This window comes from Rhineura floridana, chromosome 9, assembly GCF_030035675.1.
Source record: "Rhineura floridana isolate rRhiFlo1 chromosome 9, rRhiFlo1.hap2, whole genome shotgun sequence".
NCBI classification, from domain to species: domain Eukaryota; kingdom Metazoa; phylum Chordata; class Lepidosauria; order Squamata; family Rhineuridae; genus Rhineura; species Rhineura floridana.
In genome coordinates, this window is record NC_084488.1 from 38,718,723 (window position 1) to 38,941,741 (window position 223,019).

The following is a 223,019-nucleotide window of genomic DNA, read 5'->3' on the forward strand; positions in this document are numbered from 1 at the left end:
GCCTAAATGTACATCACATTTGTTCACTATAAATGAATACGTTCTGCCAACATAGTGAGTGAAAATGCTTAGGACCTATGGATCATTCCTCTCCCATTTCCCCTTCTCCAACTAGCTCCACTGCTGCCTAAATCCATCATCTAAGGTCACATTACTGTCACGTCTGCCATTTTTTTATTGCAGCATTGTAATAATGAATCTGATGCAGCAATAGAAAAACAGACATAGAGGGGCATGTTAGCCTGCCAGATCATTTTCTCTTGGACTCTCCAAATCCATCATCTCAGAACCACCATATCCCATACTTGTCAACTCTTGTTGACATAAGAATATCATAACTAGGGTGTGTTGTGCCATTGTAGTGAGGATGATCCTCCCAGATCCGAAAGAAATGCTTTAAAAAACACTCTATATCTGTCTTCCGTCAATAGATGACAAAAAGGATCAGTTCAAAATATTTTGGTGTCAAAGCACAAGGTAAAAGAATTAGCTATATTTCCCCCTCAGATATGACATAGGAGACATTGAATCTGAACTAAACAGTAGATCAAATCACTGTTTTTCTGAACCAGAAAAGGCAAAGCTGGTTTAGTCACTGATACCTGGCTAATAACTGTAGAGTAATCTGTTAACTGACAGATAGCTGTGTTGATTTCTGTACCGAGAGGCAGAATTGACCAACTCATTATGGCTGGTCCTACTATTAGGCAGAGTAAGACTGCTGCCTCAGATGGCGGATGTAAGAGGTGGCATCAACCCTCCCACCATTCCTCTTGAGTTCTCTAAGCTAGCCTGCTCTATACCTCCTACACTAACTCACTGCTCTCAGATATAATAGAGGATACCGTCCAGTGAAAGGTTCTCCATAAGGGCACACGAGATGCTGCCCCGCCAACCTCAGTATGCCCTCAGCCAGCCCCCACCTACCTGCCTTCTTGCTTGTAACCAGTCCCAAGGGTAGCACTGCCTATCAGTTTCTACTTCCTCTCAGTGTTGCCATTGTAGAACTCAGCAAGGAGGAAGATGGGGGCAAAACTAGAATTAGTTGGCTCTGCCTGTTGTTGGCTCTAGCTTCACCTCTTCTTGGTCTCCGTCTCCACCCTACAGTACGAATAGGCACCAACCACTGCTGATGTTGTCCCATCTCCAGGGCTGAAGTAAGATTCAGCTGCTAGTCTGGATGGATTCTGTACATGGAATGTGGGGGGGGCACCATCTTATCCCTCACCTTATGTAGCAAAATGTCTTGGGCCAACCTGGCATCTCAGAAACAACATTCTCCTTATACCTGCCCCTTCAAAAAAGTATTTGGAACTTTAAAAATGAGCTCATGTTTGTTGTAACAATGGCCTACTTTTGCAAAACACATTCAAAGCTGCTGACAGAATTTAAGTAATCACAGTGGCATAAAACAATAGTAGCAAATATAACCTCAGATTATACAGCCACAAGGCTGTATACTATAGCCAGCATGGATTTTTTACATTCCGCCATGCTAAATTGAAAATATCCCCCATGCCATTCTGCTGCTTCCCATAAGCTCATTTAATAGTTTAGTGTTATGTGTATGAGCCTTGGACCTGCATGCTTTCCTCTTCCTCATTGCTCCTCTGGTGTGGTCACAAGGAGATCAGAAGCTTTTGCTTCCATTTTCAATGACTGCAGTTTCTTGTTATGTCTAAAGTAGACACAGTGTTTGGTATTTATACAGTCATGAGAGTGGCTGTATACTGTAGCCAGAATGGATCTTTCACATTCCGCCATGTTTAATTGAAAATACCCCCCTATGCCATTCTGCTGCTTCCCACAATCTCATTCCAAAACAAAATCTTATAAAACCTATAGTCCTGAAGTCAGAAACGCTTGCTTAACAACCCTCTAAATTTTCATGGCAATACACAAAACACTCAGAAAAAATCTAGAGTTCAAAGTTTAAAACAAAAGTAAAATAATCCAGACCCGTTTGACTCTTTTCTGTCAGTGGTCTCATAATTTGTTGGAATTAATTAAAAATCAGCCATGTTCACAGAGTACCTGTAATCCTATTACTGACCTTGCCCCATACTCTGACCTTTATCTTCTGCAGTTTAAAAGTTAAAAAAAATGCATGGCTGAATTTTAATTAATTTAAGAAATTTAACATTCGAGTTTATGATAGCGCAGGCATGCTCAGTAAGAACCAACTGTCAGTATTCTAAAAGCCAGAACTGTTTGGCTTGGCTAATCAAGGGGCTACACTCATGCCAGACATTTTTCCCACTTTGAACAGTAATGGTTTCCCCGCAAGAATCCTGGAAAGTGTAGTTTGTGAAGGGTGCTCAGAGTTGTTAGGAGATTCCTATTCCTATGACAGAGCTCCAGTGGCCAGAGTGGTTTAACAAACAGCCCCTTCTCCAGGGGATTGCATGCTCAGAGACAAGCTACCAAATTCTTTCAAGCTACACAGGAAGTGGATTGGACCATGAAAGATCAACCCAAATTATGTTTGCATTTTGACAAATTTGTAGGACAGTACAATATCTCATACATGAGGTCAGGTCTCCTGCTCCCCTGGTGCATTCACTATAGCTGCCCAATTTCCTTGCTTTTTAACGTTTGACAGAAATGTCTCTTGGCTATACGTACATTCTTAAACTGCAAGTGTTTTTTAGCCTATTAATGAATAAATATTAAACATGTGAGCACATTCATAATAAATATACCATTCACATTTTCCCAAATGCTCGCTTATATTTCTTGCAATGCCTTCTGAACGCTAGGAGATCAGTTTTCTAGCAGACTCCTTAAGGCACCATAACTTAAAAGGCCCTGCTAACATCCTTCCCCCTTAATTTTATTTATTATTAAAGTTAGATCCCACTTTTTCTCCAAGGAGCTCATAGAGGTGTATATAGTTCTCCCCCTCCCCAATGTTATCCACACAGCAATCCTGTGAGGTAGGTTAGGCTAAGAGATACTAACTGGCTCAAGGCCACTCAGTACATGGCTCAGCAGTGATTTGAACCCTGGTCTCCCAGATGCTAGTTCAATACTCTAACCTGAAGGTTTCAAAGGACAGGTAGACTAATATTGACTGTGACAGGGGCTGACTGTTAAAATATAGTTTGGATTCCCAGGTTCTGGGTCCTACTTCTTTATTTTGGTGGCCAAATAATAACAATTCCCATATTTTGGGCACTGTATCCTTTTCATTGCTCACAAAACCTATAGCAGTGGTAGACACTATATGAGCTTGCTTTTTTTTCTTTCAATCCATCACTAACATTATTTTCTAATACATGCCATATTCACCTGATGCCAACAGATTAAATAAATAGCAAATCTGGTGCATGTTGGGGTCATAGCAATAATAAAATAAATCTTGTCCAGAGAAAAGACCGTGCTGGAGAAGGTGATTTCTATTCTCCTCTAGCCCTTGCAAATGTAATCATGTGTCACATGAGGCATCATGATAACCATAAATCCAGAGCGGTGTTTCCAAAACTCATGACAGTGGAGGCACATTCTTTTTCCGAACTGGAACCAGAAGCACACATCACAGTTTGAAATAAAACCTTTTAGAGTGTACTGTATAAGAATTGCATGCCTGGAAAGAAATCTGTCTCCCATGTTTCTGCATAAATCACTGATCTGGGCATGTTTCTTGAGAAGGCAAGCCCAGAATAGTGACTCATGCAGCAACACAACAGAATGCTCCCTACGAAGGTAAGCAACTCTGCTGCATCCATCAGGAGTCATTAAATAATCAGATCACATCCAGTGCTGAGAAATAGCCTCTCCCAGAAGCTAACTGGATGGAATGGAACCCAGAACAGTCCATCTTGCAGAGACATAGCAGGCAGATTCCCCTATGGAAATGGAATTTAGACTCCCATGAATGAATTCATTAAATCATTGGGAATGGCTGATCTGGAGTACCCTTGGCATTGCAGCCCAGGATTCCCAGACACAGACACAGTGCCTGTCCTGAAGATTATTTTTTCATTCATTTTCCTCAAATCAACTGTCTAAACAAGTAATGGGACATTCATTATCCATCTGCTGTGCACCACAAAAATCCCAAGAATGAAGTATCACAGTACTTTTGTCTCTCTCTCTCTGTGTGTGTGGAATAGTCCTAAACTGTGGATTTTGCTGTCTCCTCCTGGTGATCTTTGCAAACCTCAACATCTCTGCAGACTTGACCATTCACTTTCAGAATGTTGTGCATCCATTCCTGGTGTATATTTGTGGCAAGATGAGAGGGAATAACAGAGCTTTGTTGTCGGATGCTAAGCCTCACACCTTGCCTTTCTTTCCTTTCTGTTATGTTACGTGTTGAGATAATGCACTAACTGAAGCCTGAATCAGGAAAGTGACTAGGGATGCTTCCAGAAGGAGGCTTAATTCGAAAGCGGGTTGTTGAGAGATTGCAAAGGGTCATTAGGAACATTTTTTTTTGCTTAACAGATTTCCCACAGAAAGGATAAATCCAGATTAAACTGGAAAACAAAATATGGGATAACATTTTGATGGCAAGAATGTTATGTGGATGCTGCAACAAACAACTCCTTGTATGCACGAGGGGGACCTACCCTACAATCAACACCTGCCTGGAAGCCAGGATCTATCTTCAAATCTGTGTTGTGTTCCTTTCCTTTCCCTTGCTGTTTGTATTAGTATTGCAATGCACCATGCTTGGGATTTGTGTTAGGAAGGGAGGGTGCCTGGAATATGGAATGTTAAGGTAAGTGGGAGGAGGAAGTTGCAGCGACCAAGGAATTATTGCTGCAGGATAGGCACTTGGCCAACAGGAAGAGGAGGAGAATAGGGTGAATGGGGCAAAGGGTAGAGGGCATTTGCTGGTCAGGACTGAGTTTAGGGGACTGCTGCTTCTGATCACACTCATCTCAAAATCCAGTTGACTCTGTGAACTTGTTTTCATTGTTTCTCAAATAAACACTCTTGTTAACCCTGGGTAACTGTTGGTGAAACTCGCACTTCAGGGTTTGAACCCCACCTCACAGGGTTGTTGTGAGGCAGTGGTGGCTGGTACCCATCAGGACTGGTAGGGCAGAAGGCCAGGAGACCAAGAATAGCTGGAGTCAGAGCCAGTGGCACATGACGCCAACCAATACTAGTTTTGCCCCCATCCTCCTCGCTGCTGAGTTCTACAAGGGGCAATACTAAGGGGGAGGAAGCTCATAGGCAGCGCCATCCTTGGGACTGGTTGCAAGTAAGAAGGGAGGCAGGTGGGGGCTGGCTGAGGTCGCACAGATGTTGGAGGGGCAGTGCCCCATTCGCCCTCCACTATGCCAGAGATAACATGGCCAGGGAGAAGCACGCGCGCCACCTTGAGCTTCCTGGAGAAAAGGTCGGTAACGAAATAGATAACGAAATAAGCACCTCCCTCAGTACCTACACAGCGCTGTTAGCACAATAAGATTGTGACAGAACGAAAGTCAAGCTGCCTCTTAATAAAGCACAACAAAATAAACCAGTACTTAGGGATCCAGGAGAGGGGAGATCATAAGTGCATATGGCCTGTTCGGATTTTGACAAATCCGTGACAATGACACAGCGGGTGTGAAAGTTTGGGAAAGTTGTATCAAAGCCGAGCGTTTAAGGTGACTTGCCCAGCTCAGCCGTTTTCGCCAGGGATCGGGCTTGCCTGGGCAACCTTCCGGAGCTGAGCTCAGAGTCATATCCGGCACGATGCAGAACAGGAGAGGAGAATCTCACCTGTCTGGAACGCAGGCGCCCCCCAGCTAAGGCAACCCCGCAGGCGCGGAAGCGGGGGAAGGGCAACCCGCGTGCAGCTGCTCCAGCGCAGAGGCGCGCGCCTAGGCAGCCACCCTCTCCGCCGAGTGCGGCTGCAGCGGCCAAGCAAGGAGCGCCTGCCTGCCGCCACCGCCGTCTGGCTGGCGAATCCCTCCAGTCCAGCGGTTGGGAGAGGGAGTGGGCGGCGCTCCAGCGAGCGGGTTTTCACGCGGGAGGGAGAGAAGAGGAGGAGGAGAAGAGGGAGTCAGTGAGCCGCTGCAGGCTTCGTTCTCCCCAACACTGCAACTCAAGTCTACCCGCGCTCTTTGCCTGGACATGTCTTGACAAACTTGGATCTTTGCCTTCCTTCCCTCCGTCCACCACCAAGTTTAAAAACCGGATGGGTTCAATCCGGCATGCGGCCGTTTGGATATGGAAAGAGTCGCTAGATTCTCCGGGCTCTGGAATACCCTGGGCAAAGTTGGCTTTTGATTTACAATGCATCGCTTTTTACGAAAGTATGCCGGAATGGACTGAAACGAAAGGGGACTGGATTTAGGGAAGAGAAACACGTTGCACCCAGCTGGCCTGGTTGGTGAGTGTATGATTCTTTCCTCCCCTCGCCCCGCCGGATTAGTCTAAAAGAGGAATCGGATTAGTCCAAAAGATAGGATACTTAATACACTCCGGTGCTTCTGCTATCGTATGAATAAATATCCGCCCCAAACCCTTCTCTCCTCCCTCCCCCCAACCTGTCTATGGCAAGAGAGAGCTACAGCTATCTCTATCAAATGTCTGCACCCTACAGAACGCTATTTAAGGAGCCTCTCTACAAAAATATGCTGCTCGGGCCTCGTTCACACCATACATTTGTTCCACTATTATTCAACTTGAAACAGTCATGCCTTTCCCCAAAGAATCAAGGAAATGTAGTTTGTGAAGGGTGCTGAGTGTTATTAGAAGACTCCTATTCCCCTGACAGAGTTCCAGTGGCCAGAGTGGTTTAATAGGCAGCCCCTCTTCCAGAGAATTCTGGGGATTGGAGCTCTGTGAGGAGGACAGGAGTTTCCTAACAACTCTCAACACCCTTCACAAACTACACTCCCCAGGATTCTTTGAGGGAAGCCATGACTGTTTCAAGTGGAATAATAGTGGGATAAATGTACGGTGTGAATGCAGCTTCTGTTTTTCCGTTTGCATTTTTACATTTTTTGTAGAGAGCAACTAGTTTTAGAAATGGTGCCTTTGGGACGGAGAATCCACTTGGATGTATTGTGGCGCAGCGCCCTCTAGCGGTCGAATCGGGATTGGGGAGCCCTGTTTAGTCTGAACCCCGCTGCCTTTAGCCGCTTAACTAGCCAGTCAAGTTCAGCATTGTCGCGAGACACGAGGGGGCACGAAGACTCCCCGTTCATTGTCCTCATTTCTTTGGGTTCCCTCCTTCTCTCCCCCCCCATTTTCTAGACGGTCACAAACTCGGGGCCAAACAGTGATGTCTCATTTCGCTCCGCACATGCGGGGGGGGGGGACGACGACGAGGGTGTGATTTTATATATATACATTGAGCGATTTTACAGTTGCTTGATCGCGGGGCACATCTTTAGCACTTGCCGCGGGGGGAAGGCAATTTGAGAAAATGCAGTAGGGAGGGGGAATACAAAAAACATGACTGTAGTGCGAAGTAAATCTGGGGCTTGGAAGAACTGCCTTATCTTTTAGCCCTCCCTCCATTTTTCTGTCTTTCTGTGACGGGGACGCCTATTTTCTTCCAAGAAGTTAAATTTCTCGGGGGCAGTAGAGGGTGGCCTCGCCGGTAGCCGGAACTACTGAAACAAGTGCCTGATCATTATTAAACCCGCTCTATAATTCATGGGGGTCGATTACTTCAAGGCCCTCTCACTCAATCCTTTTTTATGTTCTTAGTCGGTTCGGAATAAAACCTCCATGGAGGTAGACGGAGGAGCGTTAATCTGTAATGCTCTTCCGATCCGCACTTGTAGAAGACGGTTTCCGGAGAGGTTTACTCCAAAGCCGTCCAAAATGAATTGCGTGGCGATTTTACACATCCTCTACTCATCCGCAACGGTTTGAGTCTAACCTGCGCTGTATTATGTCGCAAATCGGGCTGCGATCCCACCCTTTAAAAAACAAGACTGTTCTTGGCTTTTTGTGAAACTGGTTCAATTCACAGCGCTTCAAGGAAACCAGCATCCCGATCATAATCCATGTCTACTCGGAAGTAAATCGATCGATTTCACTGAGATTTGCCGCCGGGTTACGATCGGAATCCTGACGCACCACAGAAAGGAATGGGATTAAGGTTGTACTCCTAACCCCATTTACCCGCGAGTAAGTAGCATTGAATTCAATAGGCGTTACTTCTGAGTAGACATGGTTAGGATTGCGCCGTAAATCGCTTTGATTCCATTGGTTTCAACAATACTATTAGGTGATGGATTGCGATGGAATTTATTTGGGAAAAAATAGTCCAGTTTTGATTAGGGCGCTTGGCTATCAGTGGCCCTGATAGCAAATCAAGACACTTTACTCTAGTACCAGCGATTTACGGAGCAGTGAGAAGCAAGTCTCACTGAATTCCCAGATATGGAGGAAATATTATACAAGTTTTCCTGGGAATAAGCCCCACTGAACACAGTAGAGTTTGCTTCCAAGTAGACACGCATAGGATTGAACTGCTAGAGGCTATTCCGGAGTGATTTGCTATCAGTTTGCCAACGCCTATTTGTAGGCTGGGGCCGTGTGGACGGTTCCAGGTATTAACTCTTCCAAGTTACTGGTTATCACACCAAAGGATAAAATCCATTCATCAGAGCCAGCGATCTGCTTATTGGTTTTTCAAAATCCTCCCTGTCTTTATACATTCATTGTAGACCTTCCCTGAAATGTTAACAATTGGCTTACTAGTCTTGGCGTACTTTTTAAATAGTGAAGCTCTGAAACGGAGTCTGAAACCCTCCCATCTCCCCCTCCCTCAGGGGAGAGAAAAAAAGGTCTCTCTTGTTCTTATTGGAGAGTCCCATCTGGAGTTTGAGGCAGCTATGCATTTAGCTCTCTCCTTGGAAATCCCTCCTCCTAAGAGTAAGTAGCTAAACCTCGCGACTGCTTGTTAATGTCTGCCTTTTTCACTCTTGTGGGATTCGAGGTGGAATTAGAAGTGGATGGAGAAGAATGGAAATGTTCACTCGTGTTGCAGCCCAAATCCCACGCTGTCTTGCTGTTAGTAACAAGCAGACCGATCCTGTGCAGCGCTGGGCGCGCTTAAGTCTGCAGCAGTTGCAAAATGACTGCATGTTATATAGGAATCAGTTGGATTTGGTTCTGATTACGAACTGGCTGCCAGGTAAATTATACCACACAGAGGACTGCTGCAATCCTAAACGCAGATCCTAGGGAATGAGACGGAGTGGGATTTATGAGCAAACCTGTTAAGAGTTGCACTGCAAACAGTGTGAATGCATCGGGCCGGATCCTATTCATTGAATTGGTGGGACTTGGTTGCAATCCTGTGCACACTTAAATGGGAGTAAGTTCTATTGGATTCAGTAGGACTTGTTTGTCACTGGAGATGCATAGTATAGGATTGCGCTGCTTTATACCATAAAGAAGAACTACTTTGGCGATGCAGGATGCTTTTTTTTTTTTTTAGTTTTCTTTGGAGACGTTTGCAGATGCCCACTCCACTCTGGGGGATTCTTTTTTTAAAGTTAGAACTCCTTTAATTCAAAATGCATAGTTGCATTAAAAACTGGCCGGGCCTCCAAGGACGATATTTTTGCTCTTCCCGTCTTTAATTTCTGGTAGAGTAATGAGGGGGATGGTGGCAGTTGAGCTGGAGGGCGTAGCATGGGGCGCACTTTGCAACGCTGGAATTTTGCAGAATGTGAGGTTGGCTTAGCCCAGCTGTGCACGCAAGTGCTGGCCATTATTTATTACACTCTCGAAAGCTGAGTCGCTGGGAGGTTTAGGGCGGTGGCGTGTTAAAAGCCTTGGAGGAGGTAAGACTTGGTTCGCCGAGGCTTCCTTTTTAGGGCTTGCGGCATAATGAGCAAACTATAAAGTAATTATAGGCTTGGAAATGTGATCAGACGTATTCAAAAGCAGATTGCGATCATTCTCTGTGGAAACAGCGAACTGTGAGAACCGAGTGTTGCTTTTTTATTTATAATTATTATGAAAAGAATGAAATATCCCTTGTTCTCGCTTTCTTGATTTATGACATCATCAACTGCTGTAGGTAGGCGCAAATTAGCATGTAGGAGACTGGGTTCCTAAACGTATACTCATAAGTAGGCCCCACGGAGCTCAATGGGGCCCGTTACCCAAAAAGCTCGGTCGCGTGCGCGTCTACTCGGGGGTAAATACTGCCAGCCCATGGGTCTTACCCCTGCGTAAATGTGTTTTGCAAAGGTTGCTTGAAAGTAAGTTCCACTGAATTCCACTGGGACTTGCTTCCGAGTAAATCCGGTAAACTCAAGCTGTTACTCGGGTGTAAATTCCAATGAACTTTAGTGGGGGTTGTTTTTGATGAAACAAGACTAGCACCCTCTCATCTTGTCCCCGTTCTCTTTTTTTGCGTTTGATCACTACTGCTGCCCCGCTAAATCTGCTCCTTCCTTCGAAAAAAAGATAGTGGCGCGTTTGATCTGAAGGGTTATAATCACTCCGGAGCCAGATGGTTGCGAGCCGTGGAGTCGCTGAAAAGTGTGGTTTTGGTTTTCATGCCAGAGAAATTAGTTCCGGAGGCGGTTTGTGGTGGCTGCCCCTGCTTTGGCGGAGGAATCCAGGGATGAGAGTGTGCCGCGGTAGAGAAAGAAGGTCGGGGCGAGTGGCTGGCTGAGGAGAAAGGAAGAGGTAGGCGAGGGAGCCCGGCTAGTCACCATGAGGGGCTGGGAGCTGAAGATATTTCCTCTTCGGAAGCCGCCTTCTCCTCCTCCGGGGAGGCTTTGAAGGCAAGGCGAAGGTAAGAAACAAAAACAGGCCAGCTTGGGTCTCTTGCAGTTTCTTGAGGTGGGGAGGGAAGGAGAGAAACTTTCTGGAAAGAAAGTTTGTGGAGAACGAGGGCGCCTTAACCAGCCTGCGCCGTCTTTAGCCGGTACAGGACTCGGGACGGGCGGCTGCTGCTGCTGCTTTGGGAGGGGAAAAAAGAAACAGGCTTGAAAGAAACTTCGAAAACTTGGGATAGGTTTCAGCGAGTGGGAAGCTTATGGCTGTCTCCACGCAGGTAGCGGTGGGGGTGGGTGGGTTGTGGAGCGAAGTTAGCCTCTCTTTTTCTTTTTCTTCTTCACCCCTTACCCTTTTTGTCTGTAAAGAGCCCCCGGCGGAAGGGGGGGCTAGCACGTGAGGAGACTAGCAAATGTGGCGCGAGGGGCAACTACAACGGGAGGACTGCACCGCGCTATTGTCCTGCTGCCATTAGCTGTTCAGTGCGAGCCAAGCCATGTTGAGAATGGGGGGGGACGGTATGTGAGTGGGTTGCAAAATCTACGGGGAGATACTCTTAACAGCTCCAGGGTGGTTTGCTTTATTACTTTGTGCTTTGGGGGGCGGTGGTGGTGTATTCCTTAATGCTCGGAGAATCCATCATACTATAGTAACTATCTAGAATTCTTGCCCTTGACTTCAGCACAGCCCCAGGTGCAGCTGTCCCAAGGCCAAGAGGGTGGGTGGGTGGATGGGTCTCCTTTTTTAAAAAAAAATCCAGCATCCATTAAAATAATACTATCTTTCTTACTTGGACTAGAAAATGCATGCATGGCTCTCCCCATCTTCCCCCATTTGGTGTTATCTAGGTGAGCTGATGAAAAATGAGAGAAAGGAAAGAGTAGTTATCTTTTTCCTTATTAGTAGGCATTAGAAGGCAGCGAATAGTACATGTGGACTGAGATTGTTTTTTTCTTTCTGTGCCTTCCAGAACTGTCTTGAGGAAGAGCAAAATGTGACTTAATTTCCTGTCATTAAGGGAAGGTGTGCCTAAGTTAAGAGAAGGGCTGTAGCTCCATGGCAGGGCATCTGATCTGTATGTTGAAGGTCCCATGTTCAACCCCTGGCATCTGCAGGTAGGACTGAGAGAGAACCCTGTCTGAAATTATGGAGAACTGCTGCAAGGTAGTGTAGACAATACTGAGCTAGATGGACCAGTGGTCTGACTCCAGATAAGATAGCTATCTAAGTTATGTGTGTGGATTATGTATGTAATGGCAGAACGTAAACTTAAATACCAAGAGCTAGTTGTTGTGAACCATTTTTTAAAAAATGCGTTGGGTACAATCCCATCACAGTTAACAATTTTAATTCCCATTGATTCCCACAGGAAAGTTAAGCCCATGCTTAGCAGTGTGCAGTCCTATTTATTTATTAATACATTTATTGACATAGGCTGCTTAACATCCAAACAATTCCAAGCAGCATACAAGAAAATAAAAGGCATATAATGCCAACAACCAAAATAAACAGCATAAAATAAAGTTCAGACTTGTACAGTGACCAGTAACATAAAATAAAATCATTTGCATATCCACTCTTATCAGTGGAATTTACTCCATGGTATATGTGTATAGGATTGCAGCCTAAGTTTTCCCTGATTAAGAAAAAAGCCCTGCTGGGTCAGACTGATAGTCCCTCTAGTCAAGCATTTTCCAACTGTAGCCAATCACATTCCATTGGGACATCCGTGGGACTTCAAAGTGCTCAATTTTGCTGGAATGGTGTCCTTGATCCTTCTGTTTCCTTTTCTGTTTTCTCTATTTTTTGTGTTGGCAGTTTCTGCAGTAGTTTGACCCTCACACTCTTTTGAAGGATAAATACCACAGTTATTCAGAGAGGAAGAACTCAAAAGTAATTATTGTAGGCTGCAATCCTAAACACTTAGGGAGTGATCGCCACTGAACACAATGCAATGTACTTCCAAGTAAATTTGAATAGGATTTTATATTTTAAAATAACCTGCACATTATGGTAATAGAACTGACAAACGAAGTATTATGGTCTTCGTTCTACTGTTGTTACATGTTTGTACAAACTTTAGTAGAGCTTCAGTTATCCAAGCCAGTCTATGCTTCCAAGTTGATGTATGTGTCAAATTGTGTACTCCCACCATCTCCAGTCAATTAATTACTCAACCTAGCACTAGAATAAGTGACTGGTAATGGGAATATGAGCTGGTATAGCACAGTGGGGAAGAGAGCCTGGCTGGAAGTCCAGAGTCTGTGAGTTCAAACCCCCACTCGTGTCTCCTGGGTGTAAAGGGCCAGCTAAAGATCACCCCCACAGTGAGTGGCTCAGGGGTTACGTGCCCTTCCCCCTGTGCAGCCATGGGCAAGCTGCATAGTCCCAAGGAGCCCAGTTGCCCCCAGCTGGCAGTTGCAGACAAGGAAGGGGCTGGCTTGTGCAGCTGTGGGAAGCTGAGCAGGCCCTAGCCAGCTGGAGAGGACTAGCCTCAGAGGGAGGCAATGGTAACCCCCCTCTGAATACCGCTTACCATGAAAACCCTATTCATAGGGTCGCCATAAGTTGTGATCAACTTGAATGCAGTCCATTTTCATTTCAATGGCTGAAATACACAATTTAATACATTCAAACTTAATACATTAAATTAAAATTTAATACATTAAAATTTGAAATGGTTATTTAGCAAATGACTGGTTTCTTTTTGTTAAGATTTTCCATGTTTTCTGCACTAAGGATTTTACTGAAATTTTGGGAAATCATGGGTGCTGCATGAATGGCATTCTTCTTGCACAGTGGCATCCAGTGTTGCACGAGTGGCATTCTGCTTGCACAGTGAAACTTCAACATCCTCTCTTCTTCACATGCATTTCAAAAATTTGCTCCAGAGGGCCCACAACCCTCTAGAGCAGATTTTGAGTGTGTGTGGAGAGCTGGAGAGGAGGGATGCTTGTTACACAAGTGGAAGTCTGCTGTGTGGGCAGTACAGTTGCACTGGATACAAACCTATGTATTGAGTTACTCCTAACACATCCTAGAGTTGCTGTTGTTGAACATACAATATTAAGTAAAATTCAGCATTTTGGAAGCTAGCATTATGAGCAGTTTTGGGCATCCCTCTGTGGTTAAGAAATACATTGTTTAACAGCAGGGCTGGAACTTGGGGGAGAGATGTTGTTTCTTCCTATGTTCCTTTAAAAAACTTTGATTAATTTCATTTGTATAGGAGGAATCTTTTCTCAGGTTGGAAAGAGTGTTAAGGAAGATCACTGAAATTATTAGGAGGCACTTGTTATATATCCTAGTGAAGTGGTGTATTTCACTGCTAAAAAAGGCACTAGGTTTTGTGTTCATTTCAGGGGAATTCCTTGAATTGTAGATTTAAGTTCCAATTTCAGGGTGGTTTTTTGAGATTATTCTTTTAGTATGGACATGTTCTGCATTGTGACTTTCATTGTGACATTCGTGAGCAGAGTACTCTTATTTCAAATGAGGGCCTTACATTATGATTCCTTTTCAACAAGACTATGGGAAAAGAGTAGCAAACTTAAAGCAGGCATTCACATTAAAATAACAAAGAAGAATACTAATAATTTGATCCACATGAAACCAATTAAACTGCCAGTCACCACCTTTGGAAAGTCTATATAAGGCTGTGATGCTTAAGTTGAAATCCAGTATTGATGGCTTGGGGGGATGCACTAGGATGCTGCACAGTTGCCTGTTCACTGATGGGGAGCACCACAGTTGGGAAGGGGGGCTCTGCTGTGGCAAAGGCCTGAGCCTTTGGGTTGACCCAAGCAGGTAGTAAACTACTGTGGGCAATCCTCTTGTCAGCTGTAGTCCCAAAATGGGGTGCTGTGAGATAGCTTTGGGTACTGGAGGATCCCTGAGTGGCCTGATCTTCTCCCCCTCAGCAGGAGCTGGTACAGTAAAACCAAACAAAAAATCCTGCCGCCTCATCTTCTGCCTTAGCTGGCAGGGCTGTGCAAGAAGGGCTGCCATTGCTCTTAAACTCCCTGGACCCTCCTAGTATTGGTCTGCTCATTAAGCAAACAGCTTTACTGTTGAAAATTGATAGGGAAATCTTAAGCTTGTATTAGTGCAAAGGTATTACTTTAAAAATTATAACCATAGTATTTGGCTAAAATGTTGCTGAAATGGAGTCAACTTGATGAAATATAGGCATATTTTTTATAAAAGTACCTTTATTGGCTCATTTGATGTGTTTACATTGCTGTAAAGATGTCTTTGTTGCCCATGGAATCCATATTGTTCATTAATTATGGGTTTTGTATTGGGATAGTTCCTTGCAGTTATCAGCAGTATAGCACAGGTAGCACTAGAATGTATATAGGCACCTTGCCCATTGGTGCTCCTTTTGGGAAAATAACATTACCCCAGTGAATAACAATGTAGAAAAGCCACTGCTAATTCTCCATATATTGGGAATAATTTCCATAGGGAATGATGTTGGATAGTCATAACTACAATGGGCTGAAATACTCAACAAGGAACCTCTTCACTTTTTTAAAAAATGGAAAGAACTGCTAATCAAATTATCTCCTCTATCCACTTTTTCCATGCCTTGCATAATTTTATACATTTCTATCATGTCATCTCTTACTTACCTTTTCTCTAAACTAAAAAGCCCCAAATACTGCAACCTTTCCTCATAGGGAAGTTGCTCCATCCCCTTGATCATTTTGGTTGCCCTTTTCTGAACCTTTTCCAGCTCTACAGTCCTCTTTTTGAGGTGAGATGATCTGACCTGTACACAGTATTCCAAATACGGCTGTACCATAGATTTGTATAATAGCATTATGGTATCAGCAGTTTTATTTTCAAATTTCCTAATGATCCCTTGCATGAAATTCGCCTTTTTCACAGCCACCGCACACTGGGTCGACATCTTCATCAAGCTGTCTTCTACAACCCCAAGATGTTGTTCTTGGTCAGTCATTGACAGTTCATACCCCATGATCGTATATGTGAAATTGAGAGTTCTTGCTCCAATATGCATAACTTTACACTTGTTTACATTGAATTGCAATTTCCATTTTACTACCCATTCATCCATTTTGGGAAAGTCCTTTTGGAGCTCTTTGCTTTAACAACTTTTTGTTTTTTGTTTTAACAAGTTAGTATCGGCAAACATGGCCACCTCATTGCCCACCCCTAATTCTAGATCAGTTATGAACAAATTAAAAAGCACAAGTGCCAGTACAGATCATTGGGGGACTCCACTTTGTACATCCCTCAGTTGGGGGAACTGTCCATTTATTCTTGCCCTCTGCTTTCTGTTCCTAGCGAGTTACTGATCTACAAGAGGAGCTCAGTTATTCTGTGACTGCTAAGCTTAATTAGGAGGCCTTGGTGAGGTGCCTTGTCAAAAGCTGTTTGAAAGACCAAGTACGCTAAGTACACTATGTCCACTGGATCACTTCTATCTATATGCTTGTTGACACTCTCAGAGAACTCTTAATAGGTTAGTGAGACAGGACTTATCCTTGCAGAAGCCATGCTGGTTCTGCTTCAGCAAGGCTCACACTTTTATATGCTTGGTTATTTTATCTTTAACAATACTTTCTACCAGTTTTCCTTGGACAGACGTTAAGCTAACCAGCCTGTAATTTCTGGCATACTCTTGTCTGAATTTGCATGCTGGTTGCCTTGCATTTAGATGTAACAACAAATCAAAGTTATGAAGAAAAGGAGCTATTGGTTTCCTTGACTGTCCCCCCCCTCCCCCGGCTTGGGATATGTTAAAACAAATTTTATGATCTATCAGTACTTCTAGATCAGAATGTTGTGCAACTAAAACCCTTATAATTATTGATGCCTAAGGCTGATGGGAGTTGGAGTCCAACAATATCTGAAGGGCTACATGTTTTCCACCCTGATAGTAACAAGCCCTTGCTCTATTGTGTGTAAATATGGTCACATAATATTTTATTTATTTATTTATTATTTCAATTTATATACCGCCCTTAGCGAAATAGCTCTCAGGGCGGTGAACAAACAAAATAAAATACAATATATCATAATAAAAATACAAAAACATATACAAACAAACAACGAAAAGCACAGCAAAAACAAAATAAATACTACAAAAATTAAAATACAGATTAAAAGATTAAAAAAGTTAAGAAGATTAAAATGCCTGGGAGCATAAAAAGGTCTTTACCTGGCGCCGAAAAGATGGAAGTGTAGGCGCCAGGCGTACCTCTTCGGGGAGGCTGTTCCACAACTCAGGGGCCACCACAGAAAAGGCCCTAGATCTCGTAACCACCCTCCGGGCTTCCCGATGGGTTGGTACCCGGAGGAGGGCCTTAGATTCTGAACGAAGTGAACGGGTAGGTTCATAGCGAGAGAGGCGTTCCACAAGGTATTGAGGTCCCACGCCGTGTAAGGCTTTATAGGTCAAAACCAGCACCTTGAATCTCGCCCAGAAGCAAATAGGAAGCCAGTGCAGACGCGCCAGGACAGGTGTTATATGCGAAGACCGACTGGTCCTCGTCAATAATCTGGCAGCTGCGTTCTGCACCAGCTGAAGCTTCCGAACTGTCTTCAAGGGCAGCCCTACGTAGAGTGCATTACAGTAATCCAATCTTGAAGTTACCAGAGCGTGGACAACGGAGGCGAGGTCGTCCCTGTCCAGATAGGGGGGTAGTTGGGCTACCAGACGAAGATGGTAAAACGCATTCCATGCCACCGAGGCCACTTGGGCCTCGAGAGACAAGGAAGAGTCGAGAAGAACCCCCAAACTACGTACCTGTTCTTTCAGGGGGAGTGTAACCCCATCCAGAACAGGGTAAGCATCCACCATCTGAGCAGGGAAGGCGTTCACCAACAATGTCTCGGTCTTGTCTGGATTGAGTCTCAGTTTATTAGCTCTCATCCAGTCCATTATCGTGGTCAGGCAATGGTTCAGCACATCAACAGACTCACCTGAGGAAGATGAAAAGGAGAAATAGAGCTGCGTGTCATCAGCGTACTGATAGCAACGCACTCCAAAACTCCTGATGACCGCACCCAGCGGCTGCATGTAGATGTTGAAAAGCATGGGGGACAAGACCGATCCCTGAGGGACTCCACAATGGAGAGTCCATGGTGTCGAGTGATGTTCCCCAAGCACTACCTTCTGGTGACGATCCGTGAAGTAGGAGCGGAACCACTGCCAAGCAGTGCCCCCGACACCCAACTCCGCGAGTCTCCCCAGAAGGATACCATGGTCGATGGTATCAAACGCCGCTGAGAGATCAAGGAGAATCAACAGAGTCACACTCCCCCTGTCCCTCTCCCGGCAAAGGTCATCATACAGGGCGACCAAGGCTCTTTCGGTGCCAAAACCGGGCCTGAAACCAGATTGAAATATAATATAAAATATAATATAAAAGTTGTGTACTGTTTAAAGGTATTCAGTGGTATATTGTTCAAGGGACATCATCTGCTCTCAAAAAGCTTATGGATGTCTACTAAAAAACTGGAGAAGTCAATATTTTAAGCATCTACCAGCATAAATTAAACGGGTCAGGAATTGCATTTGTTACTGGAGCACAGTGCCATGTTAGAGATTACCTTAGGAAGTGAGAGTACCTTAGGAAGCAAGAGTACAATAAAGTGAAATAGCAAAAATCAAACTTATTTTAATGGATAGAATTTTTTCTTGTGATAGCAAGTCTTGGTCATTGTTATATCTGTTGTGAGTAGGAATTTTCTTCACTCTCCTTCCCCACCCCTCCATTGGGGCATTGGAAAGAATATAAAGTGTCCCATTTCCTCACCTCCACCATCACTGAACCTGGAACAAAGCATATTTAGTAGTTCTCAAAAATCTCCTTGGGAAGTTACAAAGGGTGTGATGTTGTCTAAACATTGTATGTGACCATTCAGTTCCATGGTGGCATTGTTTGGATGGGGAATCGTTGTTACAGTCTATCTTAGTCTGCCCCAGACAGAAAAATATAGAAAGCAGCATGTGCTAAGTTCTTTATGGCTGTCTGCATTGAGATATCAGTGTTACAGTCTGTGCCACTTGGAAGCCCAGCCGAACTGCAGAGATGATCCTCTGCTCCAAGGTTAGGATGGCCAGAGTGTGCTTTGGCATTGCTCTTTGGCTGTGCTTGAAGCACCTCAGAAACGCAGCAGCAAACTGATGTGCCTCAGCTGTCCTCTCTGATATTGGAAAGGAGAGCAGTGACTCATTTTGATACTACTCTTCTGGGAGCCCCTGAAGGGCAGTGAAAAAAACAAGCCTCAGCCTTCCTCTTCAGCTTGGAGGTAGAAAAAAGAGGGGATAATCTATATAGTGACCTTCTGAGGGCTTCAGAAGCCCAAGACAATTGTGGTAGATGACTATCCCTGCTCCTGAAAAGGGACTTGTGTTTACATGAATGATCACACAACTGCTTCTGTTCATGTTTTGAGCTGGTGAGGGGACTAGAGTATTATCCTTGACCTTGCACTGATTTTCATAGGTGCAATGCAAGGAACAAGACCCTGTCGTTAAGGGAAGGACAGGGTCCCAGTAACAACACATTCTTCGTTTACCCCCAGGGCATGCCAAAACCAGTGGACTCTTGCTTCAGAGAGGCTCACCATGAAGGAAATTGTAGACCTTTTCATTATTTTAATTTTGTTTATTGTGACAGTTGCCCTGAAATAAACCTATATGGCCCTATAGATAGGCCACTGAAGAATTCTGAATTATTTGAGACACATGATACTTGCTTTAAACAACAGTTTAGAAAACTGATTAATTTTCCTGTTTTTGTTCCAGGTTTTGGGGAATTGACTCCATGGAGAGCTATTTGACCATGTTGCTGCTGCTCCTGTTGCTGCTTGTGCAGCATTTTGGAAACTGTGAAGGAAATCCAAGACATCATACTTTGCCAATGCAGTTCACCCAAGCTCATTACAATGCTACAGTGTATGAAAACTCTGCAGCTAAGACATACGTTGGACATCCAGTAAAAATGGGCATTTATATCATAAACTCACTGTGGGATATAAAATACAAAATAATTTCTGGGGACAATGAGAACTTGTTCAAAGCTGAGGAACATATTTTGGGAGACTTTTGCTTTTTACGAATACGGACCAAGGGAGGGAACACAGCTATACTTAACAGAGAAGTAAAAGACCATTATGTATTAACTGTCAGAGCAATAGAGAAGAACACAAACATGGAAGCTCACACAAGAGTCAGAGTGCAAGTATTGGATACAAATGATTTAAGGCCATTGTTTTCTCCAACTTCTTACAGTGTTTCACTGCCTGAGAATATAGCAATAAGGACCAGCATTGCAAGAGTCAGTGCAACAGATGCAGATATTGGAACCAATGGGGAGTTTTATTACAGCTTTAAAGAGAGGACAGATATGTTTGCTATACATCCAACAAGTGGCATAATAGTCCTGACTGGCAGACTTGACTATTCGGAGACAAACATTTATGAAATGGAAATTCTTGCTGTGGATCGTGGGATGAAATTGTATGGCAGCAGTGGTATTAGTAGCATGGCAAGGTTGATGGTTCATATAGAGCAGGCTAATGAACAAGCTCCAGTTATCACAGCCCTTGCATTGTCTCCTTCAGTGCTGGACAAGGATCCGTCATATGCAGTTGTAACCGTTGAGGACCGGGATCTTGGTTCAAATGGAGAGGTAGCATCTCTAAGCATTGTGGCAGGTGATCCGCTTCAGCAGTTTAAAACTGTGAGGACTTTTCCAGGAGGAAAAGAATATAAAATCAAAGCTGTTGGCAGTATTGATTGGGAGAGCCAACCATTTGGCTATAATCTTACTCTGCAGGCTAAAGATAAAGGAAATCCTCCAAAGTTTTCTTCTGTTAAAGTAATTCATGTGGCATCCCCTGAGTTTAAGACTGGACCAGTCCAATTTGAAAGAGATGTTTACAGCGCAGAAATAAGTGAATTTGCCCCACCAAACACTCCTGTGATTATGGTAAAAACGTTGCCTCCTTATTCCCATTTAAAATATGTGTTTAAAAATGCACCAAGCAAACCCAGGTTCAACTTGAATCCTTATACTGGCCTTATTACTACTTTAGATCCCATAAAAGCACAATATGCATCTCATATTGAATTTGATATTATGACAAGTGACAGAAAAGCATCTGCAACAGTAGTGATTAAAGTCATAGATATGAATACTCATTCCCCTGTATTTACCCAGACATCTTACAAAGCTTCATTTGATGAGAATGTTCCTATAGGTACGAGTGTCATGAGTGTGAATGCAAAAGATCTTGATGAAGGTGAGAGTGGCTATGTGACATATAGTATTGCAAATATAAACCCTGTTCCTTTTGTGATAAACCACTTTACTGGTGTTATCAGTACCTCTGAAAACATGGATTATGAATTAATGCCCAGAATCTATAAACTGAGAATTCGAGCTTCTGACTGGGGCACACCATATCGCAGAGAAGTTGAAGTCCCTGTTACTATAGTTTTAAATAATTTGAATGATAACACACCACTTTTTGAGAAAATAAATTGTGAGGGAACAATTCCTAGGGAGCTTGGTGTTGGAGAACAAATAACAACTGTGTCTGCAATTGATGCTGATGAGCTCCAATTGGTACAATACCAGATTGAATCTGGAAATGAATTTGATTTATTTAGTTTAAATCCAAATTCTGGGGTTCTTTCCCTGAAGCAGTCATTAGGAGATGGCTTAGCTACAAAAACCTCTTTTCATAGCTTGAGAATAACAGCTACAGATGGAGAGAACGTTGCAACACCTTTATATATTAACGTTACTATAATTGCTAGCCGCAAACCAGTAAACTTACAGTGTGGAGACACTCGTGTAGCCAAAATGCTGGCAGAGAAACTCCTGCAGGCAAATAAACTGCATGGCCGTGGTGAAGCCGAAGATGTATTTTTTGACACTCACTCTGTGAATCTTCATGCACCTCAGTTTGGAAATAATCTTCCCAGGAGTATTGAGATAAAAGAAGATCAGCTTGTAGGTTCCAGCATCATACTTATGAACGCTACTGATCTTGATACTGGTTTCAATGGAAAGCTAGTGTATGCTATCTCTGGAGGTAATAACGATAGTAGCTTTATCATTGGTATGGAAACGGGAATGCTAAAAATCCTATCTCCTCTTGATCGAGAAGCGGAAGATAAATATACATTGAATATTACTGTTTATGATCTTGGAATACCGCAAAAGTCTGACTGGCTTCTTTTGAATATCAGAGTTCTAGATGCCAATGACAATTCTCCAGAATTCTTACAGGATAACTATTTTGTTGATGTGAATGAAAACAAAGACCTAAATACAGAAATCATTCAACTAGAAGCCATAGATAAAGACTTGGGGACTAATGGGGAAGTGCGATATTTATTTCTTACAGATACAGACAAGTTTTCTATCGACAAAGTGACTGGTATTGTAAAAGTTGTAGGGCCTCTAGATCGTGAAAATCAACCTGTGCATTTTTTGAAAATAGAGGCTAGGGACCAAGCTAAAGATGAAGCACAGTTATCGTCAACTATTCTATTGAAGGTATCTTTAGAAGATGTCAATGATAATCCTCCTAAATTTATTCCAACAAATTATCGTGTGAAAATTCGCGAAGATCTTCCAGAAGGAACAATTATCACATGGCTAGAAGCCTATGATCCTGATTTAGGCCAATCAAGCCAAGTGCGATACAGCCTTTTAGACGGTGGGGATGGAAGCTTTGATGTAGATAAACTCAGTGGAGCAATTCGTATTGTACAGAAATTGGATTTTGAAAGGAAACAAGTTTATAATCTAACAGTACGGGCCAAAGACAAAGGAAAACCTACTTCATTGTCTTCCACCTGTTATGTTGAGATTGAAGTGGTTGATGTAAATGAAAATCTGTACCCCCCACGTTTTCCCAACTTTGTGGATAAAGGTTTTGTAAATGAAGATGTTCCGATTGGTACTTCAGTGATGACTGTGTCTGCATATGATGAGGATACAGGAAGAGATGGTGAAGTTAGATACTCGATAAGGGATGGATCTGGTATTGGAATTTTCAAAATAGATGAAGAAAAAGGTAAGAACTTGTTCAGTTCCTCTGTACTATGCAATCTAAATAAATCTATGATCCTCCTATAAATGCACTTTAAACTTAAAATTAACATTTATTTGCATACAGTACATCTGAGTTCAAAGTTTCTGAAATCTGTGATTGACTGCTTTGCAACAGACCTAGAAATACTTAAATATAATTGCATGTTCTAACTCATGAATGCATAACCCCAAAAAAGATAAAAAGCAAAGTCTATGATTAAATAAGATAATGCAGAGCATAGTGGTGAAATACTGTGCATACTGAGGGCCCTACGTTTAACAGGGTTCTAAGGAAGTTCTAAAATGCTCATTACCGTAGAAAAAGGCTGTTTGCTCTCTCTGTAGGGTGGTGCGTGGTGATGCATTTTGTGTTCTTCATTAAGCATGAGTTTAAGTCCAGAGAGTTCCATGATTGTCAGGCCAGTTAGTACTAGGGGCAAATGTGGTGGCGTGGAAACCAAGATGTCCCAAACCAGTTTTGAATTCCCCTCAAAGAGCCAAGGTCACATCAGCCATATTCACACATTTCAAAGTATGTAGTGTGTACATGTAGTGGAGAAGTGTGCTTAGGACCCATGCTTTAGGCATACTTCACCCACACCCCAAAAAGTCTAATTTTAAATCAATGATTTAAATAAAATGCATTATTCATATACTTAATAAATAAATACATAGTAATTGGTTGCTATAACAAAAAAATAAGGCTTTAGAGATCTTATCCCGTTCTGTATCTGTGTTGGAATTGCTTTTTTAGATGTTTTTAAAGCTTTTTAAAATATGTTTTTAAAGATGTTTTGTTTTAATATATTTTAATGTCTGTTTTTAAGATGTTTTAGAGTGTTTTTAGTGTTTTGATTGCTGCCCTGGGTTCCTTCCGGAAGGAGGTGTGTGATATAAATTTAATAAATAAAATAAAATAATAAATAAGAAAAACCTAAACTGAGTAGAGCCTACAACCTTGAACAGCATCCTACACTAATCCTTAAACAATTGATCAGTATTTTTTCTGTTTTAGAAAACAGCAGTATTTCATTTTGATACTGTAATGTTCACGATCATGCTGCCCTGGGCTCCTGCAGGGAGGAAGGGCGGGATATAAATCAAATAATAAATAGTTACATTACAATTAATCATATGCATATCGTACAATAAACGCTTGTTTATTCTGCCCCATCCCACAAAAAAGTAAATGCTAACCAGAAGCAAAAGTTAGTGCTAATTACTGGGCAGGTTTTTGTTCTCCATGAGATAGTAGATGAATGCCCATGTTCTTTGACAGCCAGATTAGTTATAAGTGTTTACAATTAAGAATACTGATTCTGAGCCAACTGCAGAGATGCAGGTATAAAATTGGAGTAGATGTTTACCCAAATGGATTAAGTGGATGATACCTGTGGTGATTTGCCAGTTCTTGGTCTCCAGTATCAACCAATAGTAGAGGTACGTATTATGATGACTGGTAAAGATGCTTTTCACACAGTTCTAAATATGAAAGGCCGCTTCTCTTTGTAAGAGTCATAAATACACTTTTACAAGGTCAAGGTTTGGATCATAAGTTGTTCTGATAGCTCAAAAGGGGCATAATTTCCATTTGCAGCAGAGTGGGTAGATTTTTAAAAAATCAGATTCTAAAACTTTTTAAAAAATGTGAATACTAAGCTTCTCTTAAATAACAAGCATAGATAAATTGCATTGGAAAATTTTTAGTTTCTATTTTATGACACTTTAGAGCAGGGGTGGGGAACCTGTGGCCCTCCAGCTGTTGATGGACTCCAGCTCCTATCATCCCTGGCCATTATCCATGTTTCCCAGGGCTGATGGAAGTTGGAGTCCCAACAACATGTGGAGGGCCACAGATTCTTCACCCCGCCCTAGAGAGTGATTTAGCATGTTTACTTTATTTAGTGAAGTTCTGAAATGGCTAAGATTGCCTCATATTGTATTTCCAATTGACATTTATAGCTACTGATGAACTTGTAAAAAAATTTTTTTTTCTAGAGAAAAATAACCAATCAAATTCCATTCTGGAAATGTTTCTGTCCTGCAACACTGCTTGTAACAACACAGGTCTAGGCTGAGAGCCTATGGAGACATCCATATGTCTTTTTCTAGTCAGATCTTTGTAACATAGGCAGCGTTTGTTTTAGTGTTGTGAAAGAATGATTACAGAGATCTAATTCTGTGAAGTAAGGAGTAAAAACTATGACAAATGTATCCATTGCTATGTTTATATTAATCTTGGATTAGATCATGCTGAAGATTTTAACTATTTACTTAATTTGTCTTATAGTGAATATATTATACCTAGAATTTTTTTAAAAATAGTAATCTTCAGATGTTTAAACATTCATTAGATACTGTATACAGTTATTGAGGTGGACTGTGAGTATTTATTAGCTTTGACCATGTTTAAGATTTCAAAGAAGAAGATGTCATTTGTAATTGCAATAAAAGAAATTAGTATACAATTTGTAATTGCAATAAAAGAAATTAGTATACAAAACTGTTGAAGCTCTTTTTACAAAACAGTCTCAACAGCTGTAATTAAACCTCTCAGCTTTTACCTTTCAAACAATATAATCTGTTTAAAATATACTTTGGCAGGCTATAAAGCAGAATAAAAAACTTGATGACTTATTTCACAAGTAAACCCTGTCTTAACACCAGATCATGTACAATTCTTAGAATTTATCCTATTCCTAGGAAAATGCTAATCTGTATATGAAACTGAGTTTCAAAGTGGTTTAGGAAAAACAAGCTGATGAGAAGTTATGTGTGTGTGGTTCAGTGCTTAGGTGAAAGTTCTCCAAAGAGCAGCAGTGTACCTTCTGATGGCTGCCATGTTTATGTTCCAGAATGTCCATTGGAATGATATGTTGTGATACAGTATCTTTTTGAATAGCTTTATGGACATGAAGCCATTCTTACCTGGGAGTAAAAAACATTGAGCACAGTAGGATTTACTGTAGAATAAACACATGGCAAGGGCATTTGTTTAAGGTAAAAAAAAAAGTATGAATCACTTTTCTCTCTAATGGAAATTCACACTGGTTCTAAGAAGCTTCTTCTAAGACAAGTACATAATCATTACCCAATGCAAATTGAATGGACAACTTCAACATGCTCAGATCACATGATTATTGGAGCTGGCTACTGGTTTAGTACAGATGGACCCTGCAACAAAATATTTTTCTTGATTCCCTGTTGAAATGCCTCAGAATGGTAGAGAAATGACAAGAAGAGAGGAAGCATGATGAGGGGGTATGCACAATTTTCCACAATGAGGAGTGTGCATTCATTTCTTCTGTCTTTTTCCCTTCTTTTCTGGGACTTCCAAAAAGTGTTTGTGTAATTTGGATGAGGGTAAGGCTCTTCTATCTGTGTAGGTATAAATGTGTTAGTAAAAGTTCTATATTGGGTAATACTCAAATGAAGCAGTACAAGGCTTGGCTTGGTACAAAAACTACATGTACACTAGCTTTTTGTCATGAAAAGTCAAACCTATGTGTGTACTAAAACAATTTTGAAGACAATCAGGATCCACTCTTGTTTTCAGTTTTGAAGTCAAAAATCCTGCTAGGCTTATAGAACTAGTTTTAACAGGATTTTGAAATCTGGCAGTGACCTTCCACCAAAATGTTTATGAAGACAAACCTTATCTTAAAAGCAAATATAAGAATGTACAGAAGAAATAATGTACATTTCCCCAGATGTTAGTAACAATATTTTCTATTAGCAAGTTGGAGATAATGCTTATTTTGACATCTTACTAAATTCTCTCTGTGAAAAAGCTTTTGCTGGTTTTGAAAACTGCTTGAGAAACACAAAAGTCTACTTAGTATAACAGTTGTATTGCTACTTAAGAGCCAAATACTTTCTGCCTTGCATCTGTTTCCAGAGAGAGTTGAAGTATACTTTGTATTCTTCCTTTCCATGGAATTGGGTCCTCAATGTGGCTCATAGTCAAGGTACAATGCCTTGCAAAATTAATCTGAAAAGTAATGCTCTCATATTACTGAATTACAGATGGTACATTGTAATTTCGTTCTGTATGATACTTTATTTTGAAACACTGAAACTCAAAATCAAATATTGTAAGGTGACATTGGTTTTATGTTATAATTGATTTTGAGTTTCAGTGTTTCAAAAAAATACACAGAACGAAATTACAGTGTACCATTTGTAATTCAGTAATATGAGAGCATTGGTCAGGGGCTGATTACTTTTCAAGGCACTGTATCTGTCACACATACAGTTCAATTGGTCTGATGTGAATGTAAAATGTATATTGTCCAGATTTGATTTTTTCTTTTGTATTCTGCAGTAGCAAGTTGTGTGTTTAGCAGAAATTGTACTCTCGACACTCAGAAGACCACTTGTGTCTATGAAAACAGAGTGAACTATGTGTAAGGCTTTTATCATGCTAATGTGCAACTTACTTGGGAGCAAGTCCCATTGATGTTGATGGTACTTCGATCTGACTAGGCATGTATAGGATGGCACTGTTAATCGCTAACAGACAAATAAGAAGTCTAAAACAAACAGTGGACAAACACACACCACACAATTCTTTAATCATTTAGTTTTGTTTTTAAATGTGAAATAGAAGAAGCTGGACTGCTCATAGACAAATATTTGTTTTGCTGCTTGAGGAGTGGATGTGCTAAGAGTGGCGGTGCTTCTTTTCCTTTTGGATAACCCTCACCATGATTGGTAAATAGGGACTCAACATGAAAGCTTTGGGTTTCTCGATCCCTCTTTCTCTTGGTGTTTGAAAGCAAGCATTGTTTAGCAGTGACCCCTATTGACTGGGTCATAGCCTGTTCTGATTAAAACAGTTCAGCCCAGGGGAGAAGTGAGATTTACCGAGCATTGATGTGAAACAGTGCAATTTGGGCTCAAAAGTTTCTTATAAATGAGAACTGAAGTGCACATGGAGGTGAATTCAATTTTTAGGTCTATCTTTTGCTTGAAATATTCTGACGAGGAGTAATGACAGGAAATTATTGTCAAAAGCTATGGAAGGTGGTGCTTGTTGTACTGCTGCTGATACAGCTGTCATATCGCAGATTAATTTCCTACTGAAACATCTGCTCAGCCTTTGAGGGGTCAGTGGGGTGGTAGAAATGATAGCATGATGTTGACTCTTTCAAGATTTAAAATGAATGATCTTTAAACTTTGAAAAAGGATAGATTTAAAATAGGCTTGACATACTTCCACTTTTATGTAGGTAACTGGCACTCATTTTCTGGAATCAGTTTTTTCTAAAGTAGTCTTAACACCAGTCTAGGGTCTTGGTTTCTATCACATGTATAATTCAATGTATATTGCTGAAAATTATTATTACATTATTAAATTGTTTTCACGCACTCATGAACCTGAATAGCTTGCCAACATTTCAGTGGCATCAATATCTTGTGAAAAAATAAAGGGATAATTTCATGTAAAGGAGTGACCTTTGATTTGAATTTGAAATCTGCCCAGATAATATATTTGGAGGCTAATGTATTATTTTGTGTACCAGTTAGGAGGGAAGACAGACGATGCTGAATGCATGGAGATCAGGAACAAGTATAGTACTCCCACACTAATGTAGCAAATGGTTGATTTATTAATAGTAATAACATTTTCTGGACTCCTTTCCATGTAGTGCTCAAAATGGGCAAACTTTCTAAATCTCTCCTAAACAATATACTGACAGAGCTGAAATGCCAAATCACACTATCACATTCGGCAAGATTTCTCAAAATATTGCAAATAAAATACTTGCACATGCTAGCACAAGTCAATCTAATATCTTGGAGGCGTTATAGAGTAGGTGGCACAAGACAGACAGCTCTGCTCTACCACCCCTCTGCTGTGCTACAGGGCAATGCTGAGCAAGGCATCTTCAGTTAATTTTAGTGAAGGCAGAAACAGAACAAGGTTCTGTTGCAGATTTGACTGATTTTGCCCAGGGCTTGAAAGGCAGGAGCTAGTATTTTATGTTGAACCTAGAAATAAATAAATCAGCCAGTTCAATTGATCTAAGAGGGAACAGAGCCGGTGCCAGCCCCTGCAGGGTCCCTCCTTAGGATGGGAGGGTGGCGTTCCTGTCTCATGATCCATGGCAGCATTGGGTCCTGCAACCTGACTCTGCTTGGATTGCGGCGGGCCCACTTGCACACTCCACCTACCTCTCCCGTCGGTGTGAATGCTGTGTGTGCTGGGCGCGCATTCCTGCCATTACCCAAGATGGCGGAGGGGGCTTCCCTAAGGGACTGATGCTGCTGCCACCATTTTGGTTGATGGCAGGCATGTACACTAAGTGTGCATGTCATTCACACAACAGGAGAGGAAGGTGGGGCACACGGGCAGGCTTATTAGCCCCGTGCCACCTGTATGCGAGGGGTGTGTGGGGCTACAGTGCTGGGGGCTCAGGGCAGGCTGGTGCCCAAGGGCCCAGTCATGCCTGTTGCTGGCCCTGAGAGAGATCTTTTTAACACACCAATTAATAAAAGAGTGGCTGTATTTTCCACCAATTGATGCTTTGAAACCATTTTCAAAGTAAGCCCCCCCCCCGGTGCATGTCTGAAATTCAGACACAAGGTTACTAATGAAGGGGAATGATGCCAGAGAGCTCTTAAGTCAGTTTACCAGTGAAAGCTAAGAGGCTACTTCTGGCCAGCTCTGCCACCTGTGATTCCAGTAGTAATAGGAACCAGGAGATCCTTCCCCATGTACACTAGTGTTCCTTCCAGCAAACATATAAACTATGAACAACATTCATATGTCTTTAAATTTGTGTATCTGCAGCAGTAGACCAGCCTTCAGGTGAAACACATTCATATACATATGTATGTGTGTGAGGCAGAGAAAGAAAGTCATCTATGCTTTACATCAAAGGATCTTGTGATCCTCCAGATGTTCTTGGATTCTGTCTCCCATCAGCCCCAGCCAACATGGCAAATGGTGAGGGATGATGAGAGTTGTAATCCTACAACTTCGGGAGGGCACCAGGTTCCTCATCCCTGCTTTACATGTTTGGAAATACCAGCTCATACACAGCATACTCATTTGCTCCATAAATTGAAGCCTCCCTAGTTGCCTGAAACAGGTGTGTCTTAACGTATTGTGTCACTTGACTTTGAGAGTTCGTCATCGCTTGCTAAAAAAAAAGAGTTCAATAAGTGTTCATGAGTAAATAACTTTAGCTATCTTATCTCTGAAAATATATATGTGAAAGTACCTGATCATTTTTTATGTAAAGATAATCTCTGCTCTGTGATCCCGGGCACAGCCTAGGGAACGGGGCATGTTTGTGGCTTGGGATTGAAGCCCCAGCTGCCATCTTGAAGGTGGGCAGGTATGGCCACGTCATGCACCATGTAGGTGTGGCGTGGCTGCGTATGGGCAGGGCAAAGGGGCTTATTTAAGCCTGCGCTGCCCATATTCTCTTTTGGCTTGTGATGCCCACCCCCTTTCCTGTAGTGTGCTCAGCTGGGCTGCTTCAGGGCCGAGTAGGAATTTTTGCCCTGCCATCCTACTTTGTTCAGCAGGTTTTTTGCCGCCTCCACACTGTGATATCGGGATGGATCGGGTTAGAGGATGTTGTTGTTCAGTAGGTTGTTTCGGCTGATCTGGCATGTTTTAAAGTTGTTAATCTGACTGTTTGGAATTTGGTTATAGTTGGTTATTATCTTTGTTATTAATGTTGATGGTTTCTTCTGGGTTTTTTAAAATTATTTTTAAAAAAACTGCTCCTCATAAACTGGCAAAACGAAAGAGGTTCCTTCCAGTTCAGGTGTTCCTTCCAGTTCAGGATCTTGTAGATCCATTTGTTACCAAAAAAGGTAAAAATTTAAAGTAAATTCAATTTGTAATAATTGTTAGAATAAAATGTACTTTTAGTATACCAGATGTGATAATTTTATGCCAAACCAGCTTGTATATAATTACATTTCATGTTCCTGAAGTAACAAAGTGACTTTCAATCTGTAAAAAGTGCTTATATTGCATTTTTTCAGTTTTTCCAAAAAAAAATTTTTTCTGAAGAAAACTGGAATAAAACCATTTTTTCCATGGCTTCAAAATTTCTGGAAATTTTACATCTCTATTCCTGCCCCCTACATTTGTGTCACGAAGAGCATTTGTGCCTTGCGCAACTGGTGGTGTACATTTCTTTTTCTATACAGAGGTTATCTTTATCAAAGTAAAAGGTTAGGTATGAAGTGGGCTATGATCTCGAAGAAAAGGAAAGGATTTTTAGCCTTAGGATCAAATGTCTCTCAGTTTTGCTTACAATGAAGCAGGAACGATGTTTACCTTTGGTGAAACATTTTCCAAAAGTTAAAGGAGTTTTATGGCTACCTCTGTATTATGTAACAACAGCAGGTATTCCATTTAGAATTTCTACCTGCCTCTAATGATTCCTTTTTATCTAGCAATATGATTGGTTTTAATATTGGATGTAGTTTATTTTCATTTTAATGTAGATTCTGTATGTTTTAATTATATGTGCTTTTATCTGGAAGCCGCTGTGAGTTCCAGTATTGGAAGGATGGCGGGATATAAATAAAGAATAACTAACTAACTTTTTATGTTGAAATTGGCATGACTTGTCAGACTTACGCTTGCAGACAGGAATTTAACAATTGTTGAACCAATTGGGTATGTTCTGTAGCTCTGGAGTCTGTTCCTTCAGCTTTCTTAGGTGGTTAACAATCTGAAGCTATCCTCGCACGCCAGCCCTCCCCCCTTTACTTTAGCTTGAATGTTGCAAGGAGAAATTCAAATCTGATTAACACAAACTGAAGGCTGTCTGAAATCTTCAACAAATACCAAGTGTTGCAGTTGAAATAAAATTGCATATCTCATTCTTGTTCAGTGTCCTTCAATGAGTGAATACATTCAGAATAGGGATTGGGATCATGTGGAAGTGTAACAATATGTGCTGAGTGATAATGTCTTAGTACTAATCCATCACTCCAATGTTTCAGACTGCTAATTATATAATAGTAGAACCTACTAACCAGGCATGCATTGCACACTTACTGAGAAGACATACAGGCATACCCCGCATTAACATACGCAATGGGACCGGAGCGTGTATGTAAAGTGAAAATGTACTTAAAGTGAAGCACCACTTTTTTTTTCACTTATCGATGAATGTACTGCACTGTAATCATCATATACGGGCATAACTGATGTAAATAACGCATTTATAACTAAAATAAACATAAAATAAAATAAAATAAACCCTTTATGAAAAAGGGTAAGCTTACCTTTAAAGTCAGCTGACAGATGCGAAATGGATGAACGAAAATTTACATGTATTGTAGGAAGGATGAAGGAGAGGGCATATTTACCGACCTGAGAGCTATTTGCTATGGGCGGGATATAAATGCAACAAATAAATAAAAATAAAAATAAATATTTTCTACTTCATAAGTTGAGTCATCAAGGGCTAGACGCTTTCTTGCTGGCGATTTGGATGGACTACCTGAAGTAGGAGTAGGGCTTGGGGCTGATGTCAATGCTAGAGATGGACTTTCAGTGGATGTTGATGGTCTGGGAGATTCACTGGGTGCTGCTGCTGGCCTTTTACGAAAGTAGGTGTCTAAGGAGGTTTGAACTGTAGCTCTTTTCTTTTCCTTGTAGATTTCTTTGGAACTGTAGCTCTTTTCTTTTCCTTGTAGATTTCTTTGTAACAGGCATAAGCCCCCAAAATGTTAGCATTGACTTTGGAACTTCTTTCAAAGTCCCTATTATGCTTTTCAAAAAGAGCCATGGCACTATCAAGATGACGGAAAGCTTCCAAGAGAACTTTTGAAGTTAGGCCTTTGGGCTGTTCCATGGTCTCATCCTCATCCGGCACATTTTCTTCTTCTCTCTCCTCTTCAAGTTCCAGAAGATCTTCATTGCTGAGGGGTTCAGTATGGGACGCCATAAGTTCAGCAACATCTTCTGGCTCCACTTCCAGCTCTAACTGCCTTGCCATCTCTACAATATTTTCAGTAACATTAGCTACAGGATCTTCAAAGCCTTTGACATCATCAACAAACTGTGGGCATAATTTTTTCCAGGCCCCTTTCATTGTTGTTTCCTTGATGTCATTCCAAGCATCTCTTATAGTTTTGATGCAATCCAAGATGTTGTAGCTTTTCCAGTATTTCTTTAGGACCTCTTGCCCTGTCCCCTCTTCATTGTCTATTGCTGCAAAACACTTACTGAAGGTTCTTTTCAAGTAGTTCAACTTGAAGGTGGCTGTGACACATTGATCCATGGGCTGCATGAGTGAGGTGGTATTCGGTGGTAGGAATTCCACTCGAATGTTAGGGTTGAGTTCATCTAACGTTTGAGGGTGGCCAGGAGCATTGTCTACAGGGAGCAAAATGTAAAAGGGATATCGTTGTCCTTTCAATAGGCTTTCACCTCTGGTACAAAGCAGGTGTCAAACCAATCTTTGAAAACGGCTGCAGTCACCCATGCTTTTCTATTAGACCTCCAATGCACTGGAAGTATAGTTTTAACATAGTTCTTCAAAACTCTAGGGTTTTCCTAATGATAAATTAGCATAGGCTTTAGCTTTAAGGTACCAGAGGCATTGCCACCTAACAGAAGGGTTATTCTATCTTTGGCTGCCTTGTAGCCTGGCATTGTTTTCTCCTCTCTTGCGATGAAGGTTCTTGCAGGCATCTTTTTCCAGAACAGCCCGGTCTCATCCACATTAAAAATTTGTTCCTTGGAGTAGCCTCCCTCTTCAATAATTTTGGCAAGGTCGCGTGGATAGTTTTCTGCAGCAGCTGCCTCTCCTTGCACTTTGATGTTATGTAGGTTAGACCTCTTCTTGAACCTATCAAACTATCCACAGCTTGCAACAAATTTGGCATCCTTCGCTGCCTCACCTTTCTTAGCCTTCAGGTCATTGAATAGGCTTAAGGCCTTACTTTGAATCATTTCCTGGCTTACAGGAACCTGGCGTGCAGTTTGATTGTCTATCCAAACTATTAAGAGTCTCTCCATGTCTGCAACAAGGCTATCCTTTTTTCTAATTTTTGCTGTGTTCACTGGTGTAGCACTCTTCACTTCTGCAAGAATTTTTTCTTTGCTCTTCATGACGTGTTAACTGTAGCTCGAGTGAAGCCTAGCCTTCGGCCTATCTCAGCTTGAGAAACACCTTCTTCAGACTGTTTAATCATTTTAAGCTTCATATCTAAGGTGATTTACGACTGTACCCCCCCCACACACACACAAAAGCAGCAAAATCCAGAACTAATGATAGGCAGAGAGAGAAAAGTATTCAATTAAAACAGGAAAGGAAGATGGGACAATGCAGCCAGAATGTTAACTGGGGCTGATTACAGGGCCCATACAACTCCCCTGTTAAAAAAGCTCCACTGGCTTCCAGTTTGTTTCCGGACACAATTCAAAGTGCTGGTGCTGACCTATAAAGCCCTATACAGCTTGCGTCCAGGCTATTTGTCAGATCGCATCGCCCTCTATGTGCCTGCCCGGACCCTGAGATCTTCAGGAGAGGCCCTTCTTTCAATACCTATACATCCGCACAAGTGCAACTAGTGGGAATACGAGATGGGGCCTTCCCAGTGGTGGCCCCTAGGCTTTAGAATTCCCTCCCTAGGGAGATAAGAATGACCCCTTCCCTGCAGTCCTTTCGCCGAAAGTTAAAAACTTCCTTATTTCAGCAAGCCTTTGATTCCGAAGGCAGCCAAGGATAGGCCCCAAAGGATGTTATATTGTTCTTGCCAGTTTATTTTTTAATTACTCTGATTTTATGATTATGTTTTTTAATTATTAGAAACAGTTTAATGCTATTTTAAACTAGAGTTCATTTTTTAATTATATCTGTTTATACTTATTCATTTATGTATTATATGCTTTTATTTTTGATAGGTTTTTAATTGTATGTGTCTTTTATGTGGAAGCTGCCGTGAGTTCCAGTTTGGAAAAATGGTGGGGTATAAATAAAGTTAATAATAATAATAAAATGGGACAATGCAGAGGTATAAAATGAAATCAGGGGGATCTAAAGATTTTTTTATTTTTTTATCACAATCAATTAAAGCAGGAAAGGAAGATGGGACAATGAGGGACAATGGAGAGATATAAAATGAAATCGGGGATCTACAGTACTGTAAGGAGCACAAGGTGCCCTCCCCCCCCACACACACGCATTGCTGCTGCCGCCCTAGGATGGGGCAGGCAGAGCTCCGATCACAGTACAGTACTGTACTGATTGATTGTACTGTACTGTAGTTAAGAATTTAAACAATTTAAAGAATATTTACTGAAAACGAGGATGAAGCAGACCAGACAAGAAAGGACAGTCACGCAGAGTCGCTCTAAACACGAGACGACGCTTCACAACGCACGTGGAACACAAGTTTGGGCGTTCCGTCAGTGTCTGTTATTGTGAAGCACGCATATGTTAAGTGGGGTATGGTGGAGTTGGAGAATGTCTGTTATAGCGAGTGTCTGTTAATTTGGGGTATTCCTGTATTTTACATGCTGAAGCACAGTCATTGTGCTGATGCTTTTATCTCTGATTTTAAATAAATCGGCACAGATGGCAGGGAACTGCAAGTGGTCTTGTAACTACAGTGTATAGTCAAAAATAGCCAAGTAATGGTTCTTTTACATTATGCATCACAACTGTGTACTTTCTGCATTGGCTGCCAGTGAGCTATCAGGTCCAATTCAGGATATTAGTTCTAGCATACTAGAGCTCTTACACTGCGGTTCTCAGCCCAAGCATAAGATGGTGGCCGACCAAGAGCAGGCCAACCAAGAGTTGTAGCTGCTGATTGGCTGCAGCAATCCCAGGCTCCCATTTGTGTGTTCAACAACAACTCAGCAAGTTCATGGGAGACAAAGACCCAACAATCAAAATTGTTCCCAGGCCTACAAAAACTGTCCTAAATGCCACTTGCAGGATCCCATGGAAACCTTTCTTGTGAGACTTTGGGGGTGATTTGTGTTTGCTGGGACTTGGGTGTGAGCCAGGGTAGATGGGTGGAGTCTTGGGTGAGAGCCAGGAGGTTGAGAGATGTGTGGGGAAGTGCAATTTTGGTATTTATTTGTTAATTTGTATTATGTGTTTGTATTACGGTTTTATTGTATATATTTATAACATTTGTTGTTTTACCCTTCTCTATGCTGTTTAGATATTTTTTTATGTAAAGTGGTATAGCAATAGTTTAAATTAATAATAGTAAATAGTATACAAAGTCCTAAACTGCTTGAGACCCAAGTACCTAAAATAGTGCCTTCGCCAGTATCCACCATGCAGTTGGATCTGTTGGTGGTACTGCTGCTGGGATTTGCCCAGTTGGTGTTGACTCATGACAGAGCATTTGATTGGTGGATAATACTGTTCCTGACAACCCTGAAATTATTAAGCTGTAAGAGTAGTTGGTTTTTTAGAAATTCTAAAGTTTTTTTAGATGTTTTAATAGTTTTTAGAAGTTTCACTTGTTTTATTATTGATGTGTTTGTCACCCTGGGCTCTTTTGGGTGGATGGATAAGATATAAACTTAATAAATAAATGAATAATTTATTGGTGAGGAATCTGTGCCTCCTCCCTGATGTTGCTAGAGTCTAACTTCCATTAGCCAGCTGGCATGGCCCAGGGTGAGGGCTGATGGGAGTTGTAGTCTACCAACATCTGAAGGGCCACAAGCTCTTCAGCCCTATACTATTTTTTTTTAAAAAAACACAGAAGCATGAAATGGGTTTACCTGCTTCAGGCCTCTAGCAAACAGGCAGCTCTTCCATGGTTCCTTAATTGCAGAATGACTAATTCTAGTGGATTATGCCCTTAATATTTCAGACATGGGTTGAAAACATCCCTTTTCTAGCAGATTATGCAGCATAGTTGGACAGATACCATCTGTTGCTCAGGATTCTGCTATAAGTTATAAATGTGTACCACTATAGCTTCACAAGCCCTTTCTTAGGGTTGATCTACATTTTATATTATCTACTCCCCAATCACTTCTTCATAGTGACTTTCCACTACATCTGTAAAATCTAGTGCTGGTTTCTACATGGCTTCTCCAAACCACATTGAAGGATTTTCTCCAGCTTCAAGTGCATCTGATTCTTATGTAAAGACTTCCCGCATACAAGAGAAGAGTTCTGTGATAACTGGTGCTAGGCATTGCATCATCATCATTATTACTTTTTTTATTAGTTGTTTCCCTCAAAAAATGACCCAAAATGACTTGCAACAATAAAATGTTAAAACCAGTTGTAACAAACTCATTACAGACAATGAGAACAATGAAAAAATACATCAGTACAGATAAAGACAGGTCTTGCAAGACCTGCCATGTCAAAAGAGGTCACTGATACCTGAAGCTCTTCAAATGAAGGGCCTAAAGCTTGGCTAAAAAGGAAGGTTTTTGCCTGGCCCTAAAAATAGATAATGATGGTGCCAGGTGTGCCTCCCTGGGGAGAGCATTCCAACTGGGGAGCCACCACTGAAAAGGTCTGTTCTTTTGTCACCACCCTTTGCACCTTTTGTCACCACTCTTTGCACATACAGTAGGGCCTCAAATGAAGAACATATGGTCCGGGTTGGTTCATGTGGGGAGAGATAGTCCTTGAGATATTGGGGCCCTGAGCCACATGAGGCTTTATAGGTCAAAACCAACACTATTAGTTAAACCTGGAAACTAATTGGTAGCCAGTGCAGTTGTGCCAGAATTGGTGTCATATGTTCTGACTGTCCTGTCCAGGTCAGCAGTCTAGCTGCTGAATTCTGCAACAGCTGCTGTTTATGAGCCATCTTCAAAGGCAGGCATTGAAATTAGGGAATTTGTGTGTGGAAAATTACAGTGAGAAAGAAACCAGAAAGCAAACAAGTAACATGTAGACCAGAAATGTATTGTTGTTTGGGAAAATCAGTATATAGTAGCAGTGAAAATTCATTTGGGAACTAATGAAGAATTGAGCTAAATGTGGCTTATTTGTGTTGAATGTTATTTGTTCCAAAAAAATGCAGAAAGGAGCAAATAGGCACAAATTGGAGTCCGTTTCATTCCTTCATTTAGGGGTGGGGGCATCTGTCTCGGGCAGCAGAATTGATTTCTGTAGCTATTCCTTCCTTCCCCTCCCCCTTGCTTAATTCTCAGGACTGGAGTTCTAGGGGAACAAATAGCAGCTGTCAGTTTAGGCTGCCATTATTTTGTGACAGCTGACACCCCAGACAGGTGAAACGTCTTTGGTAGTTTGGGAGAAATGGTCATCAGGAATGGCTGCAAAACTCTGCTCTAGTGCAAGTAGCAACCAACAAAATCCCCAAATAAACGTGAAATAAAATGAAAGTAGATGAATGCAAAGTGGACAACAGTAACAATCTTGCATACCTAATATATGCTTCATTCAAATGTAGTAATTTGCACAAACCATAGTTTAGACTCCAAACCATTATTTGCATTCCAAATATACAGGCAAATTATAGTTTAAGTAGTTTATGTCTTTCCCCATCATTCTTGAGAATCTCTGAATTCTATCCCAAACAGTGATCTCTAGGAACAACAGCCCAAACCATGGTTTGTTGTTTTGGGTGTAATGCCCCATCATAGTTTTCCAAACTATAGTTCACCAACTAGCTTCAAAACATGGTTTTAGATTGAGAGTGGTCCACAGTAATGGCAAATGTCTGAACTTTATGGAGATTGTGACAATTTATATACTGGATTTACAGGGCTAAAGCAATAGTCATTTCAGCCAGTTTTCTTGTAAAAGCAAACAGTGGAGTATGGTGATCTGTCAGATGTTTATAATCTCTTCTAGCAGGCTAGAAATAGGTGGTCAGGAAGCTCTAGTTTGGCAGCAGAAAATCATTGTAGACCTCTCTTCCAAAATACGCCCCCCCCCGTCCTAATCTGTTGCGATATGAAAAATTTGGTCTGGAATTTTCTGCTTGATCCAAGAGCAGTGCCCTTGTAGTGCCCATCATGTATTTAAAACAATAGAGGGCATGGAATTGATGGTGGATAAGAGTGGAATGTGTGCACTGATGGTCTGTTTAATTTTTGGTGCAACAGCAGAATCTCTCCACTTTCCCTTACTTGCACAGAAGATTAGTATTAGCCATCATTCAGCCCCTTTTCATCTATTGTCTTAGTAAGAAGCATGGCATTTTCATGGTGACTCTAGTTTCCTTAGCAAGAGGAGAACTTTCAGAACACACGTCTTTCTGCATGGAACTTCTTCTTCTGTATTGGTACTTTCTGAGTTATCATGACATTAAAATCCATTGTCAGATCGAAGTGGCAAGGAGTAAGGGAGAAATTGCTTGGACTTAAATGGGTGTGCATTTTTTGTTCTTCTTTTGTGCTGACCTGAACAGTTAATGATCAACAGCAGTTATGCCAGTTGGGTTAGGAATGTTGATTGCTTTGGGGGGGGATTATATGGGTAATTATATAAGCAAAAGGTCTGGTAATTCACTGTGTAATTAGGTTAGATAGTGTGGCAGTTAAAATTAGGTTAGATAGTGTGGCAGTTAAAATATTGCATTCAAATATTTACATTTTTAATGATAATTTCAGAATGGTTACATTAGGCATATCAGGTTAGCTTTTAACCAGTTTTATCAATGATTTATTGAATAATGTTCACAATTTTGCTTTGCAAAAATGCAGCCTATATGGATTTCTTATCATGCATAACACTTTCTCTGATGAGGGATAAAGTAGTAGATCTGTAAAGGACTAGAAGTAGAATGTCAGATTTAGAATTTCCATGGAACTGGGTTGTAGAGGAGACCCAACATGTATTTGGCAACCATACCTCTACAAGCCATATTTTTAAAAAGTGAAAAGATCTAGTGTATCAGTGATAGCTATTGTAGTTCAATCATTTGGTGGACATGTTCGCAAATCACAGTAAGCCATAAACCATGACTTTCCATGTGCAAGTGAATTGCACCCTCTTTGTTCCTTACTGCTCGTCCTGGCTGATGCTAGGAGAAAACAAACCATGATATTTGGTTTAGCATTGTGTCCAAAACAATGGATTATGGTTTGTTTCACTCCCAACAATCTTGATCTGTAGCCAAGGTTTGTTCTTGGCTTACTGATCATGGTTTGTTAGACTGAAATTTTTTTTCCTGGTTCGAATGTAATATTAAGCCAGGGATTGTGTTTTGTTTCCTCCCAGTGCAAGCTTGAAAGATTGGGGAGAAGCAAAGTGGGCACAACATGCTCGTATATGGTAACCCATGGGTTATGGCTTATTGTGGTGCACTAATGAGGCATTTTGTTACAGCAGGTAAAATTGCATCCTGTTTTCAGCAGCAAGGTCAATATATAGCCCATAAGTTGTGACTTAAGGGACTGTTGCCCATCACAATACTTCCCCCCACTTACCCTGAACTCTCCCTATTCTAAAAAAAGTCCTCTTACTGTATCACAGACCCATATGTTTGATCTTCAATGCATTACATTAGTGGACTGCAGCATTACTTGATGACTTGTATACATGTACGGTATCACAGAGCAAACATTACAGGTTTCTGTGGGTAGAAAGACAGCAGGAGGTGACCTTCAGCATAGAAACAAATGGGTAATGGGAACAATTGCAGAGGGAGGTTGAAGAGAGGGACATTTTGTGGAGCAGAATAGTATGTAGGCTCCATGAGTTCCAAGGGAACTCCTGCACTCATATTTCAAGGCTGTTTTGGAATGCATCCCTTGTGCCCCGTTATGGCTCCGAGTGTGTCACTTTCATTTGCAAACTTATATGCATGGAACTTCTACAATAACATGAAACATGGTAATATGGAACATTTACTTCATGTGTTGCAATGTGCGTGATTAAGGAGAGGGGTAGCTGTCCCCTCCTATACCACCTGAAGAGTACAGGCAGCCCAGTGAATATCTGGATTGGTTCCAAGTATTGAGGGATCAAGTAATGTGTGTGTATGTGTGAACCAGCTATATATCAGAACTATGTGATAGAATCTGAATACTAGTAATGATACTGGAATGGGGTGCCATACCTACTAATTTCCTCAGAATGAAAAGCCCACATGAAAATGGGTTGGTAGTTTTCTTGAGTAAGATGAGCAGCACTTTGATTACAATTGGATGGTGGTTGTGCACTTTTACTAAAATTACACTTAAAAATATTTCTAGTCTTGAAATATTTGAACGAAGTGTACTTCCCTTTCTTTTCTTAAAACTCTGGATGATTGCCAACCTTTGTATCTCTGTCATTGCACGTTTTCTTCTGTGCTATCCTCAAGAAATAGAAGTAACACTCGTGCTTGCATTTCACTAAAATTTTGTTGGCAACAGAATGGTTAATTCTTTACTTCTCTGTTGTGTACTTTCAAGTTTTCTCTGTGACTTAACATCAAAACTCAGCAACTTCAGTAGAACTGTTTCTGTAAATAACAACTATATTACTTGTCCCAAAATTTGACATATAATCCAGCCTAGTTAACTGAAAAAAGCTTGAACTATTAAAATAACCGCAAAGTGAGATAACAATGGGAGCTACTGGCTTTGGTCCCGAAAGATTTCTTGAATTGGAAGTAATATGTTGAGTTCTAAGGCAGCCCTATTAGGGACTCTTAATTATATAATTATTTTTTAAAAAACTCATCTCGAAGTATGCTTACACTTACTTTGTGATTGAGCAGATTTCTTTACCACCTCTCCCCCTTTTCCACCAGATATTGTAGTACTCAACTTTAGATTCTGTAGACTCATCTAACATTGATGTTTTAAATATATTTTTCTAAATTTGTTTTACTAAGTGAACTGCACAAGTTTAGTCCATTAGAGTTATGTTTGAGAATCATAATCAGAAAGTGACATTCAAATGAGGAAATAGCACCTGCAGTTAGTAGCAGAATGTGCTTTGTTGAACTTCATTAGTCTGGTAAAACACTCAGGCACCCCCCCCAAGACTTGAGAAATGCAAAGCAGCCCTTTCTGATGTTTCACAATATATTTATAATGTAAAGATCATCTTCATTCCATCTAAATATGCCTGATGTTTAAAATATATTTTCTGAAACAGCTTTGTTATGTTTTTAGTAGAGCTGTGCATGGAGCCCCTCCCCAGTCCAATTAGTGGGCCTGATCTGTAAATCTGGATTGGACCTGATTTGATCTGGACCTGATCTGACCTGCTCTGGATCGATGTTGCGATCCAGAAAATATACATCTTCAGAAATTTAATTGATATACATTGGAAAGCCAAAATGGCCTTTCTTGTTTTGTCATATAGGGCTTTTTAATTTGGAAAAATGATAGTCCCTCAAGAGGGAATTAACCCTGCCAAATTGCAGACTCCAGGGTTGTTTGTGCTGGCCTCCTGTAAGGTTGGGTTTTTTAAATTTTTATTTTCACAAAGTGTGCTGCACTGTGTATGTAATACATTATGTTTGCTGCTTGTACACTGATTGGCCACAGTGTACTCATAAGACTTACTGACGCACATACACAAAACAAAGTACTAATAAAGCCAGACACAGAAAACAGCAATAAAGAAATGTTACTGAAAAAATAGAACCACAATGGATGGGGGGTAAACCAAGACACAGAAAACAAAACTTTTTTTTTAAAAAAAGATAAGGATGGGACTGGGATTGATTGGGAAATAATGGAAAACAAATGGGTAGAAAGATGGACAAGGTGCTGTGAAGGAACAAAACACAAGCTGAACAGATGCAGCCAAGCTCTTTCTAAGAGACATAACTTATAAGATACATAACTTGGTCCCAGGCTATGGTCTGAAGGCACATGAGGCCACCACCAACTTTGCTGAAGCTAAACAGGTCTGGGTCTGGTCAGTGCCTGGATGGCAGACCACCTGAGAACCACATGTATGCCGCCTTGGGTTCCATGATGGAAAAAAAGGCAGGGTATAAATAAAATAAATAATAAAATACAAAAGAATTTCACATTTTAAAATTTCACCATCCTTCCCGCCAAGCACTGTGATAGGAAAAGTGCTAGGTGGGGTGAAGTCCTTGCCCTGCAACTCTCAATAAGCAAAGACCAGCTCCCCTCCTCCCTTTTCCCCTCTCCCTACCCTGGTGTTTTTATATGGTGTTGTGATTAATAATTGCAATAGTTTGGAGGCTATCTGTCTGATTTTTGAGAGACTGCTTTGAGCTACACATCAGTACAACTGATCGGGCCCATTCTGTACCAATTTACAGTTGCCCTGACTTGATCTGTACAGGGCACAAATTGATTGGGGATTTGGCCAAATCAGGTGTACAGCTCTAGTTTTTAATCAGAAATGGTTTGACTTTAGATTTTTTCTGGCATACCTACATTCTGTGGGTTTGCTTTGGAACTGTTTGTGAGCTTCAAGGGAGAGTAGATTTCAGGCTTGTGGGATGTTACTTTATCTTTTATTAGAACCTCTAGACATCCACTGACTAGTCAGGTACAGAAGATAATCCCTGAATTTAACCAAGGTTATAGTCATTCCACATAAAAATCCACTTCTTATTATTTCCCCATCCCCACCTTTCTTCATTTCAGCTTAATTTAATTTAATGGTGTGTGTGTCATTTGTTGTGGCCATGATGAAACAATTGTGAATAAGACATCATTGCTGATCTACTTCAAATCATCCAGAGATTTACCAATAGATCTGATATCCCATCTACTAACCCCTGAGTTAGGGTTGCCATCTTATTTTACTAACCCTGCTCCTGGGCCTTTTATCAGCAGCTTGACAAAAAAAAAATTAAGCAGGTGAAGCTATCCCTGGCATGAAGAAAAGTGATAGTGGAAGTATTATATCTGTTAAAGTTTTGTATGTGAGGCATAGAACATGGCTTGTTTTTGCTTTTTTTAAAAGGATGGCAGTAGCACAGGAACACAAGTCCATGATGGTATGTCCTTTCATTTAGACAGAGTTCATCATGTCACCACAATGCAACCATGATCTAGATGTGAACAGTTCTGTGTATTTTGATTAACTGTATATGCTTAACAGTGCAATCTTATTCATGTATAATTGGAAGTAAGTCCCATTGGGTTCAGTAGGGCTGAACTAACAGGTAAGTGCATTGTTTCTAATGGGACTTAAGAACACCTAACAATCACTAATTGTTCTCTGCATCAGAAACATTGTTATTAGTAAAGTTTCTGGTGTACTACTTTGACAGAACAAGTCATGACAGACAACTTGCATGTAAGCTTAGTGAAATATTTGTGTATATGAGGAAGGTTGATGTTCATCACCAATACACAGTCATGGTAGCACGCTATATGTGAATCTGCACATTCACCTAAAGTTGGACCCAAATAACTCACAAGTACCGACAGAACCCAAAATATCCATTATCCCAGTTCTTAAACAAAAATATAGATGTCAAAAACAGATTCTTCTTTCTTCAGATTAAGCTATTGTTGGCTCTAGGATTTGTAAGAGACAGTGTCATGCATGCAGCCACAGTGCTTATGTAGTAATACCAACACAGCACATTCAGTTGTTGCATTTGGAAAGGGCAGAGCTTTTGAGGCTGGTAATACTTTGAAATCATTGCAGATAATCAACAGAAACATTGTTTGTCTGTGTTGAAATGGGTTTCGCTGTTTCAAATTGCCAGTGAAGAATTGTTCGCATTCTTTCGGAATGGAAACATGCATTTATTGCATTGTATGCATAGCTTGATATACTCAAGGACAATCAGAACAATTAGCAGCATCCTCTTAGGCTAACTCTATCCAATCAAAGTAGGATAGCTTAGACACTGGTGAAGGCAGCTCTAAATATCTCTGTTTAAAGCTGTATGTTTCCGATCTTTAAAAGTTGGTGCCATTTACATGTGTGTCTCCAGTAACAGAGACAACATTTATTTTTAAAAGAAAAGTATTACACTTTTTAACAGTGTTAAAACCTAGCATTGTTCAGATGAAAATGTGTGTCTTGTTGCTTTGTCTGAGTGAATAAATACAACTTCAAAACCTAACCAGACCAGATCTTTTTAATGTACTTCATTCTTTTCTGGCAAATGTATAAATTGTTAATTTGAACATGTATCATTAACACAGAAGGCAATAATGTTATTGTTGCTTGGTTACTAGTGCTGCAGTCCTGTTCCTAGTTGTATGCACTTTGTACAGTTGAAATCTAGGGGATTAAGTGCGCCTAACTGGGCAGAGCTTTCCAGCCCATAGCTTAGAAATTTCTGTTGAATCTAGTGAATAGCATTTAACTTAATCCATTAGCAATTAATTTAATGGCATTCATAGATCATTCCTTCTATATCAGAATTACAGATGATTACCAGAAAGGAAAAGCCTGTTCTCCTAAGTACACCTACTGGGGAGTAAGCAATCCCCATTGACTTCTATAGCAATTATTTTCTTAGACTGACCTTTTTCCCAGCATACTTTTGCCTGGATTGGGACTTGCAGGAGCACTCTGAACATGAGTTGGATGTGGCTTAAGTCCCCTTACCTTGGGCTCTTCCTGACATGCCCCTTTTTCAGGGCTTATGCCGGCTCCACTTGTACCGATCTCGGCTGAGCCAGCTGGGGTCTGGCTGAGCCGAGGTGAGGGACATATGCCAGCATAGCCCAGCTGAGATGGGACTCGGCTAGAGATCTGCCACATCCATCTCCCCTCAGCCCAGTGTAAATGCAAGTTGGATTGTGCTGTAAGTTACCTAGGGGGCTGGTTATCATGAAGACAAAACTTAAAATACCTAGGTAGTTATACACAAATTTTATTGCCTAGCTGAACTTTGTTCCCAAGCAAAATACAAGTAAACTTTGTATTTTTTTCCTTCCCAGAAGTGTGCCTGCAAAGTAACCAAGGAGAGGCAAACGTTTTCCCTGCATAAAAAAATCCCCAAATAAATTAAATAGGCCTTTAGAAATGCAGTAGTGTTGCCTATAGTCGTGAAGTGGCTGCGGTGGCAAGTGGCTTTTGTATCCACTTAGGGAATGGGAGCAGTCTAGCAAGTGGCTTCAGCATGCAGGTGTATGTTGGTTCAAAGCTGGGAAGGGGGTGTGACAGATGCAAGGGGTACTTTAGGCTGCCCCACCCCTTTACTTCCCTCTTCCCTACAGGCAGTGCAGACAGCGGCTGGTAGCCTTTGAGGGGGAGTAGGAGTTTTTTGCTTGTCAGCTAATTAGCCAGGCTGGCAGTTCTTTTTGCCTACTATGTGCTGATGTGGTGGTGGTACTTAGCTGGGGATAGTCATTAATTTGATTAATTGGCCATGTTGGCAGGTAGGTGCAGGAAGTTAACAGGTTGTTAAGGTTCGGTGAGCCTCCTTGGACAGCTTTAAAGGGAAGGCTGTAGTCTCGAGACCTGCCTTCATTACTGTGGGATTCTCTGGCATGATTAGTGAGTGAGCCTATAACACTTGCCTGGAGTTGTGGGGTGTCAGGCGTGGGATGGAGCAGGAAGGCCTCCCTACTCATCTGAAAGAGTTGAGGGTGAAAGGAGAGGGTAGAGCCCTGGTTAGATCCCACACCTTGGTTCCCCTATGCCAGCCTTTCCCAACTAGTGGGCCACCAGATGTTGTTGGACCACAATTCCCATCATTCCTCACCATTGGCAATGCTGGCTGAGGCTGATGGGAGTTGTGGTCCAGCAACACCTGGTGGCCCACTAGTTGGGAAAGGCTGCCCTATGCAGATCTGTATTGGGTTTAATTAAGAGTTAAATAAATGAGAAGACTTGATTCACTAGAAAAGACAATAATGCTAGGGAAAAAAGGAGTAGAAAAAGAGGAAGACCAAGCAAGAGATGGATTGATTCCATAAAGGAAGCCACAGACCTGAATTTACAAGATCTGAATAGGGTGGTTTATAGCAGATGCCATTAGAAGTCACTGATTCATAGGGTCGCCATAAGTCATAATCGGCTTGAAGGCATATAACAACAGCTCCTGCTGGGAGGAAGGGCAGGATACAAATTACAAATAATAATAATAATAATAATAATAATTAATAAAATGTGGCCCAGTTCACCAAACATTGTGTGTCTTGCCTCTGTATTTTCCTGGGTGGTCACAATAGGTCTCACTTTTTCTCTTTTGCAATGCAGTATTTGGTATGCAGCTCTATTTATATAGCACACAAACTGACATTTCAGTTTAGATTTTAAAAAAGACTCATTCCACTTCTCCTTTAGGAGAGGGTTGCTTCAAGGGGTTTACAGGAGAAATGTTTGATTTTTTCCAACTGACGATTTAAGTGATGAATAGTTCCTTGTCTGTATGACAGGATGTACTTTACAGCTTAAATGCTCTAGGGCAACTGATTTTGCCTACTTGAAACAACCTCTAAAACCATGTGGTGCTGTTTGTTTGACTTTTTCATGGCCGGCCAAGTAATACTCAGTTTTGTTGATATCACGATTGGATGCTGTTAGCAAAACTGCAGACAAAGGGCTTGCTTGTGCTTTTGCTAGCCTAGACTTAAAAGTATGAGAAGTCTGGTTGCTTAAGGGGAGAGGGAGGAACAATTTTTGCCCTTGGGAATTCTACAGGTTAAATCGCTTGAAAACTCTGTCTATTAAAATGCAACACTATTGCTTAGCTGTGGCTGTAACTAGCTGTGGCTTTGAAATGCTCATTTTTTGTAATTCGTTGCTGACACAGCTATGCATAAAATGAACCAACAGCCACACAGAAAGATCTTATGGATATAGACCACTGTTTTACAAACTTCTGAAGGCTGACGCTTGCATTTTTTATGGATTAAATTTGGAGGCAGCACATCAGTTGTAAGGTCAAAAAGATTTGCTTTTTAGAGTGAGTAAAAATAATTTACTGTCAGGAAAGCCAGTCCTTTGTTCTTAAATAGCTGATCTGAGCATGCCTCTTGATTGGAACAAAGGAAAAATTTTCCTTTTTGTTTTAGTGTTTTTTTTCTTTTTCTTCCACGGAATTCAGTGTGATACACTGGCCCAGTGTCACCCAGCTAGCTTCATGGCTGAGTGGGGGAGTGAACCTGAGTCTAACTCTGTAACCACCATACCACACTGGGTCTCAGAGTGGGTCCACTGGATTGGGCAGGCAAGTATCCAGAGAGCTAGAAGCAGATGATGGGGTCTAAAACAGGCTGGAGGTTAGGCTCCAGAGTAGGTAAAAAAAGCAGGGAGTGAGGCAAGACAAGTCTTTTCAGGATCTTCTCCCAAGGGCAAGTTGCTCACTGAAGAACCAAGCCTGGAGGAGAAGTTATATAGAGCAGGGGTGGGGAACCTTAGGCCCACAGGCTGAGTGTAGCCCTCCAGGCCTCTGTTCTGAGGCCCCACCCCTCATTGGCTCTGTTTCATACACTCATTGAGTGTTTTTGCCTAGCTGGTATACGTTGAACTTGGATAATGCCTTTTGCTTGCCTGGATGAAGGATGGAGAGGAATGTTGTGTGAATGTGTGGAAAAACTATCCTATGGTACAAGGTAAAATTTCCATCCAGTGCTCCACCTACTTTTTCCTCAGTCCTCTATGTGGAGCTTGGAAGGTTGTCCAGAAAGGGAAGCAGACCTTGGTTTGAAAGTGATTCCCCACCTCTAATATAGAGTCAGCTAGGTTTCTGTTGGTTCCTCAAGCCACCTGATAAGCTGTGGTGCCTTTTTTGACCATTATGTGGGTGATGCTGCAGTGCTGTAGGCATCAGACCAAACAACTCACTATCAGCATTGGGGTGGGGGGAGCTAGTCAGACTTGGATGTCCCTTATCAGGATTGCCAATTGGGCTTATAGAAGAAATACATTATTTTAGCAGTTGTCTTTTGGGGGTGTGGCTTGTTACTATGTAGTTTTCTTTTGGTACCTACACACTTGTATTAGAGGATATAACAGATGTAGAATGTAATGAAACTGGGAGGAACCATGATATATGATTTATCTTGAGCACTGTGCATGCTGCAAATAAACAAGCCCATCTGCCTTCATTTCTGTCTGGACAAAAAATTGTGAATATGCACCATGGGTTATTTTTATTATTATTTATGTTTGCAATTGGTTATGTGTTCGTTTGCATTATGAATGAAAAACAGGTTGTAATTTTAATAGAAATATAAAAGGAACACAGACTTCATGGATGCAATTCTGCACATAGTTTGTTCGATTCACATTTTGTGTCCTTCCTTTCTCCACTGAACATGAGTTACTACATTTTCCTTTGTAACAGCCTTGTGAGGTGGGTTATGCTAAGAGGGTGTGACTGGTCCAAGATCAGCCAGTGAATTTAAAGACTGAGACAAGATTTAAGCATAGGTCTCCCAATTCCAAGTCAAACTGGCTATCTTTTACATCACACTGGCTCACTTACAACTCAGTCATATGTATATTTACCCAGAAGTAAGTCCCATTGTGTTCAGCGAGCCTTACTCTCAGATAAGTTTGCATAGGGCTCAGTCTTAGGCTGCAATTTGCCTTGAGCAAGTTCCATTGAAATCATTTGGGGTTTCCTTCTGAGGAGACCTACATATGATTGAACTGTTCATTACTGATTGATAAGTTCCATTGAAGATTATAGGGCTTAATCTTAGGAAACTACTGCTGAAGGAGGTACAGAAAAGGGGTTGGGCTGCAATGGGCTCCAAGGGCATCAGAAGAGCCCTGTCTCTCTCCCCTCCCCCCCGACAATTCACTCCCTGCTGCACCTTATTTAATAGTACTTGGATTATTTGGATCCATTCAAGTCTGGCTTCAGGCCTGGCCATGGCACTGAAACTGCCTCGGTTTATGACATCTGTCAGGAGAGAGATGGAGAGAATGTGACCCTGCTTGTTCTCCTTGATCTCTCAGTTGCTTTTGATACTGTTGACCACGGTATGCTTTTGGAACTCCTCAAGGAGGTGGGGGTTGGGGGCACTGTGCTTCAGTGTTCTGCTAATACTTCCAGAGCTGCTTCCAAAAAGTAGTTATGGGAGGCTACCGTTCAGCACTATCAGAATTATCCTGTGGTGTTCCTCAGGGTTCCTTCTTGTCCCCCATGCTATTTAACATCTATATGAAGCCACTGGGAGTTGTAATCAGGAGATTTGGAGTGAGGTGCCATTAATATGCAGATGACACCCAGCTGTACCTCTCCTGAATTGGGAGAGGCAGCTGAGGTGCTGGACCTGTGCTTGGAAGCAGATAGGCTGGATGGGGGGCCAGTAAATTGAGACTGAATCCTGAGAAGACGTGTCCAGTTCTCACTTCCAGGAGGTGGGAAGACAGCCTGTTCTGAACGGGGTAGTTCTTTCCTTGAAGGATCAGGTCTGCAGGCTTGGGGTACTTCTTGATCCAACACTGTCACTGGAGGTTCAGATGGTCTCAATAGCTAGGTATGCCTTTTTCCAGCTCCGGCCCCTTTTGGACAGAGAAGACTTTGCCACAGTGCTCCATCCCCTGTTTTAAATCAGCTGCATTACTTGCCAGTTTGTTTTTGGGCCCAGTTCAAGGTGCTCACGTTAGTGTTTAAAGCCCTAAACGACTTAGGTCCCAAATATCTGAAAGACCACCTCCTTCTGTACGGACCCTCTCAAGTGTTGAGATCAGCAGAGGGGGCCCTTTTGGTAGTTCTGCTACCCTTGGAAGCTTGGAGTGGTGGTGGCTTGGGAGAGGGCATTCTCTGTGGCAGCCCCTAAGCTGTGGAACTCCCTTCTCACCAAGGTGCATCTGGCAACTTCATTGTATAACTTTTGGTAAATGCTGAAGACACACCTCTTTATCCTGGCCTTCGACACCTGAGATGTATATTTTTAGGACCCACCCTATTTTCTGTGATTTTTTTTAGGTTCTTTTTATCTGTTTTAATTACGTGTTTTAAAATTATTGTAACTTCTGGGTGACAGCCTCTGGGACCTCTGGGTGAAGGGGGGGTAATAAATACTAATACTAATACTACTTAATAGTGCTGTACCTATAATGTCTTTTATTTAGAGAAGGGGCAATGAGCCTCATAAAATAATATATTTGTGCAGTCTTTTCCTAAGTGCTCCAGACAGTTTACACCCATCTCAATACTTGAAAACATACTTGTAATAGTTCAATATTATTATTCCCATATTATACACTGTGGTGGGCAGAAGCTCAAAGTGTAGTTTGCATAACACCATTTACTTGTTGAAATTTGAACTAGGACCTTCAGTTCATGCTTATATCTGACACTTCTCTTCTGGAAAGGAATAATTAAATACTTTCCTTTTGGGTGCTGTTTTATATTTTGTTTCTGAGATTGAACTGTGGCGTATTCTGCAGTTTTAATTTATACTCTACAGTTAGAAATTGTAGCAGCCTAAGGCAATTCTTCAATTTATCTCTATTCTTAAATATTAATTGCTTTTTAAAACCTGAAGGCAGAAGTCTTCTAATGAAATTAAGATGCCGATTCAAAAGAAAAGTTTCCACAACATACAAAACTGTGTACGCACAGAAAAATGTGAATTCATCAGATTGCTTCTGATGACGTGTTTTGATCCTACCGATCATGGTTTGGAGGAATGGAAATGTGCCACTGGGAAGCACGTTGCTCTCCTTTTTCACTGTCATATGTTTTCAGGGTTTTTTTGCAAGCCTTGGTTTGGATATGGGTGCTAGCCATAATTGCCTGATTTAGATGTCACAGCAAACATAGTTAGAGCGAACTGCAAAAGGCATGATGTGGGTGAGGAGAGAAGGAAAGAGTGCTCAAGCCCATTGCATTTTGCAGAACCACCAGACCATAGTGTAACCAGTATCTCTTAACCAGTGTCACTGATGAGGAATCCAAAATGTCTTACAGTAAGTAAAACTGGGAACTTTGTCTTGCAACATTTGCATAATAAAAGTACTATTAAGGGGAAAAAACATTTTCAACCAACTTTCCTTCGACTAAATTGACATGTATGAGTCAACTGTCTCATAAATTTCCACTCAGCACAAAAGCCCAGCCTATATTGTGGTTCCACTGATACTTGATAACAAGGCCTGCTCATGGCAGCCTCTTATCATTGTGCGGGTGGGGTGTGTAAGATGTGTGTACAGCAAAACCTATCTGTGCTGCACTTTGTGGTCAGGTCTCTGTATGCTGGTACGTCACTTGATGCCAAAGGTGGTAGACCTGTTACTAAGAAACTCCTGTGCTGAGACCAAACATTTAGGCAGGGGAGGGAATACCGGACAGGTGACTTGGCCCATGTTAGTTGGCTTGTGCTAAATGCTTTAAAGGTTGCAACTGGTTTCTTGGTTTCTTAAACAATACTGTACTTCAGTAGTTAAAATATATGATCAGGAATCCATGTTTCTGCAAAACAGGTATTTACTCATCCTTTGGCATAAAAACTGTGTGTTTTAGTTTATTAGAATTCAGATTAATTAGAATTGTAATTAAATTTTTGAGGATCAAGTTCCTGAACAGCATATTTTTTGCTTTGTTACATATGTCACTCACAGGATATGTTCTGCTTAATTGCATTTCCATGTGTGGCTGAAAAATGATTGTAGGTTTTGATTTCCATTACAGACTCATTAATATTATTAATAAGAGTTCTCATGGATAAGCAAACTTAAGGAGGATTATCCATGGGAATTGGGAGTTTTTCTGTTTGTCAGTGGGATAGAATTGGCATACGGAAAGCTGTGTCAGCCTTTAGCAAAATAATAAACCTGTTTTTGTTTTAATAATTAATTTGGATTGTGTGCTTAATTTAGGTGAGGAGAAGAAGCTACCCTCTTCCCACTGGGACAATTCAGTGTTTTTTTTTGGGGGGGGGAAATGAGGGAAGTTAATACTGGTTTGTTATCTTTTAAAAGCAGGCATAATTTGTCATATATAAGCTGTTGTAGTTTGAAGTAATTAATCTCTTTCTGCTACATTGCTGCATGTATTAAATGCCTACTTCTGTTTCCTTTAGTGTCATTCATAAAACATTCAAGCTATGTTCTGACTCTAAATTGCAGGAGTATATAAAGGGAGAATTTGAGCCAATATTTTATTCACTCACTGGGCATTTTCTGCATCTGTTAATCACCAGTGAATTATTTGACGGTAATTAATGCTTGTACTGCTTTCCCAATTATTTTATATATTCAACCTTAAGTGTTGTAACTATATCTGTGGGATGCTTCTATTATTGTGCCTGATGGCTTCGCTCCAGAACTGACTGGGATATGTTTTTTGATTCTGTCATGCATTGCAAACAGGTATTTGGGATGGATGCTCTGTATGGTCCAGACCTAGGTCAATGTTTGCTCCTCGCTCATTGCAATCAGGTTGTAAATGGCCATCCCTATAGTGCATAGGCCACTTTGACAGGTGTGGCATCAGATGTAGGACATGTGGGTCTTGGGAAAATGGCCTTGCAGATCAGATTAGGACCTCTGCCAGGCCTAATTTGGTTCATGGGCGGAATATTTCCCATGGCTGCTATAATGGCTATGGCTTAAATATTCTTCTCCACTTATTGAGAGGGGAAGACATAAATCTTCTCCTGACTCTTTCACCAGCCAAACAGCTTTTCTACTCCACAGCTTACACGAGGTTATATGATATTTACCTATAGTCACCAGGCAACATTCCTTAAGTAATTGACTGCAAACAGACTTTAAATATGTTCGTTTTCCCCAGGGAGACAACAAAATTTGTGGTTGCCAGGAAATTCCACATCCCTAAAGGTCAGGGTCTTGTCCCTGACCTTGTGCAGCACAAAGTGCGGGACAAGCCATCGTACCTTTGTCATCTCCTTCCAGATCGGAGCTCTGCCATTCACCTCTAGCTAGGAGCTGGTGGTTGAAGTGTGTCTGCTTGCTCTGCCCCTGTACCTGACTGGCAGTCTGATCTCAGAATGCCCATCAGGTGCACAGGTAAATCCATATGCCTCTACTTTCCCCTCTGCTTGTAGCTGGACTGGAGACAGGAAATGGAGGCCTCTTATGAATTGACAGCAAACTCAGGCAAAGTATATGCCAGACTTCTGCCAGATTTTGGAGCTGGGGTGGAGCAGGAAGCGTCCCCTCCTTTTTTGCAGTCCTTGAGTTAGAAGAAAGCCTCAAGCTTGGGTCACTTGCCAGAGTGTGGATGGTCCCTCACCATAGCAAGAGAGGTGGATTGTTGAGCCCTGATTCTTCTTGTCAACCCTGGGGATATGACTTTCACAGAAGCCTTTTGCTGTGATTGAAAGAAACCTAATACAACCTTTCAATCCTGAGAGATGAGATTATTATCATTATTATAAATGCTGCTGCAGCTGCTGCTGTTACTGCTACTGCTGCTACTGCTGCTGCTGCTGCTGCTACTACTACTACTGTTATCTGAATTTGGCACTCTGAATTTTACACTTGCCAGGGTAAATCAGAAGGCATAAGGGAGGAGCCCATCTCAGCCCACCTATTCTCTCCTACAAATTTTCACTACACGTACATGCACGTCATTTCTTCCCACCTGACCTAACTCCAATGCTGGAGCCTGACTGGGACACTAAAGACTTAAAAATAATCTGGTGTTCATTTTCCAGGAAGAAGTTATATTACCTTTAACATGCCCAATCTTGGAAGCTAACCAGGGTCAGGCCTGGTAAATACTTGGATGGGAGACAGCCTGGGAATACCTGGTAGCGTAGGCTTTTCCTAGGGGAAAGGCTGTAGCTCAGTGGTAGAGCATTTGTCTTGCATGCAGAAGGTCCCAGGTTCAATTGTAGAACTAGGAGAGACCACTGCCTGAAATCCGGGAGAGCCTCTGCCAGGCAGTGTAGACAATATTGAGCTAGACGGACCAGTGGTCTCACTCCATATAAGGCAGCTTCCTATGTTCCTATGTAAGCAACCCTCTTTGTGCACACAGAGTCTTCTGTGCAAACACCCTTCCACATCTCCATATTAGAGCCAAACAAGATGCAATGTGGGGGATCTGGAAAGCCTTTTCAGTGGATAATTATAGCAGTTGTGTGAGTCCATAATTTGCATCAGTAACATGACATTTGGGGAGGTAAACCCTTATGTACCCTCTTCTCTGAGACCCAGTGCAGTGTAGTGTTGGACTAGGATTTGAGAGACCAGGGTTCGAATCCCCACTCAGCCATGAAGGTCACTGGGTGACCTTGGGCCAGTCACTGCTTCTCAGCCCAGCCTACGTCACAGGATTGTTGTGGGGATTAAATGAGGATGGTGGAGAACCATGTATGCCATCTTGAGCTCCTTGAAGGAAAGGTAAAAGATAAATACAAACAATTATAATTATAATTCCTCCCCTGCCCCCAGCTGTTACTTGTCTTTGTGATCAATAGCAGCTTTGGAAGAGTTTAATTGTGAAAATGGCATGTGAAGAATGGATTAATCCTCATCTATGGTTTCAGTCTGCTTTTAATCCTAGTTATGGATCTCGTGTTTAGTTTATCCTCACAAGATTATGAGGGGGGAAATGGGGTTTGGAAATATATTTTCCTTCCTTCCATAATATTTAGTTCAGCCTTTAGTGATCGGAGCATCTTCACTTGGCAGGGTATTTTAGCTCAGGTAACACGAATCATACAGTGAAGCCTCGCCCGAGAATGTGAGGCAAGGAGAACCCTAATTACACCAGGCTAGCTCTTTTATTGGGGAAGTTTACCCCCTAGCTTAAAACTTGCCATAACTTGAAAATCATCACTTTTTTTGTTTAGATTTGTTTAGCTGGCATACATTAAAATTGGGGAGCTTGTAAAATTAGTGTTCGTATCGTGAAGTAAAGGTTTTTTTAACAATGTTGGTTAGCAGACAAAATAATTTTAAAGCATTTGTAGGTTATACATTTGTGGTTTTGTGTCTGCATTTTAATTATTGAGGGGTATAGCACTTCTAGGGAAATAAAAAATTAAAAATACTTCAGTTAAATATTTTTCAGGTTTATTCTAAAAGTGTCTTGTCAAGTTTTGAATCAAGATTTATAAACAGCATCGTGCATATTTTAACATTTTGTGATTTACTTTAGAATGGACACATGAATTTGCTCGGTTGAGGCTTAGCTCATGATTCCTTATGGTAATCATTAATGGAACAAGTGCAGTCAAGCTGGAAGTAGTGCAAAGAGCATGATCATAAGAATGGAGTCTTATGAGGTTCAAGGAAGTTGGTCTATTTAGCTTAGTTTCAAAAAGATCCTGGAGGAGAACCCAATGTATAAATAGGAAAGTAGGCTGCGATAAAACAGTAGAGAGAGAATAATTGCTTACATTGAGGTTGATGAGGTCCAAAAACTCTTTAAAATGGAACATTACTATAGCTTGGAAATAAGAAACTTTCCAGTGATTAGATGTCAAAACAATTCTAAAATATTCTTGTCAAAGTAGTCAAGGCCACAAAGCTTTTCATTCACGGCTAGCCATGGACAAATTGGGAACTAATATGAAACACTTTAATGATCCTTGAGCTCAGCATAGTAGTGTCTCTTCCATCCATTCATTGGTTCTGTGGTTTATTAGACTCCTTTGGAATTGTCATGTGCTTTCCCCTGCCCCTCAACATACTGAATCAAAACCATCTGCTGGGGTTCCTCCTTTACCGATTTCCATCAGTACTTTTCAGTGCATTTCTGCTCCAGATAGGATAGGCTGTTTTTTGTTCAGCTTACAGCCCTGGGCTTATTGGACTCATATCATTTATTTATTTAAGAAATGTGCATGCCACACTTTGTCAATTGGCCTCTTTTTGTTCCTTGCCATAGTAGTGTGGGAATTGCTTCCCTCTGGTCTGCTCCATGCCACTTAGCTTGCATCGGCAAGGAGGAAAAAACACATCTTCCAAATGACATGCTTCCTTCTCATAATAGTGTTCTCTCTGTTTGGGAGCTGGGTGATTATCATTTAATTAAATGATCAGCATATTTGAGGTCAGGATCTTCAGAACAGATTGGCAAGCAACATTATTTATTTATTATATCATGCAGCAGTGTGCATGGCACTTCACAAGAGTTTCATTTGCAAAAAGATGAATGTCTCCTTCTGCAAAGTGTTTTTTTTAAGAACAGTCATGGGTTGTCTATATGACTTTGAATGTCCATTGGCTTTCTGGTTCTATTAAATACATGATATGTCCATGACTGTCAAACTGTAAAAGCTACTATCAGATTTCTTTTGAATAATAATGACAGTTATTGCTGCTGTTAGTGGCTAAAATAACCAGGCATTGTACAGAGATAGCATAGAAACAGCCCCTGCCCACATGCTCACAAAATGAAGCCCCACTTACCTGCGCAGCATGGATAAGCGGGGCATAGTTGCGAGGAGGGAGCGATGCTGCCGCGGCCATCTTCGTTAAGGGCAACGTCATGTGTCGCAGCGTTATGTGTGCATGACGTGCGGCAGGGAGGGGAGGGGCCATGGGCCTATTTAAGGCCAGGCCGCCCCTCCTACCTCCTCTTTCAACGAGCGACGAGAGGACGATGAGGGACATAGCAGAGAAAGCTGCAGGACAGTCTGCGTTGGTTGGGCCTATTAGGCCTAATTGGTTACCCCCAGAGGGGGTTTTAGGAGCCCCAACAGCTGTGGGTGGTAGCGTTGCGGCGTGGCTGTGACTGGGGCAGGCCTCGTAAAGGGGCCTGACCAGTGGGCCTCATAGTGGGGCCTAGCAGCGGCATGTCCGATACCCCCCCACCTAGCAGTTGTGGAGGGGTTGATTGAGGCTTTTTATTGAGCAGCGTGACGTTAGTGCTGCTGCTGGTTAAAAGAAAGACACAGGAAGTTTAAAAATAAATGAGACTATACTGGATATACAAACAAAATTAAATATAGTCATGCTAATACACTGGTTAAAGACAGACTCATGCACATAAAGGGAAATTAAAAATAAATCAGAATAAAAGGGACGAACAAAAGAAATTGTATCTAATCCTTCTAGTTTAAGTTCCCTCTGAGCACTCTCCCCCCAACAGGTTCAGCTTAGCCCCCCCGATGATATACACAGGTTGGTTCTTTATTATATTATTACAGGGTGGATGCATGATGTGATGGCAGAGCCCTTTCGTGAGGCTTATGACTTCTTGCTAGGTCCAGACATAGGGGGAGGATTGCCCACCCCCGCAGGTTATCCAGCTTAGCCCCCCCTGAAGATATACACAGGTTGGTTCTTTATTATATTATTATAGGGTGGATGCATGATGTGATGGCAGAGCCCTTTCATGAGGCTTATGACTTCTTACTAGGCCCAGGCATAGGTACAACTTCTTGCTAGGCCCGGGCATGTATGAGGTTTGAAGTACTTAATTATATGATTATTATACTACATACTAGTATATTGGTGGGGCTAGTGAGCCTTTTTAGCCTTTGGGCCTTTCATAGTTATATGATAATAAGGGCGGAGATAACAGTTTGCTAGAAAATGTCTAAATCGCTGTATCTTAAGTGAGCGGTCCTTTTGCATTCTAAGTGTTAATTTCAGGCTATTTGTTCACTCTGAGACAGAAGAGGCATTTACCTGAATTTAGTTAGGAATGGAAAGTTTAGCAGATGATAATCATATTGATTGGGGAATAGGAATAAAGAGGAAAGCCCGATTTGCCTAATAGAGATCCCTCATATTACAGGATCTTAGACTCTTACTGACATAGGGCTGCCTTTTAAGGTCCAGGCAGACTCTTCGCCCCTTTACTGAGGATTGTGGCACCAACAACGAAACATCATTAGGACTTCTGATATCATTACCTGGAATTACACATAGCGTGCAACTGTTGCATTGGCTCATCTATTTAGATATGTGTTGGAAAACCTGCTATAGTGCAGCCACATATTGGTGACAGCAACACATCTTCAGCATCTGCTGCTCTTGGATTTATGATATCATTTACCAGAAAGGGATATAGGATGTTAATTTTGCATTTTGGACATCTATTATGATAGGTGTTTGGAAGCCTACAAGGGGGAGGCCGCTGCAGTGGGCCAAATATGGGTGGCAGCGCCATATCTCCAGTATCTGTGCTTTGGGGAACTGGGTTAGCTGCACTAAAATGGTGGCTGGGAAAGTGTGCTTACTCATAAATGATTTCCTTTCTTTATGTGAAACAGGGAAATATGAGGCCAGTGGCCCTCACAGCAGTGAGGAGAAGCACCCAGCAGTAGCTGCTCAAGGAAAGCGTTCCTCCCCTGTTAAGCTCGAGGTACTTGCTTGCAGACTGCCCAGTTCCTGGGGAGGTTTGTTTTGTTATGGGGTTTTCTTTCAGTTTCTGGATCCCATATTGTAGTCTTAGGGCTTGCCTTAAGGGCCTGCACTCTTAAATTTGTCTTGGGCATAGACGCAATGGCAATCAGTAATGGCTTCCTACCAGTTAGTTAATGCACTGCCTATGGGAAAGTATGACATCTAATCTGTTTTTTTCATCTACTGTGGGGATACAAGGGGATTTATAGCTGCTGGGTTTTTGCCTTTTCAGTCAATTCTATGAGGTAGAGCATTACATATAGGCTGCTCTATTCTCACGTGGAGCGCTTCAGCTCCTTCCTTGAAGGGGCTGTCGGGATGAGAGGGTAAAAATAAAAAATAAAAAAATAAAATAAAATAAAATTTGGATGCATGTTAACACCTGATGTCACAGATTATGGAATGGCTATGTAACTGGTTCATCTTAATGGCTGTGTCAATGGACCATCCTGCCCGGTGTTAACCTTCCTGGGCATACCACCTAATTCACCACCAATCATACTCATGTGGTCAGTCAGTAAGGGTTTCATGACAGTTAGGCCAAGAAAGTGTTTCTTGTCTGCCCGCCAGGTATTAGAGGTCTTTTCCGGTGGTTTATGAGGTCGTAGCAGGGCTTCTACAGCCTTACTACAGGTTCAGGTTTGTGGCTGTATAATAATTTAATGCTTGTTGTGATCAAATATTGATCAAGAAATTAGAGCCAAACTGCAGGTTACATTTTATATTCTTGCCCAAATAATTTGGTCTAGTTTTCCCACACTCCTGGGGAAGAACTAACTAACTTGCTGTAGAATTATGTGACATAGCTCAGGGCTAGAGCCTCTGAACTGCAAGCTGAAGGTCCATAGCATCTCTAGGTAGGGCTGGGAGGTAGAACTGGAAGTCCGTGGATGCATTGGGGTTTTTGTGCTGGCTGCAGGCTTGGACTTATAGGCAGTGAGGCTTGGGAACTCTCCCGTCCATTTTAGGTAGGGTTATGGCCCTTGTCTGTTCCTTTGTTCTCTAGTGCCCAGATTTTAATGTTTTCTTTTGGGGCATGGTAAGGTAGACTCAGGTGGAGGGGTTCAGCTGTGCTGTGCAACCGCACATTGGGAGATTGGGGAGCAGAGTCAAGGATGGCCATAAGCCGGTCTGTCGCCCCAGCATGCTCAACAGCTATCAGAATGCAGGAGGGGTTTTTCCCAGGACTTCTGGGCCGGCAAGGGCTATGCACCGGAGTGGCCTATTCAGTGAGTCACCTGCTGGGATTGCCTAGTGAATGGCTGGAGACTGGGCCTCTCAGTCCAAGCACTTCGAGGTAAAGGCTGATGATTTCCCCACTTATTCCAGGGACTTTAGAGTCCGCCATATGTTAGCTGGGTGGGCTAGAGAACATCCTGCCATCCCCGTTGCCCTTTCTCACGGGACATTTTATTGAGTATGGTGGGCCAGTGAAAAACAGTATGCTCCTCAAGCTATGAAGCCAGACTATTCCAGGCGGCAGCCCTTATGCTGGTTTTTGGAGCTTTTTGGATAGGTGAGGTGGTGGCTGGATCCAAAGGAGATTTGTCTCGATGGGCCCTCCAGCAATCAGATGTCTCCATGGAAGGGAGTTGTACCTGTATAACATTGATGGACTGGCAATGTTGCTGGGCAGGGATGGCGCAGCTGCGCACCCTATCCTGGGCTTACAGTTAGGCCTCAGTCAATGGGCTGCAGTGTGGTGGCTTGGCTGGCGAGGAATACTTTGGGACGGGCTCCTACCCACTTTGTCCCAGCTTGGTTCAGTGCAGACATCTGTGCATGTGGTGGTCATTCCCCGAGTTGGGAATGACCTCAGTATTTGAGGCAAGGCCCTCAGGTGGCGGGCATGTGCAGACATGCAGTTCGGGATGCAACGATGGCCTTGGTTAGCTAAGGGCATGGTCCTCAGTTTGGCAGGCATGTGCGGACATGCAGTTCAGGAGGCAATGGAAGGCCATGGCTCTCAGTTTGGCAGGCATGTGCGGACATGCAGTTCAGGAGGCAACGATGGCCTTGGTTACTTAAGGGCATGGCCCTCAGTTGCAATGAAAGGGCATGGCCCTCAGTTTGGCAGGCATGCATGGCATGCAGTTAATAAGGCAACGTCGGCCTTGGGTACGTCTGCTTTGGTCAGACATACTCCTTCAAAGGGTTTGGTGTGGTGTCTGGAGCCCGATAGGGATGGACCAAGCGTGAAAGAAGGTCAATCAGTAAATTCGGTTGGCTATTCTGGGGCAGGGGGGGTTGGCTATTTCACACCCTGCATTCAGCATTGGATGGGTGAACTGTACAGGGGGAATGGCGTTCACTTGTCTGACGCAGGTAATGTCTTTTTGGCATACCTGCAGAGGTGTCTGCGAGAGGTGCTTCTCGGCAGTGGGTAAAAGGGGACTAAATAGAGGTTTGTCCCCCTTTTGTGGCGGGAAGGTGCGGAAAGGGAAATAGGTAAGGACAGCTCGGTGGCCCCCTTAGGCACCTTTGGAGGTGATTGGCGGTTCCAGAGGCCTGTCTGTCAGAGCTTTGCAGCTTGAGGGCAGGATATGGGCTGCTTTTGGGGCCAACTTAACTCATCCACCTGAGGGTTGTGCGGCCCCGGGGGGTGGTGACCTGAGAAGGCCCCCCTACTCACCTACTGGGTGTGGCTGGCGGAAGGGGTAAGCAGATGGGGCTTGCCCTTGTCCCAAGCAGGGGCTGGTTGCCCGTGAGCTGTATGGCAAGATGCTTGCTTCTAGATAGTTCCGCACCTAGGTTTCCCTCTGCAGGTCACTTTAAAAGGTGTTTTTGTATAGTTTAATAAAGTGGCCCTTATTCAACCCAAGCTGATGTGTCCTTGTCTTATTTCGCCCCTTCACTCGCAACTGAAGGGCCTAGTGGTTGAGCAACGTCTGCATTAAACCCCTAGCTTATGCAGCTGCTCTGGTTTTTCAGACAGAAGGCCACATTCCCTTCTGTGCAATTTTCCAGGAGCCACATGCCATTAGTAGGTGGGGCCAGAGGCAAACGTGGTCAGAGCAATGAATGCAAATTTTACCTCTGTACGCTAGACTAGTTTCTACTCACACTCGCACAACTCTGTATCCTCCATCCAGGCAACCGAGGCATTGTCTGAGTTCAATGACACATTCTAGACAGGCAAAACACTCAATAAGAGTCTGCAGTAGGGGTGGTGAGAGACATGGCCTGGGAAGAGAGGGTGAGGCTGAGGAGTGGATGTGGCCTGGGAAGAGTTGCAAGGACAGATTGGGAAGCCTTAGGACTGAGGTTCCCAATCCCTGGCTTAGAATGTTGTCCATGTAGAGGCACCATCCACAAAATCCTCCATTTTCACCTCACACATTCATTAAATAGAGGGTTCGTGGTACTGGTCCACAAATTCAATAAATTTGCATTCTATTTATAGGTCCATTTCTGATTGTAAATGAAACAAGAAAATGTAATATTATCTGTATGATAGATAAAATACAATATACAAATACAATTAAATTTAAGTCCAATAAAGCACCCGGTAAGAATATTAAAATATTTAAAATTCTTCATTGGAGTGTCACATAGTTCTTCCAAGAACTCCAGACCAATTTTGATTTTGCAATACGATGTGTATGTTTCATCAAGGCTTTCTAGTAATTTAGAGCACTGACACAAACAAAAGGCTCAGGTACATTTGTGTCAGTCTTACTGATTGTGCCAAACATAAAAGGTAACAGGAGCTCCATTTCCTCTTTTTAATGACTTTAAAAAAAAAAATTTTTACAGATTCCATTCCATCACCACTTCCTTAGCTGTAATAAAGGTGGAATCTGCAGAATGAAACAGGAGGATTTAATTAACACTCAGTGTCTACCCACTTAAATTGGTTCTGTTTTTACAAATCTTTTAACATTTTCCTGCCACTTTTGAAATAGCCACCGCTGAGAATATGAAGCAGCTTGATACCATAATTGTGCTGAGAAGTCATTCCTCTCATAGTGGCTGCTTTACTTGGTTATTCCTTGCTCATGGTTCATTTATCAGTCTCATTCATCTTCAGCAAGCAGAATATGTTATTGTTTTTCACAATACAGTAGGGCCCCGCTTTACAGCGATTCGCTAATACAGCGGTCTCAATTAGACACAATTAAACTAAAGCCCCACTCATACGGCGCTTGTTCTGCTTTTTCGGTGGTTTTCGGACATCGTACACCATTATATTCAATGAGTTCCACTTTACTGCGGTTTTTGCTTTACAGCGGGGGTCCGGAACATAACCCGCCATATGAGTAGGGCCCTACTGTATGGGTTAAACTTTGTCATATAACATTACAGTTTTTGTTGGTGGTGCATAGATAAAATAATGCATTTTCTGTGAGCATAGGCAAGGGTGCTGTCATGGGAAAGGGGATACCATGAGTGGGATCATCATAAGTATCAAATCTTAATATTACAATCCTGTGCAAATCTTCTCAGAAATTAAATCATGTTGAGTTCAATGGGACTTAATTCCAGCTAAGTGCATATCCATTAAATCTTAGAAATAAGCAGATTGCTCTGTTTTACATCTGCTGGGAGTTGACAAATCTTAAGGCAAAGTGAACAAAGGCTCTTTTTCAGATTCTTATCTCTGGGGAATTAAAGTTCACCTCCCATTCATTCACTCACACTGATCAGGCTGCATTGTTACCAGTCTTTCTGGTATAGACCGACCATGATGTAGTATGTATATGAATGTTGCAGATATTTGGATCATATGGGACTTTCACAGTGAATATTTCCCAACCTGCTTACTACATAGGTTAGCATTGTGGGTGTTTAGATTTGTATGTGTAAAATTAGCAAGGGACTTTTCTGGATTACTTGAGATGTATCAACTTCAGCTTTTTCAAGATCACTTTGGCATAGGTATCTGTGGGTGGGTGTGGGGAAAATGAACCGTGTCACTAGTAATGTCATAGGCACTGTAGAATAGAAGCCATTTTGGCATATACGCAGTATATGAATCAATAAATAACCATGCCTCTGGCATTCATATAGGCACATCACACATAGCAGTCAGGTTCTTGATTTATGTGCCATCTTGGAGAAACATACATTTTCCCAGTGCCAAAATATTAGTTTTTCCATCTTTAAGACAGCTATAGCCCTGCAACAAATGAGTTGCAGCTGATTGTCTTGAAAGGCTGTGTGGCTCAAAGAGGTGGCATCAAAAGTGCTGAAGTGCTCATTTCCCCTGTTCTCTGGTGAGAGATGCAACTGTAACAGAGCTCCTTGATATTCCTTCAGACAAAATGTGCTGGGTTCTGTTAGTTCCTGAAAATGCTTGTTCTTTTACAATAGATTTGTGATTATGTGGTTTCTACACTTAGCAGCAAAAACAGAAATAAAATCTGGCATCATAATGTTATAGCAATGATACAATAATGATGTGTGATTGCAATGTGTGTGCAAAGAAAATTGTAGCTGAATAATGTGCAGCGATTAAGTTGAAGAGGTTGGAAAGTATAAAATGGCGATTTGTTTTAAATTCAGTAACCTGGCTTTGCTGTGCTTTACTGGCATTAGTAGGTTTCTCTGCGACAGTAAAGAACAATTTTTGTTTGAAGGGGCAGATGATGTGCCTGGGTGACTATGTGTAGGATATGAATTTCTATATGTGTTTTGCTGCCTTTAAAATCTAGCTTCTACAGTGACATCTTGTGGTAGTTCAAAAAATTCTTAAATGACAATTCTTTAAAAATTGTTTAAACTAGAAATAAAGGGGGGGGAAAGAAACCGAATGGGACAGGATTGGAAATGAAATCTAGCTTTCTCTGTTACAGGATTCTCTCTTACCACTGCTTTCCCAAACCTGCCTTGTGATGGTGGTGGTGGTACGAAAAGTAAGACCCACTATGTTTAGTGGGAGTTATCCCCAGACAGGTGAATATAGGATTGACACCATAATTGTTTTGAACTTAAAATTTTATTGTTATTCATAGCACAGCCATGCTTATCAATTATTTTTAAATAGTTGAGAACAAATTACATTCTGACATCTAAATATGAACCAGATTTTGTTTGGTGAAAGATAAAGCTTACGTATGTTGGACAAATTTGTTCCTATATTATTAGAAATCTGTGTTCATGGAGAAATTTATTTTAAAAACTCAGTTTTTATAAAGAAATGTTATTGTCAGAGCCGACAGCAAATTTACATTCAACATGGAAAAGCAAAAAAATCAGTTCCTTTGAAAGAAGAGCAGTTGATGACAACTCAGCAAAACCAGAAGTTAAAAAATTACCTAACATTGGGTTGTGCAGAAGATATTCTAGTGTGCGTTTTGCTTATTTCTAATTTATTTACAGGTTGAATAAATGAAGTTCAATGATAGTACAACTCCTATCACCCCTAGGCAGAATGGTCAGTGATCAGGTCTGATGGGAGTTGTAGTCCAACAACATCTGAAGGACGCCACATTGTCTACTCTTGATATGTATTATTTTCTATTCATCCTCATATGCACATTCTTTGCAATATCTGTGGAATGTGCAGGAATTTCCATTCAGTTCACATTAACCTTAACATACACACAAATATGCTTGCACAGTATATTTCCACAATTACAAATCTAAATGCTTGTATTACTCTTTTGATGCACTGAAGAGGAATATATTGGGTATCTTTGCCTTTCAGTCCTGTATATCTTTTAAAAATCTTTACTCAATAAACAAATCATGTAAAGTAAATTTTGTTCTCAGCTGATCACTCACTTGTTATTTGTTTGGAGGAAGCAAACCACAAGCCTGGGTTCAGATGACACAACAAACTAAACTCTGGCTTGTTTTGACTGCAACATTAGATCAGGAGGAGCGAGGGAGAACTTTTGAACGGCATGCACCAGCACGCTGCTTGATTCCATTAAGCCATAGTTTGTTTTAAACTATGGCTTTTAATGTGACATGCAAACTGGATCAAAATGTAAACTCAAGTAAAGATAATTATTTGGCGCAGTGGCAAACTTGCGATGTAAAGTGGAGTAAATTAAGAACATTTTGTACATGCTAAAAGGATGTGAATAATAATAATAATATATATGCAATATACCTTGCATATATGTCTAGTCATTTTTAGTAGTGGTGATGTTACATAATAAAATATTTCGTGAAACATTGTAGTTTATTGTTTTTATATACTGCTTCACTCAACCAGAAGTGCCCCTAAGCAATTTACAATAATAAAGTGCAAAATACATAAGAAATGCAATAAAACAATACATATATAAAATTCTAAATGTATCAATCCAAAGAAAGTATCTAAAACAGCACAAAATATCCACCTCCTCCACACATGATGGATAGCAGTAAAAGCAAAAACATTAATTTAGCAGTATTGAATTATACAATATAAAAAGGTAATATGTCTGGCCAGTCCTCAAAATACTGTCCCTAGAAAGACTTACATGATGCTTTTATTACTAAGTTTTCAGTGTCAGGTTTTTTTTTAGATTTTCTTGGACAATATAGCAATGGCTTTTATTGAACAGTGACCAGTTGGTTTTAGAGTGAAAGGGTTTAATCTGCTGTTCCACCTGGTATTTCTTTTTTTGTTGCCTAATACATTTTTTCTGTTTTTTGTGCTGTGTTTTATTTTATCATTTTGTTGTTTTTCACTATTGTTATTAAAGTATTGCTTTTATTGTCACCCACTTTGGGAATTTTATATAAATCGAAAAGAGGGCATTAATGAAATGAATAAACAAATTTTTTTAGATAGGTATCTTCTGTCCACCCAGAATATAGGAAGTCTTTGTCCTGCCATAGTTCTGTCCACATTGTGTTTCGAACCCTACCTATGCCACACTGTGATGCAATCATGCTATATGGCCAGGCTTCTGCAAATGTTGGGCGTGCCAAGGGCTAATGTTACTTTTTTTAAATGCTCTGTTGCAAAATAGCTGGCCCCATCTACTTCATTTAACACATTGATGGCATGGTATAGGCAGTGCCTGATACCAAAAATGAGTTGTTTGGGGTCTTTACAGCCATTGTTTGGCACTGGAACACTGCAAAGACAAAATTAGGAGCAGGGCTCAGGTTTTTGTGCTTCTTCCTTTTCAGGTAAGGACAAGGTAGTGAGTGCATTGAGGGCCAAGTAGTATCTGAACTGGCTTTGTACTTAATACATTCTTTTTCTTTCTACGTCTAAACTTTTTGGTATACAATCATTAGCTGAATTTTCCCTTCTGTTTTGCCAATATATAAATGTTCAATGTTTCATTTTGATCTATATAAAATATTATTATTTATTAAATGTGTATTCCACCCTTCCTCTCAAAGAAGTCCTGGGCAGCAAACAGCAAGCAATAAAACTTTTTAAAATAAAACATGAAACCTTAGTGCTTTTCATTTGTGACCTGTGGCAAATACTTTTTTTAAAAGCTTCTGTGTTCATCATAATCAGTTATGTAGCTCTAATACTCAATACCTTTTCTTTTCCTTCATTTCTTAAACAGGAACAATAACAACTGTTGATTTGCTTGACCGTGAGACTACTTCTCATTACTGGCTAACTGTTTATGCAACAGACCATGGTGTTGTGCCTTTGTCTTCCTTCATTGAACTCTACATAGAAGTTGGGGATGTCAATGACAATGCTCCACAGACTACTCATCCTGTTTATTACCCAGAAGTCATGGAAAATTCACCTAAGGATACGTCAGTCATTCAGATTGAGGCATTTGATGCAGACTCCAGCTCTAATGACAAGCTCACCTACAAAATTACTAGCGGAAATCCACAGGGATTCTTTTTCATAAATCCGAAAACTGGTAAGTAAATACCAGAATTGCTTCTTGAAGTTTTTCCTATGAATTGATTCTAATTTTGAAAAACGGAAGTGAAAAGACAAAATTGAAAAAAGATGAAGTTTTCTGATTCCGAGTTCTAATTTGTACTTGTACAGGAAGTCCAAGGATGACATCAGGGTAGTTGTTTCAGAGCTAATCTACACATTAATCTGAATCACAAAGTACAGAATGCGAGCGGAGAGTCCCATATGAGTGCTTTACACATAAAATCTTTCTGCAAATTAAAAATAAAAGGTTAGGCTAGCACTTTCCCCCCTAAAATTCTATAGGCTGGGTAGTTTTGTTGAACTTCTAATCTTCAGTGATGGAAGAAAGCACTTGGGATTCTTCTTCCGAGTGTACCGTAACAGGAAATGCAGCAGCTTGCAGTTAAGTTGGAGTGAGAGTAGGAATGGGGATGCATCAACAATGAAACAGGGACTGTACAAATATATATTTTGGCATGTTTTGTAAAATGTAGGAAGATTTCTACCAGATTTCATCTAGACATGAGGAAAAACTTCCTCACTGTTAGAGTGGTATGAGAATGGAACCAATTATCTAGGCAGGTGGTGGGTTCTCCAACACTGGAGGCATTCAAGAGGCAGCTGGACAGCCACCTGTCAGGTCTATTCTATAAAATAAGTAAAGGAACACTTGATACATATGCAGTGAACTTACTAGACACTTGAGTGTCAGCCAAGGTCATCATTGGGGAGGAGGAAGTTTTGGAGAACCAGTTGGATCCTGGCACGGCCATCATTATCATATAAAAGGGCATGGAGGATTAAGCTTGGTTTTGCTTCTTGACCTGGACTCTGTTGAATTATTCCTGTGCGGGATTATCTGCTGGGATGGCCCAAATGGGTCACTTTTTCTATTAGAATGCCATGTCTTTGAAGGTGTAAGAAACTTTATTCTCTTTATTTCCTTGTGTGAAGCTGTGGATGTGCTTTTTCAGTAAATGTTTCTTAAATTGCAACTCGGTTGTCTTAACGCCACCAACTTGAGCTTGGTGGGTGAATTGTATGGCCAGGACCCAGAGAAGGTAAAACAGTAAGGGGGTTGTAGTGTACCTCTACTCAAATCTTGGTATCTGTTTAAAAATCCTACATCTTCGAGGCTTGTCAAGGATTAAGCATGTTCATCCCCTTACTTAAAGCAACAGGAGACTATTCAGGTTAAGTGACTTGAAATGGTTTGGCTATATTGCGAAGAAAACTGGGATGTTTCCTCACCCTAGGCCACATCCACACCAGACATTTATTCTATTTTAAACAGTCATGGTTTCCCTCACAGAATCCTGGGGAGTGTAGTTGTGAATCCTGGGAAGTTTGCTGAGTTGCTAGACCATTATTCCCATCACAGAGCTGCAATTCCCAGAATTCTCTGGGAAGAAGAGCTGACTGTTAAGTCACTCTGGCCACTGGATCTCTGTCAGGAGAGGAGGAGTCTCCTAATAAGACTCAGCGCCCTTCAAAAACTATCCAGGATTCTTTGTGGGAAGTCATGAATGTTTAAAGTAGAATGAATGTCTGGTGTGGATGTGTCCTTAATGTGTGTTTTCTCTTTAATTTATTCTGCAGACCCAGAGTTCTGCTCTTACTTGTTCCACAAACACCATCAAGAGCTGCTGAAGTACCATGCATGCAAAGTTTGCATTGAAATGAAAATTATGTAAAGTCAGGGGATGGCAATCATGTTAAAATTTCCAGCCAGCAACTTGCAGTCATCTTAGTGGTCTATATCTACTTCCACAATACAGACCTTCATTTTTTCCTGTCCTGGATTTAGTCTTCTCGGTGGGAATACAACCATGGGGGCAGTGGATGAGGAGAATGCCAAGCTGAGATTAACTGTGAAACTGTAGTGGTCATTCAATCTTGAGAGTAGCTAGCTATTTGACTATTTAATAGTTTTGAGCCGTGAATCCATCTGTCTAGAAGGGTAATTTATGTTTTCTTCCTTGCCCTTCTTTGTTTAAGCAATGGATTAATGCTAAATATGCTCACATACAATCTGTTCATCTTTCTGTTGTTGGTACTTGTCTTACGGGGATTCCATGCACCTACACCCCTTCCTGTTACAGTTTTCCAGAATTCTTGAGCCCTGCCTACCTAAATGTTTGTCAATTTCCACTCTAGATTATTTCAGTTACTTGTTGGTTTTAGAGGTAACAAAAATCTAAGCATTTCATTGAAAAAAATCAGTAAGGCTTTAAGGATAACTTAGACTGATCTTTTTCTGGTTATCACTGTTTCTCTCTAATTCAGATTTTAACTATTGCTTTGGTGAAAAAATTCTATAAAGACAAATGCAGATATAATGTAAAATCACATATGAACGGAATCATCTCTGCAAAAGACTGTGGGTCTTGTGGGTAGGGTTGCAAAAAGAGAAAGTGGGACCTGCAAGAGAATGGTGGAGTACTGCTGTTCAGGATTCTAGTTATTCCATTCCATTTCCCCTCCCCCTGCTTTCCATTCACCCCCCCCCCCCAAAATAAAATATTGATCCTCATTCTGTGGCCACTCCAAATGCTCAGTCCTGATTGGGCTATTCCTGGGTTCCCTCTATGTCGGTTTTTTCCTATTTTTGTACTTCAGCAAACATGGGGGTTTGCTGCAAACCTGCTAATAGCTCTCTCTTGTATGTGGGTTGTGCTGCTTTTGCTACATAAGCAGCAACATGCACCGCCTCAACATTGGGAATAGGGAATTAAAACATTAAGACTGAACGTAAAGTAAAGAAAAGCTTAAGTAAAATGTTGCATTTTAAATATTTCATCCTGTTCAGAAAATTGCACAGTATTGCAGCATAACCTCTATGATTTCAATTCTTTATATTTGAATATGTTTTATTTCCCAGTAATTGCCAATATTCGTAAAATTCTGTGTGCAAGTCCTTTTTGGGAGGAGGAGGGGTTCCTTTATTTTGAGCAAATTCCATCTTCGCTCTCCTTGCACTTTCAAGAAGCAAAGCATTCAACTTTTATTTAATTGTTAGAATGACAGCACTACATGAAATTGGAAGACAATAGCTGTGATTTAAGCCTCCCAAATAGTAATGGCTCAGCCATGTGAACCACTTGAATTCAAGTGGAGAGAAGGAGAGGCTTGTTAATTACCTGGGGACTGCAACCATTAAATTGCAACTTGCAAACAAAAAGGGTTGATTGACTCCCCATGGAGCTGGCTCTAAATCTGCTTTAAATGTAGCTGTATCAACCTAGCGCTGCTGTAATGTTCCTGGTTTGAAGCTGTATCAAAAGACTTGAGACCTGTCTTAAAGGATGCCCAAAAAAAGGTATTTCAAAATGAAATGTGTGCTGCCATGTTTTGCTGGCAATAGATGCATAGCAACTAGATGCCTTATAAAAGGCTGATTTTCACAATGGTGGTGCACATGCATTAGTCAACATCTCTTAAAAAGTCATATGAGCAGAGAATATCTATTCAAGCCTGGGCTATCTAATATTAACATAATAGCCTGTGTTTACTACATAGTGCTAATTCTGTGTGCATATTAGTGTGCGTGAGGTATTGGTTAGCATCATATTGGCAATGTCTTCCTTCACATACTGTTGGTTATTAGGGCATTCATCATTATGATTTCTCCTCTCCAGGCTGCACTAGACTAGATTTATCATTTTATCTGAAAAATCACAGAATAGTAGAGTTGGAAGGGGCCTATAAGGCCATCAAGTCCAACCCCCTGCTCAATGCAGGAATGCAAATCAAAGCATTCCCGACAGATGGCTGTCCAGCTGCCCCTTGAATGCCTCCAAATCAAAATATGTGTTTGCTAGATTTGTGTTCGTAATTTCTTACATTTCTAAACTTTTAAGAATTCTGTTGGCTAGGCTAAATTTATAAATATAGAGTCTTTGTGGGTTAGGGGTAGGATCCGTTAGCCAGTGCTGGTTTGACAACAAACCATTGACCTAAACGGCCAGTAATTATTGGAGCTCATTCTTTGTCCGCTAGCTGCTGCTTTTACCAATCCGATCAAATTGGGTGGAATTCTAGCACATCCCTATTGTGGGTACATTTCTGTTTGACTCTTCTGAACCTTACATGTACAGAACTATATTTTGAAATCTGTTAGCTTTTTTGTATGTCTGTTTCAAAAACTGCAGATGTGAAGAAAGGTTCATACTTGTGTTCAGTCCCATTGATCTGCCTTTTTTTATTCGTAAATAGTTTTCCTGTTCTCTTTATTATTTTAGCAGTATTATCACCAGTATGCTCAAGACTCTAGTAAACTGTACTCAGACTGTGATGGAGACTTCAGTATATTTTAAACAAAGGAGTTAAATTGATGTTAACATGAGTAGAGGAGTCTCACAACAAGGTTTCCTGGTGTCTATTAATTCTCAAAGCGTTATGAACTCATAAAATGCAGAGAGCCAAAGTCAGATAGTCTACCTTATTTCTGCGATCATCTTACAACTTTCCTGACCCTTTAGGGGAACTGTGGTGGCAGATCTGAAGATTGAGTAAAGCGAAATCGGAAATGGCTGCAGCTGCAAACAACTTCTAAAGACTTCCTATAACATTGGGAAACCACTTAGTTAGAACATAAAGGACTTGTGGTTACACAATAGCCTGTCATACAGGAAGCCTCCATTGTTTAACTACTTAAAGTTTTATATTTCCTGTAGCAGATTTGATTAACTCACATACTCCATCAGCAGGAAAACCTGAATTTCCATTTATTTGCTACGTTCAGTTCATCTTGTGTTAGAAATATATTCCTTCTCCTTCTTGCTTCAGAAGCAAATACTTAATTTATACAATGTTATAATACTGTTTTCTAGTTCAGTAAAGAGAGAGCCAGTGTGGTGTAGTGGTTAAGGTGTTGGACTACGAACTGGGAGACCAGGGTTTGAATTGTTACATATCAGGCTATGTCTGGAAACATAGTGAACTTGTTGTGAATCTTTGTGTAGGTAGTGATCATATGTCCTTCAGTAGTATTTGATAGGAGAGTTTTGTAAAAGGGACTGTACTGTCGTAAATACAGGTGAAAGGTGATTTTTTAAAATTGTTTACACTAATACAGGAAAAAGAATAAAATTAACTTCCAATTCTCCAAGATGGATAATTCTATCCTACATAGGTTCTTTCTAGCCATGGAAATACAGCTTTTAATATAGCTCAATATGTGTTTGAACACAGGTTCCTTCTTCAGAAACTTCAGGTTCCTTCAATCTTGCTCTCATTGCTAGATAGGCAGAATGATTTGTACAGGCTACTTCAGCTGCTCTATATACTTTGAAAGGTTTAGATTGCTCCTGATGAAGGAACTTATGGTCTAAAATGCAAACTGAAATAAAAGTTGGCCCTGTTGAGAACTAGTTTCAACTTCTTTGCATGCTTATTGGTCTCTGTGCCCCCCGCTCCTGCTTTTTTTCTGTTCGCATACATGCACTATTATGAAAAGCATTTGTTACCAGAAAAACAACCAAGGCAGCTATATGTTTGCACACAAGGGGAAAATTCCTGTTTCTGTTTGGTTCTCTGTGTTGTTAGTTCTCTGTACAGGCAGAAAAGAAAAGAGCTAAATGCAGGGGGTGCTTTGGTGAGCAATGAACCAGTTCAAAGTGTCTGGTGGCATGCGATGGCAGCCTCTGCTTCTCCTGCTAGGAAAGCTTTCTGGCTACAACGTTTGTGCTTTCACCCGAACACTTTTTAAAGTTAGGTTCTATGGAGCAGTCCAAGGAGCAAAATAACTCTCGTAAGCCTCACACATATGACAGATGTATGCTTTTCTTGAGTATTTGGTGTTATGGTTTATGTCTGAGTCTGGTCATTGCTGGGATGGAAGGCAAGCTGGGAATCCCTGTCCTGAATTCTGTCGTGAAAGAAAATCGGAGCATAAGCGTATTACATAATCACAACGTTTTCCAGGCTGTGATAAGCTAATTCTTAACATTAACACATTCTGTGGGTGGTAGTCAGTGCTAGCCCAACTCAGAGTAGACCTTGGAAGCTAACAGACATGGCTAACTAAGGTTAATTTCAATGGGTCTGCTCTGTGTAGGGCTTGGTTGAATATAACCCTGTGTTTGTGTACATACAGTACCTTGCAAAAGTAATCAGACCCCTGACGAATATTACTGAATTACAAATGGTACACTATAATTTTGTTCTGTATGATATTTTATTTTGAAACACTGAAACTCAGCATCAATTATTGTACAGTGACATTGATGTTATGTTGGGAAATGTTTGTAAGAAACATAAAAACTGAAACATGTTGCTTGCATAAGTATTCAATCCCCACACATCAATATTTGGTAGAGCCACCTTTTGCTGCAATAACAACTTTTAAGTCTTTTGGGGTAGGTATGTACCGGCTTTGCACTCAGTGTCTGAGGGATTTTGGCCCATCCTTCTTGGCATATTTGCCCCAAGTCATTCAGGTTGGTTGGATGTCGCTTGTGGACTGCAATTTTCAAAGAGCGCCACAGATTCTCAGTGGGATTTAGATCAGGATTTTGACTGGGCCACTGTAGGACATTAACCTTTTTGTTCTTGAGCCACTCCAATGTTGCTTTGGCCTTGTGCGTAGGGTTATAGTCTTGCTGAAAAGTGAATTTCCCCCCCAGCTTCGTTCTTTAGTGGACTGAAGCAGGTTCTCTTTCAGTATTTTCCTGTATTTTGCTCCATCCATTCTTATTTCAGTTTTAGCAAGATGCCCAGTCCCTGCTGATGAGAAGCATCCCCACAGCATGCTGCTGCTACCACCATACTTCACTGTAGGGATGGTGTGTCTTGAAGCATAGGCAGTGTTAAGTTTGCGCCACACATGGCACTTTGAGTTTTGGCCAAAAAGCTCTATCTTGGTCTCATCTGACCACAATACCTTTTCCACATTGCAGATGGGGCACTCTCATGCTTTCTGGAAAATCCAGACATGCTTTCAGATGGTACTTTTTGAGTAATGGCTTCTTTCTTGCCACTCTCCCATACAGGCTAGTGTTATGCAGAGCTCTTGATATGACTGGTGCACCATTACTCCACTCCCAGCCACTGAACTCTGTAGCTCCTTCAAAGTGATTGTTGGCCTCTCTGTGGCTTCTCTCACAAGTCTCCTTCTTGTTTGAGTGCTGAGTTTTGAGGGACAGCCTTTTCTTGGCAGTGCCTGGGTGGTGTAATGCAGCTTCCACTTCCTGGTTATTTTATTTATTTATTATTTGATTTATATCCCACCCTTCCTCCCAGCATTATTGATCCAACTGTGCTCACTGGGATATCCAAACACTTGGATGTTATTTTGTACCCTTTTCTTAATCTATGCATTTGTATTACATTGTCTCTCACTTCTGTAGAATGCTCTTTGGTCTTCATTTTCCTTCAGATTCACAGCCTGACCAATGATCCTTCAACAGTGGGGGCTTTATCCTGACAATGTAACAGAAACTTCAGTGGTTCACAGGTGGAGTCCAATGGTAAGGCAACTGTGTCCTCTGTAGGGCAGTTTCTTTCATCTGTGTAAACTGGGAGTTCCCACAGCACAGGGATTGAATACTTATGCAAGCAACATGTTTCAGTTTTTTATGTTTGTTACAAACATTTCCCAACATAAAACCAATGTCACCTTACAACAATTGATGTTGAGTTTCAGTGTTTCAAAATAAAATATCGTGCAGAACGAAATTACAGTATACCCATTGTAATTCAGTAATATGAGAGCATTGGTCAGGGGTCTGATTACTTTTGCAAGGCACTGTATGTACAGACACCTTTGTCTGTGACTTTGAGGAGATTCATTGCCAATCAGGAGTATGCCATATTGGAATAGTCGGGCAGTGGTCAGTCTCATTACATGGCAACTTGATATATGACATAAAAGCCCTCTTCAGGCATTCCCCTCACACAACTTCCTGAAGTGGGAAGAGTAGATACATTCTTGGATGTCCAGTCCAAGGAACATTAACAAAATATTAAAGGGTAAACTATGCCTCCTCAGTGTCTTCCTGTATTCAGGCTGGCATTGCAAATCTCTGCTGTCCTAATCAGAGACCACTCCAAGCATGTGAGTAGGAAATGACCTCTGTGTTCTGTAGAGGCTTGCTGGAATGCTGGTTACTTCAGCCCTGTGCAGGCATTTTTCCCTCCATGTGATAACCACTGTATATGTGAAAGAGCAGGGGTGTGCTTCTTGGTCCTGCCCCTTCCATCAAGTCTCTGTAATCACACCTGCAGCTATCCGTGTGTTGGAGGCTGCAGGAGCTGTGATGGTGACATGGAGAGGGCTGAACCTGTGACTAAACCCCCCGTTCTTGCAAATTGCAAGGTTCATTAACTTGTACTCACTGGTAGCATTCGGATATCATGGTAAACCATTGTTGATGGTTTACTGGGCGTAACTCAGTCATGCTCACTTTGCTCTTCCTGGTTGCACTAGGGAGAAACAAAACATGATCCCGCGAGTTTAAAATGCCTGCATACATAAGAAGAGTCCTACTGGATCAAACCAAAGGCCTCTGTAGTCTAGCAGCCACTTACTAAAGTGGCAAATTTGATACCAATGGGAAGCCCACAAGCAGAATATGAGTCCAGCAGCAGACTCACTACTTGTGTTCCTCACTTTTTTTAAAAAAGAATGCAACATAAATTGAATGCTATCTATCCACACTACAGTAGGGCCCCGGTTTATGGCGTTCCGCTTTAAGGCGTTCCACTGATGCGGCGGATTTTGTTTTTAATTTAAAAGCTATTTTTTTCTCTTTTGAGCCGTTTTTGCATCATTTTCCCGTGATGCGGCCCATTAAAGTCAATGGGGTTCCGCTTTACGGTGTTTTCTAGAACGGAACCCGCCGTATAAGCAGAGCCCTACTGTACATTGCTTTCTGTGGAACACTAATAGGTACCTGAATATTTCTCCACATCAGTATGCACATTTAAGGTATGTGTGCAAGTGTGTACTGAAAGGAATACAGTGTGTGAATAGATGGCATCTACTTGAATGCACACCTGATTTTGGCTGATGGTTCTTGATTCAGCTAGTGATGTGTTCAGAAGGCTACTTCTACATACAGATCTCATTTGATGGATCAGTCAAGGAAGTATAAAAGTGTGAGTGGATAGAGAGAGGTTGATGGAAACAAATTCCTTCTTTGTTCTTACCTTCATCTGTTTTGCCCATGTTGTTGTTGTTGCTTGCAGAAGGGTGGGGCAAAGAACTCCCCCCCTTTTACCACCCCCATGCTTCAAATTTGAAGCAAAACGACCTTTTCACATAATGTATTTTCATTCTTCTTACATGCACTCTTTTTTATTATTCCTGAGTACTGTAGTAGACAGTAAGTCCTGTGTAGAATTGTTTTTGAAACACACTGCCATCCTAAGCCATTTGAGACCAGTTTTTCAAATAAGCAATGCAAAAGCTGCTAAAGTCAATGAAAGCTTTCTCACTGAGCCTGTGGAAGCATATTGTTCAAATATTAGCCTTTCCAATAATCCAAACTCGTAGTCGGGTGAATGTCAAACAACAAAACCATCAAAGCCGGTAAAAATAGCCATCAGACTACATTCTGGCATATTATCATTGTGCTTTCTTTTTATCTGTCCTATGTTTACTTTGAATAAAATGAGCAGTAATCAAATAGCACATAACAAAATAAAGATTTTTTTTTAAAAAAAACCACTGACCTGATACAGTCTATGCTGTATTGGGGCAGTCATACCAATACTACTGTGTGCAGTTTTGAAGACAGCACTCAAAATGGGATAATTAGAGATATGGGTTGAATTCTCTTTTGTTTGGTTTAAGTAATTGCAGTAATTCATATTGAGCCTTTCTGTCACTTCTGACACTCCACATGGATCACAAAAAGTTCATGGTCAAATCATTGGGACTAGAGCTGGGAAAACCCAGGTTCACATTCTTGCTCCCCCATTAAATTAATGGGTGTCTGCGTCTCTCAGTTTAGTCTACAACACAAAGATGTGTGAGGCTGAAAAGTGAGAGAAGAACCACATATGCTGCCTTGAATCATTGGAGGAAAAGTGGGATATAAATTTAATGAACAATTAAATATAATTGCAAAATTTAGCAAAACTAAAAAGATACAGTTCCTACAAATCAATGTCACAGGAGAGATATTTCTTTTTAAAAAGCCAGTCATCAAGCCACAGTGAGCCAAAAAAACCTCTCTTCTAAAAAGGTCAGGTTTTAGCCCTATACCAAAAGGCAATCCAAAACTTTTTTAGGCAGGTCTCCTTGGGGATAGTGTTACATAGCTGAGATGTGGCTGCTGAAAGCCTCACATTTTCTGTTGAAATGTGAAGGCCTGAGGAAAAACAATGGGGGGGGGACATACCTGTTTTTATATATTTTTGTTCCTGTTTTGTTTTATTATTTTTCTGTTTCCCCCCCTTTTCCTGGCCTTTACATCTCTAGTTTTACATGCTAATATCATATGTGGAGGTTCATAGAGCAGGGCTTTTGACACTGAACGCAAGTGCACAGGCAGGTTGTAGATAATAATGCATTTAGAGACCCTTAAGTGACAAAATGGGCCATACTTTAATGTAGGTGTAACCTCTACCCCACAGGCCTAATTACACCAGCTGTGCGTCCCCATTTGGCCCACAAGACCATTTTGACCAATCCACAATGCTCTACACCTGACACTATATATATGGGGCAGTTAAAGGCAAGGCTCAGCCAAAATGGTGTTTGCGGGCACTGCCAATCGGATGATTGGTGGCACCTGCAAAGCCTTTTTCAAAGTGCATGACACGATAGCGCTTTGAGGAGGCTTCTGAAGACATTTGCTGAAGCTTCTTTCAAAATGATGTTTTCTGCAGGGTTCTGAATGGAGCTTCTGAAGATCGAACAATCAGATGATTGTTGGATCTTCAGAATCCCAGTTCAAAGTGCCGTAGAGGTTAGTGGAATTGCATTGGCTGTCAAAGTGAGTTTATAGCAGCCCCCAAGGTAGACAGAAAAGGGTAGAGAATCTTCTTACTCTTACTCATTTCTCAGACCTCTGTCAGAAGAGAAGGGCCAAATCTATAAAGAAGTTTGGGGGAGCCATGTTGAAAGGTATGGGCAGGGCATTGCAGGCAGGGGGTTGCCAACCCTGCTTGGATATGACAACTTTGCAGAGGATCCCTGGTCAGGTTGTACCAACAGCACAATCCAAACCAAACTTCTCTACTGAGAAGTAAGTCCTATTGAGTTCTATGCGGCTTTAGTGTGTTTAGAATTGCAGCCTTCAGGAGCGTCCATCTTTACTCCTGAGTGCTCCTATCTAACACCTCCACAACACTAGGCTCCTTTCTTCCTGCAGCGGCCTTCTGGTGACTGGGCTGGCCTGAGGGCACTGAAATCCTTCTTGCCAGAATCGGGTAGGCTAGATTAAATGTTCCCTACCCAGACTGTATCTTTCAGCTAAGATTTCTATCTTAATTTCCAATCATAGAAATGTTTTTGTTTGAATTGTATCCTCCAACCAACTGTGGTTGATGCTTAATGTATCATGCTTGTATCATGCTTAATGACATCACTTGGGCCCACCCCTGTGACTTCACATGGCCCACCCGATGACTTCACTATGACCTGCCCCCATGATATCACTAGGGCCCGTCCCTGAAATGTCTGGCTTTGGGATGCTTCTGACCTTGGAACCCTAATACTGACGGCTCCAAGCCCCTAATCTCCAGATGACCTTGTTATTTTTAGTAATTGTTTAAATGTATGGTTGCAGTTTGGAATTATCTTGTTTGACCACAGAAGATCATGATCAGAAATGTGCATATTTGATGCCAAAAAGCTAAGAATTGAGACATATTTAAACAAAAACCAGTGCTTCCTTGTGATTGAATTCTGAATGGATTTTGCATGTTAGTTATTCGGTTGCTGACATGTTCTGGAAAGCATAGAATGCAATTATACTAGAGGGAGGAGAAAGAATAGAGGTTTAATAAGGAGTTTAATGAGTCTTTCAGGAGAATGGGATTTACATGCTCAAAAGTTTGGGATTACTTCTGTATTTAATTCCTGTGAGTCCCTAAGTGGACATGTTTATCTTGGTTTATTCTAGGTTAAAAGTAAATTTGCAAGTAAAATAAAAATTGATTAAAATCAATTGATTTTTAAAATCAAGGTGAGTTAGTATACAAAAAATAAGTGTGCATTTGATTACTTTGCAGTTCTGAACAGCAATTCTAAACATAATTTGAGAAAAAGTATTTTTGATGGGCTTTTTCTTCACAGTAAGTGAATGTATATTTTATAGGGTCTCTGGTAATTCACAGTGCTAGCACTACACTGGTGGAGATCATGTGTCCCTTTATGTTACATTTTCCTCACTGAGTTGCTGCCACATAGGACTGCTTCCAGATAGCAGATGCCATGTGTGGGCCTGAGCAATACCATTTAAGTGTTTTAAAAGTATAACGATTTTGAGTAAATGAGGTTCACTTCTTGAGGATATATATGTTGAGAGCAGTATATTGTATTTTTTAAAAATAAATGATTATAGGATGAAGGCAAAGTTAGTACAAAAAGAGGGCTCATTGCTTTTTTTCTTCAGCCATGCTACAAGCTTTCTTTCACAACAGAACAATCAGACAAGCATACCAATAAATCAAACGCAAGTTGAACCCCATCTGTCTGCTGATCTCCTTGTCTGCTTACTCACTACCATTAATAAAGTGCCCTGCAGCTGGGTGCCTGAGATGGAAGAGCACAGCCTGCTCACATTTGAGGCACCTGGCAGTGGGCTGCTTTATTAACTTTCCCCAGCTGGAAGGTGAGGAGGAAGAAATAGTGGGGTGAGAAGGGGAGCTCTCTAGGGAGGCAGGGAAGAGCAGGAATGATGAACTTCCAGTAGCATTTGATCCTCCTGGCAATTCAACTGGGAAGGTTGCCTTTGCAGTGTTGTGAATGGATCTGAGCCCTCTTTTTATATACCTGTCTTCAGCTGCACTTAAATCAATGTGCATTTAAGAGTGTCACTTGAAAATTCATGCAAACCATAATCATATTGTTGCCACATATGATTTGTGGACTGTAATATACATATATGTGAGGCTAATTCATCATACTGAAATTGAATGTCTTTGTTTACTTTCATAACCTGTATGCTATTCTTTGACCATCAAACCTGTGTCTCAAAGATCTGTCTTCCCTCCCTGCACTCTGTCACTATTCTTGCAAAATCAGCAAATTTCTTATCTTGGCATCTGAATACTGCTTCAATAGACTGAGGAAGTAGTTTGGCTCACAAGCATATATACTCACAGTAGTTTTGCCGAAACTTGTTCTTATGTTTCCTGACTGCTGATAACATAGTGAGTGTTTCTGTGGAGTATCAGGTACGAGATAAAATAGTAACCTTTGATCTAGTGCAAGAAGTCGTACAGCCTTTCTTAGCAACACACACACACACAATATGATGCAACTGTGTACTCTATTAACTTTGGGGTAGCTAGGCAAGTGCCATATTTTGTTATATTAATGTTATTGCTTGCTATCACTCCCATATATATCAATTAGAGTCTTTAAAAATTAAGGGAATGGCTGCTGCTAAAATGACAGACACCCTCACTCCCAAGGATATTTCCTTGCCATCCTGATTATTGCAATTGTATTAAAGATTGTAGACTATGAATCAGTTTCTAAATTATCAAATAATTATGCTAAAGTACTTGAATAAAAGAACTTATTTAAGTTCCAGTTAAGCCAAATAGTCCAATAGAACCACTCATGCTTAAAATGAAAAACATTTTAAAATGTCTTGTCAAATGAATATCTTCAGGAATACATTGTAATACAGTGACTAGCTTTAAATTTTTGACTGTCAACTGCTGGAGGGGCAAGAACGGGTTTTTTCTTGTGTAACACAGAAGCGTGGAGCATTTGCTTCAAGTACTCTGTAATTTTTGTTAGGTGACTTGTTGAGTCAATTATTCAAAGTTACTCAGAAACTAGAGAGCCTCATGTGCGCAAGGGCACTGCCTGGTATGGTGTTTCGGAAAATTCCCTGGTCTTCCAGAGAATTGTTTCAGGGAGTGACATAAAATCTCCAGGGCATAACTAGAACACCATGGAAAGCCTCCTGATGTCAACCATTAATCCCTCCCCCATTGAGTGCAAAAGAAAAACTGTGTGTATGTATGTATGTCGTCATGTATGGATGAACTGATGTATTGGAAAAACTGTTCAAAACTATTACATTGGTCCATCCATTTCTTGTAATATAAGTAAATCCATAGGATGGGTATGTGTGTTTGCCCTGAATAGATATGAATTGCTTGACTTGTAAATTTTAGGTTTTAGCTACAGTATTTTTGTTTAGTTGAGCCATGATATAATTATTTATGGAAAATCTTTCCAGTAGTAGTGATTCTGAGATCATTCATTGAAATCCATTGACATTTTAAATCTACAATTCTAATTACAACTACCTTTATTTTTCATTCCTTTGCTAGTGCATTCAAATTAATGGGATTGGCAGCTTTTGGGATATTTGAGGACCACTGCCTAACAGAGCAATCCAAATGCTGGGGAGTCAGCAGAAGGGGGGGCGGTGGCAGAGCAGCTGGCAGAAAGCCCTGCAGGATCCTCCACCTGCTCAGGAGCCACTGGCCCAGCTAAACACCGGCTCCATTGCAAGCTGTGCACACAAGCCAACCAGCCAGCCAGGAAGCACTGGCTGCCATGAATAGACCTCCTGGGGAGTAAGCGCTTCCCATAGGCCACAGTGGAAATATTTTTACTGCGCTGGCCTTTTGGCCAGCAGAGTTTCCGGGCAAATAGGGACCTGGGGGAAGGCACCGAACGGGAGGAGGATCTCATGCAAGTACTCCCCCTGCGGCTCCAGTCCCAGAATGCCCTGTTTTAAGGGCTTCTGCCAGGCTGGCCATCCCTGGTGGTGCTGACAGGCTCCTGTGGCAGCAGAGCCTAGGGGAGCCTGGAAGTGCCAGGAGCCTGCCAGCGCAGCTAGGAGACCGCAGCATCCAACTCCCCCCACCCCAGCGGAAAGGTCAGTTTGATTGCACCCTAAGAAATTAATTTCAGCTTTGTACAATTACAGTAGGGCCCCACTAATACGACAGGTTCCATTCCAGGCCCCCACCGCTGGAGCGTGGGGAGCTGGAGCACGCGATCAGTTGGAGCGCAGTGGCTGGAGCTCCCCGCACTGCAGCTGATTGCCATCCTGGCGCTGCTGTATTAGCGAAACGCCAACAAGCAGGGCCCTACTGTACCACAGACATGACATGTTTTGTCAAATATTTCACATGGCAAATTTTAAACTATTATTTGCTGGAAAATTGCAACAATTTGCTGCTAGAAATACTTGTTCATCATTATTTTTTGCAACTGGATTTTTTAAATGACAGTTCGTCTTCACTGGGGTCACTAGCTTATCTCATTTTATCATGCTGATAGTACACACACAATTACATATGCTATTTAAATTACAGGAACCTTGAAGTCTGAAATGGAGCAAGAAGAGTTGGAAGACATCTTAACTGTTTTAAAACAACACATGTATGTTAGTGTATGTGTTTCCTTCATCCATATCTTGGCATTTTGTCATGATACTCCTCTGCAGAATGCATTCATCTGTATATAACAAGGTTGTAGTAGTAGTAGTAGTAGTAGTAGTAGTAGTAAATTAATTTCTTAATTAAATTTATATTTCGCCCTTTCTCCCAGTAGGAGCCCAGGTTATGAAACAACTACAGCTTGAAGTACTTTGGAGTTAAATTAAACTTTAATCATCAGTAGCCACAATTATGCAGAGTTCATGGACAAATATCTCAATATTGTGAGGAACTAAACTTTACACCAAAGCTTCATAAATCTCTATGAATCGTGAAACAAACTACCTTCTTATTTCATTTATGTATTGGTTTAAGGTAAATAGTTATTGTAGATTAGAATACATCCACCTCTAAATAGAAGTGTGTTGCTTGAAAACTAGAAAGTATAGAAATAGACAAAATGTTTTTTTAAAGAAGCAAGTGCACTGGATTCCTGAATGCCCTGGGGGAGTTACCAGTAGATAGAGCAGGTGACCCTGTTGAAGCCTTTGTCACACTGTGGAACAGTGAGGCACGTCAGGCTCTTGACACGGTTGCCCCGAGCACCATCTCCGGCATTGTGGAGCCCAGTCTGCACCTTGGTACACCAGTGAGCTAAGGGCAATGAAACAGGCTGGACGACGGCTAGAGCGCAAGTGGTGAAAGACGTGCTGTGAGGCTGATCGGGCACGAGTAAAACATCATAATCGTGCCTACTGTGTGGAGGTGAGGGCGGTGAAGAAGGCCCACTTCTCTGTCTCCATCACATCCTCAAGTAGCCGTCCGGTGGAGCTTTTCCGTATTGTCAGGGGTCTGTTGACATCAATTCCAGGAAATGGAGTTTTAGACCCTTTTGAAACCCACTGTGAGTTGTTTGCTAGGCACTTTGAGGGTAAAGTTGTTTGCCTCTGTAGCAGTCTTGATGCCCCCTCCACATCTACTGTAGTCCCCAGTGAGGTGTCCAGTGCAAAGTCTGCTGCAATTTCTTGGGAACTGTTTCAGTTGATGTGGCCTGATGACGTGGACAAGATGCTTGTGATGATGCGGCCAGCAACGTGTCCTCTCGACCCTTGTCCTTCCTGGCTTCTTAAAGCTTGCCGAGGGGGTTTGACCGAGTGGATCCAGAGTGTGGTCAACGCATCATTGTGGGAGGCAGTGGTTCCAGGCGCCTTGAAGGAGGCGGTGATCCGACCACTCCTGAAAAAGCCCACCCTGGACCCATTGGTTTATGACAACTACCAACCGGTTGCAAATACCCCCTCTTTAGGGAAGGTGATTGGGAGGGTTGTGGTGCAGCAATTGCAAGTACTCTTGGATGAAACAGATTATCTTGACCCATCCCAGTCTGGGTTCAGGCCTGGTTATGGGACTGAATCGGCCTTGGTTGCCCTGATGGATGACCTTTATCGAGAGAAGGACAGGGGGAGTGCGACCCTGTTATTCTTACTTGATCTCCCAGCAGCTTTTGATACCATTGAGCATGGTATCCTTCTGGGCTGACTTGGTGAGGTGGGTATTGGAGGCACTGTTTTACAGTGGTTCCGATCCTATCTCCAAGGTCACTCTCAGAGAATAGCATTGGGTGACTCGTTCGGCCCCCTGGCAGCTGTGCTGTGGGGTGCTACAGGGTACCATCTTGTCCCCCATGCTGTTTAACATCTATATGAAACCCTTGGGAGCAGTCATCAGGAGTTTTGGGGCAAGGTGTCAGCAGTATGCTGATGACACCCAGCTCTATTTCTCCATAACATCTGAATTGGGAGAGGCCGTGCAAGCCCTGGACCAGTGCTTGGGCTCGGTGGTGGGCTGGATGAGGGCCAATAAGCTGAGTCTGAATCCTAGCAAGAAGACGGCGCTGTGGGTTGGTGGTTCCCGAGTTTGGATAATTGGTCAGTTGCCTGCTTTGGATGGGTTCGTACTCGTGGGCTGGATGATGGCCAGTAAACTGAGTCTGAATCCTAGCAAGATGGATTTGCTGTGGGTTGATGATTCCCGCGTCTGGATAATTGGTCAATTGCCTGCTTTGGATGGGGTTGTACTCCTGAAAGAGCAGGTTCATAGTCTGGGGGTTCTCCTGGATCCATCATCGTTGCTAGAGACCCAGGTGACCTCAGTGGCTAGGAGTGCCTTTTACCATCTTTGGCTGGTAAGACAGCTGCAGCCGTTTCTGAACCTGGATAGCCTGACCATTGTTGTCCATGCAGTGGTAACCTCCAGGCTGGATTATTGTAATGCACTCCAAGTGGGGCTGCCATTGAGGTTGGTTTGTAAGCTGCAGTTGGTGCAAAGTGTGGTGGCATGATTACTGGGGTAGGGTATTGCCACCATGTTACCCACTGCTGAAAGAATTGAACTGGTAGCTTGGCCATTAGGTACCAGGTCAAATTCATGGTTCTGGTTTTGGTATACAAAGCCCTATGTAGCTTTGGACCAGGATACCTGAAAGATTGTCTTACCCTTTATATACCCAGTTGATCACTGCTCTGCAAGTGAGGGTTTCCTGCAGATACCATCTTACCAGGAGATGTGTTCCACACAACATAGAAAGCGGACCTTTGTAGCACTAACACTTTGGAATTCCTTCCCCTTTAAATATTAGACAACCACCATCTCTGGTATCTTTTCAGCACCTACTGAAGATCTTCCTCTTTCAACAAGGCTTTTATGTCTGCGTATGTGTTGGAATTGCTTTTTAACGTGTTTTTAAAGCTGTTTCTTTAAAGCTGTTTTTAGGAAGTTTTGTTTTAATGTTTTTAAAGATGTTTGTTTTAATATGTTTTAAAGTCTTTTGTTTTTAAGATGTTTTAGAGTGCTTTCAGTGTTTTTGTTTGCTGCCCTGGGCTCCTTCCTTGAGGAAGAGTGGGATATAAATTTAATAATAAATAAAGTCTAAATTATTCAGTGTTCAGATAAGTTTATTCACTTTATTCAAAGTATCTGATAGTTTTGATGAACAAAGAAACTAGAATTCTTTTGGAGAAATATGAAACTAGAATTGTACTTAAAATTATACCCAGAGTTGTACTCTGGTGCTGTCGCTAGGAAGAAGTAATTCGAGAGGAAAATGTTTGAGTGAGATTAAATGTACGTTTATCTGATTTTAATACTATATTTTTAAATTGTTGTAACTTAGCCTGGGACCTCATGGTGAAGTGGGGTAAAATAGTGCTTTATTTAGTTTTTTAAAGGTTTATAAAGGTTGTATCAGTCTTTTCCTTTTTTCAATTGTAGTGGAAGATCAGTTTTAGAAAGTTGATAACTGGTTTTGAGATTTAAGCATGGTATTGCATTTCAGAAGAGCGGCTCAACTGAGTATTTCCTGGCTGAGACAGTATTTGTGGTTGGCTGCTGGAGCTGATGCTCTCGTTACTGATCTGCATCCAGCTGAAAGTATAGGCTCCCAAATGCCCAGCTGATTGACACTGGAGGCAGCTGACTGCACCAACCCATGTGATCCTCAGTTGTTTCCAGTGTTAAGTCACCTGAGAAATGGGAGGAAGAGTGTGATGGGATCATAAAATCCTATTCTGCCTCCCTATTTCCCTGATCGATGCTGAAAACAGCTGACGAGTGTGCCGATCGGCATGTTCCCCAGCTGTTCCTTACACGAACAGTTGGGCAAGGAAAAGCATGATGGGATCTTAACACTCCAGGGAAGGAAGTTCAAATCACCCCATCCCTATGTGCTGAAATGGGGGGAGCTGTGGGAGGGTGGGTGTTTGAGCAGGAGCTGAAGCCATGCCAATCACTAACATTTGGCTGCTGATCCACTGCTGCATGCAGCTCTTGGGACCAAATGGTTGCCCACCCTCATTTAAATTATGCCTTTTTAGCTTCAAGTCCAGGTGAGAGCATTATGCTACTCATGCAGAAACATTTTATAGCCACTTGATAATTTGGAAATTATATTTTTACCATTATTCCTAGTGACTTTCATCCTCCCTGCCTTTTGCAGCTTTTGTTAAGTAGCTTCTATTTGTTGTCCCAGAATTTCTCAAAAAGCAGACTTCTCATCCCCACTGCTAAATATCCAGTTTTTTTCCTGGTGATTGAAACTTGGGCCCTTTGCATACTGAGGCTTCATAGCATTTAAGCCTCTCTCTCCTGTACTATTTATATGAATGCTTGATTATGAGAAAAATGCAAATGAGGATTCAGGCCAATATAGATTTTACTTTTGAGTTACACACCACTTGAATTAAGAAATACCTTTGGTATTATACATGAAAATATCTTCATCTTTTATTGCCTCACTCATTTCAGTCCTGTTTGAGCGTACTGGAACAACATCAACTTACTCTAACTCAGAGAAGGATCTGTGTCAATTTACACCACGGTCCCACAGGATCAGTACTATTTTGCTGAAATCATACACTGATCACTCATAATGCTTTCTCCTGTATGTGCTTCATTGGAGTCTTGCTATATATGTATATGACTCCTGTTAACACCAGTACCTGAGAGATAAATTGGGCTTGTTGTCTATATGCTCCTGTTAAAAATCTCAGCATTGACTGTTCCTGAAAAGACTATTTGAAAAGTAATGCAATTATGTATAAACTGATAGCGTTTCCTCCAAAGCCTTGGCATATAGCGCTGGTTATTGACTTGCACTTGGACCATATTTATCTGTTCTTTCCTCCTCTGTTCCCCTGCATTAAGAAGTAACAAATTATTTATATTTGCAGGTCTAATTACAACAACATCAAGAAAACTTGACCGAGAACAGCAAGCAGAACACATATTAGAGGTAAGTCATGCTGTTTAATTTTGTTGTGTAAACAGTCATCTTCCATATGTTATAAAGTGGGTTCCCTGTATGTGGTGCTGAAACCTCTGGTGGGGTGGGAAGACAGGGTCAAATAAGGAGTCTATCAAAGTTACAAGCACTCTATCTTAATAAATTTCCTCTTCATTTCATGCGGTTTGGGCACTCAACATGTTTTTTTATCTGATAGTGTTTATCATTATTGTGAGCTGCCCTGGTGTTTTTTTTAACTGAAGTATGACAAAGAAAATGTTTTAAATAAAATCAATATCCATAAAGGATTGCTGGGGGATGCAAAAGCGTACCCCAGACCCCCCAAACTAGTTCTAGTTGTGCGTGGCATAACTCTCCTTCCTGGGTTAAGATAAGAATTCACAAACCTCTCCCAAACAGTTGAGCCATCCTTTCCCCTCTGAAGGCCACTGGGAAGGGTGAAATGAGGCTCGGAAACAGTCCTTACCTCAAGTTCTCTCCCCCCCCGGGTTACTTTGGGAGGAAAGGGAGGGCTTAGTTTCTCTCTATCTCTCATTGGGAGGAGAAGGGATTTCCCCCACAGTGTATTTCCTCCGCTTTTCACCTCTGATCAATTTTATGGGGTCTGCAGCCACTTCTTAACTGGTTTATTCTCTTTATGCGGTACCACATCTAACATTAAAGATACCAACTTCCTGGACGTTTTGTGGAATATCCCTTCCTGTTCAAGCTTTAGGGCCCTTTCCTGTGTTTAGGGGTGGAAACACACTACCTCATGCTGCAATGCAGTCTGATCATACAACTGTGATCTGCTTCATTTTTATTTTCCTTTGCTCTACTGCAAGTGTCCACTGTACTCGTATAGTTTCAACCTGGACTTGGAATAAGAGAGCCAGCCACTGCAGTGATCCTATACATACTTGCCAAAGACAACATCTGTAAATTCACTTACTCTTGTTAAACATCAGTCCAGCATGGTGTTGATAATCTTAGAGTGTGTGTGTGTGTTACACCCTAAAGTGCTGAATAGTGTTGGATTCTTTGACAGTCTGAAGGAATCCCACTCAGTAGGCCACTTGTACTTCCAGCTCAGCAGCAGATCAACATTGCAGTTTATTAAATACCACTGACTTCATTCTTGAAGTTTATTTTCATAGTATTTCTGTTTACCATGTGTTTATATCTGCTCTTGGTGATAGCTGTACTGCCTCCAGAAACCAGGGAGAAATCTTTTGATTCTCACAGATGGCATAGCTATTTTATAAGTATATAAAAGAGGGTGTATAATGTCAGGCACCCCCTTTAGGATGCACAACTTAACGTGGTGAGGGGGTTTGAGAGTGTTGAAGAAGCTGAGAGCAATGTGGTCAGGAGTCTAGACCAAGAGGCTAGACTCCTAGCAGGGGCACCCAAGGCAGAATGGTCAAAGCTGAGACACCAGACTAAGGTGCATCCAAACTCAGAGGAAGGCAGTGGTAAACCACCTCTGAATACCTCTTACCATGAAAACCCTATGAAGAGAGTATCCAAAATGCAACATGAGATAGTGCTGGAAGATGAGACCCCCTGGTCAGAAGGCACTCACCGAGCTACTGGGGAAGAACAAAGGACAAGTACGAGTAGCGCTGTGACTAATGACACAGCTGGGTCAAAGCCTAAAGGAAGCCCAGAGGATGACGCGCACAGATGCGAAAGGAGAGTCCGGAGTTGTACGACATGTACAATAGAACATGGAATGCGAGAAGCATGAACCAGGGAAAGTTAGAAATTGTCAAGCAAGAAATGGAACGTATCAACATTACAATACTTGCGGTGAGTGAATTAAAATGGATGGGAATGGGACATTTTCAGTTGGGCAACTACAGCATATTTTATGCAGGAAATGAGAAATCAAGAAGAAATGGGGTTGCTTTAATAGTGAGAAGTGATGTAGCAAAAGCAATTAGGAGCTACAACGCAAGGTCTGAGCGAGTGATATCAGTGAGATTAAATGGGAAACATATTAACATAACCATCATCCAAGTCTATGCTCCAACATCAAATGCAGAAGAAGAAGAATTGGAGAGATTTTACGCAGAAGTACAGGAGGAAATTAATCACACACCAAAACAAGATATGATGATAATCATGGGGGACTGGAATGCCAAAGTAGGGAACAGAGAAGAACTAGGAATTGTGGGGAAATGGGGCTTAGGAAACAGAAATGAAGCAGGAGAAAGATTTATTGAATTCTGTGAAGCCAATAATTTGTTTCTTGCAAACACATTTTTTGAGCAACCAAAAAGACAACTGTACACATGGACATCAACAGATGGTCAATATAGGAATCAAATTGATTATGTAATTGGCAACAGAAGATGGAGAAATGCCATACTTTCTGCAAAAACAAGATCAGGAGCAGTCTGTGGTACAGATCATGAACTGGTCGTATCGAAAATCAGAGTAAAGCTAAAGAAGAACAACAAAGCACTCATAATGCCAAAATACAATTTAAATAACATCCCAGAAGAATATAAAGATCAAATAAGGAACAGATTTGAGGCTTTAAACTTAGTTGACAGAGAACCAGAAGAACTATGGAGTGAAGTCAGAAACATGATCAGGGAAGAATGCAAAAAGACAATACGTCTAGTTAAAAAGAGAGAAAGACCTCAATGGATGACTAAATAAACTCTTAAAATGGTTAAAGAGAGAAGGAAAGCAAAAGCCAAAAGGAGATAGAAACATGGTTACAACCCTAAATGCAACAATACAGCAACTAGTACGTAGGGACAAAGAAAACTATTACAATAGTTACTATATAGAAATAGAAGAGGACAACAAAAAGGGAAGAACAAGAGCCCTATTCCAAAATATTAGAGAAATGAAAGAGAAATTTAAACCACAAGTAGGGATGTTGAGTAATCCACAGGGGAACACACTGACTGAGATGAAATGAAAGGAAGATGGAAGCAATACACTGAAGAACTCTATAAAAAAGATGCCAAGATGACAGATTCATTCATGGAGGAACCATATGATGAAGAACCAGAAATTTTAGAAAGCGAGCTAAAAGCTGCTCTTAAAATACTTGTAAGAAACAAATCACCAGGAACAGATGGCATACCAATAGAGTGGCTACAAGCTGCTGACACTGAATCTGTCCAAATTTTGACAAAAAAAATCAACAAATATGGAAAAGTAAACAATGGCCCGCAGACTGGAAGTATTCAATATATATCCCAATTCCAAATAAAGGGGATCCCGGGGAATGCAGTAATTATCGAACTATTGCCTTAATATCTCATGCAAGTAAAGTAATGCTCAAGATTCTACAACAAAGGCTCTTACCATATATGGAGCGAGAAATGCCAGACGTCCAAGCTGGATTTAGAAAGGGAAGAGGCACCAGAGATCATATCGCAAACATACATTGGATAATGGAACGGAGCAAGGAATTTCAGAAGAAAATCACCCTGTGTTTTATAGATTACAGCAAAACCTTTGACTGTGTAGATCATGAAAAACTGTGGAATGCTTTAAAAGAAATTGTCCTGATGCACAACCTATACTCTGGACAAGAGGCTACTGTAAGGACAGAATATGGAGAAACCGATTGGTTCCCAATCGGAAAGGGTGTGAGACAGGGGTGTATTTTATCACCCTATTTGTTTAATCTGTATGCAGAACATATCATATGGAAAGGACCAAGATGAAGGAGGTGTGAAAATTTGAGGGAGAAATATCAATAATTTAAGATATGCAGACGATACCATACTATTAGCAGAAACCAGTAATGATGTGAAAAGAATGCTGAGGAAAGCACAAAAGCAGGACTACAGCTGAATGTCAAAAAGACTAAAGTAATGACAACAGAAAATTTATGTAACTTTAAAGTTGACAATGGGGACATTGAACTTGTCAAGGATTATCAATACCTCAACACAGTCATCAACCAAAATGGAGACAATAGTCAAGAAATCAGAAGAAGGCTAGGACTGGAGAAGGCAGCTATGAGAGAACTAGAAAATGTCCTCAAATGCAAAGATGTATCACTGAACACCAAAGTCAGGATCATTCAGACCATGCTATTCCCGATTTCTATGTATGGATGTGAAAGTTGGACAGTGAAAAAAGTGGGTAAGAAAAATCAACTCATTTGTAATGTGGTGTTGGAGGAGAGGAGCTTTGTGCATACAATGGACTGTGAAAAAGACAAATAATTGGGTGTTAGAACAAATTAAACCAGAACTGTCACTAGAAGCTAAAATGATGAACCTGAGATTATCATACTTGGGACACATAAAGAGAAGACATGATTCACTAGAAAAGACAATAATGCTGAGAAAAACAGAAGGGAGTAGAAAAAGAGGAAGGCCAAACAAGAGATGGATTGATTCCATAAAGGAAGTCAGAGAGCTGAACTTACACAATCTGAACAGGGTGGTTCATGACAGATGCTCTTGGAGGTCATTGATTCATAGGGTTGCCATAAGTCGTAATTGACTTGAAGGCACATAACAATAAATGTCAGGCAAAATCATGTAAACAAGTCAGAGGTGTGTCAGGATTTGCAAGACTGCCAGGTTTTTACAATGTAGAGATATCACTAAGAAATACAACTGAGATGATGAAGGCATGTATTCTTTTGGGTTTTAACCAAGTAAGTGGTTTTTTGTCAGACGTCTCTGATAAAAATCTTGTCCTAGACCTGTTGCCTGCAATACTTTTAATTGAAAATGCCAGGGATTGGACCCGGAGCTTATACAAGTGAAATGTGTTTTCCTTTGCCCTCTTTCAGGAGAATCTTTCTTGTTTTAATTATCTGTAGTCAGAATTTATTGGCATGCAGTCCGGTAGATTCTCCTGTTTCAGTGGGATATGTGTCCTGGCGCATGTGTTTGGGACTGCAGGTTGAATGGATCAATTACACCTTATACATGGGCCCATTGTCACTGAGCCTCTTTCACGATTATTCATGGTTTAGATCAGGGATGATGAATCATCTGTGGTCCTCTAGATGTTATTGAAAGACAACTCTAATTATCCTTGACCGATAGTCATGCTGACTGAGGTTGATGGGAGTTGGCATCTAACAACAACAGTATCATCTGAACTGGTCCTTAAGGTCACCAAGGTGTTGTGGTACAATGCCTTGAAAGAGCAATGTGGTTTTTATAGACACCACATACTATGTCTTTATCTATGTGTGTGGTACTTTGTGATGTGCGCCATTGATACTGAATTATAATTAAGAAAAATATCTCCTTTAACAAATAAAGAATAACTACTATGGTACTTTTGGATTACAATTTATGCAAAGTTTTGCATCAGTATCTTTTCAAATTCAGCTTTCACAAATGATGAAAAATGGACTGATTTGTTTTCAGCAGTGTTAAATCCTAGTTCCTGTTTCCTGTTCTTCGTTCCCCTCATTTTTTACCTTTGTTGACTTGAGAAGGGTATGTTGCCCCAATCACTAAAAACTTAATTTCATCACTGAAATGTATGAAATAGGGAAAGTTGGGTTATTTTTTAAATGAAGTGTTTCAAACAGCTTTCCCTATGGTTTTATGTTGATATCTTTTTAAAACCATTTTGGGATTAAGTCCAAGATATTTACAGAACAGTGGCAATATTATAAGCAGCTTGAGCCAAATTCTGTGCATCTGGCTAATTAATTGAGCATTAAAGTGTTGACCAGTTGGACTGGCAAGTTTATCCTTGTTTGCTATTATTTTTTTTCCACATTTCACTCTTGTTTGCATAGTAACAAATATAAATATGGTACATTCAGTTTCCTGCATTTGGAAACCATTACAGTAGTGCCCTACTTCCCAGCGCTTTGCTTCCCGGCGTTCTGCTAATGCGGCGGCTTTCGTTGTCTATTTTAAAGCCGATTTTTGCTCTTTTGCGATGTTTTTGCGTCATTTTTGCGCGACGGCCCCATTATATATGGGTTCTGCTTTACAGCGATTTCCGCTTTATGGCGGGGGTCCGGAATGGAACCCGCCGTATAAGTGGGGCCCTACTGTAAATGGCTTCTTGTTTTTAAATACAACATATTAAATACAACAGACTCTTATATCTTAGAATATAGGTTTTTTTTTCATTTTATTTTTCTCCTCAATGACAAAGGATGATTTCAGATTGAAATATTAAAGAACAGCTACACATGAGTTTATACTCAGAAACTTAAAACACAAATCCTAAACATATTGATCTAGAATTTAAGCTTACCGAGTTCAATGGGACTTATTCCCTGTCAAGTATTCATAGCACTGCAGCTTTAGATGGTTTCCTAGTCAGTGTGTCTGCTGCATTCACGTTGGCAAGTCCTGTTGCTCTAACAAGAGGTTTGTTTATTGGGACCTGCACACCATACCCTGTTCAAATCAGATGTTGACAGTTGATGGTAGAACCAATCAGCCCACTCTTTCCAGCAGTTTTTCAGTGTGGGAAACACAGATTCAAATCCCTGCTTGGCCATGAACCTCTTTGGGTGGTTTTGGACAAGTCAAGTTCTCTTAGCCTGCCATTCCTCATAGGGTGGTTTGTGGCTAAAACCCTTCTCCGAGAGCTTTAGAAGAAGGGTGTGGTAAAAATAGAATAAAATATGGTTGAATATTCTAAGCTGGTAATACTGATGATGAATAGAACAGATGTTATTTATTTCAAGACACTCTGCATTTACCCTTCTAATATCAGCTACATATAAGAACTTCCCTTTTTAAGAAAAGTAACTTTTGTCAATGAATTTTATATTTTGCAATATTTTATTTTGTCTGTTTAGAAGGCCAAGTTTTATTTATACCAGGGATGGGGAACCTTTGGCCCAGCAGACCTCCCCATTTGACCTGCTAGGTTGTTTAGGTCAAGCCATGCCTACCTGCACTATGGTTGAGGTCCTATATCAGGTAGGCAGTACAATTGGAAGGGCCTGCAAAGCCTCTTGAGCAGTGCTTCCCAAGCACCTGAGAATCAAGCACAGTGCAGAAGAATATGCAGAGTGCTTTGAAGCCTTGTACTTGGTGTTTGCAAAGTGCTATGTGCAGCGCTTTCCAAATATCTGACAAACAGCTGGTTGTCAGGCTCTTTGGAAGCACTGCATAAAGTGCTTCACAAGCTCTATACTTTGTGCTTTGGAAGCACTGAGCACGGACCTTGCAAAGTGCTTGGCACACTGGTTCCCTAATATCCAACAACCAGCTGATTGCTGGGTGTTTGTGAAGCTCTGTGCAAAGTGCATTACAAACCCTGTGCTGTGCAGTTCCCAAGCACAGGACTTGCAAATCTTGTTCACAGCGCTTCCCAAATGCCTGACAATGAGCTGACTGTCAGGCTTTTGGGAAACATTGCAGACAGGGCTGAGCAAACCCTATGAACTATCCCCACTCCATCCCTCTGGGCCAACTTTGACAGGTGTCAAATCACCTGATTTCAATATGATGTCAGATGATTGACAGGTGGATGGTTCCACCTGTCAAAGTTGGCCCAAAGTGGTGGGGAGAGGTAACTGGTCTGCTGGGCAAAAAAAGTTCCTCACCCTTGATGTATATATTTACACTGTAAGTACAAAATTACTTTCTCTGGTAAATATTGAAAATTCAGTCTGCTGGTTCCCCCCCCCCTTCTCCCTCTACCCCTTTAGTCATATTTCTAAACGAATGCATTGGGTTCTTTGCAGATTTTGCCCAAATGCAAAGCTACTTATGCAACAGGGCTTTCTCATCCCTCCTCTGTGCTGCAGTCCCTTTGTCCCTGAGGAAAGGCCTGTGATGTAGCACAGAAAGCTGCCATGCTGGGAGGAGCGGGTGGAATTGCTGAAAATTGTGCAGAGAACGCTAAACAAGCTGTATATCTTTGCCTGATGTGTGTGCTTTTAAGGCCCCATAGCTGCATCTTGTGGTGTCAGCAAATACTTTACACAGACCTCGTATAGACAGACACACACACACACACATAGCAAGAATCTTCTGGCAAAGGCTTCCTGTCTGCCTCTGACACTTCCACTGACAGTGTCACATAGAGAATTAAACACTTGGGTCTGAGAACATTCAGCAGTTTATCTCTTACATTTTTCTGGTTGATTGGACCTGTGCTTGTTTGAAGTCCTTTGGTGGATTGGGCAAAGTTTTTCTCTTTAATATAGTTGAATAGCTTATCTTTTATCAATTTCCAGAAATGATTATGAGCTAAAGCTTTGTATCTTCACACACTGGCAAAGAAGGCACATCAAAGAGCAAGAATACATGAGAAAGAAAATGAAATGAAGGATAAAAGAGAGAGAGGAAAGGGCAACAGCTAACAGAGAAAACAAGCACATTTGTGTTAGATCGAGGCAGTGGATCTGAGATGGGGAGAATTCATTTTTCTTTTGCCACCTCCATTCTCATTCCTTCCCTGGCAAGTCTTTCTATCATATAGCTGCATAGCATAGTGAAAGAGACAGGTTCTGCAAGCCTACTGAGTTTGAGCTGTTCCTAAACTGAACAGGATTGAGGCAGTAGTGGCTGCTTCTACAAGTGTATACCATGGAAAACAAATTATAGAGAGGAACAGTGAGTAATGCCATTGCAAACTTCCTTGGGTTGGGTTGATTTGATCATGTTTGTAATAGTGTTGGTTTGCCTTTCTCTTCTAGGGAGATGGCAAATTCCAAGGAGGCTTGACTTAGCATGCAAGGCATGCTGGGGAGATCACAAATAAATGTAAATGTACTGCGTTCAATTCAATTCCGACTTATGGTGGCCCTATGAATGGGGTTTTCATGAGGTTGAAAGGCTGGCCCAAGGTCACCCAGTGAGCTTCATGGCTATGTGGGGATTCGAACCCTGGTCTCCCAGGTCATAGTCCAACACCTTAACCACTAGATAAACAAAAGTTTTTTTGCACTTAATAAGCGTGTGCTTGTGCTTAAGGTCGTGCAAGGTTGAAAACAATGCATCCAAGTCTTACTGATATGAGACTGACTGGATTTAATGGTCCTTTAATTTGTCTTAATTTCAAAATTGTGCAATACGGTTCTTGATTCTGTCTGAGTAAAATAACCAATTTGAGTTGATATTTTGTTGCTAATAGAAAAATGTTTCAGATTTGACATGGAAATAGGTTAATAGGTCTGTTTTTTTTCTCAGGACCTTTTGCTTAAAATGTCATCTCATCAAACTTTCCCCAAATAGTCCTGCATTCCTATTTTTCATCTTGTGATTATGTCATTTGCCACCCTGGGCTCCTACTGGAAGAAAGGGCATGATACCAATCTAATAAGTAAATAAATATCCCCAAGGGCCTCACATGTTTCTTTTTGCCCTGCTCACTTGATGTCATTGCCTGTTTTGGTCTAACAGAGTGGTGTCCAGTCTTTTTTCCCCATGAACCAGTGGAAAATCACTGATGGTCTTGGCGGACCACTTAATTATTTTTCTGCCAGTTGCAGCAATTGTAATGCACTTTGCTAGGTGCTGTATCGTTTTTAATTTTATTTTGTTGCTTCTTTTATTTATTGTATTCTATAGAATTCAGACTGCAATGCAATAAAATTCAATGTAAGAAATAAACAAAATAATAAAAATAAAAATTAGCATGAATATTTAATATGGACATGCTATGGACCACCTGAATGCAGCCACTAGTGGTCCATAGACCACAGTTTGGAAACCTCTGGTCTAACATACCAGAGCAACTTGCACAGCCTTGGGCTACATTAAGGGGACAGTGGACTATCATGTCTCCTGCACACACACTACCTTGGGCAGGTAGAGACATGTTTTTATTATTCACACCATGGTATAGGAACTTTGATCTTTCCCCCCAGCCCTAGCTGTCAATGCCCAAGCAACAGGAAAGCCTCAATCCCCCCCCCCGATATTTTTATCCTTTAAATAACACAGTTATGGGCTAATCTCCAATAACCTGTACTGTTTCTCACTACTGAGTTTCTGCTACTACCAAAGATACTTTTTTTTAATCCTTCCACTGCTTGGTGCGTTTTTTATAGCATAGGCAAGAAAACAGGCATGTGAACAAACAAATAGAATTTATTCAAATAACGTATGTCACGAAGATATACAAACAAGTGTGCTCACTGTTTTTTCTTCAAAAGCTAATGGCTTCTATTCAGTTTTTAAATTCTTCATTTGTTAGTCAACAAAGATTCCTCAGGGAATTATATTTCAAACCTGCCTACTCAACCCTGCTGTACTAACCTACTCACTCTCAAACCTCTAAAATCTCCTCCTTTCCCCAGTCTGTCTAACCCAAAACCATATTGGCTCCTGTCCCTATTCTATCTAAAACTGTTCAGCTGCTGAAAATGCTTGCACTCACTCATAAAGGCACCATCCCCCATTCACTCAGCCAATCAGCCCCCAGCACATTTCAGCATTCTACTCACTCCTCTCTAATAATAATAATAATAATAATAATAATAATAATAATAATAATAATAATAATAATAATAATAAAATAATAATAATAAAATTTTATTTATGAGTCGCCTATCTGGCCGAATTAACGGTCACTCTAGGCGACGTACATTGACACAATAAAATACAATATGAAACCAGAAAACCACATTCAATAATTAAACTAAACAGCATTAAAAGCTAATCCATCTCAGAAATCCCATAGGCCAGCCTGAACAGCCAGGTCTTCAAGGCCCGGCGGAAACCTATCAGGGAGGGGCATGACGAAGATCGAAAGGAAGGGAATTCCAGAGGGTGGGGGCCACAATTGAAAATGCCCTCTCTCTGGTCCGCACCAGCCTAGCTGTTTTAACTGGTGGGACCGAGAGAAGGTCTTGTGTGGCTGATCTCATCAGGCGGCATAACTGGTGATGCTGGAGGCGCTCCTTTAGATAAACTGGGCCGAAACCATATAGGGCTTTAAAGGTCAACACGAACACCTTGAATTGGGCCCGGTAGACAATTGGTAGCCTTTACCCTCTACTTATCATATTACCTCTAATACAGTCCCAGTACATATACAGTAGGGCCCCGCTTACCGGCGCTTCGCTAATGCGGCGGCTTTTGTTTTCTATTTTAAAGCCGATTTTTGCTCTTTTGTGACGTTTTCGCGTCATTTTTGCGCGACGGCCCCATTATAGTCTATGGGTTCCGCTTTACGGCGATTTCCGCTTTTCGGCAGGGGTCCGGAACGGAACCCGCCGTATAAGCGGGGCCCTACTGTACATTACTTATTTGCACCATATAAAAATACATAAGATGAAACATTGCATGAACCCTTAGAATTTGACTTCTAATAACTGAGAACAACTTTTGTTAAACTATGTAAGTCTTGCGGATGTGCACCTAACACAAGATGCAATTCAAAGCCCAATTCAAAAAGTGACCCAATTTGGTTCACACTGCTTAAGAGGCCACCCCACCTCCCCTTTTGTCTGAATTGGAACCTTGCTTCAGAAAAAACTAAGCCCCATGCCTCCCCATTCACTATTACAGAGAAATTAAAAAATGGCTGCAGGTCCTTTATTTATTTTATTTATTATTTTATTTATACCCTGCCCTTCCCTCCAGCAGGAGCCCAGGGCGGCAAACAGAAACACTAAAAACACTTTAAAACATCATAAAAAGACCTTAAAATACATTAAAACAAATTAATGTTAAAAACTTTTAAAAAAACTTTTAAAACGTCTTTTTAAAAAAGGGTTAAAGATATTAAAAGCAATTATTAACTTTTGACAGAACTGAATCTATGGGTGTAATCACACATTTGAGTGGATAACACCTGTCAAATGTTCCTGCAAGGGCAACCTTTACATTTTGGGAGAAGATAAAATATTTACTCACACACACACACACACTGTTTTGTGAGCAATTTGTCTGAACATTGTATGTATTGTAGAGGTGTCTCTAAGTAAGACACCTGCCAAATTTCAGGATAGGTGATAGGGGTGGTGGTGGTGGTGGTGTGATGCCTTTAAAGTTTATTGGAAGGAGAAGAACTAATAAGGGTGTTACTTACCTCCTTGTGGTTTTGGAAAGAATCTATAAAAATAGCATATATCTTAGATCTTTCCATAGTTAAATAACTTGCAAAAATTCAGGATAGGTGCAAGGATTAAGGAGTTATTAGGAATAAAAAACAGTCGGAGGGGTTTTGTTTTTCTGCTTAGTTGACACCAGTTTTTCTTTTACATCCATGCTAAAAGCACTGTGATTGGAAGTAAAAAAAAGAGCCCCAGTAAAGTTATTTCCTAGTTGAAAGCAAAAACTGTCAGTCACAACATGATATGCTTTTCCTCCCCACTCCCTCATGGCCTTATAGGAGAATGTGGGGAAATACTGGATTTTAAAAAGACCAATAGCCTGTCTCTAGGACCTGGAACTTCAAAGTAGCTCTATTCAGTTTGGGATGCTTTGGAGGACTTCCTGCTTCACTTTGGAAGAGCCCTGAATCTGCCCAATTCACCTCTAGAGTCTTCTGAACCAAATGCCCATTCCTATCAGTACAGATCTATTGAGTGGTCTAGGAGCCCTTGCTGCCCTGGGCTCCTACTGGAGGAAGGGTGGGGTATAAATCTAATAAATAAATAATAAAATAAATAGAAGGCAGCAGACATCTGCTGCTAGATTTATGATATGTAGCAGACAGCTAAATTCATCCAATAAACCTCTTTGCTTGCATGTGCAGTAACTACCCTGATTCTTTTAAAAAAGCAACTTGCAGTATGGGTTTTGCAAGATAAGTTTTGCTCAGAGTAAGGTGGGCAAGTTTTGTTTTTGCTTTTTTCTTTCTATATAAATAAAAAGGTAAGAGTGTCATCATACAGCAGACTGCCAAAAGGTGGTGCGGTGCTGCAAACTACAGCATGATGACAGACCAGCTAAGCCAGCAGAGGGAGGAGGGGAGGGCAGCTTTGGTTCCTGCAAGAACAGATAGCTTTGATGAGATAAAGGGAGATAGTAGGTGGCAAGGGAGGTTGGAGTGTAAGGGAGGTTGGTGAGTGAAGTGAGCAGGGGCTCAGCCCCTAGTAAATGCCATATTTATTCTTTTTACAGCCTGACCTTTTACCATGATTGAAGTAGTTTTATTTTTCCTATTTAACGTAATGACATTTTTAAAGTTTATTGCTTTTTTTCAGTTTCTTCTAGTCTTTGTATTTGATAAATTGCATCTTTGAGCAACAAAAATGTTTTTAAGACAATCAACATTTATGGAAAATATTTAGATATTGCCAGTGTACTTGCAGTAAAAAGCCATAAATGTCTAAATTCTTCCGGCTTCTAAATAAACTGGAGTTCTGTATAATTTCCAGTTGCTTTCAGATATGTCTGCCAGAACTGTTATTGCCAAGACAAAGATTGAATTCCTCCCTTCCATATTTTTCCTTATTTTAAAAAAATTGTTTATTGTTATCAATAGGTAACAGTTACAGACAATGGTATACCAGCAAAGTCAACTCTTGCTCGCGTTATTGTGAAAATCTTGGATGAAAATGATAACAGACCTCAGTTCTTGCAAAAGTTCTATCAGATCAAATTGCCAGAACGTGAGAAACGAGAGAGAGAGAGGACTGCCAAAAGGGAGCCTATCTACCGTGTAGTAGCTGTGGATAAAGATGACGGTCCCAATGCAGAAATATCTTACACTATTGAAGATGGTGATGAGCATGGCAAATTTTTTATTGACCCAATAACTGGAGTGGTGTCCTCTAAGAAGTATTCTGGAGCTGGAGAATATGACATTCTGACAGTAAGTAATATTTCAGTTTAACATGCTGAAATGGAAATGGACTGCCTTCAAGTCGATCTAGACTTACGGCTACCCTATGAATAGGGATTTCATGGAAAGCAGTATTCGGAGGGGGTGTACCATTGCCTCCCTCTGAGGCTAGTCCTCCCCAGCTGGCGAGGGCCTGCTCAGCTTCCCACAGCTGCACAAGCCAGCCCCTTCCTTGTCTGCAACTGCCAGCTGGAGGGCAACTGGGCCCCTTGGGATTATGCAGCTTGCCCATGGCTGCACAGGTGGCAGGGTACGTAACTCCTGAGCCCCACTCACTGTGGGGGTGATCTTTAGCTGGCCCTTGATGCCCAGGAGACATGAGTGGGGATTTGAACTCACAGACTCTGGACTCCCAGCCAGGCTCTCCTCCCCACTGTGCTATCAGTGACTTAAAACTTTCTGCACATTGTTAAACAGAGAATGTTATTTAAGACTTGGAAAATATGATGCAGAATTAGATAAGCTTCTTTTTTAAGAGCAATGCAGACATGTTTCGATTCTGGTTAAAACATGGACAAAGAAGCCTAATTTATTTTTCAGGAATTCAGAAAGTTAATTGTATTAGCTTTGTACATGTTGATCAGAAATTATTTAAAAAGCAATCTTTGGTTAGGATCCAAATAGCCAGCTTCATGTTAAGAGGTTTGTACTAGCCCGCTTTTCCTTTTCCTTTTCGAACAGTTTCAAAAGCAGTTCCATGCTACATGAAGAGTGTTATTTCAGGAAAACAAAATCTGAGGCTGCAACAATCCTATGTCAATTTACACTGGAGCAGATAAACCCAATTAGACTCAATGGGACTTTTGAGTAGACATGTATAGCATTGTTCTGTAAAAAACCCTTTGGCTTACAGCAAATTTCATGGTTCTTGACCTCTATATTTGTATACTATATTTCTCAGATTAAAGCTGTGGACAATGGTCGACCCCAAAAGTTTTCAATGACTCGACTTCATATAGAATGGATTCCAAAACCCAGTCCAGTCTCTGAACCAATTTCTTTTGAAGAAACTTTTTTTTCTTTCACTGTCATGGAAAGTGATCCAGTAGCTCACATGATTGGAGTAATAGCTGTGGAACCGCTTGGCACTCCACTCTGGTTTGATATTACGGGTAAGAATATTTTTGATGAATTACATGGTGATTATGCTGCTGTTACAGATTTTACATATGGAGGCCACCACATTGGCTGCCCCTGAAATAGAGTGTTTTCATAAAAGTTCTTTCGTTGTTTTTCTTCCAAAGTTGAGATGCTTTCAATAATAATCTGCAGACATTGCCTACCCTATTCCGGCTCTGTTCTACCCCTGAAATTTCTATTGTGATACAGAGGCATCCTCCTCAGTAGCATGGTAATATTTTTGTGTCATGCCTTCAGACACTAGTGTACATTTAGGGCTGCTGCCACCTCAGTGCTGCTTTCTTGGAGGTCCAAGTTCTTTTGATTGAGGCAGGGTCTGTGGATGGTGGGAGATGTCAAGAAGCCTCTTTTTTGGGTTGTAGCCCAAAGTGGGTGATCAGTTCTGTCTATGGCTAAATAGTAGCACAGGACATAGAACAAAAAGTAATGCAAGGAAAAGTTAAAAAGAATGAGTGTTTTCTTGTGGGTGGATGGGGAGTCGGTAAAATGTTGAGAATGCATCACGTTAATCAGGGTCTTACAGTGTCTATTTTAAGGAATCTTACTGCACCTTTTTTACTATTACTAATCGCATGAATCAATTTGATTGACATATTTTCTTTCTTCTGTGCTTGCTTTCCATGCTATCTTTCTTTTTGGCTGTGCCAGGAGACAAGCTTGCTAGTGAAGCTTTTTACATCTTTCAGATGGCTTGTGACCTGAACTGTACAGCAGAAGGTATCTGCTGAGATCACATAATTTATTTTCCGATTATGAGATCTAAAGTGAAAACATACAGATTTAGAATATTCTAATAATTCTTGTGAAATACACATTTTCTGTTTAAAAGAAACTCTCCCCTTCCTTTAGTTCTTCCTTTAGTTCTTGCTCTTGTTTTCTTGTGTGTTTTGTTTTTGTTACTGTTGCTAATCGCTACATTTGAACCAAACCACTACTTTGAAGTTTTTGTCTGGTCCCAAATGGTCTTTCAGAGCACCCAGACGATGGAAGAGTGGTTGATGCAAAATAACTTAGACCATTTCTAGATGGGTAGATTTGCAAATATCAAATACATTGATTCGGCATTTATTTGTAAATTTTAGTATCTTGTACCTAAGACCTATTTAGAACTCTTAGGGTGGTTTACTGTTTTGAAATGCAGGGAGGAAGGGTGGGGTGCGCGCACACACACACACACACACACACACACACACACACACACACACACACAGAGCAGTACATCTAGAAGCAGCTATAGAATATAAAGAGCAATGGGACCAGCAACAGTGCTAAAAGAAGAAGAAAAGCAGAGGATTATTAGGCTAAGACATGTAAATAAAAAGGTCTTTGTCTGCCCTGAAAAGGCAGACTCTGTGCCAGGCGTGCTTCTCCTGTGCATGGAAAGATGATATCAGGTGGGTAAGTAGCTCCACCTAGCGGTTGAAGGCAGAAGAGCACTGTTGATTTTTGCAGGAACTTCCTGTTCTGTGTAGCTCCCAGCTCAGTTCTCTTCTGCCTTCACACACAACGGTTGATCACTCTCTCTACTCTGTGTTCAGCCCTGTATATTTGTCTTCTCTATTCTTCTTATATCCTCTGTATTTTTTCCTCCTCTGACCTTACCCCCCCCGTTTTAAAAAAAAATCCCTTTCCTCTCCTAGAGCCCTTCCGAAGTGCGAGGCAAACCAAGAAAGGGATTCCTCTCCCTTCCTTCACCAGATCTGTGCAGGGGTGGGAAGTTATCAGGAGCGCCCTACGGGAGGACTTAACGCCCCCTCCCTTTCGCTTGGACCGGCTCGTTACCACCGCTCTCTGCTGTATGCCCCCACCACACCAAACTCATCAGCGGAGAAGGGAATCTAGCAGCAGCGCTCATTGTGCAAGCCCTGGGAGGAGTCTTCCTTCACCCTCCTAAGCCAGCGGCACGGCCTCGCCTTAATGGCTGCAACAAGACGCGCTAGTTTCCCCGAAGCGTCGGTGGGAATGTAGATGCCTGATAGCGCCCAACCCCCATAAGACCTGCTGTGGGGAAAGCAGCCCACCGACAGGCCGGAGAAGAGGCCCAAGCTGCTCCCGCCCAAACTAGGAGCACCACCACCACTGTTACCCAGACAGGCCTTAGGACCTTCCTTTGGGCCAAATGTCCAGATGGAGATGGCCATGACCCGCCCCTTTTCCGACAGGCTGGAGGTGGCTGAGGCACTGAACATAGGGGGCAGGGTGGCTTCAGATGGCGCAGTGTTCATGGTGGACAGGCAGACCGGTCAGACCAGGCAATTCCTGGCAATCATAATGCACACGAGGGGAGGGACTTGCACAGTACTGCTTTCAGGACTCATAGAGACCAAGAGTCAGTCTGAGAAAGAAGGCATACAAGCCCACCCTGGCTTGGATTCAGTTTTTTCTACCACATCCTCACCTGAGGATTTCATGGGATTTACATACATGTCTGCCTCATACCAGACCATCCACGTCACAGAAGGGGAAGGAATCCAGCCCCCCCTTCTCCTCCTGCTCACCAATTTCAAGCAGAGGCATATCACCCCTGTTGTGCACACACTCAGCCTCTTCAATTACATTTATCGTATCACATGCTTCAACAGTTGAAAGATCAGCTCAGGGCTTCCCTTTAGTGGATTTGGTCAGGGAATCTGTCAGGCACAGCATCCTCCATACAGCACCTCCCTAGTGGCATGCAGGGAACACAGGCAACACAAGGTTCTTCGTCAGCCATCCCATCATCTTCAAATCCACAGCCTCCTGCAGCACACAATTCACCTGACCCTTACGTGGCTACTCAAGATAGGCATGTTCAACCTCCAGAGGAGACACCTGTTGACCCAGACAATGAACTGATTGTCTTAGACAAAGAGGACTGGAGTGGGGAGTCAGAATCGGAAGAGATTTCAAGCAACAGAATTTTCTAAGAGCCCCGTTTCCTCCCCATCTTATGCAAGGCAATGGAGGCCCTCAGCTTGCACTCCCCTGACGACCCTCCAGTTCCATCAACATCCAGGATCCTGACTGTGTGTCCAGACCCAAAATCTAAATCCAGGGGGCTCAAACCCTCTGCATTGCTGCCTAAAGTGATCAAATCCGAGTTCAATGTTCCTTTACAGTTCAAGAAGTTGTTGTCAACAGCTAACAAGTTCTATACACTGGAACAGCAGATTATGGACCAGCTGAAAGTCCCGTTAGTGGATGCTCCCATAGTTAATCTTCTAAATCCATCTTCGAATCCTAAAGACTCAGATGCTCACCTTAAGGACGCGACTGAACGTAAACTGGACCAAGGTCTCAGAAGGGTACATGAGGTTAGCGCGCTTTCCATTACGGCAGCAGCATCTTCTTTGTTTGCAAGAGCTTCTCTCTTATGGCTAGAGGACCTTCTGGATGGCCCACAACAAAACCCTGCCAGAGCGCGCAAATCCTTGTTAAAAGTCTCCCAGGCAGTGACCTTCATGGCAGATGCATCCATGGGCACCATGCAATTTGCAGCAAGGTCATTAGCAGCGGGCGTCTTCACCCGTAGAACCCTGTGGCTGCGTCAGTGGGAAGCAGATGCCGCAGCTCGCTCTAACCTGGCTTCAGAGCCCTACATGGGAGGCAAGTTATTTGGTGACGAAGCCCTAGCAGGTGTCCTGGAATCCAAGGACAAGAAGAAATCTATGCCCTTCTCCAGGAACAGAGAGGACAGAAGGCTGTTTCGGAGAGCCTTCCACCCATAGTCACAGCCACAGTCCTTTCAGAATTCTAGGATATTGGGATGAGCTAAAGACACCCGCACCAATTGCCCCTTCTGGTACAGACAGTGTCCACAGGCAAATGGCCAATCATAAGTTCCCAATAGACCAGGGTTTGGAAACTAGGCAAGAGGGAACAAACATCAATTCTGACACCAGCATCCCTCCAGTGGGAGCACGCCTCCAATGCTTTCCTCAGTGGTGGAGGGAGACGTCATTGGACCAATGGGTATTATGCACCCTCAGAAACGGCCTGAGGCTGGAATTTACATCCCCCCCCCTGCAAGATTTGTTGCATTCCCTCTCTTGCAGATTCAAGACAAAAGGGCAAGAACCTTCCAAGCAATTTCCCATCTGCTCCAAATATTAGCAATAGAGCCCATCCCAGCAGGGGAGATATTTTTAGGAAATTACTCAATTTTCTTTACTGTTGCGAAAACAGATGGGTCATTCAGGGCGGTACTCGACCTCAAGAACCTGAACAAATACATTCAATACCACAAGTTCTGCATGGACACCTTGCTTTCTATCAAGGAGGCACTGGAAAAAAGGGGACTTCCTCTCCTCAATCAACTTGAAGGAAGCCTACCTACACGTCCCCATCTTCCCCCCCCCCCACAGACGCTATCTCAGGTTCATGGTGGGGAATGGCCATTTTGAATACAGGGCCATGACCTTCGGCCTGTCGTCTGCCCCCAGGGTATTCACGAAGATCGTGGTTACTCTGGTAGCCCACCTCAGGATGCAAGGAGCCCACATATTTCCTTATCTGGATGACTTCCTCGTTCTGTCCCCATTGCTAAGCAAGGCTTGAGAGGATCTGCACATCACCTTAGCCTGCTTAAAGGATCACGGCTTCCTAATCAACCAGAACAAGAGCCAGTTAGTTCCTTCCTGTTGCATTGTACATCTGGGGGCCGCTATAGATTCAGAACAGGGGGCAATATGGCTGGCACAAGACAGAATCAACAAAATACAAGCTGTGGTATCTCATCTTATGACTTCCACAGCAGCAGACCTCATGCACCTAGCTCAGTGCTTGGGTCAATGGTGGCAGCCTTCCAAACGATGCCTTGGGCACGTCATCACTCTCGCCCCCTGCAGTGGGCATTATTGCTGTTCCAGAACGAGATAGCAGCCAGGTAGCATCGGAAAGTGTTATTGCCATCTGCAGTTTGCCAGTCCCTAATGTGGTGGGCACACAAACCCAATCTACTCAAGGGAGTACCATTCCATGATCCCCCATGTACAGTGATCATGTTGGATGCCAGCCTATGAGGCTGGGGCGCTATCTGCAAGAGTCAGATGGTGCAGGGAACATGGTCATAGTAGGAAGCCAGCCTTCCAATCAATTTACTGGAACTTCGGGTGATCCGCCTGGCCCTGACACACTTCACATGTACCGTACGGTTGTGGCGGTGCTCGTCAGGACAGACAACGTGTCCACCAAATCTCATTTGAATCATCAGGGAGGCATGCACTCTCCCCTTCTCCAGAAGGAAGCCTCACTCATCTTCCAGTGGGTGGAAGAACATCTGGAGTCACTCACGACGGAATACCTCAGAGGGGAGGATAACAGTCAAGCAGACTGGTTGAGTCAGGAGAAGGTGCATCAAGGGGAATGGAAGCTACATCCTCTGGCCTTTCAGGCAATACTGGCACGATTCGGCAGGATCAAAGTAGACCTTTTCACCTCCAGCCTCAATGAGACACCTGAGGCAGAGGGAATAGATGCTCTCGTGGCCCAGTGGCCTCCAGGTCAGCTATATGCCTTTCCGCCTCTCCTGATCATTCCCAAAATGCTCCAGAAAATCCAAGCCAAATGGCAACAGTTCTGCTGGTGGCTCCTCGGTGGCCAAGCAGACCTTGGTTTCTGGAACTTATCGACCTGTCCGTCGGTCCACTGTGGAGAATTCCTCTCAAGGACGATCTGTTGTCACAGGGACATTTTCTCCATCCGGATCCCGGCTGGCTGGCTCTTCATGTGTGGAAATTGAACTGCAACGTCTCTTAAAGAAAGGCATTCCGAGGCAAGTTGTACAGACAATGATGGCCTCCAGGTGCCCTTCTACTGTTCGAATATATGAGGCCGCATGGAAACCCTTCTTGTCTTGGTCACAGAAACAAGGCGTAAATCCAAGTAAGGCAGGTACAGTAGGGCCCTGCTTTTTGGTGTTCCGCTAATACAGCGGCGCCAGTGGGGTGATCAGCTGGGGCGCAGGGAGCTCCAGCTGCCACATTCCAGCTGACAGCTATCAGCAGTAGCATGTGAGCTCCCCGTGCTACAGCTGATCGCACGCTACAGCTGATGAGCGGGGAGCTCGTGTGCTCCAGCTGATCGCTGTCAGCTGGAGTGCGGTAGCTGGAGCTCCCCGCTCTATTGTTGACTGCACGCTACAGCTGTAACGCAGGGAGCTCATGCACTACAGCTGATCGCTGTCACCTGGAGCGCGGTGGCTAGAATACAGTAGAGCCCCACTTTCCAGTGGTTTTTGCTTTTCGGCAGCGGCCTGTAACATAACCTATCGTATGAGTGGGGCCCTACTGTATTAAAGAGATCCTCTCATTCCTACAGCAGGGCTTAACGGGACTCAGACCAAAAACACTTTGAGACGTCAGGCTTCAAATTTGCCGTCAATCCTATCTAAGTTTCCCGAAAAGCTATTAGGTTCTCACCCATTCCTGAAGCATTTCCTTAGGGGGGCAATGATATCTGCACTGCTGACGGTCTGTCGTTTCCCAACTTGGGACCTACACAAAGTTTTAATGGCCCTTTAGAAATCTCCCTTCGAGCCATTAAGTGAAGTTCCTCTCCATTTGCTATCCTTTAAAGTCCTGTTCCTTGTGGCCATTACTTCGGCCCGTCATGTGTCTCAGCTGAATGCCCTTTCTGTAGATAAGAATTTCTGTGTTTTTCATAAGGATAGGGTAGTACTTTGTACTGTACCTTCCTTTTGTCCTAACGTTATATCTACCTTTCACTGTCAACAAGAGTTAGTGCTCCCTTCTTTCTACCCTAACCCTGTGCACCCCACAGAAAAGGCGTGGCACTCACTGGACATGAAGAGCCTTAAAAGTATATATATCCAAAACTAAGCCCTTTTGCAAGACAGACAGCTTATTTGTTTCATTTCATTTCAGCATCCACCCTTGGTAGGTGGATCAAGGCATGTATTACCTTGGCATACGCTTTGCTGTGACTGGCGCGACCAGCCAGGATAGTGGCTCATTCCATTAGAGCAGCAGCCACAACAGCAGCATTCTCAAGAAATACTTCACTAGCGGAGATATGTAAAGTGGCTATATGTGCCACTCCCAATACTTTTATTAGACACTGCAAGATTAATAAGCATGCAGAAGCAGAAGCAGCCTTTGGGAGGAGGGTGCTACAGCATGTTCTCTCTGACTGTCAATGAATTTCAGCCCAGCAATATTCCCACGCTACATGGGTCAGCTTTGGTATGTCCCACCTGATATCATATTTTCATGCACAGGAGAAGAGACCTTTGGTCTTACTGTGAAAACTGTCTTCTCTGTGCATGTCAAAGATTATATCAGGGCCACTCCCTAGGTGGGCTGGGCTGCAATCATGGGTACCTTGTAGGCCAATTGCACAGAGTGTATGAGTGCTGTTGCTTGACGTTTCATGTTGTGCTTCCTGTCAGTGCTCTCAGTACTAGTTAGCTTGTCATCAAGAACTGAGCTGGGAGCTAAACTTTACTTTATTAAGAATTGCAGGGCCATAGGCCAACACAAGTGCGTAAAACAGGTACAGTAAAATTTATATAGATTTAAAACAAAATGTTAAAACAGACAACAACGAATCCCTAACTATTACATGAATACAACCCATCTATTTCATAAGACGGATTATAATTAGTTCGAAGTTTTCGCGCAGCAATTGCGAACGAGGATACATTGTAGGTCACCTCCAAATTAGAGTCAGACAATAGGAAGGTTATTTTGTCCTCTACTGAATTAAGCAAGTAGGTATCTGTCCATTTCCAAAGGAATCTGGATCTGGGATTTTTATAGATTGGACAGTAAAACATTACGTGAGGGAGGTCCTCCGCCATATTAGAGCCACAAATACACAGAACCTTTGATCCTTGGGGATTCCAGAGATCCGGCCCTCTCTATCGGCGTTAGGGAGAGAGAAAAAAACATAGAGCAGTAAAAGCCTGTCTAAGTGCGAGAGGGAGGGGATGTATAAGGTATAAGGAACATTGGTAGTCAAACTTAAACCTCCAAAACCAAGGGGCAACCTTAGAGTTGATTAAAGCTAGTCTGTCTAAATTCATAGAGTGGAGAAAGACAACCTCACGGAGCCAGTTGTTATTTGGAATTGAGGTAAATTCCTGTAGAGAGATATGATATCTATGTATCAGATCATCTAATTTACAACCCCATAAATTGAAGGAAAAGGGGTGATCGAGACAGAGTTTTAGGATTTCCCTGCCTTGGAGTGCATAGGTAGATCTAAAGAATTTCATGAGGGTAAGATCTAAATGTGCACACAGCGGGGGGAGGCCTGTCTCTGCCTGTAGCATTGCTGCTGATGTACCCGGAGGAAGGGACAATAAGCGCCTAGAAAGTTGTTTTGGGTAGACTCTAGGAAGGTTATATTCCTATTGTCCCATCCCCAAACGGAGACTCCGTACATTATCTGTGGGAGCACCTTAGCTTTAAAGATTTTTAAGGCTGGAAGGAGCTAAACAGAACAGGAATTTCCTGCAAAAATCAACAGTGCTCTTCTGCCTTCAACCGCTAGGTGGAGCTACTTACCCACCTGATATCATCTTTGACATGCACAGGAGAAGACCTTTTTCATGGTAAGACCAAAAGTCTCTTATCTGGAAAGCGAGTTCCACAAATGGGACTACCCACCATCATGTTTTCTGCAAACCATCATCCAGTGTGTTGGCCGCTGCTAGTCTAAATTGGAGACCAGTGTTTAAAAAGTTAGCACAGGGACTGTACAAGCTCACCTTTGTGATAGGTCTCTGCTGTATCACTAAATCGAGACAAGGGGAACCTTTTGTCTCGATGCAGCATAAAGCTCTCTAGCCCAAAGGCAAATTGAGGCAGACCACCTGCATTGAGCAGGGGGTTGGACTCGATGGCCTTATAGGCCCCTTCCAACTCTACTATTCTATGAAATGTCCATGGGTGGTGGTATTCATTGTGGCATCATCCCCAGTAAAGTGTATTGCACCAGCAACTCAGATAAAATATATGATGTTCTACCCTATTGTATTTATTTTAGTGAAGGAAGATTTCTCTGAGGTACCCACTAGCCTGCCTTTAGATCCCCATAAGAATTGCCAGAAATTCAGCAACATTAGTGAGGTACCACCCAGCCTATCAGTCTGGCTGACTTCTCTGAAAGGCAGAAACAAACTCTGAAATACCACTGTTTTCTAATTTGTTACAGATGTAATTGTAAACATTTTTACTTGGAGTAAGTACCATTTAAATATATGGAATTTCCAAGTAAATATACTGTGATTGGACGACATGTACAGTGTTGTTGTGCAGAAATATTGCTGAAGTCTAAAAATAATTGGAATTCATAATTAAAAAAGGCTAAACATTTTTAATTCTTTTTTTAAAAAAATGTGTGCTTTAAACATGCTACTCAAAAGAGAACAGGACGGAACACATGTGCCACATAATGAGGACAAATGTTTTTGCCACAGTGAGTGTTGGGTTAACAAACAATGGAAAGTAATTTCAAATAGTTTGGCTAAAAGTTGAAACCAGTAGAAGTTAATGGGCGGTATTTATCATAGCTAACTACATTTGATTTTAAGGGTTATTGTGTTGCTGAGGCAATCTGCTCACAAATATTATGGCTGTGTTTATTGAACTATACTTCAATCTAATTTTTGAACTATATATCAAAAGGTGTTTAGAAGTTTTGTAGAGGGATAAAATAAATGCATCAACATAGAAAAGTGTTTGGTTTTTTTTAAAAAAGCTATTGTGCTCTTTTCCTTTTCTCTTTCAGCCTTTAATTCCACCTTCTCCTAAAGCTTTTCTTCCAGTACCCAAGAACAGGCTGGTCTCCTGGGGCACAATCCACCAAGCACTGCTATTTTGTAAACCACATAAATTCAACAGCACTTCAGTGGTAGCAGTGCTTAGTGTATTGTGCACCCATGGTAAGCATGCCTAAGATTTTGATACTCACCCAAGTTCTTTGGTTTAAGCAAGAAAACACAATTTTAAAGAAGTCATAGAATATATTATTTAGTGACTAGTTCCATATGTGAAAGAATATTTGCTTATTACATATTTTAGAATAGGCTTGTAAATACCCACATGTCTGGTCACCTTTGCAAGTAAGAATCACCTCTTGGTTATCACGAAAGAAAGCTTTATGAAACTTGGTTCTTTAACAAATAACGTGCATATGTGGACATCTAAGCTAATAAATGTGGGGTAGTGATATTTATAGGCTTATTTGCATGGCTATTTTAGAAGCATTCATCTTTTTTAAAAAAGATAACGTTCAGGATTTGAAAGATTTAATTCTGGAAACACAGCCTTTGTCATGGGTCAAATACAGAGAGTATCATTGTGAGAAACATCAAACTTTTTGTTCCTAGTGGCAATCTGTTGTATTATGACTAGATTACAAATCCAATAAGTAGCACCAGCTATTTCTGAACTGATTTTATTTTAAGGTTGTATGAAGCATCATAGCAAAGCATGTTTTCATGAAGCGATACATCAAAGCAGCTTTTTATGAACTTCTGTCTTGTGCAATTTCTTGGAGCAGGTGGCAACTATGACAGCCGCTTTGATGTGGACAAGGGCACTGGAACCATCATTGTCGCTAAACCTCTTGATGCAGAACAAAAATCAAATTACAATCTGACAGTAGAAGCAACAGATGGAACTAGGACTATTGGCACTCAGGTAATGGAATTTCTAATGAAGTGTTTATTGAAAGAAGAATTTGTAACCATTTCTTGCGGCTTCTTTTTTTCTCCCTTGGGCAGAATTACATTGTGCATAAATTAAGGGGACTTTATGTGAAAAAGAAGTAGTTTCCAGTACCAACACAATACAATAGCCCTAATGTTGGATAGCCAAAGGGGAAAGGCCATGTGTAAGCAGATAAGTGCACTTTGAATCAACAGGTTTAAAGGCATAGAATGTTCTGGTATTAGAAGAATAAATAAAGAAAAGGATTTAAAATACCCCAATTATCAGCAGTATCCAAAAGCAAATCCAAACCCAGCCAAAATTGCAGAAGGTAAAGAGATAAAATCAGCTATGTTCAAGCTATTAAGAATTACAATGAAACTACATAACAAAAGTAGGCAGTACTGTTGTTCCTGAAAATAATAATGTAATATTATATGACAGCATTCCTGGGTTTGCTACTAAGTAGTTGCCCAACAGTTTGCTGCTGCCAATCAGGTTTCCTTGACAAGTGTACCAAGATGATGTTATGTATTTGCAAATGAGTTTTTCACAATGGCATGGCAGGCGTATTGTTAAACTTAATCACTACTTTGGGATTAGTGATATCAACTTTAGGCCAACTTCTTTCTTAACTAGTTTACATTAAAACTTGGAGTAAGCCCATATTTTTTTTATCAACATAGAGTAATACGGTGTATGAGTTATCCCAAATTACAAAATACCTTCTTAAAGTGTAGTTTTCTAAAATAATGGACCTACACGTTATATCTCCCACATAGAAGGCACTTGAATCCACTGGCTGTATAGAGTGGATTGTTGCTGTTATGTGGAAAGTCTCTGTGAAATAGCAAAATCCACTTGGTAAGCACAACTACATATTGCAGCCACTGTGTTGCTTCACATGGCTTCCACATTGGGATTGTAAAATGTTGACCGACATAAACTTCTTATGATTATCCCTTTGAAGAATCTCCTATGCTTTGTCCTTTCAGGAACGATGGCATTGTCAGCTTTGAGTGTGGGTTTGAGGAGCCAGGAGAAATCTTTACTGGAATAAACCTAAATTCATGTAAAATTCGCCACCATATCAAAGATGAACTAAATAATGCCATTAATAGCAAACTTCACTTATGTACTATTTTTAAAAAAACTGGGTTGAAAGAACACACAGTAGCCTTGTTTGCACAGTGTGGTAAACCACAGGTACCACGGTTCATTTAGCTCCCAAGAAATCATGATCAGTAGCTACAATGTGTGGTTTGTTTGGAGTGAAACAAACCAAAAACCCTCATTCACATACCATACAAAGCTAGCTATTATGGTTTGTTTCCCCCCAAAAAAGTATTCTGCGTATCGTCTGGAAAATAATAGAAGAATAATTTACTAATATTGGAAAATATAAACCTTTTTCTAAAAATGAAAATGTGTACCCCTTCTTTTTGGTGGTCAGCACAGATTTGTCCATTTTGTTTTCTCCATTTCAAAATGCACAGATTGATTTTCAGCTGTTTTCTATATCATCCCGTGTCTCTTTTATTCTTTTAGCATAAGAGCGAGAGATTGCGGTGGTAGCTTTTGCGGAACAGCACAAAGGGTTGTGTTTGAACGGAATTCCCCTATTCCTTATTTGAAGGGATTAGCTTGAACTATGACTGGTAGAATTTCACATTTCCATGCCACAGTAATAGCACTATATCCATTAGTACAAACAACGCTTATGACACGAACAGGGTTTGCACTGGAGTTTAGTCTAGACATGTCTCCTGTCTAAGCTTAGTTTCTCTGACTTTCACCTCACTCTACATAAAAGTTCATTTTAAAAAACTAATGAAAGTAGAATTAGTTCTTGTGTTTGTTTTTATCTCATGTATTATTTTACCATTCACTTGTCATTTCATTTCCTTGAAGAGGAGTGGGTTTTTTATACTACCATGGTGTAAACTGAGACATACTCTGTTGAAATTTAATATAACAAATATAGCAACATATGATGATGATGATAAATAATTGTTATTTATATATCTTCTGTTTAGTGCAGCTTACTTAAATAAGAATGTTTTAACTGTTGATCTGTTGAAGTCATGCTGAATATTGTAAAAACAGATAATTGCTTTTTTTTAAAAACTGCCATAAGCCCAATAAGCTGAATTACAAAGTTGTGTGCAGAGAATGTGCTAAAATACATTTAAGTGCAGCAAGCAGCCTGGGATTGTTCAGGTCATAAAATACTTGGTTGAGCATTTGAAATACAGTAAACTACTTAACAAGTCTTGATTAATAGCCAGTGTTAATTTCAATTTAACTGTGAAAGAGCATGCTATCAAACTGTTGTCTATGTAAAAATAGTAAACCAAATATATGGTCTCATTATGGAAAAAGTAACCTATTGAATGTGACTGCTAAATGTGAATGCTGAGATTGACTGCAGGCCATCAGCATCTGTGGAACATTTGACTTAGTGAAAGTATTCAAATAGCTTTGCTTGAGAAAAATACTGAGACAGTATGTGAGATTGCTGTTAGGGTCTGAATGCATGATGTACAAATAAAATTCAGGGCTTTCAGTAATAATCTTGACAATATTAAAGGTGACCGAGGAAGAAAAGAGATACGGGGAGATGGTCATGTGCCTTCAAAACATGAATGCCTTTTGGTCTGATCTTAAATGAAGATTATTAATGGGAAATGGAAAATAATATGTTTGAGCAATTCAGTTGATATTTATAGAAAGGTATTTTGTGGCCCTGTCCACTTATTAGTTATTTCTATGGTTATAATCTTTTAATTAAGTAGAAATAATTGAAACTTTTTAAAGCTAACTACTGCCCTCTATGTGCTTTGTTTCTCACACTAAAACTTCGCATTCTGCAAAATGAATGCATTTGCTATGAATTGGGATTAAAGGCTGTTCATTTGCAATATTTCACATTCTGCTTTTCAGTTTCCAAATTTAACATTATTGAAAACAAGAAGGTTTTATTTTTGACCTCAATCTTAAATTGTGCAATACAGGTTTGCTTATGAATGCATAAAGCTGTGGAGGGGAAACTATAACATAGGTGCTCACACATTCTTCAGAATGAGGAAAGAAAAAGCCTCGCATACATACAGGATACCCACCTATATAGTATAATATTTCACTTTGAAGTCAGGAGTCTTATAAATTCAATATTGGAGCACCTGATTGTGCTAATTCAGAAAAAAGGTCATCCTGATGCCCTATGCAAGAAATGGTAGCTACCTGGAGAATTTTTGAGGAAGCAACTTTTTGAAGGACAGACTCTGTCCATATGATCCTTCCTATAGAAAATGGACTTCAGTATTGTCCTGCCACCATCTGAGGTTCATTTTGGGGGTGGCTATTGGGGTACCCAGGTTGAGGAACTCTTTCTTCCAGCCAGCCGTAGCCTTCTCTTTATTAGTTATTCAACAGTTGCATTTTTGTTTGAGCAGATCTTTTGCTTGCTTTCAGTTGACTTTTCTTTGCTCCCTTCAGAATGTTGTCTCTTTCATTTCTTGCTGTGTTCTTTTTCTTTTTTTAATCTTTTTTTATTGAATTTGTAAACACTACAACCATAATGAAAATAAAACCTTAATGGCAGGATGAACAAAGTATATTCATTGCACCTGTCTATATCACCTGTCTACAGAAAGATGTTTCACACAAGAGCAAATCATTACATTAAGATATGAAGAGCTCCCATCTATGACCTCAGGGAGGTTGGGTGTTACCACCATGAAAGTTAATAAATAATACATACTACTCTTCCCTGAACGTGTCTTGAGTAGTTTTGTCTCTTTACACTTCTCGACAAGGGCGGTTTGCTGTATTATACCATTGCCACAGTGAAAAGCCTTCTTTGCTTTTCCAAAGCAATACACGCTGCTATGAGAAGGTGCACTATAAGACCATTGTGCAGTATCATACCAATTTATTGTGCCTCTGGAATAAAGCATAGCTATATTCTACCTCTACTGTCGGTGGCAGGTGGCAAGTATGTGTTTGAATACCAGTTGCCATGAACCACAAGTAGGGAGAATACTAGTGAACTTGGGTCTTGCTTGAAGGTTTCCCATAAATATCTGATTAGCCACTGTGAGAGCAGGATGCTAGAGCAGATGGGCCTTTAACCTGATCCAGCAGGGCTTTTTATTATGTTCACTGGGATCCCATTGGACTAACTATTTTGTTATTCCTGTGATGGCAGTGAAAACCAAATGCCAGTATTGCTTAACCTTTGGGTACTCCCACCTTAAATGTATGAGTGAGCCATGTATCCAACACCAACACCACCATAACAACAACAGTAAGAGTTGAACAAGGTCTGCTGAAACAAAAACCTTTTCAGATGAAGTGGAAAATTGATAACATTGGCGAGGTGTGTGTCTTGGGGCAACGAGTTCCTCAGCTTGGGTGTAGCAACTGAGATGATGCTTCTGTTCCTTCCAGTGGGACAACAGTACTTCCATACTTGGCAGGTATGCGAAAGGAACCTTTGTTCAGTGGATGAGGACAAAGAAACAAATCAGTAATGTAAAAATAGAAATTGGGAACAAACGAAGGCTCTCACAAACTGCTTTGAATAATATATACAGGTATTTTATGACCAATTAAGAAACAAATTAAAAACAAATACTGCAAATATAAATACTAAAACGTTGGGTACTGCTAATACAATCATTCTGGTTATCTTTAATAGCTCAAATGGCTCAGGGTAGTATGAACTTTTATTCATCTGATCTCACTCAGCATCTATACTGACTTTTATTTGAAGTATGTATTCATGTGCATTGGGTTTATAACTTTAACATTTGACAAATGGTTAATTCTAGGTTGATACTGTTGCTTACATTGCCCTTTTTTATGTCAGTCTTTGAATGCCTCGTTTGGAATTTCCAGCCAAGATTAGTTCTAGGGTCCATATTTCGTTCATTGAACTTTGCAACGAAAAACTGAAGCAAAAATACGATACTTTGTCTCAGCATTGTCATTGCTCTGCTTGGCTGCTCCTTTTATTGTTCATTAATAGCTCAGATTGCTCTGTCAGTTCAGATGTATTAAAAATGTCATCTTGCTTCTCAGTTGGGTCTACTTGTATTTCTTTTTTCACAGTAGCTTTCTAAATGCCCTTTTTCTGCTTTTCAAATTGTTTTTATAATATAGTATGTTTTGCGCAAGCAGCAAAGAGTCTTGTGGCATCTTAAAGTCTTAACCAATTTATTATGGCTGATGTGTGATTTTAATTTTTTACGTGGTTTTTATTTTAGACATATGAATGTTATAAACCAGTCTGCATCTGTGTTAGAATTGCTTTTAATATGTTTTCTTTAATATGTTTTCTTTAATAATGTTTTTAACCCATTTTTTTTAAAAAAAGATGTTTTTAAAGCTTTTTAAAAAAATGTTTTTAACGTTTTATTTTAATGTATTTTAAGGTCTTTTTATGATGTTTTAAAGTGTTTTTAGCGTTTCTGTTTGCCGCCCTGGGCTCCTGCTGGGAGAAAGGGTGGGATATAAATCAAATAATAAATAAATAAACCATGCTGATATTTTTATGAAATTGCAGTATACAAGTATATTTTATAAATAATAAATGTGGCATAAGCTTTCTGTTCCGAACATTGTTTTCCTACTTGATTTGACTTTCTATTTTCTAAAGGAAATCTTTTTGTTTGGTTGTTTAAATAATTTACTTTTCCAATTTCAACATAAAGATGAGGCTGTTGAAAGTGAGTTTTGTTGCTCCAAAGTGCAACTAAATGATCAGTTCCTTTTAACTATTTTTAACCTTCATCCTGACTTCTGGGATACGTTTGGACACCAGATGCACTTTTCATTGTGTAATGTATACATAAGTATACTTACAGGGGTGTCTTGTAGGACACTGCCATAAATTGTAACCTGTACAATGTTCCCAAATTCCAGCCTGTTATCACTTACTGTTTTCCTTCTGGAGGGGAAAAAACCTACTGGGGTCCAAAAATACCCCAGCAAAAAGCCCTCAGGGCGCATTTCTGCCTTTTGTTGTGTAATTTACACATGACTAGACCTAAGGGGTTGTCCTTCTGGGACATTGTCACGAACTGTCATGTCCTCAAATTTGAGCCAGTTACCATATACCATTTTCCTTCTGGAAACAAGAAAAAACCACTGGGGTCTGAAAATACCTCCATTTACTCAGTATTCATGGAGAAGGAGCCAACATCTACTGCTCAGAAAAAACTCTCCTCTGAATAAGTGTTTTTTGGCTCAAGATGCTTTGGTAGTGTCAGGCACACTTGTGGTGACAAAAAAAAAAAACCCATTGGGGTCCAAATATACCCTTGTGTGGTAGCCAGTGTGATTTTGTTAACAGTCTTGATTATAAATGATATACTTAAAATTGTAAAACAAAAGCACTTGCAGCCAAACATACTTTTATTATGTTCCGTGAAGATTAATTTGTTCAGCTATTCTTGCTGACTAACGACTTCATAATTACAATGAATTTTATAATGTTAGTTTTATCAAAATATTTTTTGTATTTGAATGGTCACATTTTGAAATGAATTAGTATTAGACTGTTGTTACGATGTATTGATAGTATTTTTTGCTGTTGTATTGCTGTTTTGTTGTGAGCTGCTTTGGGCTTATTTAATTGGGAAAGAAACATACAGATTCAAATAATTGCAATTCCATGTACACACACTCTGCACCCAAAGAACCAATCAACTAGTTTTGCTTGGTAAAAGCTTGTATTTACTGCAGGAATCACTGCCCCAGTACTGCATGGCAAAACACTTTCAATAAGGATGGCAGTTTCTAAAGCAGTGTGTAATATAGAATGAGGTTCTGGTGTTGAAAGGGAAGGAGGCAAGCATTGCACTGGATATGCTCGGGCCTGTGATATCTCTTTGGATCCTAGCTAATACTTTTGTAAATAGTTTGTTTCATATATCATTTATAAATGTTTATGCATTTGATAAAGTAGGCTCATACTCATGAAAGCTGCAACAAACATAACACAACTATTCTGTGAATTGTGTTTTGTTTTTGTATTTTAGGAGAACTTGCATTTCACAAAAGCTTATCTACACTGTTTTCTGAATACATAAAGACTCTTGCATTTTCATCATTAATTTATCTTTATGTCATTATAGGTGTACATCCAGGTAATAGACACAAATGATCACAGGCCTGAGTTTTCTGTATTTGAATACCACGTCAGTATTCCAGAGGACATATTGCCAGAGACAGAAATTTTGCAAGTCAGTGCCTCAGATCGGGATGAAAAGAATAAGCTAATTTATACTATGCAAAGTAGTGTTGATCCTGTCAGCCTTAAGAAATTTCGTCTGGATCCTGCAACTGGCTCTCTTTACACTTCTGAAAAATTGGATCATGAGGTCATCCATCAACATGTTCTCACAGTGATGGTAAAGAACCATTATGCATATGCTTTAGCTGATACAGAATATTATATTTTAGAGTATCATAAGCAGATAATTTTCAGAGCTGTTGGAATGGCTAAGTCTCTAAGCTGCCAACCAGAAATGATAATTTAAAATCTCGCTTTTCATATGATCCTACTTAAGTTGGCCTTAGGCAAATCACTATCTCATCCTCTGTTGCTCTCATGCAATATAGGAGATAATGATACATAACTTACAGCATGGGTGAGGAACCTCCGGCCCATGAGCCGAACATGGCGAGATAGTGACTTGGGGAAGGCAGGCAGCAAGGTGCTGCTAAATTGGAGGTTTTTCCTTTCTTTTAAACACCAAATCACATAATGTCATTTGTGATGCCAGTTGGTACATGGGCAACCTCTCATCTGTCAAATTTGGCTCATGAGACAGATCCTGATAAGATTCTTCTCATCCCTATCTGAGGCACATATTAAGTTCATCAAACACTCTAAAGTGCTACATAAATCCAAAGTTTCGTTATTATTACATGTGTATTTTTGTATCTGAGCCTATGTGTATTTTGTTCCTTACTATTCATTAGGGATTTTTGTTTCTTCTGTTATAACCCCTCCCAAAATAGGAAGGGCAGAGCGAAGAATAGGACTTCCTCCTTTCTCCCTTTCTCTACCCCAGCCATATTTATTTGCCCAGTCCAACAAGCAGCCTTCTGTGTAGGTATCACTTGCTAGAGTAGAAATTGTAAGTCAGTTCCAGATGCAGTTCCAAGTGCAAATTCCCACTCCTCAAATTTAGCCTGAATGCCAGCTGCCCGTGGTATGCACAACCTCAGCCCTTGCTGGGTGTTGGGTGACTGGACTACTTTAAAACGAACAGGATTTTCCTGTGTACTTGATCTTCCTATTTATAGCCTTGTCCCTTTTCTTCATTTGGTGTTCCTTTGTGTATGCATTTGGAACACCCACTTCACAAATAGGGTAAGTGGAAATATATAATTTCAAGTCTGGAGATTATTTGTGCCAATGGCATAAAATATATATATTGCCCCCTCCTAATCCCATGCACTTCTAGAGGTTTTCATAGAATCATAGAATAGTAGAGCTGGAAGGGGCCTATAAGGCCATCAAGTCCAACCCCCTACACAATGCAGGAATCCAAATCAAAGCATTCCCGACAGATGGCTTTCCAGCTGCCTCTTGAATGCCTCCAGTGTTGGAGAGCCACTACCTCTCTAGGTAATTGATTCCATTGTTGTATGGCTCTAATAGTTAGGAAGTTTTTCCTGATGTCCAGTCGAAATCTGGCTTCGTGCAACTTGAACCCATTATTCCATGTCCTGCACTCTGGGATGATTGAGAAGAGATCCCGGCCCTCCTCTGTGTGACCTTTCATGTACTTGAAGAGTGCTATCATATCTCCCCTCAGTCTTCTCTTCTCCAGGCTAAACATGCCCAGGTTTTGTTGATAATAGAATCATACCTTAAATTATTGATAGCTCTTGTTGATCATAACAAGTTTTATAAAATAGGGTAAATCTATGCACTATTAGTAATATACTAATTGTTTTAGGTTCGGGATCAAGATGTTCCTGTCAAGCGCAACTTTGCTAGAATCATCATTAATGTTAGTGACACAAACGACCATGCACCATGGTTCACTAGTTCTTCCTATGAAGGGCGAGTATATGAGTCGGTAGCTGTTGGATCAGTGATTCTCCAAGTTACAGCCCTGGACAAAGATAAAGGGGGAAATGCAAAAATTGTGTACTCCATAGAATCAGGTATGCTCCGATACTTTCAGTAACATGTTATTACTATATGGTGTTAGATTTAAGCTTAAAGCTGCAAAGTAGAGGTTTATTTTATATTTCCATTGCAGCACTGTTTAATCTAAACTTTGAGTGAAACAAACAAAAACCAGAGGCCACAATCCAACACTAAGTTAGCCATATTAAATGTATTTTGGCCAATTGCTGCTGGTGTATATTGATTATCATTACTTTTATAAAAGTAGAACGCATCAGATGTATCCTTCCTCGGGCATAATGATTGGGAAAAACCACATAAATCTGTGACGTGAATAAATGGTAACAATTGTTGGAAATGTAGTTAGGTGGTAGAAGATGGGTAAATTCTCTTTGGAGAAGTAAAGAGCAAATGAATGTTCCATGGAATGTGCTAAGGTGCAGTGAGTTGATCAAATGTCTCTTCACTAGATGCCAAAAGGCCTTAAAACATGGTTGGGGAACCTGTGGCCATCCCAATGTTGTTGGACTGCAACTCCCAACATATCTGACCGTTTGGCCAAGCTGACTGGGACTGATGGATGTTAGAGGTCAAAAACACCTGAAATGCCATGTGTTTTCCACCACTGCCTTCCACATTTCAGGCACCACCACTGAAAAAGACCCATTTTTACTGGCAGGTTGTCTCGCTTTAGACCAGAAGTGGGGCATCTGGCTCTCCAGACGGTGTTAGACTCCAACTCCCATCAGCCCCAGCTGGCATGGGCAATGGTAAAGGTTGATGGGAGTTGTAGACCAAAATATCTGGAGGACACCATGTTGGCCACCCCTGAACTAAGGTATCCCAAATCGTAAGCCATTAAAGGTTAGAACCACCTTCTTGAATTTGGCTTAGAAATAAACTGGCAACTAGAATAAATTAGTATCACATGTTCCCAGCAGCTGTGCTTTTCCAATGAAGAATTTGTCTGTGTATACATGTGTTGTCTCTCCCCCACCCCATTACATACCCTCTTCCTCCTTTTAACCAAAGAATTTTGTGGGAAGAAATGTTAAAACTTTCCCAGCTTTGTTTCTCAACTACTGTACGGCTATAGTGTAAGAACTGAAGTTTGAAGCATATGAAATGAACATTCTTTAAATATTTGCAATAGCATATAGGATTAGTAATGACATATTATAAGAATAGCACTCTGTTTACAACCTTCATTAAAAAAAAAGATAATATCAACTGCCTACGCAAATACATAATTTTAAACAATTTAAATAAAATATCTTCATGATGAGGTAATGGCTTTAGTAATAGCTATTTTTTGCTCTGCTCTTTAATTAAAGTATTAGGAAAAACAACTGCTGCTAATTTGTTGTCTTAATTTCTTGGAATTCTTTTGAAGTGTAAAACCCCACTGTACTGTCTCCATTCTGAAAGGCTCGTTCATGACGCTTTTGTCAAGCAGTCAAATTTGCAGTTTGTATGTCTCAAAGGGCAATTTTTTTATGCAGTGCATAAACTCAGTACACTTTAATTGAGAGTAATTTGAAAGAGAAAATGTTTTAACTACTACAATAAAGTACCTCTGATTTAGAAATAAGGGCATTTTTGCAAACTATTAATTAAGATTCATTTGAGACTCATTTAAAGCAGTGCTTTCCAGGAACTGAAAGTATTTTTAAAGTGTAATTGTAGTTCCACATGTTGTTTAATTACATATAACTTTTGTTCTAACTTTTCTTTACTGGAATAAAAAACTGCAATAAAGTTAAAGAATCTCTGTGTTATAGCATTCATAATTTGAAACTATAGCTGCATAATTTGGTATACAATATGTTAAGGTTGTCAGATTTTCTAAATAAAACTAAACTTCTGTAGGTTATTTATTGCAACATAACAAATGACAGTTAATGGAAAATCTGTGGTGTCCATCTATGTCATACATAGAGTAGACCCACTGAAACCGATGGAGCTAGCTTCTGCATATACATGTATTGGATTGCAGTCCAATTTACGAAGTCCTTTGATTTTAATGGGTTTGCTCTGAGTGTGACTTAGTTGGATACCATGCAATGTATTTTAATTATTACAAGGAGAACATCAAAAGCTTCCTGTGTCATTAGTTGAATACAGTTTTATTTTTCATTTAAAATATTTCCACTCATAATATTTTCTACCCCTTGCCTATAACATTTTTAAAGTATATGGCTGCTTGCTTCTGTACTTTCATTCTTTCTGATTGTTAATTTTTGCCTTTCTATTTTTTTCAACAGGGAATATTGGAAATGCTTTTAATATAGATCCTATCTTAGGCAGTATTACCACTGCAAAAGAATTAGACCGCAGCAGTCAAGATGAGTACACTTTGATGGTAAAGGCAACAGATAAAGGGAATCCTCCAATGAGCGAAGTGACATCTGTGCACATTTCAGTCACAATCTCTGATAATGCATCACCAAAATTCACAATGAGAGAATACTCCACAGAAATAAGTGAAGGCAGCAGCATTGGCAGTTTCATTGGAATGATCACTGCATACAGTCAATCATCTGTAGTTTATGAGATAAAAGATGGTAATATAGGTGATGTCTTCACTATCAACCCAAATTCTGGTGTCATCACCTCTCAGAAGATACTTGATTTTGAAACACTGCCTTTTTATAGTCTAACTATACAGGCAACCAACATGGCTGGACAGTCCACTAATACTACTGTATTGGTGCATCTTCAAGATGAGAATGATAACATACCAACTTTTATGCAAGCAGAATACATAGGACTCATCAGTGAATCAGCTTCAGTTAATAGTGTGGTTCTGACAGACAGGAATGTTCCACTAGTGATACGTGCTACAGATGCTGACAAAGAAACAAATGCTTTGCTTGTCTATCAGATTGTTGAGCCATATGTCCACAAGTACTTTGCCATTGATTCCAGTACAGGAGCCATTCGTACAGTAATGAACTTGGACTATGAAGAGACAAATATATTTCACTTTTCTGTTAATGTGTATGATATGGGGACACCACGTTTATTTGCACAATATGCAGCTAATGTTACCATTTATGTGATTGACATGAATGATTGTCCACCTCTGTTCTCTAAAGATCTGTATGAAGCAACTATTTTGATGCCAACTTATAAAGGAGTGAAAGTTGTTACGGTAAATGCCACAGATGCTGATTCTGAAGCTTTTTCACAACTAATATATTCTGTCACTGAAGGCAACATTGGAGAAAAATTTTCAATCAATTCCAAGACTGGGCAGATAACTATACAAAATACAACTCAGTTAAGAAGCAGATACGAATTGACAGTCAGAGCATCTGATGGCCGGTTTTCAAGCACCACATTTGTAAAAATTAATGTGAAAGAGAACAAAGCAAGTAAGCTAAAGTTCATGCAAAGTTCCTACAATGCTGTGGTCATAGAAAATTCCACTGAGGCAAAAGCAATAGCTGTTATCACTGCTATAGGGAATCAAATAAATGAGCCTTTGTTTTATCATATTCTGAACCCAGATAATAGATTTAAAATTAGCTACACTTCAGGAATCCTTTCAACTACCGGATTACCATTTGATCGTGAGCTTCAGGAGTCTTTTGATATTGTGGTAGAAGTGACAGTGGAGCATAAGCCATCAGTAATTGCACATGTTGTGGTAAAGGTCACTGTAGAAGACATAAATGATAATGGCCCTGTTTTTGTCAATCTTCCATATTATGCCACTGTTAAAATAGATACTGAAGTGGGCCAAATTATTCAGTGTGTCACTGCTATAGATAAAGATATTGGCAGAAATGGAGAAGTGCATTATTATCTCAAAGAACACTATGACCACTTCCAAATAGGAGACACTGGTGAAATCTTGCTCAAGAAACAGTTTGACCCAGAAACACTAAATAAAGAATACCTCCTTACTGTGATAGCAAAGGATGAAGGAGAACCAAGTTTTTCTGCTGAAGTGACAGTCCCAGTCACTGTTGTGAATAAAGCCATGCCAGTATTTGAAAGAGCTTTCTACAGTACAGAGATACCAGAAAACATCCAAGTCCATAGCCCTGTTGTTCATGTACAAGCAAATAGCCCAGAAGGGCTCAAAGTATTTTACAGCATAACAGATGGTGACCCTTTGAATCAGTTTACTATAAACTTTAATACAGGTGTTATCAATACTTTTGCCACTCTAGATTTTGAGTCCCACCCTGCCTACAAATTGAGTATACGTGCAACTGATTCCTTGACTGGAGCACATGCTGAGGTATTTGTTGACATAATAGTTGAAGACATCAATGATAACCCTCCTGTCTTTACAGAGCGATTTTATGCTGCCACCCTTTCTGAGGCATCTGTAATTGGAACATCTGTTGTACATGTCAGGGCTACAGATGCTGATTCTGGAACAAACAGAGGGATTTCTTATCACTTGGTAGAAAACAACGGCAATAGCCACGATTATTTTCACATAGATAGTAGCGCTGGGCTCATTGTGACAGCAAGGGATTTGGATTATGAACAGATTCAGCATCACACATTGCTAGTAAGAGCAACAGACAGTGGAATGCCTCCACTGAGCAGTGACATCATTGTAACTGTTAAAATAACAGACCTGAATGATAACCCACCAGTATTTAACCAGCTGCTTTATGAAGCTAACATCAGTGAACTGGCTCCCCGTGGGCACTTTGTAACTTGTGTAAAGGCTTCTGATGCAGACAGTTCAGATGCAGAGGAACTGGAATATTCCATATTAACGGGCAATGATCACATGAATTTTGTAATCAATAGCAAAACTGGAGTCATCACACTATCAAACCTACACAGACAGACTCTGGAACCTATTTGCTGTCTTAATGTATCTGTTTCTGATGGAGTCTTCAGAAGTTCAGCTCAGGTTCTCATAAGTATAATTGCAGCCAATTTGCATAGTCCCATTTTTGGCCAGAATGAATATGAGGTGGAACTAGCGGAGAATGCTCCATTGCAAACCCTGGTGACAGAAGTTACAGCAACCGACAAAGATAGTGGCAGCTATGGATACCTCACATACCATATTGTTAATGATTTTGCAAAAGATAGGTTTTATACTAATGAGAAGGGGCAAATATTTACCTCCGAAAAACTTGATCGTGAAACTCAAGCTGAAAAAGTAATCTTCATTAGGTTAATGGCCAAGGATTCTGGGGGGAAAGTGGCTTTCTGCAGTGTTAATGTAATACTTACAGATGTTAATGATAATACCCCTCTGTTCCGAGCAACTGAGTATGAAGTCAGTGTTGGAGCTGATGTTCCAAAAGGTACATCTGTCATCAAGGTTTTAGCTTCTGATGCTGATGAAGGCACCAATGCAGACATCACCTATACAATTGAAGCAGATTCTGAAAACGTTGAAGAGAACTTAGACATTGATCACGTGACTGGTGTAATAACCACAAAAGAAAGTTTAATTGGTTTAGAAAATGAGTTTCTCACTTTCTTTGTTAGAGCACTGGATGGTGGTTCCCCGCAAAAGGAATCTAGGGTTCCTCTCTATGTGAGAATTCTCCCCCCTGAGGTATCTCTGCCAAAATTTTCAGAACCATTTTATTCTTACACTCTTTCCGAAGATATCCCCATTGGAACAGAGATTGATATTATACGAGCAGAACACACTCGGCCATTGCTGTACACTCTTGTTAAGGGGAATACCCCTGAAAGTAACAGAGATGATTTTTTTGTGATCGACAAACAGAATGGAAAGCTGAAACTTGAGAAGAGCCTTGATCATGAGACAACTAAGTGGTACCAGTTTTCAGTGCTAACATACTATTTAAATGAAGATTACAAAGTTGTTTCTTCAGTCGACATAAGCATTCTAGTAAAAGATGCAAATGACAATAAACCAATATTAGAGTCCAATCCATATGAAGTATTCATTGTGGAAAACATGCCAGTAGGAACAAAAGTCATACAAGTAAAAGCAACTGACCAAGATTCTGGAATGAATGGACAGGTTACATATAGGCTAGAGCAAACACAAGATACTGACATCACAGAGTCTTTTGCCATAAACATGGAAACAGGTTGGATTACTACACTGAAAGAGCTTGACCATGAGAAGCAGAACAAATACAGAATTACTGTGGTGGCATCAGATCGTGCTGAGAAAATGCAGTTGTCTTCTACTGCGATTGTTGATGTTTCTGTAACTGATGTGAATGACAACCCTCCTCGCTTCACTGCAGAGATTTATAAAGGAACAGTCAGTGAAGATGACCCAACTGGAGGAGTAGTTGCTATTTTAAGCACCACTGATGCTGATTCAGAAGATGCTAACCAACAAGTCAACTATTTTATTACAGGTAAACATTTAGAAATGCTGATAAATTTATTTGGCTCAAGTATTCCCACAATTTAAGTCTATATTATCCCTTCTCCATTTATTTATGAGATTCATTGTTGTATTCCCCATACATGTATTCTATAAGGTATCTCAATAAAAGTTAAGACAAATTGGTGAAGCAGGGTTCAGAAACCCAGCCTTAAGGTACAACTACATGTTGCAAGAACCATGGAACTGTCCCTGAAAATGGTAGCCCTCTATCAAGTTCTTAACCTGTTTTGTGATGTCACCATGCTGTGTGTTGACCCACACTCTCATCACTGGCTCCCACTGGCAAGCACAGAGGAGTGCACAGTGTTAACATAAGTGCTTGGGGAAAGGGGGAGACTCAGAATTGCACTACAAGTTACAGGAAAGGGGAGACTTAATATAGGGCTGTCATTTTCGGTGACACTAGCTTTCAGTGTGACAACCTGTGTTTCTCTGGTATGTGCTATATGTGTCTGTTATGTATTTTGCAATGCTGTTTTTATTTGTACACTAACACTGATTGCTAGTAATTGACTGCAGGGTTCAGAATATGGGGGTAGGAGTGTGAAACTCATAAGATCCCACTACAAACAGGGCTTTTGTATAGCAGCTGGCTATGTACCTGCTGCTTCATATAAGACTCGAATCCGCTATTCACCAAACATGTCAAAACTGAGGGCATTAGATACGGTTTTTATACAGGTAACAATGTCTACTAGTAATGATGGCTGTATGCTACTTTCATGATCAGAGACAACATTCCTATGAATACCAGTCATGTGAACACAAGTGGTGTACTGTTGTGCTCAAGGCTCAGGTCTTCCCGTAGGTTGGTCACTGTGGGAACAAGACGCTGGACTAGATGGACCTTTGGCTTAATGCAGCAGAGCTCTTCTTATGTTCTTATGTCTGCAAAGATTGAATTTCTGGAATGTCATCCTAAAGATTTTATTATCAAAAGAACAGTAATACTTTCTTGTTCTTGTGAAATGAGTATTGTAATTAGATTTTTCCCCTTCACAATCTAATAACATTTTGCCACTTTTTATTTGAATTACTTTTAATTGTGATTTGTTTAGGAGGTGATCCATTGGGACAATTTGCTGTGGAAAATATACAGAATGATTGGAAAATATATGTCAGAAAGCCTCTGGACAGAGAAGTAAAGGATAATTACCTTCTAAATATCACAGCAACTGATGGGATGTTTGCAACAAAAGCTGTGGTAGAAGTTAAGGTCCTTGATTCAAATGACAACAGCCCTGTTTGTGACAAGGTACTGGCATGTGGGGGTGCTCATTTACTTTTAGCATGAGATAAATATACAGGCTTCTATGTATAAAAAAGCATTTACTTTGGAAAAACTACATAGCAGTGTTCTTAGATCACACTTGAAAAATTGACGAAAGTTACTAACCCACAAATGTTGTTAGTAACCTGCCTGTCAATACATACCTATGTTAATCATCTGTGGTTATACGGACTATCAGAAAGAAAGAATAATTCAGCTTCCTTCTAGTTTCCAAAAGCTTCCATGGCTTAGTCGCCATCAGATGACTTTTAATCTACTACAGGTGATCACACAGGTGACTACATAAAACCCATGCTTTGATTGTGTTTGCTTCATGGACAAAGCCATTTTGGGTTCTTAATATGGAGGTATATTTTGAAGAGGCTCAAGGAAATGAATTTGCCTACCCCACCCCTATACATCGTTGTCATTTTCTACCTGTTGTACATGTCTTAAACTTAACAGAACTTACCCTAATTGTTTTGTTCATTCAAATCTATGTTAAAAACATCAGGAACCTAGGAGAGAGCAAAGGAATAGTAAACATATAATTAAAGAAATAGTGGAAATTTTAAATAATTGTGAATTCTGTTGACTAGAGCAGTGGTTCCCAAACTTTTCCCCCCACAGACGACTGGAAAATTGCCAAGGGTCTTGGCGAATCACTTAATTATTTTTTTCTGCCTGTTGTAGCAATTGTAATGTGCTGTGCTAGATGCTTTATAATTTTAATTATATTTTTATTGCTGCTTTTATTTCTTAAATTGTATTTTATTGTATTACAGTTTGAATTCCATAGAATTCTGTAGAAATCAAATTGTAAGTGTTCTTCACAGTCATGCTATGGACCAGCTGAATGCAGCTTACAGTTTGGGAACCCCTGGGCTAGAGCTTTGCCATAGCTCTTTCGAATCACCCAAGTAATTACTTTGGTGACTCAGAAGAACCATGACAAACTAGACAATGGAATACAATGAAGTGAGATAATTATTTTGGAAATCATAAGTGCTATATATTTTCATGCTTTGTGTCCCACATTTCAAAATCTTGTAATGTCTAATCTTAATAATATCATCACTCCTTGGACCATATCTCAGTTTCCTTAATACATTTTTTTCAATATTACTCTTACAAACTGTTAGGCATTGTACACCGAGTCTGTACCAGAGGATTCTCCACCTGGCAAACTCATAATGCAGATCTCAGCCACAGATGCTGATATTCGTTCCAATGCAGAAATAACTTACAGTCTACATGGTGTTGGTGCAGAAGACTTCAGACTCAGTCCAGACATAGGTAGTTATTCAAATGATGCTATAATCTGTGGAATTATTTCTTATGAAAGTTTGGTTGCTCAGTTGTAAACTGCAAGCATGTTATTTACAGGTGAAAGGGTTTTTTTTAAAAAAAAAATCAAAATATTTGCCTGCGTGGCCTGCTTCTTTGCACATTTTTAGCTTTAAAGGTTTTTTGGGATGAGCAGGTTAATTGAATTGCTTTACATTGCAACCATATGCATGTTTACTTAGAAGTAACTCCCACAGTATTCCACTGGGCTTACTCCCTGGTAAATGGTGAATTTTTAATTCTTTATTTTACATTTTTTACTATTTGAACAAGGACTATTACTCTATTTTATGCTTATGTGTCTGTCTGTACCTTTTGTTTTAGTTTAGTGCTTTAGAATTTGTTATTAATTGTATTACCTCACCTTTGTAATATAAATGAGATGCTCAAAGTGGCCAGAAGAATAGTTTTAATTTCATAATTATGGGGCAGCCACCAAGAGCTTTACTGTATGTGCCTGATGGACATACGTTCATTTGTTGCATTTGTATCCTGCCCTTTCCAAAGGAGCTCCAACTGATACTGGGTTGACTACAAGTGGCTTGCCCCAAGCTACTTGTGAGCTTCAAGCTGAGTAAGGATTTGAATCAGGGCTTCCCAAAGCTTTAGCCACTTCATCACTTGTTATTAAGGTTTATAGTAGCACAACTGGTCATTTATAGGATAAAGAAAACATTTGGTGTAAGCAACTGTTACTCCGTGGAACATCACCCTTTGGAGGCCCATGAGTATGTTTGCAAACTGGAGAAGCTGTCATAGGCACCATACACAGTCCTCAACCAAGCACACATTATAACCTGTTTCATTGGCTACAACAGAACATTTCTTTCTAACCTCATTTTGGCAGGGAGATGGGACCCTTTGAGCACCAGGGAAGGCCTCTGTGGGTGCATAGGTGCCATGTTGGTTACTCAGTATGCAGTCCTGGCCTTCATGCATAAACTGGATATCTGTGTAGCATTTGTAAACTGTATCCATAGGTTTGACTGTTGTACTGACAGAAGTTACTGAACTGGCCCAAGTTAAATAACAGTCAGTCTCTATAGAGCTACTTCTTCACCACCAACAATTCTGCTTTCATCTCTCTCCCTTTCCTCCCCAGTGCATTTCATTGTGTTTCTTTCCTTCAATGCTTCCTTTCTTTCTATTCCATAGCCAACCGAAGTCCTTTAAGCCTTTCCCAGGAAGTCTGATGGCACAAGCATCTCCAAGAGCACATTACTTGGATTTTTAGTAGGAAGCCTACCCTGTTTTTCTGAACTAATGTTGTGGATTTGTTTTACCCTTAGACCAGCCTTTTCCAACTTGGTGCCCTCCATATACTTTGCACTATAACTCTTATAATCCCTGGTCATTGGCCATGCTGGCTGGGGCTGATGAAAATTGAAGTACAAAACACCTTGAGGGCACTAGATTGGGGAAAGCTGTCTTGCATAATAATGTGAAATCTCTTTAAGTGCTGAAAAGGTAGTTGCTGACATTTTGTTCAAGAAAGGTTTAGTATTGTGCAGCCATCTTTAACTGTCAACAGTCAATGTCAAATTATGCCACTGGGGGAATATTATTATTCTTTAAGAGGCTGCTATTTATGCTTGCTTAACATAAAAGGAATCCTCAACTCAAAAAGTTTCCGGATTTTTGTGGGATGCTTGTTATTTAAGCCTTGTATTTGCTTTGCTTCTATTGTTTCATTTATAGGCGAGTTGAAAACATTAGGAATGCTTGACTATGAGCAAAAAGCAGTATATATACTTATGGTCAAGGCATCAGATGGAGGAGGAAAATTTTGCCAGGCTAATATTATTCTGAATATAGAAGATACAAATGACAACATCCCAGAGTTCACAGCTGATCCATACTCCATCACAGTATATGAAAACACAGAGCTGAAAACTCTGTTGACAAGAGTGCAAGCTACTGATGCAGATGCAGGTATGATTTACTGATAACCATTTCTAGCACAGCACTACTGCTGAAATCTATGTGTTGATTTGGTTTTGATATTTCAGCCCAACTCTTTTCTCAGATTGTGCTTAACACTCATACAACTGTAAAGCATCCTGGACATAAACACCAGTCCAAATTAAAAAGGTACAATACTCCAGAGGTAAATAAATACCATGATTGTGAGTCCCTGTATTATGTGATTAGTTTCTACTGCGGGTTGTGATAGCATTTTTCCAGTTAAGCATTAGGCCCTGCAGTTGCTTACTGGGCTTCCCGTGCAAATGGAGAGAGTACCCTAGACTGCACCCCAGAATCTTCTATAGCAGTAAGGGGAAACTGCAGGCCTGCAGCACCTATGGATTCAGCCTGTGGTCTCTCCTCTTCAGCATTGCCTGCTTTCTCAGTCTCACAGATGCCTCCATTCTGGTACTCACGCTGCTGATTTGCCCTCCCTTCTGCCCTCCCTTCTGCTCTAAGCAGCATCAAGTCAATTTGGTGAGGCTCCCTTATAGCCATGTGCATCAGAGCAGAGCCATCAGCAGGAAGGGAAGTGGAGAAGGGAAGTGCCAACCAAAGAGAACCCCACTGGAAAGATGAGGGGCAGGGAACATATGTGCTCCATAGGGAACTGCTACCTCAAGGCACCCTAAATGTCTTGAAGCAGTACCTCCTGGAGTTTCCTCCCTTTGCCTTTCCCAACAGATCCTCTTCTTCGGTTGGCATTTCCACTTCCATCCTTCCTCAGTAATCTGATGTCTCAAATCTTTGTCACACTTTTTTTTGAGAAATGGAACACCCATATTTGTATGGAAGTAAGCTTCCTAAGACAGTCGTCTGGCCCCTGGGAATTCTAAAAGGACATATTTACTGCTAGCAAGTTGATGAGTGTTTTTTGTTGATACCTGGTACATATAACTCAGGATGGGGGTGTTCCTTAAGAGGCCTTGATATTAAATAGGTATTCAGACAAGACCTGCTACTATGGGTTATGGCATGTGATATAACTGGAGCAAGTGGGTCAGTTGATTTGGCTAAACTCTGCATGCCCTGGAGCAGTGTTTATGGCCTGAATGCACACATTCTTATGAAGCTAGAACCAATGCATTCTTTTCATGTTTGGAGTTTTAATCAAACTTGTTCAAATCTTTGTATGGTGTGGATTTAGCAAGAGGTTGGATTCAATGATCTTGCAGGTCTCTTCCAACCCTACTGTTCTCTGATTCAGTGGACACATTTAACCAGATACCCATAAAGAAAGATATAGATGATTGCATATTCATGATATTTTCCCATCTTATATATAGATCATTTCCACCTTATGTAGTTCATCTGTTTATAGTTGTTGTTGAAGAAATGCTTTGGGGATACTATTAAGAGCTTTTTCTTATAATCATAGGATTAAATCGGAAGATTCACTATTCCTTGATAAATTCTGCAGATGGGCAGTTTTCTATCGATGAATTCTCTGGGATTGTTCAATTAGAAAAGCCTTTAGATCGGGAGTTACAGGCTGTTTATTCTCTGACTTTGAAAGCTGAAGATGAAGGTTCTCCTAGAAGACTGTCTTCTCATGGTACTCTAGTGGTTTCTGTTCTGGATATAAATGATAATCCACCTGTATTTGAGTATAAAGAGTACAGTGCAACTGTATCAGAAGACACAATGGTTGGAATGCAGGTTCTTCAGCTCTATGCTGCTAGCCGGGACATTGAAACTAATGCTGAAATCACGTATTCTATCATCGGTGGAAATGAACATGGAAAATTCAGTATTGATTCAAAAACAGGTAACCATTCATACCTGCTAATGAGCAAGAAAAATAATCAGATTTGGTAAACCACACTTAGTTTGCCCCTTTCCAAATAATGTGCTGTGTTAAAATTGATTAGACAGTATAATGAACTTAAACAGTCAGATTTTATTTTTTCAAAGAGCCTGTTAGAGATTTAAAAACAATTAAAATAGGTTTAAAAATGGTAAAAGTTTATTACACTGTAACGCTGTAGATATTTTTTTTAATTTACATTCTCTCCAAGCACTTCTTAATTTGGGGGTGGAAAGTGTGGAAGGGACCACACAAGATAACAGTACAGTTTCACTGTATGCAGTGGTGTATCATTTCTGTGTAAAAGAAATGCATGTCCAAAATATGAAAGGCTTACTGGTCATTAAAAGTCATTTTTTTGCTTGCGTAAAACCTGGATTGTGATCTGTTGGGCTTTTTTAAAAGCCAGTAATCATGTGTATTTATGAGTGAATATCCATTCTATTCCATATTAAGAGTCACAGTATATCCAGACTTTCAGTGACAGCACCAAGGATAAATGCAGCTAGTCAAGAATATTGCCATGTGAATTCCATAGAGGTTATATGAAAACTGATCGACTTGAGAAGCATATCTTTATATTCATGAGCAAACTTTTCAGCTATTTTGCATGGTCCTCAAAGCCAAGAGATGCACTGATGCATTATGATACGCATAAAAAACATTTGAAAGCATACAGGCAGTCATTAACCCTGAAATAACTTACTGAGTAATTTTGAAAGTTCCTGTTGTGATAGTCACCATATTTTCCTTAATAGAAAAGTGTTTGACATGTGGTTTTTCTTGCAGGCGCTATTTTTATTATTGGAAACCTTGATTATGAGAGCTCCCCGGAGTATTATCTGACAGTGGAAGCTGTAGATGGAGGAACGCCTTCACTGAGTGATGTTGTAACAGTGAATATAAATGTAACAGATATCAATGACAACATTCCAGTATTCAGTCAAGACACTTATACAGCAGTAATCAGTGAAGATGCTGAAGTTGAACAATCAGTTATCACAGTATGTAATTCCACTTTCCCATATCTGCCACCTTAGGCTTTTCTTATATAGAGAATTCAAATATACATTTGAAGGGGTAAAACAAAGGGAAACTTCATTGTTCTGTAACAGCTACAGTTTTTGAAATACTATTTCACAAAAGAAAGTTTAAAGTACTTTAGTGAGAGTTTTAATCTAGTCTGCATTATGAATGCATTTTCAGTGAGATTAAAGGCATTTAGGTGACACTGCTGTATCTGAATATTGCCATTTTTACTTAGAGAAGTCTGTAATGTGCTAAACATAGATCTGAGATAATTAAAAGTACACCAGTGTCTACTACCTGCACTTGTTTTAAATGAGAACTCTGTGTCCTTTAGGTTATGGCAGCTGATGCTGATGGGCCTTCAAACAACCACATTCGCTACTCAATTATAGATGGCAACCAAGGGAGTCCTTTCACAATTGATCCTACACTGGGTGAAATTAAAGTGGCTAAACCTCTCGATAGAGAAATGGTAAGCACCTGCATTTTAAGATTTAGGGCATTGTCTTCTGAGCATAAGAGTGCTACATAATCTCCATTTGCTCCATGGGGTTCTCATGGGAGTTAACTTAAAAAGAGCAGGACACAAAGTCCCAAGTGTGCCAGAGAGGAAAGATCTGGTTATTCCTAGTGTGGTGGCATTCTCTCTAAGCACTTCTTAATTTGGGGATGGAGAGTGGGGAAGGGACCACACAAGACTCAAGCCTAATTGGAAATCAGAGCCTGTAATTCACTACTGGAGTTGGTAACACCACTAGCAATTAAGTATCAGTTGTGCATTTGGTAGCTTTACAGCTACAGTAAACAAAATTAGATGAGAATCTGTTTCATGATGTCTGAAAAGTTACTGTCTGACAGGATAGCAAAGGTAATGCACAGTTAATGTTTAGTGGGCAGGTAGTCAGGTCTGAACAGTGAATGTGTGAAAACAACTAGCACTCTACAAGTCACCAGATGTACAAGTGTTCCACACAAAATGCCTTAATACAATAGCAGTAATGCAGGTTCTAGTATTGTTTACTTTCTTACTGCAAAAGAACACTGCCTATTTCTCTTAATATCTCTGGGTATTTTACTCTTAAGGTCTCAGGTTACACTCTGAAAGTTCAAGCATCAGACAATGGATACCCACCTGGAGTCAACACAACTACAGTCAATATTGATGTATCCGATGTAAATGACAACTCTCCACTGTTCTCAAAGGAGAACTATAGTATTATTATCCAGGTAATTTATATATTGCATAATACTACCCAGGTAATGTCACATAGTGAACAGCCACCATCATGGGCAACATAGTAGTGTAGATCAGCCTTTCCTAACCTTTGGGTCCCCAGATGTTGCTGGACTACAGTTCCCATAATTCCTGACCATTGGCCATGCTGGCTCGGGCTGATGGGAGTTGTAGTCCAACATCTGGGGAACCAAAGGTTGGGAAAGGCTGGTGTAGATTGTTATGGAATCAGAGAAAATTGCAACATCAGTAAGCATTTCATTCCGTTCTTAGTGAAACTTGATAGTGTGATTGTGGCTGCCAAGGTCCTAGGGTGTATAAAAATGTTGATATTATTGTTTCAGTCTGAATTTTTAGAGTTTATAAAAAGTGGTTTAATCTGACTAGGTGAACTGTATTAATAGTATAAACTGCTTAGAGGTTTTAACAATCAAGTGGTATATAAATCATTTAAAATAAAATAAATAATGATCAACAAATTTTGCCTTGGCTTCCTAGCCAAACCTGTTATTTGTGTCACACCTGACCCCTCCCTTCCCTAAATCACGTAGCACGTACAGAGGATTCAAAGAAGGAAGGTATGTCTGTCCTTGTGCAGGGCTTTTGAAGATGGTGCAAACAGCACCTCTGTTCTGTTGTCCAAAAGCCCAACAGGAAAGGGGAAAGACCATTTCACTCCCCTCTGGTCTCCAGAAAGAGTCATGTCTTGCCCTTCTGTGGAGATTTTGGAGGACACAGAAGAATCAAGACCATGCAGGTGATATTTGCACAACAGCTACTTGTCCTTTATTCCATTTTCCTTGGAGGAAAGAAAAAATGGTTTTGTTCCCACAAGTTGAGGTCTTGCAAGAAAGTGCCAACCTTGCTTCTAGCTGTTTCCTGCAAAAAATAAAAAATAGGGAGCGAAAGAAATGACTGGGGGGAGGGGGTTGTCCATGGGGAATGGGAATAAAGGAAGTGGTTTTCTTCCTATTAGTTTTGCAAAAGGTAGCAACTAGGTACAGCTGGAGCTTTCTGCAAAAGCCCTTACTTGGAGCAAAACCACCTTTCCTTCCCATTCTTTTTTTCCCTCCTGTGCACTGGACTTTTGGGTCATGGGCTTGCAGCATCTCCCTGCTGCCTCCTGTAAAAAAAAAAAAATAGAAAAGGAAAAATTACCTCTCGATTCAGCCATAAAGAAAAAAGAGTAAATCATTTCACACTGTTCATGTCAGGTTTTTTTGCAGGAAGTCACAGCAAGATGTTTCTAGTGCTTTTTGCAAACGCCCAACGTTCAGGGGAGAGAACACCTTTCCTTTCATCCCTGAAGAACAGGGGAGGAAAAGGAAATAGTTTCCCACAAGCAGGGCTTTGGTGCTTGTCAAACCAGGGGCACTCACTTATAGCAGGTCAAATTATTGAACCCTCCATCTTAGGAAGAGCAGTTCGCTGATTCAGAAACAGTGATTTGCTGGAAAGCAGTGGTTGTTATACGCCTTCAAGTCAATTTCGACTTGTGGCAACCCTATGAATTGTTTTTTTGGTTGTATTCATAGGGTTTTCATGGTAAGAGGTATTCAGAGGAGGCTTACCATTGCTTTCCTCTGAGGCTAATCCTCTCCAGCTGACTAGGGCCTGCTCAGCTTGCCACAGCTGCACAAACCAGCCCCTTCCTTGTCCACAGTTGCCAGCTGGGGGACAACTGGGCCCCTTGGGACTATGCAGCTTGCCCGTGGCTGCACAGGTGGCAGGGCACATAACCTTTGAGCCATTCACTGTGGGGGTGATCTTTAGCTGACCCTTCACACCCAGGAGACACGAGCAGGGATTTGAACTCACAGACTCTGGCCTCCCAGCCAGGCTCTCCTCCAGCAATAAATACTGGCCAACGTTAACAGTTTTGCAGGATCCCTTGTGCTGCAATCAAAATATGCATACTCAGATTAGCTTGTTAATAGCCTTGTGTATCCTCCTATATCTAAACTGACATGCCAAGAAATAGGTTTGTACAGTGTCATCTGAAGGCTGAATTGAAAATGAAAAGGAATGTTAGAATTTCCACTACTCCAACACAATGATGTTTAGGTGCACTTGGAAAGGGGAGAGATTGTAATGTGGATTGAACTGAAATATAGCAGAGAGAAGTTGGCAAACATGCCATTGTAAATACAGATTTTTTTAATTTAAAAAAAGGACAGAGAGAATATTGTATAGTGGAACAAGAAAAAAGAAAATGGAATTCAGTGTTATTCAAGACTGGTAACTCTTAAAAATTATATGTATAATGTTGGAATCTTTGATTTCACTATGGCCAAAAATCAGTAACAGAAGTAGAGGTGCTAATTGTGCAACACAGTCGATTGCCTTGGAAATGATAGGGTTACAGCATAAATGTATGAGCCAGTTGAAGAATGGGAGACAGTAAGCTTTGTCCTCCTTTTAATCAGATAGGAAGTAGAATGACAGAGAGATTAAGAGATTTACTTCACAAGAAGGTTATGACACATACAGGAAGTAATCAGCTCTCAGCTGTTTTTCACATAAGAATTGTCCTAATGAATCAGCTCAGTAGCCCATCTAGCCTTCCAGCCTACCTCAGCAGTAGCCATTTTGGAGAAAATACAGCAAAGAGTAGCATACCAACTGTGGACTAAGCCTGTATTCTGTTTTTAGAAGACCCCAGATTTGCATCATATTTTTTCTAAGTTGCAGTAGGCCCTGCAAGAAAAGGTTGCATTATATCCCTGGTGTGCACATGTTTACCTCAGCCTGGGGGGGGATGAAAAAGCAAACATGTGAACAAAAATAAATCTAGGATCTAGTCTGCATGTAAGGCAATGGGACATGGGGCTTCTGCATGCTACTGAGTGCTGGATTTGGCCTAGGAGAGCTGAGGGAGCAATTTAAGTAGATGGACTCCTGCTGCAGCCTGAGAGGTATAGGAGATTTTTGTCTGGGAATCTAAACCAGCCCTCGCCATTTCTGATCTGTAATATTAACAGTGCTACATTGTAGGGCTGCTGTAAGCATCTCTGTCAGCACAGCCTCTCAGTCTGATAGGAGAAGATGGGTAAGCCTAGGCCTGGTGCTGAACTGTTTTAATGGTTGGATGCTGTGTTTTTAATGTTGTTTAGTTTCATGTTTATAGTATTGTTTAGCTTTTGTCATTTGTAAACTGTGTACAGGGCAGTGTAAAATAACAAAAGCTAAACAGTATAAACATAAAATAAGCAAGATTAAAAAAACAGCATCCAACCATTAAAACAAATCAGCAGCCAGCATAAATCAAAAGTACACTTAACAATAACAACAACAATAATAATATCCCTGCCACCTCTGGAAAATGTCAAGGTTTTCGTAAACTACTCAGACCATGACCTGCACTGCAGGGTTATCATAATCCACTCTCTCCCCCAAATGGGGACAATGAACTACATTGGCTTCAGAATTTGCCTTACCAGGACTATTTTTTGGGGAAAAGTGGTTCGTACTAAATAAGAACTGATTCCTGTGGGCAGCTGTCACTTCTGTCCCCAGGGAAAAATAGTATCTCGGTGTGAATCAGGAAATGACAGATCAAGTCATATGGTTTACCAGGACTGCACAAGTATGCTGGCTGTCAGAGAGGAGCCTGTACCCTCTTTGCTGCTTCTTGGTCCTTTTACCTCAGCTCCGTGCAGCAAGGCAGCTAAGCCAAGATTTGGCTTCATGTGTCATTTGAATGTGGATTCATGGTTCAGCTCTTGTGGTTGAGGAAGAGAGAGCATTTTGTGTCTCTTCCTTTGTCCTTTTTTGTTCCTTTGTCTATGAGTGGGAAAGCGGAGGAGAGACCTGGAGCAAAGGATTACAAGATGGAGACACAGAGTTAGAGTTGTCCACCTTCTGCTTTCCTCCTTGTCACTTTCTGCACTCCTTTCTTTCTCTCTCACCCAGATTCTCTTGATACAAGGATGCCCTTCTCTTCACCAGCAAATTCCATTCCTTCCCTCACCCTGTTTTCTTTACCAACTGATTCTAGCTCAGTTGGGCTGTGGTGTTTTTTGTGGGGAAGGCTGCTGACCCCTTAGTTTTTTCTTCCTTTAAGGCTTTTTTTCTGTGTATGCATCTGCAAATCGTTATTTTTAAAACAATTTCTCAAGCATTCATCTATTCCTATTTACATATTTTAGCTATATAAAATACAAAAGTGTTAAAATTATTTATTTATTCTTACTACGTTTCTATCCCACTCTTCCTCCAAGGAGCTGAAGGAGGCTTTCAAACATGGTTCTCCCCTCCTGATTTTATCCTCACAACAGCCCAATGAAGTAGGTTAGGGTAAGAGACAGCGACTGGCCCAAGATCACCTAGTGATCTTTGTGGCCAAGTGGGGATTGAACCCTGGTCTCCCAGGCCCAGTCCAACACTCAAACCACTACACCGGCTCACTTACAAAGCTTAATATGAACTGAAAAGTAGATAAATGCATGTCATTGTTTTGCTGGGTTGGGGGGAGCTGTTCCCATAGGCCCTTTTCCCCAGTTGGAGCTTCTTTTGTACTTCTTCACATTTGGGGGGTTTGGTGATAACTCCCTTTTTTGTGTGACTGGTGTCCTTTTGGCTACATAAGCAACATTTCTCCAGATCAGAAAGTAGTAGACACAGTGATTCAACCAAGTATACTCTGTTACCCTATCGTCTACATCTTCTTTCTGCTTTTATAGGAAAATAAGCCTATTGGGTTTAACGTCCAGCAGCTGGTGGTAACAGACAAGGATTCTTCCCACAATGGACCACCTTTCTTTTTCACACTTGTGAGTGGAAATGAAGATAATGCTTTTGAGATTAACCAGAAAGGAGTACTTAAAACTGCTACTCAACTAAAACGCAAAGTGAAGGATCATTATTTTCTTCATATTAAGGTACTAAGTGTTTATAACGTGCTTGAAATACATTGCAATATCTGTGATGGGTGGGGTTAAATATTTAATTATTTATGTATATATTTATTTAAATCATTTAACCCCACTTTTTAGCTGAACAAGCTCCCAGAGTGGCTTACAGTTCTTTTCTTTCCTTTAAAAAAAGACAGCCCCTTCTCTCACACTTACAGTTCAATTTACATTTGTGAATGCTGCCATATATATTCCAAAGAGTGATTTGGTGTGGAATGCACAAATTAGTGTAGAATACACAGTAGCTTTGCTGTGACTATATTGAAACCTACCATTACATTACCCGATGCTATTCTAGACTGAGGAATGACTCCGTGACGAATAAGCATTATGTAAGCAAGGGTTGCTTCCCATAATCAATTGGAGGATCACCTGCGCAAATAACTGCTCATGTGCACAGTGTAACATTGGAACAATAAACTCTGATAAGATGCCAGCTCTTTTTCTCTGATCAGCTAAATTGTAAGTGTCTCTGACTGTACACTGCTCATGTGAGTAGTTGTTTCAACGAGTGGACCAGCTGTTGCTTGTGTATTAAGAGTTCAAAGCATCAACTCAGAAGCCAAAAACCTCACCCTATAAAAACTGAACTGTGGAGGGAGTGGAATAAATCCCTTCCTAATCCCAGAATAGAGGACTTCTGATTTTGATGAGTGTTTAGTAACTTGTTTAGGAAATTTGTAATTGGATAACTTATTAAGCATCTCAAGAAATGCATTCATTGAATAGTTTGGTTGAAAATTATAACTCTATATGAATAATAAAAAAGTAGCTTTATCTGAATTTTGAAGGGGGACAGCTTTCCAAGTGCCATTTGCTGTTTGAAATTGGTTACTCATTGTTAATATTTTAGTCAAAGTCCAGAGCATTCTGAATTACCGAGTGCCCAGAAACTAAGGTGTGCAAGAATGTATTCCAAAATCTATTCTTATTCTGAAATCTTACTCACATTTCAAACACCTAAAAGGAAAACCTTTTTCATAATGATTTTATCATATTTAATGCAGTTTTTATCTCATTGTTCTAAAATAAAGTTAATAATCTTAAGAATAATCATGCTACATTATAGCTATCTTAAAGAGGCAGTTGCTCTATTTTGACAACATAAGCAAAGTGCTATGGACTTTGAAGAAGCACGAGTACAGGGCGAAAGGGGCAAATGAGATAAGAGGAAGGCACATCAAGCAAATCCTCATCGTGACCATCTTCCATCTGGAAACCTACGTCCTTACTGTGGGAAGCTGTGGATCCAGAATTGGCCTCTACAGCCACTTACGGACCCACTGTTAAAGATCTTACCCTGGAAGACAATCTTACTTGGCCACAAGTGATCACCAATGAATGAATGAATGACCTGTTAACACTAGACCAGAGGGGTGGCCCTGCTGGTCTGCAAAGCCCCACCTGGGGAAGGAGATGAGTTTAGATTGTGCCCTTAGTTACACAAACTGTGTATGTACTCTTGCTGTCATTCGTTTCATTGGATGGGAACCCACATGTACTCTTGTGTATGCTGCTTAAGTGGCCTCCATTGCAACAAACAGGGAAGCTGTTGTAAAGGAAAATTCCAGGCATATGTTTGAGACCTTGGAGTGGGCATAGGCTGTGGTCTGTTGCTCTGACTCCAGAAAGGCTATCTATTTTATTTTTGCCTATCTATTTAATTTATTTAAGACATTTTTAACCTGTTCATTGCATAGCGATACCAAGGCAAGGTACAGGCAAAATTTATACCCATAAAACAATTCCCACTTACAAACGAATGTAGCACTAAAAGCAGGAGCAGATAAAACACCATGGTAAGTTCAGCAATATCTACATGTACAGCCATAGACAACTCTTTGGAAATTATGACAGCAGTGAGAGCTTTCCACATGCATAGTTGGTTCCTAATTGCAGTCCAGAATTTGAAATCAAGTTGCACTATTAATGTTAGCTCTTCGCTATTCACTGGCAATCCTTCTGCCAAGTTATATGCTGATGTAAAAAGGCTTCATTAGAGACATTTACCTGTTTAATAATAATCTATACTATATACAGTAGAGCCCCACTCATAGGGCAGGTTAGGTTCCAGACCCGTGCTGAAAACTGGATCAGCTGTAGTGTGGGGGTCTGGAACCTAATCCGCTGGTCATGCCGGAGGAGGAGATCAGCTGTAGAGCACTACAGCTGATCTTCCCTTCCTCCGGAGCAAACAGATGGAGCGCAGGAGTCTGATCGCGCCAGAAGAGGAGGAGATCAGCCACACTACAGCTGATCTTCCCCTCCAGCGAGATCAGATTGAGCGCGGGAGTCTGATTGTGCCAGAAGAGGAGATCAGCTGTAGCTCTCTACAGCTGATCTTCCCCTCCTCCAGCGAGATCAGCTGGAGAGCGGGGAGCTCCAGCCCCCCCTCCAGCTGATTGGCCCACTGGCACCGTATTAGCGGAACGCTGAGAAGTGGGGCCCTACTGTAATTCTTCTAGTTTAAAGGTGATGAAATTTAGCAGAAATTCATTTTTTGTGTATCATTTTCCACTAGGTGGCTGATAACGGAAGACCTCAGTTGTCATCTTTGACTTACATTGATGTTAGGGTTATTGAAGAAAGCATCCACCCTCCAGCAATTCTGCCCTTAGAAATCTTCATCACAACCTTTGGGGAAGAGTATTCTGGTGGTGTCATTGGAAAAATCCATGCAACTGATCAAGATGTTTATGACACTTTAACCTACAGGCTGGATCCCAAGATGGACTCCCTGTTCTCTGTCTCTAACACAGGTGGCAAGCTGATAGCTCACAAAAGGCTAGATGTAGGGCAATACTTCCTGAACGTGACTGTTGCTGATGGAAAATTTACTACTGCAGCTGTCATTACAGTACATATCAAACAAATTACACAGGAATTACTGAACCACAGTATAGCTTTCCGTTTTGCCAACCTTGCCCCAGAGGAATTCATTGGTGACTATTGGCGCAATTTCCAAAGGGCTCTAAGGACCATCTTGGGAGTAAGAAGAAATGACATACAGATTATTAGCTTGCAACCCTCCAATCCTCCATCAAACCTTGATGTTCTCCTGCTTGTTGAAAAGTCTGGTAGTTCTCAGCATTCAACCAGAGCCCTGCTGCACAAGATAAACTCTTCTGTGGCTGACCTTGAAGAAATCTCAGGCATCCGGATATTAAATGTTTTCCTCAAGCTGTGTTTAGGCCTGGACTGCCCTTGGAAATTTTGTGAAGAAAAAGTGACTCTGGATGAAACAATCATGTCAACCCACAGCACTGCCAGGCTGAGTTTTGTCACACCGCATCACCAGAGAGCTGCAATTTGTCTTTGTAAAGGTAAAGAAACTGTATACAAAGTGCTGGAAAATGAATGGTATATGATCTCACCCACTACAGAGGGTTTACAAGTTAAAGCCTGAGTGCTACATACATTAAGTATAGACATCAATTTCATTGCACTTCTTATGTTAAGGCTCCAGTCCTAAGCACAGCAAGTTCATGAGCAAGGGGAGATGTGAAGTGGAGACTTCTTGGCAGTTATTCTCTTAGCCAATATGTTAAAAGATACCTCTTAAGCACTTTTTTCCTCCCATAATCTTGTGGTGGATTTCACGGCCAACAAGAAATCTTTGGCACAGACTTCTAGCAATATCATTGGGGAAATTGTGTACCCTTGAAAAATTTGGATTAATGACCTTAAAGGATATGAAAGAAGAAAGAGCAGGGTGTCAGATGAGCAAGTCTCCTAGCAGAAGCTGTTACTATAGCAATTTAGAAATCCCGTATTTCCTGTGATTTCTTGCTGCCCTGCTTGTTTCCTTGTCACCTGCTTTAACACAGCTATACTTTTCATCACCTGTTGTAGCTGAACAATATTAGGGTTTCATCTTTAGGTGCTAGGGAAGAGGGGAATAAAAATAAAACCTTGCTCTGTTTTTATATGTGTATCTATATTCACAGAAGGAAGCTGTCCCCTTGTGAACAGTGCCTGTGAGGGGAATCCATGCCCTGAAGGCACAGAATGTATAGCCGATCCTAGAGAAAGAAAGTACACTTGTGTTTGCCATGGAAGCAACAATGCTCAGTGCCCCAGTAAGTTTTTTAAACTCTTAATTTCTTTTAGCTAAGGCTGCAGCCTTCTCACACAGAAATGCAGTATTGAACCGTATCTGTCTTCTTTTTTAAGTATCAGTTGGACCATCTGTGACTTTTACTGGAAGCAGCTATGTGAAGTATCGCCTCATGGAAAATGAAAACAAGGAGGAAATGAAGCTTACTATGAGACTCAGAACATACTCAACTCATGCGGTTGTCATGTATGCCCGAGGAACAGACTATAGTATTTTAGAGGTGGGTAGCTCCAAATGCTAAAAACCTTTAAGAGTGCATAGTTAAAGGCACAAGTGGCAGTGATGGCCATCAACTTGGATGGCTTTGAAAGAGGATTAAAGAAATCCAGGGAGGAACAGGCAATCAGTGGTTACCAGCCATAATGGCTATGCTCTGCTTCCATAGGCAGGGGTAGTGTGCTTCCACATGCCAGTTGCTGAAAAATGCAGGAGGGGAGAGTACTCAGGGCTTGCGGGCTCCCCATGGGCAACTGGTTGCTCACTGTGAGAATAGAATGCTGGACTAGATAGGTCACTGACATGATCCAGCAGGCTCTTCTTATGTTCAATTGCACAGAAAATTGCTTTGCACTTGCTTTGAAACCTAATTTTCATCTAGATTGTCACAGGCTTAGAAAGAATTATTTAATTCCAATCAATGATATAATGGTTATAATTGAAACATGAGGCTAACACACCCTGTTAATAAGCAGGTAAAAGTCAGTAAATAGTTAGTAAAATATATGAGGCCTTTTACAGTATTGAAAATTGTACAGTATTGTAAATCTTCCAGCTGCCAACGGCATATAGTCAAATATGCCCCAAATTAGTATACAGTATTTTAGAGTAAGAAACATTGTAAAAAGATACATTTTGTGACAGAAAAAAATAGATGAAATATACAAAAGAAAAAGGCTACATCCAGCAATGACTGATGATTGAAAATATATATTTAAGCACCATCCATTTCTCCTGAGGCAAACCCCCTGGACCTTTACATATTCGCAAAGGTTCTGCTGGGTAATCATCATGATCACTTGTACTCCTGGATGAAGAAATAAAGCAAAGTGCTATAATTAGATATGCCAACAGATGATCACCATACATGTGTTCCAAGACACACAAATAAAGTTTTCAACAACATCAACACCCACAGTATTTAACATAATTGGAAACCTCTACTCACTCATATGTATGATAAATACCTTTGCTTTAGAGGATTCTCTACTTATTTGTCACACATATGCTAATATGTAGTGGCCCATAAAGCAGTGCATGCTGCTGTTTCCATCAGCCATCGCCAAGAAGTATTCATGCTACCCTTAAGGAAGCAAGGTGGTTTCACTCTGTATGCTGCAGGTGCTTCTTTCAGCGGTGGCAGCACAAGATAACACCACACTGGGCCATTGTGGCAAATAGATCTGAGGGAAAGTGTGGTTGAGATATAGAGATGTATCTAAAAATCTGAGTTTGTGTTTCCTTTCTTTGCTTAGATCCACCATGGGAGGCTGCAGTACAAATTTGATTGTGGAAGTGGCCCTGGTATTGTGTCTGTGCAGAGCATTCAGATTAATGATGGTCAGTGGCATTCAGTGTCTCTTGAAGTTGATGGAAACTTTGCCAGGCTGATTCTGGACAGGGTACACACTGCATCTAGTATTGCTCCTGGCACTTTAAGGACACTGAACCTAGACAATCATGTATTTTTTGGTGGTCACATTCGGCAGCAGGGCACAAGACATGGAAGGAGCCCACAGGTTAGCAATGGCTTCAGAGGCTGTATGGATTCCATTGTACTTAATGGTCAAGAACTGCCTCTAAACAGCAAGCCACGGAGTTACGCACACATGGAAGAATCTGTGGATGTATCTCCTGGATGTTTACTGACTATTATAGAGGATTGTTCAAGTAGTCCTTGCCAAAATGGGGGCATTTGTAATCCACTACCCAGTGGAGGTAAGTTTTGCTCTTCACGCTTTTGCTTCATGTTATGTAGTGGATACTGTTTTAATGCTTTGGTGGCTGCATTAATAGCATCATAGAATTGAATCATAGAAGCATGTTGGTCTGCACTAAGTTCACCTAATTAAAAATATACCTGAGGCCATTCTCTTCTCTTCCTTGTTTCCACACAAGCTTTCTTCTAGTATAGGTGCAAAATACTGAATTTGTAGATTGCTCCTCACAAGTGTTGTTGAAAAACTTTATTTTGTAGTAGCAGAAAGAATCAAGTAAGCAATTGATTTGAACTCTTATTTACTGTTCATAGGTCTATATTTCATCATTTGTTCATTTTACATCAGAAAAGTAAATGTCACCCCTTACTGAGTCCTTCCAGTGTCAGATGCTTATATTGTTGTCCAAAAATATCAGCACTAACATTTCAAGATTTAAGAATTAAGTTTTCTTTGGGGAATAAAAAATAATTTAAAAATGCTGCTGAGCATAAAATGAAGCTTCATATGTCTAAAATGAAGCTTGTAAACCGCCCAGAGAGCTTCAGCTATGGTGCAGTATACAAATGCAATAAATAAATGTTAGGGAGGACCTCATGAGCCTTCCTTGCATATGACTTCTGTCCTCCTTTTACCATCAGCAGAAACTACAGTCAGGGCCTTTTCAGTGTTGGCTCCAGGCATCTGGGGCATCTTCTCTATAGAAACCTGCTGGAGCCACACACATTCAGCTTCCTGAAAAGCAAGTGAAGATTTTAGCAGATCTTAATTTATCAGTCTTCTAATTGTTATATATTGTTATCATTGGGAGATGGAATATATTACGTTCTTTGGACTATGGGAACATAGTACATGCTTAAATGGCTGCTGCTAATATTGTTATGATTAGCTGTAAATTTGTTGTTGTTACACCAGTAACATATTTTATTATAACTTACTGTCTGGCTGTTTACAACTTCCAAGTAGCAGCTTTGGAATGCTTTCATGCTGTGCTTATCTGTGTTCAAGATAGCTTTTTTTTTTTTGTATGATTTGGGTTTTAAAAGACCCCACAGATTGTTGCTTTCATGCATTACAGAAAATATTATTTTGTTTTAGAGGTGCCCATGGCATGCTTTTTTTAAAAAAAAAATACTTTTTTTACATTACAGGTTATTATTGTAAGTGTGCAGCTTTATTCATGGGCACTCATTGTGATGTAAATGTCAACCCGTGTGCTTCCAACCCTTGCCTTTATGGCGGCACTTGCATTCCTGTCAGTGATGATTTCATCTGCCAGTGCAGGGGACTATACACGGGTCAGAGGTATGGCTTGTTTGCTAACTGTCGAAACAGAATTTTATCTACAGTATTTTTTTCAGATTATATTTTGTCTTCAGAAGAAACCCTTGGTGATTTTTTACATGCATTCTTTGAACCAATTTCACACATTACATTCTCTAAGCGTAGAGATGAGATGATGTATGTGTCTACTTGAAAAGATAAAGGGTGAGTGATGAATGGGGATAGACTTGGGTTTGTAAATACATGTATCATACACATATTGGGTTCTATCCCAGTGGTGACTTTGCACTAACGAAAAACACTTCCACTCACACAAAGCAGGACACCTAATTTTTGTCAAAAAAAAAAAAAAAAAAGCCTACATACTGCTGCCTTCTGGGCCATATTCCATACTGTTCCAGAGAGTCCCTCTGCTTTCAAGAACAAGTTTTCATGGAGGGCATGAAAGACTGCAGTGAGTAGGGGCAATTGGCAAAAGTTGGGTGCCTAGGCTTCCACAACAGACCACCATTGAAAACAGTCCTTAATCACCAGGATACCCAGATTGACTGTTCCTCTTTTTGAGTGTACTATATTACTTTTTTTGCAAACTCAGATTTGTCTTGCATAATGTGTGAAAAGGCCCTTTATATATATGCTGCCATGTCTACTTAGTGACCCGGTCGTGTGAGTATTTGAGCACATGTGCAAACATGGGGGTCAACCCGACATTGAAAGTACCTCAGGTTGTGATCAACACTTGCTGTTTATCATTTAGAAGAAATTTGACAACGTTCCTTTTCTTTTCTAGGTGTCAGATTGGTCCATACTGCAAAGACAACCCATGTAAAAACAGTGGAAAGTGTATTGATAGTTTAGATGGACCTGTTTGTGAATGTGAGGAAGGTTTTCATGGAGACAGGTTGGTAGCTTTGTACTGTTCATAAAGTTTACAAAGGTTAGCATTTTAGCATATAGGAGAAAATAGTTGTGGTGGGGGAATTGGCATGGAATACTGATCATTTTTTAAAATCTAAGCGTATATTTATTTTTGGAGGCTGCAGTATAAACATGGAGTGGTCTTGGAACTGTGTGTCTGCAAAGCATTCAACTCAGTGATGGCCAGTGACATTCGTTGTCAGTTGAAGTTGATGGAAATGATACAAGGGAATACACTGCTTCTGCTATTGCTCTTGTTCTCTGATGACACTGAACTTAGACCACCATGTATTTTTTCAGTATCTTTCTGTTAATTCGATTAATTCCTTTGGGTATAAAGTTCTAAAATAGGTACAAAATTGGGGGGGGAAATCTCTGCTATTGAGGCACGTATTAGAAATGGTAATGGATTTTTTCTTCATTGAACTATACAAGAATATGAAGTCTTCAGAAATACTGTTTGCTAGATAGGGCTGGAGGACATTCCTCAGTAGGGATGACTCCTCCTACTGGTCGTGACAGGCAGGGTCTCAGAGCTTCTCCATCTCCTCTCCTGGGGGAGGAGGAGTCCCTCTCTCCAGACTGGCCCTGCCTGCGGTCAGTGAAGGTTGGGTGTTTATTCTCTCTTCTCTACTCTCAGCACTTCTTCCTTTTGTTTTTTGTTTCTCTTTCTTAGCAGCTTTATTCTCTTCTCTCCTTTCATCTGCCTTACTTACTCCCTGCCTATTTCCCTCCCCTTCCCTGCCTTCACCCCACGGGTCTGGGGCTCGGGAGGTTTGGCTGAACCCGACTGGGTTACCTGGCGTCAGAATGGAGGTCGAAGAAGGGCGGAGCTCGGCTAGCTGCAGCGTAGCAGCAGACAGGAGACTCTCACTTCACAGAGCCGCGTTTCCGCAACGCTCACATTTAGTGGGATTGTGGCTTCTGGCTCCCCCCCCCCGGCTTCTACGGGAAGAACAAGGCTTGCCTTGTCGCCAAAGAGCATCTCTCAGCAGGGGGTTGAGCGGCTCCCACTAAGGTGGCTTGCCTTTGAAGTGACTTCACGCGCTCTTCCCTCAGCGTCAGGGAGTCAAGGCCACCATATAATGGCCTCACCCGCTTCCTTCCCCCCAAGAGCCCTGCCCTGTGGGGGAGGCGAGGGACATAGAGGAGTCATGGCAACCAGTTTTCTCTCCTTCCCTGAGCATAGACAGTGGGGGGATGAATCTCCTAGAAGAAGGTATGGATGCCCCCCCACACACACACTCTCAGTTTCCCAAGTTCATGACTTGGGTTAAAGAGTTTATCACTTCTGAAATCAGTGGTTCTCTCCAATACTTCATTAAACGTAAGAAGCGCAGACACTCGACAAAGCGCTCCCATAGGGGAAAGCGGAGGCGCTTATCCTCCTCCACTGACTCCAGCAGGGAGGATGGTCATGGCAGTTCGCCATCACAACACAGCCATTCCAGGTCCTCTTCCCTTTCCAATCAAGTCTTCAGTCGGGGGGGCTCACCTCATCCACTGCTATAACACAGTTAAGGGAGCACCTATCAGGGATAAGGATCCCCTTGGTTGCAGTGAGCTGGGGGGGATAATGAGGTGCTCCTCCGCCCAGACCCACACAGGCTCCTCACCCTCGATGGCTCAGGCATGGCAGGCACAGTCACCCATGCAGTGCCCTGTCCCACAGGTGGAGCTGTCGGACTCCTACTTGAGCCGGACAGGGAAGAGGGGGAGCGGTCTGGTGACGACATAGTGGTGACCCAGACGCAACCTAGGCTTTTTGCTCCAGAGGTTTTTCAGCCACTCCTATTGAAGGCGTGCAGAGTGCTGCAGCTGCCAGAGACAGAGGGGATGTGAGGCATCCACCCAGTCAGCCTCGGCAGGAGCCATGGACGCGAAGCAGGCTACTGTTCCTTTTCCCCAGGCATTTGATGACGTGTGGGATGCTGAATGGTCATCACCATGCAAATCAAAGCTACCTGGCAAGTGGGCAAAGAAGCATTATGTCTTTGCTGACAGGATCATGGCAAGGCTGCATTTTCCCACAGTGGACCCGCCTATTGCTGACCTTGCAAGTTCTGCAGTGATCCCAACAGAAGGGGAGGGGGGCCCAAGGACCAATGCGATAAGCAAGTTGAAGGGGCTCTTCGCAGGAGTTTTGAAGCAGGTGCGGTCTACTTCAGAGCAGCGGCCACTTCCTCAGTTTTTTCCAGAGCAGTCTTTATGTGGGCTGAAGAGTTGGGTGCACGGAACGATGTCCCAAAATTCGTTACGGATGATTTAAAGAAAATGGTGTATGCCTATGCTCTGTCAGCTGATGCATCCATGGGCGCCCTACAATTTGCGGCACAATCTACGGCTGCCTCCACCATGGCACAACGTAACATTTGGCTCAGGCAGCAGGCAGTAGACGCAGGGTCACGTACTCGCCTCACTGCCCTACCCTTCTCAGGTTCTAAGCTATTTGGTGAGCCCCTCGAGGCTCACTTGGTGGAAACGAGGGACAAAAAGAAAGCACTTCCCATGGCTAAAACAGAGGAACAGAAGGGCAGGCAGAACCATTTTTTTCGTTTCTCAAGGCAGCCTTCTAGATTTCACAGTCAGCATTCCAACAGGCTTCGCTGGGGCAGATAAGACAGACGGGGGGGGCACACTTCCTCCACTAAATCGGGAGGCACCTCCTTCTCGGGGAGGACCCAGAAGGGTGCTTCAAAGGGCCCCTCCTCCTCCTCACTGGTGGTTTCCAGAGGCCTCTCACGGGGTGGGAGCAAGGCTTCTAGAGTCTGCCCCCCCGCTGGAGAGACATCACCTCAGACAAATGGGTGCTGGGCACTCTGTCCATGGGATATGCCGTAGAGTTTGTTCAAATTCCACACAACCGGTTTTGACCCACCCCAAGGTCTCAAAAGCCAGAGAAGCACCTGTGCTACCTGGAAGCTATTCGGCATCTGTTGAACATTCAGGCGATAGAGACTGTAGCTCCCTTGGAAAGGAAATCGGGTCTATTCAAAAATTTGCTTAGTAAACAAAATAAATGGCGATACAAGGGCTATTTTGGATCTCAAATGGGTCAACAGGTGGGTGGCCAGGGAACACTTCAAAATGGAAACCCTTCATTCCATAACTGCAGCCCTAAGAAAAGGGGATTGGCTGGCCTCTGTGGACCTCTCCCAGGCGTATGTACGCATTCCAGTTTGCAGACAGCACAGATGCCTTCTCCGGTTCTCATACAACAACAGACACTTCCAGTACAGGGCTTTGCCCTTTGGCCTTTCCTCAACACCATGGATTTTCACCAAGGTGCTGGTTGCTGTGGTGGCACATCTCAGAACAATGGGGATATGTGTGCATCCCTATCTTGGTGAGAGCACCATCCAGGGACCAGTCACACACAGACACCCATCGCACCGTGGCATGGCTTCGAAGTGAACTTGGAGAAGAGCATGCTGACCCCATCCCAAACTATTCCGCACTTAGAGGTGGTCCTGGGCATGCAACTTTTCCGCATGAGGCTCATCGAAGAAAGGGCTTCAAGACTTCAGCTGCTGCTTCGGGAAGCTGTGTCATCACCAGAAATGGACTTGATGAGTCTAGCCCAGCTCTGGGATCAATGGTCTCAGTGTACGACGTAGTTCAGTGGGCCCAATTTCACTCAAGAACGCTACAACAGATCTTTCTGCCCTACCAGGAGGCAGTTCTTCTACGACACAGACACTTGGCCTCCATTTCTCCGATGATGAGAACAGAGCTCTCCATTGGTGGCTGGACCTCAAAGGTTGGTCCAAGGGGTCAGCCTGGAAGATCCTCCACGCATAATCATGACCTCAGATGCGAGCTTGTACGGATGGGGGACTCACCTGGACCACAGCGTAGTCCATGGTACATGGTCAACAATGGAGGCAGAGCTCAATATAAATGTAGTGGGCCATCATGCTGGGCCTGCAGGCGTTTGCACCAGAGATCAAGGGGAGGCATCTCCTCATATGCAAAAGCTTATGTCAACAGACAAAGGGGCACGAGATCGAAGGGCTTAATGCTCGAGGCGGAGCGGCATCTTGTCTCTGAAGGCTGAACACCTGGCAGGCACAAACAACTTTGTAGTCAACTGGCTCAGCAGAACAGCAATCAAGGAGGTGGAATGGCAGCTGAACCTAGCAGTTTTCCAACAGGTGGTGCACAGGTGGGGAGAACCAGCAGTGGATCTCTTTGCCACACCTGAAAACGCACAGCTAGACAGGTTCTTCACAAGAACACAGTGCCACCAGGCTCAGGGCACAAATGCCCTCATTCTGCAGTGGCCAGAAGGCATCCTGTACACCTTTCCTCCGTTCAGACTGATACAATGCACAATCCAGTGGGTTCGGACATTGAAGGCGGAAATTATTCTCGTGACACCATATTGGCCTCGACGTCCTTGGTTTCCGGACCTGCTGAACATGTCAGTCAAGACACCATGGCAGGTCCCCATTCAACCAGATCTTCTGATTCAGGGCCCAGTCTGCCACCCTCAACCAGAGCTGTTCCGGCTAACAGCTTTGGAGGCTGAGCAGTTGTGGTTGAGCAGCAAGGGATTTAAGGGGAAAGCGCTTGACACACTACTGGCCTCGCGTAGACAGTCCATGAACGGGGTTTACTTGTCCACGTGGAAGGTTTTCTTGTCCTGGTGCTCTGCGAACACGGTGGAACCTTTGTCTCGAGACATCAAGGGCCCCTTGGGGTTTCTCCAGTCGGGCCTAGATAAGGGTCTGAGTGCAGCTACCATCAAGAGACAAGCAGCAGCGCTTAGTAGTATTTTATTAAACCTAGGGGGCCCTCCACTTTCCTCCAACCCATTCCTTAAACATTTTCTAAGAGGGGTGACACTTGTTTCCCTACCAATGATTCACAGGTTTCCAAATTGGAACCTTAACTGGGTGTTGATGGCGTTAACAGGACCGCCATTCGAACCAATGGCTACCTGCCCCCTGAACCTCTTGACATTCAAAACAGTTTTTCTGGTATCTATTACTTCGGCACGCAGAGTTTCCGAGTTAGGGGCATTGTCCACGGACCCTCAACTGTGCACGTTCCACCATGACAAGGTGGTCCTCCGACCAGACCCGGCATTCCTACCTAAAATCAATTCTGTTTTCCATAGGTCCTACCTAAAATCAATTCTGTTTTCCATAGGTCACAGGACTTAGTGGTTCTCCCTTGTTTCTGCCACGCTCCCTCCTGTGCCCAGGAACGCAGGTGGCACTCCCTTGATGTGAGGAGGGCTCTTTGTTTCTACCTAGAACGTACCTTAGAGTTCAGGAGGTCAGAGGCCCTCTTCATGGCCTTCTCTAGGAAATCAAAGGGGTGTAAGGTGACGACCTACACTATCTCGCAGTGGCTCAGAGCAGCTATAGCACATGCATATGAAGCGCTGGGTAAGGATCCCTCATTGGGTACCACAGCACACTCAGTTTGGGGGGAGGGCTCTGCAGTGTTTAAGGGGGGGTTTCCGATAACGAGCAGTGATAGCAGCCAAGATGTATCTTTCCCCACCATCACTATGATGATCTCACAGTGCAGCCTAGCAGAGTTGTCCCAAGTGGATTTGGGCTTTTTTGTCTTGATCTTCTGTGGAAACCCACTACAACTTACTTGATAAGCCCATTGAGGATACAGTTTCTCACATGCACAGCAACTTGGGTGCCACTTTGTCTACAGTACAGTCACTTAATGTGTCCAGTTATTGAGGCCTGAGGATAACTAGGTGCTTAGAAGAATGCATTCTCCTTGACCCAAACCAGAAACTCCACACCAAGCTAGTTCCCCCCAATTATTTTTTAAAAACCCTTCCTCTTATCCACACATCTCACTTTGCCCACCTGCAACTCCCCAGCCGCCACCCCCTCATTGCTACAACAATGTCAGTAGCCCTTGGGGAATTACATTTTTTTCAGGGTTACTTGTAAGACAGTCTAGTGCACTTTGTAATGGGACATCAGGCACAACTGAAGGGGAGGGAAGAAGCCCCCACCTATCCTTCCCCCCTGCTTGTCAGCCAGCAAAGCAGCTTGAGAAGGGGGCAGGAGTAATGCTGTAAGGGACTTGGGGAATTAGGAAGGGAAGGGGATGGGTGGGATAGGGTGACCAGGATTGGCCCATAAGTAAGAACTGTCTGCTACTCCACTCCCAAATAGTTCAGTTTATTTCCAGGGCAGTCTGACTCAAGTCAACAGGAGCTCATCCATCACTAGTGTTGAATAGTATTGTGCTGCCTATAAGCTTAGGGGTGCTGGGTGACATCCACCAGCTTAGGCTAGTGTACCAAAAGAGGTGCATACTCCAGACAAAGTGATTCCCTGGCAATATTAAAGCTAGATTAACTAAGCACATAGAAGAACAAGCCTTGCTGAAGCAGAGCCAGCATGGCTTCTGCAAGGGAAAGTCCTGTCTCAGTAACCTATTAGAATTCTTTGAGAGTGTCAACAAGCATATAGATAGAGGTGATCCAGTGGACATAGTGTACTTAGACTTTCAAAAAGCGTTTGACAAGGTACCTCACCAAAGACTTCTGAGGAAGCTTAGCAGTCATGGAATAAGAGGAGAGGTCCTCTTGTGGATAAGGAATTGGTTAAGAAGCAGAAAGCAGAGAGTAGGAATCAACGGACAGTTCTCCCAATGGAGGGCTGTAGAAAGTGGAGTCCCTCAAGGATCGGTATTGGGACCTGTACTTTTCAACTTGTTCATTAATGACCTAGAATTAGGAGTGAGCAGTGAAGTGGCCAAGTTTGCTGACGACACTAAATTGTTCAGGGTTGTTAAAACAAAAAGGGATTGCGAAGAGCTCCAAAAAGACCTCTCCAAACTGAGTGAATGTGCAGAAAAATGGCAAATGCAATTCAATATAAACAAGTGTAAAATTATGCATATTGGAGCAAAAAATCTTAATTTCACGTATACGCTCATGGGGTCTGAACTGGCGGTGATCGACCAGGAGAGAGACCTCGGGGTTGTAGTGGACAGCACGATGAAAATGTCGACCCAGTGTGCGGCAGCTGTGAAAAAGGCAAATTCCATGCTAGCAATAATTAGGAAAGGTATTGAAAATAAAACAGCCGATATCATAATGCCGTTGTACAAATCTATGGTGCGGCCGCATTTGGAATACTGTGTACAGTTCTGGTCGCCTCATCTCAAAAAGGATATTATAGAGTTGGAAAAGGTTCAGAAGAGGGCAACCAGAATGATCAAGGGGATGGAGCGACTCCCTTACGAGGAAAGGTTGCAGCATTTGGGGTTTTTTAGTTTAGAGAAAAGGCGGGTCAGAGGAGACATGATAGAAGTGTATAAAATTATGCATGGCATTGAGAAAGTGGATAGAGAACAGTTCTTCTCCCTCTCTCATAATACTAGAACTCGTGGACATTCAAAGAAGCTGAATGTTGGAAGATTCAGGACAGACAAAAGGAAGTACTTCTTTACTCAGCGCATAGTTAAACTATGGAATTTGCTCCCACAAGATGCAGTAATGGCCACCAGCTTGGACAGCTTTAAAAGAAGATTAGACAAATTCATGGAGGACAGGGCTATCAATGGCTACTAGCCGTGATGGCTGTGCTGTGCCACCCTAGTCAGAGGCAGCATGCTTCTGAAAACCAGTTGCCGGAAGCCTCAGGAGGGGAGAGTGTTCTTGCACTCGGGTCCTGCTTGCGGGCTTCCCCCAGGCACCTGGTTGGCCACTGTGAGAACAGGATGCTGGACTAGATGGGCCACTGGCCTGATCCAGCAGGCTCTTCTTATGTTCTTATGTTCTTAAGATTGTTTGGAAATCATTGCCAGTTCAAAATAAAACAGCTGGAGTATTAACTAGGACTGGGCAAATGGAACATATCTCACCATCTTAAAAACAGCTGTAAGCGTTCCCAGTTCATTTCTAAACATGATACAAAAGTGTTAGTTTTACTTTTTAAAATCCTAAATGGCTTGTGAATCAAGTACTTTAAGGACCTCCTCGTACCACATGAACCTGCCTGAGAATTAAGTTCATCTTCTGAGGATTTTATCCAGATCCCTTTGCCATTGGTGATGGGGTGGTTGGTGACTGGAGATAGCGTCCTTTCAGTGGTAGCACGTCAATATTGGAACTTTCTGTCCAAGTAGGCTTACCTGACACCAAGTTTAGTTTCCTTTAGCTACCAGGTGAAGTCCTTTTTTATTTGTACAGGCTGTTTACCTCTGTTATGTTTAACACTTAAATTATGTTTAAATTTAACACTTAGACACTGTAACTGCTGTACTGCCCTAAATCATTGTTTTATTTATTTTGGTTTTATTGTTTAAAATGCTTTGCAAACTGCTCTGGGAGACTTTTGGACTGAAAGACGGATGTTAAATGTTACATATTAAATTAAATTAAGCTTCCCTGGTTCTTATAAAAATAGGTACATCCTCTCCTGATTAGCAGCACTAATTTTTGCCACTTTTGCTTTGATGGAGCCATTTTTTTATCTGCACCCTCTCTGTTTTTATAGTAAATGAGAATTCTAGAACTATATAAAACACTTTTTACATGTAATGCATATCTATTAGCATTAAAGGTATGCATATAGTTCCATGTAAATGTTTATAAAAACATGTAGGTGTGGAGGCATAGAGCTTTTATGAGGATAAAAAAAATCTAGGGACAATATATGCTGCCCTAAAGTCCTTGGTGGAAGGACCAAATTTTTAAAAAATAATAATATCAGCAATGATTTTTTTAAAAGGAATGAAAATTGGCACCTGACATTCCAGATTCCAAATGAAAGTAATGCACAGTGTTTTTTAACATGGAAAAATTGTGTGATGCATTTTCCCATTTGTGTATTTATAAACTTGTGATTGTCAATTGTCATTGTTTCTTAACTCCTACTGTTTCTTATCTCTTGCTGTTTAATTACAGATGTTTGACCGATATTGATGAATGCATAGAAAACCCATGTCAGAACGGTGCTCTCTGTGAGAATACATACGGTGCATATCACTGTAATTGCAGCCATGGATTTGGAGGAAAACATTGTGCTGAAGTCCTTAATAAATATGTTTCAACCTCTTGGAACATTAGCTTAGCTGAAGTCATTGGAATTATCATTTTCATAGCAGGAGTCTTCATACTGGTTGGGATTTTTGTTTTCTGTCGCCAATTGATCCGGAAGAATAAGAAGAAAAGCCAGTCAGAACCTGAAGACAAACATCTGGGAACAACAACAGCATTCTTGCAAAGACCATACTTTGATTCAAAACTGAATAAGAACATTTATTCTGACATTCCACCCCAGGTGCCTGTTCGTCCCATTTCATATACTCCAAGCATTCCAAGTGATTCAAGGAACAATCTGGACAGGAACTCTTTTGAGGGTTCCACAATTCCAGAGCATCCAGAGTTTACTACTTTTAATCCAGATTCTGTACATGGCCATAGGAAAGCAGTGGCTGTCTGCAGCGTAGCCCCTAATTTGCCTCCCCCCCCTCCATCCAATTCACCATCCGACAGTGACTCAATACAGAAGCCCAGCTGGGACTTCGATTATGACAGTAAGCTGCCGCTGCCGACACCTTCTATTTGTATTGAAAATGTTTTGCTGACAGGATATTGAGATTTTCACTTTGAAACAAGTGGGTTAGATTCCTAAATATAAAATAAGGTGCCATCAGTAGTCATTTTGAAGTCAAGACAAATGTCAAGTAACATACTACTTTTACCTGTAATATTACTCCAGAAATAATTATTCCCTCTAATAGTAAAACTGGGTGGTCAGGTGACTATCAGCTTGGTAGCAAAATGTGATCTCCACAAAAAAATTGTTGGTATGTGCCTTCAAGTCGATTACAACTTATGGCAACCCTATGAACCAGTGACTTCTAAGAGCATCTGTCATGAACCGCCCTGTTCAGATCCTGTAAATTCAGGTCTGTGGCTTCATTTATGGAATCAATCCATCTCTTGTCTGGCCTTCCTCTTTTTCTACTCTCTTCTGTTTTTCCCCAGCATTATTGTCTTTTCTAGTGAATCAGGTCTTCTCATTATGTGTCCAAAGTATGATAACCTCAGTTTCATCATTTTAGCTTCTAGTGATAGTTCTGATTTAATTTGTTCTAACACCCAATTATTTGTCTTTTTTGCGGTCCATGATATGCGCAACGCTTTCCTCCAACACCACATTTCAAATGAGTTGAGTTTTCTCTTACCCGCCTTTTTCACTGTCCAACTTTCACATCCATATATAGAGATCAGGAATACCATGGTCTGAATGATCCTGACTTTAGTGTTCAGTGATATATCTTTGCATTTGAGGACCTTTTCTAGTTCTCTCATAGCTGCCCTCCCCAGTCCTAACCTTTTTCTGATTTCTTGACTATTGTCCCCATTTTGGTTAATGACTGGCAAAGTATTGGTCCTTGATGAGTTAACATATGGTAAGATCCTTGGTTGTAGAATCTTGAGCGTTACTTTACTTGCATGGGATATTAAAGAAATACTTTGATAATAAATGCATTCCCTGGGATCCCCTTTCTTTGGAATTGGGATATATATTGAACACTTCCAGTCTGTGGGCCATTGTTTTCCATATTTGTTGACAATTTTTTGTCAACATTTGGACAGATTCAGTCTCAGTAACTTGTAACCACTCTATTGGTATTCCATCTGTTCCTGGTGATTTGTTTCTTACAAGTATTTTAAGAGCAGCTTTCACCTCACTTTCTAAAATTTCTGGTTCTTCATCATATGGTTCCTCTGAATGAATCTGTCATCCTTGCATCTCTTTTATAGAGTTCTTCAGTGTATTGCTTCCATCTTCCTTTCATTTCATCTCAGTCAGTCAGTGTGTTCCTCTGTTGATTATTCAACATCCCTACTCTTGGTTTAAATTTCTCTTTCATTTCTCTAATCTTTGGGAATAGGGCTCTTGTTCTACCCTTTTTGTTGTTCTCTTCTATTTCTATACAATAACTATTGTAATAGTTCTCTTTGTCCTTACATACTAGTCGCTGTATTGTTGCATTTAGGGTTCTGACTGTGTTTCTATCTCCTGCTTTTGCTATCCTTCTCTCTTTAACCATTTTAAGAGTTTATTTAGTCATCCATTGAGATCTTTCTCTCTTTTTAACTAGACGTATTGTCTTTTTGCATTCTTCACTGATGTCTCTGACTTCACTCCATCGTTCTTCTGGTTCTCTGTCAACTAAGTTTAAAGCCTCAAATCTGTTCCTTATTTGATCTTTATATTCTTCTGCATGTTATTTACATTGTATTTCAGCATTATGATTGCTTTGTTGTTCTTCTTTAGCTTTACTCTGATTTTTGATATTACCAGTTCATGATCTGTACCGCAGTCTGCTCCTGGTCTTGTTTTCGCAGAAGGTATGGAATTTCTGCATCTTTTGCTACCAATTATATAATCAATTTGATTCCTATATTGACCATTTGGTGATGTCCATGTGTACAGTCATCATTTTGTTGCTCAAAAAATGTGTTTGCAAGAAACAAATTATTGGCTTCACAGAATTCAATAAGTCTCCTGCTTAGTTTCTGTCTCCTAAGCCCCATTTCCCCACAATTCCTAGTTTTTCTCTGTTCCCTACTTTTGAATTCCAGTCCCCCATGATTATCAGCACATCTTGCTTTGGTGTGTGATCAATTTCTTCCTGTACTTCTGTGTAAAATCTCTCCAATTCCTCCTTTTCTGCATTTGCCGTTGGAGCGTAGACTTGGATGATGGTTATGTTAATAGGTTTTCTGTTCAATCTCATTGATATCACTTGCTCAGACCTTGCGTTATAGCTCCTAATTGTTTTTGCTACATCACTTCTCTCTATTAAAGCAACCCCATTTCTTCTTAATTTCTCGTTTCCTGCATAAAATATTTTGTAGTTGCCTGATTGAAAATGTCTCATTTTAATTTACTCACGGCAAGTATTGTAATGTTGATACGTTCTATTTCTTGCTTGTCAATTTCTAACTTTCCCTGGTTCATGCTTCTCACATTCCATGTTCTATTGTATGTGTTGTACAACTCTGAACTCTCCTTCCACATCTATGCACATCAGCCTCTAGGCTTCCTTTCGGCTTTGACCCAGCTGTGTCATTAGTCACAGCACTACTCATACTTGTCCATTGTTCTTCCCCAGTAGCTCATTCAGTGCCTTCTGACCGGAAGGTCTCATTTTCCAGCGCTATTTTGTGTTGCATTTTGGATATTCTGTTCATAAGGTTTTTGTGGTAAGAGGTATTCAGAGGTGGTTTACCATTGCCTTCCTCTGAGTTTGGATTCATCTTAGTCTGGTGTCTCAGCTTTGACCATTCCTCCTTGGGTGTCTCTGCTAGGAGTCTAGCCTGTTGGTCTAGACTCTTGACGGCATTGCTCTCAGCTTCTTCAACATTCTCATACCCCCTCACCACGTTAAGATGTGCATCCTAGAGAGTGTCCCTAAAATTAGAGAGTGGTTTTTACATAATACGAAGATTTCCTATGTATATAGGGTGTGTGTGTGTGTGTATAAACAGGGGGAAAGCCTCAGAGGGAGTGGGAAAGAAGAGTTCTGCTTTCTCTTTCCTACCCACCTGCCCAAAAGGCCTGAAGGGTACTACAACTGTGAATTTTCTAGGGCATCTGCATCAGGCTGGCTAGAGCTCTGAAGAAGAGCACTCGTAGGGGTATGTTACACTGCAGTGTTTTGCTGTAGGTTGCTAATTAAACACTCAAGCTTTTGTCAAGTGTTCATATTTCTAGGCCTATTTTGTGGGGAAATGTTTACTCAGGGTATCCCATTAATTGTTTGTCTGTCTTTCAGCTAAAGTTGTAGATCTTGATTCCTGCCTTTCAAAGAAGCCCCTGGAAGAAAAGGTTTCTCAGCCTTACAGTGCTAGAGAGAGTGTGTCAGAGGTCCAGTCCCTTAGCTCATTTCAATCAGAATCGTGTGATGATAATGGTAGGTAGAACATGCATTGATAATTGTTGTTACTATACCTCCTTGACTACCACCGCTATAGGTACCTTGTATTAATATTACAGATATCAATAGGCATATCATATTATCTCAGGAGTGGCTCACCCAGTGGAGCAGAGCTGCAACTATAACCTCCTGACATCAGCGTCCCTGCCACATGCCAGTAGGGCGAGATGGTGCACTGATGGAGACAATCAGGCATTTTTGCCAGTGCGCCATGCAGCACTGACCTTGCCTCTGCTTCAACCCTCACCCTCCTGGTAAGCAGCAGCAATGCTTCTGCTGGAAGGCTGTTTCTGCTGCTCTGCTGTCCCTGGGTAAGCTTCTCCTGTATTGTGTATGACTGTATTATGAGTTACAAATGTCATCGGCTGGCTCTGTAGAGCATTTAAACTTGCAGCCGTTACCTTTTCATGTGTTATGTGAAGCTAATTGTGTTCAGATAAAGTATTCCTCTTACTAAATGGTCATAATCGGGTTATAAATATTGGAGGTATGGAATGTTGCGAAGTTTTAAAATGTCTGAAACTGGATTACAGCTTCATTTGTTTCCTCTTTTTCTTTGCTGCTGCCTCAGCTCCCATATGGATCAGAGCAGTACTGAGTGAAAGCAGAGTATGAGGGACTTGCTTGTAAGTCTGATTATATTAGTAATGAAGGAAGTTGTCCAACAGGGCTTTTAGTGTAACTGTGTCGCTATCTGGCTTATGCCACACTAAGGAGTTAATGTATGCCAAATCTCTGTGCATGAAAAACATTCCGCTTCATAGAATCAGACCCTATTCTATAATCAGTGCAAGGGAAACATTCTGAAAGAGGCCCTGACCTATCAAAAATACTAAGTGAATTAACTTTTTAAACTATCTTGATTTGACCTTCGTTAGGTTATTATTTCATTTAAATTACTTTAAAACCTTATGTTTAATTTCTATTTTTAATTACTAAGCTTAGGAAACTATTTGGCCATGATTTTAAAATGCATAGTATTTTTCTCATATTCAGTTTAGATGTGCTGTCCACTTATTTCAGTGTATTAATTTGTTTGTGGTCTCAACGTAAAACTTCCTTTTATTACTTAACAAAAAAAGTAAGCTTTTATTGATCACCAGCACTTTTGCTGAATTGTGTGTGTGTATGTGCGTGTGTTAAATGTATGTGTGTTAGTGGTTTTTCAGTATGTGGTAAAAGGAACTTTTTAAAAGTTGTAGAATAGAAGTAGCATTTTGCAACATTTTTACTTTTTGCACAGTAGCAACTAGTACACACCATTCTCTTCTCTATGGCTGGTTGCAAGTTCCCAGTATGTTAGTATGATGCAGAGTGAAAAGAAAAGAATGCAAAGAGTAAATGTCAGAATTGAGTCACTGCTGAAAATACCGTGCAGATATTAGCTTGCCAGTTCTCTGCTCATCTCATTAGTTAGAGAACTGTGATTGATTGATTGATTGAGTGAGTGAGTGAGTGATTGATACATTTATGTGCCACTCTTCTACCCTTCAGTAGAGCACTCGGGGCAGCTCACAATAAAATCATACTCAAAAAACCCCAAAAAAACATTAAAATGGATAAAAACACAGTAAAGAAATCTAGGGGTGTGATATTAAAAGGGAACTAAAGAGGTGAAACTAAAGGGGGGGGAATAAATTCAGTTTCAGGCTGTCCCTTCAGTCCCTGCTGCCAACTATTTGGCTGGCTATTTCATACCTTTCACTCCCTGTCTTTTCTTGTCACATTCCCTGGCCTCTGTATCTGCATTTTTAATCCACCCTCTTTCTTTCATCCCACTTCCTCCAGCAACCTGCAGGCTGGGCTCTGAATGAACTTTTTGCTCCACTTTGTCCTCACTCAGCTGCTTCTCTCTCTCCCTCTCTCTCCCTCTCTCCCCCCCCATTTAAATTTTCTGATGCTGATGCCCTAGAAAATTTAGCGTGTTTATTTTGCTTGCATTTAGTAAACAAAGGTAAAAACTTTGAACCTGTCTGGCTTGCCTAATGTTCATTTGCAATTGTTACTAATGAACTTTGGGGGGGGAAAGCATTGGAAAAAATTCTGCCCTGCAGAATTGAACCTGCCTCATGGTGGTTCTTTGTACACAACCTCTGCCTTACCCTATGAAATAACCTCAATCCCACCTTGTAAAAACAGCAGGGAATTCCTCTTTTTCATTTTTTTTATCCCCTTCACCTATCCTTTTCTCTGATCCTTCAGCTTGCCTGTTCTTTCACAAGCCTCACATAAGATTTGCCCAACATTCCTTTGGTTTTGCCCTCATGGAAGCTGGATTATTTGCCAGCGTTCTGTTTATTTCTCCTTGTTAGAATATTTGTGAACATCTCATGCTCTGGCTGTAGGCAGTGAATGGGTGTTTGTAGGCAAGCAGGTGAGAAGCAGCATGGGCTTTCAGAAGACATATACCCATAAAACAGATTCCATTTGCAGAATTGAGATGTAATTTCCAGTTTCAGCAAATTTGAATCTACCACCAGCAATCCTTTAAAAACTCATTTCTTGTTTCAGTAGATCTGAAGATGATACACACAATGTGACTGAGGGCTAATTTACACTTTACTTTCTTAGTTAAAATAAATAAATGCAGGTGCAGTGTATCCACTGTGAATGGTGCATGCCCATTTAAATGAATCCTTTTCTCTAACAACAAGAAAAGAACAGCAGCAACACAATCTATATGTGTCATTCACAACTGGCATAACGTGCATATATGTTGTAACTGAGTATCCATTCCCAGACACTAAAAGTAAAGTATGAATGAGCACTGATGATTGCTAAAATGTATGGGCATGTCAATCTTTGCCATCCATTTATAGTCCTAATGATCCTTCAAACTATTCATGTAGAGATATTTACAAAGTCTAGAGTATATTCAGCACAGCAGAGAGACAAAAGCTTTGAATGTTCTGAATATGTATTTCCAGTCAAAACAAAATGTCATTGGTGCCAGTCTGGTTATCAATGTAAAGAATATGTTCCTAATCCCACTTAAAATGTTGTGTCTTTGTGTGTAATTCTTAGAGGATTTTAAGGCATTATTTTTATGTTTATTGGCTTTTATATGTTTTTGAAACTGCTGCTGCTAATTATAAGTTTGTTTGTTTTAATTTGATCCTCCTATACTTCTTACAAGCTTCCCTAGCGACTGTAATACACCTTGTCAATGCTGATGTTGACTCGGTGGGAAAAGAAGGTATATAGTTTTCACTTTTATTTACTGTCTGGGCAGAGCATTGCTTGCATGTGTTTCTCTTCTAGTAATTTTGTTAATAAATTGGAGGCATTAAAAGATGGTCCTATATACATTATTGTTTGCTTTATTACTAGAAGTGTACCAGATGTGTACTTAATGTCTTTGTGTATACTTCATATATTCATAAATATACACACATATGGATGTTTAACATATTCCCATATTGTTCTGGCTCCATTTTCAAAGAGGCTACCTCTACATGTATTCATGCACAAGGACATTCTAATGTTAAAACAGCATTAAATCCTGGTGTGTTAATAGTAACATTTTGCACAAACCACAAGAAAAATGTGTTGTGCGAGCTCCACTCTGAAAAGAATGAGAGTTGTTCGGCTACACCAGGGATTACCTACCTGGCACCCGTGGGTACCAGGTTAGTGACTCTCGTGAGGTTTTTTAGTATTTTTTTTAATGGCAGGCACTCCCTTCACCAGTGGAGAGACTTTTCTGAATGCGTATAGGGGTGTGCTCGTGAGGGGGGGTGAGAGAGAGATGTATGTATGGTCTTTGTGGGAGGGAGGGAGGGAAGGTATGTATGTGTGGTCTGTGAGAAGGAAAGATGTATGCAGTATATGTGTAGAGGGGCGGGATGGTATGTTTGTATGTTGTCTGAGAGAGGGAGTTTGTGTGACTGTGTATATGTGAAGTGTGTGTGAGAGAGAGATGTATGTGTGTGGTGGCTGTGTTGTATGTGCTAGAGTGTGTGGTGTGGCCACCTTGTATATTTTTCCTGGTACTGTGGAATGCTCCCTGTTGCTACTAAACAGCAACAGCATGGTTGTTGCTGAGGGGGTTCAATCCTGTGTGATCCCCACAAACAGGACCAGCAGGACATAGAGGTTGGGGTGGCGGGCATCAGTGTCTGTACTCTAATTGTGTGTTATGGCGTGCCCCTCCCCATGGCAGCCATTTTGTAACTGATGCCCACAGCACTTTCTCAAAATTCAAATTGTGCCTGCTGATCCAAAAAGATTGGCAACCCCCAAGCTACACTGTTATGGAACTCTCATATTAATGTGACTCATGCAGGGCAGGACCATGAGGGACTCCGCTTATGATTCACTGAGATCAGAATACCTCCAGAATATATCTGATACATCTTTGGGCAGGTCCCTGTCTCTCAGCCTCATTTCCCATGTTCAAACAGTAGAAATATATATTGTAGGGCCAAGTTGTTCATTGCAGCACAATTCCCCCCTCTCTTGTGAACAGTGCTTCACAAATATCAGAGCTACCACTCAGATCACAAGGCGTTCATTTTGTGACCACCATAGACATGAACTGTCCCATGCAACGTCATGAAGGTGAATGAGAAAAGCATCAAAAAACACTCTGCACCCTAGGACATGCTATATGCAGTACTATTTTTTAAAATAAATAAATAAATAAATCTCTTGCAACATTTAAATCATAAAAACCCTGTAGGTCTTGCCCAACCAGAAGGGAAAACAAAGCAATTCTATTTGCAATATTGCTTTTCCCCTTCAGCTAAGGTACTAGAGGTGGGCAATTGACAATGCTGTGGCACAGCTGTTCAAATTGAAGTCAGTCTATTGTGGCTGGTTAGTTGAACGAAAGCAGAAAGCTGGTTTGGTGTAGTGCTTAACAGCATGAGCTATAAGCAGGGATGTCTCCAGTTCAAATTTCAGGTCAGCCACCAATTTGGTGGCTGGTCACTAGCACTCCAAATAAGCCACTGTCCCCTTCTATAATGATGATAATTATATGACTTACTTTACAGGGTTTGTACAGATTACTGGATGTATTCAAAGTGATTCAAACACACAGAACAAGCGTTATATAAATACTGTAATCTTTTCTAACATATACTAAAAAAATGTTGATCATCAGACAGATTTAGTCCTTCTGTGGCTGCAAATAGTTCCACTAATTCCAGCCTCTGTAAAGTTTTCATTCATGCCCAACTCATGCCATAACTTCTCCTCTGCATACAGTGCTCCTTTTCATGTGGTATACATGTTCTCTGTGATAGACTACAAAAACAGCATAGTCAAGAATTTAAAGTTTTGCAAATATTCATCTCTTTTTAACCTGCATATGCACTAGGAAGGAGAGTGCTTCACCCACTCTGATGAAAATGCTCCTTGAATCAGCTTCTATGCATACATGTACATCTTATGTATTAGTGGGTGGGAAAAGGCATCCACTTTCTTTGTGGTAACTGCTTAAAATCTACCCACAGTTAAGATTATGTTTTCTTCTTTTGAGAAGATAATCTGAACTGGGTGGATAGACCGCTAGTAGTCAAGACTTCTACATTTCCCTGGATATATTCAAGGTGACTAACAGTGTGACTGAACCCTAAAAATGATCATTATCCATTTGTTTAGAACCACTGTGTCAGACTTCTTAAGTAGCAAGAACAAGTAGTTGTCTATCCAATAAAAGTTGTACTGAGTGTCCATTGTTCTTTTAGGGTCAAGCTGGATAAAACACAAAATTGTAAAAAATAAAATTATGACATCTGGATATAGGCTACAACATTATCTTTATGTAGATGACCAAAAGCAACAGTTTTGACATCCTTTATCATGCATTATAAATTAGCTTTATTTGTTAATATAGCTCCATCAGTGTACATGGAGTTTTAATAGAGTAGAAGAGGATATATTCCTGCCTTAGATGAGTTTATAATATAACATTTGACATCATGGAAACCAACAGAGGAAGAGGAGGGAAATGGAGACATGGAAAGAAACCTCGTTCAGTTTTACATGCTTAGGCTTGGTTGCAAGTGGGCATTTGGAGCAACATCAAGGTCTAGACAACAAGGGGAGATTAAGATGTATTCTGCTGGGCCCAGGGTATGGTCTGAAGGCTCATGAGGCAACCACTGCCTGAAGCTAAGCAGGTCTGGGTCTGGTCAATGCCTGGATGAGAACACATGTATGCCGCCTTGAGTTCCTTGATGAAAGAAAGGCGGGATGTTAAATGTAAGAAAAATAATTAAAAATATTTAGTAATAGTGAATTCATTTTCCAAGTGCCAATCCTTAGGTAGCCAACATGGAACCTGCCACAGGGAAAATGGGGAGGTATCTGCAGTTTTGGAGGAAGCCAAGGTTTGCAGCAATACAAAACATCTTTGGGGAGGGGCAATGAGGTTGGTGGGGACTGCTCAATAAGGACTGGGCATGCTTGGTGGACACGGAATGCTGAATGACTCGAATCTGTGGAAATGAGAATGGAATGGAGTATCATGGGGAAAGGGTGTGGCTGGCTGGCTGGAATCCTCAGCAGGAACCTTCCACACTGCAGCATTTTGTTGGCAGGTGGCACTTGTAAACTCCAAAAGCAAGTCTCAAATCCACTGTGCTTCACCCAGTAATATCTAAATCCATGGAATACCTATATAGTCAACTTCTCCCCCCCAATTGATTTATTATTTGAAAAAATATCATTAATTACATTTATTAGTTGCAATTTTGCACTAAGAGCAACTTACACAGTAAAAATAACATAACAACATTAAAATCAGATATAAAGAGCAATAAGCAAAAACTAAAATACTCATCTGACAATTTATTTAAAAAGAACAAGATCTACCCACCTCATGTAAAGGATTATTAATGCAAGGAATTTCAACACTATCAGTAATTTTATACATAATCTATATTAGAATCATCAATTCATAAGGTGTTTAGACACCAGTGATTTGAACTGACCATCAGGGGTCACTACTTAATGAAAAGCCTTGGTTTAATCTGTGAATAGCAGATTAATAAATCTTATTTTACTGAACTATTAATCTGATTAATCATTGGGGGGGCATAGCTTCACAGTTATTAGACAGCTTCATCATCTCTAAAACACGCTATTTTGGTAATCTGTTTAGGTGTTAGACCTTGCTTTAATAATAACAGAAAATCTATAATTAGTTGTAAGGATACCAAACAATGCAGGCATTGAACCCTGTCAAACAAGCCATATTCTATCAAACATTTGTCTGCACAATTGAGTTTTTACTTGTTCCTCAGCTAACTTGTCAGCCCTCCATCCTTATTTCCAAGCCCTGTCTTTGACCAGGATCTAAAGAATAACTACTTCCACACATTCAAGAGTTGTGTTTCTTGAAACCACATGACAAACTGGAGACTTTCAGAAGTAATTTGTAATATGGCTGTTTGAAGGGAGATTTAAAAAAAACAAAAAACTTTCTTGGCATACATAAAATGTCTCTTTGGAACTCATCTTTAAACTATAGAGTCCTCCCCTCCCCCAGCTATAAGGGACAACATCATGGGTGTGTTTATGTATCATTACTTTCACATACATTTTAACTGATTTTAGACCATTACATTAGTTCAAACTACATGACTCCTAACAGCACACATTTTCTTCCCTCTCTTTTCACTTTGCCATCTAAAGAGTCTTTTCCTGTTCCTGACCTGAGCAATTCAAGAGGTGACTTCTGCATGTAGTTGTACCTTGATGTTCACTGAAATGTTTCTGTTAAAATTTGCCACACACAAGCACACTAGCATGTCTGATTTGCTCAATGTGTGTATGTAATTAATTTCCCTCCATTTACTAGACACTGCACCTTATTTCAGTCCTGTACAATTTTCCCTTTGTAGAAGTGATCACAAAATTAAGATGCTTGTAACACAGTAATGTTTTACTAGTCAAACCAGTAAGGACTTTTGTTTCAAATACAATACGATATACCTGCTCTACAACACAAAGTAATTTTATGCATGATTGGCTGAAAAGTTTTGCAGAGTTTCGTTTTCGCATTTGAATGCTTGAGTTTCTTTACTAATAGTTTTGCAGGATTCTGTTACAAAATTAACTACAGAGCTGATGGACAGTAATTAATAAACTGATAGATGATGCTTGGCTAACCTTACTTGCCCCAGTTCAGAGAAAGCTAATTGTGATTTAAAACCCCACTAAAATGAGTGGAATAAGTTTATCAGTCTTAGTCAGAAGTAGGTACCATAGAACTCATTAGGACTTACTTCTGAGTAAAGAAAAATAAAATCAGGCCACACTTGCTGCAGTTGGAGCCATGATTGGGGAAGCTTGCTGCAAATGTTACGTTAAGATAAGTGCAGTGCTGTTTAGTGGAACCTAATAAGCTTTTAAGTACTTTTATTTTACACAAAGAATGATTTTCTGCTATTGTGTATCAGCTCATTCCTTAAGTGAACTACAGCTTCTCTCACTTCAGGGTGAGGTATGCTGAAATCATAGTTAGTCCAGACTTGAATAATACAATAAACTGCCTACTGCATGGCACACTGTGAACTTGTGAATGTCTTTGTTAACCTTGGGGGCGGATTGCTCCCATTATGCTTATGCTCTAATCACTGATGGTTGTGTTGTCCTTAGTGTAATATATTGGTTTTTCAATGTTAAAAGCTTTTCAATGTCAAGTACAAGCTATTGAAATCTGTTTTGTTTTGTTTTTGTTCTGCAGGCTATCACTGGGATACCTCTGACTGGATGCCAAATGTCCAACTGCCTGGCATACAGGAATATCCAAATTATGAAGTGGTTGAAGAGACAGTACCCCTGTATACAGATCCAAATTCCATTGATGCAGACTACTATCCTGGAGGTTATGACATTGAAAGTGACTTTCCACCTCCACCAGATGACTTCCCAGTGCCTGATGACCTTCCACCATTACCACCGGAATACAGTGATCAGTTTGACTCAATACAGCAATCTAGGGACATGTCTGCTGTAGGTAGCTTGGGATCATCTGCAAAGAGCAGGCAAAGATTTAATCTCAACCAGTACCTTCCCCATCACTATCCTTCAGACCTGTCGGAACCTCAGAACACAACCAATGGAGTCTCCAGTAATTATAGAGAACCATTTGCTCCTTACACTGTAGGGTACAATAGAGACTTTGAAGCTCCCCCTGTAGACAACATGTCCATGTCTGTGTACGCTTCCACAGCTTCGTGCTCTGATGTGTCAGCATGCTGTGAAATGGAGTCTGAGGTAATGATGAGTGACTATGAGAGTGGAGATGATGGACATTTTGAAGATGTGATCATCCCTCCACTCGATCCTCAGCACCACACAGAAGTCTGACACCCCTCCTCAATAAAAAGTGCCTGGATGTTAATGAACTTAAAAAAAAAAATCTAGAGAAAATCTTGGAGAGCTTATTTTTCTTGGCAGCAGTGCTTGAGCGCTTTTGTTTCAGTGAGCTAAAATTGGCATGGCTGCCCTGGATCATGCAGCCCATTTCAACATATTAACCATTTTCCATTTCTTGACCTACAGCTTGACTGATCACAGGTCTCCCATTGGCTGTGCCATTCCTGAAAGTGATTTTTGTACTTACATTGTCTATGTTAAAAGAAATAAGCAAAAACACATACCACCATCATTTTAGCATGATAAATGTATTTATATCGTTCCAAATCAAATCATTTTTCTTCTTTTTTGTAAATGTTATGTACAGTTTTGATTTCAGTAATTTTAACTAGATTTTGTAGATACTTTCCAAAATTGATTTCCACTGATTCTAGTGGTGTTTTAGTGTGCCATTAAACCAACACCTCCTTGGTTTATTACATTCAAGAATTCACTGTTTTTGTTTGTTCTCACAGAAATTTGACATTTTATTTTTAGATCTCTGTAATAATGCATTTCCAAATGTACATAATTTCCAATTGTAAAAGATAACATATTTTCTAGGCAAGAAATATCAAAATATCTTACATGGGTTTCTGTACTCTAGGACCATATACATTTTTCCTTTCTTGAAAAGTGTGTTGGAGACCCACTGCATACCTGTTTAGAACCAAAACCACCTTGGCACAGTTTTATAGTGTCTGTATATTTGTGATGCAATGGTCTTGTAAAGGTTTTTACTGAAATCTACCATTAGCCAGTCTTTCTTACTGACAATAAATTATTAATAAAATACTTTAGCTTTGTTTACTGTATATATTTCATATCATACAAGTTTAACATTGCAGAAATGTTGCGTGGTGCAGACTAGGTAAAACTGTGTTCCTTATCCTGTGTCTGCATCAGATTCCACCAGATGGCAGTATGAGACTGCTTTATCAAATACAATAATCTGGCTAGCACAAATAGAATGAACGGCTACCACATTTAAGGATGAGTATAACATTTCAGTTACTACTACTTTTATGCACTGGCTGTAACTCTGTAGTAAATGTTTTATGAGTGTCTGTTGTTTTCAGAGCATAAGTGTGTCCAACACTTACTTAGAAGATCATGAAGGTTTTTAGCCATGGTAATTTCATCACAGCTGCTGCCATGCTCTGTGGTTGGACTTTTTTAGCTTAGTTGGTGGCAGGGATGCAGTTCTGCTGTTAAAAGATGAAGCATCTCTGTTGAAATCCTAGTTAAAACATTTATTTATTTATTTATTTTATTTATATACCGCCCTAAGCCCGAAGGCTCTCTGGGCGGTGTACAAAAAGATAAAAACAAGCACAATATATAAATACAATAAATACAATAAATCAAGAAACAAAACAAACAACAAAAGAACCAAACAACATCCAAAATACAGAAATGCTGTTAAAATACACTTTAAAATGCCTGGGAGTATAAAAAGGTTTTCACCTGGCGCCGAAAAGATAGTAGTGTCGGCGCCAGGCACACCTCATCGGGAAGACTGTTCCACAGTTCAGGGGCCACCACTGAAAAGGCCCTAGCTCTAGTCACCACCCTCCGAGCTTCTCAATGGGATGGTACTCGGAGGAGGGCCTTAGATGTTGAGCGCAGTGTACGGGTAGGTTCATATTGGGAGAGGCGTTCCACCAGGTATTGCAGTCCCATGCCGTGTAGGGCTTTATAGGTCAAAACCAGCACTTTGAATCTAGCCCGGAAACAAATAGGAAGCCAGTGCAGATGGGCCAGAAGAGGTGTTATATGAGCGGACCTTCTGGTCCACGTCAACAATCTGGCTGCTGCATTCTGGACTAACTGTAGTTTCCGAACAGTCTTCAAGGGCAGCCCAACGTAGAGCGTGTTGCAGTAGTCCAATCTAGAAGTTACCAGAGCATGAACAACTGAGGCAAGGTCGTCACTGTCCAGATAGGGACGTAGCTGGGCTACCAATCGAAGATGGTAGAAAGCATTCCGTGCCACCAAGGCCACCTGGGCCTCAAGAGACAAGGAAGGATCGAAAAGAACTCCCAAGCTACGAACCTGTTCCTTCAAGGGGAGTGTAACCCCATCCAGAACAGGATGAACATCCACCATCTGAGCAGAGAAGGCACTCACCAACAGCGTCTCGGTCTTGTCTGGATTGAGCTTCAGTCTGTTAGCTCCCATCCAGTCCATTATCGCGGCCAGGCAACGGTTTAGCACGTTAACAGCCTCACCTGAAGAGGATGAAAAGGAGAAATAGAGCTGCGTGTCATCAGCGTACTGATGACAACGCACCCCAAAACTCCTGATGACCGCACCCAGCGGCTTCATGTAGATGTTAAAAAGCATGGGGGACAGTACCGATCCCTGCGGGACTCCACAATGGAGAGTCCAGGGTATCGAGCAATGTTCCCCAAGCACTACCTTCTGGTGACGACCCACCAAGTAGGAGCGGAGCCACTGCCAAGCAGTACCCCCAACTCCCAACTCCGTGAGTCTTCCCAGAAGGATACCATGGTCGATGGTATCAAAAGCAGCTGAGAGATCAAGGAGAATCAACAGGGTCACACTCCCCCTGTTCCTCTCCCGACAGAGGTAATCATACAGGGCGACCAAGGCTGTTTCGGTGCCAAAACCAGGCCTAAAACCGGATTGAATAATCAAGATAATCAGTGTCATCCAAGAGCCCCTGGAGCTGGCCGGCAACCACCCGTTCCAGTACCGTGCCCAAGAACGGAACATTCGCCACAGGTCTATAGTTGTTCAGGTTATCTGGGTCCAAGGAGGGTTTCTTCAGGAGCGGTCTCACTACTGCCTCTTTTAGGCAGTCAGGGACCACTCCCTCTCTCAAAGAGGCGTTTATTATCTCCTTGGCCCAGCCGGTGGTTCCGGTCCTGCCAGCTTTCACCAGCCAAGAGGGGCAAGGGTCCAGAACAGATGTGGTCGCCCGCACCAGTCCAAGGATCTTGTCAACATCCTCAAGCTGTACAGACTGAAACTCATCCAATAAATAAGGACAAGACCGTGTTCTGGATGCTTCATTAGATCTCACTGCCATAACATTGGAGTCTAAGTCCCGGCGAATGCATGCGATCTTATCCTGGAAGTGCCTCGCGAACTCATCACAGCGGGCTACAGATGAATCCATAATATCCCGAGGGCCAGAATGTAAAAGCCCTCGTACGATTTTAAAGAGCTCCGCCGGGCGGGAGAGAGATGCCTTAATTGTGGCAGCAAAATATCTCTTTTTTGCTGCCCTCACCGCTACTATATACCGCTTAGAAGAGGCACTTACCAAAGCATAATTGCATTCGTCAGGAGTTCATCTCCATCTGCACTCAAGCCTCCTCCTCTCTTGCTTCATCACTCTCAGCTCCACGGTATACCATGGGGCTGTATGAGCTCTACATAGGAGGGGGCGCATGGGAGCGATCGTGTCAACCGCCCGGGTCATCTCCGTATTCCACAATCCAACCAGGGCTTCGACGGGAGCGCCAGTCTTCTCAGTCGGATAATCCCCCAGAGCCCTTTGGAAACCCTCAGGATCCATTAGTCTCCGGGGCGGACCAATTTAATAGGTCCCCCACCCTTGCAGAGGGAAAGGGTCGCTGTGAGCCTAAACTTCAGCAAGCGGTGATCTGTCCATGACAATGGGGTAGATGAAAAATCCCCGACCACCAGATCACCATCTCCATGCCCAGTGGCAAAGATCAAATCAAGAGTATGTCCCGACACATGCGTTGGGCCAGTAACAACCTGAGACTGCCCTATGGTTGTCATGGAGGCCATGAAGTCCTGAGCCGCCCCAGATAAAGCAGTCTCAGCATGGACGTTGAAGTCCCCCAGTACCAATAGTCTAGGGGACCGCAACAATACCTCTGAGACTACCTCTGTCAGCTCAGTTAGGGAATTTGTTGGGCAGCAGGGCGGGCGGTACACCAACAAAATTCCCAGTCTGTCTCTCTGGCCCAGCACAAGGTGGAGACACTCCAAACCAGTCGTCACCTGGACAGGGTGCTTGGTGAGTGAGAAAGAACTCCTATAGATCACAGCAACCCTACCTCCCCGTCCTTCGGTTCTACCATGATGCTGAACCGTATACCCAGGTGGGCAGAGCTGGGAAAGAGCAACGCCTCCCTGATCGCCCACCCAGGTCTCAGTTATACACGCCAGGTCGGCAGCCTCCTCCACAATTAAATCATGAACAAGGGAGATCTTATGGTGAACCGACCTGGCGTTTAACAACAGCACATGGAGATCCGAAGGCTGACTGATAGAACAACCAGCAGTCCTGGGGATGTGAGGAGAACCGGAACAAGTCACAGACACTACTTGTCTGGGACGAGTTCCCCTTACCTGGCACGTTCTCCTCATCTCCTCATAAACATGTTTATCATTCACATAATGCTCTCAGTATTTAATAGCCAGTCCCAAGATTTTCTACCAAGCAAATAAGTGTTCTGGCCACAGGATGGAATATGCTAAGCATTTGCTACTGCAGCATGAAAAACTTGGCATAGTCATTACTTCACACTATGTATATGCGTAATGCTAGTCTTCTGTGGGAGATGCACCACTGTGTATATTTATTAGAATGTACTTAAATTCCTTACAAGCCCTATGCAGACACATGATAACTGTTGCGTGAGGGGAAGACCAGGCAAGGCTTTCTGGCCCTAATACATAGAGAAAGGAAGTGGGGAGTCTGCAATACTTGTCTAAGCTACATATGTGACCATGCCCCTGATCATGCATTGAGCTTATATGAATGCAGCAGACTCCCTGCTGCAGACCTTCAATACATGGTGAGGGGACCAGGTGAGAGAGGGGTGGGGTCAGCAAGTATGGCTGGGCTTTCCCCTCTTGTGTTTGGCACTGAACACCTGAATAGGACTACAGTCATCTCACAAAAGTTTCCCAGCTTAACAAATGATTTATTTTTCCAGTTAATTAAAACACATATTACAATATTTTATCCCCAACTCCACTGAAGGCCCAGGACTATCGTATACCGCACAGGTGGCAAACCTGTGGTCTTGCAGATGTTTTCAGACTCCCAACTTTCAAAAGCAGCATAGCTATCTGAAGGGTTGTTGTCCAACAACAACTGAAATATCATAGGTTATCCACATAATAGACAGTGCTAATATAGGTGATGCATTTCCAACACTCAAAAGGTACTGCGCAGATAGTTGCTATTCTAAAATTATTTTGACAGTACAAGATGAGACAAACCCCCTTTGCCAAGAGAAGAGATGTATTGCTCATCAAAAACTCCATACTCTACTGTTTACATTAGTACTTAATAACTATTTAGGTTATTTGGCTAAAATTAAGTAGTACCATATTCCAAAGGAGATCTGGACTTGTCTTCCTCAAGCAACAGCCTCTCCAGCCTTTTGAAAGTGAAGAGTTTCAAGAGCATTTTGTGATTTGGCTTAAGAGCCTCCTCTTTACACTGTACTCATATTTTGTAGAAAAGCCAAATCCATCCATGGAACTCTGAAATGCATTTTGGGGGTGCAATCAAACACAGCATTGAGTGCAGTTTAGCCTATTGAAATCAATAGAGGTGAGGATGTTTAACCGTGTTAGATTGTGACCTTGAAGGTATGCCTTTGGCACATGTTGCATGTAAAAACTCTGGGCACGTGATTACCTGAATTTTACACTGTGTGCCTTCCTAATTAAGTATTCCCCCCCAAAAAAAACACCCCACTATTGGAAGCACATTATATTAATTTCCACACTGAACCTTATGGGCACAAAGTACCAAGAACTTTCCACAAACGAAATAACTACTTATAAGTGGTTCGGTTTCACAGTAGATAATAGCACAGAGGGAACAGAGGTTTTCTGTTTAATTCCAAGAGGTAACAATGTGAAGTTTAATGTGATTTGGGTATGGGTATCATCAGTGGGCAAGTTTGATTATTATTTTGATGAAGTCTGATATCTCAACTGTATACACACAAATGCCTGCAGTTATTTCCAGTATTCACTTGAGTTTTCCTCTGCTTTTACATTTCTGTCTTAACTTTGCGCTGCTTGTTTATTTAAAAAGACAATAATGGGAGTCACTAAGAAAGAAAAGAGGTACAGGTTGCCATCTCCATCATTTGGTTAAAACTGTCTGCCAGTTGTGTCTCTCATAACTTGTTCTATGTCAGGAACCATCAGATGGAATTCAAAATGAGTCTGCAAGAAAAGCGGAGTTTCAGTTTTTGATTAGCAGTTGGTTACAGAGAGTCTGTCCCACATGATAAAATATCAGGAGGGAAGTAATTATATCTACCCTTTTGAGCTAATTTCAAAATACCTTGATATACAAATTAACTTTGATAAGGCTTATTATTTACAATCACCAAGAGAAACAACTGTCACAACAGCCTTGCAAGTCTACTAACTCACATTTTGCATTTTGTCTGTGTCTACACATTAGCTATGTTGTAACCTTAGCCTCACTATATCAGCTAGCACTGTGCTCAAAGACTATTTTTCCAAAAAACTTTAATAAGTAACAAACTTAAATAAAACAAAAACACATCCCTCTGTTCAATCAGAAAAAAGAATGAAAACAATGCACCTGTGCCAGCATAACACAGTAAGGGTAGAAACACTGTTGTGCTGGTTCCAGTGCATCTCCACCTCTGTTTTCTGCAAACGGGGGCACATGATGCTAGTCAAACTTCACCCTTTTTTACTCTAAAACATAATCAGATAAGCTTGAGTGTGAGTTTTTAAAGTCCGCTTTGGACAGATTTCACAACTGATTGGTAGATCAACCCGTTGCCCGTCCAGGTGGGGCCAATGGAAAGCTTCACTGTAGACTCAGGCAGAAACAGTGATTGGCCCAGCACTTTGCTGTGGGCAGTCCTGAAAGAGCTGAAGGCAGCAGTGGGGTAGGGAGGTGGGTCCAGCCAAGGACAGAGTCACTTCAAAACAGCCAGAAAAACCATTCTTGCTGCTTTTGAAGTGACTAGTGTGCCCACAGCCTCATTTTTTACTCTGCCCTCTGCTTGCTTCCAGACCATATCCCCCCAAGCTCCAAAGAAAGTCATAGAATCATAGAATAGTAGAGTTGGAAGGGTCCTCTAAGGCCATCAAGTCCAACCCCCTGCTCAATGCAGGAATCCAAATCAAAGCATTCCCGACAGATGGCTGCCCAGCTGCCCCTTGAATGTCTCCATTCTTATCCTCCATAAATTTGTCTAATACAAATTTGTCTAATGCAGGGGGTCTATGAACCGGGCACAAAAGGGAAAAAAATCAATTTCCAATGCAATAAAGTAAAGTGTATTTACTTATGGGGGTCCATAGCTTTCATCAGATTCTCAATGGGGTCTGTGACCCCCAAAAGGTTAAGGGCCACTGGTCTAATACCTTTTTAAAGCCATCCAAGTAGGTGGCCACCACTACCTCTAGCGGGAGCCAATTCTACAGTTCAACTATTTTTCAATTTTTTATTTATTTAACAAAATGTATGTACCGCTTGAATGTAAAGGCCTCTAAGCGGTTTACGGGGAAAAAACATGAAAATTATCAATAAAAGTCAAAAGCAAGTAATTAAAAACATATTTAAAAGAATTAAAACAGCTACTAACAAAAAAAAAAGACAGGCAGAGCAATCCAACTCGGGGGAAGCCGGCGTAAGCTGTGCTGGAGCAAGAGAAGCCAGCGTAACGTTTCATCACATCCAACTGCCGTTCAGGAGCCTCTGGGTCACTCCAGCCAGCTGCAGTCCCAGAACACCATTTAAGTGGTCAACCAGACTTGCCTCTCTAGTGCTGAAGGTGTCATTTCAGATAGTGAAAGGGCTCCGTACATTGCGCCATATTGCATAAACTTTGTCTGATTCTTCTTTGCCACTCAAGACCCTTAGGGGATGAGTCAGCCTCACAAAGCTAAAATTCTCAAGAGTGGTTTGATCATCTCTCTCTCTTCCCATGGCACTCTGGCAATTGTTCTGTGGGGGAAGAGGGGTCTCCTCAAAACTCAGCACGATTAACACGCTACAGTTCCCAGGATTCTTTGGGAGAAGCACGGCAGTTTAAAGTGGTATAATACTGTATTAAATGTATGGTGCAGATGAGGCTAAATGAGAATTTAAATTGGGCTCCTGTGCCGTAAATTCTAGGAATATATTTGACTTGCCTCAAGTCTGCCCTCATTCTAGCAAGGAAGTTTGTTTGTTGGCCTAAGGGTATGTGGTAGAATAAATTTTTGACAGCAGTAAGATATGTATTCTTATGAGATACTAACTATAATTAATTGTGTTTATTTTAATTCTTTTTCAGTATCTGATCGTAATCTTGTCCATTGATGAAGGCTTGATGTCAAAATGTGAATGTTCTTTGTACTATTAAAAGTCAAGTCACCTTTATATGTTTTTATGGGCATTTGGCCTTAGACTGATGAGTGCATTTATATATTTTGTAGATGGAATTAAACCTTTCTTCAGTTATATATACAGTCTTTTACCTCAACTCTGTTTTTTATCATTTAACACATTGAAACTGGCAGTAAAGTTGCACTGGCTCCCAATATGCTTCCTGGCCAAATTCAAAGTGTTGGTACTAACCTATAAAGCCTTATACGGCGCGGGACCTCGATATCTGTCGGAACGCCTCTCCCGCTATGAACCGGCTCGTACACTACGGTCTGCTACGAAGGCCCTCCTCCGAGTTCCGACTCATAGGGAGGCCCGGAGGGTGGTGACAAGATCAAGGGCCTTCTCAGTGGTGGCCCCCGAACTGTGGAATAGTCTCCCTGAGGAGGTCCGCCTGGCGCCGACGTTGTCATCCTTTCGGCGCCAGGTTAAAACCTTCCTTTATTCCCAGGCATTTTAATTTTAATTTTTAATTTTAATTTTTGTTAATGTATTGTAATGTCTGAAACTTGATTCTGAGCCTTTGCTGTTTTAGACTGTGATATTTGATTTTAGACTGTGAAGTTATTTTGTACCATATTGTATTTTATTGTATCTATGTTCACCGCCCAGAGAGCTATTGCTAGTCGGGCGGTATATAAGTTTTAAAAATAAATAAAATAAAATAAAGCTCAATAGTGAGAGTAGGATCCCTCCAAGCAATCTGAGTTTTGAATCCTAAGTCATTTAAGTTTCCTCTAAGATGGCAGGAGAGATTTATTCATTGGCAATGTTATTTTCTTGACTCAAGAAAAAATGGATTTGATGCTAATTTAATTTTACTCTGGAGACAGGAGACATCTTGGTGGAAAAAAATAAGGCAAGGAAGAATCAATGTTTCAGTTTGCCAGGATGCATGTCTGAAAACCAGTCATTTTTCTTTCTCTTGGCATGAATTGAATATAATTTCTGTTTAAAACTTTTCATTTTCTGTTCACCAGCTCAACTCTTATACCTTATACAGACATCAAGAGAGGTATTTTCCTCTTCTTTCTCCCCTCCCCCCTCTTCACCATCAGACTGGGAAATATTCACATTTTATTATCTTCATTATAAGTTTTGATTCCACTGAACTGAGATTTGCCTTGCACTTCAGTGACACCATCTTTTCTGGGCTGCTGCTTCCAAATCTAAAATAACCAAATTGTGCAACTAAAACATGCATTGCCTCCTCAGTGGAAGTAAACGGAACAGGCACATGCACTGCCAATAATGCATGCAGACCTGAGTTTGTTGGAGGCTGATCACAAGGAGAAAATAGCTAGCGGGTGATCAAATCAGCTGGATCAAATTAAGTCCCCTTTGGGGCACATTTCAGAATCATGTGTAGCTTGATATCCATGGAAACATCTTTGTGTGTGTGTGTTACTGAAAATAACTCGGGGCACAACCCTAAATCTCCTCCCATTCCCTCTGGATAAATTTTGAGTCTTGCGTGCCTTTGATTCTGAAAGATATCCTGCCATAGCTTTCATTTTTTTTAAATCACCTTGCTTTCTCTCATTGTATTAGCAAAAGCTGTTCTTTACCACTTCTCATGTGACATCCGAAAAAGCTATTATTTGTCCAGTGGAGAAGAAAAGTTATAAATCAATCATCCCTCTGATGGTCAACAGTCTGAAGTCCTCTTCCTCCACATTTCCTACCACTGTTCATGCTGCTAGTGAGATGCCAGGGAATAAAAGCACCGAGAGTTATCCCTGGTATGATGCCTCCCTGTAATATTTTTTTCTGTGTTTTTTTTCTGCAAGTGTGTTTTTGTTTTGTTAAAAATGAGTGGAGCTATATATATATATATGCTATCCTCTACTTCAGCCTTTGCTCTCCTGATGCCTTCCAGATGTTTTGGACTATAGCTCCCATCAGCTCCAAGCAGCAAAACATCTGGAGGGCATCAGGGTGGCAAAGGCTGCTCTGCTTCATTCCCAAATCAAGCTCTTGCTCCAACTCAGTCATCGCCATCTCTAGGCTCTGGCATATTGTGCAGAACTTTGCTGCTCTTCAGACAGGCTAACCAGATTGTACAGTAGGGCCCCGCTTTACGGCGCTTTGCTTTAGGGCGCTTCGCTAATGCGGCAGTCTCAACTAGACACAATTAGACTGAAGCCCCACTCATATGGCACTTGTTCCAAATTTCAAATCTGCCATTTTTGGGGAAGATCATTGAGCGAGTGGTGGCTGGCCAGTTGGCAGCACACTTGGATGAAACGGATTATTTGGATCCATACCAATCGGGTTTCAGGACTGGACATAGTACTGAAACAGCCTTGGTCGCTCTGGTGGATGATATGAGGAGGGCATTAGATGGGGGAGAATCCACCTTTCTTGTTCTCCTGGATCTCTCGGCGGCTTTTGATACCGTCGACCACGGTATCTTGTTGGATCGCCTGGAAGGATTGGGAATAGGAGGCACTGTTTTGCAGTGGTTCCGTTCCTTTCTCTCTGACAGGCATCAACAGGTAGCATTGGGAGATGAGGTTTCAGACCCTTGGCCCCTCACATGCGGAGTCCCACAGGGTTCTATCCTCTCTCCCATGCTATTTAACATCTATGTAAAGCCGCTGGGAGCTATCATCAGGAGTTTTGGGCTGCGATGTCATCAATATGCAGATGACACGCAGCTCTATCTCTCCTTTAAATCTTCACCAGAGATGGCTGTGGAGACCTTGTCCAAGTGCCTGGAATCCGTGAGTGGATGGATGGGAAGGAACAGACTGAAGCTCAATCCTGATAAGACCGAGGTGCTACTTGTGGGTGACAGGGGGAGGTTGGGTGCTGTTGACCTACAGTTTAATGGGGTGAGTTTACCCCTGAAAGATCAGGTCCGCAGCCTCGGGGTGGTTCTTGATTCCAAGCTGTCCATGGAGGCTCAGATTTCGGCAGTGAGCCGGGCAGCTTGGTACCAATTACATCTCATACGGAGGCTGCAACCCTACCTCCCTATTCATCAGCTCCCACTGGTGGTACACGCCCTGGTCACCTCTCGATTAGACTACTGCAATGCACTCTACGTGGGGTTACCCTTGAAAACGGTCCGGAAACTACAACTGGTGCAGAATGCGGCGGCTCGGTTGCTTACAAACAGCCGCCGCCGTGATCACATCACGCCAGTATTATTTCACCTACATTGGCTGCCAGTTGTTTTCCGGGCCCAATTCAAGGTGTTGGTATTAACCTTTAAATCCCTATACGGTCTCGGCCCAGTTTATCTGAAGGAGCGCCTCCAGTACCACAAATTAAGCCGCCCAACCAGATCAGCCACACAGGGCCTTCTCTCAGTCCCACCAACGAAAACAGCTAGGTTGGTAGGGACTAGAGAGAGGGCATTTTCAGTGGCAGCCCCCACTCTCTGGAACTCCCTCCCATTCGATCTTCGCCATGCCCCTTCCCTGGATATATTTCGCCGGGCATTAAAAACTTGGCTTTTTGGACAGGCCTTCAGGAATTCTGGGGAGGGCTAACTTTTTTGGGATATTTTATTATCTATTGATTGCCCTAACTGATTTCATGCTGCTGTGATTAATGATCGTTCTGATTTTATTGTATTTTATCTGTATTGTATTGTAATTTACTGAATTTTAGTTTGTACGTCGCCTAGAGTGGCTTCGGCCAGATAGGCGACACAAAAATTAAATTTATTATTATTTATTATTATTCCCCTTGTACAGTGGTTTTCAGGCGTTATGCACCATTCTATTAAATGAGTCCCACTTTTCAGCGGTTTTCACTTTACGGCGGGGGTCCGGAATGTAACCCGCCGTATGAGTGGGGCCCTACTGTACTTGAAAGCAAGCATCAAGACCTGGAATTTATGAATCACCTTAGAGAGAGCTACTGCTTCCCACCAACCTTCATCTTTCTGTGAGTAAAGCCACTGGACAATGAATCTAGTAATTGGCTGGGAAATTTGCACAGACAGGTTTGTAAGAAGTCTTGATTACATAAAGGTTAAAGCACTTCAAACTCTGCTTATGACTAGAGCATTATTGTGCTTTTGAGTCTGTAACTGGAAAGAGGCCTATAGATGTTTAAAAGGCAGGCATCAACTCAAGCTGCACTGTCCTTCCTATCTGGGGGTATAATACGCTTTCCAAAAGCAGGGCGGCTTTACATTTATTTCAGCACCATGTTAAGAAAATTACTTAAATTTGAATTTGTATATCCTTATTACTTGCCTATTTCCCAGAAGCTGACAAACAGCAACACTGAAGAGCAAGGAATGAAAATGAAGGAGGCAAGCAAGAAAATGTGGGGGATGGCCCTGTGCTCCTTGTTCTTACACATAACTCATATTCATTTCCTTGGGGAACTTAATTCTTCCTTTCAGTATAGTAGCACATATAATCTGTATGACCTGTGTTAATCTGTAAAACAGAAATGAGGACACTCACACCTGAGGGCCAAATGCGGCCCTCTAAACCTCTCTATCTAGCCCTTGGGATTCTGCCAGACCACCCCCTTCACTGACCCTGGTGTGTACCCTCTTCCAGTGCTTTTGCCTGGCTGGAATGTGTCTTTGAATTGCGGTAATGCCTCTTGTTTTGCTGGATGGAAAATGGAGAGAGGAGTTTTGCACGCTGAATGTAGCCTACTGTGCAAAGGTATGAGTCCTGTCTCTTGCCCCATCTGCTCTCAGCAGGAAGTCACTGAAAGGCTGTCCACAAGGGAATGGAGTCCTGTAGCTGAGATTCCACACCCATGATTTAAACAGATTCATATGGGTGGGTGGTTGAATAGGAGGCAACATCCTGCTAGCCAAGATGCCATCCTTCTGCAGCAACATAGAGGCTTGGATGCAGTGTTGCAGCTTGAAAGAGAACCTACAGGCACTTCCTTTTCTGCAGGGCTTCTTCCGGCTTTTAAGTTGCCCCCATCGTGGGGGCAGCCCCTTCTTTGTTCTGCTGAAGTAGCCTGATATCACTTTGTCCTAACATGGCCCATCAAAGTGACAGGCAGTTTGCTAGAGATACTGTAACAGCCTGGTGAAAAATGTTCAGAAAATGACTTTCTTCCTCTCGTTATGCAGTGTGGGAGTGATGAGAACTGGGACTGATGAAAGAGCCATTTTCTTCCAGAACAAAAAGCCCCCTCATTTTGTCCAAGCAAGCTTCCTTGGATGTCACTTTCACTTGTGCTTGTGGGTAGGATGACCCAGAAGCACAATAGCACACAACTGTTGAAGAGATAGGAAGCGTCATCTTTTATATTGTTGCCCTGTGCAGGAAAGTGGGGGAAAGGGATGAGTTTGGGTGCTGGTTGTAAACTACCTGTGAGAGATGTTCACATAGCCCATCTTTTAACCATGGTTTAAAGAATTAAGAACAGGCTCAACCCACTAAACCTGGGCTTGGCATTACTGTCCAATACCCCCAGGCAGCTACAGGGGCCCACTGCTGCTGGTGACACCTGTCAGATGCCCGTCAGGGCCTCCACTCCAAGCCACCACATTTTATTTAATGCCACAGAACAATGGAAATTTCTGAGCACTGTGTTTTGGTGAAACAAAGGTGGCAGCTGCCATCAAGGCCACTGAGGGCCTCATCAGATGGCATCCTGCCAAAAGCCCCCTTTACCCTGCAGCCAGCCCTGACTCAGCCCTTCCCCGAGATAATGCTCATCAGGATTTTTACCCAAGTCAAAATTTGAAGTCGGGGTTTAAACTGATGACAATTCCTGGGCTAGGAGAGAACATTGGGTGGCATTAACCATGATAAGATTGGTGCACAATGGCAGGGAGCCATAGGTTGAAACTTGCAAGGTGAGATGATGAAGTGCCCCATCTTGTGACCTGCTTCCAATGTCTTGAACCATGGTTAAGGAATGGGTCATGTTAGTCGGCACATCCCCTGAATAATTTGAAAAGCAAACCTGCTGAGTTGACATGCTTAGTGCTTTCTGTGTGAGCTGGGCTGATGCTACCTTGACTTTGCATGCTGCTGCAAACCCCTTAATTCTTTCCTAGTTTGCACATTGTAAAAATCTGCTTATATTTATTCAAGGCACCATAGATGCTCTCATACTAAGAAAACCTTAACCTGACAGTGGATTTCAGACAGTAAACAAAGTACTTTGTTCACTGAATGTGCAATTAATTTATGGAATTCACTGCCCCAAGATGTGGTGATAGCCACTGGTGTAGATGACATTAAAGGGGATCTATTAATAGGTGTTATCTATCTTAATAGCAAAATAGAATTTCTAGGTTCAGAGGCAGCACTTACATGAAAGACTAGTTGATGGGAGGCAACAGGAAGGGAGGGTAGGTGGGAATATTACCTTCGCGTCCTGCTGTTGGGCTTTCCAGAAGCACTTGGTTGGCCACTGTGTGAAACAGAATACAGGATTAAATTGACCTTCATTATGATCCAGCAAAACTCTTCATTGTCTGCCCCAAATTTCCCATCACTTGAGTAAATTGGAGAAAGACAATATGAGAGTGAGAGAGTGTGTATTATTAGACATCTGAAGCACATTAACAGGAAGGGATCGGCAACAGCATACCTTCAACTGGCATTCAGTTGATTAACCATTGGAATACTCAGTCAACCAAGTGGCTTTATGCCAAATCAGTTTAACACAGGCTTGACAGGGTTAGAAATTGCAGGCTGATATATGACTTGCAATTAATATAGCTGACTTGTGAGCACTACCTGTGTTTTTTAATGTTCAGCCTATGGCTTTGGAATTTCCCATTCCTCAAGTTGCAGGGAATAAATTAACAGTGATGAAACCGATGTCAAGAATACCAGAGCAATTCAGCTAATTTATTGGCTCATAAATAAATCACATCTTTTTTCAATCAATGTTGTTTGGCCAGCAGAATTCATGCTTTGTTAAAGATGCTAGATTGTGTTAAATTGTCAGTTGAAGAGTTTGTGGCATTATTTTTTCTGTGGCAATCAGCTTCCTTGAAAGGGTAGGCACCATTAAGCATACAAACCTGTGTACAGGTACCTGGAAGTAAATCCCATTGCTCAATGGGATTTACATCTGAGTAGACATCCACAGGATTGCATTCCCAATGTTTTCTTTTCGGACATCCCCTCCAATTGTTAGTACTGAAAGAAAATTTGATATAAGAATTCCTTCACATACTGAACTTCTTTTAAGCAGCTCTGAGCTCATTTTATGAAGCTGGTAACATGAGCAAAGTGATGTGCACAACACCTGCTGAAAAGGTGTTTGCACATTGTTAATATTATACACTCACAAGCCTGACTATCACTGAGGGTATAGAGGAAACATTTCCACATTCGCCTTAAATGGTTTGAATGCCGCAATGGGCTGGTAGCCATAGGTTACAATTTCACTAACCATGACCAGAGCTGAGATCTAAAGAGCCCCCATAGCACTCATGGGAGCGCATGGATAGGTGCCAATTATCATTTCTGGCTGCAGTCCTTTGTGCTTCATTTGCCCCTCCACAGACCTTTGGATATAAGCCGGTGATCCCCCACTATAAGGTACCCCTTGTAGGGCAAGGATGGGGAACCTGTGGCCCTGCAGATGGTATTGGACTCCAGCCCCACCTGTGCCAGGCAGCATGGACAACAGCCAAGGACAATGGGTGTTGCAGTCCAGCTGCATCTGGAACGCCACATGTTCCTATCCCTGCTTTATGGTCTCCAGTACTGCTGAAGGTCACTGGCCTTGTGACCCGCACTTGGGAACCACCAGCTTGCCTAATATGACACTGAGTACCGGAACCCATTGCAGAATTGATGTGAAAACTAACTTTTAAGCCATATCAATAATCCTGTTGTTCACTATTGAACAATAGTGTGGAAAACTGGGAACCAATTAGCTACTCAGTTCCTGAGTTAGTCTTCGTCAAATAATTCTGCAACACTCAAAGATAACCCTGTAAACTGCATCGTCAACAGTTCAGCACTGAACATTGAGCTTTCAAAGGGAATCCCGAGTGTTTTGAGTCTGGCAACGACCCCAAGTTTATTTTCTTCCATGGGAAGGTTTAGCAGAGTCAAGAATATGGATGAACAATATGGAGGTCAGGTCAGAATTTTATCTCTTAACTTTCTGCTGGGCCTTATGATATTCATGTAGACTTGCCCTTCGTGGCTCATTATGAGTTGCAAAGAGAGACTGAGCTAAAGGATCAAGGCAGTGGTAAATGCATCCTTGAAAGAGGGTGCAATGCCATTAGCACTCAAGGAGGCGGTGATAAAGCCCATCTTAAAAAAAACCTCCTTGGATCCCCAAGAGCTGAATAACTTTCGTCCAGTCTCTAATCTACCATTCTTGGGCAAGGTGATTGAGAGGGTGGTGACCAAACAATTACAGACACACTTGGAGGAAGCGGATTATTTAGATCCATTCCAATTGGGTTTCAGGACTGGTCATGGAACTGAAACAGCCTTGGTTGCCCTGGTGGATGATATGAGGAGGGCGTTAGATAGGGGAGAATATACCTTCCTCGTCCTCCTGGATCTCTCAGCGGCTTTCGATACCGTCGACCACGGTATCCTTTTAAATCGTCTGGAGGGATTAGGAATAGGGGGCACTGTTTTACGGTGGTTCCGTTCCTATCTCACAGACAGGCATCAACGAGTGGCATTTGGAGATGAGGTTTCAGACCCTTGGCCTCTTAACTGCGGAGTACCACAGGGTTCTATCCTCTCTCCCATGCTGTTCAACATCTATGTAAAGCCGCTGGGGGGCATCATCAGGAGTTTTGGGCTGCAGTGTCACCAATATGCGGATGACACTCAGCTCTATCTCTCATTTAAGTCCTCACCAGAGTTGGCTGTGGATACCATGTCCAAGTGCCTGGAATCCGTAAGTGGATGGATGAGAGAGAATAGGCTGAAACTAAACCCTGACAAGACCGAGGTGTTGCTCGTGGGAGACAAAAGAAGGTTGGGAATTACAGACCTGGTGCTTAATGGGGTTAGTTTACCCCTAAAGGATCAGGTCCGCAGCCTCGGAGTCATCCTTGACTCCCAGCTGTCCATGGAGGCTCAGGTTTTAGCAGTGAGCCGGGCAGCTTGGTATCAATTACACCTGATACAGAGACTGTGACCCTACCTTCCTGTTCATCTACTCCCGCGAGTGATACATGCCCTGGTCTCCTCCCGCTTAGACTACTGTAATGCACTCTACGTGGGGTTACCCTTGAAAACGATCCGGAAGTTACAGCTGGTACAGAATGCGGCGGCACGCTTGATCAAGCACAGCCATCGCTGTGATCATATCACTCCAGTGTTAATAGACCTTCACTGGTTACCAGTTGCCTACCGGGCCCAATTCAAGGTGTTGACCTTTAAAACCCTATACAGTTTCGGCCCAGTTTATCTGAAGGAGCACCTCCAGAATCACCAATTATGCCGCCTGATAAGATCAGCCTCACAAGACCTTCTCTCGGTCCCACCGGTTAAAACAGCCAGGCTGGTGCGGACCAGAGAGAGGGCATTCTCAATCGTGGCCCCCACCCTCTGGAATTCCCTTCCTCTTGATCTCCGACATGCTCCCTCCCTGATAAGTTTTCGCCGAGCCTTAAAGACCTGGCTATTCAGGAGGGCCTACAAGATTGGGGTGGATTAGTTTTATAATGTTTTAATTGAAGCTGGTTTTAAATTGATTAGAATTGTTGTTTTGATATGTATATTATGTATATTATGTTTTATATTGTTGTATGTCGCCTAGAGTGTCCGTTAACCCAGACAGATAGGCGACTCAAAAATAAAAATTAATATTATTATTATTATTACTAGCTCTGAAAATGTGAAAGATATTGTATGCTATGGTTAAGTCATAATGGATTATGGCATAGAAAGGAACAATTTGCATATCCAAGTCCATAAATATATGCCACCAGTTTGCTTGTGATAAATCTCAGTTAGGGTCAAAGCCATTTTAGAGATATAGGGTGGGATCCAAAGAAGCAGCCTTCCATGAGCTTGTTAGGATTTTTCCAGACCCATCTCCTATAGCAGATCCTGCTCCAAAGAATCTTCTCATATCAGAGCCAATGCAGCACTAGGTGCTGAGTCCAGAAGTAAAAGTCAGCAAAGTACCTATAGATCAGGAGTGGGGAACATTTTTCTGCCTGTGGGCTGCATTCCCTTTGGGCAATCATCCACAAACCACATGCCAGTGGTGGGTGGGGCCAGAAGCAAAAGCAGGCAGAGCAAGAAATGTAAAGTTTACCTTTCTGCAGTAGCCTGGGGTAGAAATACACTCCCTCTTCTGCCAGTTCCAGTGCATCTCCACCCATCTCTTCTGAACACACAGGGGCACACGATGCTGGTCAAACCCCACTCCTTTTTTCTGTAAAACCTGGTGGGAGCAGCTTGAATGGTGTTTTTTTAAATTTAGCTTCAAACAGATTTCACAACTGATTGGCAGATCAACCCATTCTCCCTCCAGGGGTGGCTAATGGAAATGCTTTGAGAGCTCTAGTTTCCACAGCACTCACCCATCTCTCTCTATTCTCCGTCCAGGCAAGGAGGAAGCATTATCAGAGTTCAAGGACACATTCCAGCCAGGCAAAAACAGTATGAAGTAGGGCCAGTGAGGATTGTAGCCTGGAGTCCCGAGAGCCAGAGAGAGAGGCCTGGAAGGGCCGCATTCAGTCCCTGGTGTGAGGTTTCCCACCCCTGTTATGCATTCTAAAAACTGCTTCAGGCAAACAAATGAGAGTTTTTTTAAAAAAAAAATCTTGGCCATCATCTACCATCATCTCTGCCAGTGAGATTTTCTTCATCAACATTTAAATAATCTTTCCTGTTCTATAGATACCGAGTGCAAGCAAATAAGCAATACTCCAGCAGATGTTAAAATGCAGTGATAGAAACTCTTTTACATAAACATAAGCAGAATTCCTAAGAGATCGTTTGAACAGACTGCCAAACGCAATAATCTGCTCTGGTGCTGCCATAATTGGACAACAGTTCACGAATAACAAATATATATTGGCAATGAGGCATAAAGTCTCCTGCCTAGATATTACAAAACTCCTCGATAGCAGTTGGTATAAGTTAGCATAACCTTTTATCTTTTTATCTTTATAGGCTTGGTTGAAAAAACGTGGATATTGGTGCCTCCAGGCTGTCTGCATTTTGCGGCAGGGATTCAAGCACATACTGGGAATTTAGGTTTGTTCAGTTAAAGTGGGTGACAGTGCTCCATCCTCCTAGTGCAACAAATCCACTTTAAACATCTTTTTTTGTAGTTAGAAAGTGATGGGGAAATATACTGAAAAGTGTGGGCATGAACAAATGACTAAGAACGTAAGAAGAGCCTGCTGGATCATCTTCTCACAGTGGCCAACCAGATGCCCATGGAAGTCCACAAGCAAGACATGAGCACTCCCCCCCCCGCAGTTTTCAGCAATGAGTATTCAGAAGCATACTGCCTCTGACTGTGAAGGCAGAAGCATAGCCCTCATGGCTAGTAACTACTGATACCCTTAACCGCCATCAATTTGTCTGATCCTCTTTTAAAGCCACCCATGTTGATGGCCATCATTGCCTCCTCTGGGAACGAGTTCCATAGCTTACCTATGCACTGTGTGAAGTACTTTCTTTTATCTATCCTGAATCTTCCAGCATTCAGCTTATTGGATGTCCACAAGTTCTGGTGTTATGAGACAGGGAGAAAAAATTCTTTCTATCCACTCTCTTCATGCCATGCATACCTCTTACTCTCCTTTTCTCTAAATTAAAAAGTCTCAAATGCTGCAACCTTTCCTTTTAGGGGATTCACTCCATCCCCTGATCATCTTGGTTGCCCTTTTTTGAACCTTTTCCAACTTTATCATATCCTTTTTTAAGTGAGGTGACCAGAACTGTACACAGTAGTCCAAATGTGGTCATACCATAGATTTGTATAACAGCATTATGATATCAGCAGTTTTATTTCCAGTACCTTTCCTAATGATCCCTACCATGGAATTTGCTTTTTTCCCCACTGCTGCAGAATACTGGGTTGACATTTTCATCGAGCACTACAGCCCCAAGGTCTCGTTTCTGGTTAGTTACTGCCAGTTCAGACCTCATGAACGTATATGTGAAATTAAGATTTTTTTGCACCAACATGCATCACTTTACACTTGCTCACATTAAATTGCATTTGCCATTTTACCGACCAGTTTGGAGAGGTCCTTTTGGAGCTCTTCACAATTTCTTTTTGTTTTAATGACTCTGCACAATTTAGTATCATCAAGAAACTTGGCCACCTCACTGCTTACCCCTAACTCTAGATTGTTTATGAACAAGTTAAAAAGCAAAGGTCCCAATACTGATCCTTGGGGGCCTCCACTTTCTACATCCCTCCATTGGGAGAACTGTCCATTTATTCCTTCTGTCTGTTTCCTGCGTCTTCACTGTATGAACACCCTGCAGGATGAATGCTCACTGTCATATAACGGCCCCATAAACAAATCAGAACGAATGTTTAATAAAGACCATAGTCTAACCTCTATGCATGAGCTTTGTGCAAGCAAATCAGGGCGAATGCTCAAAAAAGGTCAGCTGGAAGAGTCCTTTATTTCTCTCTCTATATATACACATATATACACTTACACATAAATATCTGTAAATATATATCTTTCCACAGATTTATGTGAATAATTTGTCTATTCAGACATACAGAAATGATCTATTTTCCAAAGTCAACAGGTGAAGCAGATGAGTCAAATGAGTCACAATAATAACCTAATCTGCTGTGAACGCCTCATCCTGACAGCTGAATATTTCTTGGGCAGAATTATTGTGCAACAGCTGTTGCGTTCCAGGCCGATTATTGCACAGTTTAGCATGTTCAAATAAATATCTTCTGAATTTTGCACATGTTGATTGTTGGGAAAGGCGAGGTAGCATGTCTCCCTGTTGGCAGTGAAGTGACAAGCAGAGAGAAATTCTTAGCTTTCTGGAGTTTTATCCGTCTTTCAGCTAAACATTTGATCAGGGTATTTACAAAGTAGGACACGATTTAAACAGTTCACACTGTGTATATAGACACAGCCCAATGACACCTCTGAGACAAGGGCAATGCCAGCAAGGAAACTTAACTGGCACCAATCTCAATAATTTAACATACTGTTCTTGCTATGAAGTGCTCAGTCAATTCCTAATAGGATTTAAGAGTACCTCACTTCTCCTAAAGAAACTTCAGTGGCTCAAAAGTCTTCTGTGTTAGGCAGATGTGCTAGCAATTTTCAGTTTACTTCATCAACTAAAATCCTGCCACTCCATTGGGTGGCATGAGAAACATTTAACTAACTTGAATGTGAGAAACATTTAACTAACTTCAACATTAATGTTCTTCTGCTCTCTTTTTTGTTAAACTGCTGGCATGGAGTTTTTGGGTAGCCTATCATCTAGGCACTAACCAGACTTAGTCCTCCTTTAACGAAATTGCTGCATTGTGTGTCTTCAGATCATGTGCGTATAATGCATACACCACAGTTGCACATGTGCATCCTAAGAACATGGTCTGGAGATATACAGTTTGATGCAACAAGCTTGCTGACAGTGGAAGCTGGTCCATTAGAGCAAATGGGGCACTGTCCCATCAGCTTTAGTCTGCCATCAGCCAACCCCCACCTGCCTGCCTTCTGACTTCCCACCAATCAGAAGGTGGTTCTGCCCGTCATTGACTTTGGCTCCACTTACTGCTGGGTTCCCTGCTTTCTGTCTTACCAGTTCCAATGGGCACCATCCACCACTGCTTGCTGAAAAATTAAAAGTTTTAGGTATTCTTCAGGGAGTGCTCCTGTTCTGACTGTTGCTCCCTCTAACAACAAACTCAGGTGGTGAGTGCTAACAGAAATGGAGCCAAAATGGGCCACTAATAAAAAAGGGAGATATCAGCAGACTCAGGAAATTATTTTTAAAAACCCGCATTCTAGTTCCCCCCCCCCCCAAAAAAAGCTCAATGAAGTTCAAGCATGTGCAGCCACAGAAGAATGAGTGTTCATTGGAAAACTGGAAAGGGAAAGGAGGGGAGTAGAACGCCATCTCACAGTGACCTTGGGCCAGTCACTGTCTGTCAGCCTTACGTACTGTCAAGGGCCCTAAAGAGAACTTTGGCAAGATTGGGAGGATGAAGAGTGGGTTACAGATGTCATGGAGGGGCTGGGGAAAATACAGGAGTAATGTTTCTGGAAATCTCTGAGTCTGGTGAGTCTAATGGTGTCCATAACCCCCCATATGTCTGTGGCCCAAACCTAGTGGTTAAACAGATATAACCTAATGAACAGCCTGGACTCTTCCAGAAAGCAAAGTGAGAGTAATATGTCAAAGATAACAATTTTGTCAAGGTCATGCAGAATTGAGAAAAGGAGGCTTCAGCTAAAGAAATCAGCATCTCTTTCCAGAAGGAGCTCCTGCCTTGCTAGAAAATGCCAGAGTAACTAGTGTCAGTAGAGTGTCTGTCCACCTCTCTTATATTTAGAGTGGCTAGACACAATAAGGTTCTTGTGACAAAGTCTGATGTTGTCTCCACGTGTCTAGTCTGTTCCTGACATATGCCTAGCTGGTTCCTGTTCGGTATCCTGAGATATGCCTAGTCTGTTCTTGTTCTGTATCCTGAATCATGCCTAGAATGCCTGATGCTGCATTCCTGTACTGACTACTGGAATAAAGCTTTGTGCAAAACCCACTCTCCGACTCCTGAGTCTACTTCTCTGGTTGGGAGCCAGGACACCTATCTCATCGGGTTGTTGTTAGGATAACACCAGGAGACAGAGAACCATGTTTGTATGCCATCTGAGCTCCTTGGAGGAAAAGTGGGATATAAATGCAATAATAAAATAAATAAATAAAATATCCAAGAGGAGAACATCGCTGGCTGACTGGCACATTGAACAGAAACACTCCTGTTAGGAGGTGAAGAGGACTTCTAGTTTATGCTGCCTCTATTGCATCTGTAGAGTGCTGTTCCAAGACTGTTCCAAGTGGTCCGGAGCCTGGTCGGTCCAGTTGCTCCAGAACCAATGGAACATGCTAAGGCCTCCTGTGACGAGTTTGCTAAACACTTTGCGGAGAAAATTGATCGTATTAAGAGTGCTATTCCGTGCGCTGTGGACATAGTGAGCGAGCCAGAGGTGACCAGTGGTGCTCTGGTGGTGTGGGATCGGTTCCAGCTTCTTCCATCTGATGAAGTGGACAAGGTGCTTTCAACCTTAAAGCCAACCACTTGCTTACTCGATCCTTGCCCATCGTGGCTCATTATGAGCTGCAAAGATAGACTGGGTGAGGGGATCAAGATGGTGGTAAATACATCTCTCGAAGAGGGAGTAATGCCATCATCGCTCAAGGAGGCAGTAATAAAACTAATCTTAAAGAAGCCCTCCTTGGATCCCCAAGATCTGAACAACTTTCGCCCAGTCTCAAATTTGCCATTCTTAGGCAAGGCGATTGAGCGGGTGGTGGCAAAACAGTTGCAAGCGCACTTGGAGGAAGCGAATTATCTGGATCCATTTCAATCGGGCTTCAGGCCTGGACATGGGACTGAAACAACCTTGGTCGCCTTGGTAGATGATATGAGGAGGGCGTGGGATAGGGGCGAATGCACCTTCCTTGTCCTCCTTGATCTCTCAGCGGCTTTCGATACCATTGACCACGTTATCCTCCTGGACCGCCTGAAGAGGTTAGGCATGGGGGGCACTGTATTGCAGTGGTTCCATTCCTTCCTCTCTGGTAGGTACCAAAGAGTGGCATTGGAGGATGAGGTTTCGGATCCTTGGCCTCTCACTTGTGGGGTGCCACAGGGTTCCATCCTCTCCCCGATGCTGTTCAACATCTATATAAAGCCGCTGGGGGCAATCATCAGGAGATTTGGGCTGCAATGTCATCAGTATGCGGCTGACACGCAGCTCTATCTCTCATTTAAATCTTCACCGAGGTTGGCTGTAGAAACCCTGTCCAAGTGCCTGGAGTCGGTGAGTGGCTGGATGGGAAGGAATAAGCTGAAGCTGAACCCTGACAAAACCGAGGTACTGTTTGTGGGAGACAAGGGAAGGCTGGGGGATGTGGACCTGGTGCTCAATGGGGTACGTTTTCCCCTGAAAAACCAGGTCCGCAGCCTGGGGGTCATTCTTGACTCCCAGCTGACCATGGAGGCTCAAGTCTCGGCTGTGAGCCGGGCGGCGCTGTATCAACTCCATCTGATACGGAGGCTGCGCCCCGACCTTCCCAACCATCTGCTCCCACCGGTAGTACATGCCCTGGTCACCTCTCGCCTAGACTACTGTAATGCGCTCTACGTGGGGTTCCCTTGAAAACGGTCAGGAAGCTGCAACTGGTACAGAATGCGGCGGCTCATCTGATTAAAGGCAGCCGCTGGCAAGATCACATCACTCCAGTGCTGAAGGAGTTGCACTGGCTACCGGTTGTTTACCGGGCCCAATTCAAGGTGTTGGTTTTGACCTTTAAAACTCTATACGGTTTTAGCCCAGTCTATCTGAAGGAGCGCCTCCAGCATCGTCAGGGATGCCGCTCAACAAGATCAGCCTCAGAAGACCTTCTCTCGATCCCACCAGTTAAAACAGCTAGACTGGTGAGGACTAGAGAGAGGGCTTTTTCAATAGTGGCCCCACCCTGTGGAACTCTCTCCCAAATGATCTCCGCCATGCCCCTTCTATGATAAGCTTCCGCCGGGCCTTGAAGACCTGGCTCTTCTGGCAGGCTTTTGGGGTGGGTTAGGTTTCTTACTGTTATGGTTTTAAGTTTTAATGTTTTAATGTATTGTTTTATCTTGTACATCGCCCAGAGTGGCTGGACAACCAGCCAGATGGGCGACTAATAAATTAAATAAATAATAATTATAAATAATAGTGAAAAATGAACACCTATACAAGACAAAACCACATAGAGATAAAAGATGGATTCTTTAGCAGAGGAATCGGTCAGTTACATTTCAGAAAAGGGTTGGATGACCAGTTCTCTATCCTGATACCCACTGATTCTTCCACTCCATTCTGGAACTTGTTTGAGATTCCAAATGCCACTAATTCCATCCAAGAACTTAATTGCTTCATTGGATCCCGGAGTCTGCAGTGGGATTCCCTAATGTTGTTTTCTATCTTGCACATACGTACAAGCTTCTTACACTGACATGTTCTAATAACATCGTCATATTATGCCAGAGCAAGAGAGTTCAGGCCATGACCTGTACGTCTACAATGTTTGTACAATGTTCAGGTTTCCCTGATGGTGTAGCCCACACTAAGCATGTGTAGAGGAGACTCCTGTGTCAGTAGAATGTGTATGTATGTACTGCCTTCAAGTCGATTCTGACTTATGGCAACCCTATGAATAGGGTGTTCATGAGGCTGAGAGGCAGTGACTGGCCCAAGGTCACCCAGTGAGCTTCATGGCTATATGGGGATTCAAACCTTGGTCTCCCAGGTCGTAGTCCAACACCTTAACCACTACACCACACTGGCTCTCCCAGTAGAATATAGGAAGCAACTTTCTGTAAGGTCAGATTGTTTTTTCGTCTAGCCCAGTGTTGCCTACTTTGACTGGCAGCACCTGCTACGTGATTTTTTAAAAAGATATTTGAGATTGAACCTGGGACCTTCTGCATGTAATGCTGGTGCTCTATGCACTTGGCTTATAATGACAGTGCAGCCTCCTCAAGTTCTGGATAACTCCCAGTAGCTCTTCAGAAACTTTTTTTTTTTAAAAGAAAACCACACTACTGTTTGCAAAGCAAAGCAAAGCAAAGGGGCGGGGGGAGGGAAAGCCAAGATGATAACAAGGGGGCTGAACAGAGATTGTCAGACTTTGAAAAATTACACTACAATTACTCATCATATTAGAAGCCAGCTTTTGACTTGTCATTTGAAAGATCTCTCTTTGAAAGAAGCCCTGCCCTAAATGACTGCTGCTATGATGAGAAAACTGAAACTTGACAAAATATTGATACTGTGTACCTTCAACAGCTGCTGACTGTATGTTCGCAGCTGCTGGAGCTAGACTGCATATATGGAATTAATTATGGCTGTCAGTACAAGCAAAGGTGTAGTCATCCAGAGTCTTGGGGAGTCTTAGACCCCTTAAATTTTGGGAAGCAGGGTCCCAGCAGGGTCCCTATGTCTCCAGCATCCTATGAGCCAATCTGCATGAAAGGGGAGTGTTCTCAGTTAGCCACTGAGAAGACAATTTTCAGTCGCCCACACTCTCCCCTTTCCTGCTGATTGGCTCCTAGGGACATGTGGTGTTGTGGGAGAACGCATTAACAAGGATCTCATTCTCACACCAGCTGCAAAGGGGGTATGGCTCTGACTATCATGAGGGAACCTTGCACTTCTGAATTTGCCACTATGCTACTGATTACAAGAAAGCTAAAACTAACTATTTAAAAACATTGAGCAGCGTAAAAGCCCTCCCTGAGGTGAGTAGGGGGCAAAGGGACTCCAGCTCCCTAGGGTACCTTGTTAGCAGAGGCCAGGCTGCTTTCTGTAGGGTTTGCCACCACTTTCCCCCAACAAGAGTCAGTAACAGTGAAATCATAAGAGAGGAAATTCATCTGGGGACAGAACTGGTAGCAAGCAAGGTCTCTCATCTCAAGGTCAGGATATCAGGGATATTTTGTCTGTAGCCAAAGGGGTCCTTGGAGACCAGTGAACAGCTGCCGTTTACTTGAATGGTGAGGTGTACACTATCCCCAGGGTGGCAAAACCTGCCATTGACTCCATTGGTACAGGCTAGGTTGTGATCCCAGCTCAGTGATGTCCCTGGGAGTAGCAATTTGCATTCCGACACAGAAATGAATTGGCTCCATTTTCTTCTGCTTTTCTTTTCCTGTTATCAGTCAGTCAGTCAGTCAGTCTGTCTGTCTGTCTGTCCATCCATCCATCCATCCATCCTGGTGCTAGTGACACATGCCTTAGTTACATTTCACATGGACTTTTGCAACATGCTCTCTGCAGGGATGCCTTTGAAAAGTGTTTGGAAAATTCAGCTGGTTCAGAAGCTAGAGTATTGACCAGGGTTGATTTTAAGGAGCATGTTACAGGTTAATTTTCAGGTACAATTTCAAGTGCTGGCTTTGCCCTACAAAGCCCTACTTGACTTGGGGCCAGATGATCTGGAACATCATATTCTTCCACAGGAGTCTGCCTGGATTTTAAAATCAACAACGGCCCTTCTTTCTGTCCTGCCAACTTACAATGTTTGTTTGGCAGGCATTTGAGGGAAGGCCTTCACAGTGTATTGCCTTATGAAGCACCTGTATTGCTGGAGGAACCCTCTGGTAAGTTAACCCATGCCTGCTTGTTGCTTACTTCAGTACCTGCCATGATGGGTTAAAACAAAGCACAAGCAGCAATGAGCATTGCCTGGGTCCAAAAGCCCTGAGAAAGAATAATTTCATGATGGTGCCTGAAGGTTAGCAAGGAGGAAACAAGGTGAGCCTCCTTAAGGAGTGAGTCCCATAATCTTAGTGCCAGCAGAGAGAAGGCTCTGTCCCATGTCACCACTCATTGTATCTCAGATAAAAGGGGGGCCTGAATATCACCAGAATGATGACTCATTTGCTTCCTTCTATGGGCGTACATTACACATGAGTCAAGGAGACTAGGCTGCACAAGAGTCCGGTGTGCCCACTGCTATGGTTCAGCTTTTTCCTTTGTTACCACTATAGTGAAGGAGAGCCTCATTTCTCCACTCCCCAGTGATGGCACTTCTCTTTTCCTCTTTGTCTCAGTGAGAACTCCTGAGCTTTATACATATGTGATAATGCTGTCTTATTAATGCTTTCAGAATCATCTTGCTCACTTCATGTGCATAACCATTCAGGAGTCTGGCCTTCCCATTTAGGAGTCTGAGGCCATCACCACCTTTCTCTGTCACTTCCCATGCCCTAGAAAACATACCAGAGGTAGCAGCAGGCAATTTCATCATTAGCATTTCTGCTAATGATGCAGTCTCAGGCCCCAGCAGCTAAGTGTTCCGACCGAGACTGAGAGTGTCTGTTGCCACTGCTGCCTCCATCAGTCTTCTAGTAAATTTTTGAACCCCTGAGGCAGAGGCACATGGTAGAGGAGTGGTTCAAGCAGAATCAAGCTTCAGTGTTGCTTGCAATAATGTGAATAATCTGAATTCTCATGACACTCCTACTTTATATACACCTCATTAATCCTTACAGCATACAGTAAGGCAGGTCAGGATTATTGTCTCCATTAGTTAAAGCAATGCGACATTTTACTAGCAAGTTAGGGAGTGAAGTCTGCAGACTTCCTCCCCAGTTTGATCCCCCAATCTGAACATCTCACATAAAATTTAATCTTCTCCAATTTTCTTCCTTGGCATGCACACTGTTCATCTTCTGCCCCCATCTCACTTATCATCTTGATGCATTAAGGTAAGGCTGTGTCTTGTTGTATTGTTACAATACAAACTTTAGTAACTTGTGCACTTGACTCTGTGATTTACTCATTAGTAATGGTTAAGGCTAAGTCTGCCAACTCTGCAAAGTAGAACAACATGCAATGCTCCTTCTTTCTTAAACTCTGCCACCATCTTTCTTTGTACCCTGGGCTTTGGGACCAGAGGTTTTGTGTATGGAAGGAGCAATGTGTAGCAAACTGTCTCCCTTGCAATTGGGCAATCTATTGACCCTTTACCTCCCTTTAGACCAAAGTCTCTATCCTGAATCTAGCAGGTGGAACGATATTTCCTGGATGATTAAAGTAAGCAGTCCAATCCCAGACTCCAATGAAGGAATCACGCAGGTAGCACTGGAAAGAAATAAAAAAGTACACTCCGAATCAGGGGTCACCAACCCATCATCCACAGGTGCCATGCCACCCTCTAAGGCCTTCAATGGTACCCCCATCAGGTAGCCCAGAATCTGAGCTTTCATTTTTTAAAAAATCTCTAGCCCTCCTCGAAAGAAGTTTATGTATCAAAATATACAAGTACCATTCTAAGTGATTTCTGTGAAATGAGCCAATCTGGCTGCACCTGCCTATCAGTCTTATTAGCCAATGAGTGAAGTCAGAGCTGTGATTGATAAATGAGTTGTTTGGACACCAGGCAGTAAGAATGCCTATGGTTCTTAAGAGCTGTTATTTTGTTCTCCCTTTTAGTGCACTTTTCCTGTTTCTGCCTTTTTTTCTAGTCCTTTCAATCTCCATAGGTTGCCCTTCCTTTTTCCCTATAAGCAGGATGCATGTTTCTTGTGCTGGGTTCACCTCAGATCAGGTAGTGCCTAGAAATTAATTTCTGTAAATACTACTACACAATAAGTGTGGGTGAACTTTAAAGAATCCCTCTCCTCCCCAAAAGGCAAATGTGAAACCTTTGCAAGGAGACTTAGGCATGTAACCTCCTTTGGAGAAGCTAAAGACCAGGCACTCGTTAAGAATTCACTGCATAGTTAACTTACAGCACAGTGGTATATATGTCTAGTCAGAAGTAAGTCTCTTTGTGTTTATTGAGGCTTACTTCCAGGTAAGTGGGTATATGATGGCAGCCTAGGCTTTGGTTTACAGTTGGCATGGGGAGATAAAGGATTCTTGTGCCTTTAACAGCTGTATGGCAGGCAGAAATTCAATAGGTCAAGCCTTTTCTAGTATGGAAATAGTTATAGAAAAACTTCATAATGATTACTCCCTAATTTTGTGTTGTGCCACACCCCCATAGCAGCCACTTTATGACTGGCACCCCCCGTGATCTCTCAAAATTTGAAAGGTGCCCTCTGGTCCCAAAATGGTTGGCAAGTGATGCTCTAAATAATCTTATACTACACAAACTTACAGAGAGGCAGTAGTAGAATGAGCGTTATGCAAAACATTACCCTGGAACTTATTCCACTGTGTAATTTTTAATTATATCAGGTGCACTTCTTGGTAGGAAGAAAGACCCCAAACAGCAATAACAGAAAATAAAGATGCAACAGTCTGGGGATAGGTCAGCCAACACAATATTACAAAAAGCATTTAAACCTGATTTTATTTAGCATCTTTTCAGATGAAAAGTAATTAGAAAAATCAAATGAAATGCATTTAACAACTCCATTAGATCGTTATCAAAAACCACTGCAGACAGGAAACGGAGCAGAGCAAACGCTTGTGCGGAAAGTACTGTGTTAGCACGAACATTAGCTCAGCCAAGAGTGACCTACTTGGGTTTCCTAGGCGTCATCTGTTCCCACAGGTTTTCTGTTCTCCTAGGATAAAGACTGGGGGATTGTTCACCATTGTACACTACCTGGCTTACAGAGTTGGAGAAACCACTTTTTGTTAAGAACATAAGAACATAAGAAAAGCCTGCTGGATCAGGCCAGTGGCCCATCTAGTCCAGCATCCTGTTCTCACAGTGGCCAACCAGGTGCCTGGGGGAAACCCGCAAGCAGGACCCGAGTGCAAGAACACTCTCCCCTCCTGAGGCTTCCGGCAACTGGTTTTCAGAAGCATGCTGCCTCTGACTAGGGTGGCACAGCACAGCCATCATGGCTAGTAGCCATTGATAGCCCTGTCCTCCATGAATTTGTCTAATCTTCTTTTAAAGCCATCCAAGCTGGTGGCCATTACTGCATCTTGTGGGAGCAAATTCCATAGTTTAACTATGCGCTGAGTAAAGAAGGACTTCCTTTTGTCTGTCCTGAATCTTCCAACATTCAGCTTCTTTGAATGTCCACGAGTTCTAGTATTATGAGAGAGGGAGAAGAACTTTTCTCTATCCACTTTCTCAATGCCATGCATAATTTTATACACTTCTATCATGTCTCCTCTGACCCGCCTTTTCTCTAAACTAAAAAGCCCCAAATGCTGCAACCTTTCCTCGTAAGGGAGTCGCTCCATCCCCTTGATCATTCTGGTTGCCCTCTTCTGAACCTTTTCCAACTCTATAATATCCTTTTTGAGATGAGGCGACCAGAACTGTACACAGTATTCCAAATGCGGCCACACCATAGATTTATACAACGGCATTATGATATCGGCTGTTTTATTTTCAATACCTTTCCTAATTATTGCTAGCATGGAATTTGCCTTTTTCACAGCTGCCGCACACTGGGTCGACATTTTCATCGTGCTGTCCACTACAACCCCGAGGTCTCTCTCCTGGTCGGTCACCGCCAGTTCAGACCCCATGAGCGTATATGTGAAATTAAGATTTTTTGCTCCAATATGCATAATTTTACACTTGTTTATATTGAATTGCATTTGCCATTTTTCCGCCCATTCACTCAGTTTGGAGAGGTCTTTTTGGAGCTCTTCGCAATCCCTTTTTGTTTTAACAACCCTGAACAATTTAGTGTTGTCAGCAAACTTGGCCACTTCACTGCTCACTCCTAATTCTAGGTCATTAATGAACAAGTTGAAAAGTACAGGTCCCAATACCGATCCTTGAGGGACTCCACTTTCTACAGCCCTCCATTGGGAGAACTGTCCGTTGATTCCTACTCTCTGCTTTCTGCTTCTTAACCAATTCCTTATCCATAAGAGGACCTCTCCTCTTATTCCATGACTGCTAAGCTTCCTCAGAAGCCTTTGGTGAGGTACCTTGTCAAACGCTTTTTGAAAGTCTAAGTACACTATGTCCACTGGATCACCTCTATCTATATGCTTGTTGACACTCTCAAAGAATTCTAATAGGTTACTGAGACAGGACTTTCCCTTGCAGAAGCCATGCTGGCTCTGCTTCAGCAAGGCTTGTTCTTCTATGTGCTTAGTTAATCTAGCTTTAATAATACTTTCTACCAGTTTTCCAGGGACAGAAGTTAAGCTAACTGGCCTGTAATTTCCGGGATCCCCTCTGGATCCCTTTTTGAAGATTGGCGTTACATTGGCCACTTTCCAGTCCTCAGGCACGGAGGAGGACCCGAGGGACAAGTTACATATTTTAGTTAGCAGATCAGCAATTTCACCTTTGAGTTCTTTGAGAACTCTCGGGTGGATGCCATCCGGGCCCGGTGATTTGTCAGTTTTTATATTGTCCATTAAGCTTATTGTTGTTGCTGGCATTTGCTTTCAGAAGGTTGAGGAAAACTAAACAAGAAGCAGCAGTAAAGATCTTAAAGGGGAAATGCCAAAGCCAGAGAGAGCCACAACACCTGAACTAGAAGCACTGCATCATTAATATCAAATCTGTCTGGACTGGCTGTGACTACTTAGCAGCCAGGAGAAGGCTCTCTGCTGTAGAGAACGCACTAACAGGCAAGCACCCTTCTTTCTATATTTTTCTTTTACTTGACTTAAATTGTTGCTGTTTAAAAGAGATTTGCCAGATTGATCGGTTTTTGACATCTCACTGGGGAGCCGTAACTTCTCTCTGCTACGCACTAATTAATAGCTTATCTCTGTTCTTGTTGCAAAAAGCTGTCCTGGATTTGCATTCTAAAGATACACACAGAAGAGGGATTTCTATTCCAGATTTTTATTTTGAAAAATATTATACTGTTTTGAGACTACTCTCTTTTTGGTCTATTTTATTTTGACGAATCTGTTTCTTGACGATTGCCATTAATTGCTTCGATCCTGGGAACTGCATTTTGTTTACTTAACTATTGGAGAGATAAGGCTGTCTGCTCTGTTTATACTGTGATGTCACCAAGTTTGGAGTATTAACCCAATTGTTGCTGAAATAAGAAGTGGTTTTCCTATATTTTTCTTTTAAAATGGCAATTAAGAAAGTGGCTGAGAATCTGGAAATAACTATGTTTCAGAGAATAATGAATGAGATTGAGATAACGAAAATTGAATTGAGTAAAATGAAGCAGGAGATTAAAGATATAAGGGTCCCTGTGAGAGAGGTGACCCTGGAAGGGGTCCCTGTGAGAGAGGAGACCCCGGAGATTGGAATAGGGGTCCCTGTGAGAGAGGAGACCCTGGAGACTGGAATAGGGGTCCCTGTGAGAGAGGAGATCCCGGAGATTGGAACAAACGTGGAACAGGAACAAGATTTGGAGTCTATGGACTTTAGAAATAAAATCTATTGTTTGGAACTCAATGTTATCTCTGAAGAAATTAATGAAGATTCTAGAGATAAAGTTATCAATGGCATGGATTATCTTCTGGACTGGAATGATGTGATGGAGCCCAATATAGAGAAAATCTATGGAATTAACTGCAGCCATGTGACAATGGAAAAACTTTTAAGAGATGACCCAGTGTATTTTGAAAAAAAGAACAGAGATATGATTTTACAGCAGTATTTCAGCAACTTATTCAGAATGGATGGCAAGAAAATATTTGGGATAGAGGTAATTCCCATCAGACTCTTATTATATGACTATGGCTTTGACAGCAAGATTATTATGGAATACTGATAATGGAAGATTGGATATTGAAATTACTGGACTTAACAAGACTACTGAAGATGGAAGATGGAAAATGGAACTAATAGAGATAATAGAACAATGGCTACTGAAATTACTGAACCTAACAGATTCTGATGTGATGGATTAATTGAAATGTTTATTTTGACTATGGTTATGACAATAAGATTATCATAATTAGTAATGAGATGGATTAATCGATATGCTTATCTGGAAAAAAAAATTGATAGATATATTTCTTAAAGAATTGAAACCTCTCTTTGACTTTTTGTGGAAAGAATAAAGTAATGTTTATGAGATTTGATGATTAAGTAAGATAACTACTGGAGGAAAGTGATTTTATAATATGACTTAAGAGACAGGATTGCTATATATTATAGACTTATAACTGATTTGATCTTTGACAAATGGGAAGTCAATATTTTACTCTTTATTTTTTATTTTTGTTTTTTTTTTTTTCTTCTTTTCTTTTTTTCTTTTTGTTTAACTATTTTTGATTTTGTTTTTTGTCTTTGAATGTTTTATGATTTTGTCTTGTATGTTTTATGAAAATCTGAATAAAAATTATTGAAAAAAAAAAAAAAAAGAGAAGGCTCTCTGCTGTGACAAGGAACATGAAGGATCCTCAGATTTGTCCTAAGCAACAAGGGAAGATGTTATGCATAGGACTTAAAGCAAACTGCTTGAATGGTGGTGAGAAGTTGCAAGCAAAAGATGTGAAACCAAACGAAAAAAGAGAAAGTGTAAAAAAGGAAAGAAAAAGCCCACCTATCAGAGCAGCATGCTTCATTTCCTAATTACTGAGACATGCAGAGACACACACAGCTCTCTTGACAGCATTTAGGAGCTGATGCAATTGACTGCACAGAGCTAATCCGGCTTGAGCTCAGGACATTTCCAGCAGCAATGGCTGGGTTTTGCCTGACATCTGAGCACAAGGCAACACAGGGAACAGTCAGCCCTGGCTCGTAAAAACACACCCCGGCAGTAGGATCAAAAGGTCGTGGCCTCTTCCTGGCGCCATATTTTGTGAATGAGGTGGCCAGCATTGCTACCAGCTTTGGGGTGTTTGTGCTGTGCCACACTCCCCCATTATCACCTGGCCTCTCTCCTTGCCAATACTGCCCCGGACTCTCCACTTTATCCTCCCTGCCACGACCCGGTCTCTCTGCTCTCCTGACCTCCCCTGAGCTCACCAGACAGAATGGCTTTCCTTTAATCTTTCAGCATTTTTGTAGGGCTGCATTGGGGCACATGGCCAAGCAAAGTGCTGGCTGGCTCATTTCCACCCACAGCCCAAAGGCGCCCTGAGGAAACGAAGCTGGCGAGCAGCTGGAGGCTCAAGTCAGCACTTTTACAGCACACCTGGCTGCTGCCCTATGAACATGCTTGTTTTCCCTCCCACCCCATGAATCTGTTGGGATGCTTGTAGATGCTGGTGCAACATGGCTCGTATACCCTGAGGCAGGCTTCAGAGACCTTTAGGTGGTGCCATGGGTCATCCAGAATAAGATGGATCCTACAGTGGGACGTGACATTGAAAAACTGCAATGGATGTACTCTGAAATCTGCCCCTGGGGTGATGTTTTCCCAGGTTCTTGACCAGCAGGAGTAGCAGCAGCAGGTGTAGCTAGTTTCAGTGGGCATGTGCCCATGAGGGGGCTCTTCCAATGTAAATTCAAACTGTCCATTCATGTTCTTTTAATTCATTCTACACTCATTAAACACCCAACAGCTCCTCTTCTCAGTCCTCTTACCAAGTTACTCTCATTAACGAGGTATCACATACAAGATTAGCTTCTTATCCTTGTAAATCTGTGCTGGCCTTGTAGTTTTCACTCTGGGAGATCCACATGATTTGAGTTAACAACATTCCCTCTTGCTGGTAATACAGCAATCCAAATCCTGAAGATTTAAGAAGAACCAACTCCAAACTGTTCTTATAGCTGCTACATTGCCAGAGATGGTGTTTTGCTTGGCAAGCATTGCACGTCCATGTGATGTGCTTGGTATCTAAATATTTATTTAGAATGGAAGACAAAGCTAGTTCTGAAAGATGGCATGAAACACTACTCCTTCACCTCTTGTCACATGGATGTGTGCACATCTTTGTTGAAAAGGTAACAGCAGAAGATACACACAGCTAATATAGTGTTGCGCGTCTCCCCCAATCTCCAGGCGGTGAGATTTCTGTGGGTCCCTGTGCTCCTCCAGGGTTTGGTTTCCTTTGGGGAAGAAGGTCAGCGGAGACTGCGGTGTCTTTATGAAATATGGTTTGTTTATTTACACACATTCCAACCTGAGCTCAAGGATGGAGGGGTTCAATGCAACAGCAGTCCAATAACCAGCTTTTTCATCTGGGTTGCAGGAGGCACCCCAAAGGCCATGGTACAGAGAGCCAGTCTCTCTGCCTGCCTTCCAGTTCCCAGCAATTCTCTAGACACACTAAAACTACAAGCACAACGTCTGCTAGCTGCCAGGAGTGGGGGGAGGAGGCTGTCCTGCAGAGTTTAAATGACAAAAGGGGTCTTCCTGGCCCATTCTCCATTGCTGGGCAACTGATAGAGCACATTATCTTCCATATTTCCTCCCAAAGGAGACCAAAGCTGCTTCCCTTGTGATGTACATGATCACACAAGATTAGCTATACAGATGTAACAGCATGTAAAAAATACTGCAGTGTCAGGTGGGCAGAAGTGGTTGAAACAATGCCTAGTGAGCATGGATGGTTACCCAGAGTTGTGAGCTAGGAGTTGGGGTGACAATAGCCTTAGGACATCTAGTACATCAAAAGACATCTGAGTTGAGTTTTTTTCCCATGAAAATCAAGTTTACATTTTTATTTTTATTATTTGATTTATATCCCACCCTTCCTCCCAGTAGGAGCCCAGGGCAGCAAACAAAAGCACTAAAAACACTTCAAGACATCCTGGGCTGGTACTCCAAAGTCTGTGGCTGCTTTAAAATGGGGAGGGGGAGAGGAGAGTTGGATGTCTCGGTGACCCAAATCCCATCCAGTCTGCCATTAATAATGGCCTATTATTCTGTAAGACAGTGGTTTTTATATCGTAGTCTAAGGAATTTCCAAGTGGTTCCTAAGAGCATCATTAAAATAATAAAGGAAAGGGCTGAAAAGCTGGAGTTTCTTTTGACATTTTCACCATTTGGTGAAGAGGCAACAAAATTTCCAGTTTACTGTCAACTGAAAAGCATCTTGCATTTTCAGCAGTACAAGCGCCTGCTCCAGAAACATGAAAGAAACCCTACTGGGATGGTGATTCAATTTGTACTTGTTTAGATTTATCGTGTCACTGTCACACACAAAAAAATGTAGTTTTTGGCGCCAGGACTGCACTGATAATTAGCCATCTCCCTAAAGGAAGCAGTCACTGAAAGAATCCTTGCCCTTTCATGCTGATCAAAGTGAAAGGAGATGAATCAGCCACTGAGAGGACTCCCCTTTCATGCTGATTGGCTCCTAGGATGTCTGTTGTAGTGAAGTGTGGACTCATGAGACAACAGGGAGAGCAAGGGAGATGAAGGAAAGTGGAAAAGGAAATGTGGCATGACTATCATGAAGGGAGTCTGCACTTCTCAATATGCCACTACTCTACTGGTCACATACATGAAGTCACACAGTCATGCAGAGGTGCACGTGCTCACACAATCAGCATTTCCATCCTTTTCTACTTCAGCACTTGGGTAGGGATGGCTGGAAACACTGTGCAAGGTAAAAGGCAGAGTTTCTACTTGCTTCCACTCCAGTGCTGAGGTGAGTGAAAATGCTGCCTTTTACTCTTAAAGAACAGAAAGGAAGCTTCATCTCTGATCTCAGCACTGTGATGCTTAGTATAAAGATCAGAGATAAAAGATCCCTCTGGCTGCCCTTTAGAGATAATGTCTAAAGGGCAGAAGGATCTTTCATGCCCAGTCTCATCACCAAGCACCACAGTGCTGAGATCTGAGATAAGCCCTCTGATTATTCTTTTAAAGACAGCATTTCCCCTTCCCCAGCACTGGCATGAGGGTGGGAGGAAATGCTGCCTTTTATCTCCATCTCAGTGCTGGGGTACTTATTGTTGAGATCAAAAATAAAAGATCCCTTTCTGACTGCTTTTTAGAGATCCTCTCTAAAGAGCAGCCAAAGAATCTTTTATCTCCCTTTAAAACACCTTTAAAAACATTTTTAAAAAGCTTTGAAGAAATATTAAAAAAGAAAAAAAGGTTTAAAAACATATTAAAATGGCAATTCCAACACAGATGCAGGCTGGGATAAGATCTCTACTTAAAAGCCTTGTTGAAAGAGGAAGGTCTTCAATAGGCGCCAAAAAGATAACAGAGATGGTGCCTGTCTAATACAGAGCTTGGAAGTAACTCATTACAAATAATTTTACTTGTAACTTATTATTTTTGTTTTAGTAACGAGTGGGTAACTTTTTTACATTTTGCTAGTAATAGAACGAGTAGTCATTTCCTTACTTTTGAGCAGCAACTGTAATGTTTCCAGCGTTACATTTGGGAGTTACTTGGGGGGAGCAGGGGAAGTCTTCTGTTCCTCTGATTAGTGGAGAAAAGACATGTGCTTCACACTGGGCTTCAGCACAGCATTGCTCTTCCCTCATGCTCTGTGTTAGGCCACAAGGGAGGAGGTGGAGAGCCAGACAGTCATGGAGCGGAGACAGAGAAAGAAAAATTGCTTCAAAAACGGATGGTGGAGGGAGAAGCCGGAGGGCAAGGATGAAGGAAGAGAAGGCAGCAGCAGAATGGAGATGAAGAGGTGTGGAGGTGAGTGAAGATGATATGTGTGTGTGTGTGTGTGTGTGAATTTACGGTTACCATTTCCAGCCTTCAGGGGTGATCTCTGGACTCACTGCAGATGATGGATCTCCACTTGCTCGACCTACTGCCTGCCCTCCCTCCCCCCGGACCCACCTGCAAGTCTGCTCGTTCACTTGCCCTACCACCCCAACCCCTGCTCTCTCACCCCCCACTTGCCCTACTGTCCCCACCCCACTCGCTCCCTCTCTTTACTGCCCCCACCCCCCACTCACCCCCACTCACTCACGCTACCTCCCCCCACTGCTCTCTCACCCCCGCTTGCTCATTTGCTCACTTGCCCTACTGCCACCCCACCCCCACTCTCTCACCCCCGCTTGCTCACTTGCCCTACCACACCACCCCCTGCTCTCTTGCCCTCCACTTGCTCACTCTCTCACTCGCCCTACTGCCCCTGCTTGCTCACTCACCCCACCCCCGCTCGCTCACTCCCTCACTCACACCCCACCCCAACCACAACTCTCTCACCCCGTCGCCTGCTCGCTCACCCCCCAACTCGCTCTCTTGCCCCACCTGCTCAGAAGTTCTCTTCTGCTCTGGAATGATTTCCCCTCTTCCACTTTTTTGTTTGCCTTTCCTTGTTCCAATATTACAGGTTTCTTAAGGTGTTTGATGCAGAGGTACATGTTTTATGTTAGTTCCATTAAGGACAATATTACTTGTCCCTGTAACTTTTTAAGGTAAATGGATACTGATTTTATTTTTCTTTGTTGATTGTACAGAAGAGTATCTACATCTATCGTAAATTTCTAATTTATCATTGTACAAAAGGAAACAAAAAAACCCCCAAAACTTTACTATTTAATTTTTGTATCAAAATATTTTTTGTTTTATTAATATTAAAGTGTGTGGTGTGGCAATGGGTTCTTTCCTGTCATAATGCTCAATTACTATTTATTATGTGTCTTTGAGTGTTCAAAGCACTTAAGACTCACAAAATTGAAGGGGAGACTTGTAGGTCATCTAGTCCAGCCCCTACTTGATGCAAGAAAGTCAGAGAGAGAAGATCCCCAACAGATGGCTGACTTACTTCTATTTGAAGACCTCCGGGGAAGGGGAGGGGAGCTGACCTTGGGTACATGGTCCAACTGTTAAGCTGCTCATATCCTTTCGGGACATTTTCCCCACAACTAAAATCTACCCTCCTGTAACTTAAGCCCATTAGATCCAGTCCTAACCCAGAGGTCTTTGTACTCTTCTATATGGCAACCCTGGAGTTACTTGAAGACTACCATCATGTACCCCCACTCAAGCTTTTTCCAGAATAAACCTACTCAGTTCACTTAAACTTTCATCACAGAACTTGTTTTCCAAACCCCTGATGATCTCCATTGTTGTCCTCTGAACCCATTCCAATTTGTAGATCAGCCCCCAGGACTGGATCAATGCTCCAACTGAGGCCTGACTAGTGCAGAATTATGTGAATGTTTACTTCTTATGACTTGCAAACTCCAGTTCTAATGAATGCAGCCTAACATTGGTTTTGCGAGCTTCCCCCCAAGCAAACTACAGGGGCAGGAGTGATGCAGTTCAGGACTCAAAGGGCTAATGCCTCCACTACCACACCAGGGTCCCGATCCATGTCAGACCCCCCACACTGGCTATTTCTGAAAGAAAAAACATGCACTCGAGGACAAACAAAATGATTAATGTCATCTGTAGATTATATTGGCCCTCAGTGGCTCTTTCTGCCTGCTTCTCTTGTCCCTGGTTCTACTACCCTCTCTCTGTGTGTGCTTATTTTTAATGTTGTTTTAGGCTACTTAGATGTGCAGCAGCCAAGAACAGCACCTTGTAGGCATTTTTTTTAAAGAAATAACTAAAATGTAACTGTAGTGATTACTTTTGAGAAAAAGTAAGGTGATCAGTTACTTTTAGAGCAATTGTAATTGTAACGGTAATTACTACTTTTTTGGGCCATGTAACTGTAATTTATTACTTTTTAAAAGTAATCTTCCAAGCTCTGGTCTAATATTTAAGGGTAGGGAGTTCCACAGGGTAGGTGCCACCAAACTAAAGGTCTATTTCCTATGTTGTGCAGAACGGACCTCCTGTTAAGATGGTATCTGCAGGAGGCTTTCACCTGAAGAGCACAGTGATCGACTGGGTATATAAGGGATAAGAAGGTCTTTCAGGTATCCTGGTCCCAAGCTGTATAGGGGTTTGTACACCAAAACTGGAACCTTGAACTTGGTCTGGTAGCAAATGGGCAGCCAATGCAATTCTTTCAGCATTGTTGGCGATACCCTGACCCAGTAAGCAGTCCTCCCACTGCATTTTACACCAGCTACAACTTCCAGACCAACCTCAAGGGCAGCCCCACATAGAGCGCATTACAGTAATCTAGCCTGGAGGTTACAAGTGCGTGGACAACAGTGGTCAGGCTATCCTGGTCCAGAAATGGCTACAGCTGTCTTACTAGCTGAAGCTGGTAAAAGGCACTCCTAGCCACTGAGGTCACCTGGGCCTCTAGTGACAAAGATGGATCTAAGAGAACCCCCAGACTACAGACCTGCTCTTTCAGAAAGAGTATGACCCCATCCAAAGCAGGCAACTGACCAATTATCCAAACTCGGGAACCACCAACCCACGGTACCTCTGTCTTCCTACGATTCAGATTCAGGTTATTGGCCCTCATCCAGCCCACCACTGAGTCCAGGCAGCAGTCTAGGGCTTGCATGGCTTCTTCTTCTTCAGATGTTACAGAGAAATAGAGCTGGGTATCATCAGCTTACTGCTGACACCTCACCCCAAATCTGCTGATGACTGCTCCCAAGGGCCTCATATAGATGTTAAACAGCATGGGGGACAAGATGGTACCCTGCGGCATCCCACAGCACAACTGCCAGGGGGGCGAAAGACAGTCACCCAATGCTATTCTCTGAGAATAAGCTTGGAGATAGGATCAGAACCACTGTAAAACAGTGCCTCCGATACCCATCTCACCAAGTCGGTCCAGAAGGATACCATGGTCAATGGTATCAAAAGCCACTGAGAGATCAAGTAAGAGTAACAGGGTTGCACTCCCTCTGTTCTTCTCCTGATAAAGGTCATCCATCAGGGCGACCAAGGCCAATTCAGTCCCATAACCAAGCCTGAACCCAGACTGGGATGGGTCAAGATAATCTGTTTCATCCAAGAGTACTTGCAATTGCTGTGCCACAACCCTCTTAATCACCTTCCTTAAAAAGTATTTGCGACCAGTCAGTAATTGTCACAGACCAATGGGTCCAGGATGGGCTTTTTCAGGAGCGGTTGGATCACTGCCTTTTTCAGGGGGGCTGGAACCACTCCCTCCTGCAATGATGTGTTGACCACACTCTGGATCCACTTGGTCAAACCCCCTTGGCAAGCTTTAATAAGCCAAGAAGGGCAAGGGTTGAGAGGACATGTTGCTGGCTGCATCATCGCAGACGTTGCACTGGACACCCCATTGGGGACTATAGTAGATGTGGATGGGGTATCAAGACTGCTACAGAGGCAGCAACTTAACCCTCAAAGTGCCTTGCAAACAATTCACAGTGGGCCCCCAAAGGGTCTAAGACTCCATTTCCTGGCGTTGATGTCAACAGACCCCTGATAATACGGAAAAGCTCCACTGGACGGCTACTTGGGGATGTGATAGAGTCAGAGAAGTGGCCCTTCTTCGCTGCCCTCACCGCCACACAGCAGTTATGGTTATAATGTTTTACTTGTGCCTGATCAGCCTCACAGCACATATTTTGCCACTTGTGCTCTAGCCAATGTCCAGCCTGTTTCATTGCCCTTAGCTCACTGGTGTACCAAGGTGCAAGCTGGGCTCCACAATGCCAGAGAGGGCGCTTGGGGGCAACTATGTCAAAAGTCCAACGCACCTTACTGTTCCACAGCATGACAAGGGCTTCAACAGGGTCACCTGCTCTATCTACTGGGAACTCCTCCAGGGCATTCAGGAATCCAGTGGATTCCATTAGTCTCCAGGGGCAGACCATCTTAATCTGTCCACCACCCCTGCAGGGAAGGATCAGAGCTACAAGTCTAAACTTCATGAGGAAGTGGTCTGACCATGAAAATGGGGTGACATCCACCCCCTATCTCCAGACCACCCCTTCCTCCATCTGGAGCAAAAACCAAGTTGTCATGGAGGCCATGAAGTCCCGAGCTGGAAAACTAGAGGCAGCCTTAGAGTGGACATTGAAATCACCCAGGACCATCATTCTGGGCTCCTCCAATACAACAGCTAAGATGGCCTCCGCCAGCTCAGTCAGAGAAACTGCCGGGCAGCAGGGTGGACGGTACACCAGCAGCGACCCTAGTTTCCTGTCTACTTGGCCCGACATCAGGTGCAGGCCTTAAGAACATAAGAACATAAGAAGAGCCTGCTGGATCAGGCCAGTGGCCCATCTAGTCCAGCATCCTGTTCTCACAGTGGCCAACCAGGTGCCTGGGGGAAGCCCGCAAGCAGGACCCGACTGCAAGAACACTCTCCCCTCCTGAGGCTTCCGGCAACTGGTTTTCAGAAGCATGCTGCCTCTGACTAGGGTGGCAGAGCACAGCCATCACGGCTAGTAGCCATTGATAGCCCTGTCCTCCATGAATTTGTCTAATCTTCTTTTAAAGCCATCCAAGCTGGTGGCCATTACTGCATTCACAGCCAGCATTCACAGCCAGCTCCAAGACAGAGTGGTTTCCTGGTGACAGAGATGGAAGTTCTGTAGACCACAGCAACTCCCCCCCCCCATCCTTGCAGCCTGTGCTGGTGTTGCACCAAGTATCCAGGTGGGCAAAGCTGGCTCAGATCAACTCCTCCCAGTTCACCCACCCAGGTCTCGTAATGCAACCCTGGACTTAATCCTCAGTGGGGACCGGGACCTGGTGCGAGATGTAAGTGTTGTTGAACCGATTGGGAGCAGTGACCACAGTGCTACTAAATTAAACATACATGTAAATGGCCAATTGCCAAGAAAATCCAACACGGTCACATTTGACTTCAAAAGAGGAAACTTCACAAAAATGAGGGGATTGGTAAAAAGAAAGCTGAAAAACAAAGTCCAGAGGGTCACATCACTCAAAAATGCTTGGAAGTTGTTTAAAAACACTATATTAGAAGCTCAACTGGAGTGCATACCGCAGATCAGAAAAGGTACCGCCAGGGCCAAGAAGATGCCAGCATGGTTAACGAGCAAAGTCAAGGAAGCTCTTAGAGGCAAAAAGTCTTCCTTCAGAAAATGGAAATCTTATCCGAATGAAGAAAATAAAAAAGAACACAAATTCTGGCAAAAGAAATGCAAGAAGACAATAAGGGATGCTAAAAAAGAATTTGAGGAGCACATTGCTAAGAACATAAAAACCAACAACAAAAAATTCTATAAATACATTCAAAGCAGGAGACCATCTAGGGAGGCGATTGGACCCTTGGATGATAAGGGAGTCAAAGGTGTACTAAAGAACGATAAGGAGATTGCAGAGAAGCTAAATGAATTCTTTGCATCTGTCTTCACAGTGGAAGATATAGGGCAGATCCCTGAACCTGAACTAACATTTGCAGGAAGGGATTCTGAGGAACTGAGACAAATAGTGGTAATGAGAGAGGAAGTTCTAGGCTTAATGGACAATATAAAAACTGACAAATCACCGGGCCCGGATGGCATCCACCCGAGAGTTCTCAAAGAACTCAAATGTGAAATTGCTGATCTGCTAACTAAAATATGTAACTTGTCCCTCGGGTCCTCCTCCGTGCCTGAGGACTGGAAAGTGGCAAATGTAACGCCAATATTCAAAAAGGGATCCAGAGGGGATCCGGGAAATTACAGGCCAGTTAGCTTAACTTCTGTCCCTGGAAAACTGGTAGAAAGTATTATTAAAGCTAGAAATCTAAAAGAAATCTAAAGCTAGAGTCCCTCAAGGATCGGTATTGGGACCTGTACTTTTCAACTTGTTCATTAATGACCTAGAATTAGGAGTGAGCAGTGAAGTGGCCAAGTTTGCTGACGACACTAAATTGTTCAGGGTTGTTAAAACAAAAAGGGATTGTGAAGAGCTCCAAAAAGCACATAGAAGAACAAGCCTTGCTGAAGCAGAGCCAGCATGGCTTCTGCAAGGGAAAGTCCTGTCTCAGTAACCTATTAGAATTCTTTGAGAGTGTCAACAAGCATATAGATAGAGGTGATCCAGTGGACATAGTGTACTTAGACTTTCAAAAAGCGTTTGACAAGGTACCTCACCAAAGACTTCTGAGGAAGCTTAGCAGTCATGGAATAAGAGGAGAGGTCCTCTTGTGGATAAGGAATTGGTTAAGAAGCAGAAAGCAGAGAGTAGGAATAAACGGACAGTTCTCCCAATGGAGGGCTGTAGAAAGTGGAGTCCCTCAAGGATCGGTATTGGGACCTGTACTTTTCAACTTGTTCATTAATGACCTAGAATTAGGAGTGAGCAGTGAAGTGGCCAAGTTTGCTGACGACACTAAATTGTTCAGGGTTGTTAAAACAAAAAGGGATTGTGAAGAGCTCCAAAAAGATCTCTCCAAACTGAGTGAATGGGCGGAAAAATGGCAAATGCAATTCAATATAAACAAGTGTAAAATTATGCATATTGGAGCAAAAAATCTTAATTTCACATATACGCTCATGGGGTCTGAACTGGCGGTGACCGACCAGGAGAGAGACCTCGGGGTTGTAGTGGACAGCACGATGAAAATGTCGACCCAGTGTGCGGCAGCTGTGAAAAAGGCAAATTCCATGCTAGCGATAATTAGGAAAGGTATTGAAAATAAAACAGCCGATATCATAATGCCGTTGTATAAATCTATGGTACGGCCGCATTTGGAATACTGTGTGCAGTTCTGGTCGCCTCATCTCAAAAAGGATATTATAGAGTTGGAAAAGGTTCAGAAGAGGGCAACCAGAATGATCAAGGGGATGGAGCGACTCCCTTATGAGGAAAGGTTGCAGCATTTGGGGTTTTTTAGTTTAGAGAAAAGGCGGGTCAGAGGAGACATGATAGAAGCGTATAAAATTATGCATGGCATTGAGAAAGTGGATAGAGAAAAGTTCTTCTCCCTCTCTCATAATACTAGAACTCGTGGACATTCAAAGCTGAATGTTGGAAGATTCAGGACAGACAAAAGGAAGTCCTTCTTTACTCAGCACATAGTTAAACTATGGAATTTGCTCCCACAAGATGCAGTAATGGCCACCAGCTTGGATGGCTTTAAAAGAAGATTAGACCAATTCATGGAGGACAGGGCTATCAATGGCTACTAGCCGTGATGGCTGTGCTGTGCCACCCTAGTCAGAGGCAGCATGCTTCTGAAAACCAGTTGCCGGAAGCCTCAGGAGGGGAGAGTGTTCTTGCACTCGGGTCCTGCTTGCGGGTTTCCCCCAGGCACCTGGTTGGCCACTGTGAGAACAGGATGCTGGACTAGATGGGCCACTGGCCTGATCCAGCAGGCTCTTCTTATGTTCTTATGTTAATGCACACCAAATCAGCACCTTCATCCACGATCAAATCATGGATGAGTATGGTTTCATTGTGAAACCATCTGCCGTTCAACAACAACAACACACACAGGCCAGTGGGCGCAGCAGATGTGCAACGAGGAACCCATCCATGAGAGGAGTGGGAGGGAGGAACAAGGAGTAGAAAGCCTTGCTCTTGTCTTCTATTGTAATTCACCCCCCCATGGCAATACCCCTCTACCTGTGATCACTGAAATTGAGGTGGCATCACCTATGTCCCTCCTTACTAAGACTTCTCCTAAACACCTGATATGGACCCAGCAAGAGCCCAGCAACGAAACCTATCTGAGCCAATTATCCCAGTAGGCCGTTGCAAGAATTGGGAACAGTCAAACCCACTCAATATTTTTCACACAGGGCACATCTACTCCCCCTCATCTCACACTCAGGGAGGGCCAGCCTTCTGCCAATTGCAGACTCTCACTCTGAAGGCATCTGGCGACTTTCTCCTATTGTTCAGTTCACTGCACAGGCTCTCACAGGAACTACACATGCGCCATATGCCCTCCCCACTACCAATCTCCTCTAGATTGGTTTATTAAAAAAAATAGAAGGGGTAGTGCCCACGCCCTCGGGACTCCCTAAGGGGCTCCCCAAGGGCAGCAAGGCTTTTATGCCCCCCAAAACAACCAGGAGCTGATGCAAGAGGCTGCAAGATTGACTGCAGCCTCTCTCTGGAGTCAGGGTTAGGCAGGGCATCCCAGTCCTGGCAGCACTTACTAGGGACGTCAGCTGTCTCAAATGACAGCAACCCAGAGCAAGCAGCAAGCACCCAGATGCTCAGAGACTCACTCCATTTATGGACCTTGACTGCAAATGCATCAAAATTAAGAACACCTTTCTCTCAAGATGTATGATTGCAAGCTTTTCATCTTCTTCTGTAGTACATTACATGAGTAGCTTAAATATATTAACATTTCAAGTTGCCTTACGATGCCTTAGACTATTGTCCATTCTAACTGGCAGCAGCTTTCTAAGGTCTCAGGCAGGGTCTTTTCCCAGCATTTCTATCCAAGATCCTTTTAATGGAAGAAGTCATGGCTGATGATTGATGTATGTCTAATTCATTAGGTGCCCATTAGCTAGAAAGCCACCACTGGGTGCAGGGCATATAGCACAAAGGAACAGAGGACTCCCCATAAAGCAGGGGTGGGGAACATCAGGCCTGTGGGCTGAATGCAGCCCTCCAGGCTGTTTATCTGGCCTCATAACTTTCCCCACGCCAAACCCCTCACTGGCCCTGCTCTATACCTTCCTCGAGTGCTCTGGCCAGAATAGAATGCGTCCTTGAATGGTGACGCCTCTTGCTTGGCTGGATGGAAAATAGAGATGGTGTGTGTGCAGAAACCTCTAAATTTTGCATGGCTGAAATGTAGCCTACATGTAGAGAGGTAAGAGTCACATTTCGCTCACTTTTGCTTCTGGCCCTACACTCCCACCCCCTCCCCAAGGTTGTCCATGAAGGAATGTGGCCAGGCTGAATAGGGTTTCCTATCTTTGGCCCAATGTCATACTTTTAAAGGCCTTTATAACTTCCCTCCCCTTGCCCCCTGTTCTTGTCCTTAATAACCACTAGCCAATCCCTTTTGTCCTGTGTGATAGTCCCAGAGTTCCATGGGTTGCACTGCATACTTTTTCTTACAGTGAGATGTTATCTGTACAGAAATTCATTGCTTTATTTTTCTTGAACATCCAGCCAGAGAAAGAGTTCTGTGTAAATCAAAAGCTTCCATGCCATCTTTTGGACTGACCAATTTCAGCTATCTGATTTTGTTCTTATTTGAAGCAGCTTTTAAAACAGCTGTTTCGTGACTACTCAAATGTCTCCTGCTGGTTGCATGCCATTGCTGGGGTTCTGTTGGAGATTAGGTACATCCTTTAGAGATCGCATTCATCCTTTTGTGATCGTGAAGACTAGACTTTTAAAAAAAAAATTAAAGAGAAAGTTGTGGTTCTCAGGTATATCACAATTTTGAACAGGCTTTCCGATTAAGACACTTAGATAAATCTATCCAAATGAACAGGTATTTGAAAGCAAGCCTGAATGGGGCATTTAGGAAAGCTACTAGATTCTTTCCCTGTTTTCATTTTTAAAGGTTGTTTTAAAATAGCCCTGTTTTCTCCCTGTGCTAGACTGTCTGAAGATGGGCAATTCAGTGTCAGTGCACTGATATACTTAGAAGCCCTTCAGTTTCCTTCTGTTCCTACATTCCTAAGAATCTGTGATGAATACAAATAATAGACAAACTTTCCTTCTAGCACAGGGCACATGTTAGAGCACTGGATGCTATTTTTAGCATCGCTTCTTTTTTTAATCAAATGGTGTGCCAACACTCTGGCAAATAGAAAGCTACTGCATCTTCAGTAGACCTTGCTTATTCTAATGTCAATCTCTCCCTAGGTTTTTTGATTGATTGTTATTCAGGTTATTACGCAGCTCTCTGGTTCATAATTATCTGATTTCCTTTCTTTCTTTCACTGTCTTTTACTGCCCATAATGGTAATGTTGATTAGTCAGGATCAAGGGTTTCAAAATGCCATTATAATCACAATATGGTAAGGATAAGTTTGCTCAGCCTAGAAGATTTCATGCCATTTAAGAAATAGCAGGAGTGTCCTAAATTGGCTAAAATGAGTATCTTACTCTTTAAAACACTGCTCTGTTACACACTGTACACATTGCTCTGCATAAGACTGTTTTCTCAGGCAGACTTCAAACAGGAGAGAAGAGAGAATGTACTGCTTGCTTACTGGCTATCAGTTGTTAGGGCTGTGTGAATAATGTAAAATATATATATATGAATTGCTGTAGTGGGCATTCTCCATGAGGTGGAAAAAATGTGTTTCTGTGCCATTGTAATGCCAGTCAGTCTCCTTATAGTCCCCCCACTTACCAGTATACAAACTGCACCCCTTTGGAGCAAGCCTCTTTCCTACCCAGCTGTTCAAGAACAAAGAAAGAATGTTATTGGCAAGCCTCTTGTCTAGGTTTGAGCCAAGAGCCCTCTTTGTCTTTGGAGATCAGGGGTGCATTGACGGTAGAGATGAAATGCCCCAAAGGACTAACATTATCTCACACTTTGGGAAGGAGATGAGGTTGCCTTCCAAATCTATTTTCATGTCTAAAAAAAGAAAACGGGGAAAAAAGAGAGAGGTAAAATGAGGCAGTCTTTTCTGGTCAACTCCTTGCTGTTGTCTTCCTCTCCTCCTCCCTGCCCTCCACTGGGAGGCAAATGCACGTGCTGCTCTGGGAGATTCGGGTGCCGAGGTGCCTCCCCCCTCCCCCTACTGAGCAAATATCTATGTGAGGAGCTTTTAATAGCAGTCTGATCAGAACCAAGTTTGGATCCCTCCTCGCCGCTGTCTCCAACCAGCCCTTGCTTCCTTCTGTAAGCAATCCACTATCAAGAATCAGTCCAGAAAGAGTTTAATTAAAAGCGATATCCGTCCAAAGCATTATTAAAAAAAGAAAAAAACGGCTCCTTTCTGTTCGTCTTCTAGAGGCTACCCCTTCCAGCACGGTGCAACGCTGGCGAAGACATAAAAAGCCGTTAAAAAAAGATACATCGTCATCGCTGCTTCAGGAGGCGACTGGCAGGCAATGGCTGGGGTGCCGTTGCTGGACGACCTGCAAGTCGCCAAAACCGTGAATGAACCTGGCTGCCTTTCTGAATGAGCGAAAGAATGAATGGCCGAGCGAATGAATGAATGTGGAAAGCGAGGAAAGGATGAATGAGGCGGCGCGGAGGCACGCGCGCGCACTCTCACGCAGACTCCGGCTTTACAACTCGTCTGTGAATGGAGGCCGTTGTTCCACCGTGCGCCTGTTGGGGGAGCTGTGGCTATGCAACCCGCTCAGGCGG

General features: G+C 41.8%; 1 protein-coding gene across 9 annotated transcripts; it reads left to right on the forward strand.

Moving 5' to 3' along the window:
- Positions 1-5,800: 5,800 nt before the first annotated feature.
- Positions 5,801-173,945, forward strand: FAT1 (FAT atypical cadherin 1). 9 transcript variants are annotated; one of them, XM_061585096.1, is made up of 29 exons: positions 10,619-10,720; positions 11,672-11,816; positions 19,487-22,773; positions 67,342-67,656; positions 87,914-87,975; positions 101,332-101,661; positions 102,593-102,803; positions 113,338-113,477; positions 120,629-120,904; positions 122,465-122,675; positions 124,905-128,972; positions 130,063-130,259; positions 131,417-131,570; positions 133,320-133,553; positions 134,965-135,354; positions 136,183-136,397; positions 136,757-136,894; positions 137,506-137,649; positions 142,339-142,536; positions 145,091-145,892; positions 146,517-146,648; positions 146,743-146,906; positions 148,159-148,621; positions 149,772-149,925; positions 150,695-150,805; positions 159,722-160,353; positions 163,612-163,749; positions 171,418-171,453; positions 172,472-173,945. In XM_061585096.1, exons 2-29 carry the CDS (start codon positions 11,758-11,760, stop codon positions 173,095-173,097), a joined length of 13,887 nt encoding a protein of 4,628 aa, XP_061441080.1. In that variant the 5' UTR covers positions 10,619-10,720; positions 11,672-11,757; the 3' UTR covers positions 173,098-173,945. The 9 variants fall into 9 exon arrangements, with proteins under 9 accessions (XP_061441072.1, XP_061441074.1, XP_061441075.1 ...); XM_061585087.1 differs by lacking the exon at positions 171,418-171,453; XM_061585088.1 differs by lacking the exons at positions 10,619-10,720; positions 11,672-11,816; positions 171,418-171,453 and adding an exon at positions 5,801-6,334.
- The last annotated feature ends 49,074 nt before the right edge of the window (positions 173,946-223,019 follow it).

What these genes read in the sequence shown, in the direction of transcription:
- FAT1 (XM_061585096.1), top strand. Translation starts at nt 11,758, where the DNA reads ATGGCAGGGCATCTGATCTGTATGTTGAAGGTCCCATGTTCAACCCCT. An exon ending in GAGAATATGACATTCTGACA is followed by an intron (nt 101,662 to 102,592) that starts GTAAGTAATATT and finishes TATATTTCTCAG; the next exon opens with ATTAAAGCTGTGGACAATGG. An exon ending in CTGGGACTTCGATTATGACA is followed by an intron (nt 160,354 to 163,611) that starts GTAAGCTGCCGC and finishes TCTGTCTTTCAG; the next exon opens with CTAAAGTTGTAGATCTTGAT.